Source organism: Rhyacophila brunnea, unplaced genomic scaffold (assembly GCF_057557595.1).
Source record: "Rhyacophila brunnea isolate RB1 unplaced genomic scaffold, BYU_Rbru_1.0 scaffold_3, whole genome shotgun sequence".
In the NCBI taxonomy this organism is placed as follows: domain Eukaryota; kingdom Metazoa; phylum Arthropoda; class Insecta; order Trichoptera; family Rhyacophilidae; genus Rhyacophila; species Rhyacophila brunnea.
The window spans coordinates 19159977-19403769 of record NW_028232965.1 but is presented as its reverse complement, the minus strand read 5'-3'; the positions used below and the strand labels follow the sequence as shown (position 1 = coordinate 19403769).

Below are 243793 nucleotides of genomic sequence, written 5' to 3'. Positions count from 1 at the left end.
TTTTTAAAATTCTATTCAAGAATGTAAAATAATGTTTACCGAGAAGCACAAATTATATTTGATTGTTTTGTTTATCGAAAATATAATTTTATCAGCGTTTAAACGTGACTGGAAAATTTACTGTTTTCATAATCCAAACTGTTTTGAATGGAAATGAAATAATGAAAATGTTGAATTATCTTTTTTCGATAAGATAATGTATTTTGCCATAGCATCCTTACTTATTTATAACAATACTTAATTAAATTGAATATGTTGTCGCGTCAAACATCATTAATTTGTTAAAGCTTGCTGCACAGTAGACTCTAAGTCAAATGCATATTTCAATCCTATCTTTTGGATAGTTGTGAAGGCGGTACATGAAAATAGTGTGAACCTTTAATTTTGTTGACTATTCATAAGATATCTACTTATAAAATTTTCATCTCTACTAATGAATATAATAATATATGGTGCTATTTTTTATGTGCAATTTGGCAAAAAAATTTACTTATAGTAATGTTCAAATACAAACAATGAAAAAATTACAAACATAAACTTAACAGTTGTTCATATAAAGAAGAATCGAAAGAGGAATGTCGGAAGGTAAACGTAAATAAATATATTTACAAAATTATTGATAATTTGTTTTATTTTATGAAATTACAATTTTGAACATATTGTAATAGTTATGCACAATGATTCTATAGAATTCCAACCACGGTAACGATTATGCAGTTAATTTTCTAAAGTAAAATCTGGTCAAATTATGTGAATAGTTAGTTTAAGATAGTCAAAATATATCCACAGTTTTTTTTAATATAAAAATAGTATACACATTGTTATAAATCATTGTTAATATACTTCTCACATGACCGGACCAGAAGAATTATTACAATTTAAACAGGACAGTTCTTTACGTAAATCATAAAACATATAAAAATAATCAGCAGTGGAATATTTTATAATTTAATCCTAGCACCCTTATGGTAAATAATAATATACCTATAATATTGTACACAATCTCGCTAGTCTTTTTATACACATGTATTACAAATTTTAGTTCTAATTTAATGATTAGAAAATGAATCTCACATCAATCTTACAACATCGTTTTCACAAAAATAGAGATAATAAATAATATGTAAAAGTTACAAAAAACCAGAGCACTCACGAATTTGTTATCGATTAGTAAAAAAATCGTTACTTAACTCTTATTTTCAAATTATAGATGGATCAATTTATTTTTTTACAAAACAAGAAATCGATGTATTGCAATTGACATGCAAAATGATTCCATCAAAGATATTGAAACATATTACGACAATAATGTATTCTTTGGGCAGTAGATATACCGAACATAAAAAGCTTGAATCTTCATTGTCTTTTATAATATTGTGCAAATCTATTTTATAGTCTTTAAAACTGAAAATATTTCATATCTGGATGATATTGTAGAGTGAATTTTTTGCATTTCATTCACACCGGTTGATACATTGCACTAGTCGAATAGTTAAAACATACATACATAAACCATAATATCTAAATTAATGCATCATTCTAATACTAAACATTAATTAATACATGAAGTTGGTATTTGATCCCAAACGTAAAAAAATATTTTTACATTGTTCTCTGATAAAACTAATCCAAAAGGGAATGCCATTGTTAATGCACATACAACCATATAGATGGCACAATAATTTTGGATTGGACTGGATTCACTGAAATATCTGACATATCCCGATAAAAATGCACATGCTTACACGAAAAGACCAAGAAAAATTGGTAGAATCAGGTTTTTTTTGAGAAATAGGTAATGATGATCCATTCTTTTATTTTGTCAGTCAGATTTGAATAGTATGCATGCATATCTATATGACATGTATGTGCGATAACATTCGTATCTGTGTAATACATAAGAACAGGTTTATTGCATAGTCATTTGTGATAGTATTGAAGGTAATTACTGCATACACGAAAACTGGCACAGATAATATTTTTTGTTATTAAAATTATGGTAATGCCCCCGGGATGAGATGGATACACACAAATCAAGACCTATCACAAAAATATTACTTAAGTAAGAAATGCACAAGCACGTTTAGGAAAGTCATTCAGAGAAAATATTTAAATACGAACAAAGATAGTCAATTCTGTTTTTTGGAACATTATTAGACACAGTGTTGTTCTGAGCTAATCGATTTGAAAAATGTTTACAATAATATGATTTTAAAAGCAATTCCCTGCAAAAATAGTTTACAATAATTAGCAGCGCAAATTTTATATGATAAAGAATAATATAATGTCAATTTTACTTATTGGATACAATTTAATAGAATAAATAAGATTAATCAAACAATATCCTCAGAAAACAATTATTTATTCTGCTATCGAATAAATGCCCTGCGCTTTTTAAAAATACACACAAGCCATTGTGCTCCTTGTATCATTCACAATTTGGATTTTACAAGAATATTATATGAACACAAACACTTTTCCATTTGTCTAGTCTTTTCAGGAAGACGCACTTGCAGTGACAAAGGCGGGGGCAAAGAGATCCACTCTTCATCACTGTACGAATTGGATATTTAAGGGAGCCATATTTTCTGGCTATCGTTTCATTCGTGCGGCGAATCTTCAGGTATCAGGACCCAGTCTTCGTCCAGCTGCAGGGGACTGGATCCTATCAGTTCCAGTTGTTTCTTTAGGCTCCAATATAGCTTTTCTAATGAATCCTAATAAAATTCAGAAATAATACATATAAGTGTGAGAATACTATGGTGATGATGTAGAAGAAAAAGGTGGAGCCTTTATATATTATGAAAGTGAAGCTTATATCTTACCAAGCTTAATACTTAAATTATTCTTTTCGCAATGCAGGTTTATTTGGGCATCACATTTCAGATTGTTTTGCTGGGTTGCACAAATATAATAATATATATCAGGCATGTCCAACTTCAAGTAGGCTGTGATCTACTATCAAGTATAAAAACTGGTAGTGATTTATCATACTCATTCAATGTCATTCTTCAACATAAACAAATGTATTATATTTAGCTGCGGACACTGAAGTGTTCCAAATTAAACAAGACTTTTACCAAGTACACGTCATTTTACACGTCAGTTTTACAAGTCATTTACCATAACAAAAAATCACTCAATTTTCCATTTGTCATGAAAATGATAACGGTATTTTGGGTACTCATTGCACTCATCGTTAAACAATTCTCTTACTGTCCTTCTTACTAATCCATCCTGCATTGGACCGTAATACAAAACGTTTGTTTCATTTCCTCTAATACACTAGTTCAATTTTATGCCGCCGTAATAGTAAAAGTTAATTTCACCAATTTTACCTTTTCATCTTCAAGCTGCATGGCCTCTCGCTTTTGCCGTAAAACTTCTTCATCCCTGTGTTGATCCAGAAGTTCTGTTCTGAATCTTGACAGATAAGCGAGTTCCGTTTGCACCTAGAATAAAAAAAGAAATGTTAAAATACAAGTAATTGAGGCTTACTGTCTACTCTACAGTAGGGGTTCCGAATTGTTTTTTGATCAGGAGAACATTTATTATGAAATACGGAGTGGTGGGCACCTTCCGGGTTCGAATTCCGCATTTGCAAAAAAATATGTTGTTTCTTCAATGTGTTTTTGATCCAGAGCAAGGATCTAATGGGTAGAGCAAATGCAAATCTAGTAGTAATTTATTATTACTTTAAATGTATGTGACGTGTATGTGCTTTCAAAATGCATCAGTTCTGGAAAAGTAGAATCCCACAGACTAATTCGGCCTTCCCAAATCGAGGGCTTAGAGTCAAACAACACTATCTACAAAAGTGCAACTTTACAGGAGAGCCAAAAAACGTTTTTTTAGTTTCTTGTAGCTCAACAAAGGAGATGTTTATTTAAAACATAATGTTCATATTTTATAATTTATTGTGTATTGTACATTTATCTTGCTTATGGTATTGTTAAAATTCATAGATATGGTTTTAAAAAAATATGAAAAATAGTTTTATGTGAAAAGTTACTCTTAGTGTCCTTTGACACTGAGTATGAATATTCTTCACTTGAACATAGTAACACTAACAGGTGATAACGTTTTCTGACATTAACATGTGTATGAATTCTCTCTGCAGTTTTAAGTAATTAGTGTTCGGCTGAATAATAACTAAAGTAATAAATTGATATACATGGGTACAAACTTTCATTAAAAATAAGTAAAACTCAATTTTTTTTTTATTAAATATTGTTTTATTAATTTTCTTCAAATTTATAAAAAGAAACACAATGTTATGGTCAGTGACGTTCCGTGCGGGTAGGCAGATTGAGCGTCGCTTGGGGGCAGCAGTTACTCTAAGGCCGGCAAATCGAGGAGAATCATTTAATGTATATAGAAATAGTTAGGTACCTAATAATGAAAATATCTTTCCTTTAAAAAAATCGGCTCACTGGTTGGAAACAAAATGTATTAATTAGTATTAATTAATATACAAGGTTTGACAGGGTTGTAATTCTTTTGTCGGGTTCGCGATGTCTAGTTTACTTCTGCCGACCTTTGACGTCCTTGGTGACCAGAAACGATACGTGCAGATTTGCGAATAATTACAGTCTGACTTATCAACCAGTGCCCACGGAAGTTGTGTTGGTCGTCGAAACTAAAGGTGCACCACCACCGCTTACAGAGCGTCCCACCTACCGCTCCTGGTACACGATTTTAGTTTGTATCGAAGCATTGCGCCGTCTGATAATGCCTATCTTTGCGATCTCGGGCTAAAAATTTCATTATAAACGTTGCCAAGTTTTGTAAAGAAGAAAGCGACACGGATCGCCCTTAACTAGTTGCACGCGGAGCATTTAATGACTTTTCAATTAGCGCATTTAGATTAATAAAATGATATTTAATGATAAATCAACTTTGTATACCTATATTATACCTATATTATTCTCTTGGTGAATGACGAACTTTATTGTTGACTGTATCGTACCAAACTGACAGCTGATGTCAATGTAGATAGGTTCGTTTCACTACGAACAACGCACAGTTCATGTTACCAACATAAGCATCAAAAAACACTAAGAGCGCATATGACTCAAACGTTGCAGTTTAAAACGTATTTTGTTTGTGTCAAAAAACTTTATCAGCTGCTGACGTTGTTTGATAATTTGATTTCTCTTGTGACAACAACGCTAACAGCTTATACAATCTTTTGATATTAAGCAATAGTAACTTTATGTAGTTAACGTTAAACGTTACTGGCGATTTAAGAAGAAACTAGAAAAAATTGACATAACGTTGTTTGACAATTATGTAGCCGCGAATCTAAAGTATTGTTATCTAAAAAAAAAACACTTTTTTGCAGATAACCTTGTTTGACTTTAACACATTGAAATATAAACATTGGGTAAGCCATTTTTGGCAAAATGACTCGAATTAGAGTTGGGATCTCTATGAACCCACTTTAGTAGACCAACTGAAATACCATTCAACAGATAGAATATAGATGGATTGTGGCTGCTTAACCATCAGTTTATACAAACGCATGAAAATGCAGAGACTGCGTTGGATCGGCCACGCGTATAGAATTCCAGAGGATATACCAGCAAGGCGGGCTTGTACGCAATCCCCAAGGGCAAGCAAAGACCTGAACGGCTGAAATTGAGATGGCCGGACTGGTCCAGAGCGCTGGATCGTCTAGGATGGAGGAAGTTTTTGAAGGAGACAAAGACCCGCTAAGGGTTGTGTGCCATACAATGATGATGATGTACAAACGCAATTTTTTCCGTGCAGAAAGTAGGTAAGGACAATGTTGTTTATTGTGTATGGTTGCTATTGCGGCCTATGTTAAGATCGCGCCTGTTGTGTCGCTTTGATACTCCTTCCACTCTTGTTTCCTGCCCAAATTATCGAACATTAGGTAGGTACTGGTAATGCATGTTTATATTTAATGTAGCGTAAGTTTTGTTACTATCTTCAATTTGATAAAGAATGTAACATACCTTGAGATATTCTTGAGCGAGCTGCTTGTGCTCCTCGAAGATTTTGACGGAAGCCTCGCTGGAGAGGTCCGGGGTGACCGGCCGCAGGTGAGGGTCCAGCATCATGTGCATGGAGTCGAGGGCGGGGTCTGGCGGCGTGTTCTGTCGGCCTGGCGACGGCGGATGCTCGCCAACTCCTGTCTGATCTCCAGCCGATCCTACGTTGGCGCCCGCTGCGCTCGATTGCGTAGTGGTATTACCTGTAAGAAAGAAACGATACAATAATAATAAAATTATTTACATGAATTACATTATTCAGAGATATACCTAATGTTATTAAGGTCCTCTAAAGTGATAAAGCGATGCGAAATTGCGAGTTCCGATCACAGTGCTAATTAATGTTAATACTTAATGCAATGCGGAAATTGTCGATTGAATATTTCGTTAGATTAATTAACATTTTACCGGTTGTTTCCATTGAAATAAGATAAAATAATGTAACAATCGAATGCAAAACGGCAATGATCCAAACAGGAATCAATTAATCCTTATAGTGTACAATATTGTAGTTTGATTTTCTCATGAGATTGACCACGTATATTTATCCAAATTAATACTCAAAAATGCCTTCACAGAAAGTCCCTAGAAATTAGTTGGACATAGCGAAAAAGCTTGCTGGATATTAATTATTGCGATTAGGTAGGTATCAAAAGTATGGTCAAATTATACCCCTGAAGACAGAAAAAAGAACTCATGAATAATAATAATATATTTTAGTACCTAATTCGCTTACGTACTGGGGTAAAATAATTTAAAAGCGAAAAGTTGCTTTAAAGATGATCGAAGTATTTTGACGTTTATGAAATCGTTGGTATATAATTATTTAATATTGTAGGAAAATAACTAGTGCCGCACTTCGAAAAAATATGAAAGATTCAGAACTTTCTATAAAAAAGTAATATTTTAAATAAACTGAACAAATGATTCAGTTTGTTGTGACATTTTAAGCCGAATATGCCGAAGGAAATAGTTCAAATTATCACAGTCAAAAGTATATATTAATTGTTATTCTGTCCACTCAGGTATTCTAATTGATTAACTAGGTCCAACAAGCAGTCTTCGATACTGCTTAATTAATATACTACACTAGTTCTTGAGTGATTTTATCGCCAACACTTGACAATGCAACTTATAATATTTCAAAACAATTAAAAAATACCAATGATGAAACAGGGGCTAGATTTTGATTATCACGTAACAGAGGAAGCCCAAAAACCTTCAATATTTTAATCAATTTAAAGGTTTAGAAGAAAACATTCACCGGTGATTTATTGTTTGCAATACAATAAATGATATGATTAAACGTGCCACAATATAAATGAATCAGACGAGATCTAACACTTCTAGACAGCACCATAGTAAGAGAGGTCATTGATGAAAGAATAGCTTCGTGTGACACAATATTGGAAAGAATTCTGCTTTCCATCTATCAATTATTATCCATTCAAAAATTATTTACAAACGGTTCATATAAACGAAATAAAAAATAGGTTCAGAGGTTCAATATCGTAGGTACGTTTTAACAGATTATGTTTTATGTTGATATTGTGTAAACTGTAGGTAACACAGTAGAAAATTAAAACCAAAATCCCATCCCATCCCGTGCCCATTTTTTGAATAATAAAATGCCTAATTCTTGTAAAATTTGGGATCACAGAGATTATAAATATATTTTTTTATCGTAAATATTTCACTATATAATGTGACTACAAAAATAATACATATTAGGTATATAAAATAAAAAATTAATAAATCTAAAAAATCTTAACACCACTGCACATGGATGTACTGAAATGACTATATTCTAAAACATTAGATCGACAGGTTTAAAAGAATACTATTTTATGTAATAAAAATACTTTATGCAGTCAACAAATGTTTAAAATAAATATAAAGGATAATAAGGCTTCAAAATTATATAAATAGATTATCTATAATGTTTAAGGAATATCCGGGGTTATGTTCTGAAAATACCATACAACTTCATTTTGACCTACGTGGCGCATGTGGGCCGTTACATAACTGTCTAAATATTAGTTTATTGACATTTTAACGAGAATACTAATAAACAATCTTTTGAATATCGTCACCGTTTTAGCAAAACCATCTATGTGTCACTTTTATCAAAAATGACTTTTAAATACCAAGTCATTCCTTATTTTTTTCTCTATAGGCCAGTAAAATGATCTATGTGTTGGGTAAACTCGCTCCGAAGTTATTTCAAAAAATAAAAAACAGCTATGTGTAAGGTTCAAAAACCACGGTTCACAAAAACAACTATGTGTATATTATAGTAACATATAGATGGTATTTTGATATCGAGAGTGTAATGTTTTTTTACAGTTTGGCTACACATTGTTTGTTTATATGTTATATGCTATGCATTATGGTCTTGCACGACGGCTTGAAAGATGCTTTCTCAAAAAGAGAGACAGGAAATATTCAATAATTTCTGGAAGATGCCTACATGGTCAATAGGGTATAGGCGAGAATTAATTTAAAAGTTGGATAAACAACTACAAACGTCTCGATGACAGTGGCCAATTGAAAGCAACAATGACAAGTAATAAGAATCTGACTGAAGATAAATAATTGGTAGTGCAACCAAAAATCAAAACGGAGAGATTTGTGGAAAAATGTTACATTATGGTTGGATCTAATTCCAAAGTTCCCAGCCATTATTGCAGAGAAAATACCTCCAGGGTGTGTGTGGAATTGTGTTTCCGATCCAAAATACAAATGCATGATGAATATAAAAAATGGTCTCTGGAAAATGGTCATAAAGCAGCAGAATATACTCCAGTATATTTACCACCAAAAAATCAGTATCCACCAACCACGTAAAGATCAGTGTGCCATCACTGCCATCTGCTGTAGTTATAAAATGAAGAATGTTTCAGAAATGGAATACAATAGCCACATTATTAAAAAAAAAAAAAGATGCTAGAAGACCAAAAATGAAATGAAGGAGAGTACCAGAAGTATTACTGGACGGTTAGTAATCACAATGGATCTCCAAAGTGTGCTGCTATGTCCAAAACACAGGCACAAATGTATTATAAACAAAAGCTGCAACTACACAATTTCACCATATACATTCTTCATAATGTATCTTCTAATGAATTTGTCTCATCTCATCGAAAGCAGGACAATACAATGAAATAATTCTAATATCGGATGGGTGTGGATATCAAAACCGAAATAAATTATTCGCTACTGCTCTAAGTTATATCTTTAGAGAGAAAAAACATCGAGATTCAACAGCTTTTTCTGGAAAAAGGCCACACCATGATAGAGGCCGATAGTGCACATGCTACCTAAAAAAAGTATTTTAAGCCTCCAATATATTCACCATCTGATTATATAGCACGTATGCGGCTAGCAAGACCAAAACAACCTTATAAAATTAATGTCATTGATTTTTAATTTTTAAGAATTATGGATAAGATTAAATCTGGATTAAGTTCAATCAGACCAGGAAAACGAATCGGAGATCCTGTTGTATATGATATTAAAATGTTACAGTATCTACCAGATGGAACAATCTTTTACAAACTCAACTTTATCAGTGCAACCGTTTGACTGCCTTTATAATATATATAATGAATCATTGCCAATATCACAGTCGAAATACATACATCTTCAGGAATTAAAAAGTGTAATAGAGAAAGATCACCACTATTTCTACGATAACCTAACATTTAAACCTGCTAATAGAAAGTAAACGAACTTATAAATATAATATCATCTCACTATTGCATTAATAATTAATAAAATGATATTGCAATTTATCACTAATGCACTATGTATATTTCAACTATTATTTATGTAACAGTTTTTCATGAATTTATTATTATTCACATTTTGATGAATAAATTAAACTATGTGTATTTACAAAACGGTCAAAACAACTTATGTGACATCACAAACTGTATTTTTATTATTTTTGTATTAAAAATAAAAGATTTTTGTAAACAAAATAATAATCTTAGACCATTTTCTGATTATAATAAAGCATTCTTCATAATTTTAATGTTTAAATGTAACATTATTTTTTTATTCAGTTTTATCCTTCTCCTGCACAATTTGAGAAAGTGCACATAGATGGTTTTGCTAAAACGGTGACGATATATTTAAATATTTATATTGGTGCAAAACGGACGAAACCAGAAGGGTACGCCAAAACCATTCATAATAATTGATTATTGAAAATGATCACTCCTTAACATAACAAATGCAAGGCAACAAAATACTGACTACTTTTTAACATTGTTTTGTACTGCATCTCCCATGATGTTATTGAAATAATTTTAAATATGTTTTTCAATAGTAGTCCTGAATAGCTTTATTAGTGACGTTCTTAGTTTTTTTCTTTCTGAAAACTAATGTTTTATATTTAGTGAAATATTTGATTGAAAATTTTCTATGCAACATCAATGAACTGTAATTTTTCTTCACAATTTTGTATGACAATTAGTAGAACAGAGGGGTCCTTTCTCTGCTTCACTTTATTAGGTTTATGATTCAACTCTATGGGAGAAGGTTTTATTTAACATCTTTGGGGTTGATGTTGAGTTGCATCCAGTGACGTCCCGTGGGGGTAGGCAGATCGAGCGTCGCTTGGGGGCGGCAGTTACCCAAAGAGCGGTAAATCGAAGAGAATCAGGTATATATAGAAATAGGTACCTTTAACTCAATAATAACGGAAATATCTTTCCATTACAAAAATCAGCTCTCTGGTTGGAAACAAAATGTATTAATTAGGTAGGTACCTACTATAAAAGTTTTAACATGATTTTTTTGTCGGGTTCGCGATGTCTAGTTAACTTCCGTTGTCCTTGGACGTCGCGTTCTTGGTGAAAATCAATGACACACGCATACCTAATTTAAAATTTATTCAAATGTTTGCCAGTCACTCGCGAGTTTTGGAAGTTGTCAAGTGTATTTTTAAATGTACCGTAGACTCGCAATATTGTCTATTGAAGCAGAGATGGGATTTAAATTCGGTTTAGTGGTATATATCTTGTTAGTAATGTATCCATACAACACATTTCTTAGATATTGAAGTCATGAACGGATGATAAAAAGTACTGTATAAAAAAATGTAGCAGCATTTTGGCACTGTCTAGAGAAGCGATACTCAACCTGCGGCTCTTTAAGCTTTTATGTGCGGCCCGAAACACATTTATTATCAGGAATTTCGTATATCTTGAGATTCGTTTCGACTTTGACGCACAGATAGTGATACCCGAAGAGGATTGTCATTATGGTCCACATCAAATCTGGTATAAGAGTGTTGCTATTGCACACGATTAATTAAAAAAACACGCATATTTTTTAAAATCTCAAAAATGTTTTGTGAAAAAGTGGGGGTTTCATGATTTTTTTCGTCACACCAGTAGTGATGCGGCCCGCGTTACTTTACAAATATATGCATTTGGCCCGAAGAAAAAAAAGGTTGAGTATCATTGGCCTAGAGGGACGGCATTTTGTCTAGGGACGTCACTGGTTGTAATCGCATGGACAAGGATTCGAAATTCTTCGCCTTCATAAAACTCATGAGACTGAACTAGACAGGCGATGTCCAGCGATGGCAGAGGAATAGTGCCCAAATGCTAGAAAAAAAGATGGTCTTCGTCGAGAATCCAAGAGGAAGGAAGTCAGTCGGGATAAGTTCATCATTGAGATGACCGCAAACGAGTGCGCAGGGTGGAGAAGGCTAAGACTCGGGTTGAGCTAGTACCACAAATTAGAAGTACAAATACTTTAATCTAATCTAATTAACTTCTAAAAATTTATGTACGGTAAAAATAATAATTTATCATTTTTCCGAAATTACGATAATTAAATAATGCTTCGTGGCGACATTTAGTAAGCAGACAGAAAGAAAACTGTAAGAATAGATTTAAAGATAGTCGTGATAATAATTGCGTACGTATGTATACATAGACAGATTCACGGAAAACCAGGTAGGTAGTGGTAGTTAGACGCCTATTAATACTTATATAGGTAAGTTTTATTGAGTTATATCTGGCATGGTCGACCATTCGCACGGTGTAAAACGAACGAGGCGGAAGCTAAATGTATGTTCCAAAAACGAAAACATAACTAACTCCAAGAACAAAACAATAAACAATGCATACGTCACTGCCGAGATGATGTTTCCATTATTTTTAATAAATCTGCGCCAATTTGGTACCGCTGGAAAGCAGATGTACTGTCGAAAATATCACAGGCCGAAGGTGGTTTTTGAAATTGCTTTAGTACGGGAATATTTATTTTTCAGTGGATTCGGCGTTTATTTTTTGTAATCTATGATAATCTTATTTCTGTGCCACATCCGTTAACGGATATAGTCGACAATATTTTAGTAATGTTTTCCCTATTTTCAATTGCTCTGTTCTAAACTCAAAACATCCTGATATTTTTGAGTCATGGTACTTCTCGTCGCAGCATTCAGCCGAAATGTGATAAAATTTATAGTTTTAATTTCTTTGGTTCTTTTCACACCTCGGCGTTCGCAATACTACCCTTTTAGCTGGTGAACATGCGTTTGTGTAGTCACATTTTAAAAGTTTCAAGTATTTAGAGTGTTTTCTCTGTCCACGCTTCAACTCCGTACAAGAGAACCGAAAAGACATAAGTAGGCATCTTAACTTAGGTAGGTACTCGTTTCGATTCTGAGGAGGTCATAGCAAAATGACCATTATTTATAAAAATTGAATACGACGTCATTCGCTAAGTAGGTATATGCAATATGCATACATTCGCGCTCAGACTTTTGAAAAAGATACCTCCAGATAGCTTGGAATTGAAAAAACGAAAAATGGGTCCAGAACATTACGTATTTCGTTTTGTTTGTTGTATCATAATAATTAATAGTACTTGTTTTTCATAATTTCATGGAAGAAAATATACAACGATTTCGTCAAAATTGTATTTAAAGATGGACGATTAAAAAACTTCGGTAGGAAACTACAACAATACTTAGGTACAAGCTCTCTGTATGAACTACTGCCGTAATATGAATAACGAATCGTTCACAAAAAATGTGTTTACATATTACCTAATTTATCGACTTCGTATCTATATGATTATTTTGTTTCTGCTTATGATGAAATAATATATAGATAATACATAATTTGAAAAAAAAATGTACCAATCTGGTATACTTGCTAATAACGTCGAAATTTTCTAATAACTATGCGTCCGAAGTATTATCTTTAATTCCGTTAATATTGGCGACCATCTAGGTATTATACTTTTGGATTAACACTATTAGACAAATTATTGATAAAACAGATTGTGTTTTACCAATTCTTATCAACCTCATGTGATAGTCCAAGTTTCTCATGGTATAAATATTTTTCAAAACTACTTTTAATATTAAAACTCTGGGGTAATCCAAATTATTTATTTTCAATAACGAAATGTCGATCTTCAATCCTGCATATTATTCACAGAATAAAAACAATGTCAAATTAAAACAATACTTATAGATGATCGACTAACGCTCTTAATCAATAAAATAACGTTTGGTCTCGAATATAAGGGTAAAATCTTTAGTCTTAAAAATTTGCTAGCACAGTGTATTAATAGAATTATTTTTTTAAAGGGACCTTACCTACGTACGTAAAGGTGTGTTTATATAAATTACGCGGGAAAGCACAGTACAACCTATACAAACATTGACGGATGCATGGCGCAGTCTTACATTATAATATTAAAGTAGATATATTAACAGAATAGGTTATGGACTTGAAGGCGAATTCACAATATGCACCCGTATTGTAACGTATAGTATTATTTAAGTGGGCGCGTCAGCAGAATAGGACAACAACGCTGTAAAGACATGAATGCGAAATTGCAATATTGCTTATTGCAATGTAGGCAGAATTAATTTTTCGACTATTACATTCACCTGTATTCTCCTGTTTATGAAAGAATGAGATTGTTATGAGAAGACCGAGATATTTATGAGGCTTCTTTTATTTTCAGATGCTGCGTACAATTAGTCAATTGTATACACAACTAAAAGATCCGTAACGTCTGTAGAAGGGTAACGAGGAGACGAAGAGAGCGGACCTAGCATAGCAACAGTAGCAACATTTTATTACGCCGAGAGTGAAGAGGCGACGTTGGATCTGGCTACGCCACGTGCTGTAGGTGCCTCATGAGAATTTCAATCAGGTTATTCCAGCGTCCTGGAAGGCAGCTCACTACCGTACAAAGAGTGTATTTGAATTGATTTGATTTGACTGAGTGTATGATCTGGGAAGGTGCAAGCAGACTGCGACAGAGATACTTGGAGGTCTCTCTGAGGAGCAAATATGGTCAAAGAAGAAAAAGATCCACGAACGAACGAGAAGTTATATTTCGTTCAATAAAATGGCTACAATCCGGTGTGGATCTTGGCCGCCTCATGAAGAGGCTTTGTAACATTTTTTTTACAACAAATGGATGTTAACCACTTGCTTATCCTATTAGGTCCATATTTTGGATCCAAACACGCATTGAAAAAATACATATGAATTTTGGCTGATACGGGATTCGAACATGACACCCTCCACTTACCAAGCGGATACGTTACAACTCGGCTATCGCGGTCGTTGAAAATGGTTACATACCTACTGAAAATACGGTTTTAGCAAGATCGAAGGTGGACGAAGTGAGACCATTTTAAAGTCAAAGGCTTTCTTGAGGGCAAATGGATGACATGGCATTGAATGGCGTAGGTATATCACTATTTTATGTCTTTATTATTACGTCAATGTTTACAAAATAATGTTATCATAACGCTTCAAAGTATAGTGTTAATAAAATGTAAAAGAGATAATAAATTAATCATATTGTTAACAGTTTATGGTGGACGAAGAAATGCAGTCAAATCGCATACTGATATAAACATTGTTTAAACACAGTACCTATCCGAGGTGTCGTCTAAAATATTTTACTACTTACATACATATTATTGTATACAATTTATATAGGTACACAGTGACGGTTTTATCTCTAGGAAGGCCCTCGTACAAAAAAATGCCGGTGCGATCTATTTGGTGTTAAAATATAGCATATTATTATAGTTTGCTTGCCAGATCTTTTTTGTATTGATGTTTAACATAGGTACATATAGTGAAAAATAAGCATCATTTTAAGTTTATGTACTTTTTGACGAAGCGATCGCCTCATCTGCCTCGTGGAAAACCGTTACTGAATATAATGCCATGTCCACACTGGCAACCTCATTAAATTTTACGATAATTATGATAATTACCGTAAAATCTAACGAAGTTGTAAGTGTGGGCACGGCATAAGATAGAAATTTCCACATATCGTGTATTATATATAGCATGTTTGTCTTCACGCCGATAACAATGGATAGTATTTATTTCGTTCATGAAAATATTGATTGATTACCTACCAACAATAGTTAACAATTTTTTTATAGATTTTACAGGAATTTTTATTTTTATAAACGCGATTTCAAACCTAGTAAGTATTATAAATTTGCCTTTTCGTCATCTTATAAACTTTAAAAGACTTCTAGATAGTGTAACAGGTACCTAAGTATTATTGTTTGCTATCTCTTTTGAGTTTTCTCTGAATTATTTTTAAAACTATCAGATTCTTCCTGTTAAAAAAAGCCAGCAGGTTTGTTATTGTTGTCATCACCCACGAAAACATGTATTTTGTGAAATTTTATTAATTCAGAAATATTAGACATTGTGATATAAGTACTTTTATAAAAAAAACCTAAACGATTATGATTGACACTTCACTTTGGGTAGTCCGAATCACATCAGTAAATCAACGAAATTTCTTTCGTTAGTAATTCGAATGTTTATCAACACTAATTTAATGATTTATGAAATTGTATTTCCGCAGAATTAAATGATATCGATAATCTATTATAATATTATTATCCGTACTATGGCACCCAAAAGAACAGTATGACATATGGATTCACTCACATCTTTTAAAAAGAAAAACACAATATAGTTCAGAGGTCAAATATTTTCGTACACTTGGGTGATGTATTCAATATTTAATGCCGTAGTTGATTTATCGAAATAGGGAAAAAATATGTGACTACATTCCTCGAGTAAAATAACGATAAATACAACGATGTGAACTGAATATTATGAAATTGCACGCACTGAAAAAGCTCACAAAAGAACAATAATTATCGCTGCCAAGTTACCTAAACATGGAAACATTGGAAGCTGCGCTTCCTTTAAAATCCATTGTTGATGATAGAAATGAAGCATTTATGACAAAAACTCGTAGTACAAATACGTATTGCCCTCTGACTTGGTTTGTCAAGGTGGCTTTCCGAAGGTATTCGAGGATCTACGCAATAATTGTGAAATTGCGCACATTATTTAACTGTTAACATTTGCTTTTATCAGCGACGATTCGACGGTGGGGCCGGGAACAATATCGAAAAAGCGTCCGCCGGCTGACACAAAACGAAAATAATCTTACACCCGCGGTGGCGCCTCGCTGACGCCGACGAAACTTTTGCGAGCCGCGAAAATCAGTGCGCGCGAAGAAAAGTTCGGCAACCCCAGAATCGCTCCGCGGACTTCCGGCATGCGACCGCGGGACGACTTCGAAGCCTACCTGCCCGCCGAGGGTCGGAGGCGAAAGGGTCATTGGCACTCACTGTAAAATATCCAGCTGCAGCTGACTGTGTCTCTGACGGTTGTGACGATCCCGGCGGCGGGGATGTCGCACATTTTCACAGACTATCGCGTACCCCCGCCGGTGTTGACGGGTGCCGAAGATCGCATCAAAGCGCGAGATAGCAGGCCGCGGGCGGAGTCGTCGCGCGGGAGTCGGTCGGTCGGCGCGAACGGAAACCGCGGACTGAGTCGGGAGCGACGCGGCAGAGGGCGGAAGGGCGGAGGGCGGAGGCGGCGGGGGCGGGCGCGACGCACTTGCACTTCTGCATCAGCGCCTGCCGCCTGCACTCCGTCTGCCGGATGGCGTCGCCCGCTCCCCTGCGACACTTTGCACTTTGCAATCTCTCTCTATGCCCCGTCACAACGTGCACGCTCAATTTTTTTCAGTAATAAGAATAAGTTCTCCCTGAAAAAACTTTCAGTTCGAGGTTATAAACCTGTTCACCGGTAGATTACGTCTAATAATTCACGCTGCGCACAGCAGTTATTACGGTAAATGCATTACGTTCCTACGACGGTTGAGAGCGACACATATTATTAAAAACAAATATAAGCACGAAATAAATCACACCACGATGCTCTTAATATGCCGTAACAAACAAAACAGTGTTTTTTCTTCAATAAACAGCTGCTAAAAGTATGTAGTACACATATGTTTCTTTACAAAGTTTGGTTAGAATTTGTTTCCGATATTTAAAAAAAAAAGAAAATACTGTCAGTAATGATCAGGATGGATCGATGGGTCTGGGTAGATAGTACACATTGTATACACACTATAAAGTAGGGTACGAAGGCGGATGTGATTGGCCTGAGGATTGCCCCGAAGTCGGCCGGTCGACCAGGAGAGCAAGAGAACAGACGAGTAGAGAAGCGAGCTTTCGGGCGCGGGGAGGAAAAGCTGGTTGAACGCGGTGCAACAAACAAACCGCGGGCCTATTCTCGGCGCGCTGACTCACGCTGCTCACGTTGGACTATAACGGGACTGCGGTGTGCACACACATATGGCTTCGGCACACTTACGCTGGGAAAACTGTACACAAAATTATACACGCACACACTCGAGCCGCGGCGCGTGTGGCTGTCTTCAGAGGAGCTTTTACGGCGGAGACTTTTCTACGGGCACTTTGTTCACTAACTGATCGGGTTCAAATTCAATGAACTTTGAGAAAATGCTGCCACCTGACTCATAAACAGACAATGCACACAGGACACAGGTTATAATAATACTACAATGAAGCAGATAATTAAGAACGGTGACAAACGTGTAAACGATGGCTGGCATCGCCGTAGTTGACATACAAAAAAAGCTCGGATGATGGACGGCGCTAGCAGATGTGTATAAACCGTGTGAGGTTGATAAAATAATATTTCCTCGCGGGAGAGAAAGCTCTGGTACATACGATAGCATGTGCATGTCATTGCTGTATCGTTTCACTAAATTACACCACAACACTGTAGTATGCATATGTGTTCACAATAATTAATTTGTCGATATAGAAGTGCTGATTGTCAGTTGTCACTATTATCTTATCAGTGATATGACAAAATTCAACTTTTTTATTAGCTAGGTAATGATATTTCCGAGTACAGTAATATTTTTAGCGTTATGATAATAACATAATGCCCGTAATATTGGTTAATTTACGTAAAATAAATATCTAAGCGTAAATGAATGCCTACACTTAAACAGAACTTATTAAAACTAAAACACATAAGTAAAGTGTATGATCAAGGAAGAGCATCTAAAATCTTTGTACACGACGGCTGACTATTGCATGTATATCGTATTAATATGTCCTGTGTGTATAAAATATTTATTCGATTATATCGTCGTTGGAAATGTATATGTCGTTTAGTAGCTAAGTATATTATAGAACATCAAACAATTTGCAGAATACAAGACGTCGACGGGATGGAAAATTAAGGTGAGCGATATTACCTACAACTTGAGAGTAAGTTTAGAGAAAATGAGATGAATTTAGAGGGCACTCATAAATCAATACACATTTAAAAGATTTTAAACGATGTTCAATGATTTTTTTCTGTAAATAATAAAAAAGACATTTCAAATTGTTAAAGGTAAAGGGTGACATTTTGAGTCCTAAGGGCGGCTCTAGAGGAATTACAGGTACTTTGATAGTTATCGCAGTAAATTATTTGCTTAATGATTCTACTAAATAATATATCTATCTACATGCAATATAATACTGGAAAAATATTGTTCGAGCGAATTAATATTATTTTCGCACATTATAAGAAAAGACTTGCGTCCCTTGCGGAAATTAAAATTTTCAGCGCCGAGATGTCAACTATTTATAGCCGATCATAATAATAACTTTTCTATTGTTATTAGTTGTTATGAGTGGGATCGGAAGAGTCGAACGATCGCGTTTGATTTTTGTCGCGAGACACCTGGCAGTTGATTAAGACCGTTGGGAGGACACACGGTCGCGGATCGTTGGAAAAGTCAATAGGACGCGGGACGAGGCGGGAGGGGAGGGGGTAAGAAGCTCCCACGCCAATAAAACATACGATAATAGACGGAGGATGAAAAATCGGTGAAGGAAATTCGCGAGGAATGCGGTGGAGCCCTCCGCTGGCCGGCGGGTTGATCGGAGACACCTGCGGGAAAATTGAAGATGTCGCATTTTTGCAAACCGAAATCCGGTCGAATGAAAAGCGCGTGACACGCGGTAAAACGTTGTTGTATTTAGGAGGAAAATATGAATAAAATAGTATTTTGTATTTTCCGCAAACGTCTGACGTATCTATAATATAGATCAGTGGCGCACCCAGGAATTATTATTGGGGGGGGCCCAAGAAGGAGAATGTAAATTAGTCCCATAGGCTCTTTTTCTTCTTCATATAAATATTTTTACATATTTTCACAATACATGGCGATATACATAAGAACATTTTCAACTAGTTGAAAATGTCCCTCTGAGGCGGACGAAACCGGTCCTAATCTATTTAATAAAAGTGGAATATACAATATTTATTCCGAATTCCACCGAAAAAAATGTTGTTATGATTTACACCACCACCGTAGTGGGTGTAGTCGTTCTTTTCGCAGAATGTTGCAGATTTTTGGTATTTTAATATTTAGGTTCCAACATATTAATTGAAGATGGACAAAAAAAGAATTATTGCCTTTAAATTATATACAACCTACTCAATACAACACAGCCTTATATCTCGTTTATCGGTCTTTTGTCTATTGCACTCGGTGTACCTACACCATGGCCCCCACATCCTGAAACGGGCCCTCAGGCTAGGGCAGTGGTCGGCAAACTGCGGCTCTTTGGCCCTTTGAGTGCGGCTCTGCCACAGATGCTCCCTGTCATATTTGAAATGGCTACAAAGAAGAAGCAAAGAAAATGGAAGAGGATAACCGTAAATGTAATGTTGAGTAGACCGAGACTTCGCGTTTATTCAAAACTTAAATGGCTTCCCGACCTGTATTTATGTGTCGGGAAAAATTGACGCATTCAAATTTAGAGAGATACTACAACTAAAAACTAGTAATTTTTCGCTAAATATTCTGTCGATGATGCAAGGAAGAAAGCAGCTGAGGAGAAGAGTCAAGAAAAATAAAGTTCTGTATTTAATTAGGTACTGAATAAAATCTTCCAACAATGTTAATATTGCAAGTTTTGTGGTTAGTAAAAAGATTTCCAAGAGAGGAAATCAAGAGTAAATTGAGAAATCGATTTATTGATGAAAACCTGGAATCGTGCTTAAAATTAAATCAACAACATACGAACCTGACTTACCTAAACTTTACAAGGAGATGCAAGGCCATTATTCACATTGAAATTGTCAGTCATTGTCATGATTCAATTGTATGGATACCTTACTTACATTTTAATTTTTATTAATAAATAAGATCATTATTACGTATGATATTCAGTTTTATTCAGTGTACCTACCTATAATTTAATTAGGACTTTAACTAAACTACCTACGTATATAATTTAAGTTTAAGAAATTTGGCTCTCAAAAGAAATCTCAATCATTGTACTGTTGATATTTGGCTCTATTGACTAATGAGTTTGCCGACCACTGGGCTAGGGTATTTGACGGGCCCCCTATCCACCGCTTAGATTAAAGGCAGTGTGAAACACTACATTAACGATTTTCAAATTGTGTTTTAGTTCAAATTGAGGGTACTTATACAGTGAATTATTGGCGATTTTCAGTACGTCATCTACTTTAATAATGGAGCTGTCGACACATAATAATCAGAAAATATATTGGACATTTATATAAATTAAAATGTTCATAGTCATGAAGTATAACAGCGCCGCAGGCGACTTTTTTACTATTAAAGCTAATTTATGATATGTGTTTATCTCACTTATCTGGTCAACCCGACACGCCGGGCCCCCAGACCTGTCAACCCTCCCCAGCCATGACCTATACCACTCCGGAATTCGGGTGGACACCGAGAATTTCATTAGGGAACGGGTTTCTAAAAAAACCTGACATTAGTGTTTCGAAATTTTTGTATTAGAAATTAAAATCTAAGAAATATTACTAAAAAGGATGCTGGAGAATTACAAATTATTTTTTGCCGTGTTGTTTGTCTAAGCCCAAGGTATAGTTTTTTGGCTTTCGATTTCAATATGTAAAATCATTCTGATGATTTTCATATTTTGGGGGGGGGGCAAGGCCCCCTGGCCCCCCCCCTGGGTGCGCTACTGATATAGATATACCTATTATGCATTACTAGGAATCAGCAATGTATTACATTTGAGATAAGTCTGGAGAGTGAAAATGCGGTCCAATATAGTTCTACAGATAGTTTTATAACCGTTAACGGTAATTTGTACGAAACACTCTTGGCCTACGCCATCAGCCCGAAAATGGCAGAAAGGTATTGAAACCTACATCGAAGAATTTACATTCATCGGCACTTAATTGCAGCTTACTGGGCAAGCCTTGCATGAGAAAAGGTGCTCCATGCTTTGCATTTCACCGAACTCACAGGTTTGGTCATCGGAGAACCCCCACTTCACCATGCTGTCTCGAGTGCGCCTTACCATGGTTCTCGATCTGTTTAGGGCTTTCCATGTACGATATCCGAGACTGGGTCCGGGTGGGAGATGCTCTGCTGGCTTTAACCAATCTTCGAGACCTTCAGAGACTAGGTTCGCCTCCCGTGCGGATAGTCCATCTTATTCGGGTGGGACGGTCAAAGGTATGGTTGTCGCCATAAAGCTTCTTCATCTTCACCTTCTTCACCACTTCGCCAAAGTTCTCATCGATTTAACAATCCATTTGGCATTAATGCTTTGTTTACTGGCATTTGTGAATTGGCATCAAGGTTTCAACCGATTTTTCGCCTTAAAAGTATTTTTGTGTAAGTTATATGTAACTTTTTATAATAGTTACCACAATACCACGACATAAGAAGGATACAATATAATTAGACGATAACTAAATATTTGGATAGAATACAATTAGAATATTTAAATATCATACAGATAATATAATATATCATTACAATATTTTGTATCATTGGCTAAAAACTGACTCTTTGCATAGTAGCTACATAATGGTTTATTTATTAATGCGCAGTAGTACCTTCATTTAAAATATCCATACTAAAAGGTCTTGCGATGCTTACAAAGAATTATAGCCAAATTAGACTGTACACAACTTAATGCAATTTGTAGTGGTTTTAATCAAGTGATAATTCGCGATATTTAAGAGCGCTGGCATTAATTCAATTATCCTATAAAACAGATGCTGAATCTTCGTGCTATTATTACTTGCTCATCACCGTTACAGCTTAGATGTTAACTGTCAATTCGTGGTGTAACCCCATTACTTTCAAAGTATTTTTTGATATAAGGTGATAAACATTCGGGCACCATATAATATGAAAGTATGATTGACAGGGTAAACATACATAACGGCTGAATACGGTGCGACTATTTGATCGCTCAGTAATAATATCATTATTATTATTATTTGACGTGATATTAGAAATTGTTTCAATATGCAAACTATAAAAATCATTGAAAACATCTTCATTTCGGGTTTTGGGAAAATTATGTTGTTCCAGTTTTGATACAACATCAAACTTAGGGATTTTGGAAGTCAGCGCGATGGGGACACTGTCATCGGAGTACAACGGATTGGTGTAATTTGTTAATGACTGAGGAATACCATTTCAAGCTACTATCCAATCGTTGTCTTTTAATAGGCATATTCAAATCTATAATATTTCTTTGCAAATTATCCAATTGTTTCTACAGTTTTCTCCTTTTGAAATACTACAGTTTGCATTTTTCAACATAGTGGTTTCGATTCAATAGTATGCTGTCTTTCATAACTGACGGAATATTTTTTGTACCTATGTCCTTTTCATATTAAGAAATGGTCCCTACGATTTATAAAATGTATCGGCCCTGATGTAAATGATAATTATTTGTGCAATTTAGTTCATTTGTTTATTGAGCCTGCATTTCCCCCACGATTTCCATTTTACCCCGTACGTAGAGAGCCTGTTGCAGATATATCTTTTATTTGACAATGGCAACACTATGGTTCTGTCAAGAGATCATTGTGTATTTACAAAACAAAACATCAGTTGCGAAAATAAGCGAAGATCGCGAAGAATGTTCCCGCCTATTCCAATCTTCTTCGGCTGCAGGGGCTTTGTCGTCCGGCCAGCGCGGCGTGACTCATGCGAAGAAAAGTCGCCATCATTGTCTGTGTCGTAATGATTGGGCCCGCTTCCAAGAGTGAAATACAAAAGCTGCGAAGGGGGCGGGGTGCCGCACGGGGAAGCGGAGGAAAGGAAAAGCTCTGAAGCGATAGCGGTGTGTCACACGCGCGTCCCACTCCTTCGTTTTTTGTGTGTTCGGGATTTCTCGGATACGCATCATCTCGCCAACAAAAAAAAATCGTAGCGCACACGAACAAACGAGGCAGTTTGCGGTTACAAGATCACCACCGAATGCATATTGTCCATGTCAATTTTCTACACAAATACAATACACACATACCTATATAGGTATATTGAATTGAATTCAATTTGTGTGTGAAAACATATTGTGGACATTACAAATTATAAGTTTAAGACGTTCACAACATGACACGAAACATTATTATAAAGAAGAAAAAAAGGTAATAAAAGCGGCTTCTCACATGTGAAATTGATAGAAAAGGAACGAAGCAGTGACAGTTTAAGACAGGTGGAGCTACCATTTTAACATACTATTTTTACGAGGAATAGTCACTGACCGTTCGTTTAACTCATTTGGTGCTAACACCGCGACTGGCGCGTTTGGAGTCGTTGGCCATTATATATAATTAACGTGTTATTTAAATGTTGTAATTAAAAGGTTAGCAGTGATTGTGTTTTAACCCATTTGGGTTTTTACTCTGTATCAAATAAGCATTGAAACCCACGGCTCCAGAGATGGGCGTTCTACCAACTACGTTATCGAGGGTCTATCATAGTAAGAATGTCTAACAAGAAAAATAACGTTGCAAGCTATATTTCTCCACATGTTTTTGAAAAGAATTAGTCTAGCTTAGTGCAATCGTTGCAAAAAACGCGTAAGTCGAGGTTAGAGGTCGCTAGTTTACTTAATTTTTGAGGTGTGCGCCTCATGTCCCCGTGGGATAAGGTGTGTTAGACAGCGCCATTGTATCCAGCCAGCATCCTTGGAGACTTAGTCAGAACAGAGTCACTAGATATAATATAGTGGAGTCATTGGGATACACTGTTGATGATGATAATAATTTCATAATTATATTATAAAACACTTACAATTTACAATCAGTGCACTGTTCAGAGCTAATAGCAAATTAAAAAAATATTTTTTTAAAGAGTAATCGAGCTTATGCGGACGACGATTGCCAACTATGAGTTAGTAGCTTATTGGCGTTTGATCACCGGGTCTTTATTTACGTAAACATTATTTAAAAATAATACCGCTTGACACGACTGTCATTTATTTTGAAGTAAGTATGCAATGTATTATAACACGATCATCATCTAATCACGACTCGAAAGATCTCTTATAGAGACAGAACGAAATCTAGTCGAATTTTCTTAAGACGTTTTAAAATAACATCCACTAGATATTCTCATTTCCGCCATTTTAATAATCAAACAAGTTTATGGATATAATAATAGGCATTTATTGGCACATTGTGCTAGATTTAAAGAAAATGGAAACCTCAAAATATTTATTATATCTTAATATCATACATTTCACGCAATTGGTTGAATGTTAGGGAAAAGTAGGGACATTGGAAATTTATTTATTTTATGGGATGGAGTGGGATTGAGCTTTTTTGTAATTTACAAAATTCAATCTCTAATCCAATGGATTTATGTGGTTTAAAAGTTTTTTGCTCTTTTTTAAAATTATCTTACTGCCATCGGATTTTCCATCCGAAACGAAAATTCTGTTTAGAATCAAGGACTTTCTTTTTTAGATAACTCGCCGTAACATTTTTTATCGTCCTATTTTTCCAAAATATGGGTGTGGAGATTTTTTTAGAATAGCTACCTTATTCTGGTAATTTATTTATTTCAATTGATGTTTCGGTGACTTAATATTTAACAAAACAGGTGTGTGCCCGTTTCTTGAGTATTATTGATAATAAGGTAAATACGGTAATAGGTAGATACGCGGCTTAATATCTCAAATAATTAAAATAAAATTGAGCCTACCAGACTTAGTTCACTTTCAAAATAATGTATCTAGGTAGGTTATTCTGGCATAGCACACAGTTTCTTATCATCGTCCCAAAAGTGGGATTACAAAACAAAGGCCGAGTGAGCATTAGCCATGCTAAGTCCAATCAAATCCCAATTATTTCATAGGATGGATGCAGCGGCGTCCGTCGTCATCATCAGGCCAGAGTACATAGATGCCAGCCTCGCGCTAATCGGTCTGAGTCACCCGCTAAAACAGACCGCTGAAACGCGATGTGATGCCAATGGGGGCCGGCCGAGTGGAGCAGTGGCCAACGTTGCACGCCTCGGGCAACGACAAACGAGGCTATTTTCACAAAAAATATTTATTTAATACCTACATGATTCCGTCCGTGATTAAGTACTGCGGTTGAGACAACAAAAAACTAGACTCGATTATGATCCAATAAAATAAGTAGGTACGTGCCCAATTTCCTATTCAGAATTTTCCGCAAAACTGTCATAGAAAAACTTACAACACAGAACTGTCGACGTGAGTTCTCTATCCTCGACCTGCTTACAGGTTTTCTGTCATACTGTTAATATATTGTGGTGCCGCAGCCGGAGTGTACCTTGGTCGCCTCAAGCAGGCTTCTCCACTGTGTACAGTTCTTCGCCTTTCAAATATTTTCTGGAATTTCTCTATGTCACTAACTTCGTGGTTTTCCTGCACTCTGTTAAACCTTCTGCCGGTAGGTATTATAAACGTGAGGTGCTTCGTTAATGTTTATTCATTCATACGAACCACGTGGCTGGCCCATAACTGGCGTAGTATTAACATGTATTATATTATTTGTGTAGTATTAATAACATATACACCAATATAATTCAGAAAGGCGTAATAAATTAACGATAAATTGTTTACACAAAGGTTTATAATGTGCGGGAAATTAAATATGGTGAAATTTTCTAAATATATATGAAAACGTTTCAATGCTCGAGTGCGTATTATCGAAATCGCTGGCGTTTGCCATACCGAAGTTTGAGAATGATTCATTTATTCATTTATCATCATTATCATTCTCCAGACTGTTAGTCGTGACGACCTCCAGACCCCAGGACAAGTCTTTCACCTTTCCCTATATATAACGAAAGTTTCTGTCATGCACACTATAATCATCTCAGTATAAATCTCCCGACACTCATTCACCCTTCTGGTCTACTGAATAGAAGACTTTAGAATGATTCTTCATCTTATCGTGTCATCCCTAACGAAGGTCAACAGGCCGATTATTGCTTTATCATCAGCTACCAGGAACAGTGGAGCGTCACTCGTAGAAATCACTGAGATTTTTAATAGTACGTTCTCACATTGAATCGATTACTGTATATTCCAGCAACTTTCAAGGTTTCAATCAATATAAGGTGTCTCTATATTATGAAGGCCGAGTGAGGGTGTCACGTGCTAATATTTGACATATTATCATTCAATACTTTTTATACTGTGATGAGCTTAGTTCTAAATTCGAACACCTGACGCTTTATGATGGTATATCTATAGCTTGTGTCACACAAACAATTAATATCGAAACACGGTATGTGGATGACGATAGTCGAGTAATCGAAAACTTAAAAATACGTAGTATTGCGCAAACACATTTCTTTAGATGTAACCATATTAAATAAGATAAAGTCCAGTGAGGACGCAGGAAATATCTTCAATGCGCATTGCTGAAATGTCATGGACCTTCGTTTCTTCGTTTACCATCTCAAATGGGGAGCCATTGAAACTGAGTTGTTGGGATGGAGGATTCTAAGACGAATGCATGTATTTTTCTTGCCTTGGTAAATCTAATGTTGAACTCCATAGGAAACCGATATATAAATAAATTAGGGAATGCGGCTGAGTGAGTAGTATGATTTCGCAGATTATGAAATTCTAATTATGATTGTCGTATAAGTGACAACAACAAGCTCTTTATCAAATTCAATTGAACTAAATTAAATTAAATTAAATAGCGGTCATAACCTGACAGCAAATGCAGTTACCCGATCGTCACCTGTTGACACGCGTACAAATTGCAGCGGGTGTAGAAACGAAGTTATCTTAAAAATCCAACGGGCATGCCAGATTACTCTTACACTAATGTTAACTGATGTAGGCTAAAACAACAGAGTATGCAATAGTATTTAATGTTTTTTAATGGCAACATCACATTAAAATGACTAATGTACTATCTATTTAAAGCAGAATTTTTCTTCATTGTAATATTTTCACAGTATCAATTAGCTATGAAAGCATTTTAATGTACATATTATATACCATTATAAACTTAGCGACGTCATATTGAAAGAATAGGTAAGTTAGACCAAATCGACACAATGTTTTATCGCGTGGGAAAAGTGTAAGGATGTTGATTTTTTAACGTGTGTTTGCTCCAGTGCAAGGAGAGTTTTATCGTAAGGAAAAGTCTATTGATATATCCTAGTCTCGATATTCCCCGCTTAGGAATGATCGAAGTGATTTACTATTTTTTTAATATCAATATGTGTTTGAATACAAAGCATACAGCGCATGAGTTCAGCATAACACTACCCACCATATAGTGTAGGTACATAAATATAAAAAGGTCGAAGATTTGGACTCTAGATATAAGTCTTATACCTACGTATTTGGAATTAAGAATTGTGAAGGTAGTTCCATTTTCTAATCGAACGATAATGCGTGTGGTCGTCTTGGTAGCAAGTTATTATATTCTTCTTCTATTGGCTGTCCCAAAAACAACTATGTATGCTTTTCTCGATGTTTTACGTGATTATTATCTTAAAAATAATGGTCAATGTATTGTATTTGGCTACCAACATTATAAATGAGTCGTATAGTATCGAAAGTAGAACTGTCGCAAATATATCGAAATTTAATACTTTCGACCGAAGGTACTTGATGGCATTTGAATTTAAATTCTAATGGATTCAATTTCTGTACTATTCCATTTAAGTTGAACTTACTTACTTAAATGGAATAGTACAGAAATTGAATCCATTAAAATTTTAATATCGAAATTTAACTAAGTATGCCAAATTATTTTTCTGACCATAATGTACGACTAGCAATATATTATTCGAATCAAAGTCATATCTGTGTGGTATAAAATTGTGATGGAAAATAGGGCTTGATATCAGAATTAGAACTGTTCAATACTTTGGAAACAAAAGTAGAACTGTTGAATTCGAATTGAATTTCTAATTTCTAAATGTAGAAACATATTTCATGCTATTATAACACTAAAAACCCAACAAAACGTTTTTTGTCATTTTCTCAAAATGATGGATAACGCACAGATCTACTTTTGATACTATACGATCTTTATACACGTATTTATAGCAAAATTGTTTATTCAAATGTCTGCTTTGACACGGCAACATATGAGATGCATGGAATTTAATTATAGACTATCCAAATCCTTTGAATTGAAGTACCTATACAAGGCTTATTTTGGCAAATCTTCACATATGGTCATGTATGTACGAGAATTAACTAATTGGGTGAATTTGAAATTATAGTGGAACGTCATAGTAGAAGTGTGAAGTTCTTTTTAAATGAACTTGCAATGTGAGGTCATTTGTAGCCAACTTAATCAGTATACCAGAGGTTTGTTTTTGCTCTAATTTTATACATTTAGGCTCCATTTCTATATACGGGTTTTTAACATCTGTTATGATACCTTTATAGGTGCCAAAATCTGCTGAATCACTGAATTATTAAATTAAAAGTTTTAGTTTTGCCCAACGGTGAATGTGCAAGAAGACGAAGGCATGTTCAAAGTTTATTGAGTGACAAATCGTCTACGTGAAAGAATAAAATGTCTCCCAGTGTTTATTGTACATGTTGTTTACTAGGAACATTCTGCTGTATTTGCATGTATGGTCGCACTTTAATGAATGCAATGGCGCATTGCTAGCGCAACGAGTGCACTCGACTGCAAGAAAGCTCCGATGCGTGCGTGAGTCAACGCAATCTGCCGAGAGATCTGTCTTCTAAGAAATCTAAAAGCGCGACATTCACCTTTGCGATTTTTTTAGATTCCTTTTCGTAAACGATTTGACGCCGAAGGGTTCATAAGAAGCAATGAAATTCAATCACGTATGATTGCCTACTTGATCCCTGAATAGTCGAAAATAGTTCAAATTTCTGATTTCGAACTAAATCATTTATGATAGAATTCGAGTGAGTTGTGAAGAGTGTGTAGGTACAATGATAATAAACGATTCGCCATTGCTTGAGTATTAACGAACCGAAAGTCGACGACTCGGGCACCAAATCTGAGCCCCGACTCTTACACAGATATGAAAAATTCTGTCGACTCCGACCACGCCAAAAATACCATAGGGCATAGATCACGAGTTAGGCTACATAACCCTTAGCTTACTTAAATTAACATGGTTCAGCTTAACGCAATTTTATGGTGGTGAAGAATTTATAAAAAGTGTTATTTTCGTTTTATCCATATCCGCTTGCTAAGTGAATCATATGGACACCATGAGGCGCCTCCAAGAATCCCTGTCTCCATGCGCCTTGATGATTATATTTAGCGGCCTTTCAAGACACCGAAATCCGGTTTTGTCAAATCATGAAATAATGGGTCTGTTTCATGTTGCTCTAAAGCCCGATCAGCAAAATTTCGACGCACCGAATGGGCATTCGGTTAAAGTTTTTGTGTTAACTGTATTTTATACGTCTTTAAATGCAAATCTTTATGAAGAATATTCCATGTAGTAGTTACCATAAGAAAGTCCAAATTCTTGAAAACAATGACGTGTAATTGATCGTTTTGGATTTTCATCCACACTTTGACTCACACCATCAATATTTTCAGCAGTACGTTTACGTTGTTGACGCGTTGGCTTCTTAACATCATAAACATTACCATGTGACTCGAATTTTCCAATTAAATTACGAATAGTAAGCTCTGTGGGTCGATTATTTTGATCATACATTTCACGTAATGCCCGAAACGTAGCTCGAATTGATTCATCATTGTTGCAATCATTTTTAACAATTTATACCTATACACTATACAACTGTTTTGTATATTTTTACATGATGATTTGCCAAACAATATTGAACACAAATGTCAATTTTGGTGTGGATCAGAAAAAATGGCTGCTATGACGTATAAACATCTGTAGTGCTAATTTGATAACCCTATACAAGGTAGGCCAGACTGCACATGTAGCACGTGGCAAAGTAGGGTTCGGCGTGGCATTTTAGCCGGAATTATGTAACGAGTGGCTGCATAGACCGCTCTCTAACTCTTATCATGTCGATTTTGATAGTCCTACGCAAGAATATGACGTATACGGATTCTTTGTAAGCTCTCATAACTCCGAATGGAAGCGTTGATCTCAGGTAAAACTGGGAGTCACATTTATATATATTTTTTTAAATATACACATTTGCAAAAAAAGTTGAGTTTGTTATTGGTTTGAAATGAGTAGTCGGGGGAACATTAAATGTTTTTTTTTTATTAATTAGGTATCATATAACAAAGGAGATTTTAATGAAGCCAATAAATATAACGGCTGAAAGGTTTCGTTAGAAAAAATATGAGGGAGTAGTCAGTAATAAAACACGGGATTATACTGTTGAACTTCTCAAATAATTGAGTGTATAAAGGAAGATGTAATACCGGTGATAAACTTTTTCTGTCTTATTAAAGATTTATGTGAAAGTTTGTTGGCATGTGCTGTGTTTGGGCGAACAAAGAAATTTGGAATGGTCCACGGCACAGTTCCGCAGAAACAAATAACTATGCTGTTAAAATTTTGCCACATAAAATATTTTGTCGACTACTTTTGAATATTGTTGAAAGTTTTAAAAGCGTAGCAGGAGCAATTAAATTCTCTAGATATTAAATTTAATAGTAATGTAATAAGTAAGTACTTATCCGAATTGAGACTTACAATTAATTTCACATTTACGTTATGTTACTACATTTTTCTAAGTTCAAATAACTGTCGTTTTCCCCTTTAACGATATTAGATAAACCCAATATAATATATTAATGTATTCAATATATTTCGCTAAACCAGGTGATGTCATAGAGTTGAAGCTTTTTAGTTATAGCTTGTATAGATGTATCATCAAAATTCATTGGGCTGACAGCATGTCACCCATTTGTCAAAAGTTTACAATATCCTCAAACGTACAGTAGGTACCTTGGCCACATTATGAGAGGACAAAAGTACAGCATATTTTCGTTGTCGAAGGAAAGATCACCGGTAAACGTAGCAATGATAGAGCGAAGATCATTCTGATGATGGCTGACCTCCTATAGGGTATATGGTATGGGACGACAACAATATATTATATTATTATGACCTAAATCCTATGTATCCATATTTGATAGTATTTACTATATAATAATAATTATGCTAACGAAATGCATACCGTGATTATTTCACTGCTACTACTCTACTACTGTAATTTGACACCGTGGCTTGTTGTAGTATTAAAAACGAAAAAAAATGGAAACAACTATATACCTACCTGGTACATGGTAAACACAAAATTTAAATTACATAATATTGGGAATTAATAACAATTTCGTACATACATATTTGTTGTCAGATTTTTTAAAGATGGGGATATTTGAAAATCTTTAACGATTAAAATAAATGTGTGTTTTTATTTTTTTAACATCTATATGCATATATACATATATACACTTGCATAGTAAGTATGTATATGGAAATTAATATTTTCGTTATATTAAATGTCATGGCAATAAAATACAACTCTTATTTAAAAAAACTTTACACAAATACATCTGGTATATTATATACAGATATATTGGGTACCTAGTTGTCTTCGGATAACTGAAATATTGTTTTATGTTATTGTTTGATTATTGAGAAATGACCGATGATTTCACTATCATAATTAATGAATCTAGAAAAAGTATAAAAAAGTAAGTATTTAGAAACACAATGATTTGTGGTATGTAACGTCTCTTTTCCAAAATAACTGCACCAAAAGAAACGAGAACGACTCTTTCAACTGCATATTCGTATTAAAATAACAAAAGCCATCGATATTTTAAGATGTTTGTCAGAACACAAGAAGTAAGCAATATATATATATATATAATATATACATAATATCAGTGGCATACGGTCCATAGATGCTGCGCATGCCCAGAAATAATTGATAAAGAACTATGGAGTAATATTACGAATGCAGGAATTTCTTCTGCATTAATATGGTAGATTCTATTCAACACTTATTTCAAAGGTTCTATATTAATAGTAAGTAACTATTTTTAGAATGTATCAGAGTACCACACTGTAATATCACCCACCATACTACTCCATGGACAGTTCGCCTCGATTCAATTAGTTATAAAACCATAAATAGATAATATGTAGCATGTAATATACCTACTTATGCATTTTTTCGTAGCTTCCCTAAGTATGAGCATAAATCACAGCACGCCACTGATATACGAGTAAGTGTAGGTATATTTCTGTCAAACAATCAAAGTTAGGGGATAAAGATGTATGCTTCGGAAGAAGGGTTAATCACATCACCATCAGTTTGTGCTCGTGGACAAAGAATGCCAGTCGCAGTCAACAGAGCAGATGCCATCAGTTCAGGAATTAGATGACGCTGGTGAGTCATGACTCGTGAGATTATAGGACAGCACACTGATGTTGATCGACCATAGCAGCCGTTATACACTTTTACGACACCTAACTATTTATTTACATTCTAGCAGAACCGTATGGTAATCAAATTCGGATACAATATTATAATATAAGAGTTTTTTTTCTCAAGTTATTGGGGCTATGTTTAGGATCGGAACAACACGTGGATTTTCTAATTTTAATTTAATATCTATTTAATCCTGAGACTCACGCCTTCATAAGCGGACACGTTACCGTTCGTCCATCGTAGTCACAAATAATAAATGAAAGAATATTCACAAAAATTGTAAAAACATTTAAAAAACTAACTTTTCTTAGCTACGAAACCAGAAAGTTAAAAGTTTGTCACTAAGCTAAGATTTTATTAGCTATTGTGTCGTTAGGTAGGAATATGATTTCAGAATAAATTAAATTAATAATAAGTTAATTTTTAAGCTTAAAACAATAATAAATCTATCGTAAATACGCCATCGATGTAGATGAAGACTTTTCTTTGCTACCGGTGTCGATAGTGATATGAATTTAAAGCGATCAGGTGCTTCCATATTTTAATATTACTACTCTACGCATTAACATCTTTGTACCAAATTTCAAATCTCTGGCTATACGGGAAACCAGCGAAAAAATATTGGGAGTTTAATGACAGATATATGTAAATACAAAGAGTCCAAATGAAGTTAATAAGTATTAAAAAACCTTACGCCAAAGAAAAGGTATGTACAACAAACATAAGATTTTATTGAGATCAATAATTTACAGATTTAAATTGTATTATATAATAGTTAGCTATAGTGATCTGATGGAAACTAAAAAACGTGAACGATTTGATGTTTACCTGTGTGTACCTACAGATCGTACACAGAGCTCGAATCAAAAACAAATTTGTAGAAATGAATTGAGAATGATTATTAAACTATATTTTACCATGGTATTGTAGGAGAGCGTTCGTCTCTAAAGTCAGAGTGCGGGTTCGATCCCGCGCCTGGTAAAAATATATTATGCTGTTTTTTAATGTGTGTTAAATACTCAATGGGCTGAACGAATGGATAACAAACTTTTTCTGCAAAAAGTTTTTTATAACCTCCACCATGTGGACGCCAATACCACGAAATTATCTCGATTATTTTAAAATAGTTCAAGGGACTAAAAACCGCTACATATAAGACGTATATCAACTTAATTAAATATTAAAATATCATCGTTATTATTTTTAAAAGATTGTCGCTATGGAGAACTTTTTAATTGTCATTATTTAAATCTGTTGGGTTAGGTTTATTGAAAAAATAGTAGTTAGCGGACTTCCAGGACGCCGGAATCCGGTCGGCTTGAAGAACAGGCAAGTCAGGTTGAGGTTCTCTTTTGGCATCCGCAGCACGTGGCCGAGCCAGGTCCAACGTCGCCTCTTCACTCTCAGCGTGATGAGAGGCTGCTTGGTGCGTTCTCTTATCTATCTACTCACAAAATTTTCGCATTATTTTATGTACAAAAATTGTGTCGTATCCACATGTTGCAATACAGCTTGCTACACTAAAATTAGCAGTCACAGTTATCTCTTCATATTAAATGAGTTTTTTCTTGTTTCATTATTTTTCTGCTAATTTAATAAACATCGCCAAACAATTTAGCAGCTAATTATTTATGTAAATAAATCCGTATTTTTCTGCAGGCCACAATGACTCGTATTTATGTGTATGTGCTTCCAAATAGATTAATTAGAGCTACTTATACGATATACGCATATAGAAAATGCGGGCGGCGTCCTAATTAATATGTACGTGTAAAAATGGGCGGCACACGACGTTTAGTCACGCTGCGTTGAAAAAGAAAAAAAAAACATTGCATTTATCCCGCGCTATTCAAAATACATTTAAACACACGATGATATATGAAAATGCGCGATGATAATTATTATCAAATATATTTAATATTAATACAATACCATAACTACGTTATACCTAACTACCTTATTTTTGTTTGCATTTTCAAAAGTGATTTACGAGGGTGGGTCAATAAGTCCTTAGAAAAGCCGACAAGTGGCGCGACTAGTACTGTAAGCGGTTTGTTTTCATGCAGCGGCACTACCGATTCAGTATGCTGCGAAGTTTCAATCAGATTGGTCGGGTTGTTGTGTGTTTTTCGTACATTTAAAAAAAAAATTTGCTTGTGGAAATTGGAAAAATGGAAAATGGAGAAAATTGAGTTTAGAGCTGTTATTAAACATTTTAATATAAAAGGGTTAACAGCAAAGGAAATAAAAAATGAGTTGGATTTAGTTCACGGCATATCTGCTCCTTCACTTGCAACTATTTATAACTGGTTAAATGAATTTAAACGTGGTCGTACATCAACAAAGGATGAACCACGCTCAAGACGTCCTGTAGAGGTGACTACACCAGATATGATCAATAAAATCCACGATATGGTGTTAAGTGACCGAAGATTAAAGTTGAGTGAGATAATTGAGGTTACAGGGATCTCAAAAGGTAGCGTCATTTCTATTTTACATGACAAATTGGGCATGAAAAATATTTCTGCAAGATGGGTGCCGCGTTTGCTCACAGTCGACAATAAACGCAATAGGGTGGTGGCCTCTAAAGCCCTGTTGTCGCTCATGCAACGCAATCCGGATGAATTTTTTCGTCGCTTTGTGACTGTAGATGAAACATGGATACACCACTATACTCCCGAGACGAAAGAACAGTCAAAGCAGTGGATTGCGAAGACAAACCATGTCCAAAGAAGGCGAAAACCGTAAAATCAGCTGGTAAGGTTATGGCTACTGTATTTTGGGATGCACGTGAAATTATTTTCGTTGACTATTTGGAAAAAGGAAAAACAATAACAGGGGATTATTATGCATCTTTATTGGACCAGCTAAAAAACGAAATTGAAGAAAAATGGCCCCATTTAAACAGGAAAAAAATCCTCTTTCATCAGAACAATGCCCGTGTTCACACATGTTTACGATCAATGGCTAAAATTGAAGAATTGAAGTTCGAATTGGTCGACCACTCACCGTATTCGCCAGATTTAGCCCCCAGTGACTTTTTCCTTTTCCCAAACTTAAAAAAATGGCTAAGTGGACAAGGTTTTTTTTCAAATGAAGAAGTCCAATAACAGGGGATTATTATGCATCTTTATTGGACCAGCTAAAAAACAAAATTGAAGAAAAACGGCCTCATTTAAACAGGAAAAAAATCCTCTTTCATCGGGACAATGCCCGTGTTCACACATGTGTACGATCAATGGCTAAAATTGAAGAATTGAAGTTCGAATTGGTCGACCACCCACTGTATTCGCCAGATTTAGCCCCCAGTGACTTTTTCCTTTTCCCAAACTTAAAAAAATGGCTAAGTGGACAACGTTTTTTTTCAAATGAAGAAGTCATCGATCGGACAAATGCTTATTTTGAGGACCTTCCGAAAACTTATTTTTCTGACGGTTTAAAAAAAATTGAGAAACGTCTAACCAAGAGTATTGAGCTCCAAGGAGATTATGTTGAGAAATAAAAAAAAAATACAAAAATAAAAACTGTTTTAATGCTTTTTTCTAAGGAATTATTGACCCACCCTCGTACCATTGTGCTGAACGCTTAAAACATTCAACAAAGATCTATTAGCAATGCTCGCGTATATGAAGGGATACGAACCATGGATCACTAACGCACACTCAATTAAAAAATAAATAGTAGGTAGTATACTAGTATGTTGGATAGAACTCATAAAAGCCACAAAATAAACAAATGGGCCAGGAAGCAAACCAGTTCGCCTGCTACTGAGCCTCCAGTTTTTCACCACATCTAGAAAAGTCATGTAAGACTAATCTTGTAAACATTTTCACTGTAGATATAAATTCTCTAAATGATTAAATAAACTCAATAAAGACAAAAATGAAAATGTATCAAAAAACCGAACTATTTTGTATGCCAATATCCAACCGGATAATTTGAATTATATAAAATGTATGTTGTTTAAAAAGGAAAATGTATCTATATTGTAAATAAAGTGTATAAATAAAGATGATAATTTTATCTTAAATTCTAATGATAATGTAAAATAATGTAAAGAATTCAGAAACGTTGATAATCGGTGAATCAGTGGTATCCAAAAGCCACTAAATATAGATATTATATTATATTACATATTATTATAATAAGTAGGTAATATATAAATCACTTTTTAGAGAGAAATTGATTTGCAAAATAAACATAATTATACACCTACCAAAAGCGTTTAATAGAATTAAACAAAGCATATAAATATTTAATGCAAGGAAGTGACTGCTTATATTATATTGTTTGAGTGTAAAATTGGATTGTCCTAAATATAGTTTTATTTTAGAGTACCTATGTAATGTGAAATCCGGCATGCGAGCCGCAGGTTGGGGAGAGGTCGTATAAAATCTTTCCGACATAAAAAAGCGACAGTGAAAACATAAGAAAAATTGAGTCATGATTATTTTGATAAAAAACGCGATTTATAATACCTATTTATTTTGTTTTGCAGAAAAGCGAACTGACTTGAATTGCGGGTGGTATATACTTAAAAAACATAAACGGTTATTTATGTTTTTATTTTAATACATAAATTGTATTGTTGTAGGTACTCGAACGATATCGAGTAAAACACAATACGATGGACGCATATGATTTTTTTTTGATTATATGTAAAATTTCGTTTTTTTTTCTAGCCAATGTTTTTACGCGTAGGTATAAGCTATAATCCCTAGTCCACGCCAAGATACACATGTCCGTAAACAAATATATACAGCAAAACATGTTTAAAAAATGTATACTTATGTGCAAACAAACGTTTTGTATATTTTTGTCTAAAAATATTTTTTTGTATTCAGCGGATTGTGGAAAACACGTGCAAATGTAATGTAGAGATTTTGTAGTTTCATCGGAGGTAACGACACGTCTTGTCGTCTTACGAAATGTTGTTTTTGTGAAAGCAGGCAAATTAAATAGCAATTTTTACAGGATAAGACGTACACTGAGTTTCAAATAAACGACTGTACATGTCCATTTGTGTAGCGACAAAAGTTTACGAAACCGTTGTAAGTAATTTATTAGTCATTTTATCATATAATTCAAACACGTCATTATGCTATGGCATCCTTTGTAAACGTACCTAGCCAAAATGTTTTGTATGAAACTATTTTTAATAGAGATATCGCAACACCAGTTCTAAAGCATTAAACTCAAAAAATGTTAACATCGCTCAGTTGGCATTCCGATTTGCCGACGCATGCAATGGCTGCCATTTTTTTTTTAAATGTTTATTGTGATTTGATTACTTACTCGACTGCACCTATAAACCGTTCCAAAAAAATTTAACAGATATTTTCAACTAAATAATAATACCGAAGTGTATTATTACCTAATGGCTGCTTATATACACGAAGTGACGGATTGTCTTTCAATACGCCCTCCAAATTTGCAAATACATGTCATAGTAGAAGTGTGAAGTTCCCTCCAAATAAACTTGCAATGCGAAGTCTCCTGTAGCTAATTTCATTTTAGTCGTTTTTTGCTTCAATTTAATGCATTTAGGCTCCATCTCTATAGAAGAATATTTTTTTCAACATCTTTGGTTTATACATGTGAGTGACAGATAAACTATAGATATGCCTACATAAAAACAAAAACTATACGCGTCACCTGTGATAAGTAATGTCAATTAAAAAATATAACTTTCTCTCACATCAAACTAAAAACCGAATAACGATATTATGGTGACTAAATAATAAACTATTTAACTTGTATTTTTAAGTACCTTTACATACTTTAAGTACTTACATTTCAGTATTTACTGAGGACACAAAAATAAGCAGATAATCTACACAATGTATATTTTTTGTTTGTTTTCACTTGTGACGCAAATGTGACACCTTGATCGAGCATAGTCTCCATGCAGTCTCGAGACCAATATTACGGATGAGCAACAGGATGTAGCTATGTACATGTTCAGGGGGAAGGGCGTGGTGAAGGTCGAAGGGTGCAGGCGCGCCGACGCCCGCGGAAATAGACGCGCCTCGGGTGACTCATCGAAGGCGCTTCCCGGAAAGCGCGTAAAAAGACTATGCAGGCGAGTTTAATTATAGACCGAAGCGGTATTGCGAAGGGTGTCCACCGGTCGAGACGGGTAGGGCTTTTGGACTATACTTATTTCACATACTCGTCATGCAAGATTGAAAAGTATAATTGCATTACAATATATTTATCTCGATTTATCTGTCTGTAACGCACGAGACAAAAAATAATGTGTGCTTGTATAGGAGGGAGCGAGTCAGGGAGAAGACGTATTAAGGGGGTAAGATGACAGAAAACATACACCTAAACGCAAATTCTAAATTTAAAAAATAAGAAAATAAATGAATAGTTTATTTAAATCGGATCGTGAAACAAAACAAAATCATTTAATGATATGTACTTTCATAATAGTTTGACAGATGCTTACAGTGCAGTACCAGCATATCGAGTAAGTATAATATATAGAAAGTATTAAACGAATTTTTGACATATTAACGGAAACAAGAAAGTATGGTGTCGGATAGGAAACACGATTTTGAAAATGATATATCTCTGAAAATATCAATTTATAAAGAATATGCTCGATTCAAAATGAAGATATTTCGATTTTTTTCCAGTTTATTAATGAATGTCAATTTACTGATCAATTAAAAAAAAAAACCGGATAGAATTCAGATTGATATCCGGTTATACGGTTGGCCGGGTTATAAATTCGTTTTAGATTCCAAAATAATACACTTATTACGATACAATCACACGTTTTATTGCTGATAATGTATTCGAGCCATTGATATGGTATAATATGCAAGAATGCCAAAGTTGTTAAAATTCACTAACAATAATAATATCATATTACTTAAGACGGTTTAACTTGGTAGAACTCCATTTTGCTATAAGTATATTAATAATATTAAATTTCAATAATTTTGTTTTCGGAAGATGGATGTTTCGTATGCAATTTGATAAGCATTACATGTAATAACTACTAGTTAACTTCGTCATGATTAAGTAGGACACCCGTAGGTTAATTGGTAAAGCACATTGGCGCGAATCCAATGGTTACAGGTTTAAATATGGTCGATCGTCGTATTTACTTTCAATTTATTTTTCTAGTATTTTCTGAGGTGTTTTCAAATTATGTAGGTATATTCGATATAAAGTGTTACATTCTCGAATCTTGTGAATTAATCGATGAATAAACAAAATAATTAGCACGTAGGTATTAAAATTTAATATATCGTAGTAAGGCGTACTTTTTAATAATAAAGACAAATAATGTTATGATTATGTAAGGTCATCGTATCTACTTTTAATGCAATAAATTCGTTTACTAAAATAAACGATGATGCTTTTTAGGTATGTACTTAGATAATCTAGGAATGCATTTTATTCATAATCCGAAGTGTCACCATATAAAAAAACAAAGCACAAAACGTGATACGTGCTCATTCCTTGAATAAAATGAATCTCATGTAGGTAATGTAATAAGATCATCAGTAATTACAACATTATGTAAATCGCGTAATAGTACCTGAGTATATTATTAAAACACATCGTGCATCATTTTAATAACCAATGTATACTTAATGTAATTCTACACGTATCGATAATAAATACGAAACATACTTACGGTGACTTGTTTACATATAAACAAAATCTAATTCTGAATTGTTTCCTGTATTCTAAAATAGCGAATTCACTCGAAAAAAAATCGGACACATAACAAATTGCGAAATGAATATTGTATAAAAACATGTCACTGTTTCAGAGAAATGTTACATTGAATAAAACAAATAGTTGGGTACAGTCACCTCTATTTTTCAATATACAGATGGTTTTCTTGGAAAACTACATCTCGGCGCAACAAAGTGATGGTGTGGTGTCACTTGGGAAGTGTAGTGTACATTTGATACGTTTAACTAAGAACTGATGAAATATTCGCAAATAAAGTAAGATATGCTTGCACAGAGAAGAACATCGAACCGTTGTTATACAACCAAGCGACACAATAGTAGATTTATGATACACAGAAAGAAACTGCCAAAAGCTTTTGATGTAAACTATTACAATTCGTAGATAATTAAGCATCGGTAATGATTTTTGAACATAAATTTTAAATGTGGCTGTCAAAAAGGCTTTTTGAGGATACCAACAGTGGCGTGGTGAGGCGGAGACTACTCCAGTCAGTTTTCATCTAAGGTTGCCCGCCCATGGCGAACCACACGTCGCAGCCTCTTCACCCTCCTGTACATCGCGCAACACACAATCCACCGTAGCCTATAATATGTATTATGTTACACGCAATCATCTTAAATCACGCGAATAAACAAAATTAAGTCACTGTTATTTTTATGCAAACAACCGATAACCATGGGCGGAAAAATGCGAAAGAACGATTAGTCAGTTCAATTGAAAATTGACATTTAGTGGGTATCCAGTTGCTTAGATTTTTTTTGTCTATCGATAATCGAACGCTGTTACGAAATTTTCGACACGTATCGTCGTAATATTAAAAAAAATGCCTTAGAAAAGTGGGGGTTGGGAGTGGGAATTATGATATTTAAAAGCTGTGATCCGGCACTCCGCACTTCTTTATTTAGTATTGCACCACTGGATACCAGGGTCGATTTATGATATAATTCCACAAATTAAATCAAATATTATTACGACAACTTATTAATGTTGTCCATCATGACGGAGTCAAAATACTATTGTTTCGGAAAACGTTGTGAATAAAAATAGTAAATATGTTCCGCTTTAGAAGCTATCCCTCAATATATTCATTACTCATTACTCTGGTGCCCTAAAATACTTTGTTATAATATCTAGATTCGGCTTTAGTTTTAAAGTATATTTAATAAAATTAATACTATCGATCGAGGGTACTTCATGGGATTCTAATTGATTTGAGTTTTGTACCTACTATTTATTGAATACTGGCCGGTCAAAACAAAAAAAAACTTGAAAAAGTAAACAACGTAAAACAAATAAGAGCTAACATTGATACAATCATGATTCAAAATGATTACAAACATTATAAAATATTGTTTACAGTAGACATGATGCCTCTAGTTATATAAAAAGGCTGTTACGTATGTCAATGCAATGCAGACGTGACTAAGTCTTCCTGTTACTCCGATACAAAGCAAACCAAGTCTCTATTTAGCCGTATTCCAAGAAGTCGTGCTATGATTGTGTCCAGTCCAATTTTACCATTCTCCATACATTTAAACACAATAATGAAATCAAATCAATGCCAACAATACTCAATTATTTTATCAATTAATTTTATTTCCTGAAAAACTTATTGACGAGCGGAAATTACTATACAATGTTATTACCTACTACGATCGCATTCTACATATCGTAGCACTCCCAATATTTTACCGTACTATATGAATCAGTTTTGTTATAATTAGTACTGGTAAATATGTGACATTAGATACAAATAAAACAACACGATTTACTCTCGATGGCATTTATATATATTTGAGATGGCTACTTAACTGTCAATTTACATATAATTAAAAATAAAAGAATTTCATTGTTTTGGATAGTTGAAGAGTTGACAACCTCATAAATTATGTATGTAAATATCGCAATTCATTTTAATACAGATTATTTACAGGTTGTTGCGCTAACAACAGGTTGAGCTGATTCAGCATTATTCCGGAATTTAATGGGCGAGAAATTTGTGATGTTGCCAACTCCAGTATGTACAGTCTTTTAGAACACCTAGATATCAACTATACCTGGCATGTCAAACTTCAAGTAGATATTAGAGGTTGTGATCGAGAAATCTCGCCTCGAGAGATAATCAGGAAATACCAATGTGTAATCTCGAGAAATTAAATTTCAAGGATTCTCATTTCTCTAGAATTTACCAATACGAATCTCGAGACATCAAGAAATTGTTACTAGGATAAGTTGCCGAGCACAGCAGAATTTTAAAAATCGCCGACAAAAAAGTGCTAGCAAAAGAAGAGCAAATTTGGCGAAAAAGCTCTATAAAAAGCTCTCGACTTTGATACTGAACAGAACTTGTTAAATTTACGGGTTTATAATAATGTTGATTTCTTGAGAAATCAAAAAACGAATTTTTAATTCTCGAGAAAACAAATATTTTTGATTTCGAGAATTCTCGAATCTGAAGAAATGAAAAAAGTCGAGAAATCACAAGCAATCAAAACTGGCGGTGACCTACCATACTGTCCCATTGTCATGCTTTAACACATTTACGTAATATTTGGATGAGCTTATTGTAAAAATAATCACGAATGGTACAGTAAAAACGAAACAATAATGCGGTCGTATGGTATGGGGAGCCGTGATAAATGCCTGGCAGCCGATGACCGCGTATTCGTACGTATACACGTACATATACAATCGACGAACCGCATCATTGCTTCGTTTTTACTGTACATACTTCCATAAAATTTAAAAAAATCGTAATAATCACTAGTAATAACTAATTCACTACCTATATGCATTTTTTCCTTCTCTTCTTTATCAATGCATTAACAACTATGATACACACACATACAAAATTATTGATATTTACGTAACACAGGCATTGGCCGCCAAATTGTTATTATACGGTCATATACATATACGGTTATATTAATGGTCAGAAGAAACTGTATATTCGTTTAAAGCGCGGGGATTCACGTCTTCTCTTTCTCCCAATCCTACGGCAGGAATCATGTGATGAGGTCACGCGGGGTATGTAAAAATGACTTAAGGTAGTTAATAAAAATGGGTAATGAATGCTTCACCGTCAAAATATATTAATGAAATCATAATATCATATATGCACTTTATTTAAATGCTTTTTACATAATATTTATTACACGACCAAAATCCACCCCGCGATCGACGCATTGAACATGCCTGAAATATCCGATCCACTTATAAAACTCAAGCAAAATTAAATATTTATGTATTTAATATTATGGTTTCATAAAATGCAAATTCCATAAAAATGAAAAATGATTATTATAGCAGTTTCAAAAAATGCCCGATAAGGAAAATGTTGCAATATTATCGAATACCCTGCCAACTGGTCATTTTATCCTCATGCATCTAAATGGTTTCTTGAAAGCATTACCTATAAGGTGGCAAGGAAAATTCCTACTTTAATAAATGGTAGTAGCAGCTAGCTGAAGTATGCAGGTAGATATATTCCACCTTAGCTATACACATGCCATAATGCAGCGATTTCCAAACTGGGAGACGCGCCTCCCTGGGGAGGCGCGGAGTGTTGCGAAGGGAGGCACGAAAAGTTTTACACAATTAATGTAGCCACAGGTTTGCAGTTTGCAAATGCATCTTTTATAAAATGGCCACTAGCTATAAACTACATAAAATAATAGTCCTATAAAAGGTTTGCAAACCTGTCTGAAAATATGGAGACTTATTTTATAATACCTGACTTATGTACTATTGTGATGCGCGCTGGCTATTATTATGTATATTAAATACGAAAAAATGAAATAAAAGGATCAAATCATAATGTTGAAATTTGAGGCAAATTTGTTTAGGAACAATAATTTTGTTAAACGGTTGAAATTTAAAAAAAATAAGTGAATAAATAAATGCAAGGACCATTAAACAAGACCACAAGGCAATTATAAAATCAGCTTTGGAAATCAAAATTACAAAAACATAAGTTCGCTATGTTTCCACTTTTAAATGATTTCTGCGCCAGATATATTGAAGCAAACAAAAATCTATATACTGAGTTCTTGGTTAGTTTTCTAATGCACTTTTCATGTTTATTTTATTAATGGTAAAAAAAGTCGCCTGCTTTGTTCCAGGAGTATTTAATATTTTAAATATGTGGTTACGCGTTGCAATTTGATGTGATACTTATATGATGATTGATATACTTAAATGATAACCCCCGTGTACAATTTAGGAAATACTACATTAGTGCACCACACTGCCTTTAACCTCAGCGAGAGGTAGGTGGGCCCGCTTCAAGATGTGAGGCCCATGGTAGAATCCTTTTGTCAATGAACGATGATGAATTTGGATTGACTACTATTGAAATTGATTGTGCTAATAAACAAGCACATTCGTCGCATGCTAAACAAATTAATTTAAAAATGAATATAAAGTAGAAAAACCTTGTTTATTTAATTTTTAACCTGGTGCATTTTTATCAGCTTGGTGGTTGGCAGAATGTATCCTTAGAAAGGCATAACGGACGCAGATCTCAACGACATACTCAGTGGTTTGGAATGACATACGGCTAATTAAATTATTAGCATTAGTAACCATCTTTTAGCTTCAACTACATAATATCGATAGATGTGTACAGATGTTGGATGTGCAGATTTTCATGTTTTGGGAAAATTTATTTTGAACGAATTGAATCGATTGAAAATCAAAGGCGAAATGGACATAGGTATGAGTTTTTTTTATAAATTTCAACAGTGTAGTGAAACAGTAGTGCAGTAGTAGTAGCGGAATGATCATATAAACACTCAGGATTTGAGGTAATAATATAAATAGAGTGTTTGTGACCTCACCGCGAATCAAACTCGGAGCCGGTACGTACGAAGTCTGTAACTGAGAGCCAGAAGTTAGAGTTAGCCAGAGATACAGTATATTCATTCACAATAATATTAAATTGTGGGTACGTGCAAATAAGTACCTCATAATAATATAGGCAATATCTTCTCAAATAACCCATTTAGACGTATCTACAATATTTGGAAAATGATGCAGAGAGAAATTTTGTGTATAATAACATCGATATGTAAAAACTCCATTAGCGATGTTAAAGAGACACTTGGAATACATATTATACTGCTAAGAGCTTGTGATATTTTGACATTTTCGAGATTCTCGATAAATCGACATTAGTACGAAATTACGATTTTTTGCAATTTTCCCTCCATTTTCTGTTCAAAATCAAAGTCGAGCTTTTATATTTTTCTTTTGATTTCCTAAAAACTGTGGAAATTCGTAAAATTATGGTTGCGGTCGGCAGTTTAGTCTAGTAACGGTTTCTCGATCACAACCTTTAATTCTGCATAGAAAATGACATAGAAGAATCTTCAACATCTCTGCTTTGAATATCATTGATAACTTGATAAGGAATACATGACTGCAACATTGTCATAGGATAAAATTGTGATTAAGTAAACGAGAATCAAAATATTTATGACATGTCATCGCGTTGCATGATTGATGCGGCCGATTTGTCATTTCAGCTCATTCAAACAAACAAATCGTTTTTACAATGAAGCGAAAGATATAGTGCTAACCGGGTCCACTCACTTTGAATTAATTTAAATCGATATGAAAAACTCGCCCGGTACCGTTAGCGTCACATTATAAATAAAAAATGAAGATGTAAAAGCAATACAACATGATGCATGGTTGTCGAATTCCGCGGGCGAGAGCTTCGCTTACAACATATTTTGAAACAAGTTAACACATGGGTCTCGGAGACTGATGGGAATTAAATTGGTGCAGTGAAAATATTATATTTTTACGAAGATGTTTCATTTCTGTTGGCATCGCCTATTCTCGAATTTTAAAGAAAACGACTGTGTTCAGAACACTTCACATTATTAATATCTATTAACTGTACTTCTGTCAGTTCTGCGTCAATCGAAAACGATAAACCGTATATAATAAAACGTGATTGGAAATAAACAAACACTTCGAAGAAAACATTGCATTATCGATACAGACCCTAAATGTATGAAACTGGGGTTGATCGAAAAGCTTACAAAGGCTATTGAATATTTTTCTGTCAGCCATTCATCTTTTCGTTTGTAGCAAATATCACACATGTGTGGTTTGGAATACACGGGTTGTACCAAGATAAAAAATATTTTAATCAAAATTACAAGTTAAATGCAATGGACCTTATAATATTTAGTTGACCAATCGCGATCGTCAAATAATGTTTTAAAATGCAAACATATGGGCATCTAGTTAATAGCCGCCATTTGCCAATGCGCCAATGTATTTTTTTTTTTTATATTTGGCTATTAATTCACGCACACCAAAAACGTTTTGAAATTATATTATAAGTCCATATGTATCCCTTCAGTTATAGCGTAATTTCGTTGGAGCTAACACTGGTTGTTTTCAGTGGTGTCAGTCTAATTTTTGACAACCGATTCGCATTTTAATTTAAGCAGAACATTTTCTAAATATTTTTTCTCACTAGCAGCCGGATTGGGAACTCAATTTTCCCTTTAAATTAATAGCTCATTCAAACTTTTTATGTGGAACAGCGGAGCAGTTATGTATTATAAATACAAATTTCTCCGTCATTACATATGCAGCCACATTGTAATACGAGTTTCAGATACTTAGAGGTTTAGACAATAGTCAGTTAGGATGGCACTGTTTTATTATATTTTCCTTATCTCAATTTCATCAACAGTTCCGCAGTAAGCACCGTCTTAACCGTTTCATACTAACAAGCCAATTGAGATTACTATGAGATAAAACGTACTTTATACTAAATACTGTGTATCTAATAAGAACTGAATAGGTATGGTTTGTGTTTGGTGAATCAAAAAAGATCGATAATCTTTCAATCTACCAACCAACACATTTTTATTAGTAAACGATGTTTAGAATCTTAAAATGCCAGTTTCAATTTTGCCAATGAGAAACGCACAGATATCTGGTTATATTAACTCGAACATTTTCTCTGATGCCGTACGACGTTTACTACTAATAAGAGACCGGAATAAATCACATATATATAGCCTATTAAAAATGTCTGTCTATCATCAGATAGTTGGTGGGGTTTATAGAAACGATATAGAACGAGTAACTTGTACTATTTTCTCTTGTAGCCAAAGCCTCATGAAAACAATAAATTCAACATGAATAAATTTACCATTGTAGACTATCAAACATCTTTGTCAATTATGTCTTTATTACATTTTTATCTAAGATCAGTCAATGGTAAAAAGTGTTCTTTAGTGTTGGCAGTTTGAATTTTCAATATAAAGTAGATTGTAGATTGACAAAAATGTGTATAAATCAACGATATTACTTGAAGAAAAATAGTTTAGTGGTCTTCAAAACGTGCTATTGAAAGTTCTATCTAGATATGTTCGGAGAAATCACGCAAATGTGATCGTTAGTTCGATATTAAATGTCAGTAGATCTACTGAAATTTCTGTACACGTGATACTATACTGGGCCACTGTTGTGACAGCTCGTTTCAAAAACGGAAGACGACAAGATATTAACCAGACAAAATTATTGATTGTAAAACACGAAAAATATAAAATGCTACATATCTAATGATCGCCACCCAGATTACAAAAGTAGAAATAAAAGACTGTAAACATGCATTTGTTGTCCATTTTAAAAAATTTACTTTCATAAAATATGTAGTGTAATGCTCCCTCGGTTTTATAAAAGAATGATCTTAAAATAAATGCTAGTCAAAGGTTTTTTATAGTCTAATACCAACCTAAAGGCCGTTGCGGACCGGGCGAGTGATTTAGTGAATTAGTAACTGAAAAGTGTCCGAACACAGTTCATTAGTGAGTGACGCATCAAAATGAACAGAGCGTCGAGAGCGACGGATATTTCAAAACGGACACCATTCGCGCGACACGAGAGTGCTGCCGTCTGTCGTAACTTCAAAAATAATTCAAATGACACTATGCAAAAACCGCGTTGTTGAATTAAATCGATTTATGCTCCAAATTCCTATTGATGAATACTAATTTACATAGGATACCTACCTATTATATTTTTGTGGTTGCATAAATTTTTGTATGCTTACCTATGTATTTTTGTAGTTTGTTTAGGTAATAAATAGGTACTTTATGCACAATATTAAAACCACACCAGACATCTATCAAACCGCCAAAGAAATGTCTTTTCACATTCCCAAATGTAGAAATATTTTTTAAAAATCCCCTTATCTAATGCATCAGGTGAAAGATCGTTTCTGTTTTAAAGCGTGCAAAAAATATTTGAGAAGTACTATGGGAGAAAAAGATTTAATTTTGTATATGGAGCAAGAAATTTTAAACCGAATTGACACTGCCAAAATAATTGATGAATTTGCAAGACGAAAATTTATTTAAAACATGTTTTTTTATTTTATTTCTATTACCTTTGTTATATTTTATGTTAATAAATTAATGAGTGTTTCTACGCATAAAACTTTTTTCTAACTTGAATTTGGAGGCCCCGAAATTTTTACCGCTCAGGGTCTCCGCTTGACTTGATCCGCCCCTGATTTTATGCTCCATTGTCCTTACCGACTATAAAATATAAACATAATGATAAATGAATAATTATAAATTATAATTATTCTAATGAACACTAGGATAATGTGTACCTACCTACCTACGTCTTTACCTACTTTCAATAACAAAAAGTTTTCTGTGAAATATTTCCATTATTTATCAAAGTTTTAATCAACAAATTATCCACACTACCTACCGACATGACATAATATCCTTCATACTGAGTGTACAATGTACCTAAACGGAATAATAAATGAATATAATAATTATATATAATAATATAATATATATAATAATTATAAGATAATGTGTACCTCTTTACCTATCCTCAATAACAACAAGCTTTCTGTGAAATATCGCCATTTATCTACGGATCTATCAACACACGTTCGCGACTTTTTGTCGCATTGAAGTATAATAATATAAGTTATATTTTTTCGATTAGTAATCTTTGTTTCAACGCTGTGCCATTCCTACGGCAGTCGACAACTAATGCACTCGCCTGTTCAGACTTGTTTTGTGGCTTGTTTAGTATATAGTGAGAGGTGCTGGGGATCGCTACTCGCCCGAAATAATAGAATAAAATGGATCGGATTGACTGACCATTTTACTAAACTACTCGACTAAATTTGTCTGTTCAGACACGTTTTTTTACCAAATCACTCGCTACTTTACTAAATCACTGGCACAGTCCTAACAAGGCATAAGAGTGGGTACCTTTTAGGAGTAAACAAAAACTTTAAAACCAAATTATTTTTCTTTTTTTTAATATTAGGGACACAATCTTCACATGACAATAAGAGTATTGAGAGCGCTGACAGCAAGAAAAATCTTAATAGTAAAGATTAGCCATCTTCAAATTTTTCATTTTGCCAATATATCTACCTATATATAGAATTTAACTTTAAGTGAATAGCAATTTTCATCTTAGTAATCGGGTACATACATACGTATAAAGACCACAAAAATAAGTCAATGGATATGGAAATAGACTACTCGATGTAATTGAGGTAGCCAATCTGATGAAGTGGAATACGCCAGATATGTTGCTCATCAAATTGGACAAATGCAGGCATAGTGGTATCCCAGAGGCATTAAAACTACAGAGTCGCCCTAAAACCAGCTGTATCGCCAAATTACCAAGTTCGACGGTTGCAGCTACGTGGCAGCGAAGAACTAAGGACTGATCCCGGCTAATGTTGATATCACAATAACAGAAAAATTATTTAATCATATTGGATCACCCAAATGGAAGTTATCACAGTTTATTAATTTAACATTGTTCACATGAAAATTAGTGATTCAATTTAATTTTCGTACATAACTAAAAAGCTCACAATATATGAAATGAAATATCGATTAGTATGGTATATTCATATTGTATTAGTACGTCAGGGCCATTAGAGTAGTCTAAAAGCTCACCACCAAAATGTTTATAGTGTGAGTATACTGGTGTAGTTTACCGAATAAAGCTTCCGTAAGCTCATTTAGCGCCACGATCGTGGTTGTATGTTATCTTATCACAGTGCTAAAATCAACGAGCACGTGTGGTGTGACGCGCTATTTAAAGAGGAACCAGAAGTGGGAGTGTTTATGATATATTAACTCTTTTAGTTTCGAGAATGGCAGACAAATGTATCTGTGAAAGCTTTTTAAAAATCATGAAAATGATGATTTACCGTGCGAGAGACAGCTTATCGCTGGCACGGATACGCGATAAATAAGAATGCAAAAATTTCGGGACTTTTCTTTAAAACAAATGATTTGATTTTGGCAGTTAATTTAATACTGCAACACGAACAACTGTGGTGCTAATTAATAAAGTGCATCAAGTTGAATAAATCGACTTCAAAGTTGAATACTCGATTGTATCTAAATTCTACATTATTGTTTTGAACATTCTGTAAATGGGGTCTTGTTTTCAAATGATCTATTATCAGATTATCACTATTCCAAGAAAAAACTTAATTTTTCTTTGTGTATATTAATGTTTTTATATAAAAGTAATAACTGATTCGTACACGACGTCTATACGAAATGTATACTTATACCTTTTCGTACAATGCAGCTACATGTTCGAATCCTGATTCACGGATAGACATGTACCTATAGTATGCGGTGATGTGAAAACTGCTCTTATCCTGTGCATCAATTACAATGTCGCTTGTGTTCGTTTAATCCGCATCACATCAATTATATGTAGTAATATCCAAAGATGTTGAGTGAAGTTGATAAAGGTTATACTGAATAATAAATTAGTTACAAGCATTTTCTATTGAAGATTTACTTGTAGCAAAATAGGAAATTCACTCTCAATTATTTGACGTTGCCGCGCTGAGATGATAAGATAAATACATAATTGTAAATGTGGAACAAATCGTTAGAAGGGAGAAGGGACAGTATTTATTTATGTCAGAAAGTGCGTGTGCAACCCTACTGATTAACTGTCTAATATAATTAAGCTAATCAATGATCGATATTCGATACTTATTGAGTAGTATATTTTCATAAACCGATAAGTTCTCAAATAAACAATATTTCAGTTTCAAGCGTAACTGGTTGGTTTTTACGCAAGTTTCTATATTATATCGCATTGAATTTTCTAATCAGAACAATAAGATCGTTTTTATTAGCCAATAACATTGGTCTTTATCCACATTTATTTTTATCATTTTAAATGTGTACTTAATGGGTTTTCGTTTTAAATGTGTTTTAGTATGATTTTGACGGGTTTAAGAAGCCTTATTATTGAATTAACCGGATAAATAGTGATTTTAGCACGTACAAAAAAACTAATTTTCAATATGTATTTTTACATGGTTATGGTTCTTACAAAATAACAGTATAAACATCGGTAGAATGCGTAGGAATGAAGACTCATAATATTTTTCAAGGAAAGAATGATTCAAAAGTTAATAGTCCACAAGGCAGTTAAGTATGACAATTTTAAAATATACCCATTATAAATTATCTCCTTGCGGTATATATAGATATAATATATTATAATATGTGGCCAGGAAATGTTAGTTTCTTTTTGTGTAAGAAATTTATAGATTCTTCATACCTGCCAGAAAAATAAAATAGTTTCAAGATCAATTCCAATTAATACGTTGATCAACAAATAGTTAATTTACCCGGCGAAATAGATTTAATCAACTTCAGGCAATTTTAATTAATTGCACTCATTACGGTTCATGATGGCATTATATGCTTCGGTGGTTGTTTTTTTCGAGCAGCATTTCAACGCATCATATTTTTGGGAAGTTATTATGGAGAAGTTCGCATAGATTCAAGACCCATTTGGTGCTCAATATTAATCAATATTTATAGGCAGATAAGTAGATTTGATTTCAACTGTCTTTTGACAGTAAATTAGTCGGGTTGACGAATAGGTACCAATAAGTTATGATATCCCTTTCCTGAATGCTAAAGGTCAGTAAATCTTGCTTCCATTTACGACGATTTACTTCTGCGAAGTTGTATTTTCAGTAGTATAAAAGATATAAAATCAAATACCGCTCAAATGAGGATAAGGCCGATTTACACTTGAAGGGGGGGGGGGGATTCTGGGCTTATACTTATTGGGAGCCCCAAAAACTCAACTTTATTTATTTCATATTTTATGATAGTTCATTACTAAAAACACTTATATATTTGCTTAATCATAATTTTTATTACACATATGCAAGTTGTAAAAATAATGACTGAAATGCAACACGAGACTTTTGTCAATATATCATTTGCTTCGCTAACAAATAATATCTCTTTGACGGTGTTATTTCGGGATATAATAACAGCGTTAAGTATTTTTTTTTTTTTTTTAACTATTACTCATATAGTAAATCCGGCCCTGCATGAGGATAACTGTGTTTAATTTGATTCCAATATATGAAAAACTGTGTTGAAAACAACACGCGTACCCATCCTAACAATTTGTATTTTTAGGGCCAAGTGAAAAAAAAATAGACACTAGGGCGCCATGAAAAGAAATTTTTGAAAACGACTGCTATATGTAGGTATAGGTCTGTTACCGAAAGTTGCAGGGATCACAGATACGAAAGATTGTGTGTATTGGTGTATTTTTACAGGCTGTTCTTTTTTTATTTCGATTTTTTTTCCTAAATCAAAACAAAGAATATCCTTTTTTAAGTCGATTTTAAAATTTGAAACACTGTTTGTAAACAATGCGTCTGTGTGAGTATTCGGGTCGCCTCAACTTTCGGTAACAGACCATACGTGATATTATGTAAAATACTGAGAATAATAAAATTGACATTGATAATATTTACGGGGGGACATGCTCGTCGTAGGTCAAAATTGAGTTTTTATTGTATTTTCAAACCATGATCCTGGACACTCCTTAAATGTTGTAGATAATCTATTTATATAATTTTGAAGCCTTATTATCCTTTATATTTATTTTAAACATTTGATGACTGCATAAAGTATTTTTGTTACATAAAATAGTATTCTTTTAAACCTCTCGCTCTAATGTTTTAGAATATAGTCATATTTCGGTACATGAATGTGCAGTGGTGTTAAGATTTTTTACATTTATTAATTTTTAAACGCATTAATAAAACCATTAGTATAATTTATGACGAGATAATTTTAGTAAAATATTCACGATAAAAAAATATATTGATAATCTGTGATCCCAAATTTTACAAGAATTAGGCATTTTATTATTCAAAAAATCGGCAAGATTAACACATTTGAAGATAATTCTAAAGATACTCATTATAAGCTATGTCTTTGACCATTCAGGTGTGATAAACATCCTACGAATAATGATTGCTTTATAATAATTATTGACCTAAGAATAAGGTAGTGTTTTTTGGAAAAACGCCATTTCTTTTGGCATTCCCCAGTGGTTAACTTCAAATGTGTTAATCTTGCCGATTTTTTGAATAATAAAATGCCTAATTCTTGTCAAATTTGGGATCACAGAGATTATCAATATAATTTTTTATCGTAAATATTTTACTAAAATTATCTCGTCATAAATTATACTAATGGTTTTATAAATGCGTTTAAAAATTAATAAATGTAAAAAATCTTAACACCACTGCACATTCATGTACCGAAATATGACTGTATTCTAAAACATTAGAGCGAGAGGTTTAAAAGAATAATATTTTATGTAACAAAAATACTTTATGTAGTCATCAAATGTTTAAAATAAATATAGAGGATAATAAGGCTTCAAAATTATATAAATAGATTATCTACAACGTTTAAGGAGTGTCCAGGATCATGGTTTGAAAATACAATAAAAACTCAATTTTGACCTACGACGAGCATGTGGGCCGTTAAAGAAACTTTAAAATTATAAGTAACATATTGAGCGAATGTTTTATAGTTGTGTCGTGCTAGAGCATGAATCTATACACTATTGCATAAATTACGTAAAATCTATAATACATGTAAATTTAAAACGTCGTTAAAGAGTACGCATTAATCTAATACGAAGAAACGATAACATTTTGTCGGAGTTTTGTGAGATCAAAAGACATCGTGCATGGTTTGCATTAGATTACTTTATGGGATGGAATCGAAAGAGTGAAAAAATAAATTGAAAGCCACAGCTTCTACCGTTGTTGACGAGACTGTGAATGTATATCTACTTCAAGAAAATTTACAAACAAACACAAAAAAAACTCAGCTCGCGAAGCTAACCACGGCCACAATTAATGAAAGATAGTTTCAAAATTACTTTTTTCTGAAGAATTCTCTAAAAAAATATTCTGAAAATTTTCTTATTTTTAATTCCGGATAATTTTGCTATTTAAAATATAATTTGGCTGAACTTACAGGAAAATGATTTATTATTCAGTTCCATTGAACATTTTATGAATAAATGAAAACTGTTGTTTATATTAAAAAAGTATCGCATCTAAGAATACATTATGCCCAAGTTGTCCATATTTTCCTGCAGTCAGGGTATATTGTAGTGTTTCATTTGTATGTTTTCTATGACCGAAGTCTTGAACTCAAAATTAAGTAAGTATATTATACTAAATTACTATTTTTATTGTCTTCTCTAGCACAATGTGTTGTTTAGCAGATTAAAAAGATAAAAATCGACTTTTTCATCAAAAAGATAAGTACCACGGACGAAGTAGTCTTAAAACATAATAATTGTTTTTTGGTTGTCCTATACAAAAATAATTACAAGATAAAAAGGACTTTTTATATACCATGTTTTTAAATTTCCTCTTGAATCATATAAACTTGACAATTCTATGTATTAATAATTTAGGACAAATAAGGCAATTGTCAACAAATTATTTTTTTGCTATTTTGCGACAAACAAACAAATAATATATAATACTGAAATGTTATTTTGATTTCCATAGTAACGCACGTATATATTAATAATTTAGTTGCTAGGACCACCCCCTTAGCAATCAATAATAGTGGATTGGATTACGGATTTCTTCCGAAATAACTTTTTATACAAAACAGAATTAACTGAAAATGAATTCAATTCTACTTAAAGATGGCTAAAAGTCTGTCGTGTTCTGATAAATATTCTAAAAGTTTCAAATGTCTAGCTAGTCGGGAAATCTGCAATCGTCCAATACAAATCTTGGACAAACAAGAAAAAATTGTACTGGACACACAAGAAAAAAACTGTACCGGACAAATAAGAATACGAGCTAATAAAAACGTGGTAGAATTTTGAGATATCGTTAGCCAACGAATTTATCAGCGAATTTTTTTTAACAGTAGGTATGTCATGACCGCTATTTTACTATGAAAGTATACGAATATTAAATAGTGGGTAAGTTTTAGTTTTGTTAATACAACCTCCACTATGTGGAGTCTATACGATCTTCTTATGATAGAACATGTTTAAAAAAGTTTTAGTTTACATGCAGAAAACATATTAATGTTATAAACTAACTGTAAGCATTTAGCTTATGTATGATACTATTGTTCTTGGTTCTTATTCTAAATCTACTCGTCATGGGTATGAGATAAGTACTGTTATATACAAGTAAAAAGAAAACTTACTTACTCATACTGAAATCATCGTTGGGAAATGATACGTTTACGATGTAACTGTCCGGCAGGTGGTCAAAGAATAACTTAATGCAAATATTCATAAATTCTTTCGATAGAAAGCGAAGATTTTAATTAGCTGAATAAGAAACGTTGACAAATTAATTTGAATAAAATGAATTCAGCGTTATTGGAATATTGGGAAATAAAACACCGACTTCAACAATAACAGTGTCCGATTCGAATTTTTGTCAGTCAGCAAGAACAACTACGGTCACAAAAATGTGGTTGCAGTTTTGGTGATTGTCTTTTGGTGATGTGTCAGGGCTTACTAACCGCCGCGCCGTGCACCACTGCACCAGACTGCGGGGCAGCAGCATCCACCTACTTGCGAGGCGGAGCCAGTGACGATCAACTTACTACTGTAATACAATACCAACAGAGGGATCTATTAACACCGATGTGTGACAACAGAAAAACTGAAATACTACTAATAACTGGACTGTGTTATATATTTAAAATCAATCTACAATCGCATGTGAATCTTGACTCCTTCCTGAAAGCTACGAAATCTATGTGTTAAGATAGTTGCTCAATGTATTAGGTCAGTACTCAGGATCACAAACACACATTCGCCGCATGCGGAATTCGAACCGGTGACACATGACGTTAAGAAGCGAACATTTTACTACTCGCGGTTCTCGGCAAGAACCCAGATGAAGAATGATGACCAAATCAGAAGAAGAGAAGTACAAGAAGAAAGAACAATCGCCGATGAGCAGCCATCTACGGAAGAGAAGATAGAAGATTCCTGTCGCGAAGCAAAGAAAAGGATGTGGTGGCCGAACGAAGAATGCGCCAAGCCTATTATTTGAATTTTTTTTTACTACAACACTTGATCTAGGAGACAGCAGCCTCTCCCGGTCCTCCTCAAGAACCGGGAAACTCACATCGCCACAGAATGGATTCGAATAGAAAACAACACCTTGACCCTGGAGGCAGCAGCACCTCCCGGCCCTCGTCAAGGACCGGATAAATCACATCACCACGTAGAAGCACAGCGAAACCTTAAACAGAGACAATACAGCAGAGACGAAGGGGATGATGCCTAGTGTAGATGAGCCCCAAAACTATAAAGGAAGATCCAAAGTCAAGTTTACTACTCGGCTATTGCGGGCGCGAAAACTGAGCTGATCGGATTAACAAAGTCTTATAATATTGACGGAAAATTGAAATTAAGTACCCAATACTAGCATCTATGCAACGTACCTATCATATATTATATATTAAGCAGTAGAGATTATTATCTGCAGTTATTAATATAACTGTGGGTACGAATTTTTGTATTAATGGTTATCGAAAATACTCGTAATTATCTCACTTCGATATTTCATGACATGGCTTTAAAATAATTATTAACATTTCATAACTAAACGAAAATTCGAAAAAATATTTAGTACGCGTTCGTGGAAATACATATTTATATTATTTTTCAAATACATCATATTTTGTTTAATTTATTACACTGTTTTTACATAAGAAGTGCTCTCAAAATGCTAATATTCTTTGCGTTTCAGTGTAGGTACTTACTCAAAACAGTCAATAATTATAGAGTTCTGCATGATTTATTCATGTTATATTAATAGTGTGATCTTGTCGTAATGTATTTGAATATAAATGTGTTTCTTCACTGAACTCGGTGCATATATAGATCGCTTTGTCATCGGACGGCGAATGGCCTACGTTTATTGTGGCTGGGACATTGATCGATGCAATTTGCCGAATGATTGAAAGGAGATGCTTTCAACTACCCAATGCTAAAATATATACACAATAAAAAGGTTTGTAACGTGCACATATTTTTTTTAATAATAAAAAAAAACAGAATTACACGATTTTCGGCGTTGACAGTAAAAATGATAGCGAAGAAAATAAGTTATTGGATCGAATTAGTTACTTGAGTATCATTGATTCTGTTTTTTATGAAGATATGTACGTTTTTTGCCAAGTTTCGTGACAAATATAATGTATGCATCACAAGTCGCCTTGGCATGTTTAATGCAATGTTTATTAAGTAGACTTCATTATTGAATCAGGGGCGTAGTGTGAAAATATACTTTAATAAACCTTTAAGCTACGAATGAATAAGTAATAACATAAATAAAATCAATGTCAAATTAGTTGTTTTTTACACCAAGTAATAAAAACAAATACATCTTCCATTCGAGTACCTATATCAGTTTGATAACAATAACAATATATAAAAATAACATATAGAAGACTATGCGGCCTCGCGTTTTAAGATTTATATAATATACGATAATAAAATTGTGACGCAATATCTTGTGTCGACGAAATTGCGTAGGTATGATTAAGAGAAAAAAAATATGAATTGACGATTCAATTTTACAGCCGAGTGGTGAGTAACGTCGTGGAAAAGCTTTGTGAAAAACTCGTGAAGAATATTTAAAAGAAAATACGTGTACGTGATTTTTTTCATTTCAAATTACTATGACAGTAACATGAAACAACAATCACAATATTTTATGCGCTTACATACTGTAATATTGCGACGATTTTGAAGATTATCAACATATAGATCCATGTATGTGTTCATATGTACATATCTATTCAATAATATGTAGGTATGTATTCCTACATTATTAAATTGTTTCTTGCAACCAGGAAATAATTATTATGTACTAAAAATGTATGAGTACACAGAAAAATATAAAATAATAATGGTAGGTAGGTACTAGTAGCACGACGACTTTGTAGGTAGCAACATTGACTGAAGCCATATTTTTTAAAACAGACGCCGATTGTTTTAGGTAACTAATATCAATCGTTGGAACATTTTTAAACTGAATACCTCAGAAACATACCCACTGAAACACATATTCTGTAATATACTTACATGTTTTAGGGTGTTCCAAATGATGTATAAGTATTCGATAAAGAATGGTAGGTACCTACATCTTGTGGGTTGTGACTAGGGAATCCAATCCCGAGCCAAAATTCTGATCCCGGGATTTCGGGATTACAATTTGACAATCCCGGGATCCCGGGACTGGTCCCGGGATTGGGATTTTTTTCCATTGTTAATATAAAATTTTTATATTTACAAATAACATTGATAAAATCCGTCAAAAATAAATCTAGTATAATTCATACTATTTAAGACATTTATTGTTAATATTGTATACGTTAAATCTTGGAAATACACAAGTTTAATGGAGTAAATAATATTGTAATATAAATAATAATGTGAATTTAATATGAGATTGCTATTTCTGATAGTAAAGACATAATGAATAGATCAGCGAGATTTAAAATAGTAAAGCAAATAATCATGGCGTACTTATGGCCTTTCCGCTTCATAAATCTAATTAGTCAGCCAAATATGAAACTGCAGTAAAACGTATGATATCATGGTGGAATTACTTTGTTAAAAGTGCGAAGCATTGTTTTTTTACCAATCTTTCTCATTTTTAATAATCTATGTGAAAAAATAAAATGAATCGGCAACCTACACATCAAACTTCATTCAAACTCAGTTTATTTCTAATGTAGTTATTTTGTATTAAAAGTATTTTTTCTGTTATATTTTCCATAAAAATTGATAAAAAAATCAATCCCGAAATCCCGGGATTATGTTTATCAATCCCGGGATTCATAGGTATCGAAAATAGCTCGGGATCCCGGGATCCCGGGATTCGGGATCCCGGGATTGGATTCCCTAGTTGTGACTCATTGATTTGAATAACAAAAACAGTTTAATTGAAAATTAATAATATTTTTCTTAGTTATTTAAGATCTTAAGTAAAAAATAGATTGTGGAGAAAACGCATTGACGCATTAATTTAAAACCCTGCTTGTCATATTTTCACTCACACAACAGAAAAAAATAGGTATGCACATCTTTCAATTCGGACATAATTAGGGATTCCAATCCCGAGATCCCGACCTATTTTCGATACCTATGAATCCCGGGATTTCGGGATTGATTTTTTATCAATTTTTATGGAAAATAAAATAAAAGCGAAAATATAACAGAAAAAACACTTTTAATAAAAAATAACTACATTATAAATAAACTGAGTTTGAATGAAGTTTGATTTATTTCCATGTAGGTAGCCGATTCATTTTATTTTTTCACATAAATTATTAAAAATGAGAAAGATTGGAAAAAACAATGCTTCGCACTTTTAACAAAGTAATTCCACCATGATATCATACGATTTACGGCAGTTTCATATTTGGCTGACTAATTAGATTTATGAAGCGGAAAGGCCATAAGTACGCCATGATTATTTGCTTTACTATTTTAAATCTTGCTAATCCATTCATTATGTCTTTACTATCAGAAACAGCTCATATTAAATTCTCATTATTATTTATATTACAATATTATTTACTCCATTAAACTTGTGTATTTCTAAGATTGAACGTATACAATATTAACAATAAATGTCTTGAATAGTATAAATTATACTAGATTTATTTTTGATCGATTTTATCAATGTTATTTGTAAATATAAAATTTTATATTAACAATGGAAAAAATGCCAATCCCGGGATTGTCAAATTGTAATCCCGAAATCCCGCGATCATAATTTTGGCTCGGGATTGGATTCCCTAGACATAATGTTAAAATTTGCTTTTGTGATATTACGTACCTATAATTATCTTTCTTATTAGGAAGTTTTATGCCGAATTATCAAATATCTACAATAACAGTTGTAGATGAATATTGTTTTATATTATATAAAGTGTTGTTATTTATAATTCATCCAATTAATGCGACTTCCTTTTGAAAAAAATTGTATAAGTAGAGAAAAATTTTGATTTTGTTATAATATTACTTAAACGTAGCATATTACTATCATATTATTATTACTATTAATAACTAATTTGGAAACATGAAAGTAAAATTCAGTTTGCCTACTTCACATACAAGCGCGTTAGTTGCACAATTCTTAGATCTATCATAGCAAAAAACTGAATGAATATTGATAATAATTCAGAACGATATGTAATCAATGGAAATTAGTGGTGGCATTTAGGCTTCAAGACTCTATGAATAGGTAATGCAAGCTGTATTACTTTAGTGCAGATTTGAGTTTTCCCAACGGCACAGATAATTGTGGGCCATACATAATATATTCATAGGGAATAAGATATAAGTTCTTATGATATTACAAGATATTTTAAGATTTGAGAGTAATTATGAAGGAATGGAGGTTGTGAAGTCTCATATATGATAGAACATGGTAAAAATGAAGGATTATCAGGAAATAGGGAATTTTGATACAGTATATCTCTGAAACTGACAATGTGTTTTAAAATATAGCCCATTTAAACGGAAGACATTCGAAGTCAAAATGTTTTAAAAAAATCATCGAACTGGCGTTTAGATAATAAATTAATGTTATTATAATATGAAGGATGGTATTACTTGTTGGATTGTTGCTGATAATATATAACATGAATGAAACAGAATAACTTAACCAAATTAAATTCTAATATATAAATTATCTAAATTTACTTTACTGATATATGTTTTTGTCGGATGCCCTTGATCAAATTGAAATAGTACGTGCCCACGGCGTGCATAGATCCTTCGTCGAAAGGACGAATCGCGAGTAATCCGGCAAGATCTACGGTAACCCTGGCCGGTCGTCGCTTGCACCGCCGTCGATCGGACGCCGCGACGCTCCCGGCTTGCAGCGGCGCCAAACCAGCGTCATCGCGGGGTGCGCGCGCATCGCTCGGCCGCTCAGCTTGCGTCACCGCTGTCATTGAACGATACCTAAGCCAGTGGCGAGACGCAGCACGTAATTAATTATCCGCAAGATAAACAAATTACCTACGCAGATTAATAATATTCAAGACTAAAATTTTTCGGATACTTATTTAGCTAAGAATTATGATTGTGAAGTTAATTACCAGGTGATAAGTTTAATTAACATCCCGTGATACAGATGACATTGCCGGTGACAGAAATAATTAAGATTATGTTTAATTAAAGGTGAACTACTATTTTCGTGCCCAGACGAAGCCGCGAAATGTTTCAGTACTAAATTGGGAAAAAATACACTAATTTTTTAAAATTACTTATTACAAATTATTTTATACAAATAAACATGTAATACAGTACTTAACGATGTTTGTTATGCAATGCATATTATCTAACTTTATTTATGAATAAAGTAAAAAAAGAAACAAAATCAAATGTTTAAAATTATCACCAAAAATTAGAGCAGTATTCCCAGATCGTGGAAAAGAAAATTTATCCACATCTGACAAATTGTGGATGTAACAAACATTGCCTTTCCGTTAAATTTTCCATTAAATGTGTGTAGATATAATATATTCACAGATTTTTGGCTGTGAATTACACCCAACCCATTAGAACATTAGATCCTTGCCCCGGATCAAAAAAATATTGAAAAAAAGCATGAACTTTATTATGGAATAAAGTTATCGGCTTAATTAATTTTAGTAATGAATAATAATTATCAAATAATGAATTTCTTTATCTTCAGAATATCGTTTGGATTTTTAATAATACATAAATACTAATTATATCGAGAGATTATTTACTTAGTGGAAATTCATGATAATTTATAGAATGTGTTTATGTCATGGAATTCCTCACATACAAATTGTTGTATGACACGTGTTTCGTGAGTCACGTGTTGTAAAATATTTTTTTTATGTGTGAGGAATACAAAGTTATATATATATAAACAATATATAAATACTGTATAATCATTAGATAATACACTGTTATTTAAACTTAACCTTTGTATTCGTTGAATTTAATGTGATAAATAATAAATAAATTTGTTTGGGGGGGTTTCGGAAAAACGATAAAGGATTTTTTTAAATGACTTAAATGAGTACCTACCTACTATATTTTAAACGAGAAGAAAAAATAATTTATCAATATGATCGTTCGAAGGTCTTGTAAGTAAAAAATGATGATGATGATAAAACGGAATTTCATATTTGTTAGTTTTACACATGTGAAAACAATGTGAGCGATGGTTTTGCCAATATATCAAGATATTATCTAACTGATTAAAACTTGTGTTGACATAGGTGTCGACAAACATGATAATATGTTTGGTAAATTAAAAAGTCAACTAAAAAATACTATTGTAACTACTCAATAACATTTGAAATAGCTATCATAATTCATAATATTGTTTTACAAATGATAGTAAGTAAGATTTTAGTATGACCAACACATGCCGTCGCCAGTGAAGGCGCTCTCGAATATTTTCGAGAAATTTAATTAAAATATTTCGATTTAAAAATTGTAAAACATCTAATATAAACAGTATTTTTATTCGTATTCAGTATTACAGAAATGCTACTATAATGCAATTATAATCAGGCTATTTTCTTTGTAGTTTTAGGAAAATGGTGATCACTAGAGACCGGATTATGTATGCACATTTATGAGAGTTACACAGAAATCCGTTTTGAGACACGCAGAATCAAAAAATAAAATGTTATTGAGCATATAAATGCATATTTGAGACGTTAGAGCATATTTGAGACATGAGTGCATATTTCATAAACAAATGCATATTTATGGGATTTTGCACTAATTTACAAAACATCGTAGATTGCCTGACAATAGCTGTGATCGAGACTTTTTTACCCGAAGTATTAAAAAAACTGGAGGAGACACGAGGACTTCATTTAAGAGTTAAGTTTGCTTCGAGTCAATGGACATGGTGAAAATACATAGTAGGTAATGTAACTTTATCTTCTTTGTTACTGTATTATAATGATTAAAATTAATAATTCGTTTTTCGATTTTTATCAGTAATATTGGGTGGAGTGGGTATCGACAATTTTTGTCTATATAAAACTCAATTTTTTATTGCATGCATATTTTTCTATTTTTAGTGCATATTTTAATGATTTTGTATAATCATGTTTTTTGTTGCATATAAATCTGCTCCCTAGTGATCATATTTACTATTGCTCTGTAGGTACAACCTAACCTAGCTATAAGTTTATTTAAAAAAAACACCTATACAGTATATAGCGTGTTCTATACAATCAAACATGTGTGTATACAATCAAATATAAATCAATGACACTGGTTTTTCGCAGTTTGTTTCAGTTATTTCAGCATCAACGTTTTTATTGTAATAATATTATAAAAATGCTATTTTCAGGTCGAGGTATGATGAGGTACTCATTTCATGGGGGCAAACAGATCACATGACGATAATGCAGAGCGCGATGTATGGGCCATGTGTACAGAATGCCGGAGGAGTTACCAGAAAGGGGGAAGAAAAGAAGACCTGGACGGTCAAAACTTTTCTGGATTTCTGGACTGTGCCGTAAGGGTAAGGGATTAAAGGATGCTCGGTCGAGGAAAGCGGCACTAGATCGTCCGGGATAAAAAAAATCTGGAAGAGGCTAAGACCCACCAAACTCTGTAGTGCTAAAAACAAATGAATGAATAATTCATATATCAGGGATGGAGTACCTTTTTACGTATAGGTACGTGCCAAAATTTCCCAAATATTATTTTTTGACTGTCTGACGTGCCGAGCAGTTTTTTCTTACTTGTCAGTTCGAAAAAGACAGGGGAAAAAAGTAAAAAAGCAGGAAAAAATAGTTATAAGAATTCTGTTAAAAAAATTCAAAAATTATAAGCAATACATGATATATAAAATTATTGTAAATCGATCAAACTCAGAGGTTCGCGACACGGCTTACCCCGCCGTCTGATGCGGTCAGTGCTATAATATTATTATGTATGACGCATAAAACCTAAGGACCCATCTATGTAATTTAAATTAATTATAATGCTTATTCTTCAAGAGTATCAGCTGCCTGTTATTTTTTATACAATGCGGTCTGTGATTAATGCATGAATTTCGTCGATTCCATTTGCACATCGATTGATAAAAATATTATTAAAAACCCTAGAAAATACGAATTTTTAATATTATATAATATATATTTAGGTAGGTATTTGTAAAACTCTTTGTAAAAAATATATCTTTCGAATTATATATCTATTTTTTTTCTTTAGCACATAACATTCGCGTGCCATGCAAAATCATCTCTGCCATAGGTTCGCCATCCCTGTCCTATATGAATAAGTAACCAATGAAATACATACCTACAACGCTGACAATCATACGACCTAATTATTTCCGGTAATTACCGGATAAATTCAGTGCCACGTAATTGATAAATCGATACATAATTGCAAGGGGCAAAGACAGGGGAGACGATAATCTACACTTTGGTTAATTGAGAAACCCAGTTGTTGTATTGAAAACTGTATCTAATAAGATACTTTATTTTCACGTTGTCAACTCCTGAATTACATAAAACAATATAAAACAGAGTTGATCGATTTTATTAATTTTATCCACACGATTTCATAAATACCAGAACCGGTTTCGCCCGCTTCATAAATTTCTTCCGTAACATCAGTTGAAAATGTTTGTTCTTATAAGCGGACGAAGCTGTACTAAAACCTGCTTTTAAATGTATGACTTTTTGACATTCTGACGATTCGAACGATTAGGAAGAAAGGCAGTTTAAATAAAACGAAACAAAAAAAATCGTAAACTTTCTTGACACTTTCGCAGAGCAAACGCAAAGAGAAGAAAACAAAATATTATGCTTTTGAAATATGTACTACTCATTTTTCCTAACTACATATTTTGAAGTTTTTTAGTTTTAATCAAATATTTTTTTAAAGCCACGTTAATCATAAAAGCAAACGTTTCCATCGAAATTTTGAAGCAATATAAAAGGTACTAATTGTATACTTTGTATACCTACATTATATTAAATCATTTAGGTACAATATAACTATTTCATTTTTTTTTTGTTCAACAAATTCAATTTTTAGAATTTTAATTTGCTGAATGTTGCAGCACTGCTTGGCGTGGTTATTGTGAGTTAGATTACTGATACACACATTATTGCAAATCGGTTCGACTTGTATTCCCACGTATCGATGTTCAGTTTTTAAATGTTTTCATTGAGCCTTGAGTGAGATAGAAACATTTATATTTTAGCCTGATCCAAGTTGCCGATAGGACAAGAGGTTCCGCTTCCATCCTGTCAATGCTGTCCGTTTGATTTTATAACTATAGTCACCTGACTTCATTAATTCTCATACATACTTCTCATACATACTCAAACATACTTACTATGCTAGTGAATACAATTAGTAACATGTTATTTGTCTAAATATAATTCTCAATAGTTTGCGGTGATATTTCAAATAAAAAAAGATTGACGGAATACTGGTAAAGTAGTAATTTTTAAAACTAGCAACACCACGTATGTTTATGATTTAAAAACTAATCAAAACAGGTGAGATCGTTTTGGTATATGAACTCGTTAAGTGTTATTGTTATTTAGGGTTGACGATTTCTCATGACGATCGGCGTGAGTAGCGATTCCAATCCCGGGATCCCGCACTATTTTCGATACCTATGAATCCCGGGATTAGTAGTTTTAGAAGTAGTATTAGAAGTTTTCGGGATTGATTTTTTTATCAATTTTTATGGAAAATAAAATAAAAACGAAAATATAACAGAAAAAATACTTAAAAAAAAAGAAAATTATTATAATATTTTCAAACAGTGTGGACTCAACTTTATGCTTAAATTAGTATGATGCCATAAAATGTGAAATGTAATATAAAGACACAATAACCCTTGCTGAAAAAAATCAAATACTGATGTTATTAATCTTAATGTACTTATCATTAATAAAAATTACACTAATTGACTATTCAAATAATGTAATAAAATAACAATAACATCTGAATTCAACACTCGATTCTATTTTTAGTTTGTTTCTTCGATCTTTGTGTATTAATATTAATGCTCGGTAATAGTTATGGCAAATATTTTTAATTGACGTAACATCCGGGAGGTTAATGCATTTGTCATTACTCATTAATCTCATTATCATTAAGAGGACGTTCTACAGAAATGGCCTTGAGAATTGAAAATATGATTTTTTAACATGTGGTCCATAATATCTGGTCTACTAGTTAATATAAAAAGGTCGTGTCAAAGTTGTTTGTGTTAATAAATTTGCTCTGTGACTGATTCGACTCATATTTCACATTTATTTCATCAGGGCTGTCGAAGACATAAATCATAATATATATTTATAATTTTAAATTTTTATTTATAATTTATATTATTTAAGTTTTGTGCATCTAATGCCGGGTCCACACTGGCAACAAGTTAATTTGCTGGCAACCTCGTTAGATTTTACGATAATTATTGTAAAATTTCTTAAGCAATTATGGTAAGTATCGTAAAATTTAATGAGGTTGCCAGCAACTTGTTGCCAGTGTGGAAATGGCTTAATATCCACTGTGGTTCACGTAGTGGCATGGACCTGGGGTTAGCTAATTCAGGAAGTCAACACCCATGATAGAATTTTTTCCAGTTTTGGTTGCATTATATTCCAAAACTCTTCTGTAAAAATCGTTTCCGAGTTTATAAATGGAAATTTCTCGGTGTACATAGTAAACAAACCTACGAATAAAAAAAGACAAAAAGGAACATACTGATTCATCGCAGTAAAATCTGGTAATCAAATTCGCCATTTTGAAAAGCGACGATTTTGCGTAAACAAATATCACGTGGTCTGTACGTGTGCGGCAAACTTCGAATGTGTTTGTAATTTTGTGCAAAGTGCGAATGTAATGTTTTCAAATAATTGATATGGATTAATTATACCATCGTATTATTTTCTCGAAATCATAAACATACTATAATAGTATTTGAGTATCAACCTATGTTCAATTTGAATTGGGTTATAATAATAATATACCCGTATATATATCAATAGTATGTTGGCTACAAAATCCACCCAAGTTATCAGTACGTACTTGCACAGGTTTGATTAAAAACCATGATGAAATTAACATTTAAAAAATATGAATGCTTAATATTATTTTGACAGCCCTGTTTTATGATCGGCTTCATCTCGCAGGTGTTCATAAAATAATAATAATTCTCCGCGCGGCAGAAATTATCAGTAATAATAATAATATTTCTTGAAATAAAATCTCCGATGATTAGTGATTTTTGCGAAAAGATCGATTTAAATTGACGTAGTTACGACGCCGAGGTCCTTTTTATACTGAATTATATTTGAACGGCGGCCTCTTCAGCGGGCCCTTAATAAAAACGTTATTTATAATTATTATCTCTCCTTTTAAAATAATAACAACAATTGAAATTTGAAAATATGCCTGGGTATCTACCTACCAAAATTAGATCCAGATCAAATTACGAAACACTAGATGTTTTGGTATTAATTCGGGCATATTCAGATTATTTTTTTATATTGTATTGCCAAAACAATATGTAGGCTATTTTTTTTATTTTAATTTAACTTGTATTTGTTATGTTATCTTAAATAAATAAAACTGTTTTACTTTCACATTATTATTTATATTAGAATATTATTTACTCCATTAAACCTATGTATTTCCAAGATTGAACATAAACAATATTAAACAAATGACTTAAATAGTATACATAATTTTTCTAGATTTATTTTTGACCGATTTTATCAACGTTATATGTACATATAAAAATTAAATATTGGAAAAAAAATACCAATCCCGGGATCCCGGGATCCCGGGATCGTCAAATTGTAATCCCGAAATCCCGGGATCAAGATTTTGGCTCGGGATTGGATTCCCTAGGCGTGAGTAGTTGAGTCTGCTCGTGTAATTAGAGCACAATGGTGACAAGTGCGCGAGTGACAAGAATTCTCATGTAAACCGGTCTATACCTGTTGATGCACAGCATCGTACAATAATTATATTATTTTCACGGCGGAATGCGACTCGAGATAATTATATCTGTTGGTATCAGAGATTGCCATGAAAGAGTGAGGTGCGCTCAATGCCCGGACCGGCGTCTCCGGAAGGGCGTCTGTCATATCTCGCGTAGAACGGCATTCGAAAGAGCGCTGTGTGTTTTTATTTTTGTTTACGAGCAAAGCTGGGCGTTATTTCTGTTGCCGCAACCGTCACAGCGACATCATAAGTCAGCCGATGTATCATCGCGGCAAAACTAATCGACGATCCGCTTGAAAGGTGGATGATCACGGATATTCGAACGGAATCGAATGATATATTACAAAACAAATAAATATTACTAAAAATGAAAGAAAAACATTAATTTAAAACTCTAAAGGCACCAAAACCTCAAAAAACAGGAACATGTTCATAGAATCAACAGATAGATTATTGTACGATTATATGATTATATGATCACAGAATATTATATTAAATAAAGATTATAAACGTGTAAACTTATCATTTCCGCTTATCAACACATTACTTTTACGAGGAATGGTTCTTACCGATTCATCCAAGCTATTACATACTTACACGGGATCAAACACATATTGAAAATATACGTAGTTTTCCGAGCCGATCGAACCTCCGACCCACGGATTGGTATACGGCCGCTCTACCAAGTTGGCCACATTAAATGTGACCCAACCTAAATACGTCATCGTCGTATGCGCATTAAATCATAATATTGGTTGTGACATTTTTATTTAGTTCAGATATTATAATTTTGTATTATAAACATTAACTTAGTAATCACGCAGATATAAAGCATAGGTATTCAAAATGTGCGACCTGATTAATTTCCATGATCAATATACATATTTGAAAATTTTAAGAATTCGAGGCAATTTTAATTCAATGTGGTGATACACGGTCATAATGATAAGATTCGTATGATTTGATGGTTGATTAGGCTCTATCTTCATAGTAGAATATTTTCTTCGAACATCCTCGTGATATATAAAAATATATATATTTCTATAATAGGTACGATGTTTTTACATTCGGTTCGGATACAATTTAGATTTTCCAACTAATTGCAAGTATCGTTCCTTTTATTGCAGTATTGATACGATACCAAAATATATCATTACTAATACAATGAAACCCTCACCCCGCCCACATAAAATGGCATGTGCAGTTGGTTCAATTATATCTTTTCCGGAATTAAATAGGGCTTGTGGTTTTTATGAATAAAAATGACGGCACACAAATAGATATATAAGGAAAGTATGATCAAAGATTTTTTACTGAACAATAAAAAAAATATGCTACCTACTTGATATTTTATGAGAAACGAATATCGGGGTAGTAAAAACAACCTTTTTAAAAACTCGTTAAAATAAAGTGACAGTTATTTCTTTGCTATTGGATTAAAACGAACCACAAGCCTATTAGTGTTCTCTTCGCGATATGTACCCACTGTGTAGAGTATAAGTATAACTCAATCTTAGCACACGATAGGATCGTCTAAAAGTTTTCATTGAAATTGAAGAGAAATTAAATTTGCAAGAAAGTCAACGCACCGAGGGTATTTTTAATACGACTGCCTTGAACTCTGAACATGTTTTTTTCTTCGAAAAAACACGCAACCGAATCAAATAAGTTTATGAATATATCTTTATAATAAATACAATATTATAAATGCATTATAATAAATTATACATATCCGGACCTAACGCCGTTAATTGAAAGAAAAGTATCGGTCGAAGTCTCGATACTTTTTTGATGGTCTTATCCGTTTGATCTATACCAATAGAGATACCGTGAGATTCTATTTACTATCAATGCAATGTGAATCGCTCCTAATAAATTGATGACATAGAAGAAACATATTGTTATGAATGATGATGCACAGTCGCGATGATAAATCCCCACGGACTACCAGCACGATTTATGCAGCAATGTGTCCACCACACGGTGTAGGTAGGTATTGGTAGAGTAGTATTTTTTAGTCCCGACACAATATGTTAATTTATTTCAGCGGGAAAACGAGGTGGGTACTGGGTGGTATTTGCAAGATGGGTAAGATAAAAGCGAGACAAAAATATAGTTTGAATAATTTTAAGTTGCATGCGTCAGGATTAAACAATACTTACCTGCCTATTGCGTCAGCTGTGTAGTCTACACGGCATGTAGAAAAGACTGATCAAAATTGCAAAAGTGTATGATGATTGATGATCGACCATTAATTAATTACAACACAGTCATAAATCATAATAATCAATGAACCGGTATTTATAAATTACGAATGTAGCCGTCAACCCAATGTCAAGGTTAGAATTGATAACCATAGCAATTGATTTGATTAGAAAATAATAAGTTAAGAAAATTCCATGAAAAATTCATAAAACGCAAAATAAAATAGAGTTTAACAGTAGGTACACCTCGGTAAGCCTAGTAGGTAGAGCGTACGTTTATCTAGCCGTGGGCCGTGAGTTCAAATCCGCGGTTGGCAAAAATGCATGTTGTTTTTAAAAATATGTGTTTGTGTCAGTGCAAGACCCCAATGGATTAGGGTTAGACCAATGATGCACAAACAGCGGCCCGTGGGTCGCATGCGACCCAAAAAGGCATTTTTTGCGGCCCAAAATAAAAAGTACTTGTACTTCATCACCAAATTTCATCATCGAATACGACAAAATTATAATTTTCTATATGCTAAGTTCTATCGTGCAAATACATAGTATGTACGTAATGCAGAGTAGAGAGTGATTTGAGTAGCTGATATGTAACTATTAAATTGAAAATAATAAAATGTATGTCTCGTCTATATAGGCATTATTTTTCACCAAATTATCCACTGCGGCCAGTGAAAAATTAGAAAATGGATAAATTGGCCCTTCTTTCAAATAGGTTGTGCACCACTGGGTTAGACGAATGGCTAATAGCCATTATTTGTAAAATAGTCGTAATAACAACCTTCACTCTGTGCTATCATGAAAATTCATTACTTTTTAAAGAAACTGGTAAAATCTCGCAAACTGTATTTACGATCAATTTCGCTGAAATAAATTTTCACCATAACGAATTTTGATGACGATCAAATTTCAGCATGAACTCTTTTCGCGAAAACGTATTATCGTGACAATCAATTTCGCCACAATGAATTTTCGCGACTAATTTCGCTACGATAAGTTTTCGCGACGTTCAATTAATTTTTCACCATTTCATTTAAGTCCATTTAGTTATTCAGTTTGGCGAGTGAAAATCAAAGTGTGTTGCACACATATTGCACATGCAGCGAGTATTGAGAAACGAATATAGTTTTTGGATTCCCTCTGATCTGATAGTTGTTGACGTGAACAAATGACGACAAGGCATGAGGACTCGCGTCCAAATGCATTTCCGCGAATCGCCGTTTCGACAGAATCACAACTCGTAAAATTATTTTATAAATCAAAATAATTAATGCATAGCATTTACAGCACACTGCACATACAGGGACACTGAAAATAATTACTAACTTATAAAATTATTAAATAATTTAGAAATTGTTTAAATTTTTTTTTTCGGTTAGGTACATGTTCAAACACTTAACATGATTTTACTCCCCAGTTGAGTTATAGTTTGTCAATTTATGGCTACGGCCGTATGTTGTAGCTTAACCACTGGGAAATGCTAATAGAAATGGCGTATTTCAAAAAAATACTACCTTATTCTTAGGTCAATAATTATAATAAAACAATCATTATTCATAGGATGTATTTTCACATTTGAATGGTCAAACACATAGCTTATAATCAGTATATTTAGAATTATCTTCAAATGTCTTAATCGTGCCCATTTTTTGAATAATAAAATGCCTAATTCTTGTCAAATTTGGGATCACAGAGATTGTAAAATATATTTTTTTATCGTAAATATTTCACTATATAATGTTAACATTAATTTTACTAATGGTTTTATAAATGTGTTTAAAAATTAATAAATCTAAAAAATCTTAGATCATTAGATCGAGAGGTTTAAAAGAATACTATTTTATGTAATAAAAATACTTTATGCAGTCATCAAATGTTTAAAATAAATATAAAGGATAATAAGGCTTCAAAATTATATAAATAGATTATCTACAATGTTTAAGGAATGTCCAGGGTTATGCTCTGAAAATACCATAAAAGCTCCATTTTGACATACGCGGCGCACGTGGGCCCTTAAAACTGTGAACTAACAATCCCCTCCATTGCAGCTAATCGCACTTCCGTTTTCAAATGAGGAATGCCCCCAAATTTATCATTTCATTTTACGCTCCGTGGTGTAGGGATTTATCAATTTACATAATTTGAAGCTTTTTATAATAAAAATATGTCTAGGAGTGAAGTTAGAATTATTATTAGTAAACTTTAGGTAAAAAGAGTCGCATCTAAAAGGAGAGCCGATACATTATTTAAACATGCCTCTAGTACTCGTTGCCGCCATGACAGGTACATTACTGAGAAATTTTCTATATGCGACTACAGTGACTTCCTGTTATCGCCGATTTCTTGTTGTTGGACAGTATATATATATATTGGACATAAAGAAGCATACTAGTTGGGCAAAGAACTATTCAGACGGAAAGGAAAATTCATCAGCATGATCAGAACATCAGTCGAGAATACATAATATTATTATAACTATAGATACTTCAACTTTGATTTTTGTAAAAAAAAAATGAATATGAGACAATAATTTTATTTAAAAATTACTGATTGCTTGATAACAGTGAAGACTCCAGGAAAGATAATGTACCTGCTTAGAATTTATCGAAATAGAATAAATAATGATTTAAAAACAGACACAGATAAAATTAATGTGGGAATTTTGTAAAACTGATATACAACCTGTGGGGAAATACAAGAGTTCATGGTTAATAATAAACATAATAATATTATGTACAATATACAATACATGTGTTTGATGTCAAATGTCATCTTTAGTTAAAACACAACTATAACACATTAATAACAATATTATTATAGAGCTGGTTTAGCACAAAATAATCGAGTCAAATAAACAAATCAATCTCACAATATGGTTTTATGTAAGATAACATTGCAAAGGTATTCATTTTGCATAAAACTGAAAGCATGAAATTTTTTTAGTGCTTAATCTGGTTCTTAACCATAATATGAAAAAGGAAGAACTGGGGAAGAGTAACAAGAATTTATAATCTCTTCCTGCTCGTAATTAGTTACATTTTATTCGTTAAATTTTAGTATCAGACTATATAGACCGATAACTATAACTTCAGGCGTGACCTTGACGCAAATGCCGCAATGAGAGTATTGCTGCCGCACCTCAGGTCATTGTTGTCAATCTCTGGTGAAATTTATTTTTGTGAAATCATAATTCCGACATAATCATAAAATGGATGAGCCTTGTGATACACCCCTGTTACAGGCGGGCTTCTCCCGGTGTAAAATAATCATTTAGTAGTTATAAGTCGAAACGTAACCCTGACCTCTAGAAACGGCTTCATAAAACATCTAATCTGATTCCTTGCTCAACTACGTAATTTTTTTTTTATTCATAAGTAAAGGCCTTCGTCCGGTGTGTGAAAATCATATACTGGGCGGAGGTGTAATTAAGATAAATTTAATTTGATTTAAAAAGTATAAATGATGATGGATCAGAGAGATAATTTTAAGACTAAATATAATGTATAAAATATAAGTACCTATTTAAATCTAATAAATTTTGCCGGCAACGTTAAAATCTCTGCGCGCCTGCGCCGAGGTGGTCCTCGTGATTCGTCAAATCAAAAGGATCACGCGATAAAATTTGGCCAATTACGAGAGTCCTTTTTGCTGGTCGGCGTGGGTACGGGGAATTTAAAAAGAAAAAAAAAGTTAGTAAGCGTCCTTTGTAAACCGTGTACGGACCTGCAAAACTGATTGTAAAAACAAAATATGTAAAAGACTACAAAATAACGTTGTCCAACTAAATATTAAAATATATAACGCTAAGACCCGCACAAGAAAGACTTAGTGTTTTATTTAACCTAACAAACATAAATATATCCTTCTTTTTTGTGAATCCGGGGTTCGATGGACACCTGAGCCAGCCGCTGGAACCCCGGACTTCTCACTTGCCATATATTTTATGATTAAAATTATAAGTTGTAAAGAAAACATTTTAATCTTTATTATTTTACTGACAGTATTATGAAATATTTGATACTAAAAATTACATTATCTACAAGATAAAATTATGACTGTAAAAGATAAATATAGTTTAAATTAAACAGCCCTACCATTACGAATAAATGGTGTTTGCGTAAACATATAAAAACTTACCTTTGAAGGGGGGCCGGACCAGTTTATCAAAGCCATCGGGCATGTTCCGCAGTTCTAAACATTCACTCAGTTCTTCATCGCTACCTGAATTGAAGTCCCATGCGTTCTAATGGAAAAGAAAAATATACTTCAATTAATGAATGAAAAGATAATTATAGCTTTAAAGGTTTTGTGCATGATAAAAATGTTTTGAGTCTCACCGTGTAGTGTATTAGAAGATATAACACATATTGATTGAATTCAATGTAGCATCTTTGCTTATAATTGGTGAAATGAATATTGAAAAGCAGACCTCTTGTCGGTCCACCAATTATTAGGACTGTATTGTAGAAGAGTGCCTCTGTAGTTCAATGTTTTAGTTATAAGACTGAGAAAGATATTGTAATGAATACCAGGATTGGTATAAATTGTACGTAGTGTGAATATTTATAGAGGAATATTAGCACCTACGTATTATTCGTGCATTTACAATTTATTGTTTCATTTATCATATTGTGAGCATACTGCAAAAAGTCACTAATTTAAAAAACCAAATAATCAATATAAAGTTTTGGTCAAGCTAAATAATTGATTTTATGACGTGTATATATTTACACTGACATACTCTCAATGATTTAATAAAATATGCAAGAAATGCCGTTAAGATAATTCAAATATTTATGTATGGAAATGCGCAAATGCGAATTAGGCAGGGCAAATGTGATTATTCTTACGGTTGCAACTGTTGACTGTACATCAATCATATTGCATTCCATCCAACTATGTCATGATTCGTGCCAAAACTATCGAATCTCACCATAATGTGGTATGTTTATAACAGTCCGTTAAAAGTAAGTTATATTTGTAAAATCAAATAACTGTTGTCGGTATGAATTTAAGTGACTTTTTGCAATGGAAGTATATTATATAATATCGACTTTAGGTAATATAATAATGTTAGTTGGTGAGTTTATGCAGCAAGCTGATGATATCTGATATTTTTGTGATTATTTGTGAAATTATGTATGTAATTAGCCAAGAAATAATTGAGTCGCTTAGTCGCTAAACCCGCTCTAGAGGTTTTTTTGAGATTCGAGTAAATCACGAAAAACTGTTTTGTACATTTACGATGATGTTGCTGCTAGTAGTGGTGACGTTTGTATAGCGATTTAAACGTATGCTAAAAATCATGGTTTCAATCGCGACGACTGATTGGTCGGTTATGTAGAGCGGATTTAGAAAGCAGTCATTTATTCTAGAGTGGTTTGGCGACTCCAATATTCATTTTGATTTTTTGATGAAACAGGGTGGAATTTAAAACTCGCACCTCGACTATCAATATAGCACATACGTACATTCAAAACTAATTTTATTGAAAAATCACCCGGAGCATGTTTGGCGACTAAGCGTCTCAATTTTAAATAGTGTAAAAAATATGATATCAATTTTATGGGCATGTAAACTACGTAAGTATTTTTTTTTATCAATATAAGTGTTTTTGTGAACATAGCAAAAATTGTGTAAACACCAATGACACAAATTGAACAGAATGAAACCAATAATTATCATGCAGTAACCGGTATTAATATCCAATGAGCTTCCGTGATTAGGTTTGTTTGTAATAAAACATCAAATAATATTTAACTTATGTGCTTATACACAAATATGGAAGTCTTATTGACTTATTGAACCAGTAATAAAACGAAAAATATAATTTCACGACATATTGTGTGCTTTTACATCCGAGCAGTGTTGCCATATTTTTCTATGCTGACTATAGTACAAAGGCGCAAAAATTATAGTATTTCTGTAAAAAATATAGTACAGGAACATTTTATGGCTCGAATCCTTTAAAATTATAGTATTTTGGCATATTCGGCGTAAAATTATAGTATTTAAAATTTTTTGCAGAATCAAAATTATAGTATTGTACTATACTTATAGTACGGTTGACAACACTGATCCGGGCCATAGAATTTATGTTATTTATAATACTTAAATGAAATGTGTACTTTGGAAAAACCATTTTCATTCAATCTATATACATAATATTGTATTACATTGTCAACAAATGATAAAAAATAAATGTGCTTTTATCAGTGTTTGCAAATATGTTGAAATAACAAGTTAAAAACATTTTGCATGATTAAATGATGCATTCAATTTGAGATAGAAGATAACAAAGAAGTCTTGAAAGGTTATATGCATTAGTATTTACAAAATATGTAAGTATATTACAGAGTGAATAATATACCATATTAACGCCAATTTTATAATGAAAATATGGGAAAGTTACATATCAAGTAAATAGTTAGATTTAAAAATCAACGTAACTCATTGTTCTCTGTAATCATGATAGGTGTATAACTCCTATGGTCGGTGTAAAAGATTTATTGCCAGATAATATACCGAGATCCTAAATTATAATTGTTGTGTAACAGATAAGTAAGGCATCACCGGCCAGTTTTGCTGTGATTGCCATCTCACGAAATGTCTGAGTCACAAGAATGACTTCATAGACTTGGCAGACTTCTCTCTAGCTAGTTTCAAATCTGATAGTGATAGAGAATGATTCCCACATTAAAGGTAATGTAATGAATGCTCTGATGAAATTAAATGAGCGTAATAAAACGCTTGATAGCTTTCGAGCTAACTTGTAAAAAAGTAAAGCGATGAAAAGTTATTATTGTTTTCTTGTGAATCGCAATGTTTTTTCAAGCTTACCAATTGTTAAATATATGCATTATTAAATAAACAATACTTATTTAATCAGCTACAAAGCATTAATGATAATGTTATGTTTCTTGCCAACAGTGAATAAATCAGAATATTTTTTTATGATGCAACAATGTAAATCAGTAGATATTTAAGTTTTATTGGAGAAGTAAATATTAAATGATGAAGTGTTTTGTATTTATGCATCAAGTGCATGTCTGATTTGAGATGATTTTATCCAATGTTTGTGTCATGTTTGGTTGGAGATTGTCATATATATTGTATCAACAATATGTTTTCACTATTTAAGCGTGTATGAATGATACGGTTGTGTGTATGTACACGGGGGAAACTTACAGGCTCTACATGAATTTGTAAAGGTTTTTGAAGTCTAGGATCCGGCACGGCAAGAAATCCTCCGCGGGAGGGCTCCCGAGTGTTCCCATTGAAGAAAGCCTGATTACCAAGACCGCCCTCATTGGACGATGCGACATTACTCCAATAACCCTCGTTGGTCTGCTCGCCAGGGCTACTGTTCCGGTTGTCTTGATTCTGGGGATTAAAGTTTGCATTTGGATTAGGAGACAGCATGTTTCTCATAGGCGATCTGTTACTGTTTTCCCTGTCGCGATTCCAGCAGCTTTCGAGATCGACATGTCTGGGATTCATGTTGCCGATGTTATAATTCATCATGGGAGAGCGACGGGGCGAGTTGGTGTCATTGAAGTAATTGGGACTCCTGCTCAGATATCGAGGATCCTGCTGAGCGAGGCTCTGCGGGGTACCCCCGCCCGAGCGGTTCTGATTGGACGGCGATCTATTGGCCGACCCGATACCCGAATGTTGCACGTTTTGCTGATTCGCAGACGGGCTCGGATGTCTCGGTGTTCCCGAACCATCGAGCGGATAAGCGGGAGAAGGCCTATTAGAGTTTCCTTGCGAGCGGGAAGAGTTAGTCGACCTGACCGGGCTTTTATTAGCATTTCTGCGATTGGCAGGCGGAGTGGTGGGATTATTCTTGAAGTGAGCAGGAATTTGCAACTGTCCCGTTCTATTGTTACCGGTGAGGGCACAGGGAGATTTGGCGTGAGGCACGGTGGCTATGCTCAACGGCCGGGCGCGGGTGGAAGGAGTCGGATCGGTTTGCAGTCTATTAATTTGGGTTCCCACAAAACTGTGAGGCCTAATTTGCGAACGTACATTTGTTCTTCTCATGACGGGCAACGTTTGAATGGGTTCCGATTGCGTGGAGAGTTGGGTAGACGTCCCCGTGTCCTGATGTTGAGGATTTCTTGTCTCACTATAACTGTATTGATAGTCCAACGTATCGTCTCCTAGATCACTTTCACCACTTAACATTTCTTCCGAGTAGCTGCCTTCGTAGACGATGGGCGTATCGGCTCCCGGAAAATAATCGCAAAGTAGTGTCATGGTTTCCACCACCTGCAAATTTACAATAAATTTCACTAACATTTAAATGGCCTTCATTGTCCAGATTTGCTTAGTAACGTCAATGTACATTTTACATACATCCACTGATCAATATAATATATCGCACTGGAGATAACAAACACCGGTTTCAAGACAAATTATTAAGCCTGTTAATAGCAAGATGTGTTATAGGCAGTCTAGAAATTATATATTTTCATTCAGGTGATTTGGGTTCATTGTTAATCATCTCACTAAGAAAGATATTTCAAATTAACAGGAAAAGACTTTATATAGTACACAAACATTGGTTAGTCTAAGTACTCTGAGTTAACAACTATTTTAACCAGTGGTAAATTTGACTATTTTTTCGAGTTTAAAAAACATAAACACATGGAGTACCAATTAATAAGTGCATAATAATTGAGATGTTATTATTGTTTTCAAATAATTGTAATTACCTGGTGCATGCTAGGTCTCTCAGTGGGAGTTTTATGCCAACATTGAATCATTAGATTTTCAATAGGAGGCGGGCAATTCTCAATAAGAGGTGGTCTTTGACCTGAAATAAATCACAAGTATTGATTATTATAAATATTAAAAAAAAAAAATATTGTAAATTATTAGGCAAAGAGTCCAAAGGATAGCGCCTGCTGTTGTTGATGGGCTTAAATTATTATCAGTATAAGTACCTATAAGAATCTCAGGAGAAAATTTGAACTTCATTTTGACAGGATTTCACGAAGAACAAAACTTTGTTGATATGATTTATTAAAAAAATATTTGTGACAAAAAGCAAAAAGCGAAAAAAAAAATGGATTTGATTGATTTAAGTTACGAGTTCCCAGCCTTAATATCATTAAGGAGCATATTTATAGCCAAAATTGGAACGTCGGCAAAATTTTCCAGTGAAACTTACATAACTTAGGCATATTATATATTTGACCAATTAATAGTGGTATTTTTTTAACCAGTCAATAATCCTATATTAATGTAATTTTAAATATTATTTAAAAATATAATGAAACAATCAGAAATATGTAAACAGCTATAAATAGACTAAATCTGTATTATTATCCCAATAGGCGGCAGCATTGCAGGTTGCACTTAAACAATACGTTAAATGTATGCAGATTGAAATATTTCTGAAGTAAATTAAGTTTGCTTGTTCAACCATACATAGATGATAAATTTAATATATCCAATCAACGAACACAAAAATTCAATTGCAATTATTTTTATTAATTGATTTAAAATACAGTATAACCTCGTTTTTACGTGCCTGGAATTCACGTTTTCCCGGCAATTGAGTGTAATTTTTTCAGTCCCGATGTATTTCAGTACATTTAATATCCGCATTTACGTTTTTCTTTCCCGCGATTTACATCGGAAATATTCAAAATATGCGAGTTACGCGCGCTTGACAATGATTGGGTCGTGACATTCGAACGGCGTAAGGTGTTTGGAGGGAAAACTCCGTGTCTTTAGAACGGCGCACGGTGATTGGTCTTTACATAACAAAAAAACAAAAATGCAACAAACTAATATACATGATTTTTTTAATAAAACGTTATTTTTTTAGAAACATAAAATTTAAATGTTCTTTTTTTCTATACCCCCCATTTTACATTTTCCCTCCAATTAGGTTTTTTTTCTTCAGTCCCTTATAAAACGTAAAATAGGGGTTAGTATAACCGTTATACTGTATTATGATTATATTTTTTTTTTTTTTTTTAAATATATAAAGTGTACAAGTTAGTCGTGGATTCGTGGAACAGTCATTTTGATATACCTATGACAATTTGAACTGTTAAATAAGAATTTGACTTCATTCTACTTTCAAGGCAAGTCCTTAAGATTAAATGGAAAACACTGCTGATAAGGGTTGTTTTGATCCATTGTTTGCATTTATTGCGTATTCTCCTGTTTGCTTAACCTTGACCATTCTGTGATGTCAAGTAACTTTACATAGGTTCCGAAATATTTTACTCTATGACAACATCTTCTTGGCTACGTGTTAAAACTGTGAACTAACATGCTCCTCCCATTTTTAACCGCAATTCCATTATAAACTAACAAGCTCCTCCCATTTAGTCGACAACAGCGCCTTCCTTCACGTAGCCAAGAAGATGTTGTCGAACAATATATTTAAATTAAAATGCACTTCATGTACTTGATATTTTGACTATTTCTATAATCATTGACAAAACAAATAGCGAATAAAGATGACAAATATTTATAAACCTTTATATGTTACAAAACTAGTCTATCAAATTTAAAATACCGCTATTTCGTGAAATTAGTACAGTACTTACTGCAATGTGACAGCAAGTAATTAGAACAGTAACATAATTCTGTACTGATTTACTAAGTTTCAATTATTACTCTTTGTGCAATATAAAAAAAACTACAGTAAATAAGATCAGTAACTTCAGTTCAAGAATTCGAATTGTAAAATAGAAAAAATTACATTTGGCTTAATCTCTCTATTTACTGTCAAGCAATACAATTTTTTTAGACTGTTTTATATATTCTACCAGTAACATAGTGTTTCTCGAATGTTAAATGCACAATTACAATGAATACAGTTTATTGCATAAATTTATTATATATGTGAGAATTACCTATATTCAGTCATTGCATGTGCATTTACTATTGGTCAGTGCGCAGTGCTTGAAGCCGAAATGCAAAACCAGGGTCGCAAAATACGACACAGTACAAAACTTAATTCAATTAGAATTTACCATTACATCTTTTCATTTGAAATATTGTGGATAAATAGGTACCTACATTTGTATTATTATATAATAATTATATCAATTGAGCCCATATCCGGAAAACAAGCGTTATCTTGTAAACGGCATTCAGAGATATTGGCAGTTAAATATTTCAGTTGGTTGTTGTGGAGATACCCGTTATCGAAAATATTTAATTCTGATGAATAAAAGTAGTTTGACTAATTGAGAACAAGGTTTATTAAACAAAAAAACTTTATTGGATAAACCACCATGTTTATAATAAAATATAAGGTAACAAATTTAACGCTGTTTTTCCGTATAACATAAAATAATCGTACAACTCTGATTTTGATGGTAACATCCTTTACCCTAAGTTTTTAAGTGAGTCACTTGAAGTGATGTCTTCATCAGGAGGTCCATTTCCAACATTTATTGGGATAAATTCCAATATATTTTTTAACCAATCAGCACTTTGTTGGCTTCACAAAAGGCAAACAAGACAAAATGTCTTCCATTTATTTTGCATCCCGTTGGATTTTACTACCAATTTCCCAAAACTTGGAAAATAAATTATTTTGTTCAACGGCTGAAATAATGTATTGCACAACTATTGACAGCACATACCCACGATAATCTTTCCTTTAAAAGTTTTATAATTTTGACCACTATTCGTTTTTGACGTAATAATTAGTTTCATCAATGACACGCCTTTTTAGAACAAATAAATTCCGATTTTATAATCTGAAGAGTAAAAAATATGTATCGCAATAAATGGAAATGCCGCAAACATCCGTAAGCATAAATTGTGGGTACAGTGCTGCAAATTTATCTGAAAAATTGATGGGGGAACCACAGTCGAAAACTACCCAATCAAGACTCGCAACTGGACAGAATCTGACGTTGGAATGGCGTATTTCATAATATGGCGTCCATATGGGTTCTAGTAGTTTTGACCATTATTCAGATAAGTTGGTTGGACTGTATGTCGTGTACGGCATAGATACTATGGAATACGGAGAAACAGCGTGCAACACGTGGTCAGTTTGGACTGTCTACTGCCACCTATTGTTAGAATATCAAAGTAATATTTGGTGAGTGCATGCCTAGGTGTATGCCGCGTAATTTAAATCGATTTACGAAAAAACAGCGTTATCGCGATAACGCTTGTTTTCCGAATATGGGCTCAATTTTTTCTGAGGATGTGGACCATGTACAGCATCTATGGAGTGCACGCCACTGATATATAATATATGTATATACGAGTGGCGAAGGGTGACTTTTGGAAAGAGGTAGGTTGTAGAGACATCACACTTGTCAGATATACTTACAGGAGAATTAGAAGATAATCCGATATTACTTACTACTGATGAATATTACACAAAAATTAAGCAATGAGTTTGTATTATGTATTTTCCCAAACATTTATAAACGTAACACACGCTCAAAATATATTGCCATCTCTGAAAAAGTCCGTTGTTGTGTTATCTGTTCCATAACAATTTATAATTTAACCTGTCAAACTGGACATTTTAAGATTTAAAACACAGACTTAGGTACAATATCAGATCCCAACTGACATTACTGACTGAATAAATTGTCTTAGTCTATGATTAGGCTTCGGATTTTTAGGTGCTAAAAAATGAATAATAGGTACCTAAAATATGTACCTAGATATAATTGGAAAACATGTGGAAGTATTACAATAAATCATATAGGTATATTTCAACAGTTTAATTCATTATTTATTCACAAACAGAAAACGCTTTATTAGTATTACAATAAATAATAAAATAATGATTCAAATTTTCGAATGTGAATCTTTGACGATTTGATCTTAGTAAATTTTTATAAATGGAAAAACTTCTTTCCACTTCTACAGATGTTATTATAGCGTATGTAAATGAAACTATTTCTGAAGTTGAAAAAATTGAAACATCTGAGGCATCTAATGGATTTCCCAAAAGAGCTTTAATATTCTGCAGCATTTGAAGTCCAGTATTTTTATTCCAATAATTGGTCCAGGAACATATTTTAGCAGCAGTATTGTTTAAAATATTAATTTGCTCCACTAGTGATTTTGTAGATGATTCTAACATTTCAATTGTGTTTACCAGATGACAATTGTGTGACGAATGATAATTCATTGTTTATGGAACAGTTTCCCATTATTTTAAAAATATGTGCTTAAACCTAGAATATGTAATTATCCAAAAATATTTAAAAATAGGTGCTAACAAATAAGGCTTAAATGTTTCAAAATTGTCTGAAACAGATAGATATTTTTGATATTTTGTTGTGGGGCCACTCAAATAAAATATTTAAATACCTAAGAACCCTAAGCCTATCTATGACGAACTAACTAATAAATAAAAATCACGAGATAAATTATTTTATATTTTTAACAACAATCAATATTTAAATGTGATTTAATCCTATTGAAATTATTTTTTTAAATTATCTTATTAATTATTTTAAATAAATGTACACTTGAGTCTGACAAATTTACTTATGCGTGCGGTGCAAGGTATTGCGTGTATTTTCTGTTTGAACACGTCAAGAAAAAAAGATTGCAAGACTTTAAAAATTTAGAATTCCCTAATAAATAAAAAATTCAAAACATTAAAATTGTCTTTCTTTCATCTTTAGTTTCAAAGGTTTACGCAACTTCCGGGTGCACTGGTTAAAAAGTCAGACTATATGTATGTCAGACAATGTATGTCAGTCAGACTATTTGTACACCCACGGTAGCCGCGCGGCTTAAGCGTTGGACTATCACGCCATGGGTCTCAGGTTCGAATTCTGGGTCTGGCAAGTATACATATTGTTTTTCAATTTGTGTGTGAGTCAGGGTATGGACCTAATAGGTTGAGCAAGTGGCTGACATCCATTTCTCGTAAAAAAACAAAATCTGTTAATACAAACCTCTACTCTGTGGAGGCCCATATGATCCTATTAGGATCGGATATGGTCGGAAAAAAAATATGTATGTAGGCTTCGGGTCAATAGCTTACAGATTTGTATGGATGGCTCTGAACATCTTGAAATTATGAGAAAAAAAGTTCATACAAAAAGCACGCCAAAGTCATCTCAAATGAATCGATATTTCAATACAACACGTGGCGCTGTTTTGACACTTATTTTTTATTTATTCTAAATTCTGATGATAGATGGCTGGCTCTCTTTTTTATTTTTTAAATATTAAATAATTATTCTGCCGATAGATTGGTTCCCGCACATTTTTTTATTTATTTAAATACTTTCTATCTATTTTTCTTAGAAAGTAGGTTTCAAATAATCCCCTACTATGGAGCCTTCGTCACTGGTGTATACATATAACTATGTAACTTTCTACAATCAAAATAATTATAGTAAAAAATATAAGTATATATAATTTTTTGCATATTTTTGAGAATTGCATTTTCTAGTATCCAAACAAAAGGTTTCTGGGATTCTTCAAATTCAAATTGAGGATCCAGGGCAATTTTCGAACACATACCGACACCAAATTTAAGACCTGAAATTTATGCCTATACCTAATACCAATTACATTGTATCTAATAATCTAATCAAAATAGTAATTAATTCCAACTTTGTGCAATTGCACATCACTCGGCCGGAAAGGCTTCGACCCTTGTGACAAAGAACATTTAAAAAAAATTCTAAGAACTAATATAGCCAGTGAAATTACAAACTAAATATTAGCATAATAGGGCAGACAAAAGAGAAAGCTGGCCACCAACCCCTCACCCTGTATATCTGCGTTAACTACATTCGGAATAAATAATGGAATTTAGAATGTTTCAAACCCTAAGAAGAAAGGGAGAATTCTAAAATAAATAGTTTAGAATTTAACGTCAGAAAGACAGGGTTTTGATGCCCCATATCTCCCAATGTGACGGTCATTATACAATACAATTTAAGAACATACGATAATAATTCATTTCAACTAATAAAATATTAATAACCTCTACTGTGTAATAGGTAAGTGGATGAGTGGGAAATAATCAATGACAATCAAACTCTCGGTGCCCCTTACCTAAGATAATTATGCAGTCAACCTGTAACGGTTCCACCTTAGCAATTAATAATCCTTGTTCTAAGTAAGCCAATGTTTCCATAACTGAACGTCAGTGTGGATGAGTAGCTCCAAACTTTGTTCTTAATGTAATGTAATAAACTGTGTAATCGTGTTGTACTTGTGTAATCCATAGCTCTTCTCTAAAAAACAATGTGCAATCTTTCGATCCCTTTTAGAAGGTCTTCAAGGGGTGTCAATAAATATTGTTATGATTTTGACACTAAGATTTAAAAAAAGCTAACTGATAAAATTACTACCTGTATGCACAGCCCACATTATTCTAAATGCAGATCCGCCAACCTCATCAAAAGGTTTTCTTCTCGATAGAACTTCCCACAAAATTATGCCCCACGAAAATACATCACACTTCTCCGTGTACGATGAACCTTCGAACACCTGAAAGTAAACAAACAATATTGTGTTATTATTGTGTTGACACTTCACGAATATAGCAAATGAAACATGTTGCATATTAAGTAGATGTAAGTATAAATATTTCATAATGGATACAATTATCCTTAATAATAAATTATATAAATAAAAAGGATTTCAAGTTATACACATTTATATTTTTATAAAAATCGATGTTTTTTAAAATAAATATTAAAACGATGAATTAGTCAAAAGTCTAAACGTCAAAAAATTTAAAACTTAAACTAAATTTTAATAATAAATATGACCATAATATATAATGTAATAAGATGTGACCCTGCAACGAATTCACATTTTTTACAATTCTAAGTTTATCTTTAAATTAAAAAAAAAAAAAAAACTTTTTAATGTTTTCAAATACATTTATTTATTAATACAGTTGAAATTGTAAATCATCAAAAAAAAAATCTCAAATTGCAAGCTTCGTATTTTTCTGCTAGGTTCTCTGTTGGCATATAGGATCCCCCTTAAATAAGCACTGTCAACTATATGGACGTATAATTTAATTAGGAACTTGTAAATGATACATCCATTTGTCTTAAAAATCATGAATAAAATGAGTGTTGGAATATTGTATTGATTTTAACATAATTTATTATATGACTAGCTGAAGTACCCGACTTTGCACATGGTCACTTCATCGATCGATATAGATTTATCTTACTCAACAAAACAATAATAATTACATTTTTTAATATCAAAATAACCCTATTTAGGCATAGAATACCTATGTAGAAATGAAAATAAGTCCGACAGCAGTAAAAGTCAAACAAAAGAGAAACAAATAAAAATCGAATCCGATCGAACAAGCAGCTTGTAAAATAGCTCAATATCAATGAGGCTTAAGCAGTGGTAAAATTTCGAAATTAGAAGGAACAAACACACATACAGACCTACAAACTTATCTGAAGAATGGGATGGGGGAGCCACTGTCAAAAAGTACCCAATCAAGACTATGAACAAAATCTGACATTCAAAATCATTTTCAAAATGGCGTCTTATGGTAGTTTGTAGTTCCATTTTTGGCCATTCTACAGATAAGTTTGTATGTCTGTACTTTATATTTTATATAATAATATTATATAGAATCTGATTCCCAACACTTTTTCGTACGGCGGAACTCTTGAAGCATTTTGTAAAATCTCGAGGAACCCCCATCTGGTTCAGAAGGGAAAATTACGAAATACATTCAAAATGCCATCTCTTACAATTTTTAATCACAATTCGTACTACCTATGTAAATTAAGTATTGAATAGATACATGGCAAAAAATAGGGTCACTAACACGGAATCTACTCAAAAAAGTTATATCAGTCGCATTTCTCTCTCAATTTTCTTGCCTCTCAAAGACTTGACTACTAGCAATGGAAATTTAATTTAATTTATTAATTATTAGGTAATGTTATGGAGGGAAGCATGTCGGAGGTTTGCTTTGATTAATTAATTAAAACAACAGATTCGGGCAATTGAATATTAGTAAGGTTATGTTAAACCTTATGTTTGTCTACCTTAAAAGCAAATTTTTTTGCAAGATTTTATGATTTATCAAGGAGCCCCAGGGTTCCGCGGAACCCAGTTGGGGATCGCTGATATAGATAGATAGATATTTCAGGAATATTTTTTTACCTCTGGTGCCATCCAAGCAGCACTTCCTTTATTATTAGTCATGTATGTTGCTTTGTCGGCGGCTGTCCCAAAATCACAAATTTTAAGTCTCAATCCTCCCATCACGAGCAACAGATTTGGTGGCTTCAAGTCTCGATGGATGAGAGGCTTCGGCCGCATCGCATGCAAGTATGCTACACCCTGAAATAACAAAGGACCTTTATTAAAGACACTGGTGAATATCACTAGATCTTGACAAAATGTAGCCCCTCTTTGAATTGTTATAGAATATTTCAGAAATCTTCCAAGACAAACAGGACCAACAAAGATAACAGTCAGGTTAGGAAATTGTACACATGTGGTACAATGCCCCAAATTTGAGCGACATAGAGATGAGATTCAACTTGCAGATTCAAGTTCAAATTTATTTATTTTATATTTAAGTAAGTACCTATTACCTATAGTGATATTTAAAAATTATAAATTTATAAAGACGTTCGTTCACAACATGACATAGAAGAAAAAAAACATAATTAGGTAAGTAATTAATGTATAATCCTTAAACTGCTGGGAGCTATTTAACTAATAAAACCTTTTTGAAATGCAAATGGAATTTCCCCAAATCCCAACTGGGCTAGGTTCACATCCCGTGTGTAGGTGCTTACTCAAAAGATAACCCTACCTAACAGTAGCGAAGGGTGGAGTTAAGCTGTTAAGATCCGCCATAAATGGTGCACATTAAACTTTGTTAGCCATACGTATTTGTTTTTAATGAACTAAGACTACAATTTACAGATGGTATTGGTAAGTTTTTAAAAATCAATTAAATACTGCTTAAGCTTAAACCAAGCCATAATAGTTTTGGTATATTTTGGGCAATACGACAAAATTGTGCACACTTTTTCATTCTTTCACTTATTTGTTTTCGTTAGATTAAGAATACATAGGAATTACACATATTGTTGGTTCATTTTTTGCCCTGCCTAAACTAAACTATAATATATAAAAAATATTATTCTATCTATAAAATATTCCAAGTTATGTATGATTTAATTTCATAATTTTAGATATTTTATAGGTAAACGGGTATTTTTTTGAGTATATTCTATTATAGCTTGGCTTTCGTATGGTTTGATTGAATTTTAAAAACTAACCAACACCATCTGTAAATTGTAGTCTTATTTCAATGAAAACAAATACCTACGACTGACAAAGTTTAGTGTGCACTATTTATGGCGGATCCAGCCTATCCCCACCCTTTCGCCACTGCTACCTAATTGCCTTCAGAAAAAGTAAATACAGATAGATAGCCAGGTAGGTATTATTTTAACTGATATATTATGGATATAAGGTATTATGAAATGTGAAGTATCATTTTGTTTTATTAAGTTGTACTTCTTCAATCTTCTGTGATCAATCTTAACTCCAACAATATTTATTAAATAGGTAATACGTTTACATACTTATAATAATTTAAATTAACATATTATGTACCTTCCTATGGTATTCTGACTGTCAGCTTTTTCAATCAGTTAAAATTTGTGCAACAAATTGCTATGAATCGCAAAATACTGCATATGAAAATGCAGATACTGCGCTGGATCGGCAACGGCATGGAATGCCGTATAATATACTAGCAAGGCCGGCTATGCACGCAACCCCTGTTGGCAAGAGAAGACCAGTACGGCCGAAATTGAGATGGCTAGACTGCGCGAGCCAACCGTCTCGGCTTTTGAGCTTTGAGAATCAATGTCTCCGCCGAATCTTAGGGTGAGCGAATGCTTTAATGGGTACTGTATTATTGCAAAACAGATACATAATAATATAATATATTGTATTAAATTTGATCGACTATCAAGTCCAATGACATCTCTATAAATATAGATTCATGAAGTACTTATGCATAAGAGTTTTAGATTAAATAATTATCATCGGAGTTAGAAAGTGTGATTACAGTAATCGAGCTAACAAATGACAATTCAATGCAAGAACAGTTTATCAAATTTATCTTGGTCATTTAATGAACATTGTATTATGTTAGACAAGGGATTCCTAACTTTATTTTCATCAAGAGCATATCGTCACTGTTCTGGCAGAAAACACTAATTCGAAAAAATTACATATTGACTTAGTACCAAAATGTTCCTAATTTCAAACTTTACCGTCTGGAAACCTTCTTAATAAATAAACAGTCTTTATTTTAATGTCATCCTTTTTACGATTACTTAATAAACTCACATGATAGATCATTATTTCAAACATTTTAACAACTTCAAAGTCAAATTACTCAAAACTGGTATTCTCCAATTAGTGTGTTCTGCCAGAACAGAGACGATATTATGTACAGCCAAAAATGGAATAGCGGGTATTATTTTAACATTTTTTTTTTCAACGAAAATGACATAAGTAATTTAGACGGAGAATACTTCATATATTGTCAATAAATAAATAAATATTAGTTTAATTTTTTTTAACAATCTTGTAGTAATAAAGTTTTAAATATTTTTTAAAAACATTATTAAATATAATACCCCGTTTATTGCACAACAAAGCATGATTATTAAAATATCCAAATAATGATCAGCATTTTCTATTGTATCGGATCTGTATAAAACACTCAATTACATGACATCAAATAGTCAGTCAGTTATCAAAGACTTAACCGTAAGGTTATCGTTCCACTTCGCCCGATCGACTTAGCAATTTCTCATAACGCATAAACTGCTTTCATTCTGCTAAATTATAATCTGTAAACGTATCTGTAATAATTAAATTAATATTTATTTGGAAGGAGATAATAAAACCAGGGTTCATTTCGTTCACGCATCAATCTTCTTATTATTGGAGTCAAACAACCTACCCTGCCTGTTCCCTATTTCATCTCCTAACAAAACGTGCATGGATTTACAGCTGACAGTACGTATTATCGCGGCCATAACAAGAAAATGCATGTGTAAACATGTATTATCATGCAGGTTGCAAGAATGCATGCACGAATCAAAAAAGTTCGGAGGCTTCTGAATTTTCACACGACAGTTGGGATTGTTTGATACCTGCGCGCCTGTGCAGTAGAATGATAGTGGCGATCCTGCCGGTAAAAAAATGAACTACATCGTGGCAGACTCATTTTGAGGTTAACCGATTTTCACAACCTGTCAAATAGTACTATAAAATGACAACATCGCGTCTCGCTTACTCTCGGAGAATGAGGTTGGCGAGACAGTCAGAACTTTTACGTGTAAAGAGTTATTATCGCGATACTTTAAAATACACACTATTGCTGCAAGTAAATTCATGCACGTGTACAGGTGCTATAATGAAAAATACATTAACAAAAAATAATGACAGTATAATTAGTGGGATCTTTGGCATTGGATTTATTCAATCAATTTTTCATAGTTAGGAATGTATGTGGATATTACTATTCTTAAACAGTGATTTTGCTGGCAATTCCTGTGCTACACAATATGTTGCTAACTGCACACAGAAGTAATGCAACATGTAAAATAAAAGCCTTGAGACGCTGAGAAATATGGTAAAATTATCAAGATTAATTGAATCGGCTAGGGCAGGGATCGCCAAACTCTAGGCGATGGTGCCCATAGAACGCGTCGAGCGGGCGAAGTCCGCGTATGCAGTGTTTATTCATAACCATAATCACACGTCTCGTGCCGCGCATTACCCTTCACCTATGTAATAAGCGGCCCAAGCAACACAAAATAATTATTATTACAGTGCCTCTCATAACAAAGCAATAAAAATATTATATTATTTCGGGGCTTGTAATTAATATTTACGACGACATTATTCAACCAGCGATAAACTGAACACGCAATAAAATTAAACAATGACTTCTCTGTAATTAAATAATTGCTTTTCGCCCGTCGATCGACGAGGCCTCAAGCAGCGTAATTTTGGTAGCCGTGTTCAATGAATGGACTTCTTTGTATTTTCATTAAATCGTATCGCCGAGAAGCGAAAAACGGTGACTCATGCGGCACGCGGGGCGCAAGGCATCGTGAAGTCCAGTGGGCGCTGGCGTATTTGATTACGTTGTATTTTTGATGATTTACGCGCCACTTGTAGAAATTTTGCGCGAGCGCCGCACTCGCTGCGTCAATGGGCTTTAGCGATGGTGCCCACAGAACGCATCGGGCGCGCGAAGTCGGCGAATGCAGTGTTTATTCATAACCATAATCACACGTCTCTTCCCGCGCATTACCCTTCACCTATGTACTAAGCGGCCCAAGCAGCACAAAATAAATATTATTACAGCGCCTCTCATAACAAAGCAATAAAAATATTATATTATTTCGGGTCTTGTAATTAAAATTTACGACGACATTATTCAACCAGCGAAATATAATGACACGGAATAAAATAAAACAATGACTTCTCTGTAATTAAATAATTGCTTTCCGCCCGTCCATCGACGATGCCTCGCGCAGCGTGTTTTTGCTCGCTGTGTTCAATGAATGGACTCCATTGTATTTTCTTTCATTCGTATCGCCGAGAAGCGGTGATTCGCGAAAAAACGATTCATGCGGCGGGCGCGTATAATGCGTCGTGAAATCCAGTGGGCGCTGGCGTATTTGATTACGTTGTATTTTCGTTGATTTACGCGCCACTTGTAGAAATTTTGCGCGAGCGCCGCACTCGCTGCGTCAATGGGCTTTATGCCTAGGACCAAAGGAGCCAAATATGAGTGGCACAACGGTTGAAAAAAAATTCGAGAGCCATACGTATATTTTTATAAATATCATTTATTTAAATGAATTAATTACATTTTATAATTGTTTATTTATAGTGTTAGTTACATACAATTTTCAAGCATTCCCTAAAACTAATGTGAACCTTCCTTGGATTTCTTTGGAGGGTTTCTGTATGTTAGGTATGTAACTTGTAGTTATTAATTTCAGGCGCGACTCCAGATTCTCATTGGTTATTTGGTTTTTCTAAATGCTATTTATATTGTTCATGTTTGAAAATGATTGTTCACATACATATGTAGATTCGAATGAGTTCGGAAAGCTATTCCATGTATTAAAAATCGTAATATCTACCTTATGTAGATGTTTTAGAGCGCTCCACTTGTGTTGTGAAATTAATTGCATTTTTCTCTCTCCAAATCCTCAATTTTATTTTGGTGGCATTTACTTTGTCGACTTTTGCAATGGGCGGATTTAAAACAACAACAATCATACCTTTTTGCATCAACCACCATGGAGGAAAAATTAGGCTCGCGATAATGTCATTATATAATATAATAAGTGTACAAATCAATGACAAAAGATAAAAATTGTGAATTTTGCAAGACTGTAAAAATTAGGAATTGAGAATTTGGCAAAAAGCCGCACGCCAATACCCAAAGGGCCGCATACGGCTCGCGAGCCGCGGTTTGCCGACCCCTGGGGTAGGGTCATTACACCGTCATTTGCGTTTTCTGTATAACGATAACCCTAGTTCACCGCGACCCCGGCGTGTGCAAATCCATAATATCACAATAGACCTTCAATATTTTTTTTGTCGCATACTTATTTAACCCTGTGCCAGGAATCATCATAATGAGTGGAGTCATGCGCTGACGATCAGATTATCGGACAGGTTATCGACAAATTTTGTGCAGTGTCAGACAGGTCAAGTAAGATAATCTATATAAATTATCTTATCGGTCAATTACAAAGTTATGCTGGTATATTATTTTAATTTTATGTATGTTTATTTTGTTAGTGCTTAATTTTATTTAGTTTATTAATAAAGTGTTTTCATATTTTAAATTGCTTTTGAAATTTCGGTTATTGCGATCATGTTCAAAACATTTCTCACGATCATTACCTATAGCAGTGGCGAGGGGTGGAGGTAAGCTCTTAATATTCAACCTAAATAGTGCTCACTAAACTTAGTCAGTCACATTATTTATTTGTTTACATTGAACTATGAATACATATTGCAAATGGTGCTGGTTAGTTTTTAAAATTCAATTAAACCTTGCCTAAGCTAAACCATCATAGTGAAGGTAGGCTGTGGATATACAAATCTATATGTATTAAAGAAAGTCGGGTTGGTTACACCATTTATAACTCGAGAACGGCTGGACCGATTTTCACGATCTTTGATTTGTTGGATTTGTCTCAGCCCCGAATAGCAGAATAACTATTAAAACATCGGATAAATCACGGAAAAAATGAATTATGAAGAAAATTCATTTTCTCATACATTTTGTATCGAACGGCTTTTGGACTAATATCGATTAATTTAAACGATGGAGCTCGCGCATACAAAAACAAAAGAAAATAACAAAAAATTTAAATCCGTATACAACGCCATCTCTGATACATGACAGAAACAATAAACAAGAAACACACAAACAAAAGAAAGTATGAACATGGCGTTTTTGACAGATTCAGTTCAGCCTCAGATAATACCGAAAGACTTTTTTGTAGACAAATAGCGATTTTGATCGTGATTTTCAAAAGATAAGTTTCCTTCTAAAATGTTCACTTTGTGAGGTTATCAAATTTGTGAATGTGCGCGTATCGATAATTGCTTCATTATGTAATTTTAAATTGTGTGATTAATTTTCCAGTGTTATTTACAATGCCGCGAGCCAGAAGATCTAATCTATATAAAACAAAGTCAGGTTAATTACACCATTTATTTTATAACTCAAAAACGGCTGGACCGATTTTTATGATCTTTAATTTGTTGGATTTGTCTCTGCCCTGAATAGCAGAATAACTATTAAAACATCAGAAAAATGTACGGAAAAAGAAATTATGAAGAACATTCATTTTCTTATACATTTCGTATGGAACGGTTTTTTTGATGATGTCTATTGATAATATAGAACTGATTGACTGATTTCGATAATTTTTTTTTGTTCGTCTCGGCCTCGAGAAGCTTCCTCGCGCATTGGAAAAGTAAGAAAATCACAAAAAAAATCCGTATACACCGCCATTTCTGATACATGAGTATTGCAATTCAGTAAAGTACATCAAATACATCTGCAAATATGTCACCAAAGGCAGTGATATTGTGGTTTTTGGCGTTCAAACTCCCAATACCAACGATGAAATCACGCACTATCAAGTTTGTCGATATGTGAGCTGCAATGAAGCAATTTGGCGTATTTTCTCATTCCACATTCATGAACGTCATCCCACTGCTGTACATTTGGCGGTACATCTGGAGAATGGTCAACGAGTTTATTTTAATGCATCGAATGTTGCTCAACGTGCTGTAACACCTCCAGCAACAAAATTGACCAGTTTCTTTTCAATTTGTTAAAGCGATCCGTTTGCACGAACGTTGCTCTACTCTGAGATGCCACGTTATTACACTTGGAACGCTTCATCGAAGAAATTTCAACGTCGGAAGCAAGGTGATGCGGTTCCTGATCATCCGGATGTGCATTCTAATGATGCTCTTGGTCGCATTTACACAGTTCATCCGAAGAATGACGAATGCTTCTACTTGCGGTTGTTGATGGTAAATGTTCGTGGGCCAACATAATTTGAATTACTTCGAACTGTCAATGGTGTAGTGTGTCCAACATTTCGTGCTGCATGTCAACAGCTCAATTTGCTTGAAAACGATATTCATTGGGACATGAAAATCGCTGTAGCAATTGTTTCTGCATCTCCAAGTCAGATACGTACATTATTTGCTATCATTATTTCGACATGCTTCACATCAAATCCACCTGAACTGTGGAACAAGTACAATGATGACATGTCAGAAGACATTTTACATCGAATTCGTGTCAGTTCAGAGAATCCCGATCTCGAAGTGAATGAGGAGATACATAACCAGGCTTTGCTTTTGATCGAAGACATGTGTTATCTCATGTGCGGCAGTTTGTTAGTCAAGTTAGGAATGCCAACGCCACATCGTGGAATAAATGACGCTTTTAATCGAGAATTGGAACGTGAACGTGAATATGATCGAGATGCATTGAACCGATCGGTTCGATCGAATGTACCAATGTTGAACCCCCAAGAAAAGGAAGTGTACGATACGTTAATGCAGGCAATTGATGATGGAAATGGTGGTTTATTTATCCTCAATGCGCCTGGTGGAACTGGGAAGACATTTTTCATGTCATTGATTTTGGCCACTGTTCGTGCGAGATCCGAAATTTCTGTAGCAGTTGCTTCGTCTGGGATAGCGGCCACGTTGTTAGAAGGATGCCGAACGGCTCATTCAGCGTTGAAATTACCGTTAAACCTTCAAACGACTGAAACACCGACAAGCAGTATTGCGAAACACTCAGCAATGGCCAAAGTTTTGGTAGCAAGTAAAATCATCACCTGGGATGAATGCACAATGGCGCACAAATACGCATTGGCAGCAGTCAATCGAACTATGAAAAATCTGCGCAATTACTCAAGATGTTTTGGTGGCGCAATGATTCTACTATCTGGCAATTTCCGCTAAACACTACCAGTCATTCCAAGATCAACCGCTGCCGATGAAATGAACGCTTGCCTCAAATCATAGACTCTGTGGCGCTATGTGAAGAAACTTCAGCTGACGACAAACATGCGAGTTGCATTGCTAAACGATCCATCTGCCGAAGATTTCTCTAAGCAATTGCTGACTATCGGTAATTGCCGTGTTCCTGTCGACGAATCGAACGGATTGATTTCGTTTCAGCTGAATTTTTGAAATTTCTCAGCGAAGGACGACCTCATCAACAAAGTGTTCCCGAACGTCATTGCTATCCACAAAAATCACAATTGGTTGAGTGAACGAGCAATTTTTGCGACAAAGAACTAAGATGTGGATCACTTAAACTTCACAATTCAAAATCAAATCGTTGGTCCAATGCATTCCTTCAAATCTATCGACTGTGTAATAAACGAAGGCGAAGCAACCAACTATCCAACTGAATTTTTAAACTTATTGGATCTGCCTGGCTTGCCACCGCACAATTTACAACTGAAGATTGACTTGGTAGTTATCATGCTTCGAAATCTGAACCAACCAAAACTATGTAATCTATTTCATTTTGATTTGATTTTTGCACGTTTATTGAACTTAATTCATTTTGAGTATTTTAATTCAGCTAATAAGTTAACACAAGATTATTGATTCTAAGGCGGTACGAAGTTCGCCGGGTCAGCTAGTATTAAAATAAAAACTAGCAACACTATAATATGCAATTTGTATTCTTCGTTAAATACACTGAAATAACAACAGCTCTGTATAGTACCTACGATAGATTATATATAGACGCATAGACAATGGGTGGCAATAAGTATTGATTTAAAAACAAAATAATATGTTAAAATGTTTTTTCTTTTGTACTCATATTAGAACCTTTCATAAATTATTGACTACAAATGAATCACTCATGAAGACCGCTGAATCAAGAAGCGGCCGGTGCAGAGGGACAAATCAAAAGGTAACCAATCGTCGCCCTTTACATCAGCCGCCTGTGTGCGCCGCATACATTGCACATAAGAATGTAGTGACCCTGATAGTACGCACACTGTGGAATGTTCCGAATATATTTGAGTTCATGTTGTATTGATTATCTGTGTGTGAACTGCTTGATGGATAGACTTGTAGATACTAACCTAATAATAATTTCATAAATAACTTTGTGGTCCACCTATCAGTTATGTGGTAATACAACACATACAGATAAATTATGACAAATGTATTAAAAAACAACCTTTATGATTTGATATGTATGACTGCAATGAACATTGTTACTTTCTTTCTATCAAATGGTGAACGGAACATGGGTTGTGTATTGATGCCACCGTTTCCTGTCAACAGATATTATCTAAGACTGCTTGTAGATATTTAAGTGGACAATATTGCCAAGATTCATATTATAGTCAGTACTTACTTTCAATTCGGATTGAGTGGAAACATAGAAAATGTACATAATAAATAACGTACCTCTGCACATTGCCGAGCCCAGCTCATCGCATGGGCCGCTTTATATTTTGGTTTTGGATTACAATGTAGGACATTGTAAAGGGAGCCACCTTCTGCAAACTCCATAACAAGACAGACATGGGCCCCTCTCGTGCAGGCTCCATACAGTCTGACAATGTTTGGATGTGACACTCTTGACAGTTGTCTAACTTCTACACTGAAAGCTTTGCGTTCTGCCTCTGAATTGATGTGTTTCACAGCCACCTGAGTTTCTCTCCATAGTGCTTGCCATACTACACCGAAAGCTCCCTTTCCCACCACCTGTGAATGTCATAAAAATGTTATTTACAGCACAAATTTACATACAAGGTTTTCGTCATTTCGGACATGTCAAAACGTATACAATTCGAACGATAACAATCTCAATTCGTAGTCATCTGCAGGAGGTGAATACGCCACAACAAATTAACAGATTCGCCAATAAATTAATCACAATACTAACCCGTATTTTTTGTATTTCATCATAGTTAATTTCTTCAACGAACTTTTGTTGCATGACGGGTCCATGTTGTATTTGCGAAGCCATCAGTCATGGACACCATCACAATATATTTTATAATATCACCAACACTCCATTGGAAACAACACACTTTCCGACTGTGTAAATAAATAAGAAATATCACCAAAATTTACGGCGATTTTGTGGTTATGTTACTACGAATATTGTTTAGAATGAAATGGAATGCCAGTGACATCTATTGACGTCTCGTTAAACCACCTGCCACCGATTTATCGGCAGTTCAAAATAAAACCCAACATCGAAAATTGATATGGAAAATTTGTTACCCTTGGGAAAACTTTTTGGTCGTGTTTATTTAAAAAAATTGTATTATCTACTATGTATTGATTATGTGACTGCATGTTTGTGGGAAGACTGTAAACAACATGAAAAAAATAATATTGTTAGTGGTAATTTTATTTTCAAAAGTACCTATGTAAGTATATTATTTACTTTACCTACTTACCTAGGTATTATGCATAACAAAATCATGACTTGGAAAATCAAAAAAAAATCTAGAATAAATCTTGTACCGAGTGGGATTCGAAAACACAACTTTCGCTTGACGGACGAGAGTTTTGACCGTAAAGCTACTCGGCCAAATAGGCTCGAATCGCGAATTGGCTCCGTGTAAGGCACTCACCCAGCTAACTTAAGTTGTGTTCAAACCCCAATTAATTTAAGATTTTTTCTATGATTTTCCTAATGCGTATGTTTCTGGAGCCGTTTCTGTAAGTCTACATTATTGAATCTTGTATAGTATACTTTACCAACAACAAGATCGATCCACCTTCCTCTTCGCTTCTCGGTCTCTGGCAAAACATGTTGCTCGACGAGTGGATAACCGCTGTACAAATGCAGTCATAGTAATATTATGGTACGTAAGGGGCGCTAAATGAATTATGAACTTATTCCCTATAGGTATATAATTTATTTTATATAAACCGCTTAAAGTTTAGGGGTTTCTTCTTTGTATCTACTCTCAATAGTGTACAGGGGCGTAAGGGAAATGGGCTCATGGATCTGCTTCGAACACTCAATATGAATCAACCATCCTCATTGTCAATAGTCATATAATATTAATACGAAGTTTTCATTATTGTGTGATAAAAGTAAAATATCAAACAAATGCCAAAATATATGGGTACATAAATAATTGGTGTAGCTGTTCCCATCATCTACATATTTTATTGTGGCTAAAATGCCTAAACAGAAAGGAGATATTCATCCTCGTTTAGTTGATGTTTAAATTACTATATTTGTATGCAAACATAAAAACACTGCATAATATTATGATTTTATGAACTTTACCAAGGCGCCTTGGATGCAGAATTGATTGACTACCACAATACAATGTAAACACGTCAGATGCTATAGATCAGTGGTGCACAACCTATTTGAAAGAAGGGCCAAATTATCAATTTTCTAATTTTTCACGGGCTGCAGTGTGTAAGAGTGTTGAAAAATATTGATTGGTATATTATACTAGACGAAACATTGGTACATATAATTATTTTAAATTCAATAAATATTTACATATCAGATACTCCTGCTACTCCAATCATTCTAGATTCTGCATTACGTAGGTACATAATATGTATTTGCACGATAGAAATTAGTATATAGGAAACTAGAATTTTGACGTATTCAATGAAAAGTTTGGTGATGATGTTCTTGTCATTTTTGGCCGCAATAAATGCCATTTAAGGCCGCGGTTTGTGCATCACTCCTATATAGATAGTGTTAAACGGTTTACGAAATTTGTAATATCATTTTGTTAATTTAATTAATAATTAAGTTAATTAATTTGCAATATTTAATATATTATATACAATTTTAGAGTTAAATTTAACACCGATATAAACCAATATAAAGATTTTTTTGTATAAAACAAAAGTAAAAACTATTTTTATTAATGCCACAAGTTTTGATTGTAGCTCATCCAAAATGTCGGTGCCTGGGGACCCAGACTGTCTCCGACACGGTGTACGGAATATCAAAAATCATTTAGGTGGCTAAATGAAAGCTTCTCTTTTATCGTGCAGGTCTAGCCCTGGAACTAGGATATTGTGTCAATAAGATCATACAGTATTTTTCTATAATATTATTTTGATACAAACGCAAACAAATAATATTTCTATAATTTACTTGCCTTTCATTTAAAAATATTTCGGACTGCACAGGGAAATGGTATAGGTACTTACTAAATAAATTAATACAAAGCCATATTTTAAAATACCTTTATTTATCGTTATTACAATATAATATTATAGATTTCTAGATTGGAATCCTACATTAATTTTCATGAATACATTTTTAAATGTTGGTAGGTATGCTCTTAATATTTTGTATTCAACTGAAAGATTTCAGGAATGATATACACCATCTATTTTTTTAAATTTGATATAGAACAATAATTTGATTACATAAACAACTATTTATAATAGTATATTACTTAATAACATTCTAATAGACAAAAATAATTCATAATATGTTTTTGGATATAGATGTATAATAAAAGTGATAAGATGTAATTTATATCGATATGTGAACCATTCTCATGGCTATGTTCTATGTAGATGTTATTATATAATATTAGATAATATCTATACGAGAGATTTCTTAAATAGCAATTTATAATCAAGTGATTTTATGATATTATAATAATATAGCTGATAGCCTCAATGCGCTTAACTAACATTGATATGAGAATAATAATTAGTGATCGAACAGTGATACTTATATTATTTTTGATCAAATAATGTTAAGTGTGATGTTAAACGTATATTGTAGTTGTATCGATTATTGGAAATATTTACAAAATCATACGACGAGTGATAGGGAATCCTTGTTCTCGTGCGCCTTGAGATGTTTTCAGTAGTTCGTTCAACGAGTAAAGATCATCGCGGGGCTTGATACTTTTCAACGCGGATAAATAATACGAGTTTGGTTCTGATCGTTTCTTGGCAACCATGAATCTTTTGGCGAGGCGATTTGTATTTCCGAATCCGGCCCATTGTCGTTTACGTCGCAGGGAATCCAAGTTTTGAAGGTAGTTCGGCTCAGAAGGAATATATTCAGGGAAATCGTGGGAATATTGGTAATGGGTCGGTTTTTTTTGGAGTGTTGGATGAAGGGAGTAGTAAGGTCTTGAAAAGTGACTGCTAGGAATTACTGGTTCATCCAACCATCGTTCGTCAGGGTCTTCCCTTTCTTCTGCGGTGTCGTCTTCGTAAGGGTCTCCTTGGTTGTAGTAACTGTCTGGGGAATAATAAGTTGGAGCAGGTTCAGTATTGCGTCGTTGCTGAGCTTCCCAAAGTGAAAGGAGAGCTAGAATTTCATCTGATCTCAAGTCCGACTCGCGCTTGAATCTGTTAATAGCAGATAACCTAAAACACAAAAATACACAAATGTTCAATTTAAAAAATATTAATTTATAACGAATCTAAATAATAATCGCTAATATAAATGCTATGCTATAATGTGTGATAAGTTCCAAGTGGTGGATCATTTTGTTGATTTCACATATCCCACTTCCCACAAATATAACTTAATTTAAGCAGTGTGCAATATTTGAGTTTTATTTTGGAATAATCACATATAATTATATAGAAAAACACTTTCGTCTATAGAGATGGAGCTTTAATGTATGCAATTGAAGCAAGCAAGGAATGATTAATTACAATGGATTATTTTATTTAATCAGAATTATTTATGCTTCGATTATTCTTTAAATCTTTAAGATGTTGATTCTTTCTAATGAAGTGATAATATCATCTGCTTCGTGGAAAATCACCACTGCTCTCAAAATGTGTGATATTTGTTATATTCGTCCATTCGTTTGCCGACTTTTCTAATATGCCGCACCCATGCAACGCATGACCTGTCTACCGCCACAGGACGCCATCGAGACGTATAGAAATACAATCCACGATTATGAATATATAAGCAGTCAATAATCCTCAGCATTATTATTTAGTTGAAAAATTCCGTAAAATGTATGTAAAACAAAGAGATTAAAACCAAATACAATAACTGCACTCAAGTAAGTAAATACAATGCACATGAATGGCACGAGTAAGAAAATTGGAATGACATCTTAGCGGTGTTAATATTTGTGTAGTTTACCAACTTAACCATGATTCATGCGATTGCTAAATAATTTCAAATGTCATAACAGAAAATAACATATGATATTACTGCTCCTCTATGGTTCAAATTCATTCAATAATGTATTCGTTTGTATGATAATAATTGATAGCATAATATTATTCCTAGTTTAGTTCCCACAATAAAGTTCAGAGAGCTCCTTTCTACCCCAAGCATCATCATCAATATCAGCCTGAATCTATCCACTGCTGGATGAAGGCCTCTCCAAGCTGTTTCCACTTCTCTCGGTCCTGTGCGTTGCGTTGCCACGTACTTCCACAGAACTTTATCATTTCATCGATCTAGCGGCCTCTAGGTCTATCTTGCAGACGTTTTATACTTCTTGGATACCACTGGATGACTAAATTTGTCCAACGATTGTCCTTTCTTCGAGCTATGTGTCCAGCCCATTTCCATTTGAGGTTTTTAGAAAACTCTATTACATCGCAAACCCTTGTCTGTTCCCTTATCCACTTATTCCTCTTTTTGTCCTTTCGCGTTATGTCCAGCATGCACCTTTCCATACCACGTTGTGCTACTCTAAGTTTCTGGATCTCTCTTTTACTTAGGGTCCATGTTTCTACCCTAATACACCACTGAGAACTAGACTGCGTGCTTTTTGAAAATATTTCTCCTAATAATAAGTACCTAAGTATCTACACACAAAAATTGAATAATATTTTTATAATTCAGTTGAATTTTAAATCATAAAATATCAATCTTCAATATTTTAGGAGTCCATAACACATCACTGCTTTACTTATTTGCGTTTCTTCGTTTAAAATTCAGGAAGGCACGACCAAGACGTGATGTCGCCGAGGCAAGAATAATAAAAAACGTTGCCACCTTATCAATTTTCTTTAAATATAATAAATTTCACCCTGTGGGCAAGAGCATTATTTTTAAATTAAATATTTTCGTGAAATTTGTTCTGAAAGAAATACGTGAACAAAATGTATAGTACCCTTTTAAGTTTAATGTAATCAAATAAGCTATAGGTACTAAAATAACTCCTACGTATATTCTTTCTGATAGTACATTCAATTTCAAACGTTATATTATATAGTATTATTAGTAAGTAAATGAATTAAGAAGAAATAATATGTCATGGATACGTAGCAGTCAATGATATTAATGTCATTGGTAGCGGTACATACATGCTTATTACGTAGGTCGTAAAGCGTTATAAAACTATTAGTAAAATATCTTCAAGTTAAATTTGTACACAATACACACAATAATACGATATTTTGTTTCTTAACACCTAAATTATTTGACATATTTTTTGAAGTGAAGAAACTAATCAAATAATGTAAATTTGTAATATGGCAACATCATAAGCTTAGAGATCAAACGAGCCCACGCATTCAGCCCCTACACAATCACAGATCAAATTAAATGAAGATGTCAAAATTTATGTACGAGGGTGGGTCAATAAGTCCTTAGAAAAGCCGACAGGTGGCGCGACTAGTACTGTAAGCGGTTTGTTTTCATGCAGCGGCACTACCGATTCAGTATGCTGCGAAGTTTCAATCAGATTGGTCGGGTTGTTGTGTGTTTCTCGTACATTTAAAAAAAAAATTTGCTTGTTTACAAAAAATGGAGAAAATTGAGTTTAGAGCTGTTATTAAACATTTTAATATAAAAGGGTTAACAGCAAAGGAAATAAAAAATGAGTTGGATTTAGTTCACGGCATATCTGCTCCTTCACTTGCAACTATTTATAACTGGTTAAATGAATTTAAACGTGGTCGTACATCAACAAAGGATGAACCACGCTCAGGACGTCCTGTAGAGGTGACTACACCAGAAATGATCAATAAAATCCACGATATGGTGTTAAGTGACCGAAGATTAAAGTTGAGTGAGATAATTGAGGTTACAGGGATCTCAAAAGGTAGCGTCATTTCTATTTTACATGACAAATTGGGCATGAAAAATATTTCTGCAAGATGGGTGCCGCGTTTGCTCACAGTCGACAATAAACGCAGTAGGGTGGTGGCCTCTAAAGCCCTGTTGTCGCTCATGCAACGCAATCCGGATGAATTTTTTCGTCGCTTTGTGACTGTAGATGAAACATGGATACACCACTATACTCCCGAGACGAAAGAACAGTCAAAGCAGTGGATTGCGAAGGCAAACCATGTCCAAAGAAGGCGAAAACCGTAAAATCAGCTGGTAAGGTTATGGCTACTGTATTTTGGGATGCACGTGAAATTATTTTCGTTGACTATTTGGAAAAAGGAAAAACAATAACAGGGGATTATTATGCATCTTTATTGGACCAGCTAAAAAACAAAATTGAAGAAAAACGGCCTCATTTAAACAGGAAAAAAATCCTCTTTCATCAGGACAATGCCCGTGTTCACACATGTTTACGATCAATGGCTAAAATTGAAGAATTGAAGTTCGAATTGGTCGACCACCCACCGTATTCGCCAGATTTAGCCCACAGTGACTTTTTCCTTTTCCCAAACTTAAAAAAATGGCTAAGTGGACAACGTTTTTTTTCAAATGAAGAAGTCATCGATCGGACAAATGCTTATTTTGAGGACCTTCCGAAAACTTATTTTTCTGACGGTTTAAAAAATATTGAGAAACGTCTAACCAAGTGTATTGAGCTCCAAGCAGCGCTCGGAATGGAGCGGAACGCCCCGGAGCGCCGTTCCTGTTCGTGGGATTCTTAAGGATGGCGTTCCTGTTCGTTAAAACCTCGAAAATGGCGTACCGGTTCGTTAAATATCCGACGGACAGCGAGTCGTCTAGTAAAATCCTCAAGCGTCATACTTAATATTATTACGTTCCGAGTTAGATTTAAAATTTACGAAAATGAATTGATATGTACAAAGGTACAAAAACATAAATATTTTTTTTATTAAAAAATTATTTTACTGGTTTAGAACCACTGAATTTTCTATGACCCGTACATAATTTACTTAAGTTTTTTTGAAATAGTGATAGAGTAAGTGTAAGACAGCGTATTTGAGAAATAACCTTTTTTCAAGACAATACTTTTTTCAACGAATTTGGCCTTGAATGCACCAATAGACATATTACTCTTTTGCGTCAATGGTGATAAAACAATAAAATTGTATACAAAGAAATGCACTGGGGTAAGTAAGATTTATTGCATTGTCGTATGGGACAATAATGTATTTTGAAAAAAAAAGGTTTTTATGATTGTAAGGAAATGTTGGAAGCTATTTTACATTGGAATGTAGATTTACTGTATTATTAATTTATAAAACGAGACACTTACTTTTTTGCAAGTCCAAACATATTATTTTAATACAGTTAAGGTGAAGTTACATGCCTAAATATAGTGAGTTAATAACGTAATAGTTATAATGCACACTGGAACTTTTAAATTTTTAAATGAAACATATTCAATACATATATTATCTTTACTGCAGTGGTAGGCAATTGTTTTTTGTAATGAAACTTTAAATTTTGTATCGAGACAACCATAATTGGCCGAATTGTCCATTTATCATATTATTATGTTAGCGAAATTTACATGGGTTTGACGCGTTCATAGTTTTTGTATTTCATAATGCAATCGAGGTCGTTCATTGGTCGTTTATCAATATTAAGTTGTATGCAGCCAATGATAAGCGTTTTCATCAGAGGAAGCGACAAAATTAGACTCCTTATTTTTCCAAATTTAATAATTTTAAGTTGTGTTTTTTATCTTCTATCATATATTTTTATTGTTTTAATTTTATATGGATATTTTTCGGGTTGAATGAACTGTGTTTTTGATGGTTAAACTAATATTATAATAGATTTAATAACTTAAATCAAATAATTCCATAATTAATATAGATACATATTCGTGAACATCGTATGCATGTTAAAAAAATTTGTATTGTTTAAGGTACAATACGAAATAAAAATATTTAAATAAATCAATCAGAATCCAATGAGATAAATATATGAAAAATTTCCCTGTATATAACAATTTCTATAACATTGGAAACCTATTAGAATAAATTATCCTACATGTCCACATGATGTAAATATTTTTTTTCTAATAATATGTACCTACACTTCTGAGGTTGATTCATATTTAATAAATAATGCTACATTTGTAAATCTTGCGTATTGCATACTTTTTTAATTAATTTATTAAAAACCATGCCCTTGCTTTTTCGTATACGATGGATTTTGATTTGATTAAAAAATAGTTTACCATAATCAAAATATTTCGAATTTACGAAAAATCAGAGCTTTGAAAAAAGCGGCATGTATTTTGTTTAAACCGAAGTATCTTCACTCATATTTCTATCCACTCTTAGTTGCATATTTTTATTCAAACTACTAACGAAACCAATGGGAAATTGTAATTAGTTTGTCTATTGTTTCGTGTATTTTAATAATGTTTCCCACTCCAATTAGATTCATATACGTTTAGTTATTTATATTTGTATAATTATTAATGTATTTTTTAGAAAACGATTTCGTAAACTAAAACGACTCTATATTTGTATGTTACCACTAATTGTTATAGTCGATAGCGTATTGGGCGAAGATGATGATAAAAAAGTACATCATGTAAAAGTAAAAGATATTTTTATATTATAGATATTATTATATCTAATATCACACATTTTTGGAAAATTGTCGAGCGTTCCTGTTCGTGAAATTTTCCATTTCGAGCACTGGCTCCAAGGAGATTATGTTGAGAAATAAAAAAGAAATACAGAAATAAAAACTGTTTTAATGCTTTTTTCTAAGGAATTATTGACCCACCCTCGTATGTAGGTGCCTATCTATATAATCAAATATCGATTAATATGTAAGTAATATATACTTATATATAATTAAGTAGGTATATAAGGATTCGGTATTTATAAATAAGCATATTTTGACAAATAAGTCGTAGGTATTGGAAAATGAGCAAAAATGTAGATTCGTTAAAAGGTTGAAAATATAGTTTTTAAATAATTTTAAGGTAGGTACGTAATAAAAGCTAACCTGGAAGCGATGTTGTGGTTGTTGTGTGAAGCCGGTTGAACGGAGCGTCCACCCCGCTTCCTCCTGGAGGCCTGGCGCCCCATCGACGGGGGCTCCCCATAAAGCTCTGCTCGCATCACCACGTGCTCCAGGGTCCCTGGTGCAGGAGGCGCCGGAGCCGCCGGTCTTGGATTTGCTGCTGGTATCGGTTGACCGTCGTAAGCTGAAAGTAGGTGACTCATTTAGGTGTTGGTGTCGTTACTTTCAAATGACACTAACACCATTCCAAAGTGATTTCGCCGTAGCCGCAATGCCAGAAGGATATGTCCTTCCTCAGCCTATATCGTATATTAGTCTATGGCTGCGACAGTTGTGAAGGGACGTGAGAAAAATGCTATGTGAATACAAGATCATTAAAAAATACACAGAGTTTCAGTTAATTGCTATAACCCGGAGTAGAGGGAAACAAATGCCAGGTCCTGTCGTCCACCAGAAAAATAAAGTTCCCATGGGGAAATTGGCGGCGTTTCCCGCGAGGTAGTTTATATGAAACTTCCGCCATGCTCTCAACAGTCTCAACATCCAAATAAACGAAAATAACGCACTTGCAACAATATGACGTGAAGCTCGCGCAATAGATCAATAATTAATACGAATCAGTATATTTCTTTATTGATTTTTTTCTATTCGTATTTCAGGCGGACGAAGTCGTAAACGATCGCAGTTAAAGAATTAAAATGCGTTTATATTGGGCAGACAAGTCAACCTAGAAATAACAATGATAGAATCGGTGTGGAGATTGAAGACAGAAAAATGCAAAGACCTAACTAACGTTTGAAGTTGCTCGTTTGTTAGCGGTCGACCATTGGAAATATTATGTAGGTACTCCTTACTATATATTTTTAGTAAGGCTTAAATTTTAAATTCGAACTAAGAACTAAACGAAAAACCGCCACAAGGTTTTTCCGTTTCAAATTCAACATTCATAAATAATTCGTTTTTTAAAATTCTCCTTAGGATAGGTTATAATAAATTATGATGCGAAAAACTATTCGAAGTGATGGAAGTAGAAGGTTTTGGTACGTGTTTGCAAGATTTTTATTTTATCAAGAGAAAATTTGCGTAGGTACGTTACGTATCTACCTACATATTCATACATACATTACGAATGATAGGCTTCCACGGCGAAATTATAACATCATTAAAAAACACAGATTTCATTCATGTTGGTTTATTATCGACTGAAGGTTTTTTTCTTGTGGAATTTAAATGGATATTACTGCTAATACCAATTAAAAATACAATGAAAATATAATAAGAAAAATCTTTTATACTTATACCTACATTTATTATATAAGCAGGCTTCTAAAAATCTTGTTACAAGCATATTTGTAATAATATGTATAATATTACAATACTATCCCGTTTGAAGGAGAGGGGAGATGGGTATGCTCAGTTAGAAAATGGTGAGTGGTTGTTTGATCTGACTTTTCTTGCTGATTTCACATGAAAACTTAGTGATATGAACCTACAGCTACAACGTTAAGGCAAATGTCAAGGCTGTATATAGATAGGCTTACCATAATAATTATGAAACTCTAAGCCGGGACAGGAACGGGACATATGGCAAAGAAACAAATTTAATTTAACCATCAAAAATTGTTTTTATCGTAATATGTACAAAAGAAGAATGTCGACTCTCTGCAGCAGAAGTTTAAATTATTTTATTTATTGATTGTAGGTACCTACCAGTCCGTACTTCTCGCTGGAATGAACTTTTTTCACACCCTACCCCGCTGTCTCATCACATAATATACGCTACCACGGTCAATCATGACAATCATTAATACGCGGAATAGCCGGGACAAAAAATGCCAAACTGGCCGGGACGCCGGGACCAATGTGTGAAACCGGGACGTATGGTAAGCCTATCTATATAGGGCGTCGTTAAATACATCGAAGAGATGTTGAGCATAGCTGCATTCAACAAAACGAAAACGGTGACTAATCAACCTAATATAACTAGAATGTAGGACCTTCTGGAAAAAAGTCCTGACTTTGGTTGTCAAATAGTTGACCTAGGGAATTCGGGTGGACACCGAGAATTTTTTGACAGTTCCATTATGGATTGTGTTTTTAAAAAAACCTGACATTAGTGTTTCGAAATTTTTGTGTTAGAAATTAAAATTTAAGAAATTTTTCTAAAAAGGGTGCTGGAGAATTATTACAAATCATTTTTTTTGCCGTGTTTTTATTTGTCTAAGCCCAAAGGTATAGTTTATTGGCTTTCAATTTCAATGTTCAAAATCATTCTGATAATTTTCATTTTTGGGGGGTGCCAGGGCCCCTTGCCCCCCCCTGGGTGCGCCACTGGTACCTACTATAATTTTACGCTAAATTAGCCGAAAATACTAAAATTTTGAAAAATTCAAAACGAAATGTTCTGTAGTCTGTACTAAAGATTTTTCAAAAACACTGCAATTTTCACAGCTTTCTATTAACGACGTATAAATGTCGACAGAGTTGATGTAATGTGTTCCACACACTCAACCTAAAGCAAGTTGTAGATATAAGTTTTTTGTGGTTAAAGAAATTGCACTAACTATCAGTGAAAATTGCTTATTGGAAAATCTGGAAAATGAGATATTAACTCTGAAAAATTACACAGCAAGAGAAGAATCATTCTGGAAGACCGTGCGTACAAAAAAACATATTAATTTGAGAAGATGCATTGAAATTTTACACTCGTGCAACATGACAGATGCACTTCAAGATCACTTGAAGATGGCCCTTACCACCGCCATCTTTAGATTAATAAGGCCTGAGCATAACTTTTTGCACAAGCAGCGAGTGGTCCACTGCCATACTATTTATTGATAAAAAAAACTTGCAAGCAGAGTTTGGCATTCTATAATGACTGAAGAGTATAAATAAGTTATTAGTTGTTGTTGTTTAGAATCGACTGTGACACTGACAAACGTCCTAGTGTCGTGTGTTATGATAATATTATACACAGAAGAAGTTACTTTGATCGTCACTTCCAATTATTAATAACACAGAACCACTAAATCTGATAAACTCTAAGGTCTCCAAGGTTTCCAAGATACGTTAAAGTAATCTGAAACTAAGAATACCTCCGACTACTACTAACGGGAGGGGCGGAAAGGTAGGAGCAGTTGTGAATGTATCGGCTTTCCTCTTCAGTCGGCAATGCCCTTACCCACTACCTGATATCCAACTGATGGTGAACGAAATACAGGCACAGACGTCACACTCAGTGGTGCACCCAGGGGGGGAAAGGGGCCCTGGCCGATATGTAAAAATAATTATATGAAGAAAAAGAGTCTATGGGTTTAATTTATATTCTCCTCCTTGGGCTCCCCCCAATATTAAATCCTGAGTGCGCCACTGGTCACACTAACGACGGAGATTTATAACAAACTTTAAATATTGTATTCTGGAAGCAACTATCATTTTGCTATTAATTTTACCAAACATTATACGTTTGTAAGATCAAGAATGACGATTAGAGAGTGTGGTAACATATTGCCAGTGTTGACACTGGATAGTAAATCACATCCTACTAGAAGTTGGACAATATGCCTAATAATATTATGTTTATATTATTTATGTATTATAAATATAAATAAAAAAATGTTTGTTTGATTTCCTTTTTCTATTTCGCCACAACTGACATCTAGATAACGATAAATACAAATTTTGTTTGTCCAAATTAGGTAACTTTCCTGCCAATTCCAATTTTAATTTTTACGACAGCTCAAGATAAAGTTTGCATACCTACCTATTTTGGATTCGATTTTAATTCGATGTTCTTTTATTTGACTGTCAGAATTAATAATTTCTTTTTGACACGTTGTATGCGTAGAAGCAGAAAATTTAATATTGAAGAATGTAATTAGCTGGGTACCTACTTATTATTATTCTGAATATCGATCAATCAATAATTGACCTCGTGCAAAACCGGGTACTTCACTAGTTATAAAATATTATACCTAAATCGTGAAATTTAATAGTAGGTACCTAAGCACCTACCAAAGTTGAGATACACCTCGAAATCAAGATTAATTGTATTAATAAACCAATCCTGAAATAATTAGTATATCATATTATCTCCTGCGTCCTGCTATAATAATTATTATTTTTAACACTACAACAAACAATGAGGCTCAATGACAGTAGTGTAGTGAAACGGTAGTTGAATTAGTAATACAAGAGAAACAATCAAAAACACCCAAGCTTTGAGAAAATCGCATAAGTGACCTCACTGAGAATCGAGCCCGTAGCCCTTAGATGAAAAAGCAGCGCCTTACGCACTGGACTATAATAATCTATCACCTTGTTATTATTGTATTAATTTTTATATCATTATGACAAATTTGATTGAGTTTGATTTGTATGTAATTATATTTAATATTTGATAGATAGTTGACAGCAGTATCATAAAAGTATAATGTTGATTTTTTATTCAATTGAATACCAACCAGTACCTACAAGGCTGTAAGCTTTGTTTCTTGATCATTCAATCTGTCGGAGCGTACGAAAAGCGGTTTTCTTTGTAAATTTTCTTATGCCGTAATGCTTGTAATGGTAGGTACAATGCCAATTTGTTATTATGTAAATGGGTCGTTGAGCGGACTAAATGACGCGATGGAGACATTCAGAATCTATGAAGCGGAAAGACAGTAATGTGCCAAGATTTCTGAATCGTAATTTTCTCAAAAATAAAATTTAATTGACGGAAAAGCTACTTCAATAATATGAGTTGGTGAAGTATGCAAGGAATAATGATCGGAATTTATTATACCAGGTAAATACCTACCTACCTACTTACCACCCACCTAATATATTAATTTGTTGAGCCGTGGAATGAGTAAAATGTATCCTATGATACGTATAAAAATCATGTAGATATTATGAGATGACAAAACATGGGTTCAAAATATAGCTAAGTACGTACTTACCTAGATATAGTCTGGGCTTTTTAGACAAAAAACGAGGCCCAGGGCAACCTGTATTATTAAATACCCCTATTCAAAATTCATAACAACGAGGGAGAAAATATAAAATGCTAGTTTTAAATCATGGTACTTATTTAATAGTATTTATTAAAATACAAAAGTTATTAAATTTTACAAAAGATTTTCCTGCCCGTAACCTTTGACATGGTTTGGATATCTATGTTAACATTACGCAACCCGATTATTTGGGGAGTATATTAGTGATAATACAATACTTCGATTGGGCAACAGTAATAAACGAATGTGATTTCCAAAATAAATAAAATCAAGTTTTTAATACATTGACCATATATATTATAAGGAAACCAAAACGTCCAACCGTACGATTTTGATGATATACCAGTATTGCACACTTATGAGTAATGATTTCAGCTTGTGATTTCTCGTGTTTTTTAGCCTCTCGAGGTTCGAGAAACCGAGAATTAAAGATTATTTGTTTCTCGAGAATCAGAGATTGGTTAATTGGTTTCTTATGTTAAGGTTATACGCGAGTGAAATATTTGTAATAATTTTTCTTCGTCCTGATGATTTTCTCCCTACAAAACAATGCGTCCAAAATAAAAATCGAGGACTTTTCCTTCATTTCTTCCCACGTCAGAGCAGTTTTCAACGAATGTAAAAATTTTCCTTCAAGAAACAAAGTGAAGAACTTTGTTTTAGTTTTCATTGCATTTCATTTTCCTTCTGGGAGACCAGTTTTCACTTAAAATATTTTGTTTGACGGAGTTCTTCCCCTATATTTTTAAGTTGACGGACATTGTCACTTGATAGAAAAATATATTTAAAATAATAATTAATAAAGTCATTACTAATTAAATACAGTATTCGAGGAATATTCTATCAATGCTAGTGCGTTAGGAAAATGCGCATCTAAAAATGAAAAAAACATGGCGAAGTTATTCCTACATATGCTTTATTTTTGATTATATTTTGGTAAAATAACTAAATATAGTCTAAAAACAGGCAATGAATTTTGCAATAATACACATAGTAATATAATATTATGTAGAACAATGCTGAAGAAAGTCTTATTTACAAAAAAATGCTCCAGGGAATATTAATTTTAGATAAATTAAAATGTCGTTACAAATTCAATCATAATCGTTCTGTAATCACGATAAACAAGATTGTAAAACAAATATCCATATGATTCCCTATATAGGTACAGTCCAAACTATGTGATATATGAGTATTAATGTTACAGTAGTGATATTTCAAGAATATTACCGTCATCACTCAGTGCCATCGGGTAGGGTTCCAGGTCATTCTTGTCACTCTTGTTGAGAAATAGGGATTGGGAGTCATCCTTAGCCTGGTCCCAGTTCTCAGGAAGGTCAACAGTCTCTGATGGAGGTATAGTTGAAACGGAGTCACCAAGAACTTCCACTATTTCGTCAATGTCTAAAAACAGCGAAACTTTTAATTTGTCTGTGATAACATTTTTGTTCGTGTGGGAGGGCCGGGCCATCATTGGAATTATTGAATATACACGGATCATGATGATAAAAGAATGTACAAAAATATCTGGAATCGCTGTCAAATTATATAAATGTTGTTTGGACTCTGTATCTATTGTCTAAGGTTTGGACAGTCCACATCGTCCAAATTTTCGCGTTTTAATCAAAACGGGTCGCTACAGTAAAAAAAAAACTCGCAAACACGACTACACTTGCTTGTTTGTCATTGCATTTGCACATGTTTTCTATCCGAAGCGTAATACAAAAAAATATTGGCAATAATTGTATAGTGTTTGTGAACAGTTTTTACACATATTTATTTGTTTACGGGCAGATGCGTGTTGGTCTGGACTAGGTTTAATAATGCCGCTTATTCTTTAATCTGGTATGTAAGTATAACAGAATGACATAATAATATTATGTTTAACACATAAATGATTGCAGTTCCCTAAATTAATTTAAGCGACGTCATATGCGGGTAGGCAGCTCATGCGTTCCATAGGGGCGGTACATTATAAAGGGCGGCGAATGAAGCGACGAACACAAATATTACAACTTTTGAGAGCAGTGGCGGTTTTCTACAAAGCAGACGATTTGGTTGCTTCATTATACAGTATCGATATCTTAGTTTATAAAAAAATAGAAGCATAAAAAATCCTGACAATACTTACTTGTATTGTAATACCCATTGCAATACATATTGTAATGGCGATTTGTCGCATAGGCATTTTTTTTACAATGTTGCCTCCAAACTTATCAGTGCCACAGACCTCCATATACTTAAAACTACCACTGTTTCAGAGTAGGTTTCGTGGAAATGCTCTAATTCTCAGTAGATTGTGTGTACGTCAATTAAAAAAATATGTTGCCTATATGTCTGTTTAAGATAGCCAAAAAATAAATAATAAAATAGGTAGGTAAGTAGTTACCTGACGAATTGGCAGACAATTTTGTAACCAAAAATTAAAGGGGTCGGCATTCTTAGTCTGCTTTATGGCGGCGTATTGCCTAGAGATGTCACTGATACCGAACAGTACCGTGTAGATAATTCATGAGAATTAATTTAAATACCTAAATAATAGGAAAGTTTCTGCAAAATCCACTCCAGTTTTCATGACGCATAAAAGAATTAAACTAAATGCAATCGAATATCAATTAATCAGTGACATCCCTAGGGGTACTGTTCGGTTATACGGAATACAGCGGAAAACGCATTTTGAAAATAGCCGATAAACTGGATTATTTGTTAGGTTAACCTAACCAAACCTAACCTAACCTAACAAATAATCCAGTTTATCGGCTTTTTTCAAAATGCGTTTTCCGCTGTATTCCGTATAACCGAACAGTACCATAACATAATGTTTGTTGCACAAAATTTTGAATTCCATCACTACAAAAGACAACGTCGTTACTTTATTTTTAGTTTGGAAAACAATAAAATTTATAATAAATCAAATATAATAATTATTTTTTGTAAACTTTTATTGATGTAAAACTGCATGAGAAGCGATTAGTGAGTCCTATTTATTAGTAGAAAATCAGGATGCCCATCAATAATCGTTGGAAATGTTGGAAAATATGAAATAAAATGAAGCGGCGTCCCGGTATGTAATTAGTATTTACCACTACACCACTGAAATCGAGATGAAAATAATAGCATATGTAGTATTTTTATTCATATATTACAGAATTAATGTTACTTATGCTACATCTATATGAATGCATTTATAAAGCTAATATTCTTATACTCATTGGAACTTGTCTAAAATAATTCGTTGTTCTTAGTGTGGATAATATGTACCTACCAACGTTCATATAATGCGTGTAGGCATGTTAGTTTTGGTAGGTAAACATTAATTATTTTGAGATCAATATTAGCGGCTTATTCGGAGAATGATAAATAAGTGCGACTACTTAGTAACAATGAATACACTAACTAAAAAAATTATATTTTATAGATTTTTGGTTCAAATAATACATCATATATCATCAGAAAGTAAGGGGAAATGTTATTATGATTAATTTACTCTAATTCACAATAATGTTACCTGCGCAATAATAATTCATACAGGTGTGCCAGGTAATTGTGTGTAGTGGTTGAAAGGAGGTGAAATGATTTACCTTTATTCCCATGATCAGCATTTTCGCCAGCAGGTTTTGGCGCTCCATTCACTATTATAAATAAAGTCGAACAGATAACCCAAAATATTTGTTGAGCTTTCATAATTTTCTCAGACGCCTGTCTACTACGCAACACGCTTCAGCTCAATGTGTTACAGGTTGCCTACAATCCAGGGGAAGTGATATCTTCCTGAAATAGAAATACGCTGGAAAATAACGAAGTCAATTTTCGCGAATTCGCAAGCATCTCGTTCTACTAAATTGAAATCGAGGACTCTAAAAAGAGATAAACATACAACATGATGCGACTGTCAATATTTTTGATCATGCGCGCCAGAATGTTTGACTGGTAATAGCGGTGATTGAAAACATAGAAAATTTAGGATCTTTCTAGAAACATAGCGAAAAAAAATCGCAGACTACGGATTATTTATTCGATCCCAGCTGATAATTTGTTTTTAGTAATAAGAAAATAAGTGCATGCACATTTGAACCGAAAACCGTCATTAAAGATATTTTGCCGGGAACACGGTAGGTACCTACTTACTTCCATAGATAATCTTACTTCGTCTTTTCTCCACGCATATTATCTATGATGCCTAATATCGATTTTTAATAAATAAATTTATTAATCTTAGATCCACATTTATCGGATTTATGATACATATATTAAATTCTGTAATTCATAGCCCCCACATCCTAACGCATTCCACCATGCCAAGATGTTTGGCGGGTCCCCCTACCTATCTATAAGGATAAGGGCAGTGTGTTAATGTTAATGGTATTTTGTGGAATCCCATGGCTCCGCGATGTAAAATTAAGGGTATTAAATGAATTTTTAGTGTTTTTTTTTGTATTTCATATAAATCCACTTGAATTAAAGTTGTCTGCACTCAGTATCATATTATTATGAAGCACTAATTGTGACCCACTTCTTTAGTAGCCAAGTAACATGCGCCTTTAGTCATATTGGATAAATAGCCATATTTATTAGTCAGGAAACACACTAAAAATAATAATACATTTCTACACGTGAATTATCATTTTTAATTATATACTGTTCATAAACTTTCTTTAGTATTCAAGGAAATTGGTGGTGTTCATCTCATTTAACTGGTCGACCCGCCATGCCGAGTTTCCAGGATAGAGCCTTGTCAGCCTCTCCTTTGTGGGGGCCATCCCATAATAACCTTAAAACATATTCAATAATTATTTATCTATTTGAAAGTCATATTATAGATAAATACCTTTATAAAATACAGGAAATCATCAATGTTTTTAGCATTGAAGGTCTTTATAATATTACTATGTAGTTGAGATATGTACCTACCCAGTTACTATCAGTATATTTAATTATGAAAGGTTATTAAAATATTGATGTTTGGGTAATCAATATAATATTATAGAATGCTTACTAAAAACTAGTCGGTAAATGAAATACAATAGGTTTTAAAGATATTTTTTATTAGGTAAAATGCTTAAAATTATGTACCTAATTACACTGTAAAAACTAAATAAAACATATTGTCATAGACAATGTAAAATGGACATGGTGATTTAAAATGAAATTGATATCGGAAGCTAGGAAGAAGTATTCTCATACACTTTAGAAAAATAAAATTAATGTCTTTAAAAAACTTTGTACGATAAGTGTAATGGAGTACAATAGGACACTTGATTGATCCTATCAAATGAGTTCCATTCAGACGTGAACTGCGATAACCTCAGGTTGTTGCAAACTTCCTAATTAACAAAATGAGAGAAAAGTAGGTAGGTATTATAATAACATTAAAATAGAGGTAAATAGTTTCACTCCAGGTCGGAGTATAATATGGATCTCCACAGTCTGGAGGTATTTTAATACTTTACAGAGGTTGGTTGTTAATCATACGCTCAGGCTATTGGGTCCATACGCTTGATTCAAATACACACGTTGATTGAAAACATCTGAATTTGACTCAGCCGCAGGATTTAGATTAACAAACCATGAAGCATTAATTTGATTTAGACTTTACTATAAAGTGGGAACAAGGCCTGAACAAAAACAAACTATAAGTGCAAGTGAGAAAGCATTCGGCACGCTTATGTCTCCGCAATATGCGTTAGAATAAGAGAATTTCTACGGCCAAATTAAATATTTATTGTACACGTTGCCTGTAAATATTGATTTGGATGATAGTTATTTAAAAACTACGAGCACATGTTACTGAAATGTATTGGTATTGTGTTAAATATAAAGTTAGTGGTAATTATTTTTAGTTAATTTAGTAGAAAATATGGTTAACTATGTTGTGTTTCTATTTGGTGGCCATACTGAGAAGCAATATGATGGTATAACGTTTCATAGTTAAGTTAATAATAATAAAAATGAGTTCTACTGTGCATTATACGCAAGAAACATGGCTTCATTTTTCTAAACAATACCCACTCTCTTTATATTATAATTCTGAGAGTGGGTATGATTTTTAATTGAACTATAAATAAAACAAAGCAAAGTAACGATTAGTATGAAATATCTTAAAATAGTTTAAAAATTATATATTAAATTCTACAAATTTCTTTTCTAGACAATAGCTATTCTTTTAGTCACGTTATATTTCAACCTTTCAAGGTTGAGGTAGGTATTGTTTTTGCACATTTTGGAAGGTCTCATAAAAAATTACTAACCATTTACCCATATCCTATTTAGAATGTGCGGTAATTAAAACGTTAAACGGTTATTATGAAAATAAAAGTAGATTGAGTGAATTGTACAGCTTTAAACCAGTTCAAGACATATGCCAAAGCGCATCAGATTAGCCAGTCAGCAGTCACATATCAAAAACTGAAGACCACCATCACATTCTGAGGCATCGTCTGAAGTCATCTTCAGGGCTGAATAAGTTTCAATATTTACAACCACAACTCATTTGACAGGTTTAACAAGGCACAACATAAATGTTCACCCACATGAAATGAGTAAACTAGGTACTATATATTTATAATTATATTACATGAGGCGTCTAATTCCAAAAAGCTACAAGTCCACATTTGGTCAAAATCGAGAAAAAAATACGCACATATTCTTTGTGTAATTTTACACAATATGTTTCATATTATTTAAAGCTTGGTTGATTTCGCGCGTGTTTAAGTCAACCAATAAGGGAACGTTCAATATTGCAAATGGCGTCTCCCATGCTGTAGCATCCGGTAAACTCATGACAGTGCCACGGTAATATGTGCCTTATGCGGAATAAATTAAAATGTGAGGTACAAGTAGCGCTACGTCCAATTTTATTTTGCCTATATTTATTACATTTAAGAGTTTATCGGCTGAAACAAATTGACATTTGGATCTAATTTCGACATAGAATAGAATGGAAAAAATAATCTCACGTTAAAACAAATAATTGAAGCTTGAATCACAAAAACGTTGTTTTCCACGAATATCGAATTGTGGACCTGTCGCTTTTTGTAATTAGACGCCTCACATTATCTCTCATAATAGTGTGTATACTGTATATCAATATATTATATGGCGAGTATAATACACAGGCATATGTTTCAACATTATTATCCAATTGTTTCATTACAAATTTTGACCAAATAATACAATTATACCTAGTCATACAATATTCAGTATTATATTATGGAAGAATTTACCTTTACATTTTTAGATTCATTATACTGAGTGACTTCAAATAGTATGATTCCTTCATGATTTTGGGATTAAATAGTGCAATAAAATCTGTATGAGAAATACTTTAATATTCGTTAGTATTGTATTTTGTCACATCATAATAATATTGTAATTATTGCTATGATGACATCATAGCGGTTGCCGCTTTCAAAAATATACATTTTTGATTTTCATTTTAATGTTACATAATATTACCTATTATTTATTATTCATGCCAATTTCATTGAAGTGGATACCATTAAATCAATTCAGGGTTGCTTAATCTAAAAAATAAAAAAAATCACATACCTACACAATGCATCTATTACACAAAATATAATATAGACAAATAACTTATAACGTAAGGCGGCAGTCATGTCATTTTATAATAATATTTACTTATTTATAAAAGTCAAAAAGTTGTAATATATAATTACTATACATGATTACTACATCTTAACTTCCTGCATACAAGGTCATATTTTCAAAACATTTAAGTCTGCAAACACGGAAATAATATTTGATTAAAATAAAAAATGAGAATTATTTGTAACGTCTCATTGTTAATGAACCAAACAGTACAGAAATAGTCCATACGCTGAAGGAATTAGTTCAGGTGAGCACACAAGGGGAAGGTTTTCAGGTTTGGACCCATTACAAGAACAAAAAAAATTAAGCGAATGGAATATTATTTCTACTTCTTGGTCAGGACCTCATGACAGATGTTCGTCAGGCGGATGATTTGGTTGTCGAGCAGCCTTCTCAACGGGTCAGCCCCACGCCTCATGGCAATCTACGACATGCAAGGCCTGTGTTAGTAGAAGACGCGTGGCACTCATGAATAATTTCTTCATTTGAGGCATTCAATGTCTAAAAGAGTAGGCATTATGGGTAACACAAATGGGCCATAATAATTATGACCGGTAGGGCACGTGTAATTTATAACCATTTGTGAATGCGACAGGTCGCAATAACTCGGAGAGCACCCGTAGTTAAAGCTGCAGAACAGGTGTTCATTGCTAGACTTAAAATGTAGTGTCTGGGTATGAGGAATATATCCGCGGATCAAGCGACGTGAAGCTATAAGTTGTGGCAGAGGCCCCTACTAGATTTCGTTTAACCCCAAACCATTCCGCCGCTGCCTTAAAAAAAAATTAATAATAAATTACTATGGATACTCTTTCAAAATGAATCCCCCAAACCATTTTTCTGTGTGCACACCTGAACTAGTGACAATATGACTAAGAAATCAATACATTGTAATTCCTTCTCTGTAGTCAGCGAGTAGTCTAGTGGAGATACACATAGTACAAGACCCATGTGTATCAATACTTAAATCATATTATCAAAATTCAACTGCTATCGATATTTACCGAAATGTTTAATATTCATCTACTATTCACAAACAGATTATAATATAAATGTAGAAAGTGCCTGCATATAATTGGTACTTACATAATAAATTATCAGAAAAACTATAGCCAAGCAACACATCAATAGGTATTTATATAACAGCAGAGATGCCTTCATATTATTATCTGTCTAAAAGGATATTTCAGAAAGTCGAAATCATAAAATGAAGTGCTAAATTGAATATAGGTAGAATTATTTGATCACTTATGGGTATTTGTTGACATCACTATTTCTTTGATTTTTTCTTTACCAGTTTTTCACGTACTGATTTTTTATTCTTAGACTTTTTTCTTGACCGTTCATGACCACTGTCACTTGAATCCGAAGAGTCAGAACTGCTGGATGTGGTGGAGCTGCTGTCCGACGAAGAACTGCTTGATGAACTTTGGTGCCTTTTAACCTTTTTCTTCTTCAGCACTTTCTTTGTTTTCTTTTTCTTTTTTCCCGCTTCACTCGAGTCAGAGGAGTCACTTGAACTACTCGATGAGCTTGTGTCGGATGAACTAGAAGAATATTTCTTCTTTTTCATTTTCCGTTTACTATTTTTTGAGCGGGACTTCAGTTTACCGTCGTCATCCGTCGAACTGCCTTCAGTGCTCTTGCTAACCTTTTTGTGTCCATTTTTTTTTTGGGACACCTTTTTTTCCACATCTTGACTAGACTTCTGTTTCTTTTTCGGTGATTCATTTTTTTCTCGGGAATTGGGGATGTCTTGAGAAGATGTTTTCCTTTTTTTAGTCTTAATATCCGTATTAGTTATGTCATCTGATTTCTGTTGATAACCTTTTGGATGTTTTGCGTCTGAAGACGCTTCAACAGGATTTGAAGATACATTTTTCAAGTCTTTAGGATTACCAGATTTCTTGGATAGAGAATGGCTATTGTGGTCTACAGATGAGGATTTTTTGTGGACTTCTCTTACATTATATGATAATTCATTATTTCTAGACAGTCGATCCATGTTTTCATGGTTCTTACTCGTTGAAGGGACATTATCATTAAATCCAGACTTTATTCTCGAATTATTTTCAGTATACCTGCTGTCATTCCTATAATCTGATGACTTACCTTGTCTATCTGCCGATCTATCTAGTCTACGATCAGGACTCCTATCGTTTTTGGAATCATTGCGTCTTCCCGGTGACCTGTTTCTGTAATCTCGCGATGAATTTATTCTACAGTCAGGAGACGGATTGTGGGTGGTATTGCTTACTCTATGCCTTTTATATTCAGGTGATCTATTTCTTGCATTTCTAGGAGACCTGTTTCTTCTAACATCCGGCGATCTCTGAGGAGAATTGTTTTTTCTGTGTTCAGTAGATTGATTTCTTCTGTGTTCAGAAGATTGATTTCTTCGTTGTTCAGGTGATTTCGTTCTTACGTTATTCGGCGACCGAATTCTTCTGGTATCTGGAGAATGATTTGAGATACTGCTACGATCATTTCTAATCTTGGGTGATCTATTTATCCTATGATTATTACTATTTCCATGCTTGTCATCGTGAGGTTTTTCATTATAATTTTTCAGCATTGAAGATGTCTCAGGAGATGCTTTTCTTGCCTTTTCTGTATTTCTATCCTTTTGATGATCTGCGGATGTTTCTTTATATCTATTTGAAGAGTTTGAAATATTTCTTTGGCGATTGTCATTTCTCGATGAGTCTCGTTTAAAATCATCGGCTGATTGTTTCTTTTCTGAATTATCTCTTCTAAGTTTAGAATTATTACTCACCGGGGTGGATTTGTTTTGATCGTCATCAGAATGTTTTCTGTGAAGATTATCTCGTCTTGCGTGGTCTCTATTTTTATGACCGTCACGTTCATTGGATTGATTCATTCGGCGGTTACGATTATCATAATCAGAGCGATGTTTACTTGGATTTTTGTGTTTATTTTCACTATCGTCAAGATGTATGACGCCCCTGCCTTTACCTTGCCATTTAATTTTAGACACAGATTGTGAGAAGTCTACATGTATTCTTCGGTCATCGATAAGGACATTGTCCATTTTTAAATATGCATCTTCACATGACTTTTTGTTATCGAATTCAATAAAAGCATATTGTAGTGAATCTCCACTTTTCTTATCCCTTATAACTTCACAACATACAATTTTACCGAATCGACTGAATATTATCTCCAAGTCATCATCACTTGTAACTGGATTAAGTTTACAAACAAATAATACGTTTTCTGGAGGGGCCATTTCTGCATCAGGTAAATCTCCGACAATCTCCAAAATAGTAGCCCGAGCCTTAGCTTCCTTTTCTTGGACCAGTTCAACCAGCTCTTCTTCAGTCTTTCCAACGGTTTCATCTATCTCTTCATCCGGGGCGATACGTCCTCCTCTCAGCCTTTCTGCTGTAGGAGATGGCGATCTCGAAGGCTCCTGAAGACCCGTGGGATCATTGAAAGGGTCTTCCAGAATGACTGTATGGGTTATACGGACATCCTGGTATGGCCTGTGTCCAGCGTCACATATTGTCTCGTTCATTTGCCTCAACACATCGTGGCCTTCGGTGACTTCTCCGATGACGCAGTGCTGTGCATCGAGGGAGTTCAAATCTGATGCCAAAGTAAAGAAAAACTGTGAGCCAACCATTCCATCTTGGGAAGCGACCATGGAAAGCAAACCGGGTTCGGTGTGTTTGATTCGTGGCATTTTTTCACATTCAAAATACCGCTTATCCGAGCCTTCCAGGATACCCCATACCGATTGACCACCGGTACCTTCACCCGAGGGATCCCCAGTCTGTGCGATAAATCCATGCTGAACGGTGTGGAACAGGCTGAAGTTGTAATATTTCAGCTTGCATAGTTTCAGGAAGTTTAAACATGTTTTTGGCCTTTTATCAGTAAAAAGGTCAACTGTTAAGTCGCCGAGAGTAGTTTCTATGACCACAGCCATAATTTTTGAATTATTTACGTTATAAAACTGAATAAAAACATTAAATTGACATTCGCTGCTAAAATAACGTTTTGACACAACGCTCAACTTAACCTCTAAACTGGATTTTTAACCAAAACCAATCCGTATTCCGTATTCACAATAGCTAAAATTGATATCAGCAAATTATTTGTCTGCGGCTTGCGCAAGTGTTTTGCTCTGTCGGTGAATTAATGTAACTGTTAGTTTTTAGTTGTTCGTCTCTATAAAATGGCTAGCGTATTTATTAAATTGATTAAAAACATTATACTATCAGGAAAGAGATGTCGCTCTACTTTAAAGTTTTAATAATGTACATAATTTAATATTTTTTCACTTCGCTGTCATCAAACTATTAAATTAAAAAAAAATTGTTTGCTAACTAGACCTAGTACTAAAAAACGAAAAAAAAAATGAAATTCAATAAAAATATAATTAATAAATTACCTACTTACTTATTCAATTATCAAGACTTATTAGTTATTAGTGTGAGTTTCAACTTGAGTTTCAAGATTACCGTATGTAATTTTATAACCTACTTTGATCATGGTAAAATGATGTGGATTAAATACAGTATTGTAATAAAAAAAGGTAAATTACCATTTTCACTTCAGACGGAGCATATGAATTTTAGAATGCGGAAGTATCCGGACTGTCCGGACTGTTTTTAAGTATTCTGGGATGGTTGTTAGCCATTCGTTCAACCTCTTCGATTCATGACCTGAACTCGAGTCCACATATTGAATGAAATTACAATATACCTAATAGACACGGACGTCGCGGGTTGTGCACCGATGGTGTAGAACAGGGGTTTACTACTTTTTTTGATCACGAGCAAATTTATGATCAAGAAGGCACATTCTTTTTGCAACGAAATTAATTTTAGAGAGTGGAATTATTATTTATTATTATTCCATGTCCGATCTTAATAGGATCATATGGGCCTCCACAGAGTGGAGGTTTGTATTAACAGATTTTATTTTTACGAGAAATGGATGTCAGCCACTTGCTCAACCTATTAAGTGGGACCCTCGACACCACATACCGGCGCTTAAGCCACGCGGCCATCGTGGGTGTATATACCTAATAGACACGGACGTCGCGGGTTGTGCACCGATGGTATAGAAGAGGGGTTCACTACTTTTTTTGATCACGAGCAAATTTATGATCAAGAAGGCACATTCTTTTTTCAACGAAATTAATTTTAGAGAGTAGAAAGAATACAGATAATATACAATTTTACGAATAACTATGTATTTGTTTATTTTTTGGAAAAATCGTACCTCGGATCTTATTCCATGAAATATAAACGTGTTAGAAAATACGAGTTTTTAGCAGAGCTTACAAGATTCAGTAAGTTTAGGGACATTTATTTTAAAAATAGGATGTAACAAAATAAAAATGTATATTCTACTATGCACTGAATTGAATTAATTCGGGCACTATTTGTGCCTTGACACCGTTAACGAAAAAAAATACTTACCCATCTAAAACATAAGTACTTATATAATAAGTATAAGAAATTAAAATTTTTATAATAAGTTTAAAAAAATATCAAATTTATATCTTTTCATTTAGCAAGATTTTGTAGTGGGCGTATTCAAAATGGGTCAGGAGCCCTTCTATAACCGCCGGTAGGTACGCTGTTGGGAAATCAGACAACCTGTATATTATAATACAAATTGAAAAATATAATTTATTCAAATGAATAGTTACATTAAATAATGATATTTTAGAATGTAGGTATGTATTAATTGCAAGTAATACACAAGTAGGAACATATAATGCCTGTTACCTAGCTGTTGGAATACACTGGTCACTGACTCAGTCGATAGAAAAGTCTGGAGCGTAAAGCGATACATTTCCATTCCTTTAAGAGTGTTTTTAACAACCTGAAATGGGTGGCGCGCAGATGCAATAGTTTTCCACCAGGACCGCACGAAGAAATAGCAAAGAACAGCCAGTTAATAAAAATGATATTATTTTAATATTCGTCTCTGTTCTGGCAGAACACACTAACTGGAGAATACTAGTTTTGAGTAATTTGACTTTGAAGTTGTTAAAATGTTTAAATTGGTCTATCATGTGAGTTTATTAAGTAATCGTAAAAAGGGAAGGTTTCCAGACGGTAAAGTTTGAAATAAGGTATAAGGTTTTGGTATAACTAACTCAATATGTCATTTTTTCGAATTAGTGTCTTCTGCCAGAACAGTGACGATATTATGCATAAGGTGGCCACGTCTTGTTAGAGTTAATGATAAAATACTGTCAACATACTATACTATACCTATTATAACTCCAAATTGTGGGAGCTATAAAACTAGTTTGGACAATGATTCAGTATTTTTTTTGTGTAAACCGACATGAATTTTGTTTTTCGGATGGTTGAAAAATTAAGGTAAAAAGCATATACCTACATATCTACGGGTTAATAATAGAGAGATAATAATTATTAGAACCCAGCAACTAAAATTCGATATGAAAGATAAGTATTAGGTATATTATAATATTAACTAGTTATGATATGCGATGGACAACATTTTTGTATGAAGATAATAAAAAAGTACCTACCCTTAATAATGCCTTTGATATTGTGGGTTAAAAATAAACTTGTCTTGTATCAATTTTTGATTATTTTCATTTTATATGGCGTTTTCTTCTAGCTGGATAACCGTGGCGGATTTTGTGTCTTCAGAAAATTCTCAAATATCCCATGATTCTCATGGCAGTTCTGTTATCTACGTTTTGACAGTTCATTTTTTCCTTTGCTTTGCCAGTAGCTATTTTGATATTGTAATATACATACATGGCTGTTCTTTTTGTCCTCTTAAGCGTCAATTTACTACATTGAGCTTCTTTACGAGTTGTTTGTTGGCGAATTTATAATCCGCCTGTAAAGTCGCCCAGTGTAATCATCGAACAAACTAACAAACAGGTTGTAAACATTCTACCGAGAAAAGTTGAAAGCCGGTCAACTTTACACGCTACACTCCGGCGTGTGGGACTACTGCGTCTGCGCAGTAGAGCGCAGTAGCAACCTCCCGGTAAAAAAACGAACTACGTTCTGTCAAAATAGTCGCTGGCTTGTGGCTTCTCAGCGAATGTAAAGTTTTGTTTGTAATCATCAAATCGCAGTAGCTGAATCGCCCGCTTTTAAATTCGCCAACAAACAGCTCGTAAAGAAGCTCAATGTAATTGACGCTTTAAGGATATAATACCTCGACGTTCAAATTAAATTTTGCTTAACAGCGTTAAAGATTCTTATCATGACTATCCTCTCAAAGATATGTATTGGTTTTATTTGAAAGGGCTCTGTTTTCAAAAGGTTTTGACCTTTTTGCAAGGTTGATTCGGTGATTTATTTAAATTCTTATTATTATTAGTGTTATTAGATTTGGCGCCCGGGATAAACAAAAATGACTCTGGCATGAGTCTCTAAAAATGTCTCTGAGTGATTAAGTCTGAGTGATTAAGTCTGAGTGATTGAAAAATGAGTCTCTAAAGTATCTACGCCTGCGATAAGATCAGGGAACATAAAAATAATGGGAACTGGCTTACCATATGGCTTACACTCTGTAGAGGCCCATATGATCCTATTAGGATTGGACATGGTCGGGGAATATTGAGTGCCGTCGGCATGATTTATTATATTTGGGTTTTATGGCTTCACCGCCATAAAATACCCTGCTTCAAAATATTGGTCGATGACGACGGGTTTTACATTTTTATTTATTAATCTGTTCTGTGGATAAGACTTATCATCACGGTAATAAATAGGATGCATTGTTTGAGAGAACTAGTAGGTATGTATTTAGCAAGAAAATATCAGTATAAGATAATTATTTATAATTTGAAAATAAAATGGTTAAAATTTGATTTAAGTATTTCACCAATAAGAGGATATGTGTTTTTTTAACTCATTTTATTTATCTATTACTGTAATAGATAACTTTTGCACTCACAAACGTCTTCTGAGGAAGTCCGTAATAATTATTATATTATAAAACAAATTAAATTAATAAATTTCATAGTTTAAATTGTTTACATTGTATTTATTTTACTGCTTAACTGAAAGCGTGAGTAGAAAAGTATTAGATGTCCTGATTTCGGCCCTGCGTGTCACCAGTGTGCCGGAGATAGAAAAGCTACGACAGTAGCGCGCCTCTGTAAATCTAATAGTGACCCCAGGCCAGTCTTCCCATGCCGTCCCACGCTTTCCACCGCCTTACCACCCTCGGGGTTGAGAGGAGCTCCCACTTTCCCCGCTTTCATTGACCACTGCTTCGACTAGACGGACACATGGGTCCACGGAACGAATTATTTTGCAAAATACGGAATAAAATTTTTTAGAACAATATTCTCCCGCGTGTAGATTTAATAAAATAGGTATATTTTTCAAAGCTTAGAGGACTTGGGAGAGTAAAAATATGCTATAATATATTCTTGAATACCAACAGTACCTACTATCTAATATATTTATTTTATAAACTTATTAATCTAATTTACTGTTTTCTCCATGTTTGTTATTTAGACAGTGCTCGAAATACATAGAACATTTTACGAAGCGGTGCGCTCGATAATTTTCCGAAAATAATAACATAGTTATCTAATTTGATGTGTTTTTTATAATAAATAAATGTTTTAGATCTTTTTGATATATGGCTTTTCCGCCTCAGACAGCCAAATTATTTTTTCCATGAGATGGAGCGAAATTTTGCCGATTTCATGAACCGAAACGGTGCTCCGGTGCGCTCCGGTCCATTTCAAGCACTGTATTTAGGCCATTTAGTCGTATTATTAGATATGCATATAAATGTTCAAAACGTAAAAGTAAATTTTCTGATTGTTTTATGTACCTACAAATTTATGTGTGACCGAAAGAAGGGAAAGCTTAGCGAGAAGGGAATTCTTTTTGTAGGTCCACCGATGTCGTCAGGTGAACAAAGATGGCTGTATTCAATATTGAAAGTCCGTGCTGTGAATTCTAAAGTATCTTCCAGCGAAAATATTCAACTATTTTACACATAATTTTTATCGGAAAATTGTACTCAGATCTTTTAAAAATTGACGGAGGTAAACGATACGCACCTTACGAAGATATCTAAAATAATCAAATAACAATAGATACATAAATTCGTGAAAATATGAAAATTCAATCAATTTAAAAGCACAATTTTAAGTTAATAATCTCATAAATAATTTATTAAGACTACATATTATAATATATTTTATATTGATAATTATTATCAGTGTTTTTGATGAAAAATGCTTGATGTTAGGTATATTCGGAATTATTCAAAACCCATTATGCGTAAATTACGTCACGCCGATTGTCGGTCCCGATCGCTCTCAATCGTGAAATGTTAATTTGGATCGACCCCATGAGTCGTTATCAAAATAGAATAATTTATTATAACAATTTTTCGCGCAAGACTTAGTCGATGGTCGTTGTCGAGTCGTTGAATTTGATCGAATATGTGAGTTTGCTCGTGTAGTGCTTTAGTATATTTTCCAGTGCACGATAATTTCATTATTATTTTATTGAAATCTATAATAATATGGCATATAAAATGCAGCTATCTATCACAGTGATTTAACACTTATAATAATTAATGTACAGTGTTTGGATATCAAGGAAAATGCTCGTAAATAAAAGGTACTTAAATGTTTATTTACGAGTTTTCACAACTATGATTATCATTTTTTTTATTTTACCTGCAAACATATCTCATTAAAACGGTAGAAATGTATAAACACGAGTAAATTTGAAGTACCGAATAATAATGCGTTAAAGAATATTAAATGTGCCTGTGTTTATGGAAACCGTTTCAAAATTCGTGTTATTGACGTTTGCTAATATTGAGAATCGTCTCTGCGAAGTTTATTGGGGAACCTTTAACACACACCGGAAGTCCCAAAGGACTCGCCTATCGGTTGGAAACCGGTAACTTCCGAGGACGTGGGACCTGCGAGGGAAACTATTGGTCCCCTCAATCAACCCGACTTTCCGGCTCTTATATGTAAGCATCGTGCTTACCTATGTCGACATACTACGCCAATATCCGATCGACAATGATTCTAACATACATAACGTATAGAAATCTTATCGAATTAAACATATCAATTTGAATAAATACCTATATTAGAATTATGTATTATATTTTTTATTTAAATGTAAGTACCTACTGGCTCAACTGGCTGTACCCAAGATTTAAGAATGTAGCACTTTTCATTGAGAATGCATAGTACAGAAACCTCACAAATAATAGTTAGGTACATACTAGTGGCGAGGGGTGGAGGTAGGTTGCTAAGATTCGTTATAATTAGTACACAGAAAATTTTGCCACTATAGTTATTTGTTTTCATTGAACTAAGATTACAATTTGTAGATGGTGCTGGTTCATTTTTTAAATTCAATTAAACCCTGCCTAACCATAAGGTATGCTATGGGCGATCCAACAAATATAGTGCATATTTTTTTAGTCATACATAAGTTTTCACTGAATTAAGAATGTATAAATATTATTACAGATGATGTACGTTAGTTTTTTTTAAATTCATTTAGTTCTGCCTACCTAAACCATTATCGATAAAAAATATTCTTTTATCTATAAAATATCTGAAATCAAATATGGTTTAATGGCATAATTTAAAATATTTTACAGATAAACGAATATTATTTTTTTTTACTATTATCTACAATGGATTGCATTAAGCAGGGTTTAATTGAATTTTAAAAACTAACAAACACTATCTACACAGTGTATCTTAGTTCAATGAAAACAAATACGTTTAACTGATAAAGTTTAGTATGCACTGTCTATGTCGGATCTTAATAGCCTACCTCCACCCTTCGTCAGTGGTATGTATAGTAATAGGTATGTATATTAGAAAATCCTAAAATCGTGGATCGATTGGGTTTGGAATGCGTCTTGTGCTAATTAATTATGATAACGACTCCAGTGTGAATCTTTGTACATAGTTTCTTATTAATAGTACGCGGTTAAGAAATTTATTGATTTAGATATGTTTCCATGAGATTAATCAGTTACATGATAATTTATAAAATGAGTTATCACTTTGCATTCACCAGATAAAAAATGATTAACGACATGTGTATCACGTATGAGTACCTACCGAAATTTATGTTTGAATTTATGTAATTTCGTAAATATTTTGTGGTAGGGGTAGAAGGAGGTGTTATATGTAGGTAAATGATATTAAATTGAAAGGCGGAGAATCTCGTTCTTCGATCACCATCTTTGCTTTAACTTTTGCTACTCTGCTACTATGGGGACTCATATCAATCTGGAGGTTCTTAAGCCACGAAATGCAACGGCGTGCTACGTCCCATTGACATTTCTTTGGATAACAAGTTAGGGAATGCTGTACTTTTGCCCTCTCATAACGTGGCCGAGGTATTGTATAGTTTTCTGGCTTGAATACTACTCGATTTTCCCCGATTCGTTTGAGAACGTCAACATTAGTCACCCGGTCAGTCCAATGAATTTAAAGAGTGCATCTATACAGCCACATCTAGAAACCCTCAATTATCCGTGACATTTCTTGGTTTAGCAACCATAATATGGTGCTATATGGTAATACTACCAGGTGAAAGTGATACAATCATTTTATAAGTTTTAACGACTGGAATAAAATTTAAGAAAATGGCTACATATCTATCTACTTTAATTACATGTATTAAAAAATCAAATTCCATTGATTCTTAAAGATATTTTCTAACAACGGAAAATGTGTAGTTCTTAAAAGAATGACTTCGTGTATGACGTGAATATATTGATACATCGAAAAACATCAATTCTCAGGGCAGCTTTTTTTAAGTTTGGTTTTCTGTGGAAATCGGGGATTTTTTTTTACTAAATTTTAAAAACCTCCAAAACATAAACTTAATCTGATTTATTACAGAAAACAAAAATAACAAACAAAAAAACATGAGAATAAAATTTATGTTTTTCAACTTATCAATATTATATTAACGCCATAAACGGAATTATGGTTTCAAATAAATAAAACAAATATATTTGAATAGAGGAATATCGTGATTGTTTTTATATTCATCGCTATGACAAATCATATTTCCGGAAAACAATCACCCCAATTCAATTTCATCACACTTCCTCTTCATAAACGTTTTCCTATCACACCACCTTTCGAATCACCCCAATTCCGTGGAGTTTACCTTTTCCCTTAAACGCCTATCATATTTTTACGACCCCCGCCATACGGATCGACAAGTATCAAACTACTCTGCCTAATATTCACCGGGGCTCACCTAATAAAGTCATGTATTGAAAATTTACCGTGCATTCTTCATAGAATATAAGGTTAAGACATGCCACTCAAATCCAGAACATCCCAACTACTAGCCGTTCATGAAGACTTTAAGCTATTATTTTCACTTTCGTAAAAGCGTAAGTCCACAACTTACTCTGAGATTTTTGTCTACATTCTCTACATCCAAAATGTCTCATGTATATTCGAGTTTTCATGTAGTTGGCATCTATTTTCTAGGACTAAAATATTTCGGTGAGTCGCTTTTTGTTTGAGAATTATGACTTTTTAGATCTGAGAGATTTAGGGGTGAGATTGGAGCTGGCAGACGACACCAAGGCCGTGCAATCTCACCCCATTTTTGTGCTTTTTTGCATCGAAATAATAAAATAAACCGGGGTGGGCAAAATATGATATAAACAAGCTTGCTGCGTGTCGCCATGGAATTGTCTATTATAAATCAGGTGTGTACGTTTCAAAGAATAATAAATCGGAGAAAATCTTGAAATTATATTAAACAGGTATGAAATTTTCTTGGGGAAAACTTTAAAAATCAATTAAGAATCATCTGATTATTACGTCGATGTTAGAACTAGATATTATAATATTATATTAAATACTAATACACACCAACATAAAAACTCGATTAAAAGCATTTATTGCAAGTTCTGTGTTGCCTGCTAAAATTAAAAGTTAAATTTTATTTATTGACGTGAAGCAATATTACAAATTATATGTTTGACAAACAAAAAAACGTATCATGTTAAAATATAGAAAAAACTCCCCTTTCTTCATATTTAGGGAGAGTGTGATGCTACTAGAAACATATATCTATAGAGTACCTACGAAAGTTGCAATTGAATACAATTTACTGATATTTTATATGGAATATATTTTGCTTAATCAATACGTAGATATCTAAAACGATAAGAACAATACATATTATATTTTTTAAATTCTTATTAGTACTATTACATATTTTTATCACTGGAATATACTCGTAGTTTGAGGTCTTTCGAATTTGTATGAGAGATTTTTGAATAATTCATAGTTTTAAATGTATTTTTTGTTTACTTAAAATAGAATTTTGTTAGGTACCTTGAAATATTTTTTATTAAATAATATCGAATTGAGCTTCGGTATTGTGAGTTGTTGTGACCATACCAAAACTCGTATCGAAACTCTGCAGTAATATTGATCGATATACATTTATCTTACAAAACAATAATAAGTAATTACAATAAAAATATTCAAAAGTCATATGTCAAAAGGAAAAATAATTCGACAGACAAGTCAAACAAAAGAAATTAGAATCGAATACAAAATTAATGCAATCTTTATCTGCCGTAAAAATTCAAAATTCGAATAATTGACAGGAAGAGTAATTTGAACAAACAAAATTTGTATTTTTTATGTGTCAGTTGAGACCAAGTAGGAAAAAGAAATCAAACAAACATATGATGACGTTTATATTTATAGATTAATATTATTTTTATGACATATCCATGTAACAATAAATGGCGGTCGCATGGTCCCGGCAAGCGGCGGAATAAAATATTATTCAATGTTAATACTATCGACCGATGGTACTTGATGGAATTTGAATTTAAATTTTAATGGATTTAAGTTTTGTACTATTCGATTTGAGTACATACAATGACTATAAACAATAGCCTCGATATAATACACCGTATAGAATATTATTTTTTGCCAGGTCACTGCCTCAATCGTACGAAAAACGTTACAGAATCGTTATCAAGTGCTGTACTACTAAAAGTTCATATTCCTTTATTTTGTTATTCTTGGTCAAAATATTATACTAGTGGGGGTCCGTTCCTGGCCATATTCGGTGGCAAAACTCACCACCATGATCCCTGCCAGAGCGGAGCCTCTACCCTCTTCGCAATACATATCGGAAATATATCAAAAAGTAGATCAACGACACCCATGCAATAATAGAAGGAGAATATGCACATCTTTCAATTTGGACGTAAACATCATTTTTTTAAAATTACTTTTGTAATTAGAAAGTAACAGCATTTATATAAGAATAATGTTTTATAATTTATACTTCTGAGGCTTTAGCCCCATGCTATATATAGTCACTCCCCTTCCTTCGTTTATGCAATGATTAAATTCCATTATATCGAAAAGTAGATCAATGATACCCGTTTTCGTTTTAAATATTTTTATCTGGCAAGTGTCCATGAGAAATATATTAGTGAAGGTTTCGGATCGACAGCGTAATTAATAAAAAAGTTTTTTGATTGATTGATGATTTGATTTTGTTCGAGACCCCATGCTTGGAGTACTGGACAACTCCAATATTTTAATATAACATATTGTCACCGCATTAGTATCTGTGTACCGAATTTCAAGTCTCTAGGTATATGGGAAATAGGTAAAAATTTAGCGTGATTTTCTATGTTATATAATAGATTCAACATTTTAACGCTTTTTGGTAGGATTTTTTATGCACATCGTTTGGTTGTTTGAAGAGAAGGCCCGATTCGAGGTGACGATGAGGGGAGAATTGAGCAATATGGACATACAAATTTCGCGTGACTTACCAACTCTTGACTATCGAACCTGCCGCCCCCTTGTTTGCCCTCTTACGCCACCTGGCCTTCCAACCACGTGGCTTACTGTGTGAGGGAAGATATTTGAACGAACATTGAATACATATTAAATTTATTATAAATCAATGTAGGTATTGTTTAAAAATATATTTTATTTAAAATTTAGAATATTATCATTAAACAATATTATAGTATCGCTTAGATTTCGAATGATTAAAATATAAATTTAAACAGATTTATTGGATTTACTGGGTAACTGAGTTTCGTCTTTTTACCTATGGTAAATGTACAAATAAAATTTTGAGAGATCGCAAACAAATTATTATTGCATTAAGGCATTGGTTTCTCATTCGAGGGCTCCAGATCTGATTCCCGGTCAGGTCACACTGGATTTATGTGATTTTCTCAAATCCTGGGCTGCCTGGGTGTTTGTAATTGTTTCACTTATATTACTACACCACTGTCATTGTTCCTCGTGACCAGTTGTAGGGTTAAAAAGAATATGTATATATATACACATAATATATATACACCTACACATACACGCACACACACACACATATGTATTATAGTTTTATATATATATACATAATATATGTATAACTTTTTAAGTCAATAACATTACGCCATATACATTCTAGATATTTATTATTATCAGATATCATACTTTATTTTATCATGTTTAAATATGTACAGCACAAATTGGTAAAAGTATGATGATATGCGATCTTACGTGATATCTTATTTTATAAGAGGGTAAAAAAAATTGCAAAGCTCAGATCTTGTATTCTCAGAGAGCTTATGAATTGAAGTCAATTGAACTACCTATGTCCTGTGTTAAAATTCTTCCATATTTATCTATTAAATTAACTAAATGATGGCCAAGCAATAATGTCCGGCTTATAATGTCATGTCGTCCCGGGTTCGAGTGCTGGGTCTGTCAAAAAATTTCATGTTGTTATTCAATCTGAGTTTGGACATATAGTAGCGCAAAAGGCGCTGGGCTGATTTCCGGGTTCGATTCCCAGTAAGGTCACAATATATTTATGTGATTTTCTCATAGCATGTGTGTGTGTGTGATAGTTTCACTTCAATTATTGAATACACTACTGTTTCACTACACTACTGTCATTGGGGTTTTTGACCTGTTGTAGTGTTATGAAGAATATATAATATATACTAATAAGTTGAGAAAATGCCTAATATTTATTTATCGTAAAAACAAAATTATGTTAATACAACATCCACTCCATGGAAGCCCGTCTGATCCTCTCAGAATCAAACATGGTGATGTAATTGACTAAAAATCTGTTAATTATGGAATTATGTATCCAACTCATTTTTAACAATAAAATAAAAATAAAATATTTTATTTTATTTAAATATAGGTACCTACTATGTTTTCGATATATGGCGTGACGTTTTATTCGCAGACGCAGGTAACTCTAGCGGAATCGTCACTTGTCATGTCACGGCGGTAGTCAGTGAAGTGTTTGTGTCAACATTTGCTCTTGTGATTGGTTGTGACGTCACTGCGCATTGTTGTGTACCACGAGCGATCGGGAAGGGTTGACGGGAGGAAAAGCTGGAGGCATTTCGGGTTTTGCTTCTCAATAAATCAATGTATGAACATGCGAAAGAAGGTACCTCATTCACAATAATGTTAGTATTAAACATAACGACTGAATACTTACTTACAATGCCTAGAAACTACACATCTATTGTCTATATTTCTGAATGTGCGGATATATATGCCAGTTTGATTTTACCCATGATTGGTAGAGCGGTCGTCTCTGTCGTCATGACTCATGGGTTCGATTCAAACCCCACTATAGTCAGGCCGTGACACGAAACAGTAAATACTGATTGTAGCGCTAGCTATTATTCATACTTGGTAAACTGTTTATTGAAAATGATGATTGACTCATGGTAATACAATACGTTAATTGATTTGAACGAAATATACAATCGAAAACTTATTTACCAATAGCTATCGCTACCATCGTAACGTTGCAATTCAGTGTCTCGGCCTTTCTATAAACGGCCTTGGTTCGATCCCGTGGCTGGGCATACAACTGTATGTTTTGTTTTCAATGCGTGTTTCATTTTGTGGAAGGACTCAATGGGCTGGACGAATGTTTAATAACTATTCTAGGAAAAAAAGTCTTAATATAATGTTTACTCTGTGGAGGTTTATGCTTACGAGCTGATATGTTAATTTACTTTATATTAAACACGCCAAGTATTGAATGGTGCAGATCACCAGTAAACGTTCAGGAGAAGCCTGTCCTTTTATTTAAGTAGGAACCTCATGACTGAGGATCGATGATTTAGTCGTCTTACAGTATTTTTCAAAGCGTGTCTCCATTCTTCTTGAAATTCAACGGTATGGAGGGTCTATGTCAATGGAGAACCTGTAATATTCTTGATTTGGTCCATCTATTTAGAGGGAACCTTTTCTCATTCTATCAAATCATAGATCTGATAAAATACTACGAGTTTTTAAAATTGTCATTCTATCTGCAGATAATCTGATCAAAGTGAAGGTAAACCTAAAAAAGTTTATCTTGAAACTAGAGTTCACTGATTGTGGAAACGTTAAATCGTTTGGGCATCAGGATACTCATCACTCAGAGTAGTCATCTCTAGTGCCACATTTCAAATAGGTATAGTATAGCCTCTCCTTTTCGCCTGTCTTTACTGTTTAAGAGGCATATAGACAAAAAAGAAACATAAAACATCTTACTGTGCATATTTTAGTCGTTTTGGTAAAGTTTTGCTCTTCCAAATTGGTTGTAGTTTCCTATTATACAGATGAAACAAGTTTTTTACTATTCTGTAGCAATCGGTTCTAGCAGACCAACTAATTGAAAGGATTTAGATTTTTTTTGCGGTTAGTGCTTCATTTATTTTAGGAATTGAAATATTGTTATGTGATTTTAGGACAGCTGGTAATTTATTCATTTTTCGTTTTATTTTTATGTCAATTTAATAATATCACATTTATTATTATCAATATTTTTAGCCGCAAATATAAGCACTTAACATGATGATTCCAGAAACTGTATGAGAATACGTTAAGAGAGGTCATTTCTATAAAAGAGGGCAAAAATTCAAATTGGGGGTGTCTACATAATGAATTTTTAAATTCTACGCTTTTATATGAAAAGATTTTGCTTTACAAACATAAGTGAAGCACTGTGGATTACAAATATGTAAATACATCAAAGCACTTTTACGGGAAATGGACTCCACTTTAGGTAGGGGAATTTTTCTTTCCGTTTGAAGAAAGCCTCATAAATTATGAATTGAATAAGAGAAGTTCATTTAAATTTTTTCTTCTTCTGGAATCATGGAAAATGGAAAATGCACAAGCATATTATGATTAAAGTTTAAGACTCTTGGAGTTTAGTATAAAATAATTGTAACTGTAATTAAAAAAAAATATCTAATATTTATTTTGGTCCGTCAAAATAATTCCAATGTAAAAAACTAAAATAATAAACTATCTTTTAGGTATTTGATTTTTAAAGATCTGACATAAGCACTGCTATGTAATAATAAAATTACACATGTATTAAGTGAAAGGCTAAGAACAAATTTTCTAAAAAATCTCCATTATTTTTCAATATAAAATATAGTTTTTGTAATGCACCTACTTAGAGCAAAAGCCACAATAGTGTGTGATTTAAATAAAAATTAAAAATCTATAAAGTATAATCAATTATCCTGTTTTAGGCCCAGGGTGTATTAGTGCCATGGTTACCTTTTGTGTAACTGTGAGAAAAAATCACATAATAATTTTTCAATGTGTTTGATTTAGGACAAAAGCCAAATATCTAGTGGGGATGGTTGGCCTCAGGAATTCTTCATAAAAAGTGTGTAATATAAAATGATATGTATGTAGCTACACTATGGAAGTCCACTTCTCGAGAAGTTTAAATAATTTATTAATAATTATTAAATAGTGTCATATATTACGAGAGGTATTCATTAATTTATCTTTCTTAGTATACAAGTTTTTACATGTTTATAAAAACGCATAGTTATACGTACAGTTACAGGGCAGTGCGATTCTGACATTCAAAGTAACAATATAGCTGCCGGGTCTGCGTATGACCTAATAAAAAAATGTTAAAACCGATCGGTGATAACTTGAACCTATAAATGGTATTATTTGTGAGACGTCGCAATCTTTAGAAGGTAATTTTGTTAATTTATTTGATGGTGATATTTCCAAGAGTGCTTATAATTAAAAAAAGGCTTATAGTGAATGGAAGTGGAAAGATGGAAGAAGAGCATGCGTAAGGTTTCATTTGACCAAACAAAAAACGCAATGGTTGTCATGATTTCAGATTTCAGAATTCAGAAATGAATGGGCCACTATTGTCGAAGGCAATGGAGTAGCAACAGGTATTAAATATTATTAGTGTTAGAAAAAAATAATATTTAGAATTTTGGGTAACTTTGACTTATCAGTCTAACTTTGGCCTACATTTTTTTATTCTTATATTTAAAAGTCTGCCAGTATACTATTTATAAAATATTTACTGCATTTTTATATACAATACTAAAAAATAATGTGAGTTAATGTTAACCTCATGGTTTATAGTAACCCTAAGTCACACTAAAAATGAGCATTGAATAATATTTAATTCAAATGTAGACGTAAATAAAATTGTTTGTAGTTAAAAATTACCATGTAAATGTGATGCAATATAGATGATGGGTTTGTTTAATGATCTAGGTCGAGAGCATCCAAGAACATAATATCTGTAGAATACATAACATTAGGTGATGTATGAACGTTTTTATATTATGTCCTTTTTAATATTCAACATAATTTTCATTCATCCAAATATTTTTTTCTTGAAATTACAATGTCAATCAGAGTGCAGTTCTGTCTAATTATAGCCGTATCTCTTCAGTTTGGAGCCTGTGTACTGGACAATGTTGGTGCGAAAATCTCAAAGATCTTCTAACATAAAAGAATGTATGAAGTTATTGAGGATATTTTTTTGTTTACTTACACGAAATGACGCAATTGCAGCAAGTTTTCCGATGATGTTATGAAAAATAACAGAGAAGACACTGCCTTAATTACAATTAGGCATGACGTTTGTTATGCTTATTTTTAACCAATAATGTACACGTCTGATATATGGATCATTAAAAATATCTACTACATAATTACTATTGTGTTTCGTTGCAGTTTTCTGTGTGTTTATATTTTCTAATATATGTAATCTATATTGGTACTGACTTAAAAGTCATCGTGTAGTTTGTATACATATGGTTATATTAGCAAAATCAGGCGGTTTGGAGGTGAATGATAATGTGAGTAACGATAGTGTGCGTTACGTATTCATATGGTTAAAATAAATAATAATGCTTTGATTATATAATTATGATGATTTTTTTTTTTTATTATCATTATATTATTCTAAATAACGCTTGAAAGAGATTTACGGGTACTTACTCATAATTGTTCTCAACGAGAATTTAGATACAAAACCGTTTTATGATTAGGTACGGAGAAATTTAATCTTAATAAAGATTACGTAATTATTACAATATGTATAACATGTGTTATTATATTTTCAAATAATCAAACTTGAACGACGCATAGTATTTATGTAACATATAAAATAAATTATTTATAGCTCACTTGCTATATCTTAGAGTATAATCTTGTTCTATTGTGAACAAAGTACACTAGATTCAGATTAGAATAAGATGTTATTTTACAAAAATCAGTGGCAGTAATTCAAAAAAATAGTTCTGTAGGTATTTGGCCAATTTATAATATTGGTCATTTCGATATAAATTTACAATTAAGATGAAGTCTTTACTGAGCCTTTTTTAAAGCGGAAAAATACGAAGCTTGCAATTTGAGACATTTTTTTGATAATTTACAATTTCAACTATTGAGTAAAGAATTTCAAGTTATACACATTTATATTTTTTATAAAAATCGATGTTTTTTAAAATAGATATAAAAAATATTAAAACTATGAATTAGTCAAAAATCGCTTAAATGATGCTTAGAAAACTTAATAAACTAAATTTTAATAATAAATATGACCATAAAATATATGTAATAATAGGGTGCGGTCCGATTCAACTTCACATTTTATTACATTTTCTACAATTGTAAGTTTATCTTTGACTTAAAATAAAAATATTTTACTTTTTAATATTTTCATATACATATTTATTAATTAATATAGTTGTTGTAAATTATCAAAAAAATGTCTAAAATTGCAAGCTTCGTATCTTCCCGCTAGGTGCCTCTTTAAAAACGGCTCAGTAAAGGCTTCCACCAGTCATCATTCCAAACGATTAAAATAATGATATTTTTTGATGATTAGTTTAATATATTTTACTATTTCAGTTTCTTTTATTGGTTACGTTATATGAAGATTTTAAAACTTTGAAATTCTCTAATGAAACATATAAATTTTGCACAAAGGTTACAGAATATAAAAATATGATTTTACTTAGAAAATTAGTAAGTAATATCTACAACATTTTGTCTGATTAATAAATACAATTAATTTGTTTTTATTATATTCAAATGTTTTGTCACGAAACGAAGACAGCGTTTTTTCTTTATTAAGAAACCCGTGTTTATAAGGCTCGTAAAAAAAGAAATGCGAAAATTCGCCTACCCCTGGCTACTGTCGCCAATAAAAAACACCCGATACTGAAAAACGCGGCTCTGGATAAAAAGAAAGCTGGGGGTGACTCCTCCGCTAAAAGTCGGCTTTTTCTGCTTAGGGGAGGGCAAATAACAAATTGTGTAATCGACTCTGATTACATGACGTGTAATACACGTGTATGTATAATGAGCAAGGAGGGACCCGGGCTTATTTGGTCTAAGATGCTGGAAGGGAGGTGCGATTGACAAGAATAGCGCCTTATATTACCTAAGTGTACCTACGCTCTTTTTGAATATTATGTTCGTGAAATAATTTGACATGACATGTTTCTGAAAAGTTATTTTATTACAAACCATTTTTACGACAACAAGTTTTCTTCAAAAGTTTTTTTGAGAAAGAAAAACGTTTGCTAAAAATGCAAGTAAACATGTCGTTAATATTTTTTTCAACCAACATGTCAGAAATAAAACTAATAAAAAATGGTAGGTACAACATGGACTTTATGAAAACATGGATAACTGTTTCAAGGTGGCTTTAAGTAATTATCAAATTGATTTGTAATAATAAATATCTGACCACACCGAAACTACCTCTCACACTAAATTGCTTTTTTTAAATTTCAATATTAAAAGTGTATTGTTTCTCGTTAAATTCTTATAATGTTTTTAATAATTTTCTTATAAATAAGCATTTTCGTAATTACACAATTTGAATTTCTTCATACAAACAAGTCCTATGTCTGAAAAACCGATCACTTCCATAATAAGTATACAAATGGGTTATGAATCTCATAATATTTTTATAACTTGTTTCTGTGGGTCTATTCTATACTTATTGAACACTAAATTAATAAATAGTATCAAACTTAGGGTAGGTTTGTATCAAAATATTAGCACTTATTGTAACAATTACACGAAGCTGGTTTTTATTGTTGCAATAAGTGCGATATTTTAACAGCAGCAAGATATGTGCTGTTAAAATATCGCACTTATTGCAACAATAAAAACCAGCTTCGTGTAATTGTTACAATAAGTGCTAATATTTTGATACAAACCTACCCTAAGTTTGATAATATTTATCACTTTATCACTTTAGCGGTCGATAAGCATAGAATAGACCCACTGGCCTGGATAAAAAAATGCTCGACCGTGGTCCACCGGAAGAAACAATTTCACCTGCAGTGCTAACTCTCGTCATAATCTTTATGGAAAACATGTTGATAATACTCTTGTTTAACACATGTACCTACATGGTACCAACATACTAGAGAGGATGGCTTTGTTGGAGTGATAATATAAATAATATATAAATGCATAAATGTCATGTTGTGAACGTCTTGAATTACTAATTTGTTATGCACTCAACGTGTATTTTTTTAAATAAATAAATAAATAAATTAAACTAAGTAAAAGATATTATATTAGGTCATCAGTTTCATAGTAATTCTTCTAGTATAAAGCCTTAGATGGTTCAGTGGGTCTATTCTATGCTTATCGACCGCTAAAGTGATAAAGTGAAAAATATTATCAAACTTAGGGTAGGTTTGTATCAAAATATTAGCACTTATTGTAACAATTACACGAAGCCGGTTTTTATTGTTGCAATAAGTGCTATATTTTAACAGCACCTATCTTGCTGCTGTTAAAATATCGCACTTATTGCAACAATAAAAACCGGCTTCGTGTAATTGTTACAATAAGTGCTAATATTTTGATACAAACCTACCCTAAGTTTGATACTATTTATCAATTTAGTGTTCGATAAGTATAGAATAGACCCACAGGTTGTCGAAGATCCATAAGACACTGTTACCACATTAAATTTAATAATAATTTAATTAGTCTTGCTTTACTTTCAAAATATTTCATATTTTATAATTGATAGGGTAAGTTATGTTATATTTCTATAAACATGAAATATTTTTTTAGACAAGTTATCAGTATATCGAAAGTGACATAAGTATTTGATCTCTGTGTGCTTGCGGGGAGTAAGGGGTGGGTATGTGATCCTCGTTGGTTTAACGCTTCCCCGAGGGTAGTTTTCAGGACCATTAGGCCCGCATCCCTTGGCGTGCAGGACAAAAAACTGGCTCACTTTTTATTAAATGGCCAAATATTCGAAATGAAGGCAATCACGATTTATTTCGTGACTGGCGATAAAAAAGAATGCATTGCAAACCCCGCGATGTCATTATATATTTTATTCAAAAGGACAACTTAAAGTTATAATATGTATTAGAATGGATTTATCTTCAAAAGGGAAAAATAAATAATACAAAAAACAATGAGATGAAAAAAATTTAATACAGAATGACATTTATTTTATAAAATATGGATAAGTAATTAATATATAAATCTCATTTCCACAACTACTAGAGTATAATATATTATATATCGGGAAAAAAATCGTAGCCAAATAATGATTTTTTAAAACTTTTAAACTATAGTATGCGAACTGTTTTACTGAAACAAAAGTGATCATCGAAATTGAGCAAGTCAATAACTACGTCTGTCTTGGACAACAAAATAACGTCAATTGATGATAGTTTGTATGACAAAATCGCTCACAGAACTAAACTGGCATGAAGTGCATTTGGGCGCTTGAATATTATCATACAATGTGATCTCCCATTGTGTCTTAAGCGTAAAGTTGTAAACCAATGTATACCAACAGTGCTCACGTATGCGTGTGAAACATGGAATCTTTATGTAAAATAAATCCATAAATTGCAAGTAGCGCAACGTGTCATGAACAAGTGTATGTTGGACATAACGCGTAAATACCGCTAAAGAAACCAATCGATAAGGAAACAGACATGAGTATATGTTGTGACGACGGTTGCTAAGCAGGTGAAATGACATTTGGTTGAACATGCCGCTCAGCGAGTGGATAGATCCAAGTGACACTAAACTAACTAAACAACCACAGAGATGCCGTAAAGCTCGATGTGTAGACGAGCTGATACAGTTCGGTGAATGTACGAGAAGATTGGAGGAAGCTATGTGGCATCCAGCAGTAGATGATAATATAAATCGACAGATGATGATATAAACATGCTCAATAGAAAACCAGTTGAATCTACACGAAACAACAAATTGATGATAATATATAAAATTTTGCTTGTAACCAATCCTCTTGAACCTTGTTTCCCAAAATTTGTACCGCCACTCTTTATCATTATAATTAAGGATTTCAGAACTAATATGTAACTGTTGCACAATGTTTACAATAAAAATATTTTCTCTTTATTGTATTGTGCATGATATGCTAAACAAATAATCACCATGCGTACGATTACGAGTACGAATTCTTGAAGAATGATTTACTTAATAATACCTTTTATTGGTTATATAACTTAATTAAAAATATTTGTTTTTAAATAAAGTAGTAAAGCTAAACATTAACATATTGAAAGTTTGTTTTGGTAATAAAATGAAAAAAAATAATTCTCCAACAGTGTTGTTCATGAAAACCAACCTATTTTCAGTAATTATTTGATTTTCATATAACATTATAATGTAATAATTATTTATCTCGCTCATGATATCAGTAATTGTATCTTCTGTCAAAAGAAATTGAGCTTAAAAGCTTCCTCGAGCCGAAGCTCACTTTTATTTTTTATTGAAGATATTTTTAGCGTCGGTGCGTGGGTCGAGATGAGCTTGGCAGGGCGTCGCTGGCGTCGAAACGCAGAGTGCGGTGATTTTTTACAGCGACGCTCTATAAAGCCGATTGGTTTTGAGTATTACACCGCTGGGAACAATATCCTTATATGGAATGCAAGAAGACGGCGGTGCTTACTTTTGTATGCGGCCGATGGAAGGTTTTATTGATTTTGCTACGTGTCATATTTGGAAAGGTCATAATAAGAAAATATGATGGTCATAAAGATAGTTTATTTGTGCGTAGATTGAGCTGGATATACTCGATGAATACTTAATAAGTATATCTTATTAGTAAAAATGTTTTTCATCTGTCAGAAGAATATAAGAAAAGTGGTAGAATATTTGTAGTGGCGGCTCGACAAAATTCATTGATTATTAATCTTGATCAAAATCTCAATGAGGATTCTAACCAATATCTAACAGAAAAATGGGTACTCAGGAAATGTTTTAGACATCAGACAATAATTATCTTATAAACGTTATTTTATTTTATATTAAATTATTGTAACAATAAAATTGACGTACTTATTCAAATTAACGCAGTTTGGAAATTGACCCTTATCACAATGCAGGTAAACTTCATCTTTCCATCACATTCATCTGTAGTTATCTCGTCTTAATACGTCAATGCTTATAACCATTCCTTATACAAAGTATTATTATAGTCTTCATTCTGTGAACACCGAATAAAATAGTTGGTTATTTCAAGGTTTATATGTGATGCTTTAGATACTCATCCAATGGAATGCATGAATAGTAAAGTTAATTACGTGGTCATTCATACAATTGCCAAAGGTCATGCGTGCTCAACGTATTTTAAAAAAGTGCCTCACGATGACGATAGACGAAATTTGGTTCACTATTGATGGTTTTAATGGAATAGTAATAGGAACTATCAGAATTTAAATTGGTATTCCATCAGGTACCCTCAGTCGATAATATTAATTTTGTTCATTATTTGTTGATTAGTTAGGGATAGATTTCAATAGGTATGAACGTTGAATTTGGCGATACCATAAAATGCAGGTATATCTAAATTTAATTATGCCAATGTAAATATTTAAATTTTTATTACCGTCCTCAAAAGCCGCATCATTTTTATATTCTTTGCTTCCTTCGCGTAGTAGGTCTGTGACATTTAGTATGAAGAGAAATCACAAACATGTCTAAGGGATGGATGCCATTTACAGCTTATCCTTTTCACTTTTAACCCTTTCGTTTTCGAAACTGTTACTATCATGGGCGCCGCGACGCTATACCCAAGGATGCCTCGTAGGAAAATCAAGTGAAAATTTTTACTTTGAATATAAACTTTTCATAATAAAATGTTTGTTATATTTTTTTTATTATGATCCTTGACTTAATAGGTGCGTGATAAAGTTTTTACCTACTTTATTGGATTGATTTGTTATATAAGTTAGAGTTAATAGTATTCGTTGTCAGTGTGTATTTGCCTGAAGATGCCGAATGGTAAATGGAATAGTACAAAACGTAAATCTCTTTTATAGTATTAACTGTCAATTCATGGTGGAACTGCATTGCATTATTTGATTAATTATTTGTTTAATTAAATAAAACACAATTTTATAGTACATATTCCACTTTATTAATTAAATTTTGGACCGGTTTCGTCCTCCTCAAAGGGACATTATCAATGTTGATGGTCCAAAATTTAATTAACAAAGTGTTACAAGTACTATAAAATTGTGTTTTATTTAATTAAACAAATAAAACTTAAATCCATTAGAATTTAAATTCAAATTCCATCAATTACCTTCGGTCGATAGTATTAATATTAATAATATGAAGATGTATTTGTAGAGAGTAATAGTTACTTTAATTGCATGGATTACGTAATATAGTTCATCAATATATTACAATATTTAGAGCTATCAAATAAAGCTCTGTATTCGTATAAAAAATATCAATCAGTTTGATGATATGTATATATATTACAAATAATCGAAATTCTACTGTATTGCCAAATTATGTATATTTTACTCACGAGCTTTTAATTGTTACTTTATCCATATTGTATAAACTAAAAGTATTGTTAATTAATATTTGGATAACAATTAATAGATTGAAACTGAAGTTTCAAAAATATATTTAGAATTATCATTTAAATCAGGGAAGAAAAAATCCAACAATCCAACAATTGCAATTATTCTCACCACTGCAATTGCTTATAATGAATGATCAGATAATAGTATATTGACAAGTAAAAATATACAAAAAGATGATATTAAAATTGAATTATGGATGTACTTTTTTGATTTTTTGATTAGTTTGATTCAATACAATATTAAATCAATTATCACTTTGAGTTGATATATTTTAAATCGATAAAAATGCCTACGCCATTGATATCTATTTGCATGGTCACTAGTAATTCGAAGCCTAAGGTTTTTTCAGCGCAGTAAAAAGGGTTTTTAGGAAAGTGTGGAAGGTAAAAAAGGGATTTCACCCCATCTTAAGGGGGATACAAACTTTTATGGAAAGGCATTAACCCTATGCTTACCCTATAAACCAATTCCCCTCTTACCTATGATAAGGGGACACTTATTCTAATGGCAAATGTTAATAAATTAATGAATGTTAGCAATTTGGATCATGAGCACAGAACTAGTTTTTTTCATCGGTTATTTATTTATGTGTGTTAATGTAATCATTTATTCAGAAGAGAGAAATCGTTTGAGATGACGGTATAAAAAATATAAATTTAAATATTTAAATGTAACACGTCTAACTAGGAAGCATATTGAAGATAGGTACTTACATAATTTGAAAATATCTCATGTATACTAAACCCACTAGAAAAAATCTATTTGAAAAAAAATACGACCCCCGAAGGGACTTGAATCTATAAACACTGTATTCGCGCAAATGTGATTTTCCAATTAAGCCATAGGCATCTTACTTAATTACTACGTAGTTCTTACATGAAATGCTTATCAAATTGCATAAATTCGCTGCGGACCTTTTAATTATTATTTAATTACCACATTTAAATAACATGCTAATTATATCTAATGGCCACCTGATGGGCAACGCACCAGTTGCGTTGGACGCAGCGAATGTATAATTGTTTTCACATTATGTATGTTCAATTATATAATGTCACATTTTCAAATCTTGTGAAATATTTGTTGAATAAAAGAAATTGTTTAATAAAGCATATTAATTTATGTCAATGTATAAGTATATTAATACGACACAAAAAAGTCTTCAGGAATGAAAAACAAAAAAACCTACTGACGGGACAATTTAACATAAATTTCTTTTAATCTTATCATGCGGCATGTCTGAAAGCCCAACACCGATGATACTAATGGTCCAAATAATTAGGACCTTTAGGCCACGTGCACACTACTTATGAATGTGACAGATTAACAATTTGCAACTACCAGAGGGTATAGTTGCAAGACAGGTGCTAATCGCGAAAGTGATGAGGAAGCTATGAGGCGCGGTAAGTAGTGGGGTGGGGTAAAAGCGGAAATCAATCACACCAGCTTGGTGTATACCTACTTTTAAAAATCTATACGGATTCACATGCGGTTATTGCATGCTAAATAGCGTCTACGGACGATGATTTCACGTTTGTCATTATAAAATAATATTTAAATTCCAAATACAAATCATATTCTAATCAAAATTTAATTAGTATATATATTAGTAAGAGATGCTCAATGGGAATAGATGCTCAAATCAGTCCAACCAACTGTTGGGCCCATCGGGCCGTACGACCTGGTCGCCACAAAAACCAACTATAATGCTTTATAAAAAAATGCGGTGTCTTATTGCGGACGTGAAGATCTCTTCACATAGTTTAATATTGTCGTATTGTTTTAGCTTTATTCTTACATATATGTAATTTTTTATTACCATGTCTCATTTGCTCAACCTATTATGTCCATACTCTGACTCATAAATACATCGAAAAACAATATGTGTAATTGCCAGACCCAGGATTCAAACCTGGGACGTTATAGGCAAATTAATTAGAATCATTTATTTTTTATGCTCTTCTCTACCATTGGAACTTTTATTAGAAAGTCTCTCTAAACTCAGTCATGGCAAACTTGAGTACGTGGTGACCTCAGTCTTGCGCATCTACTGCTGAGAATTCCCAGACGTAAACAACTGCTGATGCTTCACAAACAAACGTAGGGCCTCGTGATACGCTTGATTGAGACCGAGTGTGGTGCGGGGCGGGTTGGTTTGTAAGGAACTATTAGGTAGTATTATACCTAATCTCCTTCTCTGTACAAATCAGAAAATATATTTATTTTACGAGATTTTTTTGAAATGGACCACCTACACCATCTTTCTGTACGCGTCTCAAACTGATATACTCGAATAACAACTGGATAATTTTCACAAACAATATTAAGTAAGTATATTTGATTCTATAATTATATATTAAGTGGGTTTCTTCGAATTCAGTATTCACTCAGCATTTATATTTCTTTTGTGAAGAGTTAATTGAATAATATTATTATAATATAGGAACAAGCAAGACTACAATCTTTAATTTTATATTCAATGTAATTGGACCAACGATATACCTACGGTTTATCATTATTAATTCATATTCAGAATATTTGAATTTATACTTAAGTATATGTAAACACAACACTATTATATGATTAGCTGAGGCCGATTCACTGTTAATTGAAGGCCTCCTCATAGCTCATTATAGTAGTATATTTTCTCGTGGGAGGTCTTTGGGGATAGCGGATTACTGTGTGATTTTCTGTCTGGCGTTTCCTTTCTGTAGCCAAAGTTAACTCGTTTACCAGACATCCGCCTTTCACCATTTTCTAATAGCTACATGTAGACTCATATCATATAATATCATATGATCATATGAGCTTCGACAGAGTGGAGGTTTGTATTACCAGATTTTTGTTTTTACGAAAAATGGATGTCAGCCACTTGCTCAACCTATTAGGTCTATACTATGACTCTAAACACAAATTGAAAAACAATATTATGTGTATTTTCCAGACTCAGGATTCGAGCCTTGCACCCACGAAGCCGACTCTTAATCCGCTAGGCCATCGTGAGCTAATTATAAATAAAGTAAGTACACATGCATAGCATAGAATCCATAGAGAATTACTGCAGATGATAATATATTTTAATTACAGTTTTTTTCCCATTTCTTTCGTTTACTTTATTTAAATAATTATGGTAATATTCAGGAATTTATGATAAGAAAAAATCATGTACTTAATTAGGAATAATCGTGAATTGATCAAATTTATTAAAGTAACACTCTAATATGAATTATTAAATATTTTTGATGGTCAATACACAGACAAATGTGATTAATTATGTATATTTTGTATAATTGTGTTTATAATTTATTTATCAACAGCGTGAATAGGATGAGATAAAATGTGAGTAGATAAAGCTAAATTGATCATAATATTATATTGTCTCAATAATTTATAAAAGATTTGCGTTTAAACAATTCCATTATTTCAACCCTTTAAAAGACTCGGCACCAGAACAAACATCAGAATATTTAACCTTTAAAGACTCGAGTTTCCAGACGAGTTTTATTAAAGACTTGCTACAATACAACCTCCCTATTGGCGTAGTACGTTAATACAGCTTTTCAAAATTTAAACATTAAAAAGAGATTTTTTAAGTATGTTCAATAATTTAGAATTGGATAAATTTATTATGCAGATTATAGTTTTGTTAAATGGATTTTTTTCAATTAAATCGTATTTTATTTAACACAAAATTAAAACGGTTTTGAATGAATATCCGATTAATCCAAAGTAGACCGCACAAATAACAATTAGCAATTAAAAGAAACATAAGTGGATTAATAATTTATAAGATAATTAGGATGCATATACAGTGTTGTTATGGTGTTGGTATTATGTTTGATTAATATTTAGTTTAACAATTTATTAAGTAAGTATAATAAATCACGATATTCAGTACTAAATTTACATAATTTAATAATTAGTGCAATCAGTTTCGTCTATACATAAAGAAATTACCATCTTTTATTCATTTATTTTTGTTGATGTTCTGAAATTGTGTGCATATTACTAGATGGTAATAATATGCTGAACAAGGAGATACCATTGATATTTGATGCTTTTGAGATGTGTCTGTGTAGATGTATCCTGAAAATTTGACCAAATGAATAATGTTGACATGAAAAAACTACAGTAACTACTAACTAAGTCACCTGACAAAAGTACACCCAGCCCCAGTTTATTGTCCAAGGAAAGATCAACAATATATTTACGTAGCAGAAGCAGATGCTTAAGTACGAGCGCAGATCTACAGAACTGTTCCAGGTAGTTGATTTCGGTGGAGGATGACACAAAAAGGTGAAGATAATAATATTACGCGTATCATTAATTTATATACAATTTTAGTTGTTGAGTTGGATTTAAAGTGTTACTAATATTTAATCGTCAAGTTTATTTTAAAGCTAGTTTAAAGGTATATGATATTTAATATGGCATTCACGAAAATCATTATTTATAATAAAATTTAATTATTTGTATACATAATTTGGAAATACCTGAAAAACATACTCAGAAACAATCTTGCAACAAAATAATAAAGATGTCGAGCAGAACTCTAACCCGCATCCATTGGATTGCGGACAATGTGATTTATTACTTTAGCCACCTGCACCATAACTAATTACGATGAAGTTAACCAGAAGTTATGCAATTGAAGCACTTTACAAATTTCGCTAATATTGGCGACTGGGTTTTGTGGTTTGAATCAAGGTACCGATAATATGTACTTATCTTGATCCAGCATGTATACAAATTTTAGTCTTAGCCTAAATACACTTTAAAAAAAAAAAAATCTTATTGAAAGTGTAATTTTGGAACATTCAAGGCATGTTTTTGCATGTTTTTTAGTTGTTTATGCATGTTCAATAAAAATGTTGCATCGCCAAATCTTGTGAATTAGTCCTTGAATAAAAAAATAGTTTATTATACAATATAAAATAGTAATATTGCTATTGATTTGTGTCGGTTAATTTATAATGACTACACATAAAATCTCGTATCTTATTAGAAACACTAAAGTTCATTTATAAATTTCAATGTGGCAACCAGCTTAACAAGCGGCATATTTGTGAGGTGGGTACATACAGTATTTTATGGATAAGGGTTTCAAAGAAAGGGTGAAAAATGTCACAGATAAGAGAGATAGTATATACAATATGGCATAAATGTGGCAAGTACAACATAAATTCATTAAGGAACCTCCTTAATTTTGACTCGCATAGTATGTGACTGGATATTATTAATTTTATTAATAACGAAATTATAGCATAAAAAATGCTTAAAGCAATACTATATACTCATATTCTAAGTCAGTCCTCCGCAACCTTTTTCTCATCCACGGCACACTAAAGGTCTTCCCAGATTTCCGCGGCACACCACACGTAAAACATCCTTAACCCCACATCCTGAAGGGGGATCCCAGGCCAGAATCTTCGGCGCTCCCCTCTACCTATCGCTAAGGTTAAAGACAGTGTGATATATTAAAATAGCGGTTTTCAAATGGTGTTCGAAGTAAAATGAATGGTATTGATTCTATGTTTAGCATTTTTTTTGTTTTTATTAATACATCCACTTGAATTATGGTTAGTTACCGGGTTAAGAAGAAATCGTATCCCACAATTGTTTGTTTTTGAATATTAATGGCAGCGAAGTAAAATAGCACCGCAGGCGACTTTTGTTTACTATTAGAGCAAATTTGTAATTTGTGTTTATCTCAGTTATCTGATTGATCTGCCACGGCACCCCCCCCCTGAGCCAGGGCTCCCAGGCTAGAGGCCTGTAAGCCCCCGCACCTTGTGCATGCACCAAAATTACACTTTTTTTGTGATTTTACCGAGGCTTTGACTGCGACTCATATCGCCTCTTCTCTTATAGAAGGGGATCTGTCCATCAGGTCCTCACTCCTATTCTGTTGAATAAATTTACAATTTTGCCTAGCTCTTCCGTCTTACCCACCGCCAGGACACCCTTCAATTTGTCGACATTCTCATAGATATCCGCAATTCGCAGCTGTACTCTGTGAAGTTCATATTTAGGGCATTGTAGTGCTATATGTACAATATCTTCTAAAACATGACATTCATCGCAGAGCTGCGATTCGCTTCTTCCCATGAGGACATAAAATCTTTTGCCCATGGTGTGCCCTGTTCTTAGCCTCAGTATGTTTTTTTGTAATTTGATATATAATTAAATATACATAACACACGACGAAAAACTAAATGTACATATTTCCTTGTATTTGTATTATCAATAAAATAACCAATTTTGATACCTGGTTTCAATGAACGTACAAGTTTTATATAATATTTTGACTTGCTATTTGAAAGAGCAACCCGAAATTCTTGGTCAAGACTCTTCAAGCAAGACTGTTTATTATTTTTAATTATAGCTTGAGTTGAAAAACTTTGCTCATGTATATATTATGTCGTAGAAAATAGGAGTTCAACTGCGATAATCTTGTCGGAAATACGAGGATATTCTTTATTAACCGAAATCTAGAAAATAGCCAATGGAACATTGGCGAAGTTCAGTTTTAACGTCCCGTTGTTTCTCAATTCAACAAATTCCTCTTGAATTTATAGGGAAAGCGCTTCTATAGAATTTTCGGCATTGGTTGCAAAGGCGTTTCGAGTCGTATTGACTGTATGAAAGTAATTATGAAATTTCCTTTGAAGCAAAATTAAATGTTTTTGAGACAGATCCAATATTAATTGCTTGTTTTCAATGGTGGTCTGGTAGGTCATTTGGTACATTTGTAGAGATCCTTGTCTTAACTCCTTGTAATTTATCAGAGCACATCAATATATTTTCATTCTGATCTTTCATTATTTTATTAAGTTCATGCAGGTGCTCAAATATCTTACCAGCCATGTAATAAAATTTGGCTATTAACTAAGTATTGTATAATATACAAAGTTATTTGTGTTTTTGTTTTTGAAGCAATGCACCGCGGCACAACGGTTGCGGATCGCTGTTCTAAGTAATAGAAAACTCAATTTATGTTCAAATTAAGTAATAGAAAAATATATTTATTGAAAATCTATAGAACTACTTCAAAACTACTATATAACTAACCAAAAGTGCTCAATGTACGAGGGTGGGTCAATAATTCCTTAGAAAAAAGCATTAAAACAGGTTTTATTTTTGTATTTTTTTTTTATTTCTCAACATAATTTCCTTGGAGCTCAATACACTTGGTTAGACGTTTCTCAATTTTTTTTAAACCGTCAGAAAAATAAGTTTTCGGAAGGTCCTCAAAATAAGCATTTGTCCGATCGATGACTTCTTCATTTGAAAAAAAACGTTGTCCACTTAGCCATTTTTTTAAGTTTGGGAAAAGGAAAAAGTCACTGGGGGCTAAATCTGGCGAATACGGTGGGTGGTCGACCAATTCGAACTTCAATTCTTCAATTTTAGCCATTGATCGTAAACATGTGTGAACACGGGCATTGTCCTGATGAAAGAGGATTTTTTTCCTGTTTAAATGAGGCCGTTTTTCTTCAATTTTGTTTTTTAGCTGGTCCAATAAAGATGCATAATAATCCCCTGTTATTGTTTTTCCTTTTTCCAAATAGTCAACGAAAATAATTTCACGTGCATCCCAAAATACAGTAGCCATAACCTTACCAGCTGATTTTACGGTTTTCGCCTTCTTTGGACATGGTTTGCCTTCGCAATCCACTGCTTTGACTGTTCTTTCGTCTCGGGAGTATAGTGGTGTATCCATGTTTCATCTACAGTCACAAAGCGACGAAAAAATTCATCCGGATTGCGTTGCATGAGCGACAACAGGGCTTTAGAGGCCACCACCCTACTGCGTTTATTGTCGACTGTGAGCAAACGCGGCACCCATCTTGCAGAAATATTTTTCATGCCCAATTTGTCATGTAAAATAGAAATGACGCTACCTTTTGAGATCCCTGTAACCTCAATTATCTCACTCAACTTTAATCTTCGGTCACTTAACACCATATCGTGGATTTTATTGATCATTTCTGGTGTAGTCACCTCTACAGGACGTCCTGAGCGTGGTTCATCCTTTGTTGATGTACGACCACGTTTAAAATCATTTAACCAGTTATAAATAGTTGCAAGTGAAGGAGCAGATATGCCGTGAACTAAATCCAACTCATTTTTTATTTCCTTTGCTGTTAACCCTTTTATATTAAAATGTTTAATAACAACTCTAAACTCAATTTTCTCCATTTTCCATTTTTCCATTTTCCACAAGCAATTTTTTTTTTAAATGTACGAGAAACACACAACAACCCGACCAATCTGATTAAAACTTCGCAGCATACTGAATCGGTAGTGCCGCTGCATGAAAACAAACCGCTTGCAGTACTAGTCGCGCCACCTGTCGGCTTTTCTAAGGACTTATTGACCCACCCTCGTATATTATACATATTATGATATAATATATCACATAATATAAGACAGTTTATTTAATTAAACACGTTTTTATGTATAATTACTTTTTCGAAAATGCATTTGATTCATACTATAGAATAATAGAGCACAGTAAATTTCAGAAAAAACGATTTTTTTAATTAAGAAATAATCTGTTCTCCGGAGTCTAGAGTACCTACAAGGTGAATACTAGTTTCTTGTACTGTAGATCACAGGCTCAATTTTTCATTAGGTCAAATTTACAATTGAGATCGTATAACCATCATTGTTGTAGTCTATATGCTAGATAATCCGCGCTCGAAATAGAAAAGTTTATGAACCGGAGCGCTCGATAACTTCCCTAACATATCATGTGCGAATTTTTTTGGTTGTAATATACTTACGTTATATACCTACGTACATACCGCAGGCAAAGAAATATTCTTTAGATTATCTGATAAGCACTACTTCTAAGTATTCGAGCAGAGAAAGCATTTAGCGCCGCAGGCGAAAAAAACGAATTTATAAGAAATATGCTGACATAAATGATGTTTTTATTTTTCTCCCTTTATCTGGAGCATATAAGCATGCATGGTTTTTCTAAACTCATAGTACATCACTGTTTTGATCTTATAAATAATTTATTATTTACGATCATGTAATTATATCAATTAGAAATATCATACAACATCCACAGACATTGAAGAAGAGGTCGGAAGGCGAATCCTGGAATACCAAACCCAAATCCTATGGAATGGTACCAAACTCTCATTAACCAGAAGTTATGTTATATTCAGATCACCTAAAAACTTATTACTTACTTTTTTTTTTCTCTAGATGCCTTTATATATATACCTCGCATTTACTATCGAGGTTTCTTAAGGACTTTGGCACGCAAACTACTCTACTTGATGCTTGTCAAATGAAAATTGTGCCGGCTGAGAGAATATGCCTTATTGAAAACTGTTCTTCTACCCGCATCGGGTATTGCTAATTTGAATTCGGCCAGGGCCTATGAAACCGCCTTGCAAAAACCCTGGAAAATTATTAGAAGCGCAAGGCGGAGGTGATTATGATGAATATTTTGTCGTATTCATTGGGAACTGAGGACTGCGATTTGTAGTCGAGTTTTTTCCCGTGGTAAAAGAAATGTCGCATAGGACTGATATTCTAAGTATATACTTATCCTATCTTATATTATGATTGCAGTCACTGGATCTGAAAGGCATGAATCATCTTTACATGTCACCATTTATTATTTTTATTCTATTTATTACATCAATACAGAAATTATACTTACTTACTTAAACTTTACTCAAATCAAATTATAAATTAATTTTATGATTTTCGTAATACTTCCTGAACCGGATCGCCATTTTTAATATTTCCATGAGACGGAACGGCAGTCTCGAAAATTTCACGAACGAAAGCTGTGCTCCGGTGCGTTCCGGTACGGACCATTTCGAGTGCGGTAGATAACATATATAGTAGATAAGGATTTCATAAAATTACTTATTACTATATCATATATGTTTTATTGTATTAGTTTGTTAATTACTGTAGACAAAAAAAAAGTTTTTTACGTATACGGGAAGCAAAAGTTATACATGTATATTATACAAAATGGAGGTAAAGATAGAGACGAATGTGGAAGGTATAAAGGGTTAGACGCTTGCGGAGAATTCTAGAGACAGGCAGGCGTTAGTCTCGCGCTTCCCTGAACAGACAGGCGTCTCTTGATTTTAATGACGCGCAGTATCGTTAGATATAAGAAAACTGTTAAAATTATATCATATCGAAACATGTCTGAAAATTGTATAGTCTGAGTAAAAAAACAAAATCATTTCCCGAAGAAAACAGCCATTGATGAATAGAATAAAATCAAATAAAAAGGTAGACACGATTTAAGAATTTAGTATTTTTATTTAACGAGTAATGTGATAGGTACCTACACGTATCCTACAAATCCCATTTGTTTGAAATATTTGATTTTAATTTTCATGTATGTTTCAAAAGATGGTCCAAATTATAAATAATGAATAATAATAGTATTCATATTATATAATTCGTATCAGTATGTATCAGGAATATAAACATTAGAAAAAATAATCTAAAAAATGGTCTTATAGAGTACGTTCGGTGAAAACCTAAGTAAACACAATTTTTTGAAAAAAAAAATAATTTTGTTTTTCAACATAGTTTCTATTTACCTATATTTGGTCTAACAATTTCCAATTATTTTGTGTTGCAACTTGATTCTTCTCATCAAGCCAAATTTTTAAATTTGTAGGAAAAGAAGTTCAATTCATGAAAGTATGAGCCATGGCAATGGTCGATTTGTCGTCCTGGTGGAAGATAATTTTTTTGTGCATCAATCTTTACTGTATATTCAATAATATAAATGCCTAAACATAATTTGACATATCCTCGAAAAATCTCTGAAAAAAAGTTGGACACACATTCATCGTAAACCGGGCGAGATGTTTTTCATTTAAAGCGCTATTCATGTCGATTTTTTATGATAAGTATGCATCTGGGTTATAAATACTTAATTTCGGTAATAATGGCTAACTTTGGCTTTTAGATTGTGTCAGAAATCACATTTAAACTGCCTAACTGGTAGAGCTCTCCTCCGGATTACGATATATATATTTCTAGATACCATTCGGCTCAATTAAAAAAATGATATTTTCATATATGTAAATGATGTATATTAAATGAAGAATGTTGCATTTTTAAATCTTGAGTACATTATAAAAATAATTTAATAATAAGGTGTTATTTATTAACTATAAAAAATCTTTTTTCAAAAAATACGACGCCCGACGGGAATTGATCCTGTAACCACTTGATTTGTGCCAATGTGCTTTAAAGATTTTTTCTAGCAGGTCTATATCTGATGTGCTTTCAAATTATGTTTATTAAAATATAGAATGTTACCTTCTTAAATCTTGTGAATTATTCATTGAATAATAGAAATGGTTTATTAAATTCTTATTTATATAAACTATCCAAAAGGATTATTATGATAGCCAATTAACAAACAAGTATTCACTGAAAAGTTGTAATCCTTTTGAAATTGATAGATGGCATGTATTTTTTCTAAGTACCAATGATCAAAAAAAATATCTTGGTAATGAAAATACATAAGTAGTTCTTGTATAAGGCACTTCTGTTTGGTGACACAGCGAGCTTTCACGCGTCTCACCTGCTTTTAAGGTGGATTTTAAATTAAACCCACTGAAGAACGGAAATGGATATTGTTTTGTATAGTAAGCCAACAGCACGTGGAAATGGAAACGTGTGCGCTAATGACGACGCCGATAAGGGCTATATTACTTTCCTCTCCGATACGAAATTGTGCTTTATGTGCCGAGTTTTATATGCTCGGATTGCTTGGTAGGAGGCATTTGCTTTTAGGCAAAATAAAACGTTCTCATATAATCGTGTGACTGATGTCTGCCATTTGTGCTTATATATATATATATATATATATTAACATATATGGAACTTTTAAAAACATAGGAGCCTTTTCAAAATGTTTATTATTAACGAAGAGAGTTTTTACTTCCTGAATTCCTCATTATAATAATTATCTGTGTATAACGTTCACAATAATAATATTAATATTATATTTTTAAAAAATCGTTCCCTTGTTGTCATGTAATAAGTTTGAACAGAAAACATATTAAATATAATTTTGAATGCCTGCTGTACAAACTAAGAGCGTTAGAAAAAGAGTGATATTTTAGTCAAAGATTAAGTTGGTATATGACGCATAACGAAGAAACTATAATATTATACTCTTATACACCTACGAGGAATTTCGTGAACAACGCAACATAATCTAAAACACTTTACCGGTGTTAGCCGTCAATTTTTGGTGGAAATATATTCTATTAATTCAAATTAACATCTAGTATTTATTCCATATATTTTTTTTAGAGTTATTAATAACCATGTCCTTGTTTTTTCGTACAAGGTGGTTGTTAGTAATTTTGAACAATCACAAACACCCAGGCTTTGAGAAAAACACATAAATTTTAAACATTAAACATTATTTTTTTTCCATATTATGTAATAATAATATCCGCTTCAATAGGACATTTTCAACTAATAAAATATACAATCTCAAAGTATATAATATACAACAAAAGTTTTCACTAGTTTTCAAGAACTGCCTTAATAGAAAACATTAATACAATGATAGTAAGACACTTGAAGCTGTTTAAAATGAGTGATTGATTAATTTGATCGCAATGTGCATTAGATTTAATTATTAATAAGAAATTTATTCGTATATATAGGTAGTTGTAAGATTATGTATTTTGTATCAATTGATATATTGTTGAATATCTTATTGAAGTGGACGAAACCAGTTATGACTATTGGTTGAGCTTTTTAAGTGGACTGTAATTATTTTAAGGGAAGATGAGAAGGTCGGATCTAGAGGTGGGGGCGATGGAACAGAATGCCAGACACCGACCTTTGTGATGATGTTTGTGGCTCCGTGGTCTGGTTTCAACTGTCACTCGGGCGGTATCGTTGTTTTGGGTCACCCGGTTCGTACACTCACGCACTTTGTGACACAGTTTTATGGATTATATGTGAGGGTGTTGATAGATTATGAATAAGTCTGTATCTATTGAGTCAATCACTTAAGCGACGGAAAGCTATTAGAAGCTCGCACGCGTCCGCTATCGAGATGCAACTCCATGTTCTTTATAACACCGTCTCTCCTGACCCGTAATTGCTTATTGATTGTCTGATGACAATAACACTAGGGATTATGAGGTGGGTGAGGAGATAAGGAGTGGAATGGGAACATAAATGGCTCAACCAACTATTGTTAAATAAGTATTTCATATTGTGTTTTATTTTAATTAATAAACTACACACCAACAAGATTTCGCGACTAAGATGGAATAGTATTGTGTCGCTGAAATCGTATGAAGTCTCTGGTTGATGGAGTATAAAAAACCTAAGTGGCCATGGTTGAATGGAATAATCCAGGATGCGCAAGTATTCGGTGTCTTGGATTAGATATAATGATCCTGATTATGAATGGCGTGTATTGGAGTGTGCATAACACATATTCCTAATGTTAATTCATTTGAGCAAGGATAGGAAGTAGTGACATTTTCTCTCATTGTATGATGCAACGAACATCCAAAAAGGTAATTGACCTCCAGGTAGCAGTTAATAGCCGGTTGACTCAACTGGGCATGTCGGAAAAGCTTGAGTGGCAGGTATATCTTTCATTTCGACTAAATGGAGACATTCCCAGAGAATGTGATTGGCATCTTGCAATTCACCACATTTGCATGTGTGGGACTTTATTAAAGCAGGCCATATCTAAAAAAAACTGTAATATCTGCATTTTTTGTATAGTGTATGCCATATGGCGACTTTGAGATTTAAACATCGACTAATATAATAAACTTCTGCTAAGTAAACATATGATAGATTATTAAATAATGTAGCACTCAAATAAATACACGTATTTTTGGCAACTTAGTTGCGAGGATATAACATATTATGTTATTGGAGATATCAATGAATGTGCTATTATACATATTTTGTCGTCAGATCGATCACTATATTTTAATGTGACTTCAAATTATTAACTATAAAATTATCTTTAAAATTTTGAAATTCCTTATCATTTGCCATCATTTTATGAATATAAGAGGGTTATCAAAGCCCAGTAAGAAAAATTTCGACGCACTAAATGGTCATTCGGCATTATTGGGTTAACTGTATATTAAAAGCCCTTGTATTATATTCTTTATGAAGAATAATATTTCATGAAGCCCATAAGAAAGTCCAAATTCTCTAAAACGACGTGTAATTGATTGTTCTAAATTTTCATCTACACTTTGGTTCACAATATCGATAGTTTTAGCAGTACGTTTACGTTTTTGACATGTTGGATTCTTAATATCACAAAAATTACGACTTGACTCGATTTTTTCATTTATTTACGAATAGTAAGCTCTGTTGGTCGATTATTTTGATGATACACTTCATGTAATGTTCGAAACGTAACTCGAATATTTTTTTATACGCTGTACAACTACTGTACGCTGTGTATCTTTGCATGATGATTTGCTAAATACTGAAAATAAATGTAAATTTTGGTGGGAACCAGAAAAAAAGATGGCTATGACGTTTGAAAAATCTATAGTACTCATTTGATAACCCTTTATTAATTAACAAAATTGATTCAATGCCCATTTAACAGTAAAATATTAATTGTTCTTATCTGTTATTAAAAAATATTTTTTATAGCACAATAAAAATAAAACAACCTGTGCAATATCTTAATTTTTGGTGTAAAGACATTGATGATATTTAATGGTCCATAAAGAGGACAATGAAAATAATATAGTGATTTTTTTCAGAGGAGACGGTAATGTTAATGGACATAAACGCACGTACAATCATTATTTTTTGTTCTCTATGTGTATAGTGGAAAACATCGTAGTTTAAATAAATGAAAAAAATCTATACTGACTTAGATACATGTAAAAACATTTTTCAATATGCTAAGATATTTCTAATTTTGATTCGTGTATCAATAAATTACTAATTATCGTAAAATAATACGTTCAAAAACGAAAACTTAGTAATATTATATACATTAATAATAATTGTTATATCATTCCTAATTCCTATTTATAGTGCAAAGGAAAGAAAAAATCAAATGAATCGTGTTATAATTATGAAGCCAAAAGACAATTACTTTACAAATTAAAAAAAAACACGGGGGTGAATCACAATGGAAAAAAAACCTATTTCTGTAAAAAAAAATACTTCTATTTTTAGTCTTAATAATGGTCTGGTGACTGAAATAGGTGTCAAATGAGACAATAATTTATGTAATATAATGACAAGTTTATTCTTATCTATTTTTATACTGCTGTAAATAGAATCCTATGAAGTAAGTACCAAATAATGATCTAAATAATAACAATTCTATTTTTAATATGACTTTTGTTTTAATTTAATTTTCTAGGAATATTAGTGATGATATCGATTAAGGCATTGAATAGCTATCGACAGAAAAATATTGTTGTTATATTTTGTTATACAATATATTTTTTAAATATAATTATACCATATAATTGTTAAATCAATAAATCGGAAAATTATTATTGCTTAAAATTTTGTTCTCAATACTTTCGTGATGTTGTAATCGTGCATTATATCTACGATCGCATCTGTCGGCGGAGCTTACCGGCGCGAAAAAAAGACGTCGCACCTTTGAAACTTCAAGAAGAGAGTTTTCTTTGTGCTCCGCGACGTCTTCGGCGAAGGCTGTCGCGCAGTCGCAGGGCCGCGGACGGAATCTAGCCGTCCCTGTCTGGGCGAACGATCGCGGTGGCGGCTAACCTCCGCGCTTGGTTTGCGGCCCGGGAAATGTGTGTCTCGGTGCGCCGATGTCGGGCGTCGCGGCGTCCCAGGCTCCGCCCAGAAAACCCCCCGCCGACCCCGCAAAGACCAGCGGCGGGAAGGTGCTTGGCGGATTTAAGACGGCCGCACACCGCCGACCGACGAGGTTAATTATATGAACCGCAGCAGCGACTTCTGCTTTCGTTGCTTGATGAGATTTTGAGAAGTTCGTTTTGGCACTGTCTGGGGATTCTAATGCATCTTAGTGCATACTGCAATGTGATATGGAAACGCTTTAATAAAATATAACAAATATAATATGTGTATTTAACACTCATTTATTATTATATCAACAATGCTAAAACTTGTAATTGTTCTAAAACATGTAATTAAAAATAAATAGTTAAATACCATTTTACTTTTAGATTAAGCATACGGCCTTCTACGGTTGAAGTTATATTGACAGACTTTTTTCAATGAACAATAGTTGTTAGCCGTTCGTTGAACTCTCAAGTTCTTGGATCAAATTCAGATTAAAAAAAACTACTAGTAATATTCTCAAGACGCGGTATCATACTAAAACCTAAAGCTTCATAGACGGGAAGTCAGCCATAATATCTTTATTCATTGCAAAAGATAAATGCAATATATTTTTAATAAGCTTACAACATTGCAATAACGTTGTAATTCGATATTAAATTATGATAGAATTGTTTATCTAACTGAAATATAAATGTGTATTTAATAGCGAATATTAATACTATCGACCAAGGGTACTTGATGAAATTTAAATTATAATGGATTTAAGTTTTGTACTATTACATTTGAGTATTTTTTTGCGACCCGAGTTTCGAATTTCGGCATCTTCAGGCACTACCCGCACTCACCAATGGTAAATACACACTGGAAACAAATGCAGTTAATGTATTTACCATTGGCGAGTGCGTTAATTAAATATTACAATACTAAAAGCGCAGATGGTAGGGGTTCTAAATCGTTTATGCGAATAATATTCGGACCCCTCATTGTAATTGAAGGTTATAATAACAAAAACATTAGATTAAAATAAAACTATTCTTACATCAGTTAACTACCAAATAAGGCAGTGCTGCTTAGGTACGTGCATATTGCCTGAAGATGCCGAAAGGCGAAATCCGGATTGAAAAGAACGATTCAAATAGAATAGTATACAATTTAAATCCATAAGAATTTTAATAGTGAAGACTTATTATAATTCTAATACTCAATTACTACAACTCAAAAACGTAATTTTCAATTACGACCAATGTCAAAACTGTTTTCTGACACTTGAAAATATAATATGCAATATAATATTATTGTCCTAATTGGCTGTTTTACATTTATATTAGAAAAAAAACTATTAGGTATCATTTGTTTTTTGAACATAAAGTTTTTAAATAAAATTTAAACATTTTTTTTTCTCCAGGTAAATCTGGCTTAATAAGATGCTTCGCGGTGGAAAGGGGAAGAAAGAGAAAAATGCGGGATCGCTCGTTTTATGCGAGGCTGGAGTCTTGAGGCGTCGCTGGTTGAGGGCCGGAGGGCGGTGGACGAGGGCGCGGGTGGGAGGGGAACGTCTTGCCGCCCGCGATGTGGTGGTGGCTCCGTGATGGTGTGCGCGGCCGACGACTATCAGACCCAGGGCGGTTGCCAAAAAAGCCGCAGTAAAAAATTCCGGCAATTAATTTTCGGACGCTTAGCGACGGCAGCTGTTCCAGCTGGGAAAGTTTGAGAGATTTTATGAGTTGAAGTACTCGACATAGTATTTGTGTTATATTGCCCGATTTAGTGTTATTGTCGTTGGAATGTTTATACTAGAATAGTTAATCTTTAGTGTTAGTAAAAAATGTTCGATCGACAAAGTTGCTACTCTATGATAATAATTTATTCATTGGTAACACTGCGTATCATGAAGTAGATTCAATTGTATTAACTCACATATTAACACATTAGAAAAAAATATCATAACAAATTTTTAAATTAAACAATAATAATTTTAAGTAGGATTGGAAATACTGTTAAATTTTGAAAATAAATGAATTATTTGTTAAAAAATACTTGGTTGTAATTTAATATTAAAAAGGCACAATTATAATATAAATTCATAGAAATTATAAGCGGATGGGAAATGTGAGTCAGGACATAAACTGTGATGATTTGACTAGGTAGAAAGAGACACAGTATTCCGGATGCTTCCGGCATATGGTCAGGGATTAAAAACGTTTCATGGAAACGGCTAAGTCCCAAATTATTCTGTTGTACCTAGTGCCAATGGTGAAACATAGCAATCGACACAGGAGTAAACATATACATGACAATTACATAAAATATTTATTACGATTAGGTAAATAATAAAACATAAGTTACGTACCCAGAACAAATAATTCCTGAACAGTACTGCAAAAGTATTTGAACGGAGGAGTTGCGCATGACGATTGACTAACTATTTGAACCAGAATCCATTCTACAAATTGAAGAATGCGTGGTTATGTTTGATTGATGAAATGTAAAATTGGTCACAATATTTTTTATATCAAGAGGAGATACAAAACTGGACCAATATTATCCAGTTTCAGGCAGTCAAAAAATAAATTAATGAAACATAATCAAAAGATCAGTAGATGGACATTTTGATTTGAATAACTATTAAATAAAGAAAGAACCGATAGTACTAATTTACAACAATAATTATTACCAAGTGTATTAAGACAACGACGAAAATCTTCTTTTATCGAGATGGAGCCTAAACATACATAATTTGTAAAAAAAAAATGAAGCAAATAAAAAGACTCCCGGTCTACTAATTTTCATATAAACTGAGCGACCTGTTTGGGGAGTTTGGAAAATTACGGCATAAAAAAATGGTTCTTACAACAAAATAGAACTTGCTTTACTGAACGCGTATCTTGCGAAAACGTTTCTTTAACATCCGGGAATATATTATTATATTTTATTATGATAAATTATTTTTCTATAGTGCGTACACATAACCATAACTGGACAAATCCCAATATATTATGGGAGTCATTAAAAAAACTTTTATTAGTAAAAAATACTACAATATTTTTCATCGAAACTTTTCAAAAAAAAATAGTTATAAAGACAATATCATATTGGTCATCGGTAGGTCATTGGCTTTTTACTCCAACGCATATGCTGACCTTCTAAAAAAACCAACTATACCAACTGTATGGTTTTCCGCTGCTAAGCGCAAATCTTGGACGATTTTCCAAGCAAGTGAGTTAGCACGATCAAGTTTTTTGAACTTTTCGGAAATTCAAATATAAACTGTATTGTAAAGTTTTCATTCAACAAAAATCAAATATACACTTTTTATGTAGGTTTGAATGAGATACAAATTGTGTTGGCTTAATATAAGTATGCCAATAAACGCTTTAAAGGGGTTACGTAATGTCAAATAATGGGATGGTTTTGCGGTTAGTATATTTATTGTCTATCGTCGCTATCACCGACAGTATTTACATCGTGCCTGCTGTATCGCATTGCTTTGCTCGGACCACCACCACAGTGTCTTGTTACCTGGCCATATAATAAATTATTTCTTATAAATAAAAATATGTGTCAAAGCCTAGATACATAATACATACGAAAAAAATGGGTACTGTTCGGTTATACGGAATACAGCGGAAAACACATTTTGAAAATAGCCGATAAACTGAATTATTTGTTAAGTTAACCAAACCAAACCTAACCTAACCTAACCTAAACTAACCAAAACTAACAAATAATCCAGTATATCGGGTATTTTCAAAATACGTTTTCTGCTGTATTCCGTATAACCGAACAGTACCAAAAATGTAATCCCAAAGACCTCCTTTGTTTTGTTGAAAAAGTCTGAACAAACCATTAAAATAAATTTAACAACTTGAAAAGAATATAATAATTTATTTTCCATTTTCGCTGCACGTCCCTGAAGAAAAGAAAGCGACCACCGCCCCCTCCCTCCGCGGCCTCTTCCCGTCTTGGGGCCAACCAACGACGTTCTTTCGGTCGTTTTATCGCCTTCTTCTTCCACACGAAAGTATACCTTCATACTTTTCCCGCTTCCCGCCCCATCCTATGCTTGCAGCGCAGTGTAGGCAACATAAGCACGCGGCCATAGACAATGTCATATCTACCCGTTGCCAAGTATAATGAATATATGGCGGGTTTCTTTCGCCGCGCTGGGGAGAGACGTTCACTTCTTTCGTTCGGCGACGAGGTTTTCAGTTTTGATGTTAAGATCGAGCCGCGACGCCGACGGCCACCAGCCACGCGCAGCCAACGCAAATCTTTGTAGAGGTTTTTTTCCGTTCGCGCGCCAAACACTGGCTTTTCAACGTTTGAATATTTTCGCGCCGCGTTCGATGGAACTTGTTCAAATTCCATTATAAAGTGACAGTTGAAGTTTGTTTTCGTGAATTGTTATCATTTGTTTTTTGACAGTGTGGGATTATAAAATATAAACTTTGCATATTATATTTTAGATCACGCTTGAGGTAAGAAGTGACAACAAATGAATCAAACTTAAATAAAACTTTTTTATTATTTATACTTCATTTCTAATAAAATCAATAAAAATTTTCAAAAAATTTAAACAAAATTAAAAAAAAAACTTTTACAATTAAAAAAAATATACTTTTGTCTTCTCTCGATAGGTAAAATTAATAATAACTAATATGAAGTTAAAAAATGATGTCAAAAAATACTACCTTTCTGATACTTAATAATATTATTTTAGTATAACTATTTAAGTTAGTTTAAGTAATAGTAACAATACGTCGATTCACTTTCCTTTGAGCTTTCTCATACAATTATGAAAGTTGTATCTAGGCAAACTTTGAAGAAACTTGAGCAAGTATGCTGCATTATTGAAAACCACGACTTCACCGTTATCGCATTAAATCATTTGAGTAAGCAGTTACTGCGAGCTTTTGGTTTCTTATCAACACCTAACTAACTTTCAATTATTCGGTACCTACCTGGGTATTATTTGAGTAAAGCTCCTTTATAACTTATGGTCGATTCTTAGTCAAAAATTTGTGGTAATCTGCATTTTTACTATCCCATATTTTGCTATAGTGAAGAATCCTTTTTATTTATATCAAATTTTATTTTAGGTATGGTTCCAATATTGAAGCTCAATTTGATATAATTAAAAAGGATTTCAAGTTATACACATTTATATTTCTTACTACAATTTTTGCACAAATAAATTTTATAGTAAAATTAGTAAAAACACTGTTTTCCCTCGAAAAATATTCTTGAATTTGCTGTACCTTTTGCGTTTTAGAGTAACAGCTTGTATTAATTGTAAGGAAACGATTATGAATAATTATAATTAATAATTTGAGTAGAATAAATAACTATCGTTTTTTTTATTTTTTAAATTAAACTTCTTTTTTGTTATAAAATCGATGGGCACAACACAAACAAAACGTTCGTCTGCATCGTCGCTTTATGCTGTTGATAAAAAATATTATACGTCCAAGTAGGATATTTGAGAAGATAATATATCTTTCAAATACATATTATGTCAATTTCTAATGCATCTCAAATCTTAAAATTCGATTTTCTCAGAACATACAAAACTGGATATACAACATCTTTGCACTAAATCATCGAAATCTTAATAAACATTAGTTTAAAAGTATACAGATGTCTTAAAATAAAATATGGTTCAAAGAAATAAAAATACAATTATTATTAATGTTGAACAAATTTATTTGTAGTTATTTTTATACATTTATAAAAAATCAAAATCGGCTTCGTATTACTACGTTATCAATAAACGTTTTATAAAACTAACCATTTTTCGTATTAATTGTATGATTTAGTACAAACATGACTATACATACAAATATTTAACATTTTTATAACTAATGATGAATTGGGTTGTTTACCTATCAAAGTAATTTGTCAATATTCAGCTATTATAGGTGTCGAATCTATTTTTCTCTATAGATTCGATCCAAACTTTGATGTGACATAAAAAGTACCACTTATGGAACACAGTGAATAATACAATTATCAAGAATAATTGTATACATATAAATATGGATTAATTAGAATTCTAATTATATAGCATTTAAATTTGTCGGAAATAAAGTAAAGATTCCAAGAAAGTTATTGGTTAACTTAAAGTTATACGCGTAAATAAATCTTCTTATATTATGTACCTACATGAATATGCCAAAAAAATTAAAATTGATTAAATGCATACATTCAGATATCGTTTGACTCGCATTGATCAATTGAATTTAAATTTTAGACATTAAAATAAACACAAAAACGAGAAATTTCACAATGAAAAAAACATGAGTATTAGTTACAATAAAATTATCACACTGATGTTGTAGTAAGATTAATGTAATTTTACATGTTAATCCAATTGCATAAAGGAAGTGGCGTCGATTGGTCCCCTATGCAGTCCACAGCTAGGTTTCCCTCACTCTATATGGGATACTGCACAAACCGAACCTTACATGAATAGGTTTTTCATATGGCGCGGACCGTCGGAACTGTGGGACATTATACAGCTTATAGTTATAGGTATATCTGTTTATCATATAATAAAGTAGTTTCAAATTGCAACAGCAATATAATATATTTAACATACTTAATTTTGTAAACACCTCAAAAATACTCAAATCCGCATCCACTGGATTTGCGCAAATGTGCTTTATCAATTGACCCATGTGCGTATTATCTAATTAAGACGAAATTAACTATTAGTATTTACAAATTAAAGAGCTCAATAGATTGCATTATTTTTTGGCAATTTTATTGGCTTTTGTGACTTAAATAAAGGTATCAATTACATTAGCAACTAACCGACGTCTTAATTAGACAATACGCACATCGCTTAATTATTAAAGCATATTGGCGCAAATCCCGTGGATGGGTTCTAGTCCAGCTTGACATCGTATTTTCTTCAACTTGAGATGTTTACAAAATTATGAATAAAACATAGTTAAGCAGTATTTATATTATACTTTCAGATAAATGCTACAATTTTTAAACCAAAGTTTGTATTTAGTAAGTAGGTACGTATTTTTTTAAAGACCATTATAGTCATATTGAAATTTATTAATACCTAATTAACTTTGTTATCATTCAGTAGGTAATACGTGTTGGATATATTTCTCTTGTAATAAAACATATTATTTAAAATCTGATTCAATAAATAATTGACAGTCTTCAAAAATATAAAATTATTTATTGTAGGTATATACATAATTTGGAAATGTCTCAAAAACATAATAGAAAAAATCTTGAAAAAATAAAGATGCATCGGTTTCGGCCTATGTTTTTTTACCAATTTTACCAGCTGTGCCGGAGATAATTACGAAGACATTTATCAATAACTGCGGATCCGTGAAATTTATTGAATTCGTTAATATCAGCTACCATTTTTTGTGATTTTGAATCAGGGTATTAACAAAGGGTTAATTCATAAACGCCGTCAGGATCTACTCATTACTTTGTTTTAGTTTTGACGTAGGTACTTTTATTAAACAATATTGTATTATTCAACGAATAGTTTTTTTGATTTAATAATGTAATATTCTTTATTAATAATATATTGGCCGGAAAGCAGGTTCCGCTCGGCGCCAATATTTTTTTCAAGATTATTCTATTTTCTTTATGATGGGGTTTATAAATTATTATGTTTATTTTTTTTATAATCAGCAATTAGCGAAAATTAAATACAGTACGTATTAAGTTCAAAATCATCAGAAAAATTACCATAGCATGCAAAGAAACCGATTAAACCATAGATAAAAATGTTACTAGTGTCAAAAAAATACGAAATCTGATATTGTCACCTGTCAGGGATATTAATTATTAATCTTCAGTAGTTGTCTTCAGTTTATATGTAGAAAAGCTGGATTAATGTTTAAAAAATGAACGTTTAGATATATTTTATAGTATTTTTAATGTTTATATCCTATCGATGGCAAATTACAATAATTATTCTCAATTATGTATTTATAAGTGGATGGAGGCAACTTTGTTCAGTCACTTAACTTATTTAAAAAAATATTATAAAAGAGTCATACTATGTAAACGCCAATTCAAATATTAAGACATTATGTTCTGCAATTCATTTAAATAATTCAAAAGAAATAAAAATACAAGTTAATTGTGTTTTCGCAAACTGTTATAATGTCCATAACTACAATTAATACTCCTGGCAAGATAGGGGTGTTATTAATTGGGTGGCAATGTTATTAATTAATAAATAGCATGTTTAAAAATAGTTTTCATTTTTTTGGGATTTTAAATTTCACTTCTTTTATTACCAACATAAAGTGATTAAAATAAATTACAACAATATTCTTTTAAACAACTTATCATTATTTGGCTTTATAAAATTACGTTCTTGTCATGATATATTCTATAATAATATGCAGTGGTTAAAAATCCAAATATAAGTACAATTATTGAAATATATTTTTTTGTTATGGAAGTAAATTAGGAACTTTAAATTAAAACCAAAAATTATTAACACATTTTCATGGAAGTTTCAACATTGTAGGCCGATATATGTGTAACGTCTTTTTACTGTGCTTCGTTTAATTAAAAAAAAAGAATATTGGTTTCTAGAAATTGTATACTTATAATTGTATGATCTAAAAATATCGTCAAATATAAAAATATGCAATAGTTAAAATATTAACAGAAAAAAATAGTTACGATTTTATATATTTTACTTAATATGCTATATTCTCCAAAATGTTAATAATATACTTTGAAAATATAATACGTATAGCATAAATAGTTTTTATATTATTTGGTCGTATTATTTGTAAAAATATATATTGTAGCAAAAACATTCGATGTTGTATGGCAAGGCGGTATATAACTAAGGGAGTGAGAACAAGGAATGAATCATACATAATTCGCTTCATCCCTAAAAAACACCCTATCGGTTGATTCTCAAAATATACAGCAATTTAAAATGTAATAACTTGAATAGAAAAAAAAAAACATTTTATATTATAAAACTGGCTAGGTGGTTTTAATGTATTTGACATTATATCTGTCTATATTCAGAAGATACCTATTATGTTTCTTAAAATAATAAATTAAAACATTTTTATTGTTTAGTATAAAATATTATTTATTATTTACAGAACTATGATGGTTATAAAATTGCACTATATTATACCTACTGTGTTTATGCATTCTTGTTAAATAAATTCAGTATGTATTCTATTACAATTTAATCTAAATAGATATAAAGGGTGTTTTGATCGTTTTAAATACTGCGTTCACCATCAACTAAGACTAAAAACTGATATACTGTATGTCGACGTCACTTTCTGTGATTAGAACTGTTTAAAAATGTCGATTTTTCAAATAAAATGTATACATAAACATTTAAAAGTATATGTTATTTCTAATAATATAATATAATTCCATCAAAAATTCAAAATGAAAACCATCAGTGTTATGAATAATCTTTATAAGTTCCTAAATAAATATTAAATATAATGCGCGCATAGCAAATAAGTCTCTCTAGTATTTGGACAACCTAGAATTGAATTGGGATTTTCTAGAACATGTCAATCATACTATAATATTACATGTTCAATACTGCTAGTATTTCGTGTTTACGTGGATAATTGGTACTCATCAATTTTCATTTATCAGAAACAAATTGGTAACGTTCAAAAATACATTTAATAGAAATTTGTTTAGAATACACAATTATATGATAGCCGTCACGCATCTTTCAATTTTGTATTTGCAAGTTATCGTTATACTTTAAGTATTACGTCTTATTTATTGCAAAATTGGCTGATTTATCTGATTTATTTAAATAAGTAATACTATACATAGGTAAATTTTCTACTATTTGTAGATTGTATCGGATAGCATGCATTGAAAACCGACTTATTTTGCCAGTTATATGAATAATCCCTTAAGAGCGTACTTCAGTGAAACGGCAAATAATTTTCAACAGTGGGTGCGACGAAATTTCTCACTCGTCGCCAATCGGAGACCGAGAGTCGAAGTGTTCGCACGTCGATTTGTTTTGTCATGGCGTCGGATGAAAATATTCTTAAATCGTGTAAAGATGACTAAAAAACTTTACGTATGTACTTAAAAAAGAAAACATGTCAATGAACATACTATTATTATTAGTAATATAACAATAAACATAACATTAAATGGACGCATGTTGGATTTTTATGACAAATTATATTTCGTTCGGCACGCGTCATTTACACAATCCGCGCATCGCCTAGCCACGATCTTTTTAGATCATGCATCAACTGAAGTATAGCCTTAAGTTTAAATATACACTACGTATTTTCGTCTTATTAAATTGTCCGTCATCGTTACCTACTAAAAGTCGACCATATGCTGGCTCATTAGGGTTATTAAAATAATTATTCGTGATTAATACAAGTAAGTATATACAATAGAAAAACTCATTAAGAATATATACATGTAAATAAGTAAGTATAATAATATATTATATTTTCATGAAATAACACCATCAATCTACTAATTTTATTATATTTGTTAAAAATAATATCGAAATTTGTTCGGTTCTAATATTTACACCTGAGCATATATTTATCAAAGCGTTTATTCGTAAAGTAAACACGTGGAGTAGTTTGCAAATCACTGTGCGTGCAGTAGTACTCAGCGGGTGCATTATTTGGCAAAGTTGCACGCACGTGCGGGCGTTTCATTTCACCAATCAGCTGTTCTCGTGCCACGTGCTATCTAGGGAGAGAGCACGTAGCACAGGAAGAGGGCCAGAGAGCAAAGGGCATAGGGTAAATGCATATCTAACTAACGATAATGCAACAAGGAAAAGTTTCACCTCTTTTGCATTTTGTATGAGACATGGAGAAAGAATAAGTAATTTTGAGAAAGGCTAATTATTATAATGGAAATATTGTGGAATTTTCATATAAATAAGGTTACACAAACACTAATGAATTGACACTAAGAACATATTTTTTGCACAGATAAACTATTATTTTTGATTGTACACGACAATTTATACCACGGTTAGATTCACAAAGTATGACTTAATCACTATTAAATTAAAGAAAATAATAATAATTTATAAATATTATAAAAAAATATATTGTGTTATATAATGTTGCAATCCCAAATAATAAAGCAAACATAAAATTAACAAATATACAAAAAATATATATCCACTGAGGCATAGATATAGTAAATAAATAGATTTTAAATTTCGAAATTCAGATTTAAACAGAGAAATTTAAGCTAATTTTAGAGTCATAATCACCAAATGTCAATGTAATCGGCATACTAAAACTTGGCTCATTTTTAATAGATCTATATTCCGTGTTTGGATAGGGATTAATTCTCCGTAACTTTACTCTAAAGTTTGTTTGATAGCATTTTTGAATACGAGAAAAATATTGGGACGGACTTTAGTGCGATAAATTCATTATTGGTACATTACAATACTATATAGTATTATGCATTTATACGTGTCAACATGTTATTCTTCTATGTATTAGTATTGCTTTCTTTAAAATAGTATGTTAAGAGACAAAGTTGTCATATACCGTGATACTGTAACATATAGAAAGCAACGAGAATTCTAGATATTTTTATTTTAAATAAATCACTTTCATATTTGCAATATTCCTTGAAAACCATAAAGCAGTAACGCGGATTTATTTTTGGATAAAAAACCTCCCACAAAGAGATGTCAAAGTTCGGAGGACGTCAGCTAGTAAGTCATGCCAAATCATTGTTACAATCGGACGGAATTCATAAAACGTCATAAGTCGACCATTTCCCAAATCGATATTGTGAGATCTCGGGAAAAGGAATAGAGCTTATTATGGCCCGTCTGCCATATGTGAAATTGGAATTTGATGCTTGTAACGTATTGATAAAAGTGAATGCGCAGTCAAACAGATCAAAGGAATCCAAAGAAAGAAAAATAAGTACAATGCTTTACAGCAGTATGATACACGAAGATGAGTGAAACATTCTTGTCACACACCTACTCACGAATAAGTCAATATGCTTTATGTACATACACGATATCGTAATGGATAGAATTTTTAGTAATTTGTCACACGTTTAAATATTATGCATTGCTAATAATAATAATTACCAACACAATCATTATACTAATGAGTAGTGAATTTATCGTACTGTAATGTCCCTCAGGGAAGAAGGCAAAAGAATCAGGTGACTTGTGTTGAAAGAAACCTGAGGTGGTATGATGCTGTTCTCCTGTTGTCTCCTTACCAAAGACTGGACTTCTGTGCAACTTCTGAGTAGTATTCACAGCTGTTACGTTTAAAGGCCGTCGTCTTGAAGGTAATTTTTAGGTGATTTACCCTCAAGAATGAGTTTAAACTAGATGACGAGACGATGATCGGGAAGCAATAAAGCTTTCAGTAAAGTTAAAACATTAAAGTTTATTCAACGGAAATGCAAGTATGTACATAATATAGTGAGCAATATATACGCGTAACAAAGAATTATTAAAGATAATAGACAAAAGCGCGAGGTGCGTGTCCTTTTTTGTGCATTTTGGTGATATCATATTAATTAGTTTATTGACGCCTTGTGTGTGATATCTGGGCGTGGGTCTATAGTAATATAACCGTCTGCTGGACCACACCTGTGTTTATCAAGTTAGAATAATCATGTAGGTATTTCATCATATTACATGGCTATTGTTTATTAACCCTTATTAACTTGCAAAGTTTGGATGGTATAATATACTTCGGACGTCATATGACAGTACGAATACATAAAAAATATATTCCGATTGATGAGACAAAACATAAAAGTATTTGCCTTCAAAATAATAATATAAATAATTTAAATTAAAATCTACAATAAATATCTTAATATGGTTAGGTAATTTAAGCTTAACCATTGGGTTGACTAAGAATTGTTAGTAAACACAGAGAAAATATGTGTTTAAAAAAACAGAAATGTAAATTGAAAAAATATTTATTTTACCATAAATAATGTAACCAGATATTTTCCTTTATGTTATGTTTATTTAAGTGGTTAGATTTACTTACATATATATATGTGTATATTATACAACCTCAAATCTAAAATTTCTTCAATCTTCAGTTATTATGATGCTAATATAATTGAAAAAGAAGTTCCCGATAATCTTTAAAATAACGATGAATATGTGCATAGTATTGCTCATATTAATAAAGGAACATTTACTTTAGACTATTTAAATAGACAAAGACAATATAAAACTAAAAAATATTTATGTAGTTAAGAATATGGCTGACATAATAATTAAAAATAATTAAAAACTGCAATATTGGTTTAAGAATGGTGTATTTATTGCATAAAATTGACAAAAATAATTTAACCTCAAAGTGGAATGAAAAACATGTGGCTATAAGTATTTTGTGAAATCAAAGTGATATTGGATAGGCTTAGTATGCACTTGGCGAGTGAGGTGAGCTCAACAAGCGGGCCGGGGGCCGAAAGTGGTCCCGGGCCCGGGGTCCTGTCCGCTGAGCTGCTCGCCGAACGCACCTTGGACGGACTCATGGCGGAGCACCCCGGTGAACTAGTCCGGACAGGGTGTCCACACGTGGTGAGTTTGATTATTAAATCATTCAAAGTTGGAAGGTATCTATTTGAACTTCTTTCGGTCCCTGCATGGTTTCTATCTATAGTTATGTTCACTCCCTTATGCCGTGTCCACACTGGCAAGAAGTTGCTGGCAACCTCTAATTATCAAAATTTGTTTGACCAAAAATTATTTTAATCGAAATTTAATGAGGTTGCCAGTGTGGACACGGTATAATAATCTACATCTACAAGCGCAATATTATACTAATTCCTCCCCGTACGTAAGTAAATCTTGTCAAACAGAGATTAATGAATTATCGCGTATATTTTATCGTGGTATCATAGACAATAAATTATTCTTCATTGTGTGGTTAATAAGCTCTTAGTGTGTTGCCGGTTTAGTGCAAGAACGTAGTGATCGCGCAGGGGCGGCGCGGCGGCGTCTTGCAAAACTCAAACGTATAACCGTGTGTAAAATATTCGTAGACAGTGTCTTTTTTGGGGCATAATACACACGGTTATACGTTTGAGTTTCGCAAGACGCTGCCGCGCCGCGCCCGCCAAATGACTACGGCCGAGCACTTAGTATTAAACCTGAAATCGGTGAATATAATGACCCATGATATTCCTGACAATCGATGACAAGCCCACTAATTAAAAACCTGATGTAGACTTTTAAATATTTTCATGACTTTGTTTGGAATTCATAAAAAAGAAATTTAGCATCCCATTAGGTACAAATATATATATTTATATTTTTTTAATATGTTTGCTACTAAGGTATTCCAAGTTTAATAATTACACATATTTTGTTGTTGACGATTATAAGTTTTGGTAATTATGAAGACGGAATTTATGTTTTTTAAATATAGGAATCATGTTAAAAAATATTTTTACTTCCGACGGCAGGTGGAGTATCAAAATATTTAGCCGTGAAAAATTATCGATATAATAATTTTAATTCTAAAAATCAATACCTACTAATTTATTAATAGCTCGATTATGATTATCATTAATTAAAAAAATATTAAATTGTAATTAAATCTTTGATGAAATTAATAAATGATCTGAATAGCAGTGATGTGTATAACTTTGATTCTCTTTAACCTTAATTATTAATGTGGTTTTAATTCGTAATTCCATCAAACCGAATTTATTAATATTTGTTTAATATTAGGACAAGATTTGTAAAAAAAAGGAAAATTAAAGAAACATATACATTGGTATCTACATAATTTATATATTTTTAAAACCTACACGTAGTATGCTATGATATTTCTAATTTTATTTATACTAAATTAAGGTTACCTAAGTAAGTATTTTTGTTAGATGTTGCAGACATATTAACAAAACTAAATTTATTTATAACTTATCTACCTACGCCCAAAGGTAGAGCAAATAAAATTCTATCAAGTGGTCTATAAAGTTCATTTTCGACAATCGATTAATCGTCATATTAAAATTATATTGCTCCATATCCACTACAAACAGTCCTGAGATATGGTTCTCAGAATAAAAAAAAATATTGTCTAGTATATTTGTTTTAATTAAAATTTTTAGTAAGTGCTAGTATATTACAACTCGAATTGGAAGAGATCCTGATGCCTAATAAATAATTTGTTTCGAAACCATAAAATATGGTGACTAATAAAAATTTGTGATAACACCTCGGGCCTATTATAGTTGTTAATATATCTCATCGTGATTAATGTGGTGCAGATCGTTTAATTGGTAAACCAAGTTGACCGGGTGTATGCAAGTTTCACTTATATAATTTATTAGCCATGTTTCTTACGTGTTCAAAAATACGTATGACAAACGATAAGTTAATATGCGACTAAGTCGATGTGACATTTAATAATATTGAAAATAAGATTTTCCATATTTTGGGGTAGATATTAAAATTGAATATACGATGGATAAAGTGAATTATAATTCCAATACGAAGTTGTGTAGTTTTACCCGTATACAATAACAATATATCTACACCTCTCTATAATATAGTAGTAGTACTAATATGCTAGTATTAAAACAATATATATTTTTGTCCATTTTCATATATGATATAAAATCGTATCAATTGTATGCCCGCTAGGTGTGCACGGTACTTCCGCCCCACTGGCGATCGAATAAGACGCTTCCGGTGGCGTTCAAGGTGGTTGCGCTGGGCGACGTCGGCGACGGAACCGTAGTGACCGTTCGCGCGGGAAACGACGAGAACTACTGCGCTGAACTGAGGAACTGTACGGCCGTCATGAAGAACCAGGTCGCCAAATTCAATGATTTGCGCTTCGTTGGCAGGAGTGGCAGAGGTTGGTACTATATGATTCTTTATTTGCTTAGGATAACCGTGTTACTTCATATTTTCAGTGCCTTTTCAGTTGAAAATACTGCAGTAGGTACCTATAAAATATATATAATACAACGAAAAGGGTTTGTAGTACAATGCGAAGGTTTTTTGTTTTTTAAGTTATAATAATGATAAAAACATAGTAATTGTACGGATAATGATTTTATTTGGTAAACGCTTTCCTCATAATATACAGTCCTATTATTCTACTGTGACTAGTACAACTTGTCTATACATGATCCCATAATAATTAAGAGTGACTTGTATTAGATTATTTAAACCATAGAGGTATTAAATAAAAAGAGGGGCAAGTAATCGGCTTTCTCATACAACTGAATGAAGCAGGCAAAATAGCCGACAATCGAAATAGCGACGCGATAAAAAAAAAACCAGGGCACCACGGAGGATTCACTTTGGTCATTATAACGTACCCATATCATATAATGTTAACGTGGAAATTTTGCCGCAAATTGATTACCAGCCTGCCTCAACATACTTTTTCACCATACTTGCCTGCTTCATAATACTTTCATATAACCTGCCGCCCTTAGATTTAAACAGTTGATAACAGGTATGATGGCGGAATATTTAATCCTGCCTAATGTTTCTCCATGTTTGAAGAATTCCCAGTTTCCCCTATTTCGAATGTGCCAAATTAGATGGTTTTAGCTACTCAATGACAGAATCTATTAATTCAAGATTTAATAGTTCTTATTAATATGTAATGTTATTAGTTTCAAAGATGGTTACCTCTAAATCCCATCATTTTAAGATCATCGCCAAAAACCGTCAAGAACATTTAAGGACTGCAAATATAATATTTTTTTTTTTGCAAAAATAATTCGAAGAGCGATTAAAAAAATAAAATGATTTAGAAGTTATTGTAATTATTTAAAAAAAAAAACTGTTTAAACTACATACTTTTTAATTAATTTTTAATTACCACATTTAAATAACATGCTAATTGCAACTAATAGCCGTTTAACGGGGACACGGCAGCCGTGACGTCCGCGACGAACGAGTTTGGTTGAACAATATAAAAAATGCGGATGATAAAAATATAATCTACTTTGCAATCAGACACCGATATACCGAATAATATTTTCTTAAGAATGAATTTGGATTTGAAAGTTGATGAATTAAGAAAAAATTGTATTAAAAAAAAATGGTGTTTAATATAAGTATCATAATAATATAATATATCTAATAGACTCATAGTCGTAAGTACTAGATAAATCCAGCCCTGGCCGTTTCTATATAATTAAATAGCTCGTTAAATTTCAGTGCTTGACTATGGACTCTATTTATTTATTTATTCTACATGTCTATGCAATTATATTAAAACCTCAATAAATTATAATATAATAAATTAAAGCTTGTGGATTTGGTGGTTACGAAGTTGACTTGACTGATCGATCAGTTAAATAGTAATTAACAGTATGGTATTACAAGAGCGAGTCTAGATCTAAACTCATAATAGATGCTTTCGTATTATTTACTGTTATATCAAATTAAGCAAACTCTGGTGAGAAGAAAGTATGTATTGGATAATATTGTAACCAACCATGCCACCAACTAACTGAAATACATACAATTACGCTGCCTTAAGAGCAGACTTCAGTGAAACGGCAAATAATTTTCAACAATAGGTGGTTCGAAATTTCGGAGTTGTTGCCAATCGGAGAGCGATAGTCGAACTGAAAGCACGTCAATTTGTTTTGTGATTAAAACGTTACGCATTTACTCGAAAAAGAAAACATGTCAATCAATATATTATTATTACTAATATAACAATAAACATAACATTAAATGGACGCATGTTGAATTTTTATGACAAATTATGTTTTGTTCTGCACGCGTCGTCTGCACAATCTGCGCGTCGCGTAGTTACGATCTTTTTAGACCATGCCTCAGCTGAAGTATAGCCTTAAGAATGTAATACGCCACGCTGTGAAAAATTGGTGGGCACATCGTTAAGTACCTTTTGTATTTGAAATATTGTTACCCAATTCTATCTTGTCATAAGGTTTGAATTAGGTGGTTTTGAATTAAAGTAGATTCAAGATTGAATCAAAGGTATATATGGCAGAGTGGAATTCCGGATAGCAAAGGCTTAAGATGATGCCTAAAAAAATTGGAGTATCTACCGAAGAGTAACCAAAATGAGAGACGTAAAGTCCCACAACTGTTTCTGTAAAGTAGACAAAAATGGAATTACAATGATGCCATATTGAATACATCATTTCACTGTCTGATTGAGTAGTTTTTGACTGTGGCTCCTCCATCAATTCTACAGATACATTTGTGTCACTGTATATGATTACTCTTTACAATTCAAAAAAGGTGCTGCAATTTTACATCAAAAGTAAAATTGGTTGACGAGATATCTATTATTATCTCTTTCAAAAATACAGTATATCGATAATTTAAAAGTAAGCTCACATTTCTTGAATGTCTAAAAAGCATTCGGAATCTTCTGATTTTATATTTTTCTTCTTCATCGTGATGACTCCTATATAATTAATTACTGAGAAATTCTGGACCTTCTTTTCTAACTTTGTTAGCCCTTTGCTCCATTTCCCAGGGTCATTGCTTAAAACAATTAACTTTCGAGATCGTCTGGGCCATAGCTAATAGTCCACGGCATCATAAAAACGAGACAGACGCACAGAGGACATAGTCTTAATGATGTACTATTTGTGTAGTATCGAGGCATTGGTTCTATATTCCGTCCAGGACACCCTCAGTAGTCATCACCAGCACCACAGCTCGAATACGTTAAGCATTATATAAATATGTAATTCATTTATATATATCGTTTGAAGAAACCTATGTCACATTAATTATATGAATGAAACTATTGGACATTAAAAGAAATATATAGGTATTTAGTTAAATACTATTGATTTTATCAACTGTATTAATATACAATGACAATTGAATAAAAACTGGATTCTTAATTAATAATGTAAATTAAATATGTATTAATATTAGGCCGTTGGTGGCAACTTAACCATATCGCATGACCTACGGTAAGTTTAGACGGTTTGGTTTTTACGAGGCGTTTAATTAGTTTAGTGTTGCCCCTCACAGGTGTAATGAACACCTTGGAAAATTGACCGTCGTTTTCGCCTGTCTCCCTAACACAAGAGAGGAAGACAGGTAGGCATATGGCTTCAGATTACTATCCAACAAATTGTTATCCCCTTTTTATTGTACGTAGGTTAAAAGGGGAAGTTTCTTAATGCTACAAAGAAAAAAGTATGTTAAAGTACTCGTAGTTACTAGGTACGACTACATTGTCAATATATTGTCACATTTAAAGGTATTTAAAGAAATTAGTATGTAATTTGTTTATATTTATAATGAACATAAATTGTGCCCTATACCTATACAATTTTAACTTGTAAATACCTACCCATTTAGTGATATTGCAAATGGAATTTACAAAGGACATGTTTATTTAAATGTGATTGCATAAAAACTATAATATATTATTAATTAACAAATTAATTATTATTATTAATAATATAATTATATTAATTATATTTTATTAATATTAGTTAAGCATACCATAACCTACCTACGACGAAATATTTTCATAGTAGTGTAATGTTTTGGTTGATTGATTGATTTAATATTATAATTATCAAGGTACCTTCTAAACCCGAGAGAAAATAATTTTTTTATTCGTAAAATGATCTCATTTAAAACACAATCGATTTTAATTAAAATAAATATTTTGTTATACCGCAACAAGGCACTATAATATAATGCACATAATATATTTTGTAACCAACAAAATGAAGGCCGGAAAACAAAAAATACTTTTAATCTTTATGATTTACTGTTTTAAATATATATTTTTATTTTTTTTACCTTATTGGCTCAGTTTTTAGTAATTTAAAATAACATCTTCCTTGTTTATTTATTTGGTAAAAGAGTATCAATTAATTTTAAAGCCGCTGCACAAAAGCTTACGAGAATGTTAATCTTTTAGCGAAAAGAAATGAAGTCTTAGTAATCCGCCTGAGTGGTGTCAAGTTCATACAAGCCTAAATCGCATATCAATTCACATTTTATTTACATACCATTAAATTATAATCGAAAATTATAGTTGAACCTACGATTAAAATTACGAAAAGGAAGTTTTTAAATATTGTCTAAATCACAACGTAGGTACTATACTAAATTGATGTGATCGGTTAAAGACGAAGTCAATTTACCATCATAAAAATCTCATCAACTGCTTATTTTATGGTGTTACAGCTTGGGATGGAACTTGGTCACATCAACCAAACTCATACATTATAGAAGAGCTCATATATCGCATGATTGTAGCATCGTTCCAGATGCTTATATACCTATATTATAATTGGTATTAGCACATTTGCAGGGCTATTCTAACATATCACTTAACTTCAAAATCATTAAAAAATGTGATAAATATGAGAAGTCGTATTCAGTCAGTCAACTTTTAGACGTGATATTTTTAACACGGCTTCTCATGACCACGTTAATTGCGAATTCTCAAATGTTGCTATTGCAACATATTTTTAACAGAATTGGCCCGAGTAATATTCGTGTTACGGAAACGTGCTACCGTGTTAACTTGTTAGAATAGCCCTGCCCTCGACAAAATAAGTGGTATACTATTTAATAATATTTAATATTACACGATTTTTTTAATTGTTTTTGTACATAAGAAGAAAATGCCATAGTTATATATTATATATCACTCATATACTTATGGTATATGAGTGATATTTTTGACATTCGCATTGGTGAACGTTTGAATATAAAAAAATACACGTACCCTACCTACATTTTATTTGTTGGAAAATAAATTAAATACCTTGAAAATTTTAATATTTCTACGTTTAAACTATAAAATACTCAATTACGGTATTGAATTTGTCCTTATTTTGATCTCAAAAAGCAGGCCGTTCTCATTAATAAACTTTTAAATTCAAGGAAAAGAAACGAAAAAAGTGGAAACAAAAAAATACGACTGACATCTACGGCAGCTCCCTCGTTCGCACAACTTTATCATTAAGCATTTGGGTTATTATTAAAAATTCACCACACACCACTTTCGTGCTTTGGAAATAAACCATAGACCCCAACGCCCCTTGGCGCAGTCAGGAGCTTATTTTTCCACAGTATTTACGTTGTCGGTGCTTACGAAAGAAACATCCTGAAAACAAAAGTGCCTAATGGGGGAAAAAAGAGAGCAAACAGGGACACACTCCGCAATTTATTTCGGTTATAAAAACGTCAAACGATTAAATAATGAAATATACTTTTGCTTCCTTTCAATGCATATAAATGTTATATTTTTTTATAAATTATTTGGATTACCTATACCTAGGTGTGTATTGCGTTGATTATTTTTTTACACGCTTTATGTTTAAACAAATATATTTTCAAGAAATCTATTCAATTATGAAGCTAAGAAGCTGCATTTTTACACTACAATATACCGAAAAACACACATGGCCTTATCAGAATCTTATTAGAGTACGTCGATATTGTTTCAATATTCGGTGTTGTATTAGTTTGAATTCTATATCCGCCTATTGACGCTTGTTAGTGCAAAATAATAATAATAATTGACGGTGCTGTTTTACGGTAGTGAATGAATCATGGCACCTTATAAAAGATCAGAGCAATCGTATATTGAGCTGCTTCGAGAGCAAACATGTTTGCGACGGATACTGGGTGTGGGTGGTATGACTTTAGCAGTAACGAGGAGATAAGAGAGCGAATCATGCAGCCTCTCATCACGCTGAGAGTAAAGAGCCAACCTAACCAGATTCCGGTGTCATGGAAGGGCACATAGTGTATACGGAAGAGCTACGGGATGCTGGCGCTGGAATTACCTGAAATGATGCAAGCAAGCGACAATGATTCTTGGAAGTGTTGTGTGATATCCATAGGCTCCAGCTAAGGGCAGAAATATTCAGAGCATTTTAATTTTTAAAACACTATTTTAAGTCGATAATAGATGAATAAAACAAATCAAAATAACGTTATTCGCATTTCGCACTGAAAAAATGTTTTTTAATTAACTTATACATGCATATTATTATTGTCGTGGTTCCTTAAAACAATAGGGACAATTTTGAAAAGCATCAAAAATATTTATTGAAAGGTTTTAGAAGACATTCTGTCTATTTGGATGACTTCATTAATTATTAATTGTGTAAATAATAGTTTTAGATACTCAAGATAATATATCCTCGGTAGTGGTAAAACTGATTACGTAGATACCAATACTGTAAGGCACTTTGCCAGCATACATTTCTTAATAATTAACAAGAATTTACGAACGTACTACATAATAAATTTTGAATAGGGTTCCCACTTGGTTATATGTAATAATAATATCTTATTACATATATTATTATATATATATTTTTTTCTATAAATACTTATGAATAAAATGGTAAAAATATAATGTTGAGTAATGTTACCTGACTGTGCTTTACACTTTTAAAAGGGCTCGTTATGAACTGCAGTCCCCTTCCCAAGCAGTTAAAACGACGACTTTTCACTTTGTGTGCTTCTCATTATTATTCTTATACGTTTTGATACATATCTGAATGGATCCTGCGTCAATAAAATTAGAAAATAAATCTAAAGTTCGATTTTAGTTATTTAAAAAAAAACTCTGATTTTGCGCCATAAGATTCAACAAATATTGTTTCAATATTAACTATTTCTACAATAATATTGGAAGGTACTTGGTCAAAATTGAATTAAAATTAAAAAATAATATTTTATTTTCTTCAGTCTCAAAAGCCAGGTCTCTAAAATATACCTGTAAGAGACAGTACATTACGGAATAGCCGCATTAATTATATGTAATAAGACGACGATTAGGTAGCAATAAAGTTTAGTACAGACTAAAATACATCTGTCCGGCATAAAAACTATTAATAAACGTATGTACAAAAACAATTAAAAAGTACTTATAAAATTGCCTATATTTTTTGTGTTTCATCATGAATACAATTAATGATGTGTCTAATGAAAAAACAAATGTCTTGTTTGTTGGAAAATTCATCGTTTTTATCTAACATAACGACCCATGGTCTTGTAAAATGTTGTTTTCGTGAAGGTGCGAATTTTTTTAGAATGTGAACTATCCAAATTACAGTTTTTGCAAGTGCAAGAACTGATATGGATTTATGTAACAGCAAACCTTTGTGTCATTAGTTTTCGGGATTGTATATATTGGTCTGTACCAGGTTTGAAGACCCTATAACTATTATAACAATCTAGGTTTTTCACTAATTGTGTCCAACTTTTTTTTTAATCTATATTCTATTAAAAAGCTCTTTCTTATAAATGACTTTATGTACAAAAATATATAAAGACATTTAGTGTTATTGTCAATTAGTTTAACCTACTTAAATTTTCTTTTAAAACTAATTGTATTCTATCCATCAGGGTAATAGTAATTTTACTGTTATTATTTCTTGTAATATAAAGTAAAGTAATAATTCTGTAAAGTCCATTTTTTTTCTCTCATCAAAATACACTTAACGTTAATGAACTTGTTATTGTTTACATAACTGATGATTGAATATAGTATTGATTCTATAATTTGGCTCTGAAAATTATGGTACAGTAGTTATCAAATCTGTGATCAACTCATTTGAGACAACGACAAGGTATATTGAGTCTAAGCCCAGTAGAACATTGTAAATTGTCTCGGCTGAGATATTATAGTCATGAATCAAGCTTGGGCGAAATTTGGCAACTGTATTCCATGTGTATAAGCGAGACCATGCCGGGTAGTTACGTCACATGGCTGTATGACTTCGGATAAAATTTAATGTTTTTTTCAAAACAAAATATCGCATTCGAGCTGTGTATATTAAATTACGTGTGTTTTGTGAACACCACAAAATTACGTCAACATATTTGACATGTTCCAGTCGAGACGAGTTTAGATATGCGACCCGGCTAATGTTCTACAAAATTTATATTATTATAAATATATATTATAATCCTTTTCCACTACAATCTGCTATGTTTATATATCCTTTCAGACACGTACATAACGTATCGTGTTAACTGTACAAATGTGCAGTGCTCCGTGTTTGATGTATAGAGTATGTATTACTTATTGTTATATAGATAATAAAGTATGTACCTTATTTTTTACCGTATGATGCTGCAAATTAAAATAAATTAAATTAAAATAATTAAATACCACCCAATAAGTCGCCGCACGCACTTTTTATTTGGCCTCGTTCATCTTAACATTTTTCCACTTTGCGCGCCCTCATCACGGCGAATCGCCCCAGCTGCGATTTTTCTCCTGCCTACGTCATTCGAGCCCTTTGGGTCGCCGATGAACCCTGCCCCCCCTCCCATCCCTGTTCATTTTTTCAAGACTTGTACATTTTTTTACTACCTGAAATATCTCGGCTTCAGTGCGAAAAACAGATATGGTGGTAAAAATTAATCTTTTAGTAAGATATTATAAGAAATTTAATATAGGGCAACATTTTTTGTAGTATGTTATTGACTCAGCATTCATTAATAGTATTATGTTTATAATATGTTCTAATTGATTATAACAACTCTTCAAATTATTCTACAATGCATTTAACATGTAAATTCACTTTCCTGAACTTACACAAAAAAATAATTGTGGAAAAACTTAATTAAATAAACGTAAACTAATTTATGTCACAATAGTATCTAGAAACGGATAATCAACATTAAGCATTATAAAATTTTCAGTGTAAAGAATTGAAGTGTAGTAAAGTGTAAAAGATAGCAGATAATTTTATAGTATACCTCTTTTACATGGTTTTATGATTATGAATTTCATTCTATTAACACATCTAGTCCATACCTTGGTACTAAATACACATATTAATTGTCAATTTGACTATAGCACTAGTAATTATACATATATCAGTTATAATGTTTAATTGAATCTAAATTTTATTTTATTACATTTATTTTTGCGCCATCCTATAATGGTGATTTCCACTTTGTCGTCTGCTACCGCTACTAGTTCACGAAATGCGGTATCTCCATTAGCTACGTATAGGTTCCTTGGATAATGAGGTGGAAAATATTGTAATTTTGTTCACTCATCATTTGTTCCGAGGTTCTGAAGTTTTATAGTTATGACGCTACGTAGAACTTATCAGTCTCTTTCCATTTGTTTGAGGACATCAACATTAGTTAAACTATCAGTACAATAAGATCTCGAAGACCTAACATATATATTTTGTACGTTACAATTGTTTTTGACCAGTATCTTTAAATATGTACGTCTCCAACTGCTCGGTGATGATGCTTAAAAATATATAACCTATATTAGAATCGTCGATAGTTTTGGAAAAAATAACTGTGTTAACAAGAAGATTATCCGGCCATAAATCTACCAGTAGTTTTAATTCGTCAGACTTAAGGTTTGCCGAAACGGGTGGGGAAAATAAGTCTCAATAACTGCGTTCCGATAGTCAGTTTCGCAGAAACATCCTCGCTGATAAATATTGTTCTTATTTCACTAGTGATCGCTTAATTTTTTTATTATTAAATATGTGTATTTATATGCAATTTAAAAAAAAATCTCCAATTTCCAGATGCTCCATCTGGTCAGTTTATGGAAGGAATAACCAATACCTTTGTGTGAGTTCTTTTTTTACATTTTTTTAGAATGCTTAAAATTTCAGACTGCGTGAACAATGGACAATCTTTTGATAATAAGTCAGAACACCTTCCCTCGTTTTTTCGCCTCCTCTGAATTAACAGGAAATTATTTTTACCCACCATCCGGGCATTGACACCGATCTCAAGGGGAAAAGGTTTGCTACTTTTATTTTGAAGTGCCACTGTATTCGAGAGAAAAATCGTATTATCATACTTAGGTAAAACTGTTTTCTTTTATGGACAATCTATTTCATTTATATTTTTTAAAAATAATCGATTAAAAAGGTAATAGTAAACAATTTAAAGTATCTAATAATATAATTAGGATGAAATGTTTTTTTGTGTTAAAGATCCTATTTATAAATAAAAAGGAATTTTATGGGCTTACATATTTATTTACATGGATTATAACTAGACATAATCATATGACAGTTTTCGAATCACTCGACGGTAGTCGACGAAAAATTAATATTCTGTAAATTTACACTTTCAAAACTGGTGGTCACAAACAAGAGTATGCCATAGTGATATTTGCAATTTTTATAACTGCCCATGTAAATATTATATAGCTACGAGTAGGTACATCAAAAAGCTGGAACTCATAATGAGAATTGTATGATTCTATATCATATCAGTCCTAGTATATGAAGTGGAGACGACGTGGATACTCACAGAAACAACTCTCATATAACTTGATGCTCCAGATCAGATAAAATGGCAAAGTTACGTATGTCAAGGTCCTGTCCAGGATAAAAAAGACCAAAGAAATAATCAGAAAAATACAAACTATACAGTTGGCATAGTTTGGCCATATCATGCGGCTTCCCGAATAATGTCAGCTTTTGCATCTTATCATTTAAGGATGGATCTTCGGTAAGAAAACCCCTGGTAGAAGAAGATAGTTCTTTCTCAAGACGCTTGTTTGCGGTCAGCACTCCATCATCATTTAAAGCAGCTTCAGATAGAAAAAAAATAGCTGAAATCATTTTCGATGTCTGCTAATGGATATTGTATAGAAAGGAGAACGATTGAAATATTCTATAATAGTAAAGGATCATGGTATTAAAAAAATATTTTTCTACTCAGTGCAAGGCGTTTTTAAAAATCTTAATCTAAAAAGAGTTTGAAAGTATGATGTTTAATAAAGCAATCAAAATACGAAATAATTTACATCTGGTAAATCGTTTTTTTTTATATACAAGGTCTCTTTATACAAAATTTTCCACTATTAACCGGATTTTCATTTGATTTTAAAAAACACAAAGATGGATATCTTACATGTAAATTATATGAAAACCTAATAGATAATTATTATGACCAGTTTAAAAAGGGTAAAAAGTAATAAAATGAGCTCAACGATATCTTTAATTGCCATAGAATCGACTGTCAACAGCGATCTTTACGCATATTAACAAAAGTTTCGACAAGAAAAAAATGACAGGCGGATAAGAAATCACTTTCTTGAAAGATTCCTTGCCGGACCCCTATTATATTGTCGTAATGCCCCCTGCAGACCAAAAAGTTAACTTCTTTCCGTTTTTAATTATCGAACCACTCATTTGTAATTATTGTTATTAGGGGGCAGAGCGGAATAACAGGAGGATTATTTGAATTGGGAGCAAATTGGCCGACAGAGGGATATTGAAAAGTCAGGTTTTTTCCGTACTTTTACGACAGGCTACGCGGAGAAAAGCACCCTTCAAAGTTCACCCTTGAGTCACCGATGCGGTGCTGGGCCTGAATTAAGAAGTTATGAACGCTGATTTGCAAGAAATAACTTTTAATATTGAGTTCAATATAATTGACAATTACATGATATTATATAATATCTCCTCATTATAATGAATGATTAATTAATCTACTATTGTGTATTTATTGTTATTATTGAGATGATGAATCACATAAGTCCACTTTACTTTAATATTATTTAAAACGTTAAGGCTATATAAAAGAATGGTCAGTTTTTATCGGTGGGTATTTGTTTTATATTTAGATGAGTGAAAATTACTAATTAAATAACAAACGTAGATAATGATTTTAAATAAATATGCCTGCATAATTTTTAATAATCTGAGATCATTTTAATGAAAATGAATATTTTGGAAAACCTCAGCAAATTATAGTAGATACACAATATTTTAAATACGAATAATTTAACTCTTTGCCAACTAAGCATTGGATAATAAAATAATTTAATTAATTATGTTGTTAGCAAAGGCAAGAACTAAAATTATGAATTACTCCCGACGCAAGCTATAAATTATGATAGTAACTATTTGCACCCATGGTAAAGTGGCTGAATATATGAAGCCGTGGCTTGTGGTTCGATTCCGCGGCTGGGCAACAAAATTCATGCTGTTTTTTTTCAGTGTGTGTTTGATTCAGTGCAATGACCGAATGGGTTGAGAAAATGGGTAATTAACATTACTCGTATAAAAAGTATTAATATAACCTTTAATTCTCTCTGCTAACTTACTGATTTTATGATAATCTTGAATATAAATTTTAAAGTTAGAAGCCATTTCTTTACGGCGCTTGAAATACTCGTAACTCAGCGGTCGTAGTTAATGCCAATTATCGAATCGTGGATTTATATGAATTAAATACAATTCGATTGGTGAATAACACAGCGCGTGGCACCATCATACTCCGTATAGACTGGGCAGAAGAATCTTTCATTATTAAAATTATTTTGAAACATTTTAATGAATACAATGTCCTTCCACTAAAAATAAAATTGATTAAACGGTGTTTTAGAGTGAAATTGATAATAAACGAATGAGAGTAAGTACCTAATAAATCTTACAAAAATATTTATTTATTGGATTAGAAATTACAAATACCTAAATGTTTTATAATATGTTTTAGTTTAGTTTTATTATTTCATTGTTTCACACTAAATTATTATACACCCAAAACCAATTTCATTCTGACGGACATTCTAAAAGAGTAAGTAACAAAATTTAACAAAATACGATATAATTATATACATATATATTTGTTAACTTGTACATATTCACGTAAGTATATGTACTAAGCTTTACATACAATAATCAATTCAGAATATCTGTTAGGACGAAACCGGTACCGGATTAATACCGGAATAAGTTGGTACTAATAAATCTGATAACTAAAATAATTAATAACGTCAGATAGTCTATATTTATAAATAAAATTGTCTCTCTGTGATTTCAAAATATTTTGTTTTTGATCAGCATTTTCACTCTTTTCATAATTCATAAAAACATAGGCTTTATTAGTGGTACCAATTTAGAAGAGCTTCATCTTGACAACTTAAAATATTCCATAGTTACTAGATATTTTTTTCTTGAAAATAACGGATTTGCATTCATTGCAAAGTGGTTAGATAACAACGGTAGAGTGATGAGGTGAGGTGCGTGTAGAAGTGCGTGCGCATAGTCATAAAAACAAAGCTGTCGTATACAGAGGCGCGTGCTTACATCCAACTGTTTTATATAATATCATTGTTTTGAAAAATAATAATATGCGGATAAATTATATTCAACCCGAATCATTATAATATTTCGTTATTGTGTATAAGTATCTGTTTAGTTTTTATTTATGTATTTCACATGGACGAATTCGTGGACTCTTTGGTTTTTCTCTCTACCACCCTCCACGTCTCCATACCCGTTATGCAGGCATATACCGTGGCGTAACGATCGTTAGGCGCTCTAAAAAGTTGGGCTGAGAATGTTCCATGAGTAACTTCCCAAGACATTGTTTGGCGTGCACTAGAGTGTGGCTAATTCCTATTTTGTTGTAATATATTAAGGTCAATTCTTGATGATAAGAAACCTTCTCGCTCGCCGTAAAATGCCGTAAATTTTTTTAAAGCTGAGAAATTTACCAATCAAGTCGACGTTAGATGTCACTAGTTGTCAATTAATGAGTTAGGCTAGTGATTTGTTGAAAAATTATATGGTGGATATTTTACAGATTAATCGATTGCAACACTGAATATGTATTATTTATTTGATCGCTTAACACAATATGCTGTACAGAAATTGTTTTGTGTATCGGATGAAGCGTTCCCAGTGCGTAATACTATGCGAATTTTTCCAGCGCACCCCGCCCCCCAAGTTTATTTTGCGTCGACACTTGTGCCTGACATTTTTGACAAATGTTTTAACGACATGTCGGCACACAACCCTGTTCACAGATATGCAAGCACGCCCCGCCATAATATTTAGATATGCGATACTGGTATACTGTAGAATAAATTAATAATCTTCTTGGTTTTTTTTTAATACATTTTATATAGGTATTTTTCATTGGTTTAACGCCCACATCATTAAACGTTTATTAATAACAATAAAATTGTTCAGAAATGTATATGTGCATATTATACATTATATATATATATATATTAGTGGAGAAGAATGTAGGTAGGTAAGCTGTGGAAATCCGACATAAATAGTACACATTAAACCTTGTCAATTATACTTATTTATTTTCATTGAACTAAGAATACAAATCGTCACCTCAATACTACAACTAGATAACTTGGTTTTCACTGTTTTTGAGTTATTATTAAATATTATTCTTCATTTCCTTCTTTACAATATTATACAACTAGGTAAGTCAGAAGTTAATGAGAACTGTATTAAAATTGTGTTTGAAAATATTAGATAACTTTAAAACCATAAATGCATTAAATAAATAAAATAATATATCTAAAATATTTTTTCATACAATTGAACATTATTTAATTGTTCCCAATTAAACGAGCAAAATTTTCCATTTTTATTTTAAATAATAATTTTAGCCTAAATTTAAGTTAATTAAGTAAACTTTAAATTTCATTCTCCCTACAATGACCAAATCAGTTATCTATTATCTAGTATTGAGGTGACAAAATAATAACAGTTGGTATTGGTAAGTTTTCTAAAAATCAATTTTTTTTTTCGACCATGTCCAATCCTGATAGGATCATATGGGCCTCCACAGAGTGGAGGTTTGTATTGACAGATTTTGTTTTTTACGAGAAATGGATGTCAGCTACTTGCTCAACCTATTAGGTCCATACCCTGACACACACAAATTGAAAAACAATATGTGTACTTGCCAGACCCAGGATTTGAACCTGGGACCCACGGCTTTATAGTCCAACGCTTATGCCGCGCGGCCACCCTGGGTCGCGCGCGTTAAATCAATTAAGCCTTATCTAAAGCAAAAAAAAAAAAACAAACCATATAATAATTATATATTAGGTAAAAAATATTCTTTATCTTTTATGGCTTGATTTTGGTAGGGCTTAATCAAATGTTAAAAATCATCTGCAATTTGTATTCTTATTTCAATGAAAATAAATAAGTATGATTAACAAAGTCTGCTTTATTTTATTCAGATCTCCACAGCCTACCTCTATATTAAGGTTTAGTCTAGGCAGGGTTTGAATGAATTTAAATAATGACCCAATATAATCTACAATTTGCATTTTTTGTTCAATGAAAACAAATAAGTATGTCTGATAAAGTTTAGTGTCCATTATTTATGTCGAATCTACACAACCTACTTCCACCCTTCGCCACTGATAATATATACACATATACATGCGTGTGTACAAATACTATCGCCAATAAATCTGTGTGCATAATAAAAAAATAAGACAAGTTTTAAATTTTTACTTATCTGTGGATCCAAAAGAAGATGACAAGATTTTCTATGTGTCCGTGTGGAATTTACTAATATAAAGGGATAAATTTGACTCCTTCGTTTTCTTTTGTATATTATATATGCCATTGTGGCTAATTTAGCATATTCAATTCATTCTTTAATTTGTCATACATCCATTCATTTCATAAAAGTTCATTCTGCTCCGGATACGATACGCGCTACGGATGCGTGAAGGGTCTCAATCTGGCTTGCCCTTCTTCAAGCCAATCGTGTTCCATCACGTGTCTGAAAAATTGTACGCATGCAGTTAACCGTATCACAATTCACCGCGAGTTGTTGTATCGGAAACTGATGGCCGTATAGTATTGAATAATAATAGTAAATAAATAATTATATTTTAAAATATATTGTTTGAGATTTCCTCCGTGAATTAATTGTTTCTTTTATGATTTATTTTTTATATAATATTCAATACTACGATAATATATTTTTATGATTTTTGGCAATACTAATTTCGAATTGATAAAAAGTATTAAGTTATACACCGTCTCGACTTTAAAAACCACAAGATTTCTTTTACATACATATTTTGTTTTTGAGTCAATAGCTATTTCAGATCTTCGTCAGATTATTGAAAAAGGTTGACATTAAATCTCTAAAACATATTTTCAAAATTAAATTATGTATTATTGTGAATTTTTTTTTTAATTAACTTGTTCTTCATTGTTAACATGTTCATTTATTTGTCGTATCGTCGGGTAATTTCTTTAATATAAATTAAAATATTTGATACATCTGTATAATTATTTTAACAATATTATTGTATATTTAATATTAAATGATAGTATGTGTATTCAATGAGTAGTAGGTTTAATAAAACTATAATCTTCCATTAACGTTTACATTAAAAATGTTAAAAATATATAATTATCTTTTTCAAGAAGTAGATAAGTACTTGATTTTACACATTACAGTTTTTATTGTGGAAAAAATCACAATTTTAATAATACGGAAATTTGAAATAATAATATGTACCTAATGCAGAAGTTTACTTCTACGAGAAAGAAAATATTACGGCTGCTGAAACAATTACCTGAAAGAGCGTATGAAACCAATACGAAAACGTAAAAATACAAAACATAGGCACTCGTATGAATTCATAAAACATTTACAGGAATTTCTTAAAATACAAAAGCGTTTCCGCGAAACCAAAAGCCAAAAGTGCTTTATAAAATATGAAGAATATTCCGCCGCTGTTTGCTTTATCTTCTTATTGCCGTTTGCTGGGAATGTTTTGAAAAATACAATATGGCCAACTAAAGGTGTTTCAAAAATTGATGTGATCTACCGTACAGACTATAGTAGATACAAATATACAACTAAATAGTAATATACAATATACTCATAAACCTTTACACTTATACCAATCGATAATGATAACAAAACTATACTTATATTACATAATAATATGTACCTATTGATTTAAAATATTATTATTCTTAATAAATACTGAAATTTAAATTGATATTAAGAAAACTTTCCGATATCATAATAGTGCGCCTAGAGATTGCAATACCTAATAAAAATAGCAATACTGGTATTTCAGTATTTCCAATTGAATACCGTTATGAATATCGGTATTCGTAACATAATTGAGAAAATAGAAGTAACTACCAATATATATATTATATATATATATAAATCCCTTTAAAATATTATTATTTTATATCATGTGCCTGGTGGTCTCCAAGGACGAAGAAGGACCACGGAAGTAAACCAGACATTGCTCAACCCGCCAAAAAAATTACAATTCTGTTAAGCCTTTTATGTTAATTAATATATTCTATTTCTACTTTCAATACCGAACATACTGGTATTGTCTGATTTTCAAAACCGATATTTTGCTATCGAAAAATGCTGAGATACCAGTTTTGAAATACTTATTATATATTGCAATCCCTAAGTACGTCACGCTGAATTCTTCAATCATATATAAACTACGTTATATTATTTTATATCAAAGGTCTGCTTAGACGCACCACATCATGTTGCCACTCATCGAAGTATCCTGGCTTGTGAGAAAATCAATAAATTTATTATAAACATAGCGCTTGATAGGTATTGTCTTTTTCTATAAAGGCGATACAAAATAATAATATGTTATTTATCACGCTTTTTAGAAATTATGGTTGTGGTTTATATGAGAAATGTGAAATTGAATGTTATATTTAGTAAATTATTGAGCAAGGAATAACACTCACCTAGAATAATAATAAATTTTCCATTGGCTCGTTATTTGATTAAATTTACAGCGATTCTTAATGTTTATTTCATTAAAGTTATTTTAATCGTAAATGTCAATTCAATGAGTACCTACTTAAAAAGATTTTTTCTTATTAGTCGAAGTCCGCTTCTTGAGCATATGGAATTTGCGCCTCTAAGAATCTCTGTTACTCGGCAAACTTCTTGTAGGTATCTTTCCAGGTTATGTCAGCACCATATATATCCATCGTATGTACTCTATTGATGATATTATTTAACCGATGATTGGAATTAAATTGGTTTAAAAGGAAGGCCAGATTCTGTTTCTGCAGCACAATATTCCTTGCCTCGTGTTTAATTTTCAAACATTAATCTGTTAACATTATCATTATTTACGTGTGGATTTTGAATAATTTACGTACATTGATATATTGATAAATAATTGAAACACAACAATGCCTCACATTTAATAGAATAACACATTTTAGTATTCCTTTGTAAGAATTGTACGAAATTGTTGGTTAGTGCGTAACGGCTGGTTGTACTGGAATTATACCCTCTCAATTTCAAACAGCTGAATAATTCCTTACGAGTTGGTCTTTATGACGGCGCGGTAACTTGGAAACGCCCGTTTTTGAGAAAGTCAGAGGGAGGGTGGAGGTGCAAACCTTTAAGGAGGAAAAATCACGAGTCCTTAATAAGATGTGACTTCCTGTAGTGTGTCGTAGATAAAAAGAATTGACGTATGTACAGTTATCATATTATATGGAGTATACTATCTTGCTTAATGGTGATAACAAAAATTATAAACTGACAATGAATCTAATAAAACGATTACGAAAAAAATCTACTCATAGCAATTTATGAATTAATATTACTTTGTATGTATACATATTAATTTCGCATAATGAGTACCTGCATTTTATAGTCTTCTGGTGTGTCATCTCGGGATCGGCTCTGGCCCCATCAATTCGCTTTTCAGGACGAACAATCCAAGTCCATTCGTTGGTCATGGTCATTGGGCAGCCCATCATACTTACAATTCCTGATTTCTTAGCGTTCTCATTCTTTCACCAATAAACTATTTTCATTCGCCTGATTGGTATTCGAAGCAGTTTGTTGGGTCTGGACTTGTACGTGACCACTGTGATGTTCCGGCTCGCTCCATCTAGCGATTGCTTTTTACATGATTAGTTTCCAATTAAATTACTCGACCTTTTTATAAAATGTGAAAGGTAATGTTTAAATAAACTATATACTAAAGTAGTTTATTGTTTGAAAGCACTACCATAAGCTAAACCCCATAATGTTTCAGTGTTATGAATTTTTTTTCTGAAGACCACAAAATCTTGATAATATCTCAATATTAATAATTTTATTTTTTTAAATAACCGAGAGAAAAAAAGTATTGTAATTTTTATCAGTGAGAAACCATGTTGTTGAGTCTTGAATAATTTCAATTTGAATTGCAAGCATCTAGCGTTGAGTATACTTTTAATTCCACTTGGGATCACTTATATCACCATATTATAGCTAAAAATAAGAGGTTTGTTGTTCAGTTTCAGGGAGATAGACAGACATTACCTCTCATTTAAATGAATAAAGGATGAGGGGGAGTAAGACAGGTAATATGGATTCAGTGTGTTGCCACATATTAATGTTCCCGTATACGGTTGCGCATTTGAATAATAATTTGTAATCTTAAAACATTTTTTTATATGTCCGCTTAAAAAAGTGGAACATGTACAACTTTACAGAATGGAAGTTATACTCACAGACTTTTTTTACGAATAATAGTAAGTTGTAAGCTATTCTTCCAAATCCATTAAGTCCTTGAACTGGATATCACAAAACCAAACCTGTGGCTTCAGAGATGACTTCTCAACCAAATAGGCCACAGTGAGAGCGAAATATATTATATTGATATATACGAGTACCTACTATACAAGAAAAATGATAATGTCGATATACTTGCTTTCCCCGCCTAATCAGAATTATAATATAATATAAGAAATTGTCTACATAAAATACTTAATAAAAAAAAATTGACATAAGTAATTAATGCAAACTACAATGTTATCGATATGTATGTAATATAATACTAACTTTAATAAAATAAAACGATCTATATTAAGATTTAATATTAATATTTTCATTTACGTTAATAAACATTAAAAATATACAATTAATATGTAGTGTTTTATCTAGATCTGTGAACATAGTTGGTAGGTATCTTAATTTATTTTAAGAAATTATGAGTATTGTCTCAATAGATTTTACTAGTTATATTTTTATTTTGTACATAGTAGACATCATTGAAATCCAATTATTATCTATGGTAATAATTGTTGGCTCTTAATTATCCTGAAAATGAGTGAAATCTATTAAATCTATAATCTATTAATATTAAAAATAATATACAATCAAGTGAACAACTCAGAAAGGTAAGTAAGGTAGATAAGAAAAGCAATTTATTGTGGCCACGTTTTGTAGTATAACATAGTCCATGAATATAAATTTAATGGTTTTAAAACCAAATTTTCTACAACTTGGAAACTAAATATCTCATTGTTTTTGGTCAGAAGATTTTTTATACCATCGTTCAATAAAAATTTTCATACATAAATATAATATATAGATAATCATTGACTAAGTAATTAAAAAGCTTTATAATAAAAACAGCGAAGCTTTTTTCTAATATTTAACGTTATTATGGCAATTTATTGATGTATAAATTTGAAAGCTTCGAATAAACATCTTGCTAGTTCATCTAGTAGAGGGTGCGTATAAGAAAATGATGAAACAGTTTGCATTTAAACATTCCCAAAGCGAAGTGGGAGGTTTGGCGTGCATTGTTGTGCCAAATGTTGTGGCTCTCCGCTATTTTCTTGGGCTGAATCGTGCCCAGAGTTTTGAATTACGGCCTTCCGCAAGATCAGCTGTGTGCGGTGAATAGCTGAAGCTGATAGCGTAAGTTATATTTCTTGCAATCCTCCAAAATACTGCACTGCAATTTCTTTAATAACTCTAACATAATGTTGCAAAATTGCATTATAAGATAATCAAAAAAACGATGAAAATACTAATTGAAAAAAATATTAGTCACACAATGATAAGATGTATTTATTCTTACAAAGAGTAAATGCAAAAAGCACTCTTTGAAGATATTAAAATCTAGTACTTATTTGAAAAAAAATACCTCAACATTATGGATGTCCGTCGTGTTAGAAAAATTTTACGTATGCGGTTGGCCGTCTCACAGTTCATTGTGATGTATTGTATGAGAAACCGATAGCTGTAAAGCATTGCAATCAAATTCATGTCTAAATAAAACACTTAAAATGCGTAATAAGAACCATCGGAATAGACGTGATAATAGGTAAAGAAATACAATCATATCGTATATATTTGTAAACAATTCTCAATGATTCTGAAGTAGGTTAGCAAGTAGGTGATTGTATCAAGTCGTATAATATCAAATTAATGTTTTTATCGAATCAAATACAATTGGAACATTACGCGTTAATACGCGTCAGTTTTTGATCTCAATGCTGTAAGGCCATTTATTTCCAGTACAATAACTGTAAACTGTGATATGATGAAATATAATATGTATAATTTACATATTGTAACCGTTTTATTACAAGTATTTTTTGTCTGATGAAAATAATACAAAATTATTTATTATTTTTTAAATACTACATTATTTGGATAATATTTTAAAGGACTAGGATAGCTTACGTCCATATATTCGAGCAATTTAGCGGAGTCAACGGATATGGATAGCGTACGGGGAGACATTCAGCATACGGTGGATGACCCCAGCTATTTTTTAATCGAATATAATAATAGATATAATATAAGTTACATTTACTGTGTAAAATAAGTCCAAACAATATTCTTTATAGCGTCACGTACACATTTTTCACGCGAACGATCGGAGATGGGGTTAGTCACGACATTTGGCCATCTTTTTTTTACCCTTTCAGTGGTTACGCAATCCTTCGCGTACAGAATGGAAGGGTTTCTATAATTGAAAATGTCACTTTCGATATCTTTGGTTCATAAAACCTGGAAATTTTCAATTTAAATCCATAGAATAAAAGTATTTACCTCTCGTGGGTAATAGGTACATAGTATTTTAATATTTAAATTCTACTTGATGGTAATTGAATTTAATTTAAATAAGTTAATTGTAAAATTTTATGGTTTATTTGTATTTTTTATAAATTGCATTCAGTTCAAAATATGTTAGGCTTAGTTAATATAGGTATATGAATACATGAAAAAAACTAATATACAATACAATATTCGACCCCTAAATATTTCATGTTTACATTTTTACTCGGGGGAGTAAACGATATAAAAAATGCATTTGAAAAAATCAATGGTGCATATCAGGCTTTTGATTTAAGGAGAGCCATCCCCACGGAGACATTTGAAACTGCAAAATTATTCAAAATCTGCGAATAAAGGCCTTAAAATATGTATTCATAGGGCGGTATGAATTTTAATAATAGCTGCTTGGTGAATAGTGCAAACATTTCGAAAATTGAAAACATAAATGTTTTACTGCTTTAGACAGATTTTGATTTGGTGGGTTTTACATTTTCTTTTTTATTTGATTTAAATAACATTAGATATTTAAAATTATGTAAATGTAATATATATATATATATATATATAATTATACCTACCTAATCAACCATTTGAAATAAACGAAAAAACATAATAATAAAAATATTATCATCTTATACAGCATATATGCCCCCAGTCCATTAGATCCATGTTATGGATGAAATATTAGAAAACTTAAAGAAACCACGTCGTTTATTTCAGACATGGAATTTGAATCCTTACTGGCAGCCCCAGAGATGAGCACTATATCACTATTCTATGTACAATAACTAATAATATATAGAGGATACATTGTTAAATTATATTTTTTTGAAAAAGGCATGCTACATATTTGGAAATCTAAATTTTATATTTAAGGATCTGCCGTATTATTGGTTATTTTACCTTTTGTTTTAATATACATAACTAATGCAAAATTAATAATAAAGTATGACAAATTATCGTCTAACGATCCATTCAAACTGATTATTAGATGTATTATAACTATAAGTCATCATGTTTTCTATACGTTTCTTCTATTTTCTTATTAATTCTAGAACCCATTTTTAAGTAGTATATTTAAGCAGTGAATTCGTTGCTGATTACTCAAATTATCATTATAAAAAATATGTATATAATATACTTCACCTGTAACATTCTTTTAAAATTTATTTATTCATTATTTTATTCATTATTTATTCATATGCGAGAAAACGTGCAGTACGTAGGTACCTATTTAACACATGCATTTCAGATATGTAAGCAATGTTACTCTCTAATTCTGCTCACCCATCGCCGACTGTTGTTGCGTTTTTATGCATGTACTACTCCTCCAAGCCCCGTGCAGTCATACTGGGCCGATTGTATCCTACATTGAGTATAATGGGATGAAGTATAAATGGTCAGACGTTGTGGTAGGCGTATGCTGCAAGTTTTACGATCCTGAAGTCTGTGAATATAATGTAATAAGATATTTAACAAGCATATTATGTATTGTTAATCCACAATATTTTTCACATTAAACTCACGGTAGTACTATTTTCTTTGGTAAAGTGCTCCGTTCTGCGTCTCTTATATGCACATACCAGTGGCTCTGTACTCTCAGAAGAGAAGAAAAATAATTTTTATTTTTATGTTGGCGTATTTATATAATCACAAATAATAATATATTCAATATTCCCAAAGACATCTATCGTATAATTGTCATATTTTTAGGATCTTTTCCCATATTTAAATAAGCACCATCTATGGTATCACTCGAAAGTTTAAAAAAATAGAACACACCGCGTTTCACTTCACATATTGTATAGGATTATTTTCGCGTGAATCGACGGGTTTTTCAATATGAAGTTTTTTCTCATTATTTCAAAATGTCTGGCGTCCCGCATACAAATGTGCAAGCTGTTTCGTTAGCGCTTACGTTGCGAGAGCACATTTATTCAAAATAATTAATAAGAAGATAATTTCTATGGGATTCAATCACATAAATATGTATTGATTGTTGTTAAAAATATAAAATAATTTATCTCGTGATTTATTTATTTATTTATTAGTTCACTCATTAGACAATTTAGATATCTGATATTGTACCTACCTAAGTCTGTGTTTTAAATATAGAAGTATTTTAAAATGTCTAGTTTTACGGGTTAAATTATAAATTATTATGGAACATAATATATATACAACAACGGATATTTTCATAGATGATAGGTAATATATTTTGAGCGTATGTTACGTTTATAAATGTTTAGGAAAATACATAAGTAATTCAAACTAATTGCTTATTTTTATGAACTAATTATAACAAACCAATTAAGCTTTTGAAATTTCTTCGTTTTAGCGTACCTATTCATCAGTAGTAATATTGGGTTATCTTCTTATTTTCCGCAAATATATCTGACAAGCATGGCTACTCGGGTCTAGGACGATTTGGCACCGCGAACTGGCCTCCGCCGATTGGCCTCCGGTAATTGGCCGCCGGTACAATCGGACGCCGGCCCAATTAGACGCCGACCCAATTCGACGCCAACCCAACTGGCCTCCGGGAGATTGGACGCCGCACAGTTGAATTAAATGCGCAAAGGAATAGACGTACGTTACGATTTGTCGGAGTAAATAAGCAAGTCAGTTTAATATGCTTCTATCTTCTCAGTAGTCGTACTTTATACATTTCGCGCTTGACACATTTTTAATATAGATTGAGAAAAATTATTATGCCTTATGATGTTTATTAAAAGAAAATAATTCTTCCCTCGCTAAAACTTAAAGATGTGCATAATCAATTAATTTATTGTCTATACATGGGTACTTATTTATATTTACAACAAATATTAAAAATAATGTTAGATGTTAGAATGAAAATTACATTATATTTCAGCGTTTTATCGACTTAATATTATAATAAAGCTTAAACATGTATATTATTATGCATAAATGCGTATTTTAAGATAGTATGAAATTACAAACAAAATATTAAGTAAGTTATCTGCTAAGTATAAATGTTTCAGTAGTTTGATTGATAAACTACTTAGGTACTGGGTGCCGGACGAAATCTCGAAGGCCGAAATCCCGAAAGCCTAAATCCCGAAAGCCGAAATCCCGAATATCGAAATCCCGAACGCTGAAAACCCGAATGGCCGGAATCCCGAAGGCCGAAATCCCGAAAAATAAAAAAAATACAAACATCAATAATTGCGCAATTTTTGCAAGAGACACAAAAATCCATTTTTTGTGGAAATATAAAAAAAATGTAAAATACAAACATCAATAATTGCGCAATCGCGGATTGCGCAATTTTTGTGAGATGCACAAAATCCATTCGTTCTACAAAATGGTCTCTCCTGAAAAAAATTGCGCAATCAGAAAAACCCATTTTCCGAAAAAATGGGATTTGTCTCTCTTACAAAAATTGCGCTCACGATTGCGCAATTATTGATGTTTGTATTTTACATTTTTTATATTTCCACAAAAAATGGGTTTTTGTCTCTCTTGCAAAAATTGCGCAATTATTGATGTTTGTATTTTTTCATTTTTCGGGATTTCGGCCATTCGGGATTTCAGCATTCGGGATTTCGGCCTTCGGGATTTCGTCCGGCACCCAGTACCTAAGTAGTTTATCAATCAAACTACTGAAACATTTATACTTAGCAGATAACTTACTTAATATTTTGTTTGTAATTTCATACTATCTTAAAATACGCATTTATGCATAATAATATACATATTTACGCTTTATTATAATATTAAGTCGATAAAACGCTGAAATATAATGTAATTTTCATTCTAACATCTAACATTATTTTAAATATTTGTTGTAAATATAAATAAGTACCCATGTATAGACAATAAATTAATTGATTATGCACATCTTTAAGTTTTAGCGAGGGAAGAATTATTTTCTTTTAATAAAAATCATCAGGCATAATAATTTTTCTCAATCTATATTAAAAATGTGTCAAGCGCGAAATGTATAAGGTACACCTACTGAGAAGATAGAAGCATATTAAACTGACTTGCTTATTTACTCCAACAAATCGTAACGTACGTCTATTCCTTTGCGCATTTAATTCAACTGTGCGGCGTCCAATCTCCCGGAGGCCAGTTGGGTCGGCGTCGAATTGGGTCGGCGCCCAATTGGGTCGGCGTCCGATTGTACCGGCGGCCAATTACCGGAGGCCAATCGGCGGAGGCCAGTTCGCGGTGCCAAATCGTCCCATTCCCTGGCTACTCCCACAGCCTACCACTTTCAAAAAGTCACCCTTCGCCACTGGCACATACTAATACCATTTTTTTGAAATATTAAACAAAATTTAATCATAACTATAATCAAATAGTGTGCAATTTTAAGCAATCCATTTAAAAAATTCTATACATAACTCGTTGATCGGTACTATCTACTTCTTACGTGAGCGAATACGGTATAGTGTGTGATTTGTTATTTAGTAGTACATTTATTATGTGCCATAAAAGTGAATATATTAATAACTAATTTATAAATTAATTAAGATTTAGTGTATTCACTAAATACGTAAACAATGATACATTTATTACCTACATACATTATTGTTTGCTTTGAAAATCTTATGTCAAACAGTATTAAGCAATAATGTATGTAGATTGCGAAATCTTTAACGTGAGACCTGGCGGTGGCGCTCGTGTTGTGTCTTGTCTATGGTTTTCGATTTCGAAGTATTGTAATTGCTGAAAAACGAGAAGAGGGGATGTAGTTCTCCAAGCCGCCGCCTATCACCGTAAAGATTTCGCACTATACCTACCTGTATTAAAATTGACCGGCGTGATAATCAATGTAACTTATAAATATTCACGTCTACATATGCGTTTTGATTTATAATTTATATAATTTATGTTCATTTGCAGGGAAATCATTCACGCTGACAATCATCCTGTCAACGACACCTCCTCAGATAGCGACTTACAGCAAAGCCATCAAAGTGACGGTAGATGGACCTCGAGAACCGAGATCTAAAACAAGGCATCAAGGCTTCCATCCATTCCACTTCGGACCAAGGTTCCATGATCCATTGATGGGTGGCCTTCCATTTAAATTATCAGGTGAGTCTGCTGATATGAATAGACTTAATTATTTCAAATTGGTTCGATCAAAAGTTAACGAATATTGTCAATAGATATTTTAATGGAAATTACACGTGAATATATGAAATAAGGTATAGTTATAATATTGCGACCAGTGATAATATGTGAGATACGGTACAGAAAAAAATGCAAAAGTCGTAATTATTAACATAGTTTTTACGAGAAAAATGTATGCAGAAGAATGTATTGTTTCATAACAAACAAATAAATCATACGACTAAAAATCAATGAATGAAAAAAAAATTGTCATCATATTGATCATAAAATTTATTTTAGTCTTATTATATGAAGTTTTAAGCTATTTACAATGTAGAGAAACGTCATATACTGGATGCAGTTTTTGCAAGCTGTAAGCTTATTTAAAATATGCTATATCCAGCAAGAAAAACGCTTAGTTGGCAACGCTGATTACGATACGTCATACGTTAAACTTGATAAACTATAAGTAAAAATATAAATTTGAGTTTATAAACACATAGTATATTATATTGTTAATGCTGTGAGGGGGGAAGTGAGAGATTTTTCTACTTTTAAATGTTTTACATTGATTATTTAAAATACTTTAAAAGGTGAATTATCAGAAATAATATGTAGTATATAATCGTATCGTTCGTAATCAAAGCTAGTTACGGCATTTAAGCACGGCTAAAACGTTTATTTGCATAATTTTGATAATGGTATACCTATTTACTACTCAAAACAACTGTCAATTATATAACTGAATGTGAAATATAAGATATATGTTTTTATTTTTGCTGTGGTATAGTTTTTTTACATGCGAAAATGTAAATTACATTATTTTCTTGAACGTATACCTACTCACTCGCTTACAAATTAACTCTGAGGTATCTTACGATTCTTGCACTTTGTCATAAGAATCTTGCCGGCACGTTTATTTCCTTCGTCATCCAAAACAAGGGTTGACACTTCCATTTGGATTGTCGCTGGCAGGGTGTCACGTGGGTATGACGTCCCTTCATACACCCACTTACTTGACAGCAAATAATATCACGAATAAATTCTTCGCAGAGTAAATTCACCAAAGCCGTGTTGTTTTCAAAAACGATATGATGCTGTGAATTTGGTGTCAGAAACGTGGTACTTACCTATTTTACAATTGATGATGAATTTTGATAATAATATTGTAACATAATAATATAAATAGAAATTTATTTATTCCAAATTTGATTATAGTCTAAAATAGTATTAAAAACCTTAAACTGTGTTATATTGGATAATATAATTTTATAGTTATAAAATAAAATCAACATTCACTAAATTGACTCCCTTCGGAACGAAAGAAACTGGCTTCCGACGGTCTTATAACAAGAAGTTGGCAACGCAGAAAATATTAATATGAGGTTTTATTCAAATACTCATATAAATGTCCAAAATTTGCCATACGGTGTATAATAAACATTTACCTGGCCCCATAATCCGAGAAATCAAGGCTCAGGTATTACCGTATGCCAGGAATAACTTCGAATCTTGAACACGGGGTGAGTCGCTTTATTTTAAATCTCATAAATTAAATAATAGTGATAATTTATAGCGAAATATTATCAACCGTACGCGGTCTGTCTTGATCTGTAAAATATAAACTCTTTGTCAAGGCTTAATAGTATGTATATTATAATCATAGAATAGTCAATAATTACAATTATTAATTACTTAGTTTAAATCGATCCGGGATGATAGGATAAATATTTAAAAAAAATGTATTAAAAACATTTTTAATGATATATTATTATTACAACAGAAAATTTTGTTAATTTTTTAGGTACATTTGAAATTTAGAATAATACAAAACTGATAAAGTGTTTAATACAACGGAAATATAAATATTTTATATAAAGCTCTGATTTACATGTATGGATAAAATACCAAAATGGTCTTCTTTATTAAATAGCAAACTGTATAGTGATTCTTAATAATTATTAATAATATATAAGTTGTAGCTTTACATTTTATAGCTTGAAATTTTGATACACGACATCAAGTACCAGACTTTCATAACATTAGGTATGTCATATATATAAAAAAAAAACATTAACATTTTAAGCGTCTTCATGGTGGTGTTTCATGGTAAATTTAAAAGTAGATCCGTTACTCGGTATTCAATAATTTATAAAAAAAAAATATTTAGACCAAAACCTTTATACTTAATTAAAAAATAAACGGTAGGTACACCGAAAGATGTTAGGAAAGATTTTATATAGGTTTTACGTGTCTATATCTTGTATAAACATAGTGCTGAGATCAAACTAGTCTTTGAAATTATCGAAACAGAATTTTCTTCTTCTAACATAGTCATTACGTACTGGAAATATTCCTTTCAAATAGTTCATTATTTGAGTAAAACACGTATCGTAAAATGTTGTTTATACGTGATGAATACTAAGTGATAGATAAACTTTTATAAACTTTAAAGTGTTTTACATGACTGTAGTGGGAATGTAGTTACATAATATTATATATCAGTTCAATGTATATGAAAATTTGTTTACAATACGTAGCGGGTACAACTTCAAAGATGTATTGCTAATACTGAGTACACGAGAATGGTAAACACGGTACCAAATCCTATACAAATATCGCCTTAATCAATCACACAAACTTACGCGTTCCGTGCGTGATTGACATCCAACCACGCAGGTTAACTTAACTAACTATAGCTTTCAACATAAAAGCTCCCGTCGATACCTCTCTCTCTGCCATTTCCTGCGGAGGAAATACAAATAAACAGTGGGTTTAGACTTTGCCGTTTGTTGATAAAGTTTTGATACTTGTTTGAGTGCTTTGCAGCACGCAGAACTCTACACAAATGAACAATACCCAGTCGTTTGACATGTGTACATTTACATCCGTAAATTGAATTTTCAAATTCAATTACACTGGTATAAATTCGAATTATCTATCAAAATATTTTTTGATCTGTATTTAGCATTTGGTTTTCTGTTATTATTTCTCATTATCATCCTCATGACTGAGAATCGTGACCACACTAGAATATTTCCTAGCTCTGAATCCTCTCTCTCTATAGTGATATATCCTCTGCATTTATTGTTTTGGACACTATGAATTTTCCAGCCAATTTTTTCAACTATTAACTATTCTTTTCATTCGACCATGTCCGATCCTAATAGGATCATATGGGCCTCCACAGAGTAGTGGTTTGTATTGACAGATTTTGTTTTTTTACGAGAAATGGATGTCAACCTATTAGGTCCATACTCTGACACACACAAATTGAAAAACAATATGTGTACTTGCCAGACCCAGAATTCGAACCTGGGACCCACGGCGTTATAGTCCAACGCTTAAGCCGCGCGGCCACCGTGGGCGTTAACTATTGACGCGTGTTTAAATAACATATCGGGTCTCTTTTTAGGTAGGACTCCTTTTCTTCTTTGCAATAAACCAAAAATTTACTATTAATAATTCTAACACCACTCCTGATTTAGGGATATTTTATTATAAAAAGCATCAAATTACGTATAATTTATAGATATGTACACCACGAAAGATTAAAATGAAATGATAAATTTGGGAGCGTTCCGCATTTGAAAATAGAAGTGCGATTAACTGCATAGGATGAACTTGTTAGTTCACAGTTTTAACACGTGGACAAGAAGTTCTTATTCGACAATACGTTGGAATGTTGAATGATGGAGGCAATAAACTCTTGTTAATTTATAATCATTTTCTTTGTAGATTTATTTTAACCTTATGTCATAGATTACGTACGATAGACAGTTGGTTGCGATTTTTTGAGATCAACACACCCAACACTCACTTTGGCACAGAACAGTCTGTGTTGCTAAACAAAAAACAATATTCTCTAAAAACTGTGAATTATTATTGAAAAATATATGCAATCAGGAAAAAATTACTCCACACAGTATGTCTAATCATTGTTTATCGGTAGTGTACATGCAGTAAGTACACTATAAATATTAAGTAAAATTGCGATGCAGGCATTTTTTTACTTAACTAATATAGGAGTAGAAAATAATGTAGAAAAAGTATAAAAATATAACTTTTAATTATAATTTCAGAAAATTAAATAAAATACTCAGGCAAAATTTCCAATTGCTCGTGGTAAATAACCAAAGATGGTACATATATAATTTTTCGAGAGTATGCATTATTATGAGAATATAAAAGTATTTCAACTATGCGATCTTGATTATTTTTTTCCAGTTATTATACTATCGTATATACCCAAGTGTCGTATCTATATTTATCGAACTTACCCAACCTGACTTTCAAAAAGATTCAAATGCATTTCCTGACATTTTGGAAATGTCGGCACCGTCTTGCGTTCACACTTTCGATAACTAAGTTAGGCTGAAACGCCTGGTATCATGATTCAAAAGGGCGGTAGTCTCGTACCCCTGTCACCCCCTAAACATATCAACACGCCTATAAGGCTCCCTAACTAAGTCCAAAGTTAACTCACCCCTGTTGCTTCACTATTGCTTTTCGCAATAGAAACTAGAAACTTTCAAAACTAAAGACACAGTATCAACGTAGGCTCTATCTAATGTTGAAAAGCTTGGAGAGGGTTTCGTCCAGCAGTTAATTGATCCAGTATGGTGACAATGATGATAATAGTACATATAAGTAACTATTTTTACGCTGGGTAACGACATATCTAACGACGTATCAGGTACATATCTTAGATTTTCTCTGTTATTTGTTAGATAATCATCATTATCAACAGAGTAAATCTGTATATTGTTGGATGAAGGCCTATTTAATTAACCTTATCACTGCCAGCTAATTTTTACTAGGTGGACACTTGTAGGCCAGTTATTTTCGGAATAACATAAATTTTGTGAAAACTTAGCAACACAACAGGTTTATCAAGTTTATCGTGAATATTTTCACACTAAAGTGATAAATATTATTTAGAAAATGTACACATAATGTTTATTCAGAAGTTATGACGTTTACAATAACCTGCAAATATATTCGTCCGTGGCCTGACGCGACATACATGCGTTGGCGAGTTAATTCGTCCGTGGCACGGATCAGGTTAAGATGATTTCAATCCTCTCAGTCCTGTGCGTTACATTGACATGCAATTTTGCAGAATTGAACTATTTTGTTGATCCAGAAGCTTATGATAGCTTAGCTAGCTTAGCTTAGCTTAGCTTTCTTCTTCTCTTCTTCCACGGCGCTACATCCCGGGGTGGGATTTGGCCTCCTCCACAACCGCTCTTCACTCACTCCGGTCTCTCGCCACACTTCTCCAGTTACCGGGTCTTCATATATGAAGCTAGTCCACTTCTACGGCGTCAGCCTATCTCCTTCTCGGATGGCCTCTGGGTCTCTTCCGTTGCGGTAGCCACTTCGTCATGATCCTTGGTCCTTTATAGTTAGAATTAGTAAATTACTTACTTCACCATGTCCGATCCTATTAGGATCATAGGGACTTCCACAAAGTGGAGCTTGTATTAACGGATATTTTTTTACGAGAAATGGATGTTAGCCACTTGTTTAACCTATCAGTTCCATACTCTGACTCTAAACACAAATTGAAAAACAATATGTGTGTTTGTCAGACCCAGGATTCGAACCTGACACCCATGACATTATAAGTCGACGCTTAAGGCGCTCAGCTATCGTGGGCATAAGTAAATACTTACCAGTTATACATTGCTTGCGATGCTTAGTCATTTTGAAATTTTTTTTAGAAGTAAAAATTTTTCATGTATTTAATAATTTAGTTAGTAGGTAGGTATTTGAAAATATTTTTGTAGACTATTGAAAATTTTGTTTAAACTGATTTAAGCGATGTTTTCTGGGGTATTTTTGGTTCGCCTGATTGATTATGCAATAATAAAATAACATAAAATATTATTACGTATATTCCATTTCAAATGTATAAAAAAGATGTTATAACATATTTACGGAAAATTACATTATTTGCATGCATTTATAAATTTTCAGAATCATTTAACTTATAAATCGTTTGTTACTTATATACGTCAAATAAAAATAAAACGTCAGATATAAGGGACTATTATAGATTTGATTAATACAAGGAGATAGAGTGTTATTTAGCTAAGGGATTCTAATGCAATTAACCACCTTATGGCCCGAAAGGGCTGTCACAGCTAGGTATGACTTCTGAATCTCGACCCTCAAATTAAAGCATTTCATTTTTAACTGTTATTGGTACAGGCAAATATTATTGCATATGAACATTATCTGTAGCTTTTTAGTAAGTACGTATACAAGGTGTATCATATGTATATCAAATTCATCAAGATATCTAGTTACTAGTACAATAAAGGTAAAATGATTCCTTATCCTTTGCAAACTTTGTGGCGGGTGCAATGCGTTTTCTAGTAAATTCCTTTACATGATTAGTCATATTTGTCTTATGTCTCTTTTATTGTTCTCTTACTACTTCTTCTTTCGTTTCCAGCACCATGTTTCAAAAACGTCTAGCATTTTCCTTTCGTTGGGTGTTAAGGTAACAACCGATCATTTATTTTTTGAGAAATTGCATTTTTTTAATATGATAGAAATATGAGAGAAAAGCATGTTCATTATCTTATTCAATGCAGTCTCACAATCTTAATTGATTTGCTGACATCGTGACATCGTGAACCTTGGTGACTTTTTTGACAATTAATAGTCACTGATTCTTTTTGACTCACTCAGACGATGTTTACTATTTTTTCGTTTCACAATACGAGTCTTTATGTTCCATAATTTTGATTCATGGATAAAGCAGACATTCTGACTAGTGTTGTAAAGTTTAGTGTAGTACAACGTTTTTTCACGCGATTTTTTTTGAGAAATAATTATGTCTATTCATGAGATAATGAAGGTTAGTAAATTTGTCACCTACATCATATTAATTTATATATTTTTTTATATATTTTAGTTATCATAAAGTTATAGGTATCTATTTAAAACACTCGGTTATAAAATTATAACATAATTCGAAAACCATTTTAGCTCTACGTCCATTTATTCGGAAAATGAGGCGAATAAATCCAAAACCTAATATTATTTTAATCATGCGTAGGATGACAAAACGAACAATTAAATTTTCTCGTACAGTATCCATAAAATTAACGATGCTTTAAATTTAACAACTCTGAAGACGCTACCTTTAGGAGAAAACGCGAGTCGAGTAAAGTTAATGAATATATGGCCCATTTTAGAAAATACTCTTTACTTCCGCGCTGTACTTCAGTAAAGTAAAACTAAAGCCAATATAGATATACCTAATATGTATATATATAAAATATAAGTTCCACAATATATTGTACATGTTTCATAAAGTGGGCGCATATATAATTTTATATAACAATAGTTTTCTCAATGGAGTATTGTTTAATCACGTTTTGAAATAATTCAATGCATGATTTTTACGTTCATTTTTAGGAGGAAAATTAGCCTTAACAAGTCAAAAGTAAATACTAATGGATATGCTATATTAGGATATGTTAATATAGAGCTCTAAACCTGAATAATTTTATTAAAAAAAAAACATTTGAAATTCAAATAAAATATCTTATACTATAATATACATATCACCTACATTTTATTTTAACTCTCAAAGCTTAACTTATTATATTGGAAAAATGCACACTATACAGATAATTTGATGTTCAATAAGTAACATAATATATTCGGTAAAACTTTCTATTGGAATTTATAATTGAAATGGCAATATCGAAGAGACACAATTTTTTGTATTTTTAATGATATTCTACGATAATGTACTCGTAGTATATTATTATCCCCAGTCGCGTTTTTTGCCTTCAATAAATGCTAATTTAATCACATAAGTATGCAATATATGTGTATGCGGTTATTAAAATTATAAGAACTTTAAAGTAAGATTTGTAACGTTAGAACGGAGTGGTGTGAATCGAAATATTTAATTAATTTCTCTCAGGTGACCTGTCAATAGCAGTTATATCCTTCAACAATTTAGTTATATTTTAAAGATCGAGACAGACAGTGTACAGGATAGAATAGTTTGTCTTTAAATAATCAATATTAATTTTCGAGAATTAAAATCAACCAACTCTTTCCGGTAAGAGACAAGATCCGAATGTTCTTATTTACTATTCCCAGTGCATGGCGTTCGTTATCTGAGCCTTGATTCCTTAGAATATGTGACAAGGTAAAATATTAGTTAATTTTGAACACAATTCAAATAAAACATAATAGCTATTAATATTTGTTTGTGTTGCAACCAAATCCTTATTTTAAGACCACCAGAAATCAGTTCTGGCCTAATCCTGGAAGGCGGTCAATTTTGTGGAACCTACATTTAATAAAAAAAATCTTCAGATATACTATTTAAAAGTCATGGATTGAGTTTGATTCGTAAACATCTTTTCCTTACTGTTGTTTTAGAAGAATTATTATCTTGGGTCGATAGTTAAAATTTTAACACTAAATAAATATAATTATTGTTAAAAAAATATGTAGTTTTGGGTACTTATGAATTTGTATGTTCATTAAAATTAAAATATTACAAGAATTTAACTCTTTTTTTATCACAATATTTCCTAAATTTTTACTGATTTTAATAAGTTAAGTCTGAGAACAATTATGTAATTCTTTGTTATTGAGAGTATTCGATCAGAATGTATTTGAGTCATATTATTAATTATTATAATGATACTTTGCGTAAACTTTTAGTGCACGATTTTAAATATTCAGTAAATAGAGACTGAGCGAAAGTAACATTTCGTCTTATCCGAGAGTCCTTCCTTACACGTTCACTAGAACAAAGAGCAGTTTTCCCTACAGGATTAGCTAACCCTTTCACGGCCCAAAACTTTCGACATGACAAAGTGAAACTGCTAAATGCCAAAGCCTTCTTATTAAGCCTATGATATATCTTAAAGCGTTTGTCTTTTACGTAGCGAGCGGCAAATTTACTTTGCGCTAAAGTCTAGCTAGACCTTCTTGTACGGTTGGCAAAACTTAAAGTTAATGGCCTGATATTCAATTAATAATACATTATAATTATAATTCAATCACTTATAATTTATTTACTTAATCATTGGTTATACTTGACATACACGTAATAATTTGATAAGTGAGATCATCAAAGTTATGTAATTTAATAAACTATTTCTTTTATTCAATGAATAATTCACAAGATTTCTATATACTCGTATTATATTGAACATACAACATCTCATACCCACTTGATTTTGACAAGCATTTCATGTTAGAACTACTAGTTAAAATCGTCGTAATTAAATAGGATACCCGTAGTTTAATTGGAAAAGCTCACTCGCACAAATCCAACGGTTACAAGTTCAAGTCCCGTCGGGCGTCTTATTTGTTCTAAATAAGATTTTTCCTAGTGGGTATATGCATGAGATGTTTTCAAATTATATATGTTCAGTAGCGTATTTAAAAAAAATATTTCTTAACGTTTTAAAGTTATACTTTTTTAGTTATTTACGTATCTTCAAAATATATTCATTACGTATATATGTGTATATATTAAGTAAAGTATCATTAAAATTACATTATTAGGTAAGTACATAAAACTACATTCATTTTGACAGCATGTCAGAAACATAGCTATGTATAATCCAAGCGTACTATTTTATATCGAAGATGGCGCTGTTATTCATCTCCGAAAGCAGATCGACGGCACTAATGTTTTCAATTTATATAAGAAAAAGCCGTCGATGGTTTAATATCAGTTTTAATTTTGGCTTTAAAACGTCTTTACGTGAATAGTCTTTATAATATAATAACTAGATAATGATAATAAGATGCCATTTGTGTATATACTAACTTACTAGCTAGTTTGTCCTGACACATTAGATTCTTATAACATGTGGTAAGCACAAGGTCATTCTAGCACCAGATGGCATCCTAATAATCCCAGAACGATTATAATAATCATACATAATGACAATATACACTTATATAGTAATCAATATGTTGTATTATAATTATATAGTACAGTAGGTACAACAGTTATTAACGTCAAAAATTCCATCGCAATTTGTTCTGGCGTGTTCGGTTAATGTCAATAATTTCAGGGTAAACTGGAGATTTTCGCGTTATTTTAAATATAATTTTTGTATAGTAGGTAGGTACCTTCCGAATATTTTTTATTTAACAAAAGTTTGGGGAAAATTATTTTAATGCAAATATTAATTACGTTAACAAACCAATAATTTCTTAACATTATGGATTGAATAACTGTTAGGATTACCAGTAATTGTACGTTATAGATTATGGATTGAATGACCAATCAATTTTAATATTTCTGAAAATTGCACTATATTAGAGTAGTTAGAAATTACTTGTATTTTAGTATTTTTATATGTCAAGGTAAATCAAGGTCAAATAATTGTTTAGTATCAATTTATGATAAATGCAACATTGGTAATTTTGAGATAAGTATACAATTTGAGTTTTGTAAGGTCTTTCATCTGGTCAATTCAAATTATTCAGCGCTCGAAATGGACAAGTTTACGAACCGGAGCGCTCCACAATTTTCTGAAGATATTTAGAAAGTTATCAAACACTGTGAATTTTATAAAAATAAGTGTGTTAGATTTTCTATTATATGGCTTATCTAGCTCAGATGGTCAAATATTTTTTTCTACGAGACGCAGCGATAATTTTACCAATTTTACGAACCGGAACGGAGCTCCGGTGCGCTCCGGTCCAATTCGAGCCCTGCAATTATTATAGTAATGATAATAATTGATTGTTAGTTTTATAATATTTACAGTTTACATTATAGTTGTATTACCTTACACGCCTTAAATTATACTTTCTCTGTTTATAATAAGATATTAAAGGTTCAAACTCTTCTAATGAAATCGTTTTACATATATTTTACATTTTAAGACCACAGATAATATTGTTTAAATTGTCAATTAGAAATTTCATCATTAGTAAAAATTGAAAGTCATAAATAAATCACATACGATTATTATTTTGGATGACTGTACTTCTTAGGTAGTGTGAACACATACTCGTACATGCGAGTCGTTACTTCAGCGGGGTGAGTCGAAGAACCCCTGCCGCGCCCGACACTGCGTAGCCTATACCTACTTACCCTTGTATCGATACTACACGACCGAATCGCTCGGCCCAATTCAACTCGGCCGACTATCTATTACGAGTAAAATGAATTTATATATTAATATAAAAACAGCTTAATAACTATATAGAATATTTTATTAGTAGCTCAATACAAGTTATGATTGGGGTCAGAAAATTATTAGAATAACTTTCAAAAACACATGAGTAATTTAGACATTTCAGTTGTTTACTAGGGAAATAAAATGGAGAGTTTATGGATAAAGAAATATGTTTTATAGAGTGGCCGGTTCTAGTTAAAATAAATGAAATAATAATGAATTTGTTGTGTTTATTGAATGAATGAATGGTTTATTAAGTATAACGTAAACGTCAGGACTGGTTGAGATCTCACGAAGTTATACGCATAAAATGGTTACTAGAACGCAGTTATCGAGGCATGTTTTATCTCGTTTATCTCCTGGATTTTAAAGATCTAACAGGTTTAAACCTAATTATATTCAACGGATTTGCTGTGTTTATTTCGACACAAATTATAAACAACACGAATGTAAAAGTTATTTTGTCGATCATTATCAAACGGTTAGTAACCTACCTTGCTAATTATAAAGATGCAGTTCTGTAAGTATATTCTCGAAAGTCTGTAGATAATGTTTTGAATAGTCTTACTATGGGCGGTATATGTATAAGAAACATACATATTTTTGATCATTTAAATAAAGTATTGTGAAGTGTGGAGATTTTAGCGACAATGATATTTAACATAATATGTTCAACCAGTGTATACTTCTCATATTTAAATATGCATGCGTAATATGAACCCATAGTAAAAGATAGATCCACAAATTAAGATTAGCACAGTTTGGTATGGAAAGATATATGTTGGGCATAACGCGTAAGGAATAATCAAATACTTGGATATAAAATAAACAAGGGTAAGCAATGTGAGTTTTCTAAAAGCCTTACACAAGAATTGGCAATATACATAACTTAAATATGGGACAATAATTGCTGAAATCATCTAGTCACCTGGCGTTACCCAAAACGTAGACCTAGAGGTTGAATGAGAATCAACATGGTATTTAAGACATATGCACCAATTGAATAGAGTATGATAGAGTGATTCAGACTGATATATTCACATATTTTAATAACACTACGACAATATCTCATTTTTTTATTCTATAGAAATATCCAGACCGGTTTCTTTAAAAATGTGTAAATAATTCGGGCAAGAGGCTGCCTTATATAAATCGGGCGTTATAGCAAAGCACGTTGTACGTAGGTACGCCTTTTGGAGCGTAACAATTTGTAGCAGGAAAGGTGTCATTAGTTAGGTGTCTTTCACACTGGTGGCGCCGGCGAGAGGCGAAAGGCTCTGGGGTAGGTGGCCATGGCAAAGGCCCAGCACAATTCATCCCTTAAAAATAAAATCTTAAAGACAAGTCTATCATTTTTCGGAGTAATAATGTTGTGTACAGTAAAAATGCCGATGAAGTGAATCCGACTGATATGTAACGAAAAGCGTCAGCGAACAGACAGACTCGAAAAGTGAAAAATTAAAAAAATGAAAATTTCTATATTCTTAGTATAGGTGAATGCTCTACTATTGAGTTATATATACAAAAAATATGTTATGTTATACTTATCTACAAATTATTTAACATGAAATTCTGAAAAAATAACGCCCGTGGCCCTCGAACCACCATTCTTTCAGTTAACAGCCGGTCACCGATACCATGGCGAGAACGATAATAATTAAGGCTAAATGCACACCAATACTTCAGAAATTACGTTAATCTATGTCAGATTCAAGTGATTAAATTATTAAATCAAATGTAATATAAAATTTTACAAAAATACGTCTAACATATAAAATAATTGTAAACTTGTGCACCTACATCACTTACATATTGTGTTTCATTGTGAATAATAAACATTTTTTAATTCTTTTTGGTGATCCACTGTAAATGATTTCCGAAGTCTCGTGGTATATTTTATGTCATTTTTCTAACAATAAATGTGAGGTTTATTTGATTTAATGTCTTCTTGTAGTATAACAGCTTTTATCTACTCACTATCATTATACTGTGTAATCGAAAACATTCTAAAAATAACGGTTGTTGTATTAACACTAACTATAATATATAACCTCGTGTTGATAAAAGAATAATTTAATGCGTATGCTAATTAATAATATAATATGAAACGAAATGAGAGTTTAAAAAAAAGTATTTTATAGTGTGAACATAGGTATGTCGTGAGCATTATTTTTTGAAATTTTTGTAATGAATGTAGGGCATAACATAAACTTTTTTTTACTAAGAGTAAGATTTTTTCTGACGTAGACCAATAATTTTTCGTAGAACATAACGTTCTTGAGAGGTTTAAAATGTGGAGAAGATATATTATAATTATACCAAAAATCAGACAAAATAGACAAAAAAATACTAGTAGATAGCACAGTTAAAATCTCTAAAGAGTTCTATTATACAATGGTTGTACTAAATAATGAGTATTTTTAGTTGAATAGTAATTAAAGTTAATTTGTTGAGTATATCAATGTTTTCAATACTGCGTACATATTAAAGTCATTTTATGTTGGACACATGTATGAAATATTAATGTATACTGAAATATAAAACCGTCTCCTTCTCATAAAACTTGGACGCAAATTGTTAGAACTGAGTAGAAAAGTTACCAAGGCGGTCACCCTGAGAAATGTATATCAGCCTTCAACTAGCCTCTCTTTATTATAATTTTTATACAACAGTTACACTGTCACACTATGATAAATGTTATAATATACAGATTTCACAAATTATATATTAACAATAGCGTTTTTACAATATCTGATAGTTTTTCAATAATACTAGATATTATGTATATAGAAATATTTAACATCACCAAAGACAATGAAGAGCTTGTTTATATACTGAAACGTTTGATAACAGCAAATTGAATATACGTCTCAGTATATTCCATACTTAAAACCGAGAATATCCACAGACATAACATAGTGGTAGTTGCATAATATGACAGCGATAGTTGACATCGAAACGATTGGACTTTAAATACCTTGAACAGGAAAGTAATGATGACTATGTTTGGAACCATACAAGAAGAAACAGAGAAAAAAGATCTGTAGAGAAAAATAACATGTACATTTTACATTGCACTTAGCCTTTCCACATTAACCGGCTACAGCTCAGGTAGACAAGATACTTTCAACGTATGCCAGACATGGATTCCGAAAATAATATTTAATATCCAGGTATATGTAATCTGGAAAAATGACAAGGTTACTAAAATAATAACGCGAAAAAAGATGTGTGGGAATTGTTTGGACTGGAGGATTGGTAAAGATTGACACGGGATGAGCATAATTAAAGAGAAGAATTGAGGAGTCCAATGCTCAATTTGGGCTGTAGAGCATTAATTATAGTACGGAAAATATAGAAAGATACCGATGTATTCTTTATTGATTGTTAAAGTTATAAGAACAACATTTAATGACAACTAGACAAGTAAGTATGAATGCAAATCTATACTTAATTTGATTTTGTTAGTAATTTTGTATTTATTATTAATTCGATTAGAAATAAATTCAAATAAGATGCGTGAGAATAAAAAAATACATTATAAAACTGCATTATTTTATTTCTCGTCATGATGAAGACCCTAATATATTATACGGCGAATATGAACTGAAATAAAACCTTTTTTAAAGTCTTGCCTAAAGCCGTAAAATAGACGGTTTTATTGTTCGATAAGATTCCTTTACAAATCCTATCGTTTTTTACAGGCTACAGTGGGATTATCAGAAAACTTAGCAAAAGATTTGAACACAATCTCTTAGAGAGTATTACAATGTTATTCCTAACCCTTTACAATTTTTCAAAGTCAACCCCTTTCCGACATAAAAATCCTTCGATATCCCCCGCCACTCGCCCGAAGTCCCGGGAAAAAAGACTTAGGAAATTACCAATCCTCCTAACTGAGACAAAGCCTGCTAAGATGCGCTGCCTTAATCCCTTTCTGCTATTTTTTTCGTCTCAAAATCTCCGCTCAAATGGTTGGCGTGACTTAGAGAGAATCCTTCCAAATCCGTATGACTTGACACCCTGAGACGGCAGTAGCTGTAACTGTAAGCGAATAAAAAATACCCCATTTCTTATACCCGGGAAATGGTTTGAAATCTTTGAGCGTTTAAAAATTGTCCCCTCTGTGGAGAGCGGAAGAGGAAATCAGTCAAGGGGTGAAAAAGAAAGACGTCTGGGAAACGGAAAGAAAGGGTGGCAGCCGAATGAACCCGTCCACTGATAGAGGGGAAAAATACCTAAGCATTTTCTAAGAATTAACCTGTAGAGTTTTCTTTTTCTATGTTTAGACTAAGCATCAAACATATGTAGGCATTAGGTACAAATTTGAACATTATTTATTGGTTTATTATATAAATAAAGTTTTACTATATTATATGCTCAAGTACCACAGAGTGTAAATTATATTAACTGAAATGTAGCATTCCAATCGTTTTTTGCAGCCTGGTATAGAAACTTTGTATTTTGATAATAATTTTTAGTCATACAAATGCGTGTTAAAGTGAAGTCTTAGTGATTTTTCGAATATGAGCAAGTCGACCTGATTTTTTTTATCGGGTATGGCTAATAAAAGAAATTCTTAATTCAAGTTTCCACTAGTAAGACGAATATTGAGATTGGAAGTAATTGAATATATTTTAAGAGAGTCTTATAAACATTAAAAAGATAAAAAGTTATTTTTAAAAAATATATTATTTTCGATAGTCGGTGATATCCAAATCACATGTTGGAATAAATGGTTATGATAAATTTTATAAAATAAATTATGTTTTAATATGTATATGTAAAAGAATTCATATATTACAAAACCTACAAATACTTCTTATATATCAGTATATAAAACATTATTAACTATTGTAGAATAGACTACCCGGTGAAGTCTCTTTCTATGTATATGCTGAGATTCGAAACAATCACTCAAATGATTCGAATCACCAATTAACGTAAAATTGTCACTCTTTCAAACACATTATCATTTCTTTTGTGAGGGCCGTGCATACAAAGAGGCACATTTTAAGCCTAAAGGCTGTGGGTTAAAAGGGTTTCAACCCATATTCACCCCAACGCAGAATTCGCTAAAACTCGCTACACCCGCTATGACAGTGACGTGCTTATCTAGCACTGAACAAGCATTTATGATTACATAATAATAGAACATATATAATTTAGAAAAACATTTTCACGTATAATAATGGAGTTATACGTGGAATATTATAATTAAACATACATAATATACAATAATTTTGTTCCTAACCAGACGTAATTAATTAGGTAATAGGTACAATTTTTATCAAAACAAAATAACTTGAAACTAAATAAGATAATAAAAATAAAACTATTTTTGTAAAGTTGCGCAGTTTGCTATTTGTTTGATATGATACATGATTTTAACCCTCAAGCCCTAAATTCAAATACATACAAATAATATTGTCAATCAAGATTACAATCCAAGCCCTTTCGGTCATTATCGCTAAATTTATTTATGGCTGGTGACTATTAATAATGTTGTTATGAATCGATTTAGATATATAATAATTGTATAGGGCATAGACCCTTAACACTACAACTCACAAAAGTACACAATATTAATTTAAGATAGTTACCTACCTACTTGTAATTCAATCTCTTAAACTTTTGAAGCTCTGAGTCGATGTCTATTTTTTCTATGTAAATATATCAATATATCTTATGCTAAATTAATACTTTTTGAAATCTAATATTTTTTATTTAATTTCGTCTAAAACTGCATTATAGGAATGACAAAATACAGTATAATATAAACAAAAATACTATTCTCATTTTATTCTTATATTTGTTGCACACGATTAGTTTTATTTTTCTTTCTTCTAATTCTTGAAAAATTCGCGAAATTATGTTCCAGCTTTCTATCTATATTTTAGGAGCTTTGTCAGGAAAGCGTGTGGGATTTTAGTTTTTTGCCTATTTCCATGTAAGCCTTTCAAAAATTTCTTCGCTTTCTTTCCCATCTGACCACATCCTCAACTCGCAAATTTCTCACTCACTTTCTTTTCCTAAAATCCCTGAGGGTTTTGTGGGTGATATATCGATAATAATTGAATCCTGTATTTCGAAAACGTTACATGTCACATTTAAAAAAAGAATGACATAAGTTGCAAAAATCATACACAAATGTAAGGTGTTTTTTTGTAATTTTTTGAAGAAAAGTTAACACTTACTATAAAATAATTTATATTACATAAAAATTGTTCACTATTTATTTTTATAAAGGATAATTTTCACTATTTTGACTAAAACACAATAGTGACTTTGTAAAGTTTTCGAAATACAGCATTCAATTAAACAAAGTGCATATTTAATAGAGAAAATTAAAGAAATCCATTCAAAAGCATTAATTATGTATGTATTAATTTACAATGAATATGTAATCAATACCCGTATAACGGTACCGTATTATAAATTAAATATTTCTATTGATTCTATCGTTAAAATTGATCTTAATACTTTTTTAGTGACATAGTTAAATCCGCAAAAAAGATAGTTTCACCCTACATACAAGATAAATGGGGCACGTCACTGCGCTAAGATCCTGTTTAATTCTAGTTGTTAAAAGGGTGAGAGGTGATTATGCTTAGTCTTAAAGCAGACTATGATTAATGCGGGGGTGGGGGCAGTGAAATAATTTCTAGGATTAAGTTAACCAGGGGTTAACTAGGCTGAACTATATTTTACATGCCAGCCTTATACCTCGCGGGTTTATTTATCTGAATATATGAGCATATTATGCATATATGTGCTGGGTATTTTACTGCATTATGAATATTAACAATCCGAGTATACACACATATATCAGATATCATGTTTAACTACGTAAGTGTAAAGCGGGATTATATATTAAAAATATTAACCCATTCTATATTTTTAAGTCTTCGAAGTTTTAAGCGAACTTAAATTTAAATGGCGTAATCTCAGAAAGTTTAAGTACCTACGAGTATCTAGTAATTATCACTTATAATATTTATTTAGTTATTTTGGTAGGCTTCAATTTGTTAGCTTGGATATATTTTCCAACGCGAGGAAGGTGTTTTATAGGATTATATTGTAAAAATGTTCGATATTGATTTATGGCCGCGTTTAACATAAACATGACCATGACCAGTCCCACGTCCGTGATAGAGCATGAACATCTTTGAATAGACAGACGAAGCGCGTCTCACTAAAAATGAAGATAAAAATTGTCTTTAGAAATAATTTTTAAGTGAAGCATAAATACTTAAGAGCTTAGATAATATCGTCGTTGTTTTGTAAAAAGGGCGAATTAACCAAAATGTTATTTTACAGGAGGAGGATTTTTAACTATTGACATTTATTTGTTTATGACCTGTGGATGATTATTAATATCTAACAAGCTTATATTTAATATCTAATAATATATCTAATAAAGCTTAGTAATAATACTGATATTATAATAGGCATTACTATATAATATTTTAAAATGCCTAATATGTCAGATTCGCTTTTTATTCGTAATTTTAATTAATTCAATTTTTAGTCAATTATCGTTTTTAAGTACTTTCCTGTGGAGATATAAATTCGCCGTTTTTACACAACAAAGCTAGTGGGGTACACATTGTATTTTTTTTTTTATTAAAATCTCGATTTCGCCAAAATGGTTGATTCGCCCTTTTTACAAAACACCGACGATATAATAAATAAAATGATCAAACAATAAATTATTATCGCTTTTATTTCATCGATTATGTGGTCCAAATATATTTTTTTATGTTTCATTTGACACCTTTTTAAAATACTGAAAATTTTATAAACAAAGAGTTATTTTAATTTATGTTTATTGAGTAACTATTTGCTCTACAGAGGAGGTATATCAAATAGGTATAGGAAAGAATAATTTTAACTTTTGAAAGTCATTTTATGATTAGTGTACATCAGATTTAATAAATTAGTTAGTTTAAAATCATTCAAATACATTGTTATTTTTTACTTAGATATTATTTACATTATTAAACATTTTTTTTAAATTTTACATAAAACCTAACGATATACCTATAGGTAAGTAGGTACTGTAAATGACTATACCCACCTGATTGTTGTATATAATATCTAAAAAAAATAGTATTTGAATCTTTATTTAAATTATAACTATTGCGGACGCACCGTTGTGCTGTTGAAGATAGTATTGTGAATAATCTAATCCCATGTATATAATATCTCATTTTCATAAAAAATATACATTACCATCTTTCAGCTTAGCAAACTCACAGTTAAAAGCTAATTGTATTGGATTTACTCCGTGTTAGCTACTCCTAAAACAAGTTGATGATTATCAGACTTTAAAAAAAATGTTTATGATTGATAGTATTATTTTCACTAAACCAGTTATCGCTCACGCAAAGAATGCAATGTAGTTGATGTAGACTCCTGAAGCTATACCGCGTGCTTTTAGCTCTGGTGGTATATCAGTAGGTCTCACAAATATATCAATGTATATCTTTCTTATAATTACATCTTGTCACTCGCAATTATCGTTGACCGTTTTGAAAATGGGTTTATTGCCCGAAACAGCTGTCAACGTAAACGATTCAATTAAAATAGAATTAACAAAAATAACTTGATTTCAAAACCATTATAATGGAGTTTTACGACATAAACCTTTAGTTCAATTAATTAATATTGTATACTTAATTTAAACAAACTACGCATCTTTTTTAGTTTATCTTATAATTGAATAATATTATGACTGGTTAGTTTTGAGACCCCCTTTTAAATCTTCTGAAGAAGTTTTTGCGTCATAATATATTTGTAGATATTTCCAGACAGTTTTGTAGTGACTATTTTGTAGTGAAGAATTCACAAGATTTAAGAATGTAACATTATACCTATTTATTGAACATACATAATTTTGAAAACACTTCTGAGAAAATATATTATAACCAATAGAAAAAATCTTTTTGAAAAAAGTAAGTAGGAATCGAACCAACATCTCTCGGGAATCGCGCCCATGCACATATAACCACTATGCTAAACGAGTCATAATTAATTGTGACAAATTTTGACTAATGGTTTTTAATACTCACTGAAGTGCTTTCCAAAATGAGCTACTATTGGCGATCGGCTTTTGTATTTTAAATCAAAGAATGTGTTACCTTAATTACTAACAGACGTCATAGATCACCCCAAGATTTCTTGTTGTAACTTACTTGAACTTGCTAATAATTTTTACCTACTTTGATTTAATGACCCCTTTATCATAGTGGTTCTATGTGCTTGGGCGCGATACCCGAGAGATGTTGGTTCGATTCCTGCTTACTTTTTTCAAAAATATTTTTTCTATTGGTTATAATATATTTTCTCGGAAGTGTTTTCAAAATTATGTATGCAGGTTTGATTCCTGCGGGGTGCCTTACTTTTTTCAAAAAGATTTTTCCTATTGGTTATAATAAGTATATTATTTTTTCAGAAGTTTTTTCAAAATTGTGTATGAAAAATTCATTATTAATTTACTACCAGATAAAATTAAGCCTCGAGGAAGAAGTATTATTAATTGGCTATCATATTAATTTATTATCATTGTAAGTAAGATAAACAAGAGTGTTTATAAAATATGTATATTATTAACAACCACTCGAGCGATGTTGAAATATCTGAATATAAAGAGAAAAGGCAGAAGTGGTATTAGGGAACGAAGTGGTGTGCCAAGTATTGCCATTTGATGAACGGGTGAAGGGCTTTCCTCAGTTATCAGACTCACCGTCGCTTGGTAACGCGCCGATTATAGGAGTTAATAGAAAAAGGGGTGATGCGAGCTATAAATGAAAATGTTAAATCGTCTAATGCGCTCGATGATAAACTTAAAACAATTGCTTTTTACCTACCCACTCCACCGTCACTACCGTTACCATTAATTCTTATAATATGGAATGTTTAAATTTATAAATCAGTTCTTTTTCATTAAAACTGGTGACATATATATTCTGAAGTAAACATTATACAATTACTAAAACAAATTTAAATCCCATACAGCTCTTTTAGATATGCCTAGTGTTATTTTATGATTTTAAATTTATTCTTGAAGTTTGTGTGAAATCAAATGTCAAATAATCGATGACAGGAAATATTGGTATGCAATTTAATATGATAATCACTGTGTAATACCCAGTGGCGTGCCAGGTTTAAGTACTTCAAGGTCCGAGGCACTGGCTTGTTTTGAGGATAACCCACGATAAAATTATATAAAAACCATCAATACTCACTACCAACGTAAAATCACATCCTGTAACCAAAGATAATTATTACTGAAGACGACAGTGACGAGTGATTACATGTAATAATATTAGTGGTAATTTTGGTTGTATCTGTTTGAGTCATTATATAATATACCTACCTCATTGATTTTGTTATGTAAATATTATCTACTCTATAAATACTCAATTTGTGAGTAGATAATATGCATTGTTTTAAGATTTTGGTACTTATTTAGAAATTGTATGACTTGTTTGGATTGTTTCGAGGTCCCTTTTATATTTTACGACGAATCGATTGCGTTATCTACGTCAAATAAAATAGCCGCTGGTACTGCCGCCATGTGAGTGAATAAATGAATGATTATTTCGTTTATCTACCTGTACCTTTGAACATATCAAAGATAAACAAAGTAGTATGGTGAAGCTATGCCTTTAATGGGTTTATTTAAGGTACAAAAACATGTGCCTTAAACTCAGCAAATACACCTACATATAAATTTCGAAAAAAATTTCGATTTGTTCACCGAACATTATAGCCGATGTCAATCAAATCTTGGACACCTGACTCACTAGTACAATATGCTCCGCCTATGCTACAGTGGAAAGATCTTTCATTGCTATCGTATATATAATATATCCACCTCAAATAGTTAACAACAAATCCTTGTTTAAAAAGTTAAGGATCTTCCTCTTCTGTAGAAAGTATTATTTTGAAAATAAAAAGAATTGCTTTATTTGGTAAGAACCCGCAGTTTAGTTCATTATACCTACTTATTTACAAAATATTATAAATATTATGTATAAGTATAGTAGATACCTACCCTGTATATATATAAAAAAATATATGTAATAATTGTGATTTACGATATTAATAATTTTCTTTTTTAATTTAAATACAACTACATTAAAATGAATAAAATTGTGATTGTAATGGTTTATCTGAAAAGTCGATACAAAAGCTTAATCCCAGACAGAGCTTTTATGTTGATGGCTATTTATGTTGTTTGAGCTCTTTCCAAAGTGATGAGAAATATAAGGGTAATGGTTTACTTTTATAGACAAAGCTTTAGTCTATATTATATTTTATTATTTATTTGAATCTTACAGTGTGGTAAACTTTATATAATATCTATTCTGAACGGTGTAATTATTAGATTTAATTTTTTAAATAACCAATCAGTATTATTTATTATTATTATATTAACGCTTTCAAAATAGTAAGTTATAAAACATAATAGTCATAAAAAATAAAGTATGACTGTGATATAATAATTAAATTTATTTACATGATATTAAAACTTTGTCTATTGGTCGATAGATGCTACTCGCTGAGTAAGTTAGCAATGCATTGCGCCATCGAGGTTACGAACCGTACATAATAATAATATTATTTGGATAATAAAATTATTATCATATTTTATTTCACTAGAAAATATAATTGTTATAGCTATCTACTATTGTTATTATGAAATTCGACAATTTAATATTGAACAGTCAAGGATTATGTTACGGGTAAATAAGTAGGCTGCTATTATAAAGTCATAAATAATCAGCTCTCGAAATGGACTGGAACGCACCGGAACTCGTGGAAAAATTAAATATTGGACTCTAGTTCCTTAATTATTAAAAAGTAATAAAATTAACTAACTTTACATGTATTTCTAGAAGTTTTCTCATATTTATGATATTACATCAACCTCGATTTTGGTCTACGACAACATTATGCCCTGAACCTGCATTCCACAATTTCTTCCAATTCCACACCTGAGCTTGGCAGGAATATTTCCATATAATATGTACAATTATTACATAAATATTTAAATATTTTCAGAAAATTATCTAGCGGTCCGATTCGTAAAATATTCCATTTTAGCGCTGCATACGATAATAATATACCATTACTTTGTATGTATAGCCAATAGCTATTTCGGTTGTCATACCAACTATCAACACTATAAATAACGATCCGTTCATGCTTTTCATTTTTATTCATTTTAGTAATTAAAACCATATAATTATAAGTATTTCAGAAGCTAAATTAATTTAATTACCTTTGACATAATTATGTGTTATGTTTATTTAATATTAATATTGTAATAATAATTGTATTGTCAAATATCTCTGAATACATTTAAGAATTATTATTCACTATCTATCACAACATTCATAACAAACTGTCTCATAAAATAAGACTGAAACGTAAAACCCTTTCATTTTTTCAGGTATAGCACAGCAATTAGCTGGACTTCCAGGTTCCGAGTGGGGCGCTTTGGCCCGACATGGTGCCCCTGCCGGTCCTTTCTTACCGCCCCCGCCACATTTCAGCCCCTATGTATTTGCTGCTCTCGAACCACCTCCAAGATCATCAAGACTAGAAGGAGGTATTATTATATTTTGCTATTTACTTAAATTAATAATATTGTCTAAAAATAAGTATTTCACGTTCAAATTTTGTTTGATACTAAAATAATAATTACTTTTACAACATAATATAATAATATGTCCTATAATGTAAGATCTTTGTATAAGTAGCAAAAATGTTTTCCTTGATATAGAATTTGGTATATATATAATATAAATAAGTAGGTATAATCTAAGTATATATAATTTTCAGAAAAGGTTTATTAACAACTTACAGTTCTTGAAATTCAGAATGAATATTATTTAATACCTTCTAGAATATATCTATACATAACGGTTCTAATATAATATTATGTATTAACTTGTTCTTTTATTAAAAAAATTAGCAACCTTCAAATTTGTAAGAACTATACTTTTACCTCTTTACTTTTACATCTAGCAAAACCATTACTAAAGTCAACCGATATGAAAAAGTTTAAAGTTCATATACCTATCAACGATAATGATTTTATAATGTATTCATAAAATAATGTAACTTTTAAAATTACATAAGTTATAGAAATATATTTTTAAAATGTCATAAGTAGGTATTAAAGTTATGTGTGCCTTTACAGACGTTACCCACCCTGAAAACCTGAACTCCAGCGTGTTGTCATGCAACCCTCACAGTACCACCAGTCCGAGAGCCTCACCGCAGATTGACCTTCAAAACTCTACATCCCAACTCTCATCACCCCAAGACGATGAAATATCTGTGACTGCTTCTTCAAAAGGAAGTCCACTACCAGACGATCGACCGGGAGCTTTCACAACTGTCCTCAAATCAAAAAGCGATGACCTCAGCGTATTATTTAATAAAAAACAAGATCTTTTACAGAAAAATCAGGAACTGACAAACTTCTTTCATCACAAAAATCAGGATATCAACGCATTTTTACACAATGGCGGACAACAAATTGGTCACGCACAAGGAAATCTTTTCAATAATGCGCTTGCTGCGCAACTATTTCTCAACACACCACTTTTACAACCTCCAAATCAGTGGCTGTATTCTCAGTTGTACCAAGGAGGTTACGATTGGCCATGGTTACAAATGAGACATCCGTCATTAATGCCGTCTAATACAAGATTAAATTCATCGTCGCCTGATACAATTCGAGTTGAAGATTCGAGCCAAGAGAGTACTAAGCACGACGATACTTCTACACATAAAAATAACGGAGAAAATAACAATAAAACGTCTAATACGCGTAATAGTGAAGTCAGTAAACTTCATACAAATGTTAACGGAATCAATTTAAGTAAAAAGAAGCTTTCAAGTAAGCACGATTTGGAAGTATCGAGTGTAAGTTCCAGTAAACGTACGGTTAGTCCTTTGACCGTCAGCGGGAGGACGAAATCTGCGAGTGAACGTAACACCACAACGCGACATTCTGATGTGTGGAGACCATATTGAAAACGTGATGGCTTATTTGATGATAAAATCTTAAAATGAGCCATATAAGTGATAAGTGATATAAAAAAATACACTAAAAACAATGTGATTTCCAAGAATAATCATGCAATTTTAATTACCGTTATTTTTCAGAGACCATACATTTAATAATATGGAATAAAGCGTAAACTATACGAGGTAGATTTAACGTGCGATTAGATTAGAAAAAAGTTAGTAGTACGTTAATTTTGGTGTAAAAAGTTGGTTGTAGAAAACGTTGTTAGAAAATTGTTAGTTTTGTGTGAACAATACTATTATTTTTATATGTAAATATTTCCAATCATTAAAACAGATTTTATGGGGTAAAGTGCATGACTTGCTACTTGAATTTAATAATATATTCTTACACGCAAGTACTTCACAATAATTATGTGGATGGTTTTGCTATGGTGACTTAGCATCGCTGTGATAATTTGAAGTAAATGATAAAATTGACTATTTATTTTGTAATCATATTTCACAAACTTTGTAATGTAAAATATAAGATATATTTAACATTTCATGATACCAAATATTGAGTAAGATATGATATGAAAGTTATTTGGTTAGTAAGATCGATTTTTGTTTAAATTTGTCAGCAAATACATACGTACAAAAAATCCAAATAGTTTCATAACATAATATATGTGGTGATTTTAAATTTGTATGATTTTCTTCATTGACTTCAAAAATATAAAAATTCATTACCAACAAAAGTTTAAAAAAGAACTCGATTGAATACAGTCAATACAGCTTTACTATTGAATGCTTGCCTTCCAGTTCCCATAGATTCAAGTACTATTCAAACGTGGTCGTGAGTCATGTACTTGACCCATTGACTTGACGAGATTTAAGTATAATAAAATATAGTTATTAATCATGTTTATTGTAAATTGATTTTGTAAAATTTTAATGACTACAGATTGAAATGCCAGTTATTTATTTATATTACATTTTATTAGTTTATACCTTACTAAGCTTATAATATAATATTATGTGTAATAGAGCATAATTACATTTTTACATTTTATATAGAAAAACCATTCAATATCCAAAGTTACCGTCCGTGCATCCAACTTAGACTGTTTAATTACATAAGAAAATTTGCACACAGTTTTTCTGAGACCTTTATACGTTTAAAATTCACAAAAAATGTCATGTATCATAGATATATTATGTAAATATTGCAATTAATTGTATACCTACTTAACAATAATTTCAGTAAAAGTGTAGCAAAATATAAATGTTTACAGAACTTAAGTTGATTTATGTACCAATATTATGTTATTAGATGTATATTTATACGTTTATAATATTATGTTTTCTTTAAAAACGGAAATTTTAAATATATTGAATAAATACAAAAGTTGTCATAATGTACGAATTACTGTAAAATATGATAACTTATTCTTTCACATTGCGGTTATTGCAATAATGGTGGTATATATTACCACGAATTCAACAGTTTTTTTAACAATGCGTATTATTTATTTTTAAATTGTTAAGCCAAATACTTGTAAAAATTGCAATGTTAAAAGATTTTTCTATATAAATAGCTATTGATGTGTCCAAAAGTTCAAATAAAAAATATAAATATTATTGTACTGTCGGATTCCTTGATAATATGATATCGACAGTGTTTAGGAAAAAGGGCGTAACCCACACAGATCAAATTTTACAGGAGAAGCAAAAAACGTTTTTTGAATGATTTTGGTTCAATATTAATAAAAAAAATAAACAAAGACATTGGGTGCATGATGATTGATGATTTGGTGTAATATCTTTTCGATCTACTAATAATTAAAGAAGTTATCACAGAAATATCAATAAAATTGAGGGTAAATGCTTTTTTCCTTAAATTAAAACTTAATTAAAGCTCAATTAAAACCTGAATTTAGATAATAAATCGGCATTTGTGGCTTACTTCCTTTGTACAGAACGTGTATTTAGTTGTATACATTGTTAATATATAATAAAAGGACTTTTAGATAAATCGAGGGTTACGTCCTTTTTCCTAAACACACTCGATATGTTTTATTATAGAAGATACGGTGAGAATTGATGGGATCCAAAGGTGAGCAAGATCAGTAAATTAACTGATTATTGAGTGTTTTATGTATATTTTCTGAGAGCATTTTATATGCTTATAACTAATTAGAGCCTCTGATGTCTCGACTTGTTTTCATTTTTCGAGATTTGGAAATTTTCGAAATCAAGAATATTTGTTTTCTCGTTTTTTCGAGAAATCTTCATTAATTAAAATAAATTACCTGTTTACATTGATTTTCTTTATTAATTTTTAGATATTTTCTGTCATTTTTTAAGATTATCTTAAAAATATCTTTCAAAACTCTTTTCTTTAGCTCTTCCGGTCAATTTACCACTACTGGAAAATTTAAGAAATTCCGGTCAGAACGAAAAGTTGAGGACTTTCTTTTTTACCAACGAAACATTTTTAGGCAGATTAGCGTAGTTACAATTTCTCGATTTCGAGAATCTCATTGGTGATTTATCGATAAATGAGAATTCTCACAATTTCGAAAAATTAATTTCTCAAGACTTCAGAGTAGCCTTATCTGATTATATAATGTTTGAGGCTTTCACGGTTGTTTTTTATCGTAGTATATTATTGGGTTTTCACCGTGTCTCCTTCTTCCTTCTTTACTCGACGTTTCGGGCTCGTTGTAGAGGCCATTATCAAGAGATATGTTTTATGATGAAATGTAGTGTAGGTGTAGTGTAGGTGTGAGGTGTGTGTTGATAATGGCCTCTGCAACGAGCCCGAAACGTCGAGGAAAGAAGGAAGAAGGAGACACGGTGAAAACCCAAGAATATACTACGATTATCTGATTATTTTTCGAAAATTCTCGAGACGGAATTTCTCTATTACAACCAACCTCTACTTATCACTTATCATTATAGTCAGTTACACAATAATACATGTTTTAAATTGTACACTTGAACTCACTTAATTTTCATCTTCTAAATTATCCGTATAATTTGCATTGTATTATAAACCATATTAAATTTCTGTTATATAATTAAAACTATAAAATATCAGATATATCTATACCTAATAACATTTCAACGAGATTCGAATAATAATATTATTATTGGTATGATATTATAATATTATGCTTGTTTTTTCCGGTTGAAGTAAAAATATTATTTGTTAAATACATACTTTATTTTTTAACAATTCTCATTTGTTTTTGTGAAAATTCAAAAAAAACGTACCCGTTTAGCAAAAAATGTAACATGTGAATAGTTATAGATTTATCATGTATAGTTAATTATATCGGACTGTTGTGTTCATGTATTATAACGATAGGTGTAAGATAAAAGTGAAATAAACTATTATATAATGTATATTAAAGGTTTTGTTTTATTTTAAAATTAATCTAGGTATTTTTTACCTTCATGGTAATTCATTGGGATATGAAGTATGCCACGAAATAAAATACAATAAACGAAGTCTCATATTATATAATTCAATACAGTCGGGTAAATGAAGGTATATACAAAAATGGTGTAATGAAATATGAAGGTAATTATTTAGTTTCCGCGTCTATATTCCATTGTACCCACCGCGAATGGAATGTATCGCGATGGTTAATATCTACTCAATTATTTGAGTTGTTATTACGTCGCTTACTCTAGGATAGTGAATCCGAACATTTTTGTTTGACGGAACTCTTGGGACATTATTTTTATAGAAACTTGAGAAACCCCTTACCTGACTGATACGTAGTTATAGTCCAGATATAATAATAAATATACATGACCATGATGATATACCGAGACAATGTCCCACTTAGTAGGCTTTGAAGTATACAGACAATGTCATTTCTTAATATTTTTAAAAGATTTTTTGTCTAAAATTATACAATAAGTGCCGTAGGCAAAATTTATGACGGGGTAGTTATTAGTATCTTTATTTAAAACTATTGGGCAGGCCAATAAAACACACACTTAACAATAAATTCCATTGTATATTATTCCTGTGCTGTAACTTTAATGTTATCGCACCACTGTAAACGTTTTTATATAAATAAAATTAACATTACATAGTAAAGTTGGTAGTGGCATTTATTATTGATGACGGAATTCCTCGGTTCTGATGTTATACTAAAAATATTTAATTGTCCTAATGAAGGTCACGTTAAACTTATTTTCATTCTATTACTAGATATAAATTATCGCGGAGATCCAGGGTACTGAGAAACCCGGTTGGCAACCAATGCTAGAAAATTTCTTAGAGTAACCAACTCAATAATTTTATCAAAATATATTCAAATTGCGGTGTCTACATTAGAATAAAGGCGCAGGATACCACAAGGTACCTTCTATATTTCTGTTACCAGGTAACATAATATTATTGTATAGGTAATAGGTAACGGGCTAATGAGCAGCTATATAGTAGACACAATCATATCACAAACATAATCACGAATGTCCCAATATATAAACCCACACGTTTGTACAATTCAAAAGGTATTGCAATAATATATTTAGTGATGGTTTTTAATTGAAGTCAGGAGGCTTTCGCTTCATGAAAACATTTATTACAAGGTGAGATTTGTCGTAAAAAAATATGGATTTGCGACATAATGTATTTTAAAACGTCGTGGAATTTTATCATACGCGATTTATTTTTTGCACGGAGACCCCAAAATCACTGGCGCCTGTTCAAGTAACCGCTACTTGAAACTACTAAAAAATACAATATGTTTGTTTTTCCGTATGGTGACTTTTTTATTTTAAAACTAATTTAAAGTATTGAACTATAAAATCACTCACATGAATAAATAAATATTTATACATTATTTACATTAATTATTTATTTACATTATTACCTAGTAGATATAATCACGTTTATTATAACGTAGGTACATATTATTAAAATAATTGTGAAATTTTTGTGTCTGATTTGAAAATTATCTGTATTAAATCAGTTTTAGCAAATTAAGCATTGCAATATATAATGATGCAAGGGTGGTTTTGTCGTTCAAAATATATTCGCTATACTATAATGAATATCAAATTAATACATATTTGAGTGGCCGCCCAATTTTACATTGGATTTTCGTTAAATTAGTCAAACCGATTTTATGTTGGAGATTTTGTTACAAATTTGTTTTGCGTTTGGAGTGGAATTCATAAATCATTGAGTACTTTTTAATGCTCAGTAATAATTATTTATTTGATATATACCTACATAGATTTCAATAATATTTTATATTATAATATAATATATACACGAAAATATTTTATTATTTTCACCACAATAATATTATAATTTCAATAGTACGAAAGCTGTATAAATTTAGTATTAAATTTTTAATTTCTTATGAGTGCATGTGGTTCAATTTTAAAATATAATTAAATTCATATCAAAATTGTAGTGATATCATTAATACGGGTTTGTAAAATCAACGCACTTATCGTTTTTTTTCAGTTTATTCAGGACTACTATTTAAGAACACGGTCAACACCTTTCGTAAAAAGCATAGTATGATAATCTTTACTATGTGAAGGCCCGTTTTCTCTCCCTATAGTAAAACTAATTTACTTTTTTTATTTATTACTATAGCAGCCATGAAAGAGATAATTCAAAAGACGTCTTTATAAAGGAAACAAATCAACAATAAAATACCACTAGGTATTAATAAAATTATTGTTATCTTTGGTCTTAATTATTTTAATACTACTCACTTGAATGATGGTCACTGCATGACAGGTAGGGACTATTTTGAAAAATCAATACAATCATTCATCACTATGCATGCAGTCATTAAATATCAGGTATTTTCATACATTTTAATTCTTTTATATGAAACTGTCAATGTATTATCATATTATTCTATCCACACTGAATCAATGGGCAGAGAAATGACCCTCATATTATGTTGTTATGTGGATGATGTATTTTCGATGGATTTTGTACGTATTCATTCATATTTAAAATTTAGCTAAAACTTGCTAATTGATTAAACCTTTGATTGAAGTTTTTGAAATTTACAATATATTATTTATTGTTTTGTTTTTAGAATCAAATAAATAATTCAAATCCATTTCGGATAAGTATAACATAAATTTGGCTTGAAACCTGGAAGTATTGTGTGTATGTATCTAACATATTATTCCAATATTCCATTTGAGTCATTTTTTGCGACCCGGGTTTCGCCTTTCGGCATCTTCAGGCACTATGCGCACTAACTAATGGCGAGTACACACTAACATCGAATACAGTTAATTATCGTTTATATAACAATAAAATAAGGTACAAAACTTATTACCTAAACAAAAAATCGGGTATAAAAACAAATTTTAACATTTTGAATATGTAAAGTGATTGTAAAAAACCCATAGTAAATGACTTATAATATACTATTAATACATTCGGTAAGTATGTACATTAAAATATTATAACTAGTAGACAGTGAAACTAAATGTTGGGAATTTAATGAACTTAGCTAATGAGAAATGTTATTAAAACATTAGATCGAGAGGTTTAAATGAATACTATTTTATGTAATAAAAATACTTTATGCAGTCATCAAATGTTTAAACTAAATATAAAGGATAACAAGGCTTCAAAATTATATAAATAGAGTAACATATCTTTTAATTGAAAGGAAATAAGTGTTTTCAGTCAGATATTGATCATAGATAATAATAATTATTAATTAAATATATACATAGATGCAAAAAGAGAATTAAATTTCTGCATACTTGTATAATGGAGCTTTCCTGCTGTTTTTACGATGGTATGCCGCGACACCAAAGCTTTGTGTAGGCCTTTTTAACGTTTTATCGGGAAGGTGAGTTCGTTAAAGCTTTTCAAATGATGCGGTGTTTTCAGTATTGGCCAAAAGGCTTCCAAACCTTGCAATTGTGGCTATTGCGTTTTACTTTTTGCGGCCTATTTTTTCTGCTAGCCGGAATGGATTTGGTCCGTAGCGCTTCGGACAAGAATGATATTTATTCGTTTAGTATTTTAGTCGAGTAGTTTACACGATTCATAAAGTTTGAGAAAAGTGTGATTAACCAATAATAACAATATTATGTTTATTTCGATCGAATCCCATACAGACACATTACATTATAACGATTTATGAAGAGAATGAGAACTATCTCACTCAATTTTATTTACGACATATGAGAATGAAAAATGATTCTTCGACTAAAGAAATTTTAAAATAATCACCTGACTGATTAACTGATGAACTGAGGATTGGCCGAAATCTCACTCCGCGAATGAGAAACTACTGACATCCAGAATTTGCTTCACCAAAAGTATACTTATTCATATCGTTTAATTAATTAATAAAAAAAATACAATTTTGAAATACCCCAGAAACATTCATATTAGAAAAAATCTAGAAAAAAATTTGGACCGAATGTGACACGAAATTCACGTCTTTCACTTTATGGGTAAGTGGTTGTGCCTCTAAGCTATTGATCCGTCTATGATTCATGTTCATTATTTCTTCTATGTATGTTTAATCTTAGGAACTCAAATTCCACCAAGTAAGGTTAATGATATTATTAACTTAATCGTAATATACGTCTGACGCTAATCAATTTTGATTATCGGCGTCCTTGTACCGAGTTTTAAGGTTTCTGGGGTTTTTCAAAACTAGGTACTTATATTTTTTCTAACATGAAGAACACATCTAACATTAATACTATCGACCGAGGGTACTTGATGAATTTTGAATTTAAATTCTAATAAATATAAATTTTGTACCGACAGTATTTATTGAGTGCGCATAGTGCCCGAAGATACCGAGAGGCGAAACCAGGGTCGCAAAAAAAAACTCAAATGCAATAGTACAATACTTAAATTCATTAGAATTTCAATCTAAGATTCTTAAACTTTTTATTCAGTAGTCAATAAAAAAATAGTTTTATTAAATATAAAATAATTAATAACTTACTTTCATCAAAGGTGGTAACGTCACATTCCAATCTCAATTTTATTAAATAATAATTATTATTTTAAAATATAAATATTTCTATGTTTTCTAATTTAAAATAAAAATAACTTTGAATTTTCCCACAATGACACGTGTTCAACATATTTTTAACGTTGTGAATATATATATATATATTATTGATTTGTATTATTTAGTAAAACACTATAAAATATTAATCAAATCTTTCGTAATCTCATATTACAAGATACCCACCCCTAGTAAACTACAGTAGCACTAGACTTTGCCTTAAGTCTAGTTATGGATCATTTTTGCAATTCATTGTAATTTTTAGTGCGGTATAGATTGAAATATTCAAATTTCCCGTTTAACTTAATACTTTGCCATGTGTGTACTTTGACACATTTCAAAATAACTGTAAATAATAATCACTGTTGACAGAATCATAATAAACAATTAAATACGTTTCGTGGGTTATCAATCTGTCAAATCATTATCCTAAAAGCGCCAAAACCTCTCAGCCACCCGTTCTTTGTATAAAACCTTTATTTAACACTTAACGTACAGGGTGAAGACATTCTCCCTCTAGCCCCGTTTCACCCCAAGTCAAGCGAGAAAATGTATGCTAAAACAATAATGTCTAATGTTTGAAATGTATGCAAAAACAATATAGTGGCACCCCTCCCCGAGGGTTCACGTCATCGGTTTACCTTAGAGACGGTGTTTAGCGCTTACAGACTCCCTAACACTGCCTGGGGTAAGTTTATCTGCCTTACAAGCGTTTAGCTACTTGTTTTATAATAGATTTTCTTAGTTGTGATAAAATTGGCAGGTAGGCAGCCTTACTTCCACATTAAACCAACAATTGTTATTTTTTAATTTATATCTACGATATTACGAACATGCACCGTCGATAAATGGAAATATATCAGATTCTGAAATCCAGGATCGCTTGTTTGAATCACGTATCTGACACATTTACATGTTGTTTTGTTTAATGTGTGAATTCAGAGCATAGACTCAATAAATTGAACGAAAGACCAACAATAGTTTCATAGTAAAAAATCTGTTAAGAAACCTTCTCGGGAGGCGGCCCATTTCCACACTGGATAAAATAGTTTTTTTTTGTAACCGTTGACTGTTGACCATTTTCTTTCAATTCATTCGCGTATCGGAAAATTTAAAAAGTTATTTATTTATATTTAAAGAATTTTTACATGAAAGAATCACAACGAAGAATTAATAATAATAGATATTTAAAAAAAATAGTTAGATACTTAGGTATTTCCTTAAAAGTTGTAGACTTATTGTATAATGTGTTTTATTATTATATGATATGTTTGAATTTTCTACATGCAGAACAAAAAAATGTTAAATCTACATTTGGTATGTATTAATTAATCAACAATATAAACAATATAGAAGTAAAAAAATAAACACAAATAAAAAGTGCATAATTTGGACCAATCTTCTAAATACACTTAGATATATTTTTAAAAGAAATACTATATTTGTACCGAACGGCATCCTTATTAATAACTAAGTTACCGACGCAAATACCGGTTTTATTATCAGGTATGTTTTTAAAGTCGTTCAATGAAAGATATTAAATTATTAAACTTTCATATTTTTATACAGCATTGGATAAAAAAAAGTAGACGAACTTATCAAACGATTGTAACTAGAGACAGTTTCTAAATAAATGCTAATATTATCTAATTCAAAAGTGAATAAAGATGAGTTTTGTAAAGTGTAAATGTAAAACATCGATATCGGTTTACTGTACAAAGATTGAATAAAACGTGGCCGGATAAAGGCGAATCGATACGCATTGCGCTTACCATTCTTAAGCAGGGGGTTTACGTACATACTTAGCTGTACACTGTACATAGAGACTACGCCGTAGCTATATTCTTTTGTTGTGATGGGCTGTAGTGGTTTAAATTGTTCGGTATATAGGATATTGTGTTGGTAGTTTTTTCTCTTACTTTGTCTATAACAATCTAATTGATACTATATTTGACATGTATCATACGTAGGTTTGTTGTAACACTATAACAGTATAACACAACGAATAAAAACGTTTTTTCAATTAATTACTTTTTTTATTCAACGAATACACAAGATTTAAGAATGTAACATTCTAATTATGGAACCAATAAGAATTAAAACCGATAGATAAAATCTTTTTGAAAAAAGTAAGACACCCGACAAAAATCGAACCTGCATCTCTCGGGTTTCGCACCCACGTTCATATACTACTATACTAAAGGCACCACACTTATTTACGATAAATTTTAACTAATGGCTTTTAATACTCTCTGAAGCGTTTTCTAAATTGAGCTACTATTGGCTATCGGCTTTTGTATCAAAGTAGGTATTACTTTAATTACTAACCGATGTAACGTATGTGTATGTTCAATAATTAGAATGTTACATTATTAAGTAAAAAAGAAAACCAAAACAAATTCCTATAAAACTCTCCTATGTTCAGTATTATCATATGGCACAGAATGCTGGGCACTCAATAATTATTGCGAGAGAAAGATGAACATTTTAAAAAGGAGAGTCCTGGATTTGAAGCTTGAGGTAAAATAAAAAACTTTAATCACTTTATGGAGGCGCTGGATTGACCACAAACAAAAAAAAATGTCAAAGGAACGAGATGTAAGTTGGCAGACTACGTGATAATTTTTAAGAGCAAGAAAAACCCTAGACGTCTGATACTGAGATGTGTCATGAGAGATTTGAAGATAAAGCAGCGACATTAGATAATTTGGCGTGTAGAAAGTTTATGTAAGAGACCGAGCCATATCAAGGGCTGTTGACCCATGATCATACAATGACTTATTACATGCATATATATAAGAACAAAGCCTCTTATTATATGCCAGAATAATTATATTTATAATTAATGAATAACGTACTTACCACCATCATCGATGATAGGATATGTAAGAAAGCACATAGGTTGAGAATACTTTTTCTATAAAGGCTGGTCTAATAAAGGTAATGTACCAAATGCCTGTTGTGTTTATATTTAAGCTTGTTTGAAAATCTTTGTGTCGCATACATACGCGTTTTGATTGTATCTGTTCGTGAGCGAGCTTTCTCTTAAGTCGGCAGTCACCTCCGTAAAATATCTGATTACATCTCATTATCAACAGGGGTTACCTCGTGCACCGGGTGCCGTGGCGCAACATACTCATACTGGATTTTACTCCGTTCGGGAAATCACATTTAATATACGTATTAAATAATTTAATAAAAAACTATGTTTTTAAATATCAAACGTATGTATAATATAATATCAGATATCGAGTGCTCAGTCGTTATTAATATTACGTATTTAGATAAAAATAATTTCAAGATAAAAAGAACTTTTTATATACAACGTTTTTAAATTTTCTGTCGAATCATATAAATTTGACTTGACTAGCTTAAACGATCAAAAAAATGTACTTGATAGAAATAATACTGAAATGTCATTTTGACATTTCATATTATTGATTTCCATAGTAACGCACGTATATATTAATAATTTAGTTGCTAGGACCCCAGACCCCTTGCAACCAATAATAGTGGATTGGATTTTTTCTGAAATAACTTTTCATACAAAACAGAATTAACTGAAAATGAATTCAATTCTACTTAAAGATGGCTAAACGTATTAAAAAAATGCATTGGCATCGTGTTCTGATATATTCTAAAAGTTTCAAATGTCTAGCTAGTCGGGAAGTTAGTTAAAAATCGATTGCAAGATTTGTACCGGACAAATAAGAATACGACCTAATAAAAACGTTGTAATAATAAATTTTTTCTTTTAACTTTTTATATTGCAACACTAATTGCAAAGCCAATTCAATTATTATTAATCTCCTTTTCAAAACTTTTGGTATTACAAAAGCCAAGATACATAAAGTAAGTCATCTCCAGCATCATTATTGAGTAACTTATTGCTTCCATATAATATTATGTATTATCATGATTGTTGTTCTTTCAAGACTCAGGGTTCTTCTTATCGTATTTATAGCCATATAGTATCTACAGCCATTTAATTTTTGGATGAGCCTAAGAAAATTTCTAGACCGACTGGGATTTGAGCATATTATC

The 243793-nt window shown here is 32.3% G+C and overlaps 4 protein-coding genes across 5 annotated transcripts; 1 reads left to right on the top strand and 3 right to left on the bottom strand.

The window, feature by feature from the left end:
- Positions 1-613: 613 nt before the first annotated feature.
- Positions 614-99146, bottom strand: Tak1 (TGF-beta activated kinase 1). 2 transcript variants are annotated; one of them, XM_085952719.1, is made up of 11 exons: positions 98911-99146; positions 98430-98729; positions 88539-88718; positions 86738-86876; positions 80126-80226; positions 79437-79679; positions 78594-78788; positions 75543-75648; positions 5982-6220; positions 3339-3452; positions 614-2717 (listed from the first exon to the last, which is right to left on the bottom strand). In XM_085952719.1, the coding sequence occupies exons 1-11, from the start codon at positions 98992-98994 to the stop codon at positions 2601-2603; spliced, it is 1818 nt and encodes a 605-aa protein (XP_085808845.1). In that variant the 5' UTR covers positions 98995-99146; the 3' UTR covers positions 614-2600. The 2 variants fall into 2 exon arrangements, with proteins under 2 accessions (XP_085808845.1, XP_085808844.1); XM_085952718.1 differs by having other exon boundaries at positions 78594-79679; positions 98911-99142.
- Positions 99147-101199: 2053 nt separating this feature from the next.
- Positions 101200-116869, bottom strand: LOC147068023 (putative neuropeptide precursor protein). Its single transcript, XM_085952444.1, has 4 exons — positions 116690-116869; positions 114339-114512; positions 108094-108295; positions 101200-102356 (listed from the first exon to the last, which is right to left on the bottom strand). The coding sequence occupies exons 1-4, from the start codon at positions 116790-116792 to the stop codon at positions 101783-101785; spliced, it is 1053 nt and encodes a 350-aa protein (XP_085808570.1). The 5' UTR covers positions 116793-116869; the 3' UTR covers positions 101200-101782.
- A 4156-nt stretch (positions 116870-121025) lies between these two features.
- Positions 121026-124821, bottom strand: LOC147068022 (uncharacterized). Its single transcript, XM_085952045.1, has one exon. The coding sequence runs from the start codon at positions 124666-124668 to the stop codon at positions 121987-121989; it is 2682 nt and encodes an 893-aa protein (XP_085808171.1). The 5' UTR covers positions 124669-124821; the 3' UTR covers positions 121026-121986.
- A 52371-nt stretch (positions 124822-177192) lies between these two features.
- On the top strand, positions 177193-232530 carry RunxB (RUNX family transcription factor Runt related B). The gene is made up of 6 exons (XM_085952601.1): positions 177193-177351; positions 179425-179641; positions 206260-206454; positions 230128-230286; positions 230881-231099; positions 231220-232530. Exons 1-6 carry the CDS (start codon positions 177193-177195, stop codon positions 231720-231722), a joined length of 1452 nt encoding a protein of 483 aa, XP_085808727.1. The 3' UTR covers positions 231723-232530.
- The last annotated feature ends 11263 nt before the right edge of the window (positions 232531-243793 follow it).

Excerpts from the sequence above, each read along its gene's own strand:
- RunxB (XM_085952601.1), top strand. The coding sequence starts at position 177,193 with ATGCACTTGGCGAGTGAGGTGAGCTCAACAAGCGGGCCGGGGGCCGAA. Across the intron at positions 177,352-179,424 it reads GGACAGGGTGTCCACACGTG|GTGTGCACGGTACTTCCGCC; the intron begins GTGAGTTTGATT and ends TATGCCCGCTAG. Across the intron at positions 179,642-206,259 it reads CGTTGGCAGGAGTGGCAGAG|GGAAATCATTCACGCTGACA; the intron begins GTTGGTACTATA and ends GTTCATTTGCAG.
- Tak1 (XM_085952718.1), bottom strand. The coding sequence starts at position 98,994 with ATGGCTTCGCAAATACAACATGGACCCGTCATGCAACAAAAGTTCGTT. Across the intron at positions 79,680-80,125 it reads AGAGACCTAGCATGCACCAG|GTGGTGGAAACCATGACACT; the intron begins GTAATTACAATT and ends GTAAATTTGCAG. Across the intron at positions 3,453-5,981 it reads TCGCTCAAGAATATCTCAAG|GTGCAAACGGAACTCGCTTA; the intron begins GTATGTTACATT and ends TTTTTATTCTAG.
- LOC147068023 (XM_085952444.1), bottom strand. The coding sequence starts at position 116,792 with ATGAAAGCTCAACAAATATTTTGGGTTATCTGTTCGACTTTATTTATA. Across the intron at positions 114,513-116,689 it reads TGCTGATCATGGGAATAAAG|ACATTGACGAAATAGTGGAA; the intron begins GTAAATCATTTC and ends CGCTGTTTTTAG. Across the intron at positions 102,357-108,093 it reads AACCACAACATCGCTTCCAG|GTTATCTGCTATTAACAGAT; the intron begins GTTAGCTTTTAT and ends TTTGTGTTTTAG.
- LOC147068022 (XM_085952045.1), bottom strand. The coding sequence starts at position 124,668 with ATGGCTGTGGTCATAGAAACTACTCTCGGCGACTTAACAGTTGACCTT.